This window comes from Aedes aegypti, chromosome 1 (assembly GCF_002204515.2).
Source record: "Aedes aegypti strain LVP_AGWG chromosome 1, AaegL5.0 Primary Assembly, whole genome shotgun sequence".
Lineage (NCBI taxonomy): Eukaryota > Metazoa > Arthropoda > Insecta > Diptera > Culicidae > Aedes > Aedes aegypti.
In genome coordinates this window covers 68851599-69085359 of record NC_035107.1, presented here as the reverse complement: position 1 = coordinate 69085359, position 233761 = coordinate 68851599, and the positions used below count along the sequence as shown (strand labels likewise).

The 233761-nt window shown below is 37.6% G+C and overlaps 5 protein-coding genes across 11 annotated transcripts; 3 read left to right on the top strand and 2 right to left on the bottom strand.

The window, feature by feature from the left end:
• Positions 1-568: 568 nt before the first annotated feature.
• LOC110674773 lies at positions 569-43276 on the top strand. 2 transcript variants are annotated; one of them, XM_021839072.1, is made up of 7 exons: positions 569-871; positions 931-1094; positions 20015-20539; positions 20595-20806; positions 20866-22314; positions 33830-33897; positions 42817-43276. In XM_021839072.1, exons 1-6 carry the CDS (start codon positions 763-765, stop codon positions 33894-33896), a joined length of 2526 nt encoding a protein of 841 aa, XP_021694764.1. In that variant the 5' UTR covers positions 569-762; the 3' UTR covers position 33897; positions 42817-43276. The 2 variants fall into 2 exon arrangements, with proteins under 2 accessions (XP_021694764.1, XP_021694757.1); XM_021839065.1 differs by lacking the exon at positions 42817-43276 and having other exon boundaries at positions 33830-34012.
• LOC110674761 (hormone receptor 4-like) lies at positions 33922-210983 on the bottom strand. Of its 5 annotated transcripts, none has more exons than XM_021839038.1 (9): positions 210707-210983; positions 209855-209936; positions 157025-157774; positions 115872-116066; positions 115709-115797; positions 95623-96090; positions 48070-48774; positions 35188-35854; positions 33922-34681 (listed from the first exon to the last, which is right to left on the bottom strand). In XM_021839038.1, exons 3-9 carry the CDS (start codon positions 157511-157513, stop codon positions 34049-34051), a joined length of 3246 nt encoding a protein of 1081 aa, XP_021694730.1. In that variant the 5' UTR covers positions 157514-157774; positions 209855-209936; positions 210707-210983; the 3' UTR covers positions 33922-34048. The 5 variants fall into 5 exon arrangements, with proteins under 5 accessions (XP_021694730.1, XP_021694726.1, XP_021694737.1 ...); XM_021839034.1 differs by having other exon boundaries at positions 210763-210983; XM_021839045.1 differs by having other exon boundaries at positions 210665-210735.
• Positions 65447-66537, top strand: LOC110674783. 2 transcript variants are annotated; one of them, XM_021839116.1, is made up of 4 exons: positions 65447-65655; positions 65716-65865; positions 65926-65945; positions 66003-66537. In XM_021839116.1, the coding sequence occupies exons 1-4, from the start codon at positions 65639-65641 to the stop codon at positions 66482-66484; spliced, it is 669 nt and encodes a 222-aa protein (XP_021694808.1). In that variant the 5' UTR covers positions 65447-65638; the 3' UTR covers positions 66485-66537. The 2 variants fall into 2 exon arrangements, with proteins under 2 accessions (XP_021694808.1, XP_021694800.1); XM_021839108.1 differs by having other exon boundaries at positions 65926-66537.
• On the bottom strand, positions 116475-117622 carry LOC5574145 (clotting factor B). The gene is made up of 4 exons (XM_001661165.2): positions 117465-117622; positions 117238-117401; positions 116907-117172; positions 116475-116842 (listed from the first exon to the last, which is right to left on the bottom strand). Exons 1-4 carry the CDS (start codon positions 117564-117566, stop codon positions 116544-116546), a joined length of 831 nt encoding a protein of 276 aa, XP_001661215.2. The 5' UTR covers positions 117567-117622; the 3' UTR covers positions 116475-116543.
• LOC5574144 (coagulation factor X) lies at positions 142087-143177 on the top strand. The gene is made up of 4 exons (XM_001661166.2): positions 142087-142227; positions 142292-142455; positions 142514-142779; positions 142845-143177. Exons 1-4 carry the CDS (start codon positions 142171-142173, stop codon positions 143138-143140), a joined length of 783 nt encoding a protein of 260 aa, XP_001661216.2. The 5' UTR covers positions 142087-142170; the 3' UTR covers positions 143141-143177.
• Positions 210984-233761: the final 22778 nt, after the last annotated feature.

The window sequence follows — 233761 nt, the reverse complement described above, 5'->3', positions numbered from 1 at the left end:
GTGAAGAACTTCAGAAGCTGCTGCTGCTTTAATCTCTGTGTAAGATTGATTTCAAGGTAAATATGCTTTGAATATCGAAGAATCCCTGCATTACTTCATATTTTACAGGTGATTTATAACCACTATCAATTATGGCACGCGAAGGCTACGACAAGACAGATCAAACTCACAAAATTGAGGAAACAGGATTCAAAATGCTCAGATTGACAATAAAAATATCACAATCTTTTAAATTTGTTTACATTTTCCAATTGGGAATTAGTTTTCTTCCAAAGCCTATTAGAAATAAGATTAGTCTTTATTACAGTTAAATTTAATGCAAAACCATCTAGGTCCTATTGAAACGCTTCGTAAAGGCTACCGGAAAATTCACGTAGCTCTTACGTTTAGCGACGGTGGAATGGACGAACTTCCAAAGTTCATGCGTTCATTCTGGGCTACCTATGGTTTGCGTAGGAGCTACGTGAAAAGTGCGATGGAAAAAAATCACGTATGTTTTCACGTAACAATGACGTTTGGATTATTTTGAGTGTGCTCTTTGTGCACTGCAAATGAATGTCATCTCGTCTCCTCCTGATTCGGAGGAACGAACGCCACTAATCGAATTCTATTCTTACCTCCCCATCCCTCATCACATCGCAGCAAAAGTACGAACGCCTCGCTACCGGTTCGGTCCCCATCGAGTCCTACCTCCACGAGCATCTGGCCGAGCACCTGAACTCGGAGATTGTGCTGCAAACCATAACGGACCTGGCCAGTGCCATGGACTGGATCCGGTCAACCTTTCTCTACGTGCGGGCCCTGGCAGCACCCGCTCGCTACGGATTGCCGCCCAATTTGGACAAGGCGCAGATCGAGAAAAAATTGGAAGGTTTGTCGGGGAGCACTTCAAAGGCGACGATGTTCACGCTTACATTTGTGTCGTTTCAGAACTTTGCCTCAACGAGCTCAACGCTCTGGAAAAGTATTCCCTAATTGTGAAAAACGCCAAAGATCAAGGTGATGACAGTGGAATGATGGTTAGTGCCACGCTCTACGGAAGGTTGATGGCGCAGTACTGTTTGAACTTTCGAACCGTGAAACTATTGCGGAAGGTAAGTGGAGATGATCGTGATTTGATTTAGAACACATACAGCTAGAGATAGAGGTACACACTTAATTTAGAATGCCAATTCACGGCTAATTTTAACCGAGATTCGCACAGCCGAGTAGTCGACAAACAAATTTCCCGGGATCTCAGAAAATAAAATCCGTGTATCAGTAAATTCGTGATTCGTTGTCAAACAACAGGACAATTTGATAGCTGAGTCTCAGTTAAAATTGGAAAAATTCGCACAGCCGAGCTCGTGAACAAAACCTTAGTGTATAAGTCATCAAGTTGGAAATTTTAATTATTGTGATACAGTAAACCATGGCAAAACTAAAGAAAAAATCCCCTAAACAGAACAAAAAAAAAAATGAAACAAGCCTTCTTTGTTCATATGGATGATTTATTGCCAATTGACACGGTGGAGAATATTTAACTTTGTTAACCCATTAACGCCCGAATTATTTCACATTTTTAGTAATCACCTGATTCTTTCTGGAGTATCGCATTATGATAAGAGAATACTTAAAACGTCATTTAAATGGAAATCTACGGTCACATTTTGTCACAGTACACAGTGGGTCATATGTACGCAAAATATTGAAAAAAATTAAAATACTTGATTATTTTTGCAAATGTTTGAAGGTGGTATGGTGCATTACAAAGTGACAAGATATTATGACAAACATAATGTAAATGGTAAAAACATGATACCATAAGTTTAAATAACAAAACGATGCTTATTTGAAAACTACACCACAGAATGATGCTGAATGTGACACGCATACGAAACACAAACATACGATCACATACACGTACATGCACAACACATACTTGTTTGCATATACCAACATGCATACATTCATACACACATAGCCGCAGTAGTCGCATTCTCCTCCTTTATTTTACGCCAGGCTCGTTTGTATCAAATGGTTACGGGGTACACACTTATACAAATTTCCACAAATATGATATTTTTTTGTCGTAATGAAAATCACTAAGGATTTAGCAGGATTCCCAACAATTACTTATTGTTTCTACGGAAATCTTGAAGGCTTCGCACATAATTCCAACAGGATTCTCGAAGAATATCACAAAATCTCCATTGGAATTTTTCCAGGATAATCATGAAAAACACACTGAATTCTCATAATGTTGACAATTCCCGCAGTATTTCTACACAATACCCAAATAATTCTTACAATTGACTATTACCAATAAGACCAATCCAAATTCCTAAAGTATTTCTACGTGATTCTCTCAGGAATACTAACTGTTTACCATATAACTTTAAGATGAGATTTCAACAGGGCCATCACAAGAATTTTAGCATTCTCGGTAGATTCTCAATGTATTTTAAAACTTTTTGCTCACTATTTTCGCAATTTTTCTACAAAATTTGCACAGACTTGCAACATAACTCCAACAGGATTCCCTCAGTATACCCTTGGGTTACCATTAACTATTCCCACTGGAATGCCAGAATCCTCACTGGAATACAAGCATCTACAATAGAATCGCAAAATCCGCACTAGAAATCCATGATCTATGCTGGAATCCAAGGATCCACACTGGAATTCAAGAATCCACACTGGAAACTCAAACTCTTCACTGGTATCCATCAATGAAACCCTAGGATCCACATCTGAATTCCATACTGGAATGTCCCAGGATCCGCAGTGAATTTCAAAGATCTACACTGGAAATGCATAATCTTCACTGGTGTTCAAATATCTACACTGAAATCCTAAAATCCACACTGAAATCCCAGCATTCACATTAGAAACCAAGGACCCATGTTCCAATCCTGCGGTTCACACTGAAATCGTAAGATTTAGACTGGAGTATCAAGATACTGAAACCCCAAGGTCCCTACTGAAATCTCAGGTCTCACATTAGATTTACACGACCCATGTTACAATCCCAGGATTTAAACTGGAATTCCAGGATTCAATTCCAGGAATTGCAATATCCACAATGGAATACCATGATTCGGAACAACAGTCCCAAGATATACACAAAAGTACAACAAACCTAGTGGAATTCTAATATCCACATTAGAAACCAGGGATCCACAATGCAGCAACACAGTCTATACTAGAATCCAATCCAATGAAACACTTGGAATCAGACTAGAACACCAGGATGCACATTGTAATTCCAGGATCCTCACTGGATTCCAAGAATCAACACTAAATTCCTAAAATCCACACTGGGTTTCAAAAAAACCACACTGGATTCCCAGAATCCACACTGGATTCCCAGAATTCACATTGGATTCCCAGAATCTATACTGGATTTCCAGAATCCACACTGGATTCCCAGAATCCACACTGGATTCCCAGAATCCACACTGGATTCCCAGAATCCACACTGGATTCCCAGAATCCACACTGGATTCCCAGAATCCACACTGGATTCCCAGAATCCACACTGGATTCCCAGAATCCACACTGGATTCCCAGAATCCACACTGGATTCCCAGAATCCACACTGGATTCCCAGAATCCACACTGGATTCCCAGTATCTAAACTTCAATCCCAGCGTCCACACTGAAACCCTACGATCCACACTATAACTCCAGGATTCACACTGGAATCCCAGGATTCTGCACTGGAAACCCTGGATCCACATTGGCATCCCAGGATATATTCTGAAATCTCAGAATTTACTCTAGAATCCCGGAATCCACACTGACTTCCGGCACAGGAACCATTCTATAATTTTCCAGGAATCTCTGATTTGCAAACCACGCTTCTGGTAGTATAAGACGAGCGTGGTGATGCCGACAAGAGCTGGTGACAAAACAGAAATGTTTCATGCTAATAGCGCAACCTAGTGGAAGAAATATGAATTAATAAACCTGTCATTAGACTGCCAATAATGTCATTCACAACTTTGCCAAAGATACCAACCATCCATTTTGTCTAAAAAATTAACTGTATTCAGAAATGTAACTGATCTCAAAATAGATCACTGGGCGTTCGAGGCATCTGATCTCAAAATAGATCACTGGGCGTTAATGGGTTAAGAGAAAAGCTATCAATCCATAATATTCTGATTTTTCCTGAGTAAATTTCTGATAAAGTTCTAGTTGTAAGTTCCACAGGAACTTTCAGAGGTACACTCAACTCTCCCTTACTCGATATTTCGTATCTCGATATTGAGTTAGAGTTGGTTTTCATAGGTAACTCGATCGTCTCTTGGATCGCAGTTGCACTGGTTTTGTGTTTTGTAACTCGATAACTCGAATTTTCAGGGGTCTACGTTTGACTACAAGCTAATCAGTACCACCCCAACAATAAGGGTATCAATCTAAAGATTTTGTTGGTGGTCAATTAGAACTTTACCACATATGTTAAACGAGTTATCTGAGAAATCATGGTTCGCCTTAAACAGATGTCGATAAACATCTAAGTTCTCTGGAGTTGCCATTCTGAAAAAAAGTTCTTCATGAAACTATGAGGGGCCTGGAGTTTGTTCAGGGATATTATAAAAAAGAGGTATGATAAAGAATTTATTCTAGGGATATTCAAAATATTCCTCCATCAAGAAAATTCTACTCAAATCAGAATACGGAGATTTAGATACGCTTTCGAACCTTATAATTTTGCTCTCAAACGAGTTATTAGGGAATCTGACTTTCAAAATTACTATAGTTTTCTAAATTTTAGCTGCCGATTATCCTTAAAAAAAATCATCTACTTATTCTTTCATTTACTTTTTTAGGAATTATTTCGGCGATTCCTTTAAGGATGCATAACTCCTTCAGAAAACGCACAAGAACTTTTTCATGAATTACGTTAGATATATCTGCAGGATTTTAATAAGAAATTTCTCAATCGTTTTTTTCAGAAACTTTCTAAGATATTATCCCATAAATTTTCAAATGAGTACTGATAAAACATCCCTAAGTTTTTGCTCCATAAATTTCAAATGATTTCATTGTATTTCTTGTTGTTTTTTTTAAATACTCTTAAGATTCCTCCCAAATAACCATCACAAATATTTGTATGGCCTTTCAGATTTTTTTTTCTCCAGGTTCCACGCAAATGCTCTCCAGAGAATGCATTTTTTACGACGATTCTTCAAGAAATATTCTATTAGCTTAGCTTAAACTGACTACACATATCAGTGATTGCTATTCCGTGATTGGCCGAAATCAGTGAAGATGCACAAAGAATCATCTAGAAGTTCGGCTGGGATTGACCATAATCTTCTTCATTTTGCATAATTCAGTGCCTCTATTTATAAAGGGTCAATAACGGCGCCGATCACGTCCTTGCAGGCAGGTGGGATTGAGGAAAGGAATGGTAGTGTATAACCTTTGCTATCGTTAGTAACCTTTGAGACTGATATTTGTAACCTTTAAGATCGTGTTTGCTTCTGCATCTCCACAAAGGATACTGGGAGCAGGGTTGTTTACGTTAATCAACGATAAACGCCGCTAACGTTGATTTTGCACTGGATCAACGTCAACGTCGTTGCATTGATTTTCATGGTTGTTATTGTGCTCTGCAAGATAAATCCACGTAATGCGATTATCTGAAAATGTCGATATACCGTCGCAGTGATAATGAAAAGCAAGAAATGTTTCAGATTTAGCAAATTTGAAACATTTGTGTCCTTGAAGCACGAAAAAATCCAAGCCTACTTGAATTTTGACGTTGCGTTTGAATTGCGCGCATATCTTCTGCGCGTTACCGCCGCCGCTGGATGTGGATTTAATATAAGCGCCGCAATAGCGTCAACGTTAACTAGTTTGCGTTGAATCAACGTCAACGATCAGCGCTAACCAAAGCGTTGATCTTATATTTCGTACAGGTTTCTAGAGAATGTTTCGAAACTATAGACTATTAGGCTTTTACAGGCAAGAGAAAAAACACGTCGGTTCAGTTTAACAGCTTGTTTAATAATGATCAATAGTGTATCTAGGGTATCTAAGGACCCTGAATGGTAGCATAGTCAACACCTCCTTTGATTAGCTTCAACAGCCCCTCTTGTTGACTTGCTTGAGTGATTACAGCAAACCTATCTTCCTCCGGAATCCTTCAAAAAACGTAGTAGGGTGATGTGCTAGTATCCATCGTATTAAGCATTGATCAGTGAGAACTGCAATTTTCCCAGTATTGCAGTTAATGATGCTGATACAAACCGATGCCAAACAATTCTTTCTCAAAACGACTTTAGCATTGTACAATAACATGTTGATAAATCTTGATCTCTTTTTGGAAATAATGCAAAGAAAATGCATCTTACCGTATTCTCAATCCGTCGTATCGTTTTCAACTCCGTCGCAATCAGTTTCCAGATTCGTCTCACAACTTACGGCTCACTGTGTGTATTGAGTGGTCAAAACACAACATATCAACGCTATAATAAAATGTTTTATTAGAATATATAGATCTACGGGCATCTCCCTCCATTCCTTCAGCATGATGGAATATACTAATTTCCTTTAAAATTAATTGTGCGTCATCAAAATTCAGCACGAACATATGAACACAATTCCTTTTGACCGTACAATTATGGCATTTGCTCACAGTACAGCGAAAACAATACAATCAAAGAAATCGTATTTTTACGTCGAGCGTCGCGCACACATTGATGCACACAAGCTTGTTTTCTCAGTACGACGGATTGAACTTTGTTTACATTCTTAATTATACGCGGCGGTTGAGGAAATTTCGTAAAATTTGGTGATTTATTGGAGTTTTACGGCGTGTGATTGGAATGAAATCCTTCAGTGAAGAAGTACGAAGGTTTTCCATAGTGAAAATAAGTGCCCGGCGAAGTAAGTCACCCACGGGCAGGGATGGGAAATGTACTGTAGCCAACATTTACCACCTCGACATTCACATTTTTCTACACGACCATCAAAATCCAAAGCAATCTATGACCGTTCAAAACAAAAAAATGTCAAGGCTCTTCAAAACTGTAATCTTCTTCTTCCTAACGTTTTTTCAAACCCGAATGCGAAATGACTCGAGCACAGTGGTGACACGATTTTCCCGGTTTTCGGGGTTTTGCATTTTTGCTCGATAAAGGCAACATGAAATTGAACTTGTTTATATGTATCGCGATGGAATGTTTGTGCTCTAGCTATTAGCGATAATAGATTGCAATTAGTTGAAAACACAAGCGAAATATTAGCGATTGAATTATTTAACATTTTTTTCAATCATACACCTCGATATAGCTGCCCGAAAACGATCACAGTGGAGAGACAAAAACAGTCAAGCAGTGTGTGAACCGTTGGCAGCGCAACGCCTGATGGTATTGATGCTGCTGCTGCTTTGTGTTTTGGTTGACTGGCAGAATCGATGAACTGTTGTAAATAGTGGTCACAGTTCCCGAGCCTGCCCACGGGGGCGGGAAGAAACTTGTGTTGGAAAGTGGTGTGGCTCAGTCGATCGCTAAGCATTTCTCCCAAATCGTGTTCGTCCATGCGATTTCGGTAAAAAAAGTGCAAAGTGGATGATTGAACTGAAGTTATTTACCAAAATACAGTAGTTTTATTGCACTTTTGGTGTATACGTGTACAAACCATAACAGCTTTCACAAAATTACACTTGGATAATGAATCTATGTTGCAGGTAAGTTTGAATATCCACCGTAGAGGAACATTTAAAGTTTTATACGACGAATAGTAGCGCTTACGACGAAGAAGAACAAAACCCTAGTCAATGGTTTCGTCAAAATATCTGCCTCTTGATCACGAGTTGGAACATAATTAATATTAATTTTTTGTTGTTCTACAGCATCTCGAATAAAATGATATTTAACGTCTATGTGCTTCACACGTTTGTCTCTTCCGTTTTTGCCATGGCTATCGCACCTTGGTTGTCCTCAAACACATGTATTGGGAATATATTCTTTGAAGGCAGCATATCGTGTAATAGTCCTCCTAACCATATAGCTTCACTACAACAAGAACTCATTGCTACATACTCTGCTTCCGTAGATGACATGGCAACAGATTGTTGCTTCTTCGATGACCAAATAACCGTGTTGCCATGAACTTTCATAAGATATCCGGACACGCATTTTCTATCAGTTTCATCACTTGCATAATCTGCATCAGCAAACGCTTGAACAATAGGCTGATTTGATTGCTTCTGATATATCAACTTCATATTCCTTGTGCACTGTAGATATCTTAGGACACGTTTTGCTTGTTGCCAGTGTTGCTCACCAGCGGCATCTTGAAATCGAGCCAAATATCCAACAATGTAACACAAATCAGGTCTTGTTCCCATCATTATATACATTAAACCGCCAATAAGCTCTCGATAAGGATTCTTACAGTCACCATTGTGTTTCTCCAAATTTAGGTTAACTTCCGCTGGAGTCTTGACAGGATTACAGCGTTCCATTCCAAAATTGAGTAAAAGCTTTTAAATTTGTCCTGTTTGAGAAAGTGCCATCGACCCTTTTTCTATAATGCGTTCTACTTTGATTCCGAGAAAATGATGTACTTCGCCCATATCAGCCATCTCGAATTCATTTTTTAGTTTTTCTTGAATACCTCTAACAGTTTCTTCATTTTTTCCAGCAAGTAGTAGATCATCAACATATATTACCAAGTATACGGCATTTTCAGTTCCTTCTTTAACATATAGACAGTAATCATGGCGGGAACGACGGAAACCAAGTCCAATCAAAAATTCATTAAAACGCTTGTTCCAGCACCTTGGAGATTGTTTCAGGCCATACAAAGAACGTTTTAGTAGACACACTTCTCCTCTTGTAGCTGTAACTCCCTCTGGTACTGCCATATACACTTTTTCTTGCAATTTTCCATTTACAAATGCTGTCCTGACATCCATTTGAAAAATTTTCATGTCCTCTTCATTTGCTACCGCAAGTAACGTCCTTATTGTTGCCAATTTAGCTACTGGAGTAAATGTCTCCTCGTAATCCACGTGCTTGCGCTGCAGAAAACCTTATGCTATTAGCCTCGCTTTATACCTTACCGGATTCCCATCAGCATCTGATTTGACAGTGAAAACCCATTTACAAGGCACCAATCGAACAGCTTCTTTAGGACATTTGACAAAATCCCAAGTTTGATTTTTTATAAGGGACCTCAACTCTTCATCTACTGCCTTTTTCCAATCGTTCTGGTTTGGGTGACCTTCTATATCAGTGTATATTGATGGGATCTATGAATCATTTACAGCAACAGAGAATGCTCGATAGGAAGAAACAAAATCATGCAACCAACCTGGTCTCCTGCACTCCCGGCCACTGGACCTCGGAACATTCTCCTCTTGAGAGTTCCCATTTGATTGTGGCGGGAATGCAACTTGTTCTTCCTCGGTTGCTGAAGTGTAATCTTCATCTGCACACTCTTCATCAATTTGATTAGTTTGTTGAATAGAATTCAATATGCTGGTTTCAATATCCACTTCAGCACCAAGTTCAGCACTACTTGAGATTGCTTTGGGTTGCATAACTGGTATTTCAGCAGAAAACTGTGTCTTTGGAGCGCCAGAAGAAACTAGCATTGTTCTCATCTTCTCTACGATTGTTCGATTGAATCTTTCGGCTACTCCGTTTTGCTGGGGTGTATATCCCACTGTAGATTCTATTTGGATGCCTTTGCTTTCAAAGAAAAGTAGTTGTTCCCTCGAAAAATATTCTCGACCCAAATCACACCTCAAATATTCGATTTTCTTTCCAAATTTGGCTGTAACCATAGATTCGTACACTTTGAAATATTGGAAAACTTGATCTTTGTTGCTCATTAAAAATACAACAGCATAATGTGAGAAATCATCAATGAAAGACACGAAGTAATTTTTTCCGTCATATGTTGTGGGCGTTATTTTTCCGCATACATCAGTATGAATTCTTTCTAGCACTCGACTTGTCACGGGTCTCGATCCATTGAACGGCAGCCGAACTAACTTGCTTTCAGCACAAGGTTCACAGAAAATCTTCTCACATTTCTCACAGTTTTTCCAAACCAACAACCATCTCTGATTTCATTAGCTTTTCTAGGTTCTTCAATCCAAAGTGTCCATATCTTTGGTGCCATAGAACGGTTTGTGTTTCAGTCTCGTTTTTTCGTAACCAGAGCAGCATCTTTCCACATTCGAAAGTAGTACAAATTTCCACGAACTTCAGCATTTCCAACTATACGATCGCCTTGCATTATTACCGCTTTTTCTGCTTGAAAATCAACGGTGATTCCATTTTTCACCAACTTCCTCAATGATAACAGGTTAAACTTGAGATTCGGGACAAAAACGACTTCTCCAACTCTAAATGTAATAGCTTCTCCTTCGAACTGCGTAATCCCTGTCTTCTGAGCCGTAGACGCCATTTTCTATCTTCTAATTCAACTTTCTTTTTATTCTTCTTCAAAAGTGAAATCCTGGGCCCATAACCTATAGACTATTGGGCTTTTACAGGCAAGATAAAAAACACGTCGGTTCAGTTTAACAGCTTGTTTAATAATGATCAATAGTGTATCTAGGGTATCTAAGGACCCTGAATGGTAGCATAGTCAACACCTCCTTTGATTAGCTTCAACAGAAACATCAATAAACAAAACGTTTCTATGCTGATATCCCGTATCCATGGATGTGCAGAGCAATTATTTGGTTCCCAAAAGTCAGCCTAAGTAGCCCGTCATTCATTTTGGCAACAATGATGACTTTTCAGCTTGCATTTTATAGTGATTAAACTCAGTCTTGATAGTTTATATTGACCTGAAAAAGTACCACTGTACGCGCTAACATGCATAAAGTATGCTGATACTTTTTCAGCTGTGTCAGTGCAAAACCAACTGATTTTCTTTGATTCGAAAACGTCAGATGAATCAGCAACAATCATCAACGATGCGTACAAATTTCAATGACGGCCTACTTCGCCTTAAACGTCACAAACTTTGCTTGGAAGAACTTTCATTAATTCCAAGCAGTATATTGTATCCTCTCATCGTTCCAGCGCCCACAGCAAGGGGCCAAAATCGGTGCCAGATAGCGGCTTCCTTTGCCTCCATGAAGCACACGGCATACTTTTTTCTACCCAGCAAACAATCAAATATTTCTGAGTGACCGCCCTCAGGATGACCCCGATCTCTCATTTTCAAATACAAGTTGCCATACTGCCCTAACTTATCATGACAGACAAGTTTTCATTTAAATCGAAACTGGTAATGGCCGTGGAACAGATTTTCTTACTTCCAAGACTGTGGAGCTTTAATCTAAACATCATTTGCTCACTGAAGCCCACTAAGAGGAAGTCAGTTAACATTCCATAAAAACTGTAATAAGATCACTCATATTTTTCTTCCAAGGACATGTCATGTTTCCGAGCCTTAGTTAAAACCGTTGCAAACTGTCCACACATTTCGTAATTAGGGTAAGTGTTTCCTTAGTTGTGGATGTTCCACAGTTGCGATAGTGCCGTTTTCACTTATTTTATTGCATCAGCCACAGAACCGATACTGTTAATCGACGTATTGGCTTGTTGATACACGGTATAGTTGGAAAGAGCATTTAAATTGCTTTAAAACTGATGAAATATCACTAAAATTGCTAAAACTTTTCTTATTTGTACCAATAGTTGCGGTAAAGTGTTCCTATAGTGGAAGATCCCATAAGAAAACAACGGATACCGCAACTATAGAAACACAAATTAAAAATATAATGCAAGTAAAGGAACAGTGTACCAATGGTGGATGTATTATTTTTCACTGACATGCCGGGGATTACTGCGATGAAATCATTTTTCTCATTAAGTAAATGGTTGTTACTTTCCGTTACAACATTAACATGCACATTAATAGCGCTTCTTGAATTGAGGCGGTTAAAAGAAGTTCGATCGTGCTTAGTACCTCCACTATTGGTACATCTACCCTATCTTGTTCTTATGTTGGTAAAAAATTGTTCAGTCGTTTTTATTACGTAAACTGAGTCATTTTCTACATTTTTACTTATTTTTAAATACATCACAAGACTAAAGTTTTTATTTTTGTAGATATCAAAATCTTCGTTAACGTTAAAAATAACGAAGTCGTTGACGTTAAATCAACGCTGTAAGTTAACGTTATCGTTAAATCGATTTTCGAACGAATCAACGCAAGCTTCGTTAACCGTTACTGGTTAACGTTAACGAATTAACGAAACGGCGTTAATCTTTGATTAACGTTAACAACCCTGACTGGAAGGGATATTTGTTAATGGAGTCACAGGATTCACTTTGATAAGTGATTGGACTATGATAAACAATTATTTGTGAGATATAAACATGCTTATGAATATAATACTTTCAATTGATATGAAAAATGTCCAAATAAAAGAAAATAATTTCGACCCTCAACTGACGAAGCATTTAAAGTTTGTTGAACAAGTGCTAAACGCAACACTCCTACAGCTGTCAGGACGTAAGCATGTGCTACAATATTTAACTCATATAAAAAAACTCGTTTGACCGGACCACAACACTCTTATGGCGAACCATTCAAAGTTTGTTGACTAAAGTGAACGTTTTGTAAGTCTACACTGTAGTATCGAACCATTCAAAGTTTTTTTTATTTATAAAAATAAAGGTAAAAGGAAAGGGGTGTCATGAAAAAAAAATACATAAATAATTTATGAATAAGAGTTTATGCCGAAACTCACAGTGACGAACCATTCATAGTTTGTTGAAAAACCATATGTACGTCCCACCGTTGTAACGATTAAATGTGCGGTCGTACATATTTTACAGATTTGAGAAATAAAAATCATGAAACAAGCTCACCAATTGATCCCTCATCCTTCATTGAGCAGCCAAGAACCACTTATAGCTTTTTTTTAAAGCATACATACTAACGCGATTTTTTTTTTTCGCACTCGCACCACGCAGACCGAAAAATATTGGTCTTGATTCCGTCGCTCACCTCACAGGACCATGCCATGGAAACGAATGACCACGCATTACTCGATTCTTCTAGAAATATTCCATTAACAACAAACTGGGATAGGCTTCCAAAATTAAAAAGATATGCTGTTCACTCAATACTCACTGCATCAGAATCAAGGCTTCGAAAATCTCATGGCTGGTTGACAAGACGGATCCGACTCATTTGTAATTCCGTGAGATGTTTCTATAGCTTAGCTTAGCTTAGCTTAGACTGACTACACATATCAATGGTTGCTATTCCGTGATTGACCGAAGTCAGTGAAAATGCACAAAGAATCAACTAGAAGTTTGGCTGGGATTGGCCATAATCTTCTTCAATGTGCATAATTCAGTGCCTCTATTTATACAGGGTCAATAACGGCGCCGGCCACGTCTTGCAGTCAGTTGGGATTGGGGGAAGGAATGTTAGTGTGTAAATTTTGCTATTTGGAGACCGTGTTTGCCTCTGCATCTCCACAAAGGTTACTGGGAGGGATGTTTGTTAATGGGAAGGATCGTTGGGTCACAGGATTCACTTTGATGAGCGATTAGACCATGATAAATAATGATTTGTGAGATATATACATGCTTATTTGTAAATATAATATTTTCATTTGATATGAACAATTTCTATGTAGTGGAAAATTATGCCGACACTTGAGGTGACGAACCATTCAAAGTTTGTTGAACAAATACCTAAATGTAACATTCCTACAGCTGTCAGGACGAAAGCATGTGTTATTATATTTTACTTATTTGAAAAGAAACAAAAAACTTGATTGGTTGGAACATCATAGAACACTCTTATTCTTATGCCGACACTTACAGTGAAGAACCATCCAAAGTTTGTTGAATAAAGTGAATTTTTCGCAAGTCTACACTTGTAGTGTCGAACCATTCAAAGTTTTTTTTTTAATTACAAAAATAAAGGTAAAAAGGGGTGTTCTGAAAATAAAAAAAAATAAATAATTCATGAATCAGAGTTTGTGTCGACACTCACAGTGACGAACAATTCATAGTTTGTTGAAAATTCATATTTACGTCCCACAATTGTAACGATTAAATGTGCAGTAATACATATTTTATAGATTATAAATAGTAGCATGAAACGAGCACGAGCTCTCCAATTGATCCTTTATCCTTCACTGTGCAGCCATAATCCACTCTCAGCCTCACTCGTTTGCTCGGCTATATAAAAGCACTCAGAAAAAAAAGGCGCGCGACCCGAAAAGGAAAAAAAAACTTGGCTTTCTTGACGCACTGCCCAGCAGCAAGCGTCAAGGTCAAAGGATCAAAAAGAACTAACCGATCACGCCACTTTTTCACTTACTAGACCGACGCACGACATGTTTGATCCTGCCTCCGTCGCTCGCCCCCGTAGGAGCAAGCGTCAAGGTCGATAGATCAAACAGAACTAACCGATCGCGACACTTTTCACTTCCCAACTAACATTCACTCATTTAACAAACACCATTATGGCAGTTTTATCCAGCATCATGTTTTATAACATTTTAATAATTTCCATGGCCAACCTTTGTGAAAGCATTGTTCACACAAATTTGGAGAAACTTTAAAGCATGTCGTTGAATACCAACTTTATTTTTCAGGTTTAAAAACGTTTTACGAGCATTTAGTTCAGCTTTTATGCGGCTGGTCTAAAAATAATTAAAGACTAATAAAAACAAAAAAAAATATTTTTCTAGGCACTTTATAAATGAAGTGTGCACTATTATGATAGTAAATCAATCCTATTTAAAAATCGCCTGTGTACTGGATTCGAACTCAAGACCTTACAATCGTCAGCGGTATGCCTTGCCATATGCGCCATCCTAGAATTGATGATTATACCGTCCAGTGCAAAATATAAACTTCTCATAGCTGAATATTGACCATGTTCGAGCTTCTATTCGACAACGTCTAATCAACACATGGTACGCTAATCTACAACTGAACAAGCATATTATTCAGCTGCTGTTTAGTGCTGATCCAAGCTGAGTTCAGTCGGCTATTTTTAGCGCACAGTGAGAAAATTTATGTCGATGTTGGTCAAAATAATGTTTATTTACACAAAATAAAAACAGTCTGAAATGATTAATCTAATTTCATAATAAGTTTTAGTTTGTTCAAAACTGATTAATTAACTTAAATAATTTTATAAATTATAGTTTGATTATTTTTTTATTTGTATTTTTCATAAACCTATTACATATGCATTGAAGTAAAAGTTCTCTGTATGAATATATTTGAAGGGTTAGTCCTCAGAACCCACCTGAATAGAAAATATTCGAATATCTTGATGCGATTTTTATTTTCGGAAATGGCCAAGTAAATCATTTTTCTTAGAGCGCAGTATTTATTCAGTTGTGAAGAAATGTTCTTTCAAATGTAGCTGGCTATAGAAATTTATTTAATCAATTCCGTCAACGAAATTTCAATTTTTCTTGTACGGACAAACATCCCGAGCAGGTGAAAAAAGCTTAGCAATAGAAAATATAATATGGATAGCTAAAAGTGATATTAACTTGATAGATATATGATATAAAATATCTGGAAATGATATCTAAAATAAACTACTAGAACAAAATTGGCATGTCATATTTAGATTCTGCAAGATTTTACCAATAGCTGCGAGCTATTCATTAGATCTGCGTACATCAAATTTTTCATAGGTTTAGAAGTTCCAGGAACAAAATTTTGATATTGTCTTCAGATATTTTATCTCTTTTGTCAATCAAGTCAATATCACGCTTTGTTTGTCAGTACTTAGCTTATATGTTTATTTTTGTTTTTCACAATAATTCTGCATTTCTGGAGACTTTTAAGAAAGCATAATTTATGAGCTTTGAAATGCATTCGAAACTCAACACGAATTTCGGATATTTTGTCCATTTTATGAAATTTAGCTATAGTGTGATCGCTTTTACAAGGCTTATTTATTGCTGAACAATGTGTTTATTAATCGCCATTTTGGCCTCTATTGGATCAACTGTTCTTATAATATACTAAAGCTGAATTAGGATTTTATAAGATACTTATTCAGCTCTTATTCATGCTTATGTTAAACATGTGGGAGTAGCTGAAGTGCGACGCAAGTAAAACGTTAGTTCGTCTTCTGAATATCCTTTTATACATATACATTTGTTTAGAGGAATATTGGCTTTTTAATTGGGGGAAACATGTCTTGTTCAGCTCATTTGTAGAACAATCTTGACTAGTCGAATGAGAATCTTTGGAATCGTTTGATAAGTGGCGATTCAACTTTTGTTCATTCTAATGCATAACGTTGAACATTGATCTAAGTTTGTGTTAAAAAATCACCTTCTCAGCTCTTTATAGAGCAAATTTTTTATTCAGCTGTCATTACCATTATTGAACAATAATTAAACATGCATGCTTGTTTGTGGCTCTGAATTGTTAGTTGGGTTACTCTAAACGAACTCTCTGTACACTCGCCTGAAGCGCGAAGCTGCAAAAGTTGGACTCTGTACTTCCGTGAGATGTTTCTATAATATAAAAACACTGATAAATAAAATAATCAATTTGATAAAATTAAACGATGTTGCTGCGCATGAAACACAGTTGCTGGTTTGAGAAGTTGTCAAAATACGTTGCATTGTTATTCAATGCACGGAATACTCAAGTAGACTTGTTTGATGTTTCAGAGATGCTGTATTTAGAAAGAATAAACACATCTTAGTGAAAAAAGAGAACACCCGGCACCATAATATGACAAAAAAGTGGATTTGCAATTTCATTTACTATCGTTCTTGCTTAACCCAATCTCACCCCCATTTTTGATGTACTAGACATCGTACCAAAAAAAAAAAATGAAATTTTTGTGGAAAAATCAAATAGATTCCGGAAGATACGTGTGAAGTGCAATGAAAAGACTTTCAACCTTCTACTAATATAACGATAGAGGTTAAAGTACATACGTGATACTTTGCACAGGAGAAATTTTATGTTGTAAATTTTATCTAGTTTCAACATACAAGCTTTTTGATATAGTAAACAAAAACTATTATTTCTAAAAACGTATATTGTGATTAATTACGTGGAATAACATGTTCCCTAACATATGAATTATTAATTTTAGTAATGTCAGCGTTATTAGCTGAAATATTTCATAAATCATATTTTTCCGTTTTGACCCAATCTCACCCCCTAGACCCATTGTCACCCCCATCGACGGTAATAGAATGAGTTTTCACCTTGTTAGCACTTATTCTTATTTTTGTTCTTTTTTTTCCTGACGTTACGTCCCTACTGGAACAGAGTCAGCCCCTCGGCTTAACTAGCTTTGAAAACAAATTATCAAATATGATTTTTTAATGCTTATTCGCTACCTGAATGATTCTTCTGCATATCTTCGAGTTGAAAAATAGCATTATTTCTTTCATTTATTTGGTCTACAACCATTGATAGAAATGAAAAATCAGTTGAACAGCTGAGATAAGATAAGAAAGATAGAATATGATTGATTTTTTTTCAACGCAGGCCTCCTAATTCAACATGATGAGCACTGAGATGGTAAAAAATCATTCAACTGTTAAAAACCAAAATGACGTCGAAATCCAAGATGGCCGCCAGATTTTCCAACCTCAAAATAATACGCCTGAGTTTCGGCATACGTTCACATTCGAACAAAACCTGCTTCTCATCTTTCAATTTCACTACTTTTCACATGCATGTTGGGCGGTACTAGAAACGATACTTTGTGGCTCAGAAAATCAGGGATGTTTTTTTGCCTAGAAGTTTAAGATTTCCATTCCAAATTAATGCACTTTTGTCAATGTTTTACGTTAAAACTACAAATATTACCAAAAGATTTACTACACGCTTAAAAAAATACGGATTATGGTGAAATTTCACCGTAATCTCAACAGTTGAAAGCTCGGTGAAACATCACCGAACAATCTGTAAAATCGTTGAAAAAAATCATAAAGAAAAACAAGAAAATGGTTCGAACCTAGAATCGAACTCCCGACCTACCGATCAGGAAGCAGGCTTGCTACCGCTAAGCCAGCTTTCACTGCTTGTAAGTGGTGTGCAAAAACTGAAACAAAAGGAAGCTCATGCCTGCCAAAGCGGCTGTCGCACGATTTCACAGAAGTTCGGTGAAAATAATGCTTTTACCGAACTATTCGTTAGCATTTCACAGGGTTACAGTAAAATGGATTGTTTCACGTATATTTTCCGGTAAAATAGTAGATTTCACCGATTTTCTCCGGTAAAATAGCTTATTTCACGGATTTTGTCGGTTAAATAGTGAATTTCACAGGAAAATCTGTATTTTTGCTGTTAACATTTCAATTTCGGTGATTTATTTCACAGGATACTGCGATTTATTTTAAGTGTGTAATGTCCCGACGCGCAATCTATAAACTTCATTCAATGAACAGCAATGCATATGGTAAAAAATGTTTGTTTAATACAATCAATGCTTTTGGACGGTTTTCATTTATTGAATTTATTTATTCATTATTAATGAATTCAAAGATATGTCGAAGAATTATTCTGATGTCAGAAATCGCATTATAAAAGAAAATTCCTGTTTAATAACCTGGATTTATAACTAGTAAGGCTGAGTATCAGGCTTGGTTCCAGTAGGGACGTAACGTCAGGAAAATGAAGAATAATAATAAGAAGAGTATACTTAACCTTTTTTATTGGTAGCCTCTTAATTCGACATGCTGAGTGCTATCAAGGTGAAAAATTCATTCTTCTACTTAAAATCAAGATGGCGTAAAAATCCAAGATGGCCGCCAGATTTTTTCACTCAAAATAATATTTTTATTCTTTATTCGACTCGAATACAACACCAAAGGTTGAAAACTTGTTTCTTTGTTGTACAAAAAAAGATTTTTGTTTTGATTGCACTCGCCATATACGTCAAAATCGTATAACATGATCAAGAAGATCGTTAATTTGATAGGGTAAATACCATTGCTCACCTAGTTTCTGTAGCCCATCTTATGCAATTTTTCCTCAGCTTTCTGATGGTGATCTCAGAATTCAAAACGAGCGCACCGGTAATGGTTAAAAAACGATTTTTCTAAGAAAACTCAAAATGGCGGCCAAATTCAAAATGGCCGCCAAAATTTTTTAAAGTTCAAATGAAAGCTATATCCTTTCTCAATATGATGCCACTTACTTTGCTATGTGTTCCAAGCGAAATATGAGACATAACACGTAAAGAAATACCCACGATTTATCAAAAAATGGGCTTTTTCCCAACTGTTCAGCTAGCTGGCGTACGAGGGGTCCACCAATTTGAGAAAAACGAAAGGACCATCCTTAAGTTTTATTGAAAACTAGTGATCAGTGACATACTACAATTATTAACTAAGAGCTTTCTTTGCCGGAGTTGCTATTTTCGCATTCGTATATCGTATGGAAGGCACGATGATACTCCATGTCCATGGAAATCAAGGAAATTTCCATTACGAAAAGGTCCTGGACCGACCGGTAATCGAACCCAGGCATCTTCAGCATATCTTTGATTTGTAGCCGCGGACGTTACCACTAAGTTGAGGAAGACAAACTCACTGCTAGGGCCCATTCACAAATTTCATAACGCTGAAGGGGGTGGGTGGATGTCTTCATGATGTTACAGCTCATTCAATATTTGTAGAGTATCCATACAAAATGCGTTACGAAGGGGTGGGTGGGTGTCAAATATGGTCATTTTCGGCGTTATGAAATTTGTGAATAAACCCCTATGCGAAATACAACTAATCTACATTGAAAAATTCTAGGAAATTTATTACAGTCAAACCTCCATGAGTCGATATTGAAGGTACCATCGCCCCATGGAAATATCGACTCATGAAACAGATATTGTTTGGAGAGCTGTTTGAGGGGACCGTTATAGTAACCATGATTTGTTGAATGTAGTATGGCTTCATGAGTCGATATCGAGTAATGGAACATCGACTTATGGAGGGTTGACTGTATCTTAGAAATGTATTGCTCAAACATGTGCTTACTAAGGTGAGCAAAATTAAACTGAATTCACCTTTTCGTAGATCAAGGGCACCGAACCGCTGCTGGAGATATTCACCCTCCTGACCTATTGCGACGAATTCGCGGTCTTCAAGTGCCGCAACAGCGACAAGCGAACCCTCAACGAGTTGAACCGATCTTCGACTCGCAGCACCATCCGATTCCCGTTGCGAGGTCGTATCCAGAGTACCACGGCGATGGCATCCTGCCTGATGCAAGCCGTATTCGGCAACTTACCTATTGAGGATGGCTCCCTCCAGCAGGAAGCTACCAAGATGATCAATATTGGTCGGCGGCTGATCAAGTGTATGACGGAGTTCATCTATGTGGGTCAGGGAACTATAGGTCAGGATGGAGGAGGGGTCTATCAGGCGCTGTTGAGCACGGTAGTGTTGAGTCAGTGTTTGGAAACTAAGCTGTGGGAAAATTCTCCTTATATTACGAAACAGCTGAAGGGAATCGGAGCGATTTACGCCGGGCAGTTGGCTGCTCGTGGGAAAATTTCGTTCCAAGAGCTGTTGGATACTAATCCCAGAGAGCTGGAAGTTGTGAGTATTTCACAAATTCTTTAAAGAAATGTATCTAACTCTTGGATGTTTATAGATCTTGAAGAAAAATCCACCGTTTGGCAGTGACCTGATTGCCTTTGTCCGTACGCTGCCAGTTTTCTCCATCGATCTAGTTTTGAAGAAAGACTACTTTCTAGAGGTAACCGTTAACCAGAAGAACGACTGCTACAATAAGAAATTAGCCGTCAAAATTTCTATTCTGGTTGGTGACTCAAATAACAACGTTTTGTTTTTCAAAGAAAATCTGTGAGTCTAGTGAAATACTTTATTCATGATCTTTAAACTAGTACAAAGGTCTGTTTCAGAGATGCGAATCCCGGTGGCAGCTGTTGGTATCAGGAGTCGTTCAAGCTTTCGGATGCTACTGTTGCGACTGCCACGGGGCATGTGATTTGTTCCAACTGGACTGGACTGGATTGCTCCAAGTCGATTGTTATAAACAAAGAAGCTGCGAATGCTTCATCACAGAAACAGAGATCACGGAAAGCGAATAATACTAATGCGTCGAAGAAGATCACAGAGTTCTACCGGAAAGATGATCCAACATTGAAGAATACGACTAGGCAAGTTGCTTCCATCTCTGTAGGTGATCGAAGAATAGAACAGCTGGATGAAGAAGTTGAAATTTTACCGATTGAAGATACTCAGAACCTTAGTTTCCTGGACACATTTCGTTTTACTCAGAAGCCGAAGTTGAGTATCGATAAGCAGAACGAAGACAGTTTACAATTTGTCACAGCGTCCACTTTGAAAAATATCCCACAGAATTCTAACAATTCAGACGTCACCATGATCAATCTATCTGAACGTATTGATAGACCTACTTTACTCGAGGATCTCACATGTGGAACTCTAGAGAGTTTGAACAAGTCGCACTCTAGACATCAGCTTAGGGCGCATAGTTCGAATGACTCCGGCTATGAATCATATGTTCCATCTAACTCAGTTAACTCAACAAATACCATTTCTGATTCAGCTTTCCCCGATTACAATCATTTGACATCGAACAATGCAAAGGCATCTCATGGAAATAGCTTTGGCTTCTTTGGAGCCTCTATCGTAGAAATTAGGCACAAACCTCAGATTCCTGCTATTCCGGGATTCAATCTAAACACGATTAATCCATCTGATGGTATCGCCCCAGAGAAATCCTTATCAACGTTCCAAGCAGTCGCAACCCTGGATAAATCTCCTTTGGAAACCGCTTCCAAACGTCTGAAGCTGAACAACTCAAACTCCTCTCAGCTTCTGCAAGCTCCTTCTGTTCTCACGCAAAGCTCAGATGAAACCGAATCGGATACGTCTCCAACCAACCCGAAAAAACTCAACTTCTTCAGCCAACCGGCTCGTTGCAGTGTGCTGAATCCACCCGGTTCAACCCTACCCAAATTGGCGCCCTGCATCCCAATTGGACCTCCCCGTTACAACCCGTCCAACCGTATGCAGTACTTCATGGAAATGCATCGCCGAGATCCGTTCATTCTGTTTGGACGACCGGCGGATATCCCGGCGCAGCAGGAACGACAGAAGAGTTCGTTGCGGAGGGTTTGTCTTTTTGGGGTGTTTTCGGAGATGCCGAGGTATCGAGGCGAGACTTCCGGTTCCGGAGGAGTAGCAGCGACATCGGGGAATGTTGCAAATGAGCGGCAGGTGTTCCGGTCGATGTATAGTGTCGATGGGGACAACAATGGCGGTAGATTCTACCGGAAGAACTACCATCACGCAAGACAAGGACGACGGGAGCTGGATTTAGGGTAAGTAGATGGATATTGAAATTTTTGGGAGAAATTTGGTGTGATCCTTCTTGAAGATAACTTGCAGCCTGGAATAAGACGATAAAGGTTAGATTATCAATGTACTTTTAATTGGATTAATTTATCATCAGAAAGGCACCTTATTGATACTTTCATACAGTGTATTCTGTGCATCTTCACATTTGACGTTTATAGTCGCAATTTACCGGTGTCAAACGGATCGCTTGCTAGACTGACAAGTCGAAAAATAATTTCTCTTATGAAAAACTTACAGTAGAGCAGGAGACGTTTCGTGATATTTCCGATCGAATTCTTAACCTATTAAGCCAAACAGGACATCATTTTGTCCTCCTGTCCATAATTTGTTACATAAGGCTTCAGCGCAGTGCTGTGGTCATTGATGACTTGAGTCTACCCTGCTTATCATGTTTGGCATGCTAAGTATACAAGTGATTAATATTGCTAAGTTTCAGTATTCGGCCGAGGAAAAAAAACATGTAAAAGTTAACCATGGATTTGTCCAAATAGTTCGTTAACACGTAACAGTCCTGGAATAAATTCTAATAGAAACCTTCACACTGAAATGATTGCTACGTTGTATCTTGATGGCTACAGCGTGGCGTCACGCTATTGCCGGGCGTATAGTAGAACTTCATCTTCGTCGGTTTTGGGCGATACTTCTCCAGTTGCCCCAACCGTTTAGGGTCGCCATGCCCTCTTCGACAGCGCCAGGCCCTACAGCCAGCGTATTCGTGGTTTTCCACGAAGTCGCTGACCTCTACCTGGTTCCCTGCTGAATATTATTTTCGCAATCCTTTTTTCTGATATTCGCACTGAGTGACCAGCTCACTGAAGTCTGCTGTATTTCACACGCTTAATAATACTCGCATCTTTATACACTTGATAGAACTCGATATTCAAGCTCGTCCGCAGCTTGACCGTCATCATCAATGTTCATCCTGTTTCTCGCTACATTTCTATTTTCACCGTTCAACAATTGCTGAAAGTGCTTCTTCCACCTGGCAGACACTGCCGTTCAATCGGTCAGCATATTACCTCCTCGATCATTGCACATGGGTACTGGTACTGTAATGTGCCGCGCGCCATAGACCGTTGCATAAAATCTTTGCATATCATTCCGGTTCACACTATATTGAGCTTCAGCTACCACACTTTTTTCGGGCTGCATTTTCTTTCTGCGGTGGATTCACTTTTCATCGGCTCTCACTGCCCTGTACCGCTTTCTGTTCTGGCAACGTTCTTCATGTCTGTCACTCTCTGGCACTCTTCATCGAACCAGTCGTTTCGCCTTCGTCGTTGACCAGTGCCAATCACTTCTCGCGCCATTTTTGTCACAGCATCGTGGTTGTCATAGCTGAAATGATTCAGGCTTTGTAAATATTGAAGATGATTTTAGGAGGACCTCTCGGAGGCATTGCTCGACCAAGTTGAGTCTCATCAATTTTCTTTGGAGATATCTACGGAAAAAAATAAGTCATTGATTACAGAATCCCAGGAGATTATCCAATACAAATTCTGAAGAATGACGAATTCAACAGGGAAGAAATTTGTTGGAGCAAATTCACTTATAAATTCCTTGACATGCCCAAAGTTGAGGAATTTCATAAGAATTTTCTGGGAATTTCATGGCAAAATCTTTAAAAAAAATCCTAAAGGTACTATAAAAATGAATGCTGGATACATTAAAAATGAACTTAAGTTTAATTTTTGCAGTAAGGAAGTTAATTTTGAATTCTTGTCCATCAGCTTCATATCAGGGTAAGATTAGGGAGGGGAGTATTTAAATAGGTACTATTTCAGGAATTCTTGCTGTGTCTTACCGAAACCTCGCCAGTGGTTTTCTTAGCAATTTCGTGAGCAAATTTATCAGAAGTTCGTCTAAGCAAGCCTTCATTCATGCATCTTTTGAGAATTTTTCAAATAATATCGCTAGGCATATCTGATATTTATTTGTTGAAGAACCGGGGATGCCTTCATTCCTTTTTTCCTGGAATTCCTTCAGGAAGCTCTCCAGTTATTACTCGAGGAGTTACATAGTGATCGAGAACCAGATGAAACGCGTTATGAAGTGGAAATCGATTGGCGAGGGAATACTAAGGATACGGGTCAAATTCGTCAAATGCAGCCTAATCAACATCTATGCACTGACGAACGACAAAAACTTCAAACACAATGTGAATGGCAGCACAGCACAACGCTAAAACGGCAAGTCCATCTTGATCTACATTCTACTTGTCAAGTCCATGTTGAATCTGATTTAATCGATATTGATCAAAACATTGCCATTTTATTCTAATCGATGTTGCCGTTTTGCCGTAATGTCGTTTCATTGTGTTTGACCTTTAACTCGATGACATGGAGGACGATCTATGAAGGCCTTGATAAGGCTTATTGCTCATTGCACAGTGAAGTCATCCGAAATACGCTCTCTTTCGTTCCTTAAGAAAATCTGAAAACAACGGTGCCAGTACAGCGGGGATTCGCTGGTTGGAACACGACTGCCTTCCATCTAGCAAATCAGACCCGTTAGTTCAGTGGTCACCAAACTGCGGCCCGCGGGCCGCATGTGGCCCTCGAGAAGGTTTTGTGCGGTCCGCGAATGGATTTTGAATGTTAATGTGATGCGGCCCGCATGTTATAATTTTTATTCATGCTGGTGTTTAATCCTTTGCTCTTGCAACTTTGTTCTTGGAAAGTCAGTCATTGAAATCATGTAAAATGTTTCTGCGTTCATGCATCTTCATGGCATAAGGAGTAATATGAAATTGACTTTGACTCATTCAAAGGTTCAAAGTTTCTGAAAAACCTGATTTTTCTTTTAGAATCTTGAAGGCACGGCTATGGGCCTGCAAAAAGTCTTTAAGTCTCTAAAAATCTCTCTTCTGAACATATTTAAGTTTACAAAATTGAACCAGGATCTTGGTCTTGCAGAGGTGTCCGCAGAATGCTGATTTTTTTTTAAATTTTGACTTCAAAAATGTTTCCTTTTTCTGTAAAACTTTGAAAATTATGTTATTCAAAATTTTCTACTATGGGTTGCTTTCTGAATTGTTGAGGAGCCCGAAAGTAAAGAAATGTATAGTATTGGAAATACATCTGCAACTTTTTCGATCTTCCATACAAAATAAGCTACTTTTGTGGAATAAATCTCAATTATTTATAGCCCGATTTGAATAAAATTCACACAGCATGTCGGACGTTACTTAAGTGTCAACATATATTTCTAAGTATTTAAAAATTGAATACAAAAAAAATGAAAAATTATATGGATTCGATTGAAGTGAATTTCGCGAAAAACATTCAAACGATTCATCTCAAAATATAAAAGACCTACACAAGTATCTTCAGCATAATTGTTAAACTCATCTAAATGTACAACATTGCTGAAGATACTATCAATCTATTTGGTTAATTTTTTGGTTTGTGTAAATTTTGACATTCATTATTGCTTTTAATTCGTAAAAGAAAATAAAAGTTACAAATATATGTTGAAATTCAAGATGTATTAAAATTTGATATGAATCGATCCATAAAAAAAATAGATAAAAACTTCTAAAGTAGACCATTTTGTATTATTAATCGAAAAAGTTGCAATTGCATTGTCCAATACGGTAAGAGACATATTGATCGTATTTGAGTTGAGTATATTAATAAAGCTCTGTTTCAAGCTTTAAAAAAGTTTTTTAATGTTAATTTTTTTCATCATGAATTCTTTTGTATCAGCTAACATAGTTTATTGAAAACATGGTATTTTTTTCTGTCACTTATATCTTTGCTTCCAAACTCCTTTGCTTTGTTCATAAAGTTCCCAGAAATGTATTATCCGTTCTCATAGAAATAGTGATTTAAAGTGAGCTGTTAAAATTAATCATTATAAATCTTGCGGCCCGCGACTTATTTTGAAAGAGTTAAGATGGCCCGTGTAATCGGTTAGGCTGAGGACCACTGCGTTAGTTGAAACGACTGACAGCTGGTGAAAATGTTCCACACTAACGCATCTGGAGAGCAAATCGTCACGAAACGCACGTATTCACACGCATTTCTGGACAAACATTTCAAAAGAGCACATCGACATTGATAAACATTGGCTTTGCAAGACGCTGTTGAGCCTAATTCAACTCGATCACTTACACCAATACCACTATCAGGAAGAGCTAACACCAATCTTTCTGATACTGGTGTTAGTTTGCGTGTGCGGGCTAAAAAGGGCTCAACAGCAACGTTTCCAAAAAAAAAGGCTCAAGACCTCTTGGGCCCTTTTCAAATGTTTGTCTAGATTTGTTCTATATATGGAGACTTCAGTGCGACGGTACTCAGACGTCAAAGTCAGTTTGATATTTTCTGTTGACATTTGAGTGCTTTTTAGTTGGAATATTTTCCGACCAGCGAACATCCAACCATCGAGTCATTCCATGTAGCGGACCCCCAACTAGCGACTCCCCACTGTACTTGTAAAGTTGACAGGTACTGGCACCATTGTTTTCAAGTTTTGTGGAAAAGCGAAAGAGAAAGAATTTTGCCGTGAAATGCCTAATAAAGCTCTACAAGCAAAGTGTCACGACTACCAGCACACGATCAATCTTACAGAGGTCGATTTCTTCAGAATCAAAATGAAACCGTATAGATTGGTTTTTACTTGGAATATTTTCCATCCAGCGAACATCCAACCATCGAGTCATTCCATGTAGCGGATCCCCAACGAGCGAATCCCCACTGTAAAAACCATAAAAAAATGTTTTTTGGACTTAAACAAACGGAAAACAATAAAAATTGAGTATATATAATATATAATATCTAATATATCCACTGAAAATATTAAAATAAGATTGCACGCCGCCAACATGTTATGGAGTGATAGTTGACAGGTTAACAATATTTCGCTCTATTATGCAATAATGGCTGGAAAATCTCAGAAATCTCTTACCTATCGTAATGTTCTCAATGGCCTCAATGGTTTACGCATGGGTTTAAAACGTTAATTCACATATTCAGTAAAATATACCAATTATTTTCGCTTACCCCATTTACCCACTTGCCCCGCGGTACCTTACTGTAATTTCATGTGAAATTGATCATTTGGTACGGATTTTCAGGTCTATTTTCTATACTGTTGTCAATGCCAAATAAATGAGAAAAGAAAGAAAGGAATAAATGTGTCAACGAACCTTCTTGGCTTATGTGCCAAATAGTTTTAGCAAATGTGATTTAATCTCAAAAATTAATATAATCGTGGGATCCCGTTTCGTGGTGAAATTAATCTTTTGTCTGTGCGATTACTGGTAGTTTTGAAAATAGCTCTATAACCTAATTTTAGCTCATGAATATGCATGCTAAACTCTTACGAATACAATGTTTATGGAAATAATGGGTTATTAAATTTAAAAAAAAAAATACCGAAAAAAAACCTATCGATATTGGTGCTCTTTTAGTAAGAATTGTGGCACGGTGATCAATTTCACCCGAATGTACGGCACAGTAGATACTAGCATTCCGTAGGATGTTCAACAAAAAATCATCAAAGAATAAACTTTATCAATCTCTAGCATTTATCGGATTGATTTAAAAAAAAAAAGAAAGTCTGGATGCCGTCCATAAAGTTTTTTTTTCAAAAGAATTTCAGAACAAATATTTTAAAAAGTCTGAAGGGTGTCCACGATGAAATTGTCACACTATGAAATTGCTTTTTAACCGTTGGGTAGAATTTAATGAAAATTTGGGTGGATTTAGTTCATAGTGCATTATTTACATCCTGCAAGTTTTAAAGTCCTGTGATCAAAGTTCGCGGAAATGGAGTCGAAAGAACAGCTCGTGCGTGATAAAATTTTGCGCATTCATCACGAGAACAAGGATCTCTCGCATCGTTCCATCGCTAAAACGTTGGGAATCGCGAATTCCATGGTGTCGCGAGTGATTAAGTGGTTCGAGGAACGATTGACCACCTATCGGAAGCCCAGAAGTGAAGGAAAAAGTATTCCGTACAACACCAAAAATCAAAACCGCGTAGTAGGGGCCTTCAACCGAAACCCGAACGCCTCCGTTCGGGATGTGGCTAAGAACCTGCACGTAAGCAAAAGTTTCGTCCAAAAGCTAAAACTATGAATGGGCTTCGAACGTTCAAGGTACAAAATGCCCCTAATCGCGACGAGAAGCAGAACAAGTCCGCCAAAACCCGTGCCAGGAAGTTGTACCTCAATATGCTGACGAAAGTTGAATGCTGCATCATGGACGACGAAACATATGTGAAAGCCGACTTCAAACAGATCCCCGGCAACCTGTTTTTCATGGCCAAGGATAAGTTCAGCGTTCCGGAGCATGACCGCACTCAGAAGATGTCCAAATTTGCGAAGAAATTCCTAGTTTGGCAAGCCATCTGCACGTGCGGGAAGCGGAGTGCACCTTTCGTGACCCAGGACACGATGAACGGACAGGTGTACATGAAAGAGTGCCTCCAGAAGCGACTGCTTCCTCTCCTGAAGGCCCACAACGTCCCAACAATCTTCTGGCTGGATTTGCCCTCATGCCACTACTCCAAGGACGTGCTGAAGGGGTATGCGGACAATAGGTCAATTTCGTACCGAAAATGTTCAACCCTCCCAACACTCCGAAGCTCCGCCCCATCGAGAAGTACTGGGCGATTATGAAGCAGCACCTTCTTAAACGACCTAAGGTAGTGAAGACAGTCGAGGAACTGAAGAAAGTATGGGTTTACACGCAAAAAAACGGTTGATTCACGAGTTGTGCCGAATCTTATGGCCGGGATTAAGCCCAAGGTGCGGGCATTTGCATATGGACTGTAAATAAAATACAAGTAAAATGGTAAAATGAAGTTTAATAGTTATTTTTCAATCCCTGAAAATTTGATGGCAATCGAATGAAAATTCGAATTTTGCGAATCAATTTTGTGTGTGGTAGTTTCATCGTGGACACCCTTTATGGAAGATATTTTCTATAACGTTTTAATCCTCTAATACCCAGCCCCGCTTTTAGACAGCGTACCGTTTGCATTTTTGTGTATTGTTTGTAACTCGAAAATCGAAATGATTTGATTTTTGACGAACACCTTTGTGGTAATAATAGCAACATAGAATAAACTTAAATGATAGTGACATGGAGCGAACTTGGAAAACTTGTCGATATAGGTAAGGAAGTGGTTATTTTCAAGGAAGAGGATATCGATATGAGCGATTTTGAAAGGAGCGTTTGGAATGAAGTTTGCTTGAAGGAGATATTTGAAAGGATTGCGGTTGTACTTGTTCTCGTGACAAGTTTGACAATTTGTAATGAAATCTTTCAGCTTTTGAGAAAGTTTAGGGAAGTAAAACTTCCTCAAAATCTGTAATTTGTTTTCTTCAGCTCCACGATGTGCTCTGTAATGTTCTTGTCGGATGACATTCCATTGTTCGTCCTCCTGTTGAAGAATTGTCTGACTGAAACGAATTTTAACGATCTTTTGGAGCCAAAATGTTTTTTATATATCTCTTGAATTTTTCCCATCAAATGTTCGGTCGTTAATAATCCGTTAACCTTAGACAAATCAAAATGATTTTTGAGAATCTGTAAAATTGAATGTTCATTAAAGTTGGTTGTTGAAATTTCTACTCTAGTATGATTTGGAAATGGGTTGGTTACCGTCACTTTGTCTGGACCTTCCTTTAGAATAACTTGGTGTTTGAAAGCATTGATAGGTGCTTCCGTGGATTCAATGTAAAAGTCGTCGCTATTTTCGGCAGAATGCTGGATTGCTGTCATGGAACAGATAATTCTGCTAAAAGCGTCGGCGACTACATTTGTCTTTCCTGGTTTGTATATTTTCTCGTAGTCGTGTTCTTCAAGATAGGCCTTTTATCGTTTCAGTTTAGCATTCGTATTTTTTGGAGATAGTGCGAAAGTGAGGGGTTGATGGTCCGTCAATATTTTAAACTTTGCCCCATACAGGTAGGGAGCCTGACCCAATTCTTGGCACTTTTTATTCACTTCGGCAATGGGGATTTTTGAAAGCTATATAGCCCATATTTGGCCACAATATGCGTCGTACTAAAGCGCTTCTTATTGCAAAGTTTCAGATAATTCTGCCCCCTGCCAAAGTGAATCATTAAAGTGCCCAAGTAGCTCTGCACCCTAGTTTCTAAAAGTCTGAAGTGACCAGTGGATAGCCAGCATTTCTTTTTCGGGCACTGAACATCTTTCCTCTGACTTAGATAGAGTTGTGGACGCAAAGTGTTTAGGTCGGTCCTTTCCTAACTCACCTTGAGATAAGACAGCACCGATTGCAAAATCGGAGGCATCTGTCGTCAAGATGAAAGGTTTGTTGAAATCAGGATAAATCAATATGTCGGAGGATGATAGTAAGCTTTTCATCTTTTGGAAGCATTGTTTTTCTTTAACACTCAACGAAATCTTTTTGTTAGACATAGGACTTCTCTCCCCTCTTAGAAGGATTGTCAGAGGTTTTGCATTTTTTGCAAAATCTTTGACAAATCTACAATAGTAGCCCATCATTCCCAAAAATCCTCGAAATTCTTTCAGATATTAAGGTTTTTTTTAAGGTACTCCGTGCTCGTGGCCACTACTGTGCTTGAATCAGGTTTATCTGTATCTTCCTTACCGATACAGTTCTATTTTTAGCTAATCTATATTTACATCTGCATTCACTCTCTTCTGCTCTTTTGCTATCACACCGAACAGGTAGGAGAGAGTGAAACTAGATGTAAATATAGATAAGTTGAAAATAGATCTGTATCGATAAAAAAGCTACAGATCAACTGAGTCCGACACAGTAGTGGCCACAAGCACGGAGTGCCTATATAAAAAAAAATTAAAAGTATTTGTTGAATTTCGTCACATTTTTGCGAAGTGAGTTTTGTAAATTGATTGAATTTTAGCTGTTCAAATTGGTTTCTCAGAAAAGAGAGTATAATAAAAAGAGAGTTAAATCTTCCTAACCTTGACATCGTTTTTATGTACTTTCCTCCCATCATCCATAGTTACTGTACTTTTGTTAACCTGTCTGATTTTATTCTTTTTGAATCGAGGTTTGTGTTCAATTCTTTGTCTTGCGTTTTCGTATATTTCTTGGGTAGATTCAAGTTCTGTTAGTTTTTTTTTATTTATTATGGTATTTCAGGTCTTTTTTCTGTTTTTCTGTAAAATTTTTAAATACTTTTTCGATAATTTCTGGGGTTCTGGGAGAAGGAAGTATAATTTCTAAAGGAGTGTGTTTTGTACTACTATGGATGGTGGAGTTGTATTTATTTAGGGATAAAAGTATTAAATCATGAACGTGTTTTCCTGGATTTTCCTGTTTTGTCATTCTATAAATTTCCAAAATTGTGGAATGGAAACGCTCTACAACACCATTCATTTCGCTACGACCGGTTGCGGTAATGTAGGATTCGATATGATGGGTGTTGTAAAAGTTTACCAGTTATCCTGTCATGAACGATTTTTCGCCGTCCATAACTAATGTTTCTGGCGGATTATATTTCAATAGGATCTCCTTTACGGCGGGAACAATATCGACAGCGGCTCTTGAATCAATATGTTTAATCTGAGCGAACTTGGAAAACTTGTCGATATAGGTAAGGAAGTGGTTATTTTCAAGGAAGAGGATATCGATATGAGCGATTTTGAAAGGAGCGTTTGGAATGAAGTTTGCTTGAAGGAGATATTTGAAAGGATTGCGGTTGTACTTGTTCTCGTGACAAGTTTGACAATTTGTAATGAAATCTTTCAGCTTTTGAGAAAGTTTAGGGAAGTAAAACTTCCTCAAAATCTGTAATTTGTTTTGTGAGAGAGATTGTGGTAATAATAGCAACATAGAATAAACTTAAATGATAGTGACATGGAGCGAACTAAATATGATAGTAGTAGTCGATTCTTAATGGTCTTCAACAAATATGAGCATCCCTAATCATTCCTTGGCTTGAGAGTGAAATAGTAGAATCTGATCACCAATACATTGAAGGTAGATCAGAAAGACGAGAAAACAATTAATATAAAATCAGCCGATAGTTCGTGCAGCGGGCAGTTGATCGACGACAGTTGTACGAAGCAGTAGCAGTTGAAAAAAAAAACAGCAGCAGGGACAAACGCTTATTTAAACCACAGCCGGACTGCAGTGAGGTTTTTTGGAGTCTCCTCACTGCTGCCGGCTTGGTTTACAATATTAGCTGTTTTAGGATGTCCGACGGATGAGTAAGCGAGTGACTTCTCCCTCTGTCCGTCGGCATCGGTTACGACAACCTTGAAATATAAAACGCATATAAGGAAAGTTTTTGTGACATTTAAAGCATTTTTGTAGTTAAGAAAAAACTTTTTTTTTATAACCCGTATGCTTGATTTTCATTTGAAGTGTCATCTAAAAATTTACACATTTCATAATTTCCCACAACCTACCTATCACAGAAGTAGAGCTTGGTGATATTAAATTTACTCTAAAAATGTTTTTTCGTTAGTTTTATGAAAAATGAAACATAACAGAGAAATATTTAAAAAATCATACTTTCTTAAATAATGTAAAACTTCAAATAAATTTATAAATTCGCAAATGAAAATAAACCATCGCTCAACACGTGTGTTCAAATCAATTTTAGAAAACAAAAAATGATTTTTAGATCGAAAATAAAAAAAAGATTATTAGAGGGTTAAAAACCATTGAAATTGTTGTGAATTTTTTGGAGATATTTTATGAAGAATTACTTTAAAAAAATGACATGCTGCGTCGGAAAGTATATCTTGATTCTTGATTTAAATACATAAATTAAATTGTTTGGGCAGGCGGTCTCACCCCGTCTTTCCCTATCAATTTTTAGAGGAGTTCCTGAAATTCCTGGAGTAATTTTGGGAACAATTTCTTACTAGATTCATTTCTTAGGTATACGGTTTTCAGTCCTGCACGGTATTGCTCTATGATTTTCCTCATAAATTCATCTAGGTATTCCAGCAGAAGTGCCGCTTTTTCGTTCTCAGTTAAATAAATATGACTTAAAAGGTTCCATATTCCACAATTCAAATATGAACTGAAAGGAGATTCACGTCTGTTTGGGCAGGTCGTGGCTCACCTAGGTCGGGAAACATGCATAAATCGGCGATACGTGGTCAGCGAATGGTGGTGGTTCACTTTAGTTCATCGGGAGCACAGCACATCAGCACTTGTACTTATAGTAACGTGATACATTCTTCACTAAGGAACACCTTCATTATGTCCATTAAAAACGACACTTTATTGGATCACTATAGCGGAATTACGTGCTTTATTGACCGACGTATGCCTTCACCGGTGGCTAGCGAAAAACTAAAGACTGAGTGGACATCGGGGTGCTGACCACCCGATCTACTATCGTGTGCTGAGAGAGAGTTTGAGAAACTCTCCACTCGATAAGAGGTATCGGACCCTAATCTATAAAGCTCATTTAGGTGAAACCGAACAACGTCAAAGCAGGACTATCAACAGCTTTGAATACAATTGTTCACTAATTCCTTTTTCCAATTTCAGAATCAACGAATTCCTATCTTCAACTTCAGATCAGCAAGACGCCCAAAAGGAGAACTTCTTCAAGTAAGGTAAATTCATTAAATACCCGCAAACTTGTTCCTACCATAATCAACACGAGACATTTGGTTTTATTACTAGCGTTTAAAACATTGTGACTTACAATTTTAACATCGATAATAATAATAAAAACACTTAAAAAACAGAGATTGTCTGTCAGGTTTACAACTCGATCCCGCCGTTCTTCCCATCGTGGAAGCTACCTTCGCCACCGCTGCTACTGTTCGATCGCTTCGACAGCTGCCGCTTCAGCTCCTTGTGCAGCTTTTCGTTGTTGGTCTTGTCCGACTTGCAGATGACCCCCACTCCGTTCAGGTGGTGCTGATGGTGCTTCTTGCGCGGTATGAAATCATCGAACGACAGCGACTTCCGGGATTTCTTGTTTCGGCCGAAGGTACTGCTGAACATGTGCTGTCGGCTCTCCGAGGCCACCTTTGTGACGCGGAGCTGCTGCTGAGATTGCTTCTCGTCCGCTTGGGATCCGACTTTTGTCAGGGGGGCTTCCACCGATTGGCCACGATCGTATAGACCTCGCATTTTGTTCTTGATCGATCGTCGGTGGTGGCCGAACTTTTTGCTGAACTCGCTAAACGTGGACGCTTTGGCGGTGAGGTCGTCATCGAGGGCCGATCTTTGGTTTGGTTTCTCCGGTAAGCTGGATTGTTTGAACAGGTGATTGAGGTTCATTTTCTTCAGGTTGTGCCACAGGTTGTTCATTTGGGATGAGCTTGACGTCGGTTGACTCGAGGGAAGAGAGGTAGATGATGACGTCAGGGGACCTTCCGGAATGTTGATCTGGAAAAGATGGTAACTCAAGTTAGGGGCTGCTAATTCGTAACTATGCTTGGCTAAAAATGCTATAATTTGATGACTTTATAATATTTAAGATACAGTTTACTTTAAAATCAAAAATAATAATTGTGCTAACATCCACATGATGTATATTGCGGGTTAAGGTGAAGATGAATCGAAGCCAAACTTCAAATTTTCAAGAGCACGGATCTGGAGAACCAAACATCCGTTTGAGCTGAAAACTTAATCGATTGGTCACCACCAGCTAGTGACCAATCGATTAAGTTTTCAGTTTAATCGAATGTTTGGTTCTCCAGATCCGTGCTCTTGAAAATTTGAAGTTTGGCTTCGATGCACCTTCACCTTAAGCTTGCGAAAAAAATTTTATACAATTCACAGAACCTCTGAAAATTTAAAATAAATTGTATTGCGCGTTTGAAATCTCCTCTCCCCCATGATCCCTTACGTAACTAATAGACGGCCCAGACAGTTACGCAATTTTTACTCACCGGTTCATAGATATTTTCACCATCGTTGGAGTCCTCCGGGTCGTCCCCAAAGTTGATGAAGCTCTCCGCGATCAGTTCGTTAAGCTCTTCGTAATCGTTACTTCCACCGAAGCCACTTCCCCCAATCGGCAGTAAATTGGTACTCCGAGATTTCTCCTTAAGCCGACCCGTCTCCTGATCTCGGACCATATCTACCTTGATACTGTGTTCGTCCTCCGTCCCATCTTCAACTGATCCCAACGAATCGTGCTCCCTGAGCTGGTTCAGGCGTCGAGCTTTCTTCACTTTCAAATCTACCACCGCGTAGATGGGTTCTACCATTGGGGAAGATCCCCCCTGCGTGGCACCATTTCCGATTCCTTGGTCAATCTTCTTGGAAGAAGCGGTTCGTTGATCAACAGGTTGCGGCGTAGACAACGTTCTTAACAGATCGACCTTACTGCTGAACCCGTGTGATTTCTGCTGACTAGACTCAGGGGAAGACGCCGATGATGGCTGAAGGTTACTGCTGTGGCTGTTGCTTCGGCTGCGACTCCGGGGCACAATGGACTCCGAGCCGGTCGTTGAGATACCATTTATCCGCTGGTACAGAGTATCCGTAGAGCCGACGCTTTTGATGCCGGTGCCGGTAAGGTTGTAGCCATTCGCCGTTAGCTCGATTGTGATGCTGTGAAGAGATGAGAACAGACGGAAAGGGAAGTATTACTCTAATTATATCTAATTGTAAGATGAAAATCAGCGAGGTATGTTGAATGTTGAAAATATTCTCTACTAATGGATTGGATGCAGCAACGGATGTGCGGTTAACAGTGATTTTAGAATGTTGATATAATTTAGAAATTCTTAAAATTATACTCTATTTTTTATGAATTGTGAGAAATTTGTTCCGATCGTTATCCAGAAATTATTCAAGGATAACTTCAGTAATTTCCTATGTCAATTCAGCCAAGAACTTCTACAGAGTGTGAATCGGGAGTTCTGTTAAAAATGATCCAAATATCATCAATAAATTCTTGCAGGAATGCCTTGAAAAATAAAGAGCATCATCGGCAATGACCGGCAGAACCACGCTCGTGATGTGTGCAACAAGCGAGCTTTGTTTAAATTGCGACTTCTTCGCCACTATATGCAGATTCCATTTACGTAACCCGAACAGTGCATCACAAAAAAATGTGTCTCGATTATATCATAATTTATTAAATACTAGTGGTCCCGGCAAACTTCGTCTTGCCATCAAGTAGGCTGGTAAAAAACGCTATGAATCGTCCATACAAAATGACAGTTCCGTTCACGCCCGTTTTTCCGACTTTCCCGGTGAATATCCTGGAATTTTTATACACACAAACACGTCGGAACACTTGACGAACAAAACGGAAATATAATTATTCAAATCCGTTGACCCGTTCGGAAGTCATTTCGTGACATACAAACACCATTCCATTTTTTTTATATAGATAGATAACAAATTTAGTTATGGAGAATCTGTAAGCGATTGCTTATACATGGTCAGTTCTATTTATGTTATGAACAGAACAAATTTAGTTTTAATTCAGCTATCAAAAATAACACAAAAAAGTTACATTTTTGTTTAAATTAAAACAAATTGTGTTTAAATTTTGCGTATATTACATCATGTTTTGTTAAAATTTAATTTAACGTGGAGGAAAGGTTGCTATGCATTTTGTTGTTTTAACTACCAACCAGCCAAAGCTATAGCATACACGGAGCCAAAAATTACGTATGAATTCCATAAGAGAACGCTTGCGAATTGATTTCTTGACTGGTTTTCCCTCTTTCGTTAGATTCTTATGAAACACAAAACGTCCGATATTCACAAGAGATTCTTGTCGTTATCATTAGAGATCTTATGAATATTTTTATATTCCTGAATTCAAAGAGCGATTCTCTAAATACATAATGGTCCTAAAGAATTCCATAATTGATATCTATGATCCTTCATAAGAGTATCTTTTGATATTATACCCATTTATATTATGAACGCAATGATCGATGGAAGTTCACAAGATTTTCTTATGAGTCTCATTAGATGCTTCTTATGTCTTTATTCCATAAGAATTTTGTATGATGTTTTTTTGATAGGAAGTCGACTGTTTTTCACAAGTGTTACTAATCATTGTCATACGCGCGCTTATCAATCTCAATCGTGAATATTATGTTATTAGCATCGCTCCTCGTAATTCATAAGATTTTCGTATGAAATTGTTAAGAAAATCGCACTCCATTAGATTGTCTTATGAAAGCCAAAGATCAATGCGTTTGATAACCAAAAAGAGTTCCTTATGAAATTATATCTCATTACAATGAGTGTTATTTCATAAGTCTGTTGTGGAATGTTATAAGACTCTCGAATGGAAAACAAAATACTTCTTATGTCGTTATTCCAGCGGCGCGGGAAGTGGGTCGGACAGGTAGAACATGTACTACGCACGAAAACACCTGGGTAGGACAGTCAAGGGATTGTCCGACCCACGATTCAACAAAACAAATAGGGGAACATGGTCCAAGACGCACTGATGGGGTAAAATGGCTCACCTCATTAAATCATCCCTACAGCGTTTACATTTGTATTCTTTGCCAAACGATGTTGAAATATGTTTACCCCGCTACAACCCTTGAACATAAACTCATAAATTTTTCCTTAAATTCCCGGTGAAATTCGACATTTTTCACTTTTTTGCCTAAATATTAAGGTTTTTCGATGATTTTATTATCGAACAAGCGTTTCCATACCACAGAGCAAATTCATGGAGTAACATGGTTGCTAACTACTAGTTCTCCATACTAAATGGCATTCTACCCCACCCATTCGGTCGTTTTGAACCACCCCCATTTTTCAACCAACTTTTCTAAACGATTTAAGACATTCATGAATTATTTATGTTTCACATTTTTTTTTATTTTCAGAACACCCCTTTTTACCTTTATTTTTGTAATTAAAAAAAAAAAAACTTTGAATGGTTCGACACTACAAGTGTAGACTTGCGAAAAGTTCACTTTATTCAACAAACTTTGGATGGTTCGCCACTGTAAGTGTCGGCATAAGAATAAGAGTGTTCTATGATGTTCCAACCAATCAAGTTTTTTTGTTTCTTTTCAAATAAGTAAAATATAATAACACATGCTTCCGTCCTGACAGCTGTAGGAATGTTACATTTAGGTATTTGTTCAACAAACTTTGAATGGTTCGTCACCTCAAGTGTCGGCATAATTTTCCACTACATAGAAATTGTTCATATCAAATGAAAATATTATATTTACAAAAAAGCATGTATATATCTCACAAATCATTATTTGTCATGGTCTAATCGCTTATCAAAGTGAATCCTGTGACCCAACGATCCTTCTCATTAACAAACATCCCTCCCAGTAACCTTTGTGGAGATGCAGAGGCAAACACGGTCTCCAAATAGCAAAGGTTACACACTAACATTCCTTCCCCCAATCCCACCTGACTGCAAGGACGTGGCCGGCGCCGTTATTGACCCTGTATAAATAGAGGCACTGCATTATGCACATTGAAGAAGATTATGGCCAATCCCAGCCGAACTTCTAGTTGATTCTTTGTGCATTTTCACTGACTTCGGTCAATCACGGAATAGCAACCATTGATATGTGTAGTCAGTCTAAGCTAAGCTAAGCTAAGCAACTTTTCTAAACGATTTAAGACCGTTGAAAAACTCAAATTTGGGAAATGTTTTCAATGTGGTAGCTAGCAAATATTATAAAGTTACTGTTAGGAATAGTGTTAAAATGTCGATCTCATTAAAAGAAAACGACACAAATCCTTAAAGTGGCATTTTGGACCATTTTGCCCTACACTAGATCAGCAGAACACTATCAACATCGTACTTATTCTGATGGAGAATGAAAGACATGATATGTTAGGATGTTTATCATTGCATTCTCATGCCTAGTAAAGTATGACATGGTTTGTACATGATTCCCAAAAGTTCTGGCTTATGAAAAGAACGATTGAGAATATCTGTAATGAAAATCAAATAGACCAATCCTCTATGGCATTTCTGAATGGGGTCTTAAATATATCTACGGCCAATCCTGTATATGTTCTGGGACAAATTGCCGTGAACATTCCTGGAAGCAATTCTTGAGAAGTTCCTGGAATATCCATAGATAATTATCATTTCTTACTGGTTTTTGTGGCATCATTCATAAAAATATTTAGAACAGATTAAAACGATTTTTCGAAAGATTGTTATTTTTGAATTATTCATGAATTTCCAGCGAAACATTTGTTGGAATTTCTGCGCGATGAAGCATTTTTCAAGCATCTTCAGTTTCTCCTGAAAACTTTTGCGATTAGTCCGGTCACTTCGGTGCAAATAAAAAAAACAAATTCACAGTTTTTTGCTGTTGAAATTCTTCTAGATATTCTCCCAGAAATCCTTTCAGCGATTTTTCAAAGATTGCTTAGAAGAATTTTTCCAGAATTTGCTTCAGGAAATCAATGAAGACTCCAAAGTTAAAGCTACTACCTCCAGTATTTTCCTCAGGTATTTTGAGTTTGATGATGGGTTTTTAACTATCCTAGAATGTCCATCATATATTTACCACTAATCTTTAAACAGAACTTGTTAGTCTTCAAGAATTTCTTGCAAGAATTGGATGTGGATTCCTTCAAAATTTCATTCACGTTTCTTTCATAAAATCTAAATTTTCTTGAGGAGTTCTTCGAACAAATTAATATTTTCTCTAGGAATTTTTTCAGTATTTCATCCAAGTATTACTCCTACTTAAAAATACCCCATGCAATCTGCTAGAGTTCATTTAAGTCTTCACAACAGTTTATACTACAGCAATTTTTACAATAATTCCTTCGATTATTCCACAAATTTCTATAGTGTTTCTGTCCAATGCTATTCCAGATTTTTTTTTGATCCTGCGGAATACTATCCCGAGATTCGATTGATTTTTTTTCTTAGGCCGGAACAAATTTGAAATTTTACTTTTGTCTCCCCCCCCCCCTTCAAAATTTTCAAAAAGTCAGAAGGGGAAAATAAATAAAATATCTTATTTTCAGTGTAGGTTTCCATTATTCTTCGTGTTTTTAGCTAGCTTTGTAATTCGTCTTTACTGTATTATATGAGATAACAGGTGTTATTGGATTACAAGTCCTCAATTTGTTTATTTTACTGTAACAGTGTGGCCTATGAAAATAGTTTTTTTTATGATTTTCGTGAATTCTTCTTCTTGGCATTACGTCCCTACTGGGGCAGAGCCTGCTTCTCAGCTCAGTGTCCTTATGAACACTTTCACAGTTATTAACTTATTTGCCAAAGTTACCATTTTCTCATTCGTATATTATGTGGCAGGTACGATGACACTTAATGCCCAGGAAAGTCAAAATTAAAAAAATTGAAAATTCAATCTCCTATAACTTTTTTTACAAACCTTAACATAAAAATAGAGTTCGGTGAAATTGTCAGCTTTCTAGGTGGCCCAAAGACGATGTTGGTTTATATGGAAATTACTATGGAGAAATGTTGAAAAATGTTCCAAGCACGTTAGTACTGGAATGTAAGTAAAAATTTATCATCCCATAGTAAAAACTCATTGTTCAAACCATAATAAAGAAGTTAGTCGAAGAGAGCAATTCAATCCGACCGATAGAAGAAAAGATATTCATGAGTTTGTTAGCTATTATTTAGCTTCACAGCCCAGCAAACATCTACAAAAATCCCAAACAAAAATTGCTCAAAACGGATTTGTTTCCTCAGCAACTTCCTTCATTAAGGCGCAAGAAAAAATGGCACAAAAGTAAAAACAAGAAAATAAAAACACACAGCTCTTTGATTTGCCAAATAAAAAGGCTGTGTGTTTTTATTTTCATCAATTTGTTGTTTTAAGAGGAGAAAACTGCTTTTTCAATTCTGACATTTGTGCGCCTTAAGACATGAAGAATAAGTTTTCCCTATGGGATGATATGTTTGTACTTACAGTGCTAACGTAATTGGAACATTTTTCAGAATTTCTGCATATTAATTTTCATATAAACCTACATCGTCTTTGGGCCACCTTCAAATCACCACCTAGAAAGCTGAAAATTTCACAGAATGCTATTTTATGGTGAAGATTATAAGGAAGATATGAGAGATTGGATTTTAAAACATTTTTAAAATTGGAATCGCCCTAATGTTACATACATGTTGAACCATATTGATACAATCTAAATATGATGTTTAGTTGCAAAAAAGTGCAAAATTTTCGTAGTCTTCTTGAAATTGTTAATAGCTAGAGTGCAATTTGAAAGCCGTTTTATGAAAAATGTTATACGATCGATGTTACGAACAATAAAAAAATGTCGTGTTTATTATTCAAACATTTTGATTAGATGGATATTTGTAGCAAAACATTGTTTTTCACCATATGAGAATAAAAAATGATGAATTTCCCTGAATTTCCATTTTATTATTTTTTGTCCCCCCCTCGACACATTTTGATGGAAGGTGACAAAAGAAGATTTTAAGATTTGTTCCGGCCTTATTATCTCAGCAAATTTTCTAGAAAACCTTCTAACACATGAGTTATTTTAGAGATCCTCGTTCTTTTATATCCTGTAAATAAAGAATAAAATAATATGTTAATCAGTTCACAGTTCGGGAAGTCTCACTTCAGTGCCAACTGCAGCCAGTACTTATGGCTCAGAAATACCGTAGGTACGAACAGATAAAAGGTCAACGTCAAAAGGTAGAATAATTAATATCACTTGAGATGAGGAGTTTATTTTAGAAATATCTCGTCGATTTATTTTTCAGAAAAAATTTCTTGGCATTTCCCCGGAGACATTTCTGGAAGAATTCTTGAAACAAAAAAAAAGAATGTTTTGACCGGGAATCTTGGAGGATGTCCCAGGGAAAACGATTGATAAATCACTGGTTAAAATCTTGGAGGAGTTATAACTTTTTAGAAAAAATTGGATGAGTTATAACTTTCTAGAAAAAAATGATACAGGCTGGCATGAAAACAAGGGGTGAGATGCAAAGGGATGCCGGTGACAAAAACCTTGTTTTGTAACAATCTTCTTTGAAGTTTTTTCAGCATTTTTTTTATTCTATACTAATTGTATGGGAGTCAAAAAAAAAAAACAAACGGGTCTTCCAAGAATCATGTTATTTTTTAGTTGGACAGAAAAGTCACCTGAAAATATCGTTAGAACGCTTGGAAACAAAAGAATTTTCTAAACTCAACTGAAAACGACCAAAATGTCACTTACACTGCGTTGTGTTTGAGCCTCTCAAATATAGTAACTTTCAATTTCCAACCCAGGGTTAAAATTTTCTTCTTTTCACTGCGTATAAAATGTTTGCTAAAGTTTGTCCTACCCATGGTTTTGAACGTGGACGCGCCTCTGCGTTATTCCATAAGAAAATCATACGTTTCGTTTCTTCAGTGTACTTTGTTGGAAAAAACGTGCTATCTGAGTAATAAACTCTGTAACAATGCTGATGTAATCCACTGGTCGGGAAAGACTGCTTATTTTCTAACGTTATGCTTATTTTTTATTTGGTGATAACTTTTGAGAATCAATAGTTTTTAAAACAACAAAATCTCCCTCTTCATAACTGGTTGTTTTTGTTCTCTTTCTATCAGTTATTTTCTGAAGGCCATTAGTGCTGTAAAAGGAAAACGTGTGACATTGTGCCTTCGGTCCTGTAACCAAAGAAGAGTTTCGGCCATTGGGATTTGGATGACGAGAAGATTGCGGATGTTGCAGGCAATTTGGTGAGTTTGTTCCATTTTACCATGGCAAAAGTTCCGCGGGCGGTTTTTTTTTCGCGTTTTTGATTACGGAATGCATTTGCATGGTCGGAATCCATTTTTATTCAGTTCACGCGTTTTGGCAAGATGCAAAAAAAATCGACTTTGGGTATAGTGTCATTCGACTGTATTGCTTGCTGGTATCGTGATCAATCGTGTTCGTGTTCGAGGGCGGAAGACGTAATCAATGATGGATCAGTCGCTTGTCGCAAAGTTGGCCATGCGTGCATTTTTTTTAATTTTTTTTTTATTGCTCGGTTTATGCGTTGTAGACAGCCGCTTGTTTATTGTGATTTAGACAGGATTGTACAATCTTTTTTTTTGCATATATCCGATGACCCTGGAGGGGGGAAAATATTGTTTATACTTCAAATAAAGAATTGTTATTCTCTTTTGATTGTCGGCATTCGAAAGATTAAATTTAAAACCATTAAACATCAAATGCTCTGTGTCTATCGCCAGCTTTTCAGGCGAATCCTGACCAAATACCTTTCCTCACCCCAACTCCGTAGCACTTAAGTGATTTAATTATGAGGGTGTCGCTGAGTCGGTGGCCTCTCATTAAGTAAGTGCTATATCAACGTTTCCTCCCCCTACCCCATGTTACGGTAAAGATGGGCGTGGCCGGGAATAGCAATATTCATGGTTTTGGCACTCTTGTTCAAGATTGGATCAAGGAATGCTCCCCATCCTTGTTCTTGAAAGCAGTCTGAATGAGATTATCAAAAAGAAACATGAATGTTACTAGTATCCAATCTACGAAGTATACCGTAATTACGCTAACGCTTTCTATAAGCTATTTTCTTGTTATAAATTTGCATTTTCAAACTGTTTTGTTGAGTTTTTGCCGTTTTACTAAAATATTTTCGTTTCCACTCGATGGTTGTCATTTCCAAAGACATGTTTCTAAGTTAAAATTATCATTATCTAATCCATTTTGTAATTGACCAAATAATAAAATACTAAGGTAATTTCAAACTGATTATTAAACATGTTATTGAGCATGATCATAGATGACCATCATCTAATGACATAGATGAAGATTGTGTTGTGTTTTGATGTTACGGTCGTTAGATAAAGAAAATAATGTTTGCGATATTCATTAATTTTGGAGACCGAGTGCATCTCTGCATCTCCATGATTCTCACAGGCATCTTTCAGTAGGAAAGGTTCATAAGTTACATCATATAATTTTAATAGATAACCCTTCGTCAGTATCTAGAGAAAACATCGACACTTGTAGTATCGAACATTTGAAAGTATTTTTTTAATTACAAAAACAAATGTAAAGGTTTTTTAAAGTGTTTTTTTTTAATTTGTTATGTAAAATATGATTAAGAATATATCGACACTTGGAGCTCCACACTCATTCGTTTCGTTGCCCGATTGAAAGCAACGAACAAGAAAGGTGAAATGAAAAAGTAAGAATTTCGTTTCAATTTATGTCATCAAATTTTAACATTTTTTTTTTTTGCAATAGTAATGTATGCACTTTGTTGGGTAATGAAATCAGACAGATAAACTACATGGGCCATCACATCGTTCATTTACATTTATCGGCTCCTAATAACAGAGACTACCGGTTGAAAGACAAGCTCGCTGCGGTGAGGCTCTGATTCATGGCGATGCACAAGCAGCACGAAAGAAAGTAGAGAATACGCTTGCGGTTTGGAAAGGAGGGAAGGTTTGTCGGTTTGGAACGAAGCAGTAGAGTTTTAACTGAAAGGCAAGCTTGAGTCAGTCAGCTGGGGACTGAAAATGCTTCCAATGAAATGAAATTACAAGACCCTGCTTAAATGTATGACTTATTTGAAATAGAAGCATGAAAAGAGCTCACCAATTGATTCTCCTTTGTCGATAGGGCAATCACCTTCAGTTTCGTCACCAGCATTGCGTAGAAAAACGCGAGAACCAAAACAAAAAACGCTCAGGCTGTGAAAACAGAGACACTGCTTGATTGGGATTCTGAATCACACTCTGATTTATTAAACGTGCTATTGAAAATAAACTCTATTATTGGCAATAGCTTGACCCAACTACAATGAATTTCATTACTTAGTTTGGGCAACATTGGAGTCAATGTTTTATTCATTCTTTCAACCTGACCATTTCCTTGTGGAGTACGAATTGCTGTTTTAATATGCTCAATACAACTGAAATTTAGTTTTAATTTGTTTACAGGCATATCGGTCTATTTTGCTCGAAGTAAGAGGGAGCATGGAGAAGAAAGCAATGAATACTAGAAGGATAGGTACCGTAAGGGAACGGCGAGAGAAACTGGATTAAATGTTGAAGAGAGCATACCACATAGACAGTTTCATAAAAATCAAAATTTCTGGGATTCAACCAGTCACCCCCTAGTCCTAGTTGAAATACTAAAACAAACTACCAGACAAATTTTCATCCAATTTGGAGAAGATTAGGAGGTGCCTCAAGTCGAATTTGTGTTTTTCGGCCATTTGTTTATATTCAAAAAATTCTAACGAAAATTTGGAAAAACGAAAATCAAAATAAATACCACTAGTTGAACATATTATTAATACTTTACAACTTTTGAGAACACTGTATGCCGATTAGAGATGGTTTTCACCTCATAAAATTGATTTCTGTTCATTAAAGTACCTGTAAAACATACATTTCTCTACAGTTTTTGTTCTACAAGATTCTTAACCTCATGCCTAATCATAAAAGTTCAACCGTAGTACCATTCCTTTGTCATTTCTGAACAATATTGTAATACATCATTTTTGTATCCGAATTACAGATAAATTGTAAAAAATCGTCGGAAATACGACATTCCTCATTCCCCTGCATTTAGAGCTGCTGCTATATGGCGCAATGGGGCTCTGCACTGTTTTGATTTTGCCCGGGATTTTGACATTTACTGGCCTTGTTGTTTACAAATTCTGTGAAGGGGTAAAAAGGAGAGAAAGAGTTTTGTGCAGAGCCCCATGGGGCTTGTTGTTTACTTATTTCTTGGCAGAGTGAAAGAGAGAGATTGATTTTTGTGCAGAGCCCCATTGCTGACATGTTACAAAATTGAACATAGTAGCTTTGCTTTTTCAATGATGGATGATGATTGAAGAAAACATCTACCAAATGTCATCAACGCAGTCGTGTTTCAAACAACATTCGCATTTGATGCCAAGCAATTACATATATGATATAGCTCCGAGGTCAAGCTTCTCGACTACCGATCTTGAAGATCGTTGATATGTTGCATTCTTTGGTGGATTAGATGACAAAAAGTTTGATGAATCATACTTTAAAATTCATGTAAACATCAATGAAACCAGTGTGTTATACAACTTTGGCAACATGTAGCTAAAAATGTTGACGTGCTGGAACATTTCTAAGAAGGGCATCAGATTCAGCAACCCTAATTTTTGCTATGCTGTGTAATCACTGTTTCAGGTAAACCTTTGGGGAAACTGAATAGGCTTTATGGCAATGAGGATAAGACATTGAAGGCAATTCGAAGGAAAAAAAACACGAGAATTCATGCAAATTTGACAATAAATGCTAGTTCTACATACTTTTTGCGCAAAGCTCTTATTTTTTTTCTATAACCGTACTTTTAAGTGAGTCCATCATACTTGTGAAACATTTTAAGCGTCTTTTCGTCTTGTTCACATTGTATTTCATCAATATTTCTCATCTGTGAACAGTTTTGCAATCATATTCTCAAAAACAAGTTATTTCAGTAATAACGCAATATCACCCCATCTATAGGGTGAGACTGGAGCATTTTTTATTCACTTGTTGTGCCTTGGTGAATAAATATTATTCTTTAATTTTTTGGACAGTTGTTAATTTACCATCAAAGAACATGCACACCAAATTTGAAGTTTATTGGAGTTAAATTGCGATAATTTTTCAATAAACAATTCGTGCATATCCTTTTTTGACCCAGTCTTACCCCCAACGACGGTACATAGATATTTAATGGAAAAAAATAGATGAAGAGTTACGTAAATCTACATAATGTTAACTGCAAAAACAGATTGAAAAAATGTTTGTTTGATTCAGCTTGTTCCTTACGCATGGTTAGTGGCAGATTTTTCAGAGATTTTTTTTGCATTTAATCTCGGAATGGGTATCACTTCTGGTACTTCACTTGGTACCCAAGTTTGACAGACCACAGTATACTTTCCACAAAACTCTAGATTTTGATTCATTAACTTATGTGCCATACATTTTGAGCATCTGCTTCGAACATGGAGGTCTTTATTTCGTCTTTTGTTCTTTTGTTGAACGTGAACATAAACGATAATGATCGTAAATGATACTGATGATTTACTCAAGGATTTGCTAGATTAAATTGCGGTATTTTAATGCCCAACTGTAAACTATTTGATGTTGATTTTGATTGCCATCAGAATCAACCTTCTATAGTAGCTGTTCTTAAATTTGAGTCATTTTTTTTTTGTTAATTCACTAGTTCCATTTTCGTCTATTATGCATCTGCTTAGATTTGATTAATATTCCGTGCACTAGAAGCTAAATAATAGATCGTTGATTTTTTATGGTAGTCGTTAAGTTAAGGACGATGTGTTTCTATTGTTTGTTGATTGGATATCTAAATGTCCATTTGATCATCAAACTAACTGATTCTCCAAGGTTACCATAAACCTTCCACAGAACAAACTTCCTCCGTTTGAAATCACTCTAGAACCGAATCTACTTTGTTCGTTATAAACTGCCTTACATCTCCGTTTCAGTTCTCACATTCCAGAATCGCTCATCGCTATAAATGAGCCGTCGCATTTTTTTAGATTCCATATCAACAACCTCTTCCACTGCATTCAGCTTCAATCGGCATTTCTCGATTAGTTACGATTGCGGTGCTTTGTCTGGAGCGGTTGTGGCATTGCAAACACACCGATTACAACACTATTCACATTTTGAGTCTCACAGATTACCTCAAACTGAAAATCCATAAAATATTGCACCACACTCACTAAAACCGTTTACCACGCGTTCCGCGCGCCAATCAAAAATTAAATCTCCATTTTTCCCGCCAACTCAATAAAATAATTTCCCGCTCGATTTACGATTTGTACCCTGCAACGAAACGCAACCTACCTTTCGGCGCTCCATTTGGCCAAATTGTTGTGGTTGATGTCTTTGAGCGGTTTCGGTTCCATCATCGCCGCCGCCATCGAATGGGCCAGCAGCAAATCCGGCGGCGGTGGTTTCCTCCGCAAATCTGTGGCACTGCCTCCGGGCGTTCCCCGCAAATTATTGCGGATTACGTCGTTGTTGTTGTTCCCGCGGCTGATTGTGGTCTTGTTGTTGGGGGACCGCAGATCACCGGTACTGGCCGCTAAACTGTTGCTGCTATCACTACTTGCACTTTTACCGTCCACTCCGTGATTATTCAAACGTTTTCCCGATACAACTGACGAGGACGACGACGTGAGCTTCTTCCCGCCTCCGAACATACTGTTGATCCGACACACCTCAACGGACTGATGCATTCTGGCCAGATTGGTGTGCAGTCGGAAGTTGCTGTTGAACAGCTCGTCGTCCCGCGCCTTTCCCGCTTCCTTGGTTAATCGCTCCTTCGTGGTTTCACCAGAGTTAACCGTTGTCGTTGATCTGCTTTTCACTGAGTTGTTTTCCATAGATTCTGCTGAGGTCGGGGAGTGAGGAGGGTCGGGAGCGGTCGTCGCTTTGATCCCCGACGATGAAGGGTCCCCTCGGCCTCTCGTGCTACCGTTGCCACGTGCTGATGATGGGTTTGATGCTAAGGCTGCGGCGGCTGCGACTGGCTTTTCATCGTTTTCCCTGTGTACGAAAGAGGAGAAAGTGAGAGAGGAAAATGAACCGCGAGATAAATATAGAATTTTTCCAGATTATGGGTTTTCACTAGCGATTAAACAAAGCGTGGTATGGTATCTGGGTGTCTGGCGAGGGAAGGGCATTCTGTGGCGTTTACTTATTTAGGAAGTAAAAGCAGTGGTGCCGTTCGCTCATATTGCTGTAGGGAGCCTGTTTTTAACATTCCATGAGAAAATTGTTTGTGGTGGAAAAACTAGTAGAGTAAGGTGGGGCAAAAGTTCGACCTTAGTGGTATAATCTAAGTTTCCAGGAAAACAAGAGCAGTTGAAACAAAATAAATACCGTACAGTGAACCTTCAACATATTGGCTATAATTTTGCTGAACATCTTTGTGTCAAAATATTTACCCATTTTTGGTTATAACTGTTTCAAAATTGATTGTCTTAAACGAACTTTTGCCCCACCGGTGGGGCAAGAGTTCGAATCTAGTGTGGGGCAAAAGTTCGTTGACTAAAACACTGAATATTGATACTTTTATGACAGGCATACTTTATACCAGCCGTAAACTTATGTTTGCCGGAAAATACACACTAAATTTTCATCAAAAAATTGCCCAAGATAGGATTAAGTTTAATATACCCAAAAATAGCAGTTTTTCGCAAAACTAAGTGAAAATGTAAAATTTTGGTAACATTTTTCGCACGATCAGGCAAATTTCGCTAAATTTGAAGTTAATATGTGGATTTTGGGTAATTTGATTTTTTTTCCGTGATTTTATACATGGGTCGAACTTTTGCCCCACTATGGGCCAAAAATTGCTTCCAAGCATTTATGCAAAAACTAATACACCTCAAAGCATCCTTATGATAGGCATAGAAACGCCTTTACATAAAATATTGAAAAAGATTTAATCTTTATTTGGTTCCGTGAAACGAAAGTGTGACCAAAAATTACAATATTCACGTCAAAAAACAACAAATAGCCATAACTTTTCCAAATCTTAACCGATTTTTATGATATTTGGAGTGAAAGTCTTCTACTTGAATAGCATTCGAACCACAATGACATTTATTAGTTTAGTTTTGAATTGAGTTTCAAATCTTAAAAAGAAACTTTTACCCCACTCGAACTTCTGCCCCACTTTACTCTATTTCATTTCTTTGCCTAATGATAACGTCCGATGCTACAAAGCAGAAGGTATATCACGGCGTGTATATGGAAAAGGTTTATCACAAAAAAATAGGCATCGTTAAATCATTCACCATTCGAAAATATTGGTTTTTAGCTTTCATTTGAGGTGTTCCCCAAAAAAATCCACCGAGGGATCCCAAACATTTTTTTTTTATTTAAAATTTTTGTTCTTTAGAGTACATAATTTTCAAATGTAATCATTGCAAAAGACAGCTTCATTTGATAAAAGTTTTATTTCCATATAAAAGTTCATAAAACAAATATATATACATACCTATTGAGTTTCATTTTGTAAAAAACAAAACTGTCCTATGTGATTTTGAGGATTTATTGAGCTATAGGACACTTATTCGATTAGATATGTTGTAAGTTAGACTGTTCACTTATTTATACTGTGGAAGTATATCTAACCAAGCACTGTTTCTTTTCATGGTTAGAATACATTAAATTTATTCTTCTTCTGTCTGGCATTACACCTCTGCTGGGACATAGCCTGCTTCCCAGCTTAGAGTTCGTAAAGTACTTAGTTATTGATTAAGAATTTTCTTTGCCAATCAACCGTTAAAGATTAAAAGTAGAATGGATCAACATTACAACGGCCTACGAAAGTAAATGGAATATGCTTAAACGCCCTGTTACCACAGCCTTAGCAAAAAGCATAAAAAATCCTCATTAAGAATATTATCCAGGCACCCGGAGTAAGTGACACAACACAGACTTTTTTAATATATAGTATTGAAGTTATTTTGATGTTTTTAGCTTTTAGCTTTAATAAAAATATAGTGGACGATTTTTCCTGTTAAATCAAATTATAAAAATAATTCCATCTTGAAAGTAGTTTTCTGACAAGCAGAACAACAATAATACAATTTTTACAATTACTTCAGTAATTAAAATACGTAAGTAGCTTACAAACAAGAAAGTTTTACCATTTTATACTCCTTTAGATTGATATCATATTCATATAATATATGTTTTCAACATGAAATATGGTTAATTATGTGTTTATTGGCAACGGTAAGTATTATGAGGAAAAATAAAAAGTTAAATTTCATGTGCCCACTTGCCCCGTAGAGTTGAGTAACTGCAATTCACAGTAGATTTTTATGACTTTATTCTAAGGATTTCAATATCTCGAAAAGATACCTTCCCATTCGTGCGGACATCAGCGAATACAGGGTGCAACTTTTGCAATTTTTTGGCTATTTCATGAAAGCAACATCATTCAAGTGGCTGCATTTATTGGTCGTAGCAAAATGAGCTCCATACAGCATGCATTTTACATTACCTTTTGGAGCTTTTTTGGAGGTTTTGCGATGATAGCGACTCAAGAGTCTGCCTTGAGCTCTGCCTCTGTTTTTACAGTAGCTCCATAAACTGAAGTCAGGAGGAGTCAAATTAGGATCTCCAAATTCAAATCATGTGTCTTTTTTTTATGTCAGATGTCCATGGAATTTCCGTTGCAGAGACATAATGAACAAACTTCCAAAGATATCGAATTTATCGACTGTTTCGTACTGTTTGAAAAAAAAAAAAAATACTCAATGATTCTTTTGGTCTAGTCCAAACTGTTAGCATAGAATAGAATTTTCTGTTCCTCAAATGTGGCATTTTTGCTTATTTATGAAGCCAGATTGTGCCTGTTGACCACGATATTTTCAAGGATATAACAGTTGAGTTAACACAACTGCAATACTATTTTCAATTCAAATAGTCACTATTTTGGCATGTTGTTTTTTATATCATATTAATTGTGGAAAATATAACAATATTAACCCAGCAGCAAGTGATATTGATTTGTAAAAATAGTTCAAAAGAGCTCTATTTCGTATCAATCGTTTGGCAGCGTCCATTTATTAAGTAACGCTAAAATCGGAAAATTTTGACCACCTCACCCCATCCCCCTCCGAAACGTTTTTTGTATGGAAAAATTAAACGCTATTCCCCCCTCCCCCTAGAGCGTTACGTAGTTTGTGGAATTTTCAGGATGGTTGATTAGATTTCATCGGTCGAGTATATTTTTCTTACACACAACCCAAGTAACCACAAGCATTAATGTATAACCGTATTTTAACTTTAATTCAACGAGTGCAATGCATCATTGCTTTTATTCTGCAATATGCGTGCAATAATGCTTTAATTCCATTTTATGAATGCACTTCACCCTCAATTGAACTATCACGAAATTTGTAGAGTGCAGAGAAACGGATCATCTCAACGTATTTGGTGCACTTGTTCCTTGAACCACAAGGAATAAGTGCACTAAAAACATTATCATGATTCGACGTATCCGACGAGTGAAATCGACAATATTTGCCACCGGCAGCGAAAGGGTGCTGCTTGAAGTTGTACAATTTTCCCGGCCAAGACATGCAGCATTCATGGTCCGGAGGATAGGCGCGGCGAGTCATCGAAAACATCTCACTTAATTTGGGTTCGAATCCCACTAATCACAAAAAAATAGACAGACAAATAAGCAACGCTGACCTGACATCCAACGAACAAAAGAGTACAATAATATTTTTGTGTTTCTATTTTGGGTCTTAAATTAATGGTTTCCTTTGAGCATTAAATACACTTTGGCTAAAGCTTTTATACGGTTCAGACCGTAACTATACTTTAGCAATTGCCAACATAGAGCTAGGAATTGTAGCCGTATTTACATTTTAATAGCGCCCTTTTCCACTTTAATACTGCATTAATGAGACATGTAATGCAGTATGACTTTATATGCCATATTTTATAGTAGCATATAAAGTGATATTGATGCAACTATATACAGCTGTACGGTTACTTGGGTAGTAGCTATGATTTGACCATAAAAATATCAGGATAAAAAAAGAAATTCGAAATAATGCATTTTCTAGTAAGTTCGTCACGAAATTTGTTTACCGTGAGCGGAAATAGGAACTCTTAGATGCAGTAACAAATGCAATTAAATATTTTTTGATGAAAGTATTTTAGATTATTTTTAATTTGCCGCTGATTACCTATACTTGGAGCTACATTGTTACATAAAAATAGTATTGATCGATTCAATAGTTATTTTATGATAAACATTTGAACACATTACTCCCCTTAAATGAGCGGAATCTGGTGCACTGATGGTAATAATAAATCTCCGAGCTGTTTAGTGGAATACCTATAAGGCAGCGTCCATGAAAGACATAGAAGTTTTTGGCTCATTTTCAACAATAGCCCCGTCCCTCATCGTTACCTATTTTTTCTTATCTAATACATGGGTCATCACAAATTCCAAGTCTCCCCCTCCCCAAACCCTCCCCCCCCCCCCCAAAATGCTACGTTATTTATGAATGTTCCCAAAGTAACTAAATGAATACCGAATTCAGTTCTAAACCATTTAATTCCAATAGAGTTTGAAACTTGCGACGATCGACGCGCCATATTTCATATAACGGAGGGTATTAGAACTAACTTGGAGGTGATGATCTCGTAATTTGGAGGTTAAAATCACTTCCAAACACTAGCGATTTTGCAGTGGGATGTTGACGTTTGATCACGAATAGAATAGAGTATGAGAAAAGTAATAAGTGCAAAAGTGACGTGCTGCCGGAAAGTAAATAAATTTATAAAAAATTGTAATAACGATCTAATGTGGGCTTCGTAGCCGTGCGGTTAGTGTTACCGAGACATTTAGCCGCATCGTGCTACGGAGTGTGGGTTCGATTCCCGTCTCAGGCTGAAAAACTTTTCCAAAGAAATGTTTTCCGACTGTGCCACTGGGCGTTGCATGCTAGTCCGTTGTCTAGTGTGGTGCTTCCTTCAAAGGGCAAATAGCCCACTGGAAGCATTAACGTGTGATGTCTTTTTTTTTAATTAGTTACATTCAATATTATATTTGAGGTAAATCTATTTCGTTCGTGTATATCTATTAAATAATTGAATTTCTAATACAGTCAACTCTCCCTTACTCAATATTGAAGGGACAATCGAGTTAGGGAGGTATCGAGTTACAGAACACAAAACCAATGGAACTGCGATCCAAGGGACCATCGAGTTAGCCATGAAAATCAACTTTTACTATGGTTCTCTAACTCGATATCGAGATACAGAATATCGAGTAAGGGAGAGTTAACTGTACTTCAGATTAGTGAACTAGTTGATGCCTTTATTCGTCATCAAACGTCAACATCCCACCGCAAAATCGCTAGTGTTTGGAGGGGATTTTAACCTCTAGATTGCCAAATAACCTCCAAATCATCACCTCCAAGTTAGTTCTAATACCCTCCGTTATATGAAACATGTTGGCGCGTCGATCGTCGCAAGTTTATCGTTAAACAGTCAATAACCTTTAATCAATTGAACTCGTTTCTGTGGACTGTCGGATAGATTTTGATTTACAACTACAATATAATCAATTTGAATTTAGTATAGAGATTATTATTCTAATAAGAACATGTAATAAAATGTCATCTTTGAATAGTAGGGTGCGGCTTATTTTTCAAAAGTTCTCAAAACCAAAAATTCGTATGCTCTACTAAATTCTAATCACATTAAAAGAGAAACCTCAAAATCTGAGCCAAAAATATTAAAATTTAGAGGTGGCGCAAGCGTTTTGAAGGTAAATTTTCAGGTTATGAAAAATGACCTTCAGTGAACTAAACATAACTTTGTTATTTTTCAACCGATTTTGAAACTTTTAGCATTGATACCTTCAAAATTAAATTTATGAAAACTCTATGGAACATCAAATTTGTCTAAAATCACAAATAGTTTTAGTTACAAGTAATTTATTCAAAATTTTTCCTCATTTTTCTAAAAAATTCAACTTTGTTTGACCATAACTTCATGATTACTCAACCGATTCCAAATCTTTTTACATTATTTTGAAGCTAATTTAATTGGTTTCAAACCTTTCATACATCACATTTCACTAAAAAAATGTCTTGACCAAGTTATTCAGCAAAAACTGAACAAAAACATGATTTTTTAACGAAAAATGCCACTTTTTTCAATTTTTTGCCAGTTAAATATTATCTTCAAAGCTGAAAGTGTTTTTCTCATTTGTTTAACCTTTGTGAATGACTTTACAACATTTTTTAAATAATTCTGCAACAAAAATATTTTTGCGTATGTAAAAATATATATGCACCATTCAACGCGTATTTAAAGCAAGATGCTTTTTAAATTTAAGTTTGATTGAAAAAAATCAATTTCCGGCGAAAAAACTTAAATAATCAATAAAAATTTGATTTTTTCATTGAAAAATCATGTTTTTGGGTAGTTTTTGTTGAATAACTAAGTCAAAACCATTTTTTAGAAAAATGTGTTGTATAAACAATTTAAAAACAAATAAATTTGCTTCAAAAACATAAAAAAAGATTCGGAATCGATTTAGTAATTATGAAGTTACGATCAAACAAAAATGATTTTTTTAGTAAAATGAGGAAAAATTTGAATAAAAGTATTTTTAACTAAGACTAGTTTTAATTTTATACAAATTCGATGTTCTACAAAGTTTTTAAAAATTTAATTTTAAAGGTATTAATGCTAAAAGTTTCAAAATCGGTTGAAAAATTACAAAATTATACTTGTTTTAATTATGAATCGTGGTTTACGGCCAACCAGCCGAGTGGAAGTTTAACAACTACCGAAAAGCTAAACATTACATATAATTTGCAATTGGATTAGATGGACAAATTGATGTGAAGATTTGCGAAAAAGTTACACGTCTTCTCAGTGAGAATCGAACTCACGACTCCCCGATCTCTAGTTGGGGCGCGTTAACCACTACGCCATGAGAGGACTCATGAACGCAGAAGTTAACCTGAATTCGATTTCAGCTCAATAATCACGTGGTCCTCTTTCGCAAAGTGCACCTCTTTCGGAAGAATTAGATGCCCATCCAAACACAACGCTTTCTATATATATCCAATGCCTAGCCCGAGAGCGCATTGTTTTTTAGATATAGGAATAGCACACTACACTAGCCAGCAACTGCGCTGGCTGAGGTTTCTATTGTGTGGGCTTCCAATGGGTCGCGACGTTCTCAAACGACCGGTTACGGAACATGAGTCCGTTGCTCGATAAATACTTGTTTTAATTATGAATCGTGGTTTACGGCCAACCAGCCGAGTGGAAGTTTAACAACTACCGAAAAGCTAAACATTACATATAATTTGCAATTGGATTAGATGGACAAATTGATGTGAAGATTTGCGAAAAAGTTACACGTCTTCTCAGTGAGAATCGAACTCACGACTCCCCGATCTCTAGTTGGGGCGCGTTAACCACTACGCCATGAGAGGACTCATGAACGCAGAAGTTAACCTGAATTCGATTTCAGCTCAATAATCACGTGGTCCTCTTTCGCAAAGTGCACCTCTTTCGGAAGAATTAGATGCCCATCCAAACACAACGCTTTCTATATATATCCAATGCCTAGCCCGAGAGCGCATTGTTTTTTAGATATAGGAATAGCACACTACACTAGCCAGCAACTGCGCTGGCTGAGGTTTCTATTGTGTGGGCTTCCAATGGGTCGCGACGTTCTCAAACGACCGGTTACGGAACATGAGTCCGTTGCTCGATAAATACTTGTTTTAATTATGAATCGTGGTTTACGGCCAACCAGCCGAGTGGAAGTTTAACAACTACCGAAAAGCTAAACATTACATATAATTTGCAATTGGATTAGATGGACAAATTGATGTGAAGATTTGCGAAAAAGTTACACGTCTTCTCAGTGAGAATCGAACTCACGACTCCCCGATCTCTAGTTGGGGCGCGTTAACCACTACGCCATGAGAGGACTCATGAACGCAGAAGTTAACCTGAATTCGATTTCAGCTCAATAATCACGTGGTCCTCTTTCGCAAAGTGCACCTCTTTCGGAAGAATTAGATGCCCATCCAAACACAACGCTTTCTATATATATCCAATGCCTAGCCCGAGAGCGCATTGTTTTTTAGATATAGGAATAGCACACTACACTAGCCAGCAACTGCGCTGGCTGAGGTTTCTATTGTGTGGGCTTCCAATGGGTCCCATTGGAAGCCCACACAATAGAAACCTCAGCCAGCGCAGTTGCTGGCTAGTGTAGTGTGCTATTCCTATATCTAAAAAACAATGCGCTCTCGGGCTAGGCATTGGATATATATAGAAAGCGTTGTGTTTGGATGGGCATCTAATTCTTCCGAAAGAGGTGCACTTTGCGAAAGAGGACCACGTGATTATTGAGCTGAAATCGAATTCAGGTTAACTTCTGCGTTCATGAGTCCTCTCATGGCGTAGTGGTTAACGCGCCCCAACTAGAGATCGGGGAGTCGTGAGTTCGATTCTCACTGAGAAGACGTGTAACTTTTTCGCAAATCTTCACATCAATTTGTCCATCTAATCCAATTGCAAATTATATGTAATGTTTAGCTTTTCGGTAGTTGTTAAACTTCCACTCGGCTGGTTGGCCGTAAACCACGATTCATAATTAAAACAAGTATTTATCGAGCAACGGACTCATGTTCCGTAACCGGTCGTTTGAGAACGTCGCGACCCATTGGAAGCCCACACAATAGAAACCTCAGCCAGCGCAGTTGCTGGCTAGTGTAGTGTGCTATTCCTATATCTAAAAAACAATGCGCTCTCGGGCTAGGCATTGGATATATATAGAAAGCGTTGTGTTTGGATGGGCATCTAATTCTTCCGAAAGAGGTGCACTTTGCGAAAGAGGACCACGTGATTATTGAGCTGAAATCGAATTCAGGTTAACTTCTGCGTTCATGAGTCCTCTCATGGCGTAGTGGTTAACGCGCCCCAACTAGAGATCGGGGAGTCGTGAGTTCGATTCTCACTGAGAAGACGTGTAACTTTTTCGCAAATCTTCACATCAATTTGTCCATCTAATCCAATTGCAAATTATATGTAATGTTTAGCTTTTCGGTAGTTACAAAATTATGTTTATTTTACTGAAGGTCATTTTTCATAACTTGAAAATTCACCTTCAAGACGCTTGCGCCACCTCTAAATGTTAATATTTTTGGCTCATATTTTGAGGTTTCTCTTTTAATGTGATTAGAATTCAGTAGAGCATACGAATTTTTGGTTTTGAGAACTTTTGAAAAATAGGCCGCACCCTATTGAATAGCTACAGAATCTTCGCAGAACCGATAATTGTGTACCTGATAAGTTAATGAACAAAACAAACTTGCTAGCTGTCACTTGGCATTTCAAAATGGCGGAATGGAAATTCTGACATATTGGATTACCTTCCTTTTAAATACCTTGATCCACTCTGCCCTATGGACTTATCCACGGTCTTCTTTTATTGTTGATTTTCTTTTTCCTTTCCGCTGTAAATGCGGGCCGTGTTTACATAAAATGACATCCGGACCAACATCCAGTGAATGAATGCCCAGTGAACCACGTATCGTATAAGAATGTGCATCCAAAATCACATATTCATGCGTCCAAAATCAGAATCACACAAGATGCCATATTAAGCGTTATCAATGTCAACAAAAGTTGTATATAAATCTCTAATACGTTTCATAAACGACAATCTGTGCTGACAACAAGACATGTCGTAAATACTGCAACATAGAATCGCGTTAAGTTGTATTAACTGACAGATCATATATCAATCCAGAAAGCATCATATGAAATCGCAATAACTTGCGAAATTTGAATTTGCGAAGCAAAAATTGCCACCCAAACTTGGTATCTGCAGACGATGGGCTTCATAGAACAACAAAGCAAGTGTCCAGGGTTCTGAATTTTCGTATCAATGATGCGAAATCTACGATTTTTCGCACGTAAGGAGAATGCTTTTTTCGCTTCCTCGCGTGAACATCTTTTATCGCTCACACTAATTTTCCCTGGAGCTACGATGGAGGATAACCGAAAATCACTCCACTCTGTGGATAATTTGATTTTCACTCCATCATATTTTCGCTCACCAACTGCTCCCGAGAATTATCACTATGTGGATAAACAAAAACTAGTGCCGGCGACGGGATTGGAACCTAGAACGTTGCTAAAAACAACCGCGATGCGTGCACGCTAACCATGCTACCACACCAACTTGACGAAAGAAGTGGTTAATTTGGTGCATAAAAGCAACTGCTGCTCGTGGCAATGGATACAGGAAAAATTCTCCATGGATCGGAGAAAGAGAAACCAAACTTCTCACAGCTGCGGAAATGTGCAATTATCTATTTTCGCTTTGTTTTGTGGACGGATAAAATCGCAAGGCAGCTGATCGCTGAAAATTGTTGTGAGGGATAAATCCATTATCGTGAGAGTGAGTGAGAATACGGAAGCCTGCAAGTGTCCCTGAACATGAAACATGCATTAATATTGGCAAATAATCACTTATACTTGTAGCCCTCAGTGGTATAGTGATAAGGCGTCGGATTCCTAGTCCAGAGGTCCCAAGTTCGAGTCTAGTTTGAAACTTTTTTTTTAATTTTCATCCAAATTTTGTGGCATCGTATTTCGGATCGCAGAAAATCTGAAAAAGTCGTGCCAAGTACGTATATAGCCTCCACTTTGATATGTATATAGCCTTTTCGTGCATTCTATACGATTGAATTGATTCATGTAGAATGATGTATAACAAAAGTTATACCAACCAAAATGTTGACTGGGTGTTCACCGGATGAACATTGAGTGGATGAATGTGCAGCGATATTGTTCATTTTTTGTAAACACGGCCCGCAGTAAAGATTTTCTTCCCGCTGGAAGTTGCGGCGTGACGTCATCGTAGATTAGTTCATGAACTAATCTACGATGACGTCACGCTGCAACTTCCAGCCGGAAGAAAACCATTACTGCGGGCCGTGTTTACGAAAAATGAACGATTTCGCTGCGCATTCATCCACTCAATGTTCATCCGGTGAACATTTCTTCACTGGATGTTGGTCCCGATGTCATTTTATGTAAACACGGCCCGCATTTAGAGCGAAAAAAAAAATCGAACATTAAAAAAAATCGACAATAAAAGAAGACCGTGGATAAGTCTATATATATATATATATATATATATATATATATATATATATATATATATATATATATATATATATATATATATATATATATATATATATATATATATATATATATATATATATATATATATATATATATCTCGATTCCTTTTTTCAAACCGAAGTAAGTAACATTCATGCGGTTTTGAGAAAATTAATTAAGAAGAATCCCAACCTTTCTTCTAAAACTGTTTTAAAATGAATCCCCTTTTTAACATTTTTTTTGCCGTGTACATCGCTTAAATTTTGCATGCAATCAGCTCGCGTTAAAACTCAAAGTAGTTCCTATCACTCCCTACAAACATAGTATGACAAAATGATAAGCCGTTTCAATCAGTTACTTACGACGATTTGGTACCAGTGTAAAATCGACTCAAGTAGTGTTTTGTTTTGATTCGTGGTTAAGTCACTTTGTCTCCCATACAACGGACCCAAGTAACACAACATGTCCCATATAAATCACAATGACTTCAATATGACTAATGAGAATGTTCTGTTTCATAGCGAAAAAACTGGAATTCATACTTATATATGACTGGAAAAGCGCAGAAGGTGGAGCTTGTGCAACATATTTTTGTTGTCAAAATTATGTATCATATGGGTTTAAGTATACATAAGTATGTATTATACTTTGTCCAGCAAACCATTAACGCAACAAAATACTGAGAACATTTGGTAGTGGAAATGCATTGGATGGTCGACAATGAAAAATGTAAAAGTGCAAACATTGACAAGCCTTCATTTTTGATTGCATAACTGTTATTGATTGATAACTGTTATTTAACACTAAAAAATGATATTTAATCGTCAATCAAAGTAGACGTGTTTTTTATTCGCTGATACCCGCGCGCGACTCGATTTTGTTTTAATTATTCTATTTTTTGCGTACGTCATGAACTGCGAAATTTGTGCTTTGGACGCTTCTGCCGACTCGGTACTGTGGACATGTGCGGGGTGTCCACGTAAATTCCACGCCGCGTGTATCGGTGTTACTGTGCAGCGGAGTTCATTGAGGAGGAAAGATAGAAAATTGATTGACTTCACCTCATATGTTTTGCCTTGCTGTGAGTCTTGCCAAGAACTCGTACAAGCAAAATTGGACATAAAAAAGCTGAATGAAGAGCATAAACTTCTTACAGAGCAGCTCCATGCTAATACAGAAGTGTTGCATCGCTTCAATTTAAATAATGAAAAACCAAGCATCATCAACGAAGCTTTTGAAGGACTTGAGATTCTGATGTCTTCAATAAAAAATGAGCTGGCTATTATTAACAAGTCAAGTAGCTTGGCTGGAAGCGTTGCAACTATAAAAAATCACATAACGACGGTTCTTGACATAGTTGCCCAGAAAAACAATGATTATTTGACAAATACGTTAAAATCATTTAAGTCCGATGTATCCACTGAGCTGCGGAACATAAATGACGATCTATGTCAAATACTGCAATTGGACATGGCCGCCACAACGTTTGCAAGTATGAACCCAAATTTATTTGTGGATATTGTCGACGAGCTGAAAGCATGGTCAGCAAACATATTGTCTACAAAAAGCATTGAACCGTTGACACATGAGGCGTATCCTAGTTTAGAAGTTGAAATGGAAAAGTCCGAAGATACTTCAGGATGGCGTTTATTAGGTGACAAAAAAATATGGAAGGCTGATTGGACTTCATATGATGCGCGAAAAATGCATCGCGAGCGGCAGCAAAAACTGGCTGAAAAGGCCAAGCAAAAACGTAAAAGGCGAAACAGATTGCCACAAAACACACAACAACCCGCAAGGAGTAAATATATGAATAAAAATCACCCGCGTCCAACAACCGTTAATGAAAGAAATTACAATGAGCCGAGCTACAACAGATGTTCCATCATCCATCAGAGAAATACCAGTAGGAACTGTTACAACCGTAGCAATACTGATGCCGCAGGAGATATTGACTTCAGAACAGATACTCCTCTTCTAGACAGAGAATTACTAGCAGCAGCGAAGGAAAGATTTTCGAGATCACCTCCCACTTCGTATCGTCCAACCATAGCATTCCAGAGAGGAGAAGTGCTGAACCCGTACCCTAGCGACAGACAACCGAATACGCCACACCGAACGAATGCCGCACCAGCTCGTTTGAATGGAAGGTGCTCCTGCCAGTGTTTTTGCCAGAATTGACGCACTTCACAGAGGAAGGTAATATTAGTATCTTAACACGCAATGAATGTATTGCTAATAATTTAGGCTATGACGAAGGCTCAAATGACTGCGGTAACCATTCGAGTTGTGATAGGAATTGTATAAATTTAAATGATGAACACTTAAATGAATCTGATAATGCAAGGCATGATGTAGACCTTCCAAAAGCTTCCGAGGCTCTTGTTTATTGTCAGAATTTCAATCGTATGAGAGGATCTTCAAAAATCAAGCAAATCCATAAAAACATATTAGCGTCATCTTTTTCGATCATATTAGGCACAGAAACAATTTGGGACGAATCTATAAAAAGCGAAGAAGTTTTCGGATGTGATTATAACGTTTTTAGAGACGATCGTGATTTTCTTATGTCACAAAGAAAATCAGGAGGAGGGGTCCTCATTGCAGTCTCTTCAAAATTTAATTCTGAAATTATTTGTTCTTCGAAATTTAAAGAGTTTGATCATGTTTGGGTGAAAGTAAATATAGAAAACGAAAAACATGTATTTGCATCAGTGTACTTTCCACCTGATCATGCCAACAAACATGCTTACGACTCCTTTTTCAAAAATGCTGAAGATATCATATCTGGCCTTCCCCCTGAGGTGAAAGTACACATATATGGTGACTTCAACCAATGCAATGCTGACTTCATCCCTGATTTTGAAAATGAGGGCATCATGCTTCCAGTGGTCGGGGAAAATGAAACGTTACAATTAATTTTCGACAAAATTGCAATTTTGGGCTTGAACCAAATTAATCATGTAAAAAATCGGCAAAATTGTTACCTTGACTTTCTATTGACAAACATCCAAGAAGATTTCTACGTTAATGAAAGTATTGCACCCTTGTGGAAAAATGAAGCATTTCATACAGCACTGGAATACTCATTATTTATTCACAATAGCTACAGACCCACAGTGTGCGAATATGAGGATATTTATGAATACGATAATGCAAATTATGAAAACATAAAAAATATAATAAACTTAATTGACTGGCAATCACTGATCAGAGAAGAAAATAATGTCGAAAAAGCTGTTGATATATTTTACAGTTTACTAATGGAAATTATTCGTGAAGAGGTACCTCTCAAAAGGAAAAAACTTTTTGGTAATTCAAAAAATCCCATCTGGTTCAATAGAAATATCAGGAATTTAAAAATCGAAAGCAAAAAGCTCACAAAATTTATAAAAAACATGGAAGTGATGATAATATGCAGAAATACCTGGACTTATGTGAACAGTTGCACATTGCTATAAATTCTGCACTTGAAGAGTATAATAGAAAAATTGAGAGCGATATAAAATCATGCCCAAGAAGTTTCTTTAATTATACTAAAACAAAATTAAAATCAAACAATCTACCATCAAAAATGCAACTTGACGATAAAGACGCTAACAACCCGGAAGAAATTTGCCACCTCTTTTCAACGTTTTTCCAAGAAATCTATACGACATTTTCAGAAGAGAATCGGGACCTAAATTATTTTTCATTCTTCCCTGCTCCCTCAAATGACATTAGTGTGCACCAGATAAGTGTACAAGACATCTTATCAGGCTTGAAAGGATTGGATGCCACAAAAAGTGCAGGACCTGATGAAATTCCTCCAGTATTTATGAAGAAGCTTGCTGTTGAATTAACATCTCCTTTGTTTTGGCTGTTCAATATGTCACTAAAATCCGGCAAATTTCCTAAAATCTGGAAGAAATCATTCTTAGTACCTAATAGGTACTACCTATTTACAAATCAGGGAAGAAAACTGATATTCGTAATTATCGTGGAATTGCTATAATTTCCTGTATTCCAAAGCTCTTTGAATCCATTGTTAATAGAAAATTGTTTGGGCAATTAAGGAACAGAATTACAAATGCACAACATGGATTTTTTAATGGCCATTCCACTTCTACAAATTTACTAGAATTCACCAATTATACTTTGAATGCTATGGACAATGGTAACTATGTAGAGGCTCTGTATACTGATTTCAGCAAAGCATTTGACCGCATTGACATCTCCATGTTACTCTTCAAGTTAGAAAAAATAGGATTTGATAAACCATCTTTAAACTGGATACAATCATATTTAACAAATCGGCAACAAATAGTGAGATATAATGGTAAAAAATCGAATCCTAGCCATGTTACATCAGGAGTTCCTCAAGGCTCACATCTAGAACCTCTTCTTTTCATATTATATGTAAATGATATTTCCTACATTCTTAAGCATATAAATATTCTTATCTATGCCGATGATATGAAGTTATTCATGGAAATCAAGTATGCTAACGACATTGACATCTATCTGAGTGAAATATCTATTTTTGATGAATGGTGTAGTAAAAGCCTACTTCAGTTAAATGTTAAAAAATGTAATTTAATTACTTTTAGCAGAAAGCGAAACACAGAAGAAACAACTGTAGTTTTAGGAAATCGAATCGTTGAAAAATGCGATAGGGTCAGAGATTTAGGCGTAATTTTAGACTCAAAACTCACTTTTATCGATCATTACAACACCATTATACATAAAGCAACAAATATGCTCGGTTTTATCAAACGCTTTGGTTCTAACTTTAATGATCCATACACTATTAAAACTTTGTACGTCGCTTACGTGAGGTCTATATTAGAGTATTGTAGTATTGTATGGTCTCCTTTTATGAAGACGCATGAAGAACGTCTTGAATCAGTTCAAATGCAATTTCTGTTATATGCTCTTCGTAAATTGGGCTGGACATCCTTCCCTCTTCCATCTTATGAATCAAGATGCATGCTCATTGATATTCAGACATTGAAAAAGCGCCGCGAATTCGCTATGGTTTCATTCGTGAACGATATTGTTTCGCATCGTATTGATTCTCGTAACCTATTAAACAGTTTAAATTTATATACTCCTTCCCGGCAATTGAGGAATCGTAACTTGTTTTTTATTTATCACCGTCGTACTAATTATGCAAAATTTTCTCCTCTAAACCGAATGATGAATTTATATAATTAACATTGCGAAACAATAGACTTAACAATGTCGCGTAGTAACCTAAGAATATACTTTAACTCTGTAAGATATAGCAGTATATAGATTTAAGTGTTAACATGTAGTCTACTTTGATTGACGATAATAAATAAATAAATAAATAATATGCGAATCAAAAAGTATGGTGAAATATGCTCGAGCGGCGAAAGTAGCGGTTAGGTTGCGAATGTGGAGAATCTTACTTTCGTCGTTTTGTAAATCCGGAAATTAAACGTTCTAAAAGTGAAAAATCGGGTTAGTTTAGAGTGGAACGTGTAGAATTTCGTCTGCGAAACACGTAGGATTGAGAAAGTAAGTTTGTTAACTTTTCTGACTTGAGTCTGTTTGAATAAGTCTTCGAGATATATATTTACACATCCCAGTAACCTGCGATACTTACAAGATTCAAAATCAATCAGATTGTAAAGTGTTGAAGTGTCATTTACACGTTAGCAGTGGAAAACTGTAAAAATCTTACAATATGGTCGTTCAGAAAAGGTAAAAGAAATTACTTGTTTTGAAAACACACAATATATTTTAAATCATCTCCATTCTAAGATCAACTACAGTTACATCCAGCGCAACATTTGTACATTCGGCAACGCCATCTAAACTTCCTCGACCGAATTCACGGCCACCATCTCGAGTACTCAAACCAATGGACATTCCAAATACGAATATCAGTGGCTCAAAGGAAAATTTGCAACCGTAGGGGTTTTTATTCTGACTCACATTGTCCATTATCATAAAAATGCTATTGAATTACAGGAATAATCGCATGCAACCAGGTGATAAGGATTTCACGATGCCGAAGCTCAAACTTAACAAAAAGACATCCCTTACAGAAATGGAAACTTCGAAGGAATCACCAAACAACGAAGTCCTCGGAGATGGAACCCTCAATGAAAGCGCATTGCACACTTCTGCCGGAAACTACACAGTTTCCAATTACATCCAGCCTGAAGAACACCCACCAATCAGTTCGTCGTCCGGTGAGCCCGGCCGATTGCGGAGAGTCGTTTCCCGGTGCAGCTTTGTCAACATCTGCGATGGGGAACTCCGGGCGGACGACTTAAAACCGGCGTCCGTAGAAAGCTACTCGTTTTGGGTGACTTTGCTGGGATGCCTTCTTATGTTACTGAGCTCGGTGACGCTGGCGGTTACATTGCTGCTGAACTATGAGCACTTGATGGCCATCTGGTATGGTTGGCCCCATGATGATCTTTTCCAGTCAGCTGGGATGAATGAGGGATACTTTAGGAGGATTGCGAATGTGCTGTTGAAGATTTGGATGGGGTTGAATCGTATGATCTTGATTGACGAATGAAAAATTTGTAGAGCTTTAAATAAATACGTGCTTCTGGTGGGAAGATTGAAAAACTAATGACTATTTTTTGGAAATAACAAACTTGCAAGGTGGCTAAGATCAATCACATAGCTAATCAAAGTCCCTGATTTGCGATACAGTCAAACCCCCGAAAAAAAAAAATAAAATGAAAGATTAGTTTCCTAACGTGTTCCCGTCTACTTCGAAGACTTTCTTAAATTTTTCTTTGCGCGGACACGTCGGTATCCTATACGAATGCATCTGTGAAATTCTGCTACCCTGAACAGTGTTCCCAGTTATCTACAAAGTTTTCCAGAACTTCGAACGGCTTTCATTAGTAATTATCTGCACAGAAAGAAAAATCCTTGTAAATTTCATCGTAAAATCATGCACATGAAGGGAATGCCAGATGTGTCGCAAATTTACACGTCGCATAATGTAAAACTACAACTACTTCATGTAAGTTTCCGCTATACATCGTGTAATCTAGCATGGACTCTAACCGATTACGCGACAATTCGCATAAATTTACATGATCTTGATGTAATTTTACACGATGTGTCCTGTAAAATTGCGACAAATCTGGCATTCCCTTTATGTGCATGATTTGAAGTTGAAATTTACATGGATTTTTCTTTCTGTGTGGGTATTATCTATTGAAATTGTGGGAGTAATTTGTTCAATGTGTATTTGTTTACGCTGTGTAATGCAGCCCACAGACGTTCAGATGGTTTGACCAACATTGACTCCGCCCTCCAGGTTGGTGTTATGATTGACCGTGTGTGATGCTGCTTGACGAACCAACTTGACAGTTTGTGAAACCGATGTGACGATTGGCAAATCGGTCGGTCAAAATCAAACGAGTTTCTGAAGAAATCTTAAAAAGCATTTCTGTGAAAATGTGTTGTAAAGCTTATAGAATAATCCATATTGGAATTTCCGAAGGTACCAGAGGACTTTTAGAACGAATTCGAGAAAAAAATTCTGCAGGAATATGTCAATAAATTTGACGGGGAATTCTTTAAAAAAAGATCCGTAGTCATATTGCGTTTCTTTTGAAAATTTTCCGTTCTGCGGTAGCCGCCAAGTTCTACCGCAGACTTGAGAATCATTGTATCATTGAACGAAACCATCTAATCAAAGTATGCTAGTAGAGTCCACAGCTTTGAAAAACAAACGAAAACAACAATCATCAGCATGGTTTCCAACACGGCATAAAAAATTAATTAATTTAGTACACCGTGGTTTCCAAGGTATCATAGCAGCCGATCGATGATGCTTTGTGAAAATCAGTAATGTGACAGCTGCGGTAGCTTTCTGTTCAACCGCAGAACGGAAAGTTATCTCTGAAATTGCAATACATGAAGAAGCTCTGTAGTCAATTTATAAAGAATTTACTTGTTTAAGCTAAGTATGCTGTTTCGCTCAAGAAAAGTTAAGCAATTCCTTGACTGAATGGGTCAAGAAATTTCCTACAGAGAGCCCCATTTGAAGTGACATTTTTTCTCAACTGCATACTGCGATCAGAAAAATGAGATTTTCTTGACCACTTCTTGGAAGAAATTTTCTACGCATCGAGATAGGCGATTCCTTTTCTTGCCAGTAGCAAACCAGCCTTTAATCTCTTTTGTTAATCTCTGGATAAATTTATGAAGTAATTTCTGAAGGATTGTCTGGTGAAGTACTGGAATTTTATGTACGGACTTTCAGATATATCTCTGAAGGAATCTCTGATAATAACTACTTTATGAATTTTAGCTTAATTTCCGCAGAAAATTCTGGATGAATCAGTAAAGATATTTCTTGAGGATTCTGGAATATTTCCTGAAGGAATCCCTGGATTACGTATTAGTGGAATTTCTGAATGAATCACTAAGAAAATTCTGGTAAAACTCCTGAAACAATTGAGAAAAGAATCGCTGGAATAATTTCTGGAATTATCTGGAATTTCCTAAGAATTTTCATGCATCTCTGGAGAATTTTCTGAGGAAATCACAGGAAAATTTGCTGAAGGAATCTTTAAAAGATTTTATTTAGGAATTTCTTAGGGAAGTTTTCCAGGAGAGTTTCAACACCTCCTAGATTTTATACAGTGATTCATCCATCGATTCTCCCTGAGAAATCCTCCTAGATTCAATCAATAACTTCTTCAGAAATTTTTAGGGATTTCCATCAAAATTGTCTTTCAGGATTTATGTAAGATTTCAGCTATAGATTCTCTCTAATAATACCTTCAGCAATTGCTCCAGAGATTTCTTCTCGGATTTCTACAGAAATTTCTCCAGCAATTCTTTGAGATTTCCTCTGGCAAGTTTTGCTATTTTATATGAAAATCCTAGAGTACCTAGAGTAACATCTGATAAACTTTCAGAAGATTTCCTAGATAATTTGTAAAAAAACGAAAAATCAATCGAACATCGGGATAGCATTTCGCAGGATTTTCTAAAGAAATTTCTCGAAAAATATTGGACAGAATATCTAAAGAAGTTTAAGGGGTCTTCCTAAGCCGAATGGTTAGAGTCCGCGGATACAAAGCAAAGCCATGCTGGAGGTGTCTGAGTTCGATTCCCGGTCAATCCAGGATCTTTTTGTAATGGACATTTCGTTGACTTCCCTGGGCATAGAGTATAATCGTAATTGCCACACAATATATGAATGCAAAAATTGCAACGTTGGCAAAGAAAGCTTTCAGTTAATAACTGTGGAAGTGCTCATAAGAACACTAAGCTGAGAAGCAGGCTCTGTTCCAGTGAGGATGTTAATGCCAAGAAGAAGAAGAAAGTCTAAAGAAGTTTGTGTAGGAATGATCGTAGGAATTATTGGAAAAATTGGTGGTGAAACTCAAATAATTTTTTGAGGATTACATGAGGATTTTTTGGAGAAACTTCTTATGGAATGTTTGATAAAACTGCAGGAGTAATACTTGGATGAAAAACTAGACAAATTTTTAGTAAAAAAATTGATTCGTTCAAAGAACCCCTAAAAGAATTTTGCATTTATAAGAGGAAACGTGGATGAATTCTTGAAACAATCTATACGAACCCTTAAGCTAATTTTTATCCCAAGAACACTTTAGAAGATCTTTTGAGTTCTCAAGGATTTTCAGGAACAAATTATGGAGAAATTCTTCTAAGAGTCCTGAAAGAATTTCTTGGAGAATTGATAGAGAATTCTCTAGAAGAATTTCTGGAGAGATCGCTGTAGAAGATTTCAGGGTCTTCATTCAATCATTCTAAATAAATTCACTATAATCGATTTTTGGAGCCTGCTCAATTTTGCACCAGGATTCGATGCAAGCGGATTAAGGAAGAAAGAGACTTTAAATACAATTTTGGTGAATTGAAATTTTAGAGACCATTAAAAAAAGAGAATTTTTAAAGACTTGTATTGAAATAGAAACCATATATTCTATAGAAATTTCTCTGAAAATCGTCAATAATCTTCTGATAATTCTTTAAGGATGTTCCAGAAACCTCTCAAGAATTACTTTCAGGAATGCTCACGGCAATTTGTTCCAAAACATATACAGGATTGTCCATAGATATTTTAGGAAACCATTCAGTGATTAATTCAAAAATGCCGTAGAGGATTGCTCTATTTGTTTTACTAATGATTAAAGAAGTTTCTTGTACCAATTATTACAGTTAGAATCCCTGGATTTTCACTATAGATATTCTCGAGCCAGAACTTTTGGGGATCATGCACAAACCATGTCACGTTCTCCTAGGCATGAGAATACCATGAAACACCTTATCGTGTCTACCATCCTCCATAAGAATCAGTACGTGAATAACGAGAATCGTGGGTAGGACCCAGGTGTTTTTGTGCGTAATACATGTCCTACCTGTCCTACCCACTTCCCGCGCCACTGCCTGGTGTCATAAAAAATACAGGAAAACCTTTAGTAAGTTGTTTGGGAATTTTTAAAATAATTTGTAGAGGAAGCTCCTATGTTTATTTCTGGTGTATTATTTTGAGGAAAATTTTGCAAGATCCCTGAGGGAATATCTGCTGGAATTTATGGAGGAATTTCTAAGGGGTATTCGTAGAGATTGCTCCGGAAGAATTTCTGAAAGTATTCTTGGAAGTATTCGTGGTGGAATCCCTTGTGAAATTCGTGGCATAATTCTTAGAAGAATTTCTAAAAAAATATATATCTCATGTAGCAACCTCTGGTGGGATTTCTGGATTAATCGCTGAAGGAATTTCTGGAGGATTTTCCGATGAACTTATTGTGGAATTTTTCGAAGATTTTCTAAAGAAAAAATGTCTTGAGTAATTTGTTTGGATTTTTTGTAGAAATTTCTAAAGGAATTTATAATGTAAATATCTGGAGAAAGTTCTGGGAGAATCTCTAAAGGGCTATATTGAGGAATCCCTGGAATTCTATGTGGGCTTCCTGAAGAAAAAAATGCTGTAAACTTCTGAGACAATTGCTGGTAGAAATTTGTGTTGGATTTTGTGGAGAAATCCCTGGTGAAATTATTGAAAGAATTATTAGAGGAATTGCTAAAAGAATCCCGGGCTGAATTTCTGTATAGCGAATCGTGGAGGATTTCATTTAGGAAGTCCTGGATAAATCCCTAGAGGAAATACTGGGGAAATTTTTAGAGGATATTCTGAAGTAATTTTTTTAGGCATTCTTTGTAAAATCGCAAATTTCAATAATACCTTCCACTGTTGCCTTCGGGAATAGCTTCAGTAAATTTTTGACAGCCAAATGGGGTAAAGCATTACTTGGTTAAATTCTTGGTTCATTCGGTACTTTGGGGTTTTTATCGACCGAATTATCTGTATTACAGCACCCTTCTCTTCCCTGTTCTAGCTTGTTCAAGAACAACTATTTGATCGAAATCCGAATTTTTTTCTTTTTCTGCTGCATTGTATCCACGCAACAATCGAAAATATCCTCCATTCCATTGGAGGTACTAAGCATGATTGAACTTCATTTAACCGCCTAAATTCAAGAAGCGCAATTGATGTACATATTTATGTTGTAACGGAAACTAACGCCCATTGACTTAATAAGAACAATGATTTCATCGCAGTAATCCACGGCATGTCAGTGAAAAATAATACCTCCACTATTGGTACACTGTTCCTTTAGTTGCGGTATATTTTTAATTTGTGTTCCTATAGTTGCGGAATCCGTTGTTTTCTTATGGGATCCTCCACTATAGGAATACTTTACCGCAACTATTGGTACAAGCAATAGTTTTAGCAATTTTAGTGATATTTCACCAGTTTTAAAGCAATTTGAACGCTCTTTTCAACGATTCCGTGTATCAACAAGCCAATACTTCAATTGGCAGTATCTCTTCTGTGGCTAATGTAATAAAATCAGTGAAAACGGCACTACCGCAACTATAGGAACACCCACAACTAAGGGAACACTTATTCTATATGGTGAATAATGTTGGTGCAACCAAATCTGACAGTTCGTCAAGCGGTCGTACGAACATAACTCGGTTTGACTAACTTGAGGGCGGAGTCCATGCTGGTCAAACCGTCTGAGCGTCTGTGGGCAGCATAAGTTTCACTAGCAGATGTGCAATCGTTGTGAAGATGGAGTCGGGTGAATAGCAGCGGTGCAAAGAAATTTTGCGCACGTACCTCAAAAATCCGGATCTATCGTGCCATCAGCAGATAGCTGGGAATGGTATATTCTATGGTGTCTCGTGTTTTAAAATCGGTACCACGAACGTTTGACCATTGATCGGAAAGAAAAAAGTGACAAAAATGGATCACAAACGGGTAGTTCAAGCTTTCAAGAGGAATCCCAACAGGTCAGTTCGAGATGTGGCAAAAAAACTGAATCTATTCAAAATTTTCGTACAAGATGCGAAAAAACGTGAAGGACTACATACGTACAAAGTTCAAAAGGCACCTAATCGTGATGAACGGCAGAATACGGTAGGTAAAACACGTGCACGGAAGCTCTACATCCAGATATTGACGAAACCACATTGCCTCGTTATAGATGATGATACGTATGTAAAAACAGGATTTCGGCAGCTTCCGGGGCTGTAGTTTTTCTCTGTTCATCATAAATTCGATGTCCTTGAGGACGTTAGAAAACAGAAGATGAAAATGGCTTCCTCACATATACAAACACATTTCTGGAAGTCCACATTAATTCTCAAAATATTTCACTTACCTACACTAAGTTCACTCCCAAATTGCTAACGAGCAGTAGCGTAGCTAGGGGGGTGCGGTGGGTGCGGTCCGCACCGGGCCCCTAGCTTCTAGGGGCCCCAAAATCGCAGTACGGATATCTCATAGCATTAAAAGTTCGACATAGCTTGTGAGAAACTGACAATTTGTAAGATCCCAAAAAGAAAATGAGCATGACAAGCATAAGTTTCGAAGAAGACTTGGATCTGCGATGTTCAGGGGCCTTGATTATCCCTTATTTTTAATATTTTAGAGATAGATTTAGAGTGGGCTGAGGGCCCCGGGAGGACCGTGACTGTGGGCCCCACAGGCACGGGCCTCCCGGGGCCCTCAGCCCACTCTAAATCCATCCCACATTTTGGGGGCTTCTGCAAAATTGAGGCGAACATTCCAGTTCGTTTGGATCCCGCCGGGGACTACGACAAGGTGATGGACTTTCGTGCCTGTTTTTTAATATTGCGCTAGAATGTGTTATGCGGAGAGCTGGGCTCAACAGCCGGGGTACGATTTTTACGAGATCCGGACAATTTGTATGCTTCGCGGATGATATGGACATTGTCGGCCGAACATTTGAAAAGGTGGCAGACCTGTACACCCGCCTGAAACGCGAGGCAGCGAAAGTTGGACTGGTGGTGAATGCATCCAAGCCAAAGTACATGCTAGCTGGTGGGGCCCAGCGCGACAGGGCTCGCCTAGGTAGCAGTGTTACGATAGACGGGGATACGTTCGAGGTGGTCGACGAGTTTGTCTACCTTGGATCCTTGCTGACGGCTGACAATAACGTTAGCCGTGAAATACGGAGGCGCATCATCAGTGGAAGTCGGGCCTACTATGGCCTCCACAAGAAGCTGAGGTCAAAAAAGATTCACACCCGCACCAAATGTACCATGTACTAAACGCTCATAAGGCCGGTAGTTCTCTACGGGCATGAAACGTGGACGATGCTCGAGGAGGACTTGCAAGCACTTGGAGTCTTCGAAAGTCGGGTGCTTAGGACGATCTTTGGCGGTGTGCAGGAAATCGGTGTGTGGCGGCGAAGGATGAACCACGAGCTCGCCCAACTCTACGGTGAACCCAGTATCCAGAAGGTGGCCAAAGCTGGAAGGATACGATAGGCAGGGCATGTTGCAAGAATGCCGGACAGCAACCCTGCGAAGATGGTGTTCGTTTCGTTGGTTGGTACAAGAAGGCTCAGAAGGCTTTTTTGACCTCAGAAGCTGAGGTCAAAAAAGATTCACACCCGCACCAAATGTACCATGTACTAAACGCTCATAAGGCCGGTAGTTCTCTACGGGCATGAAACGTGGACGATGCTCGAGGAGGACTTGCAAGCACTTGGAGTCTTCGAAAGTCGGGTGCTTAGGACGATCTTTGGCGGTGTGCAGGAAATCGGTGTGTGGCGGCGAAGGATGAACCACGAGCTCGCCCAACTCTACGGTGAACCCAGTATCCAGAAGGTGGCCAAAGCTGGAAGGATACGATAGGCAGGGCATGTTGCAAGAATGCCGGACAGCAACCCTGCGAAGATGGTGTTCGTTTCGTTGGTTGGTACAAGAAGGCGTTGAGCGCAGCGAGCTAAGTGGGCGGATCAAGTGCGTATCGATTTGGCGAGCGTGGGGCAGAACCGAGGATGGAGAGATGCGGCCACGAACCGAGTTTTGTGGCGTGAAATTGTTGATTCAGTGTTATCTGTTTAGGTGTTAACTATTGCAATTTTAGGGAAAACTTTCCGTTTTACGGTTCAACGAAAAGCTACCGCAGCTGTCACATCACTGATTTGCACTGGTAAATCATCAGTAGGTTTCAAAGATCCTTGGATACCGTCTTGATGATGGTTGTTTGTAGCTATTTTTCATAGCGTTTTCTCTTTCAAGCATACTAGGATTGAATTTTTGCTTCAATGATGGAATGATTTCGAAGCCTGCGGTAGAACTTTGACAGCTGCGGTAGAACTCTGCGGCTACCGCAAACTGGAAAATTTTCTTAACAACCGTAATAAATTAATGAAATGAATTTTAGGGGCCTCCACAAATATTTGTATTGTAAGTTATTTCCCTTGTTGTTGTTCAATGGGTAGCACGCATGAGAAATCCGAGTCTTCTAATAGCTAAACGGGACCTTTATGTACAGTTGTGTTCAGAATAATAGTAGTGAAAGCCGATTTTCATACAAAATTCTCATCTTTGGCATGCTGTAACTTTGTTACCCTATGAGCAATCGGCTTGAAATTTTGGTAGGGAACTACAAATATGCCCAATTTCATTATTACAAAATTTGAAATTTGGCTAAAAAGTTAAGCACCAGGTGAAATCGCTCAAAATATAGCCGGTAGTGTGAAAATATTATTTTTAATAATGAAATTGACCATATTTGTAGTTCTTTGCCAAACTTTCATGCCGATTGCTCATATACTAACAAAGTTACAGCATTTGGCATGCTGAGCATTTTGTATGAAAATCGGCCTTCACTACTATTATTCTGAACACAACTGTAGATACTTGAGTAGGCTTTGGATTCATAATTATTTATATTTATATAATACTTCATGAATTCTGATTTTCAATCAAATCTACCCAAGTTTGTAGGCCTCCAGAAATCTGGAGCATTGGTCAAATTTTAACCTGTATATATTTTCTTACGATTGTAACCATTCTCATTGTCACTCATATTGGAAATTTGACAGATACCTTGTCAATGGTATATACATGAGTTAAATGCTAAAGGTGTACATTTTCTTAAAATTTCAAAGTTTAAGATATTCTCAAAAGCATGAATTTTGTAGAATGAGTAAGTCAGCGTCTTTAAGTCGACTATTTAGGCAGATACAAATATCAATTTTCTTTTACGTCCGAGACCACTAAGGAGAGGCGCGAAAAAATATTAAGGGCACAAACTTGAGTACCAAAAAAAAAATACAAAAAGTCAATTTTACAAATTTTAATTTAATTTTTTTGTTTTAAACATTGACTGTAAATAGAATTTTTTTCAGATTTCATTGTTTAAATCATCCGATAATACCTACCAAAAATCATCCAAATCTATTCTCGAGTGGCCTTGAATAATTCATCAGGACATTTCTTTAAAAAAATATATAAAATTATGACATGGATTTATTTTTTATTTTTTATTCAACGTATCCAGAGATTCCTTTATAATTACGTTGAAAAACGAGAAAATATTTCCAATTATTCATTTTGGAATTCTTGCAGGAATTTTTGCAGAAATTTTTGGAATAAACATAAGCAACATATCCAGGGAACTTTTTCTAGTCCTTTCATGTAGAAACTGTACAGAATATTCTAAGCAATGTCAGTAGGATTTTTGAAATATTTTTTGAAATAAATACACTATAATATTGCTAGTAATAATCTATCTGGCGTTCCTATATGGTTGTAAATTCGTTAAGGGATGTTCAACGAAATTGCCAGAGAAAATCCGAAAATGAATACCCGGATTTTCTCAAGGATCGTTCAAGAACTCCTACAGAAATCATTCTAGGAATTTATCAAGGTTTTAACCACAAATTCCACTGAGGAGGCCTCTGAAAACCACTGGAGGGATTTCTTGGCGTACCGTTGGCCAATAAATCCAGTGGTTTTCCTAAGTATTCCTTTACCACTAGCTTCAGGGTTTCTTTGTTTTATTTATTTTAAACACTTTCTGAAATTTATTTAAGGATTTTTTTTCTGGTATATATCTGAGAAGTTTGAAAATTGGAAATCCTTTCAGATACGTCTCTCATTTTTCCAGGGAGCTCTTCATGGATTCATCCATTACAACAATGAGTTCTTGAAGTGATAAAAGCAGTATTGTTATTATTATTATCTTTATTAGGGAGATGTTCAGCCCACGGCTGGTTCACCTCCATAAAAGCAGTAATATTCCCAGAAACTTCTAAGCAATTTTACCAGTTTATTCAAGATTTTCTTATATATTCTTACAAGACTTCTGTTATAAGGAATTTCCCAAAAATAAAAAAAGAATACATAAACTTCAGGAATTTTGACAGAGTTCCAGGAAAATATTTTTACTTCAGAAGAATTCCTGCATGTTTTTAAAGTATATTTCAAAATTCCAACAGGACGCCTCTATTAGTTTCGCAGGGATTCTCATAAAATAATATCAATAATAGTACCAAACATTTCATCTTGATTGCCTCCTAGATCTGCATAAAAAACAAAAACAAAATTAATTATTTGCGCAATACTAAAATGGAGTGGTTTCATCAGCTATTTTCCTATGAATGGAGATGTTTTTCCACGAGCCTTCAAAGCGTTCGACTAGGTATAACCGTAAGCATCATAACATCATACAGAAAGTTATTCAAGAATTTCTTCAAAGATCCTTCAAAACAGAAATTTGTAGGAACTTCTGCAGCAATTGCTTCATAGATATTTTTTGATTCTACAAGACATAAAATCAAAAACTACTTCCTGACGGAAATCCTGGCTTAGTCCTCGAATGGGTTAATTTTTACTAGCAGAATATATGTTGACCTTTAAATCACTTTTTTTAATATTAAAGTATTATTAATATTTGGTCAAAAAAAATGTAGGTATGTGTAAGCTAATAAGACATATTTAGCAAACCTTAATTTAAGGGGCCCCCAAATCTACCTCCGCACCGGGCCCCCAAAACTCTAGCTACGCCACTGCTAACGAGACATCAGAACACTATTACCTTACAATTTCCGTAGTTTTAAACAACCCGGGAGCATCATGACAGCTGCAGTACAACGTCAGTGTACCGAAAAATTTTGGTCCGTGGTACTGTCAAACTCAATGTAATTATGGAGTGTGCCCGAAAAAGGGTGTAAATTATAATTATGCTTAATGAAAATAAATCAAGGTTCACAGTTTTTGTTTGGCATTTGTAATATCATTATAAAAAGTGTCTTTTGTTTTTGAAATTATTTTAGAACACTTGGTCATTCAAAACGTGCTCGATATTTATGATTAGTAGGGGATGGGCACATTAAGCAAATGCATATTTTAAAACCATATAATGGCCATATTTTTCAGTTACCCTCGGCGTTCTTCCAAGTTTGTGATGAGAAAAAATATATCAAATGTCAGAAAAACGAGATAGGAAACAAAGCTAGAAAAAAGGTATCGGGTCAAAATGAACACTTTCTTGAAATTTAGTGAAAACTTTATTATTATTGGCTGTTAAACCTATGAAAAGGTGAAAGGGAGCTCCACCTATCACACTAGCAAAAACAAATTTTCTAGGTGAGTTACTTTGCTAAAAAAATAGATTCTTCCACCGCCTTATAACCCAATTGAAGCTGAGAAAAAAGTTTAAATTTCAGAGGATAATTGAAGAAAACCATAAACTTTTATACCGTTAATCAGTTCATTCAGATTTCATACTGTGAATAAAAATTTAATGTAATATTAATATTCTCAGAGAATAAAGGGGTATTCATTTCACCTCGCGTGTTCATTATGCCCCTAAACCCTCTAATTTATGAAAAATTTACTATAGTAATCAGCATGAAATGAGCCTTGATATCACATTCAGATTTTTACAAGCGGTCATATCACCGAAAATTAGCTCATTGTCTTGTAGGGATCTCTCGATCTGACGTTTGACTTCGTTTAATAGTGAACGGACCCAAGCCAAACATCAAACTGTTGGATCCCTATTAGAAAATGAGCTTACATTTGGCGGTCATTATCGCTCGTAAACCGTTCATCCAATATAATTATTTGATAGAAATTTAGACATCTGGTGGTGAGTGTGAGGGGCCCAGATAGCCGTAGCGGTAAACGCGCAGCTGTTCAGCAAGACCAAGCTAAGGGTCGTGGGTTCGAATCCCACCAGTCGAGGAGTTTTCCGGGTTGGAAATTTTCACGACATCCCAGGACATAGAGTATCTTCGTACTCAGAACACTAAGCTGAGAAGCAGGCTTCGTCCCAGTTGTGACGTAACGCCAGAAAGAAGAAGAAGAAAAAAAGTATTCAAATGCTTCGAGCACAAAAATAAAAAGCGCCACATAGGAAACTTGCACGTCTTTCAATTTTCGACTTGTAGTAGCGAAACAAACGATCCATAATTTGTAAGAAAAAAGTTCTATTTTCGATGCACCAAGTTTCACTAACAATTTATGGGATTATATTGAGTGATTCTTTTTGTGCCTCCGGAGCGGCAATCTTCCGGATTTATGGTTAGTTGTTAAATTTTATATCTGTCGGCAAGAATAGCAAGAATGACAAGAATGAAAATAAATCATTATGTATGTATGTTAACATTCTATTGCTAATAGAAAATGTTAACATACAAAACACAAAGCGTGTTAATTTTGAGAAGGAGAATAAAAATGTGTACGTAAACACACTATTTTAATGACGTTTCTCGTTATCCTATATAACGCTTCACTACGGACGTTTACTTTGCTACAATTGTCTACACTTATCCGCCTGCGAACGAAGAACACTATTCGCCGAATTTTACCACTTTCGCTCAACGTAGAACCTCCAACACAGTTTACTTTCACTACTTGTTTATTAAAGAACAATTACTGGTGGATTTCTGATGAAAACAACTTAAAATTTCACCAAACCGTGCTTGGGCACTTGATCACAGCATTTCGCTCTTTTTATTTTTCTAATTTTACGCCGGCTGCTCGCTTGCAGGGCTGTCAGATACGTTGATGGTTACGTACGACATCAAGGAATCTTATTTAGTCGAAGGGGGAAAGACTCAAATTGAAGTAGCGATTACTGGCAACAACGTCTTATCAATTATAATTTCACTATTACCAACAAATAGGAGATTTTTATTCTGTACCATTACTTTTATACAGTCATTAGTGGATTCAAAGGAGTTTCACCTTAAGCAGGCACTTTGGAAGCTTCCTAAGGAAGTGAAATCGGAGGAAGATATGAAAAAAATGGACAGCCACGCAAAAAAAAAGTTGGTCCAAGTGTTGCACAGGACCTTATGAGTAGTGTGAAAAGAAAAGTTCGTGCATTTGGATATGAAATGGAAATTGAATAAAACAAACATGGGGAAATATTCATAACATGTTCCATTTTACTTGCTAGCATTTTGAAGAAGATTGATTGAACGTGCGAATTTAGTCAAATATTGTGTTTGATTCCGTAGTTTACTTGTTATCTATTCTATCATTCCTAAGCATTTCAATTCGCTGTTTCGTTGGTTCTTCAAGTTATTGAGATTTATTTAAGTCGATAAGAACAGTATTGCTTTTAACAATTGAAATATGAATCATATGTATATGGCAGCTCCAGTACACCTCCACAACTTTTATGAATAATTGGACGTAAAAATACCAATAGTCCATTTTACGAAACGACAACACTGATGATATTGCTGTTACTTTCACACGTTACGGCACGGCCTACTGTCAAAATTTCATTCATAAAATGATCGATCAGCTGTTCAAAAACGTCTCGTAAAATGGACTATTGTAAAAATATAACTGATACTGTGGCGACAGAGTTGCCAGCTTAACGGCCCTCACGTGTCCCCACCAAGTTTCGACGCCTTTGACTTGGACGGAACGGAGGTCATTAGCAGTAACGCTGCACCGGAGCCAGATCCATTTTAAGTGACTACATTTATACCAGAATAGGCACTGCCACTGCATCACAGAAGAAACTCTAGAAGCCACTCCTGTTACAACATAGTCCAACATAACATCTGAAGGCGATGATGACGCTAGAACCAGACACCGTCACCGATAATTCCCCCACTTCTTCTTCTGGGAAAGTGCATACGATAATCTCGGTTTACGGAGGGGACACGGGAGCTAGAACTGAAGTCCATAACGGAGTGTCTTGTTTACTCTAGCGGAACACGCTTTGGTTGATCAACCGGACGCGTGCATATTTACCTACATTCTCATCAAATAGCTCAAAGATTTATGAGCTACGATGCGAGATGCAAGTATGATCGATATTTAGGTCCAGAAAATGTTACTTCCTACGCTCATTCCGAAGAAGAGGTCGCAGACGTACGACGTCCCGTTTTACATTCGGTTGCTTCTATCTCAACTTTTGATAAGGAACCCTGTTTTGTCCACTTTTTTTTCAAAAGCCATACCTACACATGAATGGTACTTAAACCGAACAAAAAACCAGAGTTGTTTATCCAATCTCTGGTACATGCCCTACTTCATTTTTCCAGATGGTTCAGTCAACTACCGACCGTTTGTATCGTACATGAGGCACAATGAAGCCACATGATTGCTTGGTCGGATGGTGATGACGACTTTTCCCGTATGTATAGTGTCTCTCCCTTCTGTGTGGCTTTTCTGATGTTCATAAATGTAGGGGGAGTGCCTCTGAGTGCTGATCAGTGGTGCATTTTAACGCTTTTGTCACGTTTTCATATCCGATGCGGTCGCACCTGTATCAGTTCGGTGTACGTACCGTTTTCGAGCACTTTAATTCGTCTCACGTTTCATTCTTTCGTTCATCGGAAAGGGAGAGTTTTTCGAAAAAAAAAAGCTAAAATTATCAACTCGAACCAAAGTTTAAAGAGCACTGAATCGCTGTTAATTTTGGGGGCACGATTTTTTCAAGCGCACAGTTCAATGTTGGATGTTCAATTAATTGATCCGGAGCTGAGGCATTCTGGCGGCGAAAATGTCACTGTGGAATAGCAGAGAACAGCGCGCACTAAATGTCTTGATATAGGCTCGTCGTCACGTTGCAGTCACGATTTAATTTGATTGAATTTAAACAACTTGCATGCCCGCGCTAGCAAAGGTTACCGATTCAATTATTGTCAAGGGTAGCAATGGGAAATCGGAACAGCTAGGCTACCGGAATTTCAAGTTAGGGTTAGTGATAAAATTACCGTAAAATGGCATGAAGTTGATCAATTGTGAGAGATTCTGTTTTATAGTATCGCGTGGGACGCATGTATTGTAATATTTTTGAAATGAAATGGATGTTTATCGAATTATGTAAACAAAATGTTGATAAAATGTTATCATAATAACAGTTTTTAGAGATCAAAAAGTGATGTTTCGATTCCGGAATGAAGTTGATCAATTACTGCGATAGATTTCCAAAAATAAGAAAATATTGCCATAAAACGAGGTACCTTTAATAGTTTTAAAGAAGAAACTCTGAGTATTTCTGCATTTTGATTACCGTAATCCGGGGTAACATTGATCAGTTTTTAGGATATTTCTTGAATATTTCATTCAAAAATGTTAATGTTGTGAGTTTTATATTTTTAAAACAAGTACTGCCACCCATAGCTCGTGACTATATACAGTAGTTTGTTTTTTTGAAAGATTTAAGCATGTTTGAATAAATGTTTTAAGTGATTTTTTGATTCATGTGATATGGGGTAACATTGATCACCCATGTAAACAATGTTCGGTTATATTGAAAATGTCGTTACTTACATAAATCATGGCCCATTAAGCCGAATATGATGTCGAAACGCTTACATCTCATTTACTTTTTGAGTTATTTTAAAATTAAAAACACCTCGAACAGCGGAATACGCCTAAAGAGTGATTCCAAGCAACAGCACCAAAATTTGGTAAATTTTTTAATTCATTTTTTTCTATTGAGCTGAAACTTTGCACAGTTTTCCAGTTCCATCTAAATCGTCATTTTCCGATATCAAATCATCAAGTTGAGTCACGACTAACTTTTCAAAAGGGTGTATGTGAAAATGGTTCAAAAATATTCAAAAAGCTGCACAGCAAAAACGGTTCGTTCGATTGTTAGACAACTAAAGAAACAAAGTTAGACAACTACCAACGTAATTTTTTGAGGGAAAACGGTTCATTATATTAGCTATCTACCATAAAAATTTGGTGATGGTAAGCCAATAAACAAAAAAGTTATGACATTTCAAACATGTCACAATTTTCACATTTAGTAGAAAAAAAAAATTTTTTTTCGGTGTAAATTATTACGGGAACCGCAGTTTGTTGCTGATTTTATTGTTAAGGGCCTTGCGTGAATTAAACAAGTCGTTTTCATGTATTCATTAGTATTATGTAAATTATATGTATAAATATTATGTATATGTATAAATATTATATGTATATGTATATATGTATAAATTAAAATTAATTAACAGATTACACGAAAATATTTTTTTTTACCAGGATATTTTTTTTAGAGTATGATCGATGAGTTTCTAAATGTTATATATAAACTTTAAAAGTTTTGGATTTGGGTATGCGTTATGAGATCATGAAAACATTTTATTAATACTTATTTATTTATTTATTGTTATTCAATTTTTTTACAATATCGAACACTTTTGCATCATTATCAGTACAGTTCGAGTATAGTTTTGCTTTAATTTTATTTTCTGACAATGGAATGAAACAGTGAAATTTTTGGGTTCCTTGGATCGTTTTCGCGTTATTATATTGCTCGCTGAGCTCTGATGCCGTTAATTCGTACTCTTCAGTAGTAGTAAAACAAAATGATAATTTTGTTAAATCTTCTTCTTTTCTGCGATTCGCCCAATCAAATAGTTCTTTTGCAGTTTTAATTGGATGCTCACGTTCTTTGGCTAAACTTGCTCTTGTGGCCATGCGCTTTATGGTTCCTCCAATAGCATCACAAGGACCTTTGCCATGTGACGTAGCAAAGAAATGCCATTCTGCATCAATTCCGTACTTTGATTTAAATTGACATAGGCTCGAAAAATTCTTACGGTTTTTGTACTGCGATGCTGCTCCATCAGACATGAAATATATCTTTCTGATTTCTTTATCCTTATCAACGCGTAAAAAGTTAATCATTTTGGCAATGAACAAATTTACAGATACTGAGTCGTGTCTTAAATCTTCGGAAATTACAATAAAACTAAAATGTTCAATTTGCGTACTTCCATTGAAATAAATAACGAATGGATGAATTGTAGCTTGTTGTACGTTCCCGTGATGGGACTGCACTTCATCTTGCAATACAAAGCTATAGTTTTCAGAAATGACTAAAAATTCACCATCTTGTAATATATTTTTCGTATGTATGTTTTAATAAAGTCGTGAGGAATTAAACTTTCTAATTTCAAGCAAAAAAATGACACAAACTCATCTACAGGTTTTACAATAGTTTCTAGGTCACACCTATCCGTGGTCACCCATTGCTCAAATGATAACTGATCAATATAATTTTCTTCAAACTCAGCGAATAAAGTATTTTCCAATGATGAAGAATCTGGACAATCCGAACAAGATCGTAGATAGCAATTTGATGTTGTATTTTCACACAAAAGACTACCAGTTAACATTTTAATATCCTTTGATAAATTGATTCTTTTCAAACTATGTAAGATTAGGTTAATATTTTCGTGTGTTGTGCACACACAAACATTATGTGTTCCTGAATTGGATAGAAGCTTGCATTGCCTTGGACGAAGGCTTGCAAATGAGGAAAAACCTACCTTAATATTTTCGTTAATTTCCTTGAAGCGTGTATACGCTTCTTTCAAAGTAGTCATCATTAATCGTTTTTGGATTGCTTGACGCTTTCCATCTTTTTTTACAGATACATAATCTTTTTGGCCAGGCATAGCTCTACTTACTTCATCGTCTTCAAAATATTGAATTATTTTTTCTTTTGTCTCATCTGTTAATGAAGTACTCGACCTAGCATTTTTGGTTGCAAGACAGTTATTTTTGAATTGTTTTGCCTCTTTTGCTGTATTTCTATTGGTTTTGAACTCATCAATGGCGTCTTGAATAGACCACGAGCTAATTTAATCGGAGTCACTTTTATTCCAGCTATCCCTTCGTTGAAGCGTTCGATGTTGACCTTCTGGATGCACTCATCTTCTGATTGATTTGTTGAAACAGATGTCGCTGATGGTACCGTGGCAAGACTATCTGCACTTGGTACTTCTGGTAACTCCTCAGTTGTTGTCGGTGCATCTAGTGATTATCCAGTTGTTGTTGTTTTCGAACTTCCTGCAACCTGATCCACCGATGATGTACAGATTGCCCGTTTGTCAACGTTTAAACGACAGGACGTACAAATGCGTAAATTTGTATTCAATGTAGACATTGGAGCATAACCAGCCGCTTTCAGTTTATCTATGGTGCTTTCGGTGAGATTTCGTAGCTCTTTCGAACACTTTTTTTTCTGCAAACGGCCTGCAACAGTTGAGAAAGCGACTACTCATGTTGCTCGTTAGATTTTAATAAACAAAATCACTTTTAAGTTTTTACTGACTAGTTTGGTGTCGTTTGCTTGACTGAAGAAAAATTTTACTATTAAATCTTTTATAACCATAGTGGTAGTATATTTTTAGCTTTTTCGTGAGTATGTTCATGGTATGTACCTATCATGTTTTTGATGTTGTTGAAGTTACTCGCTTTCTCCCAAATATGATTAACAAAGTCTATTCTCTACCAAGGCGGGTCTATACCCAGGTGTAATCAGATTTTAGCTTTGTGGAGAAAACCAGCGCCGAGAAAACCGACCTGCTTTACGTATACTAGATCACCTGGGTATAGACCCGCCTTGTTCTCTACGAGGTAAACTTTTTGCAGGTAAACTAGTCGTATACCTGTATAGAAAACTTTTTTTGTAGCTTTTGTCTTCAATATTAGATTTCTTCTAGGTTTCTTTTATCAAAAGGTTTCAACACTATTGAGAGAATTTTTCTTCAGTTACGTACAATAAAAAATATGACACTATCAAGACTTTAGATCACAACACTGGATCGCGTCTAACTTTCTAATAGATGCTATAATAGTTATGAATAATTAAATAAAATATCATGAAAACAACTTGTTAACCTCATGTGGTACCCTTAACAAAAAATTCAGCAACAAACTGCGGTCCTAAAAAAATTAACAATGAAAAAAAATTTTTTTTTTCACTAAGTGTCAAATTTGTGGAATATTTGAAATGTCATAACTTTTTTGTTTATTGGCTTACCATCACCAAATTTTTATGGTAGATAGCTAATATAATGGACCGTTTTCCCTCAAAAAATTACGTTGGTATTCCGATAGGGTTTTGAGATATTTGAGTTTTTGTGACAAAAATAATGTTTTTTTAATGCAAAAAAAAATTTTTTTTTTACTGTGTGCATTTTTTTTTTGGAATCTTTATTTAGTTGTCTAACTTTGTTTCTTTAGTTGTCTAACAATCGAACGAACCGTTTTTGCTGTGCAGCTTTTTGAATATTTTTGAACCATTTTCACATACACCCTTTTGAAAAGTTAGTCGTGACTCAACTTGAAGATTTGATATCGGAAAATGACGATTTAGATGGAACTGAAAAACTGTGCAAAGTTTCAGATATTTTTGAAATGGTCGATCAGAATCGATTTGCATGCCTCCGTGGAATCCCTCTATAGTCTTTTTCACCGATAGAACCGAATCCACGCAGTCCAATTTTGACACTAGAGCTGGCCAGAATACCTGGGGAGCATACTGAAGCGTGCCCGCTCAAATGTCACAATTCTTGGTCCGAGTGAGTTCAGCAAGGAAGGCTCTTTACTGCTACCTCAACGCTTCACTGGTCCTAAAAAGTAAACAACCATACAAAACTACGACCAATCAATGGTGAAGGCGTAATCAATTTTCTCGAAAACATTCATTATGGGAATTAAGTAGAATTTTCTGATTAAATTGGCAACAACGCACTGCAGTAGCGCGTAGTAAATAACTGTTCGTAAACAATATCTTTCAAGCGCATTTATTACCTGTAATTTTGCGAAGTATAATTTTTACTTTTCCACGTTTAAGTCATAAAACTGGACTTAGGTTGGCGGCTATTCAATTTTACTCTCATTTGACAGCCGCCCTTCACCCTTGGAGTTCAGTTCATGGATGGATAAGTCAATTTGTCGGTTTTTTCGTTCTTCACTCCCTTCAAAAGATCAAAAGATCTAAATGGTGTCAAGGTTCATCTAAAAATGTAAGGAGCATTGCATCCGAAATAAGCGATTGTTGCTCGAATCGATAGTAAGTATCCATTGTTTTGATCTAGGCAGACCAATTTCTTATTGGTTGTTTCCTTGATGATGATTCCAGCTAATATGTTTTTTTGCGAAAATATCTCCTTTAGTTGATCATCGTTTTCGAAGATACCAAATTTTTCATCACTGGACTTCAATCATGATTTAATCAGTGGACTGATATATAAGCGAATAAAATGTGTACCCAGTAGTGCCATTTAGGTGATTTCCGAAGTAATAAGTTTCCAGGCAAATAGGTCTCATTCAGTTCTCCAACTTTGTCAAAAACACTAACTTCGTATCCAATCTCTAGATTGAGATAGAAGCAAATAATATGTTTGTCTACTACACACTCAATCACGATTTACTTGTTCGGTAATTTTTTATACTGGGTACGAATTGTAAATCATAAAAAATACCGAACTTTCAGCTTTTTTATTGAAAACTTCTGAGGTTCAGTAATAATTTTTACTTTTTACTGAACTACGGTAGCTGTCAGACCCAATTTTGCAACATTACCGAACAGGCCGAAAAGTCAGTAAAAACAATTACCGACTATTCAGTAGTTGATGTTTTTTACTGACTTGTCGTTAAAATCAAATCAAAACAAACTGATGTGCATGCGGGAAAGTGTCAAATGAGAATCTCCTGCTGTAAAATCGTCCGGCGCCGGGAGACACGGCTATGGCAACCAAACTTTTCCTGCACCTATTTTGCGATTTCTCGTGGTAAGTAGTCGAAATTTAGTGAGAAACTCAACCCTTTTAAGCAATCAATACGGCTCAGGACGTTTTAACTGCTTACGTTGGTAAATTCGGTTGGTTTCCATACAAGAGGTAAATTCATCTGCATCATTGACTTTGCCTCTTCTAAGCATACCAACCAAATTATGATTTTGTCACAAATTTTTCGATTACTTCCACTGAGACATGAGCATACCGTAGATGTTCATTCGTACGAAAAATGCATGTCGATGTTCATGTTCATGTCGATTGGGTTTTAATTTATATTGATTTCTGAAAAAACAGTATCCGGAAAAGCAAAGCATGAAGCATGGAAAACTGAAAAGCCAGTAAAAACGCTCAACAATTTTACTGACTAAGTCAGTAATTTCCATCAATCAAAACATATTTTGGTTTACTGGTTTTTTTCGGTAATCGTAAAAAATACCGAAAAAACCGTAGTTCCAAAACCCAGTAAAATTTTACTGGGGTCGGTAATCTGAATTGGCTGTGTAGCGCCACCTTGGGAGAATTTTCCAAACTACTATGTTTCTGGGCGAATAGATCCCATTTAGTTGAACACTTTTGTCGAAGATACCAATTTCAAGAGTTCGATTTTTTTTTTTCAGTTTCATCGCTGGACTGCTATAAAAAAAAATTGACCACTAGCGCCACCTTGTGAGTGTTTTCCGAACTAATATGGGTTCAGGCGAATAGGATTCATTTAGTTGTTCAACATTGTCCATGACACTAACTTTGTATCTAATCACTTGACTGAGATATTAGCAAATAAAATCTTTGCCCACTAGCGCCATCTTGTGAGTGTTATAAGATTTTATGTGAATAAGTATCATTTAGTTGTTCAACATTGTCGAAGACAACAATTTTGTATCTCATTACAGAACTTAGATGCAAGCAAATACAATATTTGCCCACTAGCGTAATCTAGTGAATGTTTTTCGAACTAATAAGCTTTCGGGCGAATAGATCTCATTCAGTTGAACACATTTGTCGAAGACACCAATGTTGTATCTCATCACTGAACTGAGATATAAACAATCAAAATGTTCGATCGCTGGCGTCATCTTTTGAGTGTAATACGAACTAAAAAGGTTTTAGGCGAAAATGTCTTATTTAGTTGATCAACTTTGTCGAAGACATCAATTTTGTATCTAATAACTGGACTTAGATACAAGCAGATAAAATCTCTGCTTACAAGCGCCATCTAGTGAGTGTTTTTCCAACTAATAAGTTTTCGGGTGACTAGATCTCATTCAGTTAAACACATTTGTCGAAGACACCAACGTTGTATATCATCACTGAACTGAGATATAAACAATCAAAATGTTCGACTATTAGCGCCATCTTTTGAGTGTTTTCCGAACAAATAAGGTTTTAGGCGAATAGTTCTCATTTAGTTGATCAACTTTATCGAAGACACCAATTTTGTATCTCATAACTGAACTAAGATATAAGCAAATAACGTTTTGGCTCACTAGCGCCATCTTGGGAGTGTTTTCCGAATTTATAAGGTTCTATGCGAATAGATATTATTTAGTTGTTCAACTTTGTCGAAGACACCATTTTTGTATCTCATAACTGGGCTAAGATATAAGCAAATAAAGTTTTGGCTCACTAGCGCCATCTTGGGAGTGTTTTCCGAATTTATAAGGTTCTATGCGAATAGCTATTATTTAGTTGTTCAACTTTGTCGAAGACAGCAATTTTGTATCTCATCGCTGGACTGATATATAAACAAAGCAAATATTTGTACGCTGGAAAGTTATTTCATATGTTGCTTATAAATGCGACATTTGTTGGCGTCTGTTAATTATGAATTAAAATAGTTACCAAGTGGAAGTCAGCAGTCCTGTGATCAACTTTGCAGAAGACAGTTTTCTCCTAAACCTCTTTATTTTCAAGATATTTGCACTACCAGTACTGTCCTATTTATAGGACGCTGGGCGTTCGGGGTTTCTGTCGTATTTTTAGGACGCTGGGCGGATATGGGTTAAATAATAAATATAAAATAAAATTGGTAAAACACAATGCAGAAATAATGAGATTTTCTTTGAAAAAACTATTAAAGCTATCCCATTTTACTGTACTAACTTTTTGAATCACATGAGAGATTCAAGGAGCAGAGTATTATTAAATAATTTTGGTCCATCGACTGCGTTGTTTGCCCCTACGGAGAAGAGCGATACAATAAATATCAATCGTGTCCGGTTTGCGCGGTGCCAAAAAAATTGGCGTGGTCGGTTGCTCCAGCGGGAGCAAACGAAATGGCCTGAAGCACACTCGTTTGACATGCAATGCGTTAATGAGTAGTATCGGGAATCCAGCTAGGCGTGATTAAATTATGGGTCGCATCACCATTATTTCCACCTAATCCAATGAGCCTATGCATGCTATAGAACGTTTAACTTTTATTGTGCGCCCTGTTTTCAAGCTGCCCGTGAGAGAGAGCGAGACAGCACCAAAACACGGCACACAGTAAAAGTCATGAGAACAAAAGATTTTCTGGCACGTACAGAGGCTCATTCTTTTGTTTTAATGACTTTTACTGTGCGCCGTGTTTGCAATGTTGACAAAATTTTCTTTGCTTGCTGTGGGAACTGTCACAACATTGCTTTTATTTGCTGTGAGAAAGAAAAGATAAACATAATTGCTGTCCAGTATTCACTTCCTTCCTGGCTATTCGGCCTCAATGGAAGTTGATCCTCAATATCAGCTTCTATATTCGAATAGCCTAGATAGCCGTGTAGTGTCGGTAGCCGATTGCAACAAGGCTAGAAATAACACTACGGATTGCCTGTTCCGGTGGTATAAGTCCATCATACAGGTGGCCCCTAATTCATGGTGTCATGCGGCTAAAAGCATACCGTGCCTAGGAATGAATGGTTAGGGGGGTCAAAAGAAACCTAACCGTGAACGGTGCCTGTGGAGTACCAGGGCACCCTCCACAGTATTATGCCCTTACTGTGCTACCCGGAGCAATGGCGCAGTTGACCTTGTACTTCTCCGAAATAATCGGCTACTCATATTTAGCCTCAAATCAGAGGCTTGATACGAGTGGGAGCATGTTAATGTAATATGAATCGAATCAAAATTATCCAGGTGAACCTTCATCATGCAAAGGGCGCATCAGCAGTGCTCAGCAGAAGGTTCACCAAGGAAAATATCAATGTGGGACTAATTCAAGAGCCCTGGGTAAATAATGGAAGGGTACTTGGTTGCCCTTCGAGCAGTTGTAGAGTTTTGTACGACGAAACTCAGTCCAAACCACGGACGGCTATTCTTGTAAATAGGGACACAAAATTTGTCCCAATTACAGAATTTATCCGTAGAGACATTGTTGCGATCAAAGTAGAGGTGCCAACTATCCGTGGGAAAACGGAGGTATGTATTGCTTCTGCTTACTTTCCTGGAGATGTTGAAGATGTGCCTCCATGCTCTGTCGTTCATTTTGTCAACTACTGTAAGAAAATTAATGCCCAATTTATAATAGGGTGCGATGCAAATGCCCATCATACAATTTGGAGCAGCACCGATATTAATAAAAGAGGAGAAGATCTTTTAAACTACATGTCGTCTAACAACATAGACATATGTAATAGAGGTGATTCTCCTACTTTTGTAAACTCTATCCGACAAGAGGTTCTTGATCTCACGATCTGTAGCGACTTGTTATCGGAGAAGATTGTGAACTGGCATGTTTCTGATGAAGAATCATTGTCAGATCATAAACAAATCCGGTTCGATTTTGAAGCTGGATCAGAAATAACAGAAAGCTATAGAAACCCGAAGAAAACCAATTGGGATCTCTATCGTTTTCATTTAACGAATAAGAATTCGTATTACGGTGAACAGTTCACGACTGTTTCACAACTGGAAAATGCCTCTGATGGGATCATTGACCAAATGGTCTCATCTTATCATGCTAGCTGTCCTATTCAACAAAGGTCATCTAACAGGGATGTGCCTTGGTGGAATGACAAGCTGGCAGGATTGAGGAAGAAATCCAGGCGGTTGTTCAATAGAGCAAAGATCACTTTAGATTGGGTTGAATACAAAAAAGCCCTAACAGAATACAACAGAGAACTAAGGCACGCCAAACGTAAGGACTGGAGACGGGTATGTGAAACCATCAACAACGCTCCTGCAGCTGCAAGGCTGCACAAAGTCCTTTCAAAAGACCATTCAAATGGTCTAGGTTGCCTTAAAAAAGAAGACGGCAGTTATACTGTTGACTCTTCTGAAACACTGGAAGTAATGATGAGAACTCATTTCCCTGAATCGATCCCATATTCGGATGAAGAACAGGTCTCAGATGAGGCAAGACATGTATGGTCGATAAATGCCTATCAGAAAGCTTGTGAAATCTTCACGCCTTCGAGGGTCGAATGGGCATTGAGTTCTTTTCAGCCTTTCAAATCTGCCGGGAAAGATGATATTTTCCCAGCCTTACTGCAACAAGGAAAAGAGACGCTTTGTCCGCTCTTAACCGAAATATTCAAAGCAAGTGTTGCGCTTTCATATATTCCAAAAGCGTGGCAAAAGGTCCGAGTTGTCTTCATTCCAAAAGCTGGAAGAAAGGTTAAAACAACTCCCAAGGCCTTTAGACCTATAAGCCTTTCCTCTGTTCTTTTAAAGACAATGGAAAAAATAATTGATGACTTCATCAAGTCAACAAGTTTAATAGAAATGCCTCTTTGTAAATACCAATTTGCGTATCAATCAGGTAAATCTACCATTACGGCGCTGCAGTCGCTGGTAAATAAAATCGAGAAATCTCTTGAAGCCAAAGAAATAGCAGTGGCTGCTTTTCTCGATATTGAAGGAGCATTCGATAATGCATCCTATAGCTCTATGAGTTCAGCCATGGAAGCAAGGGGCTTGGATAAAAGTGTTATCGAATGGGTTATGACCATGCTCAAGGGTCGCACAATTTCTGCTGATCTAGGAGGTGCGCAAATATCTATAAGATCTACGAAGGGATGTCCTCAAGGAGGAGTGTTATCGCCCTTACTGTGGTCTCTTGTAGTAGACGAACTCCTTAGAAATTTAATAGATCAAGGTTTTGAGGTAATTGGATATGCCGACGATGTGGCCATCTTGGTTCGTGGAAAGTTTGATAACACGATTTCCGATCGGTTGCAAACTGCGTTAAACATTACTCTCAAATGGTGTAGGAAAGAGGGGTTAAACGTAAACCCTTCAAAAACTACTATCGTGCCTTTTACCAGAAGGAAAAAGGTAAAGCTTATACAGCCTTCTTTAAATGGAGTTCAAATTCAATTTTCGGAAGAAGTTAAACATCTTGGTGTTACTTTGGATAAGAAATTGAACTGGAACTCTCATCTGAGCAAGGTCATAAGTAAGGGTACTAATGCCCTATGGGTCTGCAATAAAGCCCTAGGAAAAACTTGGGGACTGCGACCTAATATGGTAAACTGGATTTATTCAGCAATAGTCCGACCAAAAATTAGTTATGCTTCACTGGTATGGTGGCCCAAGACAAATGAGGTAACCGCTCAGAAGAAGCTGGCTAAGTTGCAGAGACTTGCTTGTATATCAATGACAGGGGCAATGAAAAGTACACCATCGGTTGCCTTGGATGCCCTTCTTAAGGTGAAGATGAACCGAAGCCAAAGTTGAAATTTTCAAGAGCACGGATCTGGAGAACCAAACATCCGTTTGAGCTAAAAACCTAATCAATTGGTCGCCACCAGCGAGTGACCAATCGATTAAGTTTTCAGCTTGAACGGATGTTTGATTCTCCAGATCCGTGCTCTTGAAAATTTGAAGCTTGGCTTCGATTTATCTTCACCTTAATATACTGCCTTTGCATCAATTCATTAAACTGCAAGCTGCAAAAAATGCCTTGCAGTTTATTCGTTATAATAAAATACTAGATGGTGATTTGATTGGTCACATGAAAATCATCAAGGAATTCAATTTGAATTCAGATAACAAAACAATAGAAGATTGGATGACAACGAAGACCAACTATAATGTTCCCTTTAAAGTGGTTAAACCAAGCCGCTATACTTGGGATTCTGGTGGGCCAAGTTTACGTGCAGGTTCTATTGTGTTTTATACCGACGGGTCAAAGATGGGCGACAATACCGGAGCTGGAGTTTTCGGCCCTGGTATCAGCAAGGTAATCGCTATGGGGCGCAGTCCCACTGTGTTCCAAGCTGAAATACAAGCCATCATTGACTGTACAAATGTTTGTCTCAAAAGAAACTATAGGTTTGCAAAGATCTGTATTTTCTCAGACAGTCAAGCAGCTTTGAATGCTCTAAAAGCATTCACATGTAGATCAAAGTTAGTGTGGGAATGCATTCTTTCTTTGAAGCAATTGGCCAGTAGGAACGAAGTTACATTGTACTGGGTGCCCGGCCATTGTGGAATTGAGGGGAATGAAATCGCCGACAATCTAGCAAGACAGGGTGCAGCTTCGAGCTTTGTCGGCCCTGAACCGTTCTGTGGTATTCCTGAGTGCACTCTCAGGATGAAACTGAAAAATTGGGAAATGTCCATGGTAGAATCCAATTGGAACGCCACGGATACATCCAAGCAAGCGAAAAGATTCATAAAACCCAGTCTAGCTAAAGCCCGGGCTATACTGAATCTTAATAAAGGAAATCTTAGGGTAATAACTGGCCTGATGACCGGTCACTGCCCAAGTAGGTATCATCTTAAAAATATAGGAAAAATACAATCCTCTGAGTGTCGTTTTTGTCAAGCTGAAGACGAAACTGCTGAGCATTTACTCTGCAACTGCGGAGCATTGCTTAATCAAAGAACGTTAACATTTGGAAAAGGGTTATTAGAGCCCTTGGAAATTTGGCAAGGTAGTCCTAATAGGGTAATAGACTTTATAAAACGAGTTGTGCCCAGTTGGGACAGTGTGACACATCAACCAATGTCTATCACATCTCAATTGTGAAAGGATATTTGATGAGCACCAAATAAAATATGGGTCATACCACAATATTCCTAAATAATGGAAGCAGTGGTTAAAAGGCTCTACAGATGAGGGAAAAAAAAAAAAATTCACTTCCTTGTTAGATTGACGTTGACCGAAAGCTCAAATGACATCGATCAAACAACGATACGCTTCATTCTAAGGAAATCGACTTATGTGCATCGGTGATCGTGGTAATTTGCTTGTAGACCTCAATATCCTATATCCGTTCCATGACAACTGAGGAGATGCAGAAGATTCTTCTGTCTTTAGGATAGAAATATTAGTAGTAGAACGCTAATGGCGCTTTTCTCACAAAACTGAATTAGTTTATTATCACCTTTAACTGTATCTTTTCATTGTTTGTTCGATGCCATGTTGTAGTGGATGATTTTAAAATTTATTTGACACTTTGAGGACCGGTACTCAAGCTGTCAGCGCGTGGCAAACTAGATGTTGGTAACACGAACAGTAGCGACATTAGCATTCTTAGGTTAATGCTTCTACTGTCTTTAGTAACAATGGTTGTCTAACTAATAATCCTTCCCTTTCCCGATGACCGTATTGGACGTGTGCCGTTATTGACTTTCACACTTAGAACACTCGATTTGTGCACATTGAGAATTGTAAGCAAACCCCAAGTCCCATTCATTAAATCTCTGTGCAACTTAGATTATTCTTGTCAATCACGAAGTGCAACTACGAAGTGGTCATCCATGCTCATGCTTAAATGAGAGATTCAACGAGAATCATAAAAAAATATAAATATTCTAAGGATTAACAATAATGGGCAAGTTTTACGCAAAACAAATGCAATATTTATATTTTAATTATGACTCCACGACATTCATAAAAACTTTGAAAGTCTCAAAAACGGAATTCATAGTCATTATTTGTATATGTAGGTAACGAGATGTTGATTCAGTCATGAACTCAATTATGACGACAGACATGTTCAACACCTCAAAAAATGTCAAACATTGTGCATTCGTTCAAAGTGTTAACAAGTTTACAACCAAAACAAACACATTGCCGCAAACTCAGAACAAAGCATTGGAACAGGGAGTTTGCAGTGACATCAACAATGTTTGGCCATAACCTGCCCGGGGAAATCAACTGAGCAATTATGTCATGCAGTAGCGTAATCTTAGACATGACTCAATGCAATACCAAATTGCATGTTCCGCCACTAAGTCGCGCAATGCAATGTCATGGGTCAATTTTGCATACCAACCACACGCTTTTTGTTTTTATAGCATTCAAGTTCCTCTGCCCTTCCCGAAACCCATTCCATAACTCAATTTCTCTGCATTCAAATAAAATTAGCATATTTCTACTTACCCATCATCTTCGTCCTCGTTGATGGTCAGAATTTTGTACATCTTCTGCCCGCCGCCACTTCCAGTACCACCGCCACCCCCCCTCTCCAGCAGCCTGGCCGTTCCTCCGGCGATGGGCAGCTGCACCAATTTGCCCATTTTCACATTGCTGTTGCTGACGATGGCACTGGTGACCGCCTTTACCCCAATTGCATTCGAGCTACCGAATCCGTAGAACAAGTTCGGCGCCGAAAGCGAGGTCTGCTTAGCCGGGGACTGTTTAGCACGCTGCTGTAGAAGCTGGCCGGTGTGCTGCAGCCGCCTGATCGAGGTAATGGCCATCTTGGACGGGTCATCGGTGGCATAGGCCGCCGAGGTGGACGTGGAGGAGGTTGAGGAGGAGGACGACGACAGGGAGGACAGCGAGCGACGGGTCAGATGGTGCTGCAGGTTGCCGCCGCTTCTGGGGCCGTGCAAGGCGTGATGATGGCTGCAATTGAGCAATTGAGACGAACTCATAATTAGTATTGGATAGTTTTCTTTTAGCGCCGCCACTCGTGCGGATACAGATGGTTGGAAGCTTGGAGGTTGGATGGTTGACTGGTTTAGCAAGGTGCCACTGCACAGTGTTTCAAATCATCGATTTCACGATCGTAATAGGATATCGTCAGAACTTCTTCTTCTTCTTCTTGGCATTACGTCCCACCTAGGACAGAGCCTGCTTCTCAGCTTAGTGTTCATATGAGCACTTACACAGTTATTAACTGAGACTGAGAGCTTTCTTTGTCAAGGTTGTCATTTTCGCATTCGTATATCGTGCGCAGGTACGATGATACTCTATGCCCAGGGAAGTCAAGGAAATTTCCATTACGAAAAGATCTTGGACCGACCGGGAATCGAGCCCAGACAGCTTCAGCATGACTTTGCTTGGTAGCCGCGGACTCTAACCACTCGGCTAAGGAAGGCTCCATAGAATAGTTCTATCTTCAGACCTATGCTTCTAAATATTTGGTGTCTTTGAACATGTTCCTTGATATAAACAATCTTCTTTCGGTAGCTTGATTTCAATTAAAGTTTGTAAATATTCTGTCGGAAAAAAAAATCTTTGTTGTTCTCCATACAAAATTCAAGAAAAGCCTTTTCGCTGCTAATATTGTTCCATACAAAGTGAATGGGAAAATTTTGCGCCAAGAGAATATTTTTTAAACTTTCAATTACGAAAATCCTAGCTCTTATGCTGAAAGTTTTCGTAAAAATATCCCAGGTACATGAAAGTTCGATGAAGAATCTAGATTGTGGCACTGTGTAACAGTGAGATACTGGAAAAATTTCTTAAAAAGACAGTGTTAGAGATTTTGTGTTTTCGGCATTGTTGTAGAAAATGTAATTACAAACAACTTAACCCAATTTCTAAATTTCTAAATTGTTTTACTGAGATATGAAGCGTTTTGTCTTCAATAGTTTTTTGTTATGCTTTTAATATTTTTTTCCGATTTTCGTTGTTTGAAATGATAAAATACACGATTTTGCTGCATGTAATTTTCGTAATTTCGTTACTTTTTAGCCTATTTTTCATCAATGGGATAGACAACATAAGGGTCTACTTTCCCTGACAAAAGAAACAGTGGTGAAAAATGCTACTGTTGATGATGCTGAAAAGTAGCACTTTTCAGTACCGTAAAACGGGGTAACTTTGATAGTTTTTTCGAAGAAAACTTGAATATTTATGCATGCTGTTTCAAAGCATTATAATTTATATTTTTAAACAAGTACTGGCATCCTAACTATCGATTGCAGTTGACAGATTGCCAAAAGATTTATTCTGAATGGGTACAGCCCTGTCGTCGTAAAATTTGAGCTTCTTAGTTATCCCCTTCTGAGGAGGGCGTTGCTATAGCCCAAAGGGCGGTTGTACTCCCAGGTGTTAATGAGGAAAGCTCACAAGAAAATTGTATCAAATTAATATATATTCCAAACTCATGAGAACTAATATGCATTTGAACGTGTTTAGTTTGTGTTCAATGCTCATTCCAATTAAAATGTGAAACGGAGAAATACCTATAAATTTAAAAAAATATATGGATTATGTCGAGTCCTCTAGAAACATCGGAATATCTTCAAAATCAGGGACAGATGATCGAAATTCACACAGATTCTCAAAATGGAGTGTATTTGCTTCAACTCAATTTTTATTACATTTCAACATGATAAATATCATTATACTAAATAACTCATACTTTTGCTTAATATCAAGATGGCCTCATAATACAATATGGCCATCAGATTTTTTACCCAAAATTCAATCCCATTTTACAGTTTACTCGAGGAAAGAACTAGCGACTAATATACCATTGCTCACCTAGTTTTTGCAGCTGTTCTAACTCAGTTTTTTCTTAGGGAAGTTTCAAATATAACGTCCATCATTTTTCGATATTTCACATTTTTGTAGACCACCCCTCCCTCAAATGATGGATGTCATTTTTGGGTGACCCCTTAGTTAGCTTTTTGATGGTGACCACAAAATCAAAAACGAATGGTGAACATTTTTTTTCCGATAAAATTCAAGATGACCAAAATTATTGCATATGAAAGCTACAAACTTTCTCAGTTTGATTTGTGTTTTAGGATATATGAAACGAAAGATACGTGAAGAAATACCCGGAATGTGTCAAAAAAAAACAGCTTCTCTTCAAACTGCTAGCATAAAAAGGATCAACTAATATGCCTGCTTCCCCATGACGAGTTTTCCGAACAAACAATTTTACCAGAGATGTCATTAAATGAAATAAATACGCCTTAAAATGCGGCTTATGTGGAATTGCCGAACAGATTTGCCTGCAGATCTTATGGGAAAGGCTGCCGAAGAAATTGAGAATGCCGACAATAGTCACAATGACATGTAATAATTGAAGTATTGTAATCCGTTTCTAAAAAGTTTTCAACAAGCCTGCTTGTGTGATCCAAGACAGGATTGAGCAGCGCATAAATGTAACAAACATTTAGTTTGTCTGCGTATGTCCGAGAAAATGAATCGCGGCATCGCACAGTGCGCCGAATGTATGGATGCTTATACGCCTTTATACAAAAAACGCATTTTTTTAATTTTTCAGTTTTTAATATAAAATTTGAATAAAATCTTGGAAACTATAATTAAAATATATTATTTTAAGCATAAACTTGCTCTGGTGTAATGTTTGGTTGAGCCGTGATCACATAACGTTGCAAGATTTTAAGATTTTTTATCAGAAACAACACATTTTCATACTTATGCTGGTTAAGAATTATACCTAAAATAGTCAAAAATGTCGAAGAGTTGCAGGGAGTTGCAGACTTTCAGACCTCTTAGAGGCCACTCTAAGAAACATGTATGTGCGTGATTTAGGCTGGAACTCGGTGGAACTTTTCTTGAATCGATAATCAAAGTTATTAGTTGGTATTGCATAAGTTTAATTTCATAGCCAATTCATCCTGACGATTTCTCATATTATCAGTTCAAATTCTTGTTTTTATCACATACCCTCCCCTTGGTTATGCGACCTTGCCGCGATGGGAGGGCATAATCCATTAGCCCATATGATGGAAACCAAAGGCGTAACCTGTAGTGGTGGTATCACATTTTGGCATTTTTTGCTTAAAGCCGCGTCATAATTCATATGGCATAGACGCAATAATATCTCGGATGTGATCCAACGGACATTCTGCGTCATTGATAGAATTGATGCCCATTTCAAATAATTAATCTATTCGAAGTGGACATTAATACTATTGGTGACGTTCAGTTTGCCTTTTGCTAACCAGAATGATCCGTAGCCACTCTTACTATTAGCTAGCTAGATACATCGTTATCATATACGACGTAGGGAATACTTAGGAACTCTTAGGAAAATGACTAGTAGATTCACTGAGTAGAAATAAGTGGCGACAATCTTATTTTAATATGGTTTTTACATTGCCATAATAAGAAATACCTCTTTTGTAACAGCGGTATAAATAATCTAATTCCAGCTTCATTTTCGCAAAATTTACAAGTAGAAAGTAGGCGTTGTGAAGCATTGCATTTGCCACCGAAAAGTGAATCTTGTAGGAGACTGTAGTAAAAGCCTAAGGTAACTTTACTCTTCAATATTCACTATAAAAATGACTATGGAAAGTAAGACGCTGAGATCGATCATTAGGGTACACTTGCTAGTTTCGAAAAATTGTTGAACAGACAAGGAAAGCGACTTTTTTCTTTAAGGATATATGAACGTAATGACCAATAAATACTTTTAACAACAAAAAATGAAATTAACTAGAACTACTACTAAACAGCCTAATTTTGTTAAGACTTGACGACACTTGACATTTAAGACTCTAATCTTACGTTAAAGACAATAGTAATCAGAATAGCACTTGAATGACAAATTATTCAAAACCATTTCGACTAGACAGTATTAGTAATGCACTACTATTTCAAACAAATTCTACACTACTATTTCAAACAAATTCTAATGGAGCTGCTGATTTTCATAATGCTTCCTTATCTCAGAAGCAAGGGAATATGGGTACTTTTCAAAAACTACCACGTCACAATACTAATAAAAAACAGTGTTCATGTGGGCGCCATTGCCTAGTCCATCTGAGTATTGGTCCTGGTAGAGGGGAAACTTGGCAAAAGCCAGACCGAGGGTTCAGCCTTGACAAGTTAAGCTGTCAGGCAGCTCCAACTGAATACCATACAAAAAAAAAAAAAAAAATCTTGTTTTTATCACATAAAATATATTTTACCAACCTTCAGTCATTTTCTCTTTTCGATTTTGATTGAATAGATTGGTTTCAACAATCTCTTTACTATTTGGAAGGAATTCTGAAAACATGCGACAAAATTTAGTTTTTCTGCAACTCCGAAAATTGTCACTTTCGATGCATGTTGTAGTAGTTTTAGTGCTTTATAAAGCTTATAAATACTTGTATCAATAGCGTATGCTATCTATAAGCACATGTGGATACTTATTAACGTCGGATAAAATAACTTGAAATTTATTTTTTGTCTATGGAGCAACGCACTGTGCATCGGCTAAAACTGCTGAAAATACGTAAATTCCATTATATTATTTTATATAAAAAAAGAATCGAAAGATTGAGTTAACGAACAGATGCTCAAGGTTTCTTAAAGCAGGACACCTAGAAAGTTTGAACCTTATTTTTAGATTAAACAAGAGGTTCGAACTTCAGCCAATTTTATCGCTTAATTCTAAAATAAAATGTCACCCTTGAAGTGATATCAAAGTGCAAAAAAATTGACAATTGCCCTGGATTTCAAAATATAGCGCTAATGTTTATTATAGTTGTGGTAACGACTCGAAGGTTCGGTCGATGATCGATAAAACGCACGGTGTGGTAACCAACCAATAATGCTTGTGCAAGGTGGAAGTGAGACTGCCCAAGTGATGCACAACGCATTCCGAACGATATCAGTCGGATAGGCACGAAGCGGTGTAGTCGGAACTGATATTGATATCGGCCCTACCACAATAGTATTTAGTTTGGCGTTGGATCTATTAGTGGATTTTAGAATTGTTAATTATTCATTACAGCAGGTTTTCAAACTCATTTCAGCAAATACCGTTTTTGATGCGTACTTGATAATGAATTTTCGTCACTATCATATGAAAACTATTGGCCCAAAATGAACAAGAATACAAACTGATTGTCTTTAGAACATATGAATTGATTTTTTTTCTGCTTCAAAATTAAAGAGTTACCTAAGTTCGATCGATATTGTTCCATGCTGAAGTTATGTCGCAATTTCAACATATTTTTTTTCACGCGAAAAAGTGAGTTATATACCAAAGGAATATCAGAATTTCAGAATTTAGTGGTGACAAAGGGTCGTACAGCTCGGAAATTTCAATTGATTTTCTACAGTGCGTTAATTTGCTCCAGATCACTCCAGTACATACAGCCTGACAATTTCGATTCTATGTGATTAAGGTCAGATTTCTGCAGGGCGTTGATAAAGCTTTGAATTTTGAATTATTGTTCTACAGAGAATCAAGAAGAGCTATCTGAGACAATATCAAATTACTCCAGTGCGTTAATACAGCTCGGGTTAATTTCGATTGATGTCATAGAGGGCGTTAAGATGCATCTGAACTAAAATTTACTCCAAGGCATTTATACAGCATGACAATTTTGATTAATACCATACAGGGCGTTGACATGCATATGATCTACGCGGAATTAGGTCAATATACTTCAGAGCGTTGTGATGCAGCCGATCTACATATAATAAATTCAAATTACTCCAGAACGTTGATACTGCTTGGAATTTTCAGCTCATGTTTTACAGGCCTGACCTAAATGAGACATGGTCAAACTCCATGACATTAATGAAGCTTAACAATTTTGATTGATGCCATAAAGGGTGTTAATATGCTGCTGATCCATATAGGATAATGTCACATTGGTACAGCTTGAAATTTTCAAATGATACAGGGTGTTAAGATGCAAAAGATCTACATAAGACGATGTCAGATTACTCTAATGCGTTTTAGAAGCATGTATTTTACAATTGATATTCTTCAGGGCGGTCCGATGCACCTAATCTTCTTGAAATAAGGTCAAATTACTCCAAGGCGTCGATACAGCTTGGAATTTTTGATTGATTTAGGGCGTCAAGGCGCACTTTATCTACATATTATAAGGTCCAATTTGTCGTAGGTACCGCTTAGAATTTGCAATTGATCTTAATCAGGGCGTTAAGATGCCGCTGATCCACAAGGTCGAAAAATTTCAGTGTGTTGAAGCAGCATGGAAATTTTGATTGATTTTCCATAGGGGTTATAAGATCCTCCAGATCTTGCAAAGATATAGTTGAAATAAAGTCAAATTACTCCAGTGCATGTATATAGCTTACCAATTTTGATTGATGTAGGACCAATTTTAATTTGATACAGGACGTTCAAATACACCTGATCTATTTGGAATACTGTCAAATTTCTCCTGGGTGTTGATACATTCTATAATTTACAATTGACGTTCTATAGAGCGTTGAGATGCACCTTATCGACAAAGGATAAGGACAAATTACTCCAGGGCGTTGATACAGCAAATAATTTATTCAATGATATTCTATTTGAGGCAAAATCAAATTACTCCAGAGCGTTGATACAGCTTTACAATCTCGATTGATGTTATACAGGGCTATGAGGTGCGTATGATCTACATAGGATGAAGTCAAATAATTGTAGGGGTTTGATACAGCAAGAAAAATTCTATTGATTTGCTATAAAGCGTAAAGATGCTTCAGATCTCGCCAAGATCTTTGTGGACTCTTACTCTAGGGCGTTGATACAGCGTGGAATTATCAAAATAAAGTCCTAAAGGACGGTCACATGCACCTGATCTACATGTAAAAAGGTCAAATTAATCCAGGGCGTTGATCCAGCTTAGAGTTTACAATTAATGTCCTACAGGGCGTTACGTTGTATCTGATGATTCTATGTATATAGCTCAAATTACTACAAGGAGTATCAACGCCCAGGAGCACGTAGGTTACTTTTGATTTTGTACAGAGCGTTCAGATGCTCTAGATCCCGCAAAGATCTGTGTGGAATAAAGCCAAATTTTTCCTGGGCGTTGATAAAGCTAGGAATTTTCAATTGATGTCCTACAGAGCGTAGAGATGAGCCTCATCTACATAGGGCAAAGTCAAAACACAGCACGGAAATTTTGATGGTAAGGCGTAAAGATGCTCCAGATCTTATAAAGAAATGTGTGGAATGTAGTCAAATTAGTCTAGGGCGTCGGAACAATTTAAAAATTTCGATTGATGTCGTAAAGAGCGTCAAGATGTGCCTTATATACATAATAAGGTCAAATAACTACAGGGCGTTGATACAGAAAAGAAATTTTGACTGATTTTCTACAGGGCATGAAGATGCTCCCGATCTCGCAGAGATCTGTGTGGAATAACGGCAAACTATTTTAGGACGTTGATGCAGCTTGATCGATTGATGTCATACAGGGCGTTGAGTTGCACCTGATCTACATAGAGCAAAGTCAAAATACTCCAGGGCGTTCATACTAGGAATTAAAGTCTTCAGACCGTTAAGATGCACCTGATCTACAAAAAATAAAGTCAAACTACTCCAGGGCGTTAATATAGCTTGTAGTTATTAAATGATATCCTACAGGGCGTTAAATTCAATCGATCCAATTGAGACAAGGTCAAATTATTCCAAGGCGTTGATACAGCTTGACAATTTCGATTGATGTTAGACAGGGCGTTTAGTTGCACCTGATCTACATGCAAAAAGGTAAATCAATTCGGGTCGATGATACAGCTTGAATTTTCAACTGATGTCCCAAAGGGTGTTAAGAAAAAAAATCTGAGAAAAGCTTCTTAGTCGTCGACTAAGCGCGACTAAGCAGGACGACAGGGCTGAATGGGTATATAATTTTTCATATAATCGAAAGTCGGTTTTCTGCTTTGGGGTAACTTTGATAATGGAGTACCAATCGAACAAAATTGAATGCATTACGGAACATTTATAGGGCGTTGCATACCTCTAGGCGTTTAACGCTATATGGAAATTTCTTACTTAGATTACAAAAATGGCCCCAGTTTGTAAAAATGGTTTACATTAAGAGATTTGAGACCGAATTCATGTTCTACTACAACTTGGCTGTCAAGAATAAGTGACGAACTCATAATGACTTCATCAAATAGTGGTCGTAGAACCAGATTGTTTCATAGCGTTTCAAAAATGCTAAAATCTCACAAATTTTTAATATTTGCATATAAATCATCAAATGAACTTGATTCCGACGAAAATAGCTTTGACATTCAGTGGCATACTAATACTCTTTACTTTTGTATTCGTTTTGCTTAACTGATTAACAGAAACTTTGTTATTTCGTTAAGTATGTTGTGGGTCTCGCACTATCAAAGTTACCCGCATTATCAAAGTTACCCCGTTTTACGGTACTGTTTTGGGAATCGCCAACTAAATAATGTGACTGAATTGGATCTTTGTGATGAGGCGATAGAGTAGAATAGAGTTTACTTCCAAAAAGTCCGGAGCTTCATCCGACTGTTTATGTAAACAATTAGCACATAAATAGTAGAGATCGTCGGTTTTCACATTTTCCAAACCCAACCCGACCCGTACCGGACTTATTTTATTTTTTTTTAACCCCGGACCCGACTCGAATCCGATACAATAATTGAAAAGCAAACCCAAGCCCGACCCGAACTCGAAAAACTTTCGTTCTTCAAACCCGATCCCGACCGGAAACCCGGAATTTTTTTGTAAGATGAATCCGAATAAAATACAAGTTCAAAAAGATGATAATTTCATCGTTTCTGATGCATAGGGAAACTATCATGTAACATGTTCACAATCCTCATCAAACCCGACTGAACCCGACTTTTTTCAAACCCAAGCCCGAACACGACCCGTACCCGATAATTCAGTAGCCTCCAAACCCGACCCGAACCCGAAAAATTTAGAATTCGGGTTCAGGTTTGAAGAACGAAAAAAATTTTCGGTTTCGTGTCGGGCTTGGGTTTGTTTAAAAAAAAATTAAATAAGTCCGGTACGGGTCGGGTTTGGAAAATGTGAAAACCGACGATCTCTACTATTTATGTGCTAAATTGTTTACATAAACAGTCGGGTGAAGCTCCGGACTTGTTGGAAGTAAACTTTATTCTACTCTATCGGGTTCGGGTTCGGGTTTTGGGTTTGAAAACCCGAGACCCGACCATCTCTAATAAATAGGAACATAGTCAACTTTATCTTATGGCGTTTTCGTTTATTGCTGGGGCGAACCTAGTTTCGCCCTGGATCCGCTCTAACAGCTGTCAAAATGTTTTTTTATTCGGTCGGGTCGAACCCGGATCCGCCCCAGGTTCGACCCAAACTCAACGAGGTTCGCTCTGCCGATGTTCTGCGATCTAACCTGAGCCGGGTTCAACTGTCAAAAATTGTTTGTTTACATTTTTACAATTTTCAAAATAACCGATTAAAGCAAAATTTTAATAACAGGAGATGTTTACGAGAGCATTCGGCAATATTTATTGCATTAATATTGAGACTTTATTTTGTGATTTTGCACTCAGAGAAGCGAAATTTCATGAAACTGTGTGGCTGACAGTTCGAATGAAAGTATGACACATTCGATTTGACTCGAACCTGGATCCGTTTTTGTTCGTTTATTGCAGGTCGGGTCAGCTCTGACCCCAGGTTTAAAACCGAAATCGCCATTAGTCTGTCCTCGAATAGTGATATGGAAGTGTGAAAATTTGTGACAGTCGTGAACTACGTATAGTTTTTGACAAATTTTATGTTCTACAAACTTTTTATACAAATAGTTTTGAAAAGATGTCCAATCTGCATAATGGTTCAAAATTCGTTGAAAAAAAAACAAAGTTATTTAGATTTCAATTTACTCCAATCAATTGAATGAACGCAACTGCATTTCAAATGTATAAATAATATAAATGAAATAAAACCAATAAAGGGTAGTCTATAAACCTCGTAGTCATTAGGGTGCCAATGGAATGTGTGGGAAAAATTTTGCCATCAAATTTCAAAAAAAGGTAGGGCTCAAAAGTTTTGTCTCCTCGAAAAAAGTCCCCATGCAAAATTTGAGCTCAATCGGACTTCATTAAGTGGACCCCCAAAGCGGTCAAAGTTTGGCTTTTTTGACCCATGAAAAATATCCAAAGGGGGGGGTACATGAAATTTCCGAAATCGATTTTTTTTTTGATGCCAGATGTCTTAGAAATGCATGAAACGTCGAGATCTGGTGTTATTTGGAAAATTTTTTTTTTGAAAAAATCCACCTTTTGGGACTTAGTAAATTTTTGAGTTGGGGGAGAGAATTGAATTTGAAATGAACGATTTGAATTCAATTGCTGAGAAATTCAAGGCAATAGTATTGAAACATATCCTATATGATTGTTGGCCACTGAAAGCATATGATATGTGATATTTCATTAGGGTGGTTCATTTACTTTCCATTAGGGTGGTCCTTTTTGTTAAAAAATAAAAAAAAAATAAAAAATAGAATTTTAATTTAATATTGAAGACAATAGTATTGGAACATCTCTCACATTATCGTCAGCCATTTTCTACATTTAATATGTGGTATTTTATTAGGGTGGTTCACTTATTTTCCATTACGGTGGGCCTTTCTGTCGAAAAATCATAATTTGAATGGGATATTAAAAACAATAGTATTTTATCACCTCTTTCATCATCGTAGGCCATTTCCTTCATAAGATTCGTGATATTTCATTGGGAAGGCTCACTTATATTCAATTACGGTGATTCTTTAAAAAAAAAATTGAGTATTTGAATGGAATAGTAAATACAAGAGTAATTAAACATCTCCTATGTCATCGTAGGCCACTGTTAATGTATAATATGTGATATTTCATTGGGGCTATTGTCCTCAGTTTTGCATAAGGGTGATCATCTAATTTGTAAAATATTCTCAATAGATCTAACAAATCAACTTTGTTTGTATAGTTTTGAATCATGATTCTTCATTGGCATGCAACTCTTCGTTAAGCTATTTTCATTAAGGGTTTCTTTTGAATAGTTAAAATAAAACGTTCCAATCATCAGTGAATTCAGTGAAGCACAACTCTAACTGCCATAATCAAAATACAGATAAAAAAGGAATGAAATAATTTTTGACGTATACAAATTATGACAATAGCTTGATGGGCGACGATGAAGGGCAACAAAAGTGTTTAGTTTATATTTTCAAAAGAGATTCTCAGCCTTGGGCTCCTTCATTCCCGAAACAAAAGTACGTTGCCTTCTGCTTGCTATAGTACACGCGATTCGGTTGTGACAACGTAGGTAATTCAAGTTTTGACAATCAGTTCTCGATTATGCTTCAAAGATGTAACAAAGTTCCTTCAAGAAATTTCGTCGGAATTTCATATGGATTTTTTCGTTGGAGTTTTCAACGGAATTTTCTTTGGAGTTTCCTTTTGAATTTTAATCGGAATTTCCTTCGAAATTCCTTTTAAAAATTTTTATTTGACTTTTCTACGAAATTTCCTTTTTTTTCTACGGAATTTTTATCAAAATCGGAAATTTATCCTGAATTTGCTTCGGAATATCCTGTGGAATTTTCTTCGGTATCTTAAGAAGTGCCCTTTTGAATTTTCTGTGGTATTTCCTTCGAAATTTCCTATGAAGTGTCCTCCGGAATTTCATTCTGAACTTTTCATTGGAATTTTCTTCGAAATTTACTTCGGAGTTTCTTTTTGAGTTTCCTTCGAAATTTGCTTTGGAGTTTCCTTCCGAATTTCTTCTAGAGTTTGTTTCGGAATTTCCTGTGTTATTATCTTTGGAGCTTCCTTCAGAATTGTATTCGAAATATTATTTGGAATTTCTTTCGAAGCATTGGAATTTACTTTGGAAATTCCTTCGAAATTTTCTTTGGAGCTTTCTTCGGAATTTCATTTGGGATTTCTTTTGGACCTTTGAAATTTACTGCGGAATATTCTTAGAAATTTCCTTTACAATTTTCTTTGGAATTTCCACAGAGTTTTCTTGAGAATTTCCTTACAAATTTGCTTTGGATATTCCATAGAAAATTCCTTAGAAATTTTCTACGAAATTTTCTTTTTACTTCCTTTTTTCATTGCAATTTGCTTCGGGATTTGCTTTGGAATTTCCTTAGAAATTCCCTTTTGAATATGCTTTGGATATTTTTCAGAATTGTCGTCGGAATGTCCTTTGGAATGTGCTTCAGAATTTCTTTTGCAATTTTATTCATTTTTTTTAATATTTTTTGGGATTTCCCTTGTATTTTCGAAAGATTCCATCGAAGTTTCCTTTGAAATTTATTTTGGAGCTGTGATCTTTTCTTCGAAATTTCCTTAGAAATTCCTTTTTGAATTTCATTCGGAATTTGCTTTGAATTTTTTTATGGAATTTCCTATGGAGTTTTCGGAAATTCCTTTGGAATTTTCCACGGATTTTTCTTCGGAATTCCCTTGGGTTTTTTTCGGAATTTCCTTTGGAATTTTCTACGCAATTTTCGTCAGAATTTCTTCTGAAATTTGCTTCGGAAATTTCGTTGGATTTTTTTTAGTTTCCTTCGGAATTAACTTTGGAATTTCCGTCGAAATTCCCTTAGGAGTATCCTTCAAAATTCCTTTGCAGTTTTCTTTGGGGCTACTTATCAAATTTTCTTCAGAATTTTCTTAGGAATTCCTTTATTACTTCCTTCAAAACTCTCTTTGAAATTTCTTTCGGAATTTCGTTTGAAGTTTACTTCCAAATTTGTTATAGAGTTTCCTCGAAATTTCCTTTGGAATAACCTTTGGAATTTCCTATGGAGATTTCGAAATTTTATTTAGAAGTATTGATTGGAATTTTTTCCTTTGGACTGTTTTCCGTTGAATTTTCGCGGAATTTACTTTGGAATTTCCTTCGTATTGTTTTTTCGGAATTTTCTTAGGAGTATCCTTTAAAATTTATTTGTATTCTTCGGAACTTCATATCTCATTTACTTCAGAATTTCCTTTGGAATTTCTTCATGAATTTCTTTCAGTAAGTTGCTTCAGGAAGTTATTTTGGATTTCTTTGGAATTACTTTCGGAATTTCCTTCTTCAGTTCTTCAAAAATTTCTTCGGCGTTTCCTTTGGAATTTCTTCTGGAATTGCCTTCGGAATTTCCTTTGGAATTCGCTTCGGAAGTTCCTTTGAAATTTCTTATGGAATTTCCTTTGCAATTTCTTTTAGAGCTGGCTTCGGAATTTCATTTGGAATTTTCTGCGCAATTTTCGTCCGAATTTTCTTTGGAATTTGCTTCGGAACATCCTTCAAAAATCCATTCGGATTTATTTTTCTGGAATTTCCTTTTGAATTTGCTTCGGAATTTCTTTCGGGATTTGCTTTGGAATTTCATTTGGAGCTACCTTCGGGATTTGATTTGGAATTTTCTACGTTATTTTCGTCGAAATTTACTTTGCAATTTGCTTCGGAATTTCTTCTAGAGTTTTCTTCGGAATTCCTTTTGGAGTTTCATACTAAATTTGATTCGGAATTTGATTTGGAATTTCTTTTGAAGCTTTGAAATTATTTCGGAATTTTCTTCGGAAGTACCTCTATAATTTTCGTTTCCTCTGGAATTTTCTTCGGTATTTCCTTCGGAATTTTCTCTGGAATTTCATTCGGAAATTACTTTGGAATTTCCTTCCGTATTTCCCCTAGAATATTCTTCGAAATTATCTCTGGAATTTCTTTCGGGATTTTCTCTGGAATTTCCTTCAGAATTTTCTCTAGAATTTCTTTCAGAATTTCCTCTGAAATTTCCTTCGGAATTTCCTCTAGAATTTCCTGCGAAATTTCCTCTGGAATTTCCTGAGAAATTTCGTCTGGAATTTCCTTCGGAACTTTCTCTAGAATTTCTTTCGGAATTTCCACTGGAATTTCCTTCGTAATTCCCTCTGGAATTTCCGTTGGAATTTCCTTTGGAATTTCCTTCAGTATTTCCTCTAGAATTTCCTTCAGAATTTTCTGTAGAATTTTCTTTGGAATTCGCAAAACTAAATTGGAAAGGTCACGAGGCTCAATGCTTGATCTCTGAGATGAGTGCATCTGAAATCACGAAGTAGCAAGCGGATTTTGTATGAGACGAGGACTCCAAACTGGTTCAGCTTAGTGAAGTGTTGCATTCCGAATGAAAATCACGCAAAACTTTTCAAAAGACCTTTCTAACAATGAGAGGCTTTCTAGAAAACTCTTTTGTTGTTAACTAAGTTACCTTTACATTTTTCGTCGAACATTACGCAAATATTATGTAGTAGTCCACACCATAATCTTTCGGTCTGTAGATATTAAGGTTGAAATTTTTACAATGATACCATAATTAAGGAAAGTGGACGAATCTTTTTCGAGAAATCATGGTTTCAAACTATACGAAAAATGATGCACCCTAATGGAAAATAAGAGAAACTCCCTAATGAAATATGTTAACAGTATCCTACGATGATGTCGCATATCAAATGGAACTTGAGGCGCAAGAATTCAGAGGAATTTAAAGCCTCTCTAAACAAAAATATCACGAATCTAATGAAGGAAATGGCCTACGATGATGAAAGAGGTGATAAAATACTATTGTTTTTAATATCCCATTCAAATTATGATTTTTCGACAGAAAAGCCCACCCGAATGGAAAATAAGTGAACCACCCTAATAAAATACCACATATTAAATGTAGAAAATGGCTGACGATAATGTGAGAGATGTTCCAATACTATTGTCTTCAATATTAAATTAAAATTCTATTTTTTATTTTTTTTTATTTTTTAACAAAAAGGACCACTCTAATGCAAAGTAAATGAACCACCCTAATGAAATATCACATATCATATGCTTTCAGTGGCCAACAATCATATAGGATATGTTTCAATACTATTGCCTTGAATTTCTCAGCAATTGAATTCAAATCGTTCATTTCAAATTCAATTCTCTCCCCCAACTCAAAAATTTACTAAGTCCCAAAAGGTCGATTTTTTCAAAAAAAAATTTTTCCAAATAACACCAGATCTCGACGTTTCATGCATTTCTAAGACATCTGGCATCAAAAAAAAAATTTCGATTTCGGAAATTTCATGTACCCCCCCCTTTGGAGATTTTTCATGGGTCAAAAAAGCCAAACTTTGACCGCTTTGGGGGTCCACTTAATGAAGTCCGCTTGAGCTCAAATTTTGCATGGGGACTTTTTTCGAGGAGACAAAACTTTCGAGCCCTACCTTTTTTAGAAAATTCGAAAAATCGATTTTCATTGGCACCCTAGTAGTCATATATGAAGGGAGGGAGGGGTCTGGCCAAAGACGATGATCGATACAAATTTTGGGATTTTCGTAATAATTCAAGACCATGGTTTAAGGGTCTGAAAATCCAAAGACGCATGACACACATTCCTCCCGAAATCATGAATCTTTTTGTTTGTTTCAAGTGCCGCGTTTTTCCCGTGTATATTTAAATTTTTACAAGTAAAACATACGTTTTGAACTAAGATTTTTGAATTTTCTTCCCCCAAATTATTTGTAAATGATTGTTATCCGTTCAAACTTGAGGGGTTATTTTGTAAATCGAGCGGATTCATGTGACTCGTCTGTAGTCACTGTCGATGCATATTTCAGATGTCATCCGTCGATTCCCATAGGACGCTTTTAACGCGCAGCTCAAACGTGAATACGACCGCTGCCCAGGCCACGACGTCAAGATCATCATAGGTGATTGGAACGCTCAGATTGGCCAGAAGGAGGAATTCAGACCGACTATTGGAAAATTCAACGCCCACCGGCTGACGAACGAGAATGACCTACGGCTGATAGATTTTGCCGCCTCCAAGAACATGGCCATTCGTAGCACCTACTCGTAGCACAGCCACCCGGAGCTGTACACCTGGTGATCACCGCAGCAGACGGAATCACAAATCGACCACGTTTTGATCGATAGACCGCACACTGGTGAAACTGCGCCCAAAACTATCCGTCATCAGCAATGTACGGTATCGACGCCTGCCTCGGTATAACCTAGCCGACTGGTCCAACCGAACGTAGCCGCCACATACACGCAGCATCTCGAGGTAGCGTTGCCAGAAGAGGGCGAGCTTGACGAAGCCCCTCTTGAGGACTACTGGAGTAACATAAAAGCAGCCATCAACAAACAACGCAGCCGAGACCATCGTCGGGTACGTGGAAAGGAGGACACGCAGGCAGGTTTTGGAGAAGAAGGATGCAGCGCAGGCTGCAATGCTGCAGCAAGGAAAGACATTGAATTTGTTGTTAGACTCCACAAAACGTACATCCGCCTGAGATATCATTGCGGAAAAGCGTTGAGAGCGAATCTCAGCAACTAAGGGTCCATTACCAGCATTACCAAACCCTAAAAGGTAACGAAAGCAGCACACCGGCCTATTACGGGATAAAAAGCGCCGCCTGGAAGAAGCGGAATGAAGATATGGAGCAGCTGCATCGTTCACAAGAAACGCGAAAGCTCTACGACAAAGTTAACGCATCCCGAATAGGCTTCGTGCCGCGAGCCGAAATGTCGTAGTGCTTGATGAACACCTGAATGGCACGGAGAACACAGGCGCAGAGGGTCACGACAGCGGACGAAGTGACTACGTCAGCACGGCGGATGAAGGAAACCAACCTGGCTGATTGTCAGAATCTGGGAAACGGAACAGCTGCCGGAGGAGTGGAAGCAAGGGGTCATATGCCCCATCTACAAGAAGGACGACAAACTAGAATGTGAAAACTATCGTGCGATCACTATCCACGAGTTGGAGCATAGTTTTTCCGGCTTTTCTTTACGAATTTTCTCAACGGTGGAAAATTTTGTGGAAAACTGTTCCCAGTTAATATTTTTTTATTCCTGAGAAAATTTGCTTTCATTTTCATAAAAAAAAAACTTTGTCTCTATGATGTTCGTTCTTGAGTTATGATTTTTCAAAGTAAGTAGTGTCAGGGGAAAATAAAGAATTTCCAACTGAGTTTTCCGGGAAAATACACTTTGTCCAGCTAGCTTAAGACCACCTGATTTTTTTCAGATCCAATAGGAAAACAGTTTATATTTATGACCCACCTTATGACACTTTGCTTGTATTTGTGTAAGCAGTCGAATGTACGAGTAGTGGTGGATGATGATGAAGGATCAGTGTTTATTCGTCCTTCGCATACTTTTGCGGTGTCCATTTAAGTTAAGATCACAAGTGTTTTACGTGTGTTTTGAAATTTTTAAGAAGAAAAAGTTCATTATGTCGAAGGGAAAAGCACTGACGGATAAGGAGAAAGGCAAAATAGAAGCATTTCACCAGGATAAAGTTGGAATCAGAGAAATTGCTCGTCGGATTGGCCGGTCACATCAAGTGGTCCTAACTTATCTGAAAAATCCTTCCGGATATGGCAAAAATCGGAAGAAACCTCGCAAATCGAAGCTTTCCGGACGAGAGAAACGTGGGCCCAGATAGCCGAAGCGGTAAACGCGCAGCCATTCAGCAAGACCAAGCTGAGGGTCCTGGGTTCGAATCCCATCGGTCGAGGATCTTTTCGGGTTGGAAATTTTCTCGACTTCCCAGGGCATAGAGTATCTTCGTACCTGCCACACGATATACGCATGCAAAAATGGTCATTGGCACAGTAAGCTCTCAGTTAATAACTGTGGAAGTGCTCATAAGAACACTAAGCTGAGAAGCAGGTTCGTCCCAGTGGGGACGTAATGCCAGAAAGAAGAAGAAGAAGAAACGTGAAATCATTAGAACCGCTTCGAACTCCCAAAAATCGCTGAAGCAGATTAAGCAGGAGCTGAATTTGAACGTTTGCCGGGAGACTATTCGTCAAGTTTTGGTCCAAAGTCCGTACATAAAAAGGGCCAAAAAGGCAAAAGCTCCAAACCTTACTCCATCCCACATCGAGAGACGCTTGAACTTTGCAAAAGCCAACATGAATCGACAGTGGACCATGGTAAGTTGTGAAAAGGGCGTATTATTTTAAAGCAATTTTCAGCGTGATTAAGGAATGTTTATTAAAAAGTATGTTTTCTTTTTTGTTTACTTCCAGATGATCTTCAGTGATGAAAAGAAGTTCAATCTGGATGGTCCCGACGGATTTAATTGATACTGGAGAGATTTGCGGAAAGAAGAACAATATTTCACCACAAGAAATATTGGTGGCGGTTCGTGCATGGTTTGGGCAGGATTCTGTGCATCTGGAAAGCTGGACCTTGCGTTCACGTCGTTCAAAATGAACAGCAAGGACTACATCCAGGTGCTAGAAACGCGTCTTCTACCATTCCTGCGCAGATTTCGACGCAAAAAGTTCACTTTTCAGCAGGACAATGCTGCTATCCACACAAGCAAGGAAACCAAACAGTGGATAAAGGACCACAAAATCGATCTGCTGGACTGGCCAGCGCGCTCCCCAGACCTAAATCCTGTGGAAAACCTCTGGGGAATCCTTGTACGCAGGATTTATGCTGAAGGTAAGCAGTACGCCACTGTTGATGAGCTCAAATCAGCTATTTTGGAGGCATGGGGAAATATTGAGAAGACTGTACTGGAAAACTTGGTTAACAGTATGCCGAACCGAATATTCCAGGTTATTAACAGGAATGATAAGGTGACCGATTATTGACACATTAATTTCACTGTTTACATAGCTTTTACTGTGTAAAAGCGAACAATATATGAAATGGTCCTAAATAAAATGGACAGCAGAAATCAATAAAGTTGCTCTAAAAAATTAGATTTATTCATTAGTCGTAAGTTAATCATTACAAAATACTGTACAACTGAAGTACTCAATAAAACATTCACAACTACTTTGAAGTTCAACAAAATTTGTTTCATTTGTTCTAAAATGTAGGTGGTCTTCAGCTAAATGGACACAGTGTAGGCGACCCTGATTTTTTTTATTCGTATATTGATGAGCCCTGCCTGTGGAAAAAGTTTCATGAAAATCTGAGACCTTTCGGCCCGTACGGAAATAAAAAAAAATCCCCATTGCATAAATGAAGTTTACATGACGTGTAATCTTCATTATTTTTAACAGTGTAGTTAGATGAAATTGAGGTGGTTAGATTCAGTTAAAATTTCTGCAGACGAGAACAGGGAAATAAGTTTTTCCTGCAAATTTTTTTGATTCGGACCATTGTGAGTAATTGGTAAGCAACGATCGATTCGGTTAATGCGATCGAGCATTAAGTGTAGGCCTTTTACGCCAAATCTACAAGAAGGTCTTTGCATTAAAGCGAAAATTCGATCATTGAGACTAATCGAATCGAGTCATAATTACAAGACAGTAGACAAACGGGATTAGCTGGTGCAATGAGGCGGTTCTTTTTAGTTACTAGATGGGCAATTATATAATTGCATCAACTTTATGACCTTGGGGATCACAAGTGATGTATTGAATAACATATTTGGATTGGATTTGGGATTAGATTTTAGATTGTATTTTGGACTTGATTTGGTACTGTATTTGTTTGTTAAATCCCAGATTAAACTGGATTTTGAATTGGATTTGTAATTGGGTTTGAGGTTAGATTTGGGATTAGATTTTAATTTGAATTGAATCTCACCTGAACTTCTTCTCGCCACTGCCTTCGCCCTTGAGGCTGTCTAGCAGTGCCGTAATCCACTCGGAACAGCTCTTATGATCGTCACAGCGCTGGAAGCAAACCGTGAAAAAATGCCTCATGTAAAAGTGTAATTAAGTTTTGAACTCCCATCGCAAATACTCACAAACGTGTACAGCACCTTGGAGTTGGTTTCGATCGTGAAGCGGGGTCCGGTGGTCGGAATAATGACCGTCCCCGGCACCAGGTTGATGATGTCCTTGAAGGGGGCGAGCTTCTTCTCGTAGTCGTCTTTCGATGAGTAGGAGAGCAGCAGTTGGTTCTGCAGGATGAAGTACATCTTCCGCCAGCCGCCCATTTTCTGCGGAGTCGTCAACGAAGCGTCGCGTTCCGTCAATGTCAGCGCAAGGTGGGGCCATAGCCAGAAACAAAGAGAGAGAAAATGATGGTGGCATGAAAATTACTGTCGATAGGTCTCTGAAGATCATCTTTGTGTGGAAAATATGGTCATGGCGGAGTGGAGACCGGAATCACACCTGTTTCATCTTTTGGCAGATGATGACAAAGAGGTGGAATTCTGTGGTGCGTTACTCCAACTTCGTTACGGATCTTGAAGGCTAATAGATTATGATCTTTTTTTTTTTTTGAGTAAGTATTCATTCTCGAGTTTATTGGAAGCATTTTCATTTCCAACATGTAATCAAATTAGTTTGCGTACTGTTCAAGAAATTTCTTTCTAATGTTAAAAATTACAATCATACACACATCATTTGATCATTTGAGTTGATATCAACTGATATTTATTCAATGTAATACAAATAACACTCCCAGAACATCACTAAATCTGCGTCACATTGTGGATCCATTCCCGGTAGTAATCTATCCGAACATAACCGGTGGGATTTCTGTTGTCGCATCGCTCTCTGATCAGCGAAGCAATTCCGGTAAGCGTTAGCCGACCACGCACATATGTGGCAAAACCGGCGCCAACGTCTCGTATGCACAAATTGGACTGCCGAGGACCGTTGTCCTCGGCGCAGAAGTGCTGTGGCACCTCAACCTGGTAGAATCTTTGACAACGTTCATCGGCAGTTACTCGCTGGAAGGTGTGCATCAGGAAGTCTGATCGGTCCATGGCTGTTAAGGTCCATCAAGTGACATTATTAGATATTCCCCAGAGGGATACGAATGTTCAACTTACAAGCGGTTGAAGTGAACCCAAACCCTAGAATGACGCCTTCTTCATTTTCCAGAGGAAGGAGTTCCGTCTGCTGAGAGTTCAAATCCGGAAGCGCAATCGGAAATACGTTGGAGGTGAACTCCAGAGATCCAGGTAGCGTGATAATACCGATGTCATTGGCCGAAATAATGGGATCAAATTCGGGATGTGCTGTAGCTTCGCGTGAGGTAATCGTGCTGAGCTGATCGAAGACGTTGCTTCCCACTCCAACGTCCCATTGAGTGAATCTAAGAGATATGATAAGGTTTACTCACTGATAAACATCTAACACATGTACGCCAAATGAACTTACTCGACAATGTTCTGGGCAGCCGTTATAATGTGACAATCGGAAATGATCGTTCCACCACCGAAGAAACCTCCGAGCTGGTCATTTTTGTAGAGAATGTACGCATTGTGGGGCACATGAGCAGCTAGATTTCCATTGGCGACACGTGGAGAGTGAACTTGTTCCGCCTAGATGAAAACCGGAATAATTTAAACTGACTGTTTTAACGATCTGAATCGTGGCCTATTTACCTGAACACCGAGAGAGCCTATCACAATTATTAGTGGCACAAATAGCATCATTGTCAAATGTCGTATTTCACTGCGAGGAAAAAGAGCTTCTAGCGATGTCATAACTAAGGAGTTCCCTTCTTATAAACATCTTATTGCATTGAATTTGGCAAATTATCATGATTTGATAATGATTATAGAGCTATTTATTGTCAATATTTCATTCGACGAGTGCGGGCCTCCGTGGGCTCGCAGAAACTGATAACGCTTGCGGATGTCGAAAATCAGTACGTTATGAAATGAGATTGAAAGGGGAATTTCAACGGTGATCTGGTTTCTATAAGTCGATGAAGCAACTAAAAGATTATGCTTGAAGTTTCGATTAGACGAATAACGAAGAATAAGATGATCGAGACTTAAACAAAAAGACATTACACTTGGAACAAATGGCGATCGAAATCATAGTCGCGAGAACATGTATGCCCAACACTAAAATCTCTGTGGTTGGCCGCATTGACCACTAAAAAGTTGGTCGATCGATAATGATGAGAGTGTGACGTTGGTTTGCCTGTGGTCGAGCCTTATTCTTATTGCGAATCTTGTAGACAGTTTGAGCCAGACCAGATTAAGCTTAAGAAGATGTACGAATTCAGCGGAAAAAATACATCTAATTCTAAGCAAACATCTGGTTGGTTTCACTAGTATCTATAGCAGTTGAAGCAGTTTCACAGTAGCAACCACGGCCCAAGCAATCAATGGACCGATGCACGAGTTCACTATTTGACGTTTGAGCGGTGCCGTGTTATTTATGTGACCATGGAAACGAGTGAATTCGGCACCGCTCAAACTTCAGAATCGTGAACACGTGCATTGGTACATACACTACCCGTCATAAATACGGACTCACTCAAATAAGTATTGCACCACTCAGCTGAATAATGAATCACCCCCGAAAAGTTTAGCATCACCTCAAAACAGGTTATTTCACATTGCTATATCTCGAGATCCTTACGACTTGCAGAGAAGCGATCTTCAGCAAAGTTGTTCAGGGGATCAAGGACATCCGGAAAGCGAACAGTTTAGTTCGCGATTTTGCCGCTAGGTGGCGCTAGTGAGCATGTAAAATTGAGCATTTTGAACTAGTTCTAGCTTGTGATCCATAAGAGATAGAAAGTTCGGGTCTTCGGCAAAGTTGCTCAGGGGTTCAAGGACATCCGGAAAGCGATCAGTTTAGTTCGCGATTTTGCTGTTAGGTGGCGCTAGTGAGCATGTAAAATTGAGCATTTTGAACTAGTTCTAGCTTGTGACCCACATGAGATAGAAAGATCGAGTCTTCGGCAAAGTTGTTCAGAAAGTCAAGGACATTCGGAACACAGATAGTTTGGTTCGAGATTTTGCCGCTAGGTGGCACTAGTGAGCATGTAAAACTGAGCATTTTGATCTAGTTCTAGCTTGCGATCCACAAGAGATAGAAAGATCGAGTCTTCGGTAAGTAAAGAACAGAAATAAAGTAAAGGACATCCAAATATCAAATTTTTTGGTTCCTAATTTTGCCACTAGGTTGCACTAGTACGCATATTTAATTTAATATATAAAACAATTTCTATTTTTCGAGCCAGATGAGATAGGAAGTTTGAATCTTCGGCAAAGTTGTTCGGAAAGTCAAGGGCATCCAGGAAACAGTTTACTCTGGAGGGATGACTGTACCTTAACATTATGAATTTGATAAGATAGAATTTCCAGAATGCTGTTCAGAAATCCTTTTACATTTGGAAGTAGAAGTGATTACGGATGGAATCATATTAAATTAAAGTGATTCAGGTCTGATCAAATGTATATTCAAGTGTATCATATCTGATTCATATGCTAGTGATTCTGGTATGACTTACTCCATGTGCGAGGACTCAGCAACTTTGCCGAAGACCTGAACTTTCTATCTCTTATGGATCACAAGCTAGAACTAGTTTGAAATACTCACTAGCGCCATCTAGCGGCAAAATCGCGAACTAAACTGATCGCTCTCCGGATGTCCTTGAACCCCTGAGCAACTTTGGTGAAGACCCGAACTTTCTATTTTTTCGGATCACAAGCTAGAACTAGTTCAAAATGCTCAATTTTAAATGCTCATTAGCGCCACCTTGCGGCAAAATCGCGAACTAAACTGATCGCTCTCCGGATGTACTTGAACCCCTGAGCAACTTTGCCGAAGACCCGAACTTTCTATCTCTTTCGGATCACAAGCTAGAACTAGTTCAAAATGCTCAATTTTGTTGAGAATAACATTTCACTCGGTAATTAGTCGATCATAACTGAAGAGTGAAATGTATACAATAACAATTTGCCATTCATTAATCATCTGACTGACTACTACTGACATCATAAACGACGTCTGCTAGCTTTAACTTGGATTCAACACAGTGTAGTATATAAGCTTGTATGCAATGTTGCATGGAGAGCTTTAAGGGGAACTTAAAGCTTTGTAGCGTGTATGCGACCCCCTTTATTGATTATATTAATGTGAGCTATCTTGCATATGAACTACGCAGAAGCTAGTACTGAACTTATATAAGCATCGATAAAATATTATGTTCACTATTAAAGACCTGACGAGTTGTGACTAAATAAAATTATCCTTAAGCCATCCACCAAGAGAAGTTTTGATTCATTCCGAGAAAACATCTCAACAAATTTTAAATGCTCACTAGCGCCACCTTGCGGCAAAATCGCGAACTAAACTGATCGCTTTCCGGATGTCCTTGAACCCCTGAGCAACTTTGCCGAAGAATCGAACTTTCTATCTCTTTCGGATCACAAGCTAAAACTAGTTTGAAATGCTCAATTTTACATGCTCACTAGCGCCACCTAGCGGCAAAATCGCGAACCAAACTATCTGTGTTCCGAATGTCCTTGACTTTCTGAACAACTTTGCCGAAGAATCGAACTTTCTATCTCTTTCGGATCACAAGCTAAAACTAGTTTGAAATGCTCAATTTTGCATGCTCACTAGCGCCACCTAGTGGCAAAATCGCGAACTAAACTGTTCGCTTTCCGGATGTCCTTGATCCCCTGAACAACTTTGCTGAAGATCGCTTCTTTGCAAGTCGTAAGGATCGCGAGATATAGCAATGTGAAATTACCTGTTTTGAAGTGATGCTAAACTTTTCAGGGTGATTCAATATTCAGCTGTGTGTTGCAATACTTATTTGAGTGAGTCCGTATTTATGACGGGTAGTGTACATGTTCTCGCGACTATGATTTCGATCGCCATTTGTTCCAAGTGTAATGTCTTTTTGTTTAAGTCTCGATCATCATATTCTTCGTTATTCGTCTAATCGAAACTTCAAGCATAATCTTTTAGTTGCTTCATCGACTTATAGAAACCAGATCACCGTAGAAATTCCCCTTTCAATCTCATTTCATAACGTACTGATTTTCGACATCCGCAAGCGTTATCAGTTTCTGCGAGCCCACGGAGGCCCGCACTCGTCGAATGAAATATTGACAATAAATAGCTCTATTATCATTATCAAATCATGATAATTTGCCAAATTCAATGCAATAAGATGTTTATAAGAAGGGAACTCCTTAGTTATGACATCACTAGAAGCTCTTTTTCCTCGCAGTGAAATACGACATTTGACAATGATGCTATTTGTGCCACTAATAAATGTGATAGGCCGTTATCGTGCCGCATTATCGTGCTTACTGGTTACTTGGGAAGATATATATATATATATATATATATATATATATATATATATATATATATATATATATATATATATATATATATATATATATATATATATATATATATATATATATATATATATATATATATATATATATATATACAGTGATACCTCCATGAGTCGATGTTCCAAATAGAAATATTAGATTTAGAACGCTAGGGGCGCTGTTACCTCCATACATTGACTGTGATGGAGATGAATCAACCACAGTAACCTTGATTTTCCCCAGACACAATCCACTGGTACTCAAAGTGTCAACCTGATTGTTTTGTTTCTATCACGTGTTTTTTCATACGAGATGACCAATTCAAGTTAAACCAGATCAAATTTACAAAACTGGTTATTCATTCGAGGCCAGAACCTACACCGAAGATCCGGCTGGAGAATTCCTTCCTGAAACTGGTCTCTTGAAATGCATCTTCACCCCGGTGCCTGCCAAAAACCAGCAGAACGAAGTGTTCATTCATTACGATCCGATGATTGCCAAGTCGGACGTTTGGAGGGTGAACCGTCCGAGTGCCCTATAGCTTCTAATTATACAGCTGCATAACTATCAATTCGTTGGACTTCAAATGAACATCAACTTCCTGATTGACCTGGCCAGACATGATCACTTTCAAGCGGCGGATGTCCACACCGGTTTCATGGATCTGCACATGGAAACCTTGTTAAGCCGTTAAGCCGGGGAATTCGGTAAAGGCCGGTACTTCGCTCGCCGTGCTGATTATTGTCATGCAGATGGAACACGTTCTGAAGGCAGCCAGTGATGGAATTGTGAAAGCCGTCCCCAATCCCGAGAGTTCCAACGTACAGAAGGGAGCCGTTCTGATTGCGTTTGAATCAAACTAGATGATAGGTGCCTTAAATATTGCGGACCAGCAGTGCATTTACAATCAAACGGTGACAAATCGTGAATTTATTAGAAATATTATGTGATTTTCTATTTGTAGAGTAAAAGGGTAGGACAGGGCTCAACGTGAATCGAACGCTAAGCATTATGAAATTTTCTGATTGACAATAAAAGTTTCACCCAATTGTTGTGCGAGAACGCAACGTGCGTGCGATAGTACTGTGGCAAAGTTTGTTTGTTGATTTACAAAGTAGGTTACTATGGTTTTATTGGAGAAAATTTGACACTTTGAGTACCACCTCAAAATCTCGCATACTAGATGTTGGTCACAAGATTTGCAGCGACAATAGCGGTCTAATTTCTTATACGTCTATTATGTTCCATTACTCGATATCGACTCATGGAACCATACTAAAAACAAAATTTCATGGTTACTATGATGGTCCCTAGAAGCAGCTTGAGGTTTGATGAGAGAATGGATCAAAAATTGATTTTCTTGACCTAGCAGGCATTTTCAGCCTTTCTTACATATTTTTTTCGATATTAGTCTTTTTTTCAGTTTTTCATATTCTCCTTTTAATTATTTTTGTACACTTGAAGAAACACTTTAAGAAATTCATAAATGAGATCTTTCAGATATCTTTGAAAAAGTTTATGTTGAGCAGTCCATGAACATTCTAGCAGCCATAATTGGAACTTCAAAAAAAATTGTTGTGATAAACTCGTGGTAAAATTCTTAAAACAAATCCTTTTGCAATTTCTTCAATTTAAGAATAAATTTCCTTATTAATGAAAAAAAAGTAAATACGAGAATTCATAAAAAAAACACAAGAAACTTCATTAAAATCAAGAATTATTTTTGAGGGATTTTCCATAAAAAAGTTTCTGAACGAATACGTGGTGAGATTATCGGCAGTATTCTAGGAGAATTCTCTGGAGGATCTGCAGAACTTGATCAGTTTTTGGACGAATCCCTGAATATATTTTTGTAATGAAAAAAAATCATATACAAATCTCTAGAATTATTTGAAGAACTCGCTGAAAAAAAAAATCGTCGAGAACTTCCTTAAGAAATTCCTGATGGAAACAGTGAAAAAATTTGTTCGACATAGAAATCATGAAAACACTTAAGTAGTGCATAGAATGGTTCTTTCATAAATATTTGGAGAAAGTTCTGTAGAAATTTATAATCAAATTGCTGGAGATATTCCGAGAGGATTTTTTTAAAGTATTTGGAAGAATACCTGTAAGATTTCTTACAGGTAATACATTCTAGAACACTCTCACTTTATATCCTGGAGAAAATTTTAATTAAAGATACAGTATAGAATTCACAGATATATTTAAAAAAAACTATTGTAGAAATTAGAAATCCTTGAATAAAAAAATCATTAAGTTCAGAATTCCTTGAAAACAGTTCTTGAACATTCTAAGAAATTCCTAGAGCAATGTTTGAAACAATTTTTGGTGAAATTCAATGAGAATTTTCTGATGAAATTCCCTAGTTATCCTTAAGCCGGGAAACCGTTAAGTCAATACTGATCCAATGTTCCTAGAAACTCATAGAGAAATCTCCAAAATACCTTTGAAACAAAAATCTGCTGGAATCCCTGGAATCGTTTCTGAAAAAAAATCTCAGAAGTTTTTAAACATTATAGGATGTCCCAGAAAGTATGGGCACGACTTTGATAACGAGAATCAAAATATTTTTTCAAACAAATCAATATTTTTATATTTTTGTATAAAAAACCTTGAGGCAGTTTAAATGCTGACTGTGAAAATTTTGTTTGAATAAATAAACTTTTACATTGAAATGTTTAATTTTAGAAAATCAATTCTTATCTAGCCAAACCCTACTTTTGTGTTTTATTGGAACTTAACTAGTAATTGAGATTTTCAAAAAATCCTTCGATGTGGTGAGTTCAAGTATATTGTATCTTAGACATTCCACAAGAATTTTTGTTTAACATTTGGCTTTGCTAAAAAGACATTTGTCAAAATGGTAAAAAATAAAAATCGCTAGTTTTTCTCTCCACACATGATAACTTCACGAAGTCATAGTTTTTCAAGTATTTTCAATATAATAGGATGGATAGGCAACAACAATTTTAGGTTTTCACATGTTTTATTGGATATACTTGGATTTGATTTTGACCCTTTCAAAAATCGACCACAGCTGAAATCGGATTTTTAGTTCCCATTTACATTTCATATACTTAAGTTTATAATTTCGAATTATATTAGTGAAAGTCTGATCCTTTATCGTATCGACAATGATTAATATATTTTTTCAGATTTTATTGTACGTTTTTTATGAGCCAGCACAAATTTCGTACAACAAAGTCGCTAAGAAATAACGCGATTTGTGCAAAACTGATAAGAAGAGCTTCCAGAAATGTAACACCATCAACAAACAGGTAGCGAAAAAATCGCTCAAAATTCAAAATCTACTCTTGATAAGTAAAATAATAAAATATGTGAATATCAGATTTTGATCTGCATTAGTCTCGAAATGGCAGTATGGTGAAGTCGTGCCCATACTTTCTGGGACTCCCTATAATACCAGAAGGATTAACTAGTGGAATTTCCGGGAGATACCTGTCGAAATTAATTAAACAACATGTGTTGAGATTTATACATGGATGTCAGGAGGGTTTAATAAAAATTGGAAAATAAATGGCAGCCTTAAAAAGTTACGTAATATCGAGGTAAAAGTTACGTTGCATCGAGTTACGTTATAAAGAGGTTACGTTATATCGAGGTATGACTGTATATGTATATATATATATATATATATATATATATATATATATATATATATATATATATATATATATATATATATATATATATATATATATATATATATATATATATATATATATATATATATATATATATATATATATATATATATATATATATATATATATATCCACACATGATTACTTCACAAAGCTCTGTGTGTACTGTAATTTCGACAAATGAAAACTTTTGATCCATATTATGTTTGAACCATATCTAAACTGAACTGAAACCTTTTTAATTTCGTGGATATATATATATATATATATATATATATATATATATATATATATATATATATATATATATATATATATATATATATATATATATATATATATATATATCCACACATGATTACTTCACAAAGCTCTGTGTGTACTGTAATTTCGACAAATGAAAACTTTTGATCCATATTATGTTTGAACCATATCTAAACTGAACTGAAACCTTTTTAATTTCGATTCATAAATTGGTCAATCACAATGGTTTTTATGCCAGTAGCCAAATCAGGATTACCTGGCCAAATTAGGTGTATAAAAATTTAAAAAAGAAGATTTTTTTCTTTCACGTTTTGGATTAATTCGGACAATGAATGCAGTTCTAACATGTGAATGTGTTCTACTTAACGATTCTACCCCATCACCCCGAATGCCATTTCCCCGAATGCCATCACCCCGGATTCCATTACCCCGAATGTACCATTACCCTGAATTCCATCACCCCGAATGCTATTTCCCCGAATTTATAATTATCTTGACATGATGATATTGACGACATTTCTCCATGATATTGAAATTCGGGGTAATGTTATTCGGGGTGATGGGTCGTTCGGGGTTTTGGAATTCGGGGTAATGGCGTTCGGGTTAATGGCATTCGGGGTAATCGGATTCGGGGTAATGGGGTAGAATCTTCTAAGGTACTCTTGCCATATCAAATTCTGAACTTATTTATCAAAACAAGTTATCTGTCCAAAAATGAGCCAATTTGGTAAAGTTTTAGAGGTGTATCAAATCGATTTTGTGTTTTTTTGGACTTTTTCCCCGAAATGCGTTCCTGAAACCCAGAAAAATCATTGAAAATGATCCGAAAATACCGCTAGCCTTTTGCCAACACAATAGTCTATCACTTTGCCGAAGACACTAGGGTGTTTTGACCGCTTCTTCATTATGCTTTTAACGTAATTAGTCAAAATCGAGATAAGCAATATATTTTTCCAGTTTGCCATATAAATTTCGATAAAAATCTTATTATATTTTGTATCCAATTCAACTATCTATTTCATCTGAGTGTTACAAACATATCGTTGAGAATTTTCATTTCATTTTCATGTGAGAATTGAATTTCACTTCGAAATAATTGAAAGTGTATCACTCTATACCCTAAAATCTCATAGAGTTGCCAACACAAATACACTCTATGAAAACCACAGTTACCCATGATTTAGACGTCATGTCTTTGAACCCTACTGTCCATCATCATCGGCTCAAAATAGAGTTGATGGTAAGGTTTGCGTCTAAGGATCAGAAGATCCACGGTTCAAGTGCAAGGAATAATCTTTTTTCCATAATCAACAGTAATCGTAGCTTATCATCACAATATTCGGTTAACAACACCCGCCCCCCATCGTAAAGATTTTTGTGTGAATATTTTACAAGTTTTGTATGAGCCGTAATATCATGGAGTCAATCACGCCCCATTTTCAGCGTCTAGAATTTGTGAATAAGCCCGTGCAATTCGATCATTGATGCGATGCTTGATAGATTAGAAGTATTAGCTTTATTTAGGTTATCAGTACGATGTTGGTTTACTCTTCAAAGACTGGAAGACTCATTAGAGTTCTAGTTCTCAAGGCTGTTGCTCTGCTGATTTAACTTGAGTCATCATTTGTAGTTGCCTTTATATATTAAAAGGCAGTTCTTCCTGTAACGTGCTTTTTTATAATGGTGCTATATTAAGGAACAAAAGATTTCATCCCGTGTGAGTGAAATTTGAGCATGAAAATGTTCCAAATTAGGTCAAATAGTTACAAATCTTAGCTTGATTGGTGTGAAAAAAAAAAGAAAAAAGATTATCTCTTGTACTTGAACCTTGAATCTTCTGATCCTCAGGCCCAAACATTACCATCGACTCTATATTAAGCCGATGGCGATAGACTGTAGGGTTCAAAGTAGAGGGGAAACGGGAAATAAAATTGTCAATCCCGGGAAATTCTTAAAACGTATAAACTGCTTATTTGATGAATTTTTTTCGTATAACTTATATTTTGTGTACATTATTTTTCAGCCCATTGCATTTGTACGATTGTTTTTCTCTTTTTTTGTGAGTAATTTATTTACAGTATTGAACAAAACATTTGCTTTTTCGATTTTCCATACAAAATGGTCAATTTCAGAGTATTGGATCTAAGTCATTTATGGACCGATTTGAATGAAATTTTTACTGTGCTCCAGAAATAACTTGAATTTTAACATACATTTTTGAGTGATTTTTCCAACCACGGGTTTTAAAGCAATAATGGTTTATCTGAAGTGATTTTTTTGACGATTTTTTATAATTGACATAACTAAGCAAATTGAAGAAATACCTTAATCTTCAGCAAAGTTGTAGATTGTCTAGACGAACAATTTTTCCGAAAACAGTTTTTTGTAGGGCCATTGGATATTAACAGTTTCGAATTTTTCGAGGAAAATTACTCTTTAGCAAAATCGTTATTACTTTTAAACTCGTGATTGGAAAAATCATTGAAATATATATTCAGTTTCGAGTTACATCTGTGATCGAAAAGCAGAAGCCGATTCGTATCTAACTTTCGAAGCCTTTTTACGACGTTTTGAGAATACGAGAAATCGATCTATAGTGTTCGGTCGTTATAAAAACATATTTGCGTGTTTTGAACAGTGGAGTATAATTAAAATTGCAGCTAATTGGTGCATTTTGAACGGATTTAGAGTTGCCGAATATAACCAACACCATTGAAAACAGTTTTGTTTGACAAACAAAACCTACAGTCGATAAAGCTACCCCGCCTAAAGCTGCCAAACCCTACTTTTGTGTTTTATTGGAACTTAACTAGTAATTGAGATTTTCAAAAAATCCTTCGATGTGGTGAGTTCAAGTATATTGTATCTTAGACATTCCACAAGAATTTTTGTTTAACATTTGGCTTTGCTAAAAAGACATTTGTCAAAATGGTAAAAAATAAAAATCGCTAGTTTTTCTCTCCACACATGATAACTTCACGAAGTCATAGTTTTTCAAGTATTTTCAATATAATAGGATGGATAGGCAACAATAATATATATATATATATAATATATATATATATATATATATATATATATATATATATATATATATATATATATATATATATATATATATATATATATATATATATATATATATATATATATATATATATATATATATATATATATATATATATCCACACATGATTACTTCACAAAGCTCTGTGTGTACTGTAATTTCGACAAATGAAAACTTTTGATCCATATTATGTTTGAACCATATCTAAACTGAACTGAAACCTTTTTAATTTCGATTCATAAATTGGTCAATCACAATGGTTTTTATGCCAGTAGCCAAATCAGGATTACCTGGCCAAATTAGGTGTATAAAAATTTAAAAAAGAAGATTTTTTTCTTTCACGTTTTGGATTAATTCGGACAATGAATGCAGTTCTAACATGTGAATGTGTTCTACTTAACGATTCTACCCCATCACCCCGAATGCCATTTCCCCGAATGCCATCACCCCGGATTCCATTACCCCGAATGTACCATTACCCTGAATTCCATCACCCCGAATGCTATTTCCCCGAATTTATAATTATCTTGACATGATGATATTGACGACATTTCTCCATGATATTGAAATTCGGGGTAATGTTATTCGGGGTGATGGGTCGTTCGGGGTTTTGGAATTCGGGGTAATGGCGTTCGGGTTAATGGCATTCGGGGTAATCGGATTCGGGGTAATGGGGTAGAATCTTCTAAGGTACTCTTGCCATATCAAATTCTGAACTTATTTATCAAAACAAGTTATCTGTCCAAAAATGAGCCAATTTGGTAAAGTTTTAGAGGTGTATCAAATCGATTTTGTGTTTTTTTGGACTTTTTCCCCGAAATGCGTTCCTGAAACCCAGAAAAATCATTGAAAATGATCCGAAAATACCGCTAGCCTTTTGCCAACACAATAGTCTATCACTTTGCCGAAGACACTAGGGTGTTTTGACCGCTTCTTCATTATGCTTTTAACGTAATTAGTCAAAATCGAGATAAGCAATATATTTTTCCAGTTTGCCATATAAATTTCGATAAAAATCTTATTATATTTTGTATCCAATTCAACTATCTATTTCATCTGAGTGTTACAAACATATCGTTGAGAATTTTCATTTCATTTTCATGTGAGAATTGAATTTCACTTCGAAATAATTGAAAGTGTATCACTCTATACCCTAAAATCTCATAGAGTTGCCAACACAAATACACTCTATGAAAACCACAGTTACCCATGATTTAGACGTCATGTCTTTGAACCCTACTGTCCATCATCATCGGCTCAAAATAGAGTTGATGGTAAGGTTTGCGTCTAAGGATCAGAAGATCCACGGTTCAAGTGCAAGGAATAATCTTTTTTCCATAATCAACAGTAATCGTAGCTTATCATCACAATATTCGGTTAACAACACCCGCCCCCCATCGTAAAGATTTTTGTGTGAATATTTTACAAGTTTTGTATGAGCCGTAATATCATGGAGTCAATCACGCCCCATTTTCAGCGTCTAGAATTTGTGAATAAGCCCGTGCAATTCGATCATTGATGCGATGCTTGATAGATTAGAAGTATTAGCTTTATTTAGGTTATCAGTACGATGTTGGTTTACTCTTCAAAGACTGGAAGACTCATTAGAGTTCTAGTTCTCAAGGCTGTTGCTCTGCTGATTTAATTTGAGTCATCATTTGTAGTTGCCTTTATATATTGAAAGGCAGTTCTTCCTGTAACGTGCTTTTTTATAATGGTGCTATATTAAGGAACAAAAGATGTCATCCCGTGTGAGTGAAATTTGAGCATGAAAATGTTCCAAATTAGGTCAAATAGTTACAAATCTTAGCTTGATTGGTGTAAAAAAAAGAAAAAAGATTATCCCTTGTACTTGAACCTTGAATCTTCTGATCCTCAGGCCCAAACATTACCATCGACTCTATATTAAGCCGATGGCGATAGACTGTAGGGTTCAAAGTAGAGGGGAAACGGGAAATAAAATTGTCAATCCCGGGAAATTCTTAAAACGTATAAACTGCTTATTTGATGAATTTTTTTCGTATAACTTATATTTTGTGTACATTATTTTTCAGCCCATTGCATTTGTACGATTGTTTTTCTCTTTTTTTGTGAGTAATTTATTTACAGTATTGAACAAAACATTTGCTTTTTCGATTTTCCATACAAAATGGTCAATTTCAGAGTATTGGATCTAAGTCATTTATGGACCGATTTGAATGAAATTTTTACTGTGCTCCAGAAATAACTTGAATTTTAACATACATTTTTGAGTGATTTTTCCAACCACGGGTTTTAAAGCAATAATGGTTTATCTGAAGTGATTTTTTTGACGATTTTTTATAATTGACATAACTAAGCAAATTGAAGAAATACCTTAATCTTCAGCAAAGTTGTAGATTGTCTAGACGAACAATTTTTCCGAAAACAGTTTTTTGTAGGGCCATTGGATATTAACAGTTTCGAATTTTTCGAGGAAAATTACTCTTTAGCAAAATCGTTATTACTTTTAAACTCGTGATTGGAAAAATCATTGAAATATATATTCAGTTTCGAGTTACATCTGTGATCGAAAAGCAGAAGCCGATTCGTATCTAACTTTCGAAGCCTTTTTACGACGTTTTGAGAATACGAGAAATCGATCTATAGTGTTCGGTCGTTATAAAAACATATTTGCGTGTTTTGAACAGTGGAGTATAATTAAAATTGCAGCTAATTGGTGCATTTTGAACGGATTTAGAGTTGCCGAATATAACCAACACCATTGAAAACAGTTTTGTTTGACAAACAAAACCTACAGTCGATAAAGCTACCCCGGTACAAAGCCGACTAGCAATAGCAAGCTTGTGTACTATTTTGCACACAAGATTTGCTACGGGAGTTGCTCACTGCTAGGCGCAATCGAAAGCTCTACCATCTCAGCACACTACCCGCTTGTAGTGGAGCAATAACTGTTTCGAGCAGCGGTAGAGGACAAATTTTGCTAGCTGGACCTTTGGACGTTTAGCTAGCAAAGGTCTAGGAAAAACGTCCCTTTCACGGTTGGACCTTCAAACGCTTGATCGTGTTTAGTATAGGAAAAAGCGTAGTCGCCATCCACTTCGGTGGAGTCGCAAAACTTGTTGCCTGGACCTTAACCCTTGGGCAATTAAGTAACAGCAGGTAAAAGGGTAGTCGTTACTTGCCTAGGCAAGAGCGTGAAGTATTTTTTCGACCGGCACATCAACACTCACAGACATCTGACGCACGCAACGTGATTCAGGCTGATGGCCAATATGGCCACAGCAAAAAATCATCCCCCGGACCCCCCTCCTGAAGGTATACCTGGCCCTAGCTACGTTAACCACAATGATCGAACAGCTCCTGAATGGATGGATCGATTGGGAATGCACGGGCAAAGAATAATTCTATCGCTACGCCCGGCCGGAAACACACCCCTACCAAACCTATGAATAATAGGAAAATCTATCGAGAATGTTAGTGGACGCAGCAAACTAGAATCTGCAGAGACCGAAGATAAAGGGACCAAGTACATCCTCAAAACAAGAAATGCAGAACAAGCTAAAAAACTGATGCAAATGACAGAATTGATCGACGGAACAAAAGTGGAGATCATTTTGCACCCTTTTTTGAACTCGTGTCGATGTGTAGTAAGCTGTCGTGAAGTCATAGATATGACTTAAAGCGAATTGCTGAACGAACTTACTCCACAAGGGATAAGTGGAGTCAGACGAATTTCACGCATGGACGGAAATCAAAAAATCAATACTCCAACTTTGATTTTGACTGTTTGCGGAACTGTTGCACCGAAGCGCATTTTCTTTGGACCTTTGAGTGCTCCAACAAGGGTTTTCTATCCGCGTCCTATGATATGCTTTAATTGTTGTGAGTTTGGTCACACTAGAGTTAAGTGCCAAAAAGTGCCTGCATGCACCAACTGCTCTGGAAACGCACACGTAGAAGGACAGCAATGCAACCAAGTACCTTACTGCAAGAACTGTCAAGGAGATCACGCGCCAGTTAGCCGAAAGTGTCCGTGGTACGCGAAGGAAGAGAAAATCATTAAAATTAAGGTCGAAGCTGGGGTATCTTTCGGCGAAGCTCGTAAAGAGTACGAGAAACTGCACGGGAAGGAAACATATGCTGCTATTAGTGGCGCACTAGCCCACTGGAAGCATTAACGTGTAGTGTCTTTTTTTTTTTCTTTTTTTTAACCCGTATAGGCCTGAGTGAAGGAAAAATTACTAAAACTCTCACCGCTCAGCGAATACTTAACGGATTTCTATTATTTTTTGTCAGTATACTCGTACACATATCTAGTTTCTGAAAGTGGTCAGAGAATCTCGAGAATGTTCCTGTGACCGGAGTTATTGCGGTAGATCACTGGGTCAGGTCGTGTGACAAGGGTTTTGTGTTTCTGTGCCCCTGGAGGTAGGCAAATTTCAAGTCACAGATAATTTTCAGAATCGGCTATAATGTGGCTACTATATCAAGGAGTTTTAAGAAAAACGCATCAGCGTAAACCTTATGATAATCGATTAAATTGAATAATTATGTCAACTGCATTTGATTGATCCAACAAATGACCATTTTCGGGTCCCAGGGATGCTTCAAATTTATGATAAAGTGCACAATTTGTATCTTAACATCTGTGTCAAGCTTATGGGAACGCATTTTATTGAACTATTATGTTAGATCTATACTTTTAGAGATTTGAAACGGTTTAATACTTAACAAATCTAGAGCCGGTTCTTCAGAACATTAGGCCCGAGTGGCCGCATCTAGTACACTCTAAACGGTTCAAAACTATTCATTTTTAATGTTGAATATCAGATCTTAATGATTTTTGCCAAATAAAAATAAAGCCATTGGATATAAATAAAGATAACTTGCCATGTCCCAAAAAAACGCCTTTTTCTACCCGACTTGACCCAGTGACCCATCGCAATAACTCCGGCTACAGGAGTATTCCCGAGTTCCTGCGGCCATTTCTAGAAACTAGATATGTGGGCCAGTATACTGACAAAAAAAATTATTTCAATCCGTTAAGTATTCGCTGAATGGTGGAGGTTTTATTATTTTTGCTTTCACTCAGGCCTATACGGGTTAATCTGGATATTTCGGAAACAGAAGGACTAGCTTCTGAATCCGAACCCCAGAACACGGAACCGGAAGCAATGGAAGATGAAGATATCTACGAGCTTCGTGGTAGCAAAGAGCAAAACGGAAGAAAACGAGGAAAAAACGTTGAATCGGAAAGTGATAATAGTAAATCCAGCGATAGTAAATTCGAGGAAAAGCAAGGCAATTAATCGAAATCGAACAACACCAAACGAGGAAGACCAACGAAAATAAAACATGCATCTCCAATCACATCAATACAGACCCTTGCAGAAACAATGATTATGAACACGGAAACCTAATGGAATCAAGATCGAATTTGGAAACAGCAGTAGGAAATATTGAAGGAGAAATTGAAACACAACCAGGTCCCAAACACCAACATAATTCCTGTGAACCCTCAATAATCTCTTGGAATATTCAAGGACTAAAAACAGGACGTCCTGAAATTAAAGTGATCAACAACGAAAGGCAACCTTTAGCATATTGCCTCCAAGAAACAATGTACTCAACAGAAGATCAAGCTCGAATCAGGGGATTTGTAACATTCCATCGAAAGCGTACTGGAGGTAGAAGAGCATCAGGAAGCGTATTGATTGCGGTCAAGGTTGGCTTAGATTGTCAAGAGATTGATGTGGAGAGCGAAATTGAAGCAGTAGCGGTTAAAGTGGGGCACCCGTTAAATACGTCCATCCTTAACGTGTATATTCCGCCGGGAAAACCTATTGAAGAATCGGAAATCGTTAACTTGATTAATCAAGTCCAAGCTCCATTATTAGTGGTTGGAGATGTCAACGCAAACCACCCTCTGTGGGGTTCACCTTCAAGTAATGCCCGAGGACGAGTGTTAGAAGCAGCTTTCAACGAATGTAATTTAGCCATCTTGAATAACGGAGAAGCAACTCATATTCACCATGCAAATGGGAACATGAACGACATAGCATGCAGTACGAGCGATCTTGCTGGATCGCTAACATTCGAAGTAATTGCTGACTCGCACGGTAGCGACCATTTGCCACTTATTATTACTTTCCCAGCAACAGAACGGCCTATCAAGAGTAGGAAAAGATGGAAAATAGATGAAGCAGACTGGCAAACTTATCAAAATATGGTACATTTTAAAAACCTTCCTAATGTTGACAATCAAATCGGAGAAATCGCCAGAGCTATTTTGGATGCAGCAGAAAGTTCCATACCAAAAACGAAAGGAATCAAATCTGGAAAAACTCCGGTTCCGTGGTGGAACCGTGAAGTAGCAGATGCCATTAAGAACCGCAGAAAAGCTCTGCGAAACTTAAAATCAAAAGGAAAAAAACATTAAAACAAGGACGAACTGTTGAAAAAGTTCCAAGAAGCGCGTAAAACTGCAAAAGAGACGGTATCAAGAGCTCAACATAATTCGTGGCAAAATTTCGTCAATGGATTTTCAGTACACACACCAACAAAAGAAATGTGGTAAAATTTCCAACGTGTTCAAGGAAAACGAACAAACTCCAGAATATTCTCCATAAAAGCTGATGGAAATACGGTCACTGAAGACGGGGAAATAGCAGATGCCTTGGCACAGGCCATCCAAACTGTATCCAGCAATAACAGCTACCCAAAAGACTTCCAAACCTACAAAACGACAGTGGAGAATCAACCGTTGCAGTATCCTGAGAACAATGACGCTGAGTACAACAAACCATTTTCAGAGTACGAGTTAGAGCAAGCTCTCGAAGGACTAAGAGGGTCAACACCAGGAGAAGATCAGATACACTACAAAATGATTTCCATGCTTCCTTACGACTGTAAAACTACCCTTCTGAAGGCATACAATCAGCTTTGGGGGGAATCTAAGTACCCCGATAGCTAGCGTCAATCAACCGTTGTTCCAATATACAAGGGGAAAGGTGATAGATCGAACGCGAACAACTATAGACCAATATTCCTTAACAGTTGCTTGGGGAAAGTAATGGAAAGGTTAATAAACAACCGGCTCATCTACATCCTAGAATCTAGGGAACTGCTAAGTAAGTATCAGTATGCATTTAGAAAAGGCAAAACGACAGTTGACCACTTGACTGAAATGGAAATGATTATTAGAGAAGCTTTCGTCAAAAAGAGTATGCTTATGCGGTATTCTTAGATGTAACGAAGGCATATAATACAACTTGGCGTAGACTAGTGTTGAACAGGTTGAGTGAATGGAAGATCGGGGGAAAACTCCTCAAATTCTTGGAGACTATGCTTCACAGAAAAAAAAATAAAGTCTTAGCTAATGGTCACTTGTCATCAGAAAGACCTATGCAGACGGGCCTCTGCCAAGGATCAGTGCTCAGCGTAACATTATTCTTGATAGCAATTGACACTATTACAAGTATTATGCCTAGCGGAATTAGAATTTTGTTGTATGTAGACGACATAGTAATACTAGCAACCGGAATCAATTCTAAAGCAGTACAGGATCAGCTACAGCATGCACTCGACCTCATCCAGGAATGGCAGGGGAAAACTGGATTCAATATATCCCCCGGAAAAGGCGTTTTGGTTGTTTTCAGAAAACATCGAAAAAGGAAGCCAAAGACCAAAATTACCTTAAGTCTTAACAACCAAATCATCCCACAGAAGAAGTATCACAAATGCCTTGGTGTAATATTCGATGAAACCTTGCAATTCGATGAACACGTGGAAGAAGTCCAAGCAGCATGTAAGCAACGGATTCAAATTCTTCGAGCAGTCGCTGGTAGATCGACAGCAGGTAGATGGTGGAGCAGACAGGACTACACTCGTCAAACTCTATCGAGCAACGACCGTAGAAAAAATATTATACGCAGCACCGATCGTCTCAGCATGCAATAGCAATACACTTAAAAAACTAGAAACGGTACATAATGCTGGTTTAAGGACAATTTATGGAGCTTTCAGAACTAGCCCTATCTTAAGTCTACATGTTGAAACAGGAATCCCCAGTATCAATACTCTGTTGAAACAACGCACAGCTATACATGCAGTCAAAAATACAAACGTATGCTCGACCGAAACGATTAATTCATCAGTAGGATCATCATGTTGTACAACTAGCAGCGAGGAAAGTTCAGGTGAGATGTGGGGAACAAATACAGTAGAATTTCCCGAAACAGCGCAGTTGAGAGGGCAGCGAGTAATTGATGAAATGCAGCTTGTGTAACACGCCAGCCTGCGCGTTTCGGGATTTAAGTAAGGTGGCTTATGCGCCACTCCTTTCGGAGACCACCTACAAGTTTAGGGCTTGCCCGGCCGTAGAGACCCGCAGGGAATGGGTCTAATTACTCCCCTTCGATCGGGATAGCGATAGCTACGAGTCGGCTGACGTCCAACTTTGGGACGAACAATTAAAGGGAAGGAAAGGATTTGGGGTTTCGTGAAACATACGAACGAAACGACAACGCAAAACTAACTCGCTAGGTTCTCATCACTGGCCGACCTGACAAATCATCGATTTAACCAGAGGAAAAATAGAGAGCATCAATGGTTGTTTCGGGAAACCCCCCCAGTAAAGTAAAATAAATTAAATACAAAAAACTACGACCGAATTAACATGCAAAATCTTTACGCAAACATTTATTGACGACTCTTCACTATTCGACACTAAACAACATAAATTTTACTATAAATTTCGCCTACATTTATTCTTCCCACATTACTCTACAACATATAAACAGCATAACATAAATTCATTTTATTCTCCCTCTCTTCGCTTCTTCATTACACTAGCCTAGGCCTACTCTCTGCTTTCCCTTCTATCTTTCTATCGTCGTCACTTGGATTGAGTGTTCATGTGCAGATGTTCATTCGAATGGTGTGCGTGTGTGCGTGCTCGTAGTGACCACCAGCGCAAGCGCGGGAGCTAAGGGTAGCCACGTGAAATAATCGAATAGCCACGCTACTGACTCATAGGCTACGGTAGCGGGTTAAAACAGAGCCATGCGCATGGACTTATCTCTAATCATGCATGATTTTCGTCTACTCACGGTTTGATCAACTCTCGGAGGGTCTTACGAGTACCGCAGACGGCCGTTCATTCGACAGTGAACGCACCGCTGGGCGAAACTAGCGTCAATGGGTGCTGGTGGTGACGCTCTCCGACTCTCTTTCTCCGGTTGTGGGCTAATGCGACGGGAACGGCCGACGCGACGCCGGCGGTGAACTCCTCTTCACGTTTGGCGCAATTCAGGTGTCAAAATTCTTTAACCGAATGAATTTATCACACCGGTGGACAAGTCAATTGACCGAACCAAAGCCAAACGCCAAACGTGTTGGATCCCTACCAGAAAGTAAGCTAACTTTTGGCGGCCATTACCGCACGGCCACGAGGCCCACAATATTTTATTTTATTTTATGTTACGGCCAGCGCTTTCTTTTGAAGGCATAAAAGCGATCCACAAATCAGTTAGGCTGTATTGTAAGTAATTTCTTATGGATTACTTTCCCGCAAAACAAAGCACTAACACGTCATTTAATCTGTTCACCGAACGAATTGGTACGCTCTTAAGTTCACTTGGTGATTTTATTAAATTTATTTCCATTGGCAGACGAAAATATCAGACTCGCCCTTATTTCATTTCATTCCATTCGTTGTTTTGCACCCGTCAACAACGAAACAAAATTCCGATCTGCCATAGTGAAAAATTGTGCCGGCAGCGGTGGATGGCCCCATTGTTTACGTTGAAAGTAGGTACGTGAAAATTGCGTTATCTGTCACTTCGCGGGGGGGTTGGGTGCGAATGACGGATGCAATCCCTCTTCCGGTTTCCGTATCCCCGGGAAAACCTCGTAGCTGACGGTGGGGTCAGAAGCGATCTTGACGGGTAGTGTGATGTGTTCGGTTCCGCAGGAAGCCACAAACCTAATTAAGAGCACGTGGTGTCGTTCAACGACACGATTAACACACAACATAATTCGCACATAAATTAAGCACACGGTTACCTGATCTCAAAGACACTCGCACGTAATTTCTGCTAACTAAATGCACTCAATCTCAACGGATCAATTCTAGCTACTCGACTGATCTACACGGGAAAGACTTATTAAATGTAACATAAAGACACCACATGTTAATTATCTACCTTCAAAGACACATCACGACGCGAAACTTAACTGTGATCACTCCTGCCTCTTCCACTAGCCAGAACGAAGTGATCGATCAAGGTCGGGTTATCCTCAGATATGTCGCGAGATGCATATCCTCTTCGCTATCAAATCTGAAATATTTCCCGAAAGAAATACCCGAGATTGATTCGTTCCCATGTTCGCGAAACATTCACCGCAAGGCTTTCGTCAAAACGGCTCGTCTCTATCTCCGACCTAAAGAGAGGCGAACCATTCGGGAAAGTTCAATATCCCTTGAATGCATTTCTTAGGGGTCAATGCTCAGAAGCACACGCGCAAATTTGGCTAGAGCGCTATCGCTGTTGCTTTTTGGGCGGCACATAACATGTGCGAATTGGCTTCAGACGGAACTCATTTACCATGTGGTTTGGAGGATGCTACTCGTGAACTCCGAAAAATGTTCATGCAGGGAGTGAATTGCTTAACCTTAGACTGGTTCAATATATTTAATGTTTAAAGGGACAAATGTTTTGAAGCATACGAAAAACATTGAACTAAACATAAATTAACTCTATGGTCGTTACACTTGATCTACCTCCAGTGAGTAGGTACACTACACCTAGGATTCCACCATGGGAAAGAATAAAAATACCACTTGACAACGGTATACTGAATGCTGCTCGAGAAGGTATACCACAAGTAGCGATGAGAAACCTGTTCACTAGTATCAAGTCAACAAAATACCGTATTTATAATGGCATCTACACAGATGGCTCAAAACGTGAAAACCGCTGCGGATATAGCGTGGTATGTGATGAACACATCATAAGAAGGCGAATTTATGGGAACAGCAGCATATATGCAGCCGAATGTGCAGCTCTAAAAGAAGCGTTCCAATGGATAGTCAACAACGAACGCGTTGGAGCATACTTAATATGTACTGATTCGCTCAGCGCAGTTTCAACTTTAGAAAAACACAAGATTAAAAATAAGTGGCATGATGAAATGATCCAACTTTATCGTAGTATCAGGGAAACAGGAAACGACATTAAAATTATGTGGATTACCAGCCACATTGGAATAATAGGCAACGAGAAAGCAGATTGCGAAGCAAAACGTGCACTGGGTGACCCTTACGAAACTGTAACATCGATTGACTACAAAGAAATCAAAACCGTCATTAAAAACCAGATCATTCTTCAGTGGCAGGCCCTCTGGTCTGCGACGAGGGACAATAAGTTACGCGAAGTGAAACCCTCTGTTAAACCCTACTCATCAGCATTCATCGGGAATCGAAAGGATGATGTAGTTCTGGCTCGCATTCGTATCGGACACACCAAGATTACTCATCAATACTTAATGAATAAGGAGCCTCCACCTAACTGTCAGTTCTGTAATGCAGTGAGACATTTAGTCACAGCTTGCCCAGTATTATACGAAGAAAGGCAAAAAATAAACACATCCACCAGCCTCCAAAATGTTTTGGAAGATAATTTAGACAAAGCGAAAAATGTTATTCAATATCTTAAAATCTTAAAAACATCGACATGTATAAACAAATTTGAAATCCCTAACGATATGTCCAAGATGTTTGTAATTTTATACTACAGTGGATCTGAATGACAATAGTTAAAAGATCCACTTTAATCAATAAATAAATAAATAAAAAAATATATGTATATATATATATATATATATATATATATATATATATATATATATATATATATATATATATATATATATATATATATATATATATATATATATATATATATCTATATAAATAAAAATGGAATGGTATTTGTATGTCACGAAATGGCTTACGAACGGGTCATCGGATTTGGATAATTCTTTCTCCATTTTGTTCGTCAAGGGTTCCGACGTGTTTAAGTGTATAAAAGTTCCAGGATATTCACCGGGAAAGCCGCAAAAACGAGAGTGAACGGAACTGTCATTTTGTATGGGACGATTCGTAGCGGTTTTCAACAGCCTACTTGATGGCAAGACGAAGTTTGCCGGGGGGACCACTAGTATATATATATATATATATATATATATATATATATATATATATATATATATATATATATATATATATATATATATATATATATATATATATATATATATATATATATATATATATATATATATATATATATATATATATATATATATATATATATATATATATATATATATATATATATATATATATATATATGTGTGAAAATTTGATATAAATCGGTCCTTGAATAACTGAGATCTAGCTTACCAAAATTGACCATTTTGTATGGAAAATCGGAAAAGTTGCAAATGTTTTGTCCAATGCTCTATGTTTCTCCTAAAGAATGTTGGCTTTGTTTTTTAGCTAGGCTTCATAACCAAAATATTTGCAAATATTTAATACATCTTTTCAACACTAGAATACAAAACAAACAAATAGAAACTTTGAAAGCTTTATAGCCCTACTCAAATCATGAAATATTATTATTTATCTTTATTAACGAGATTTTTAGCCCTGGGCTAGTTCATCTCGGGAATCATGAAATAGATTCCTCAAAAGTTTCTTTATATTGTATTGCAAACTTGTACTTGTACTGGCTGTGAAATAAGCCATGCAAAAATCACCTACAAAATGTCAGTGAAATGCATCCCGATTTGTTCCCTTTTTTCGGTTGATTTTACCCAAAATTTTAATTCACAAACTCGTCGCATCTCTAGTGAGGACATTGTTTGATATGATATGAAAAGTAAATTGTGCGATGTTTTTATTTGAAAATAAATGGTCAATTCTGTATTTAAAGAGAGCTTCTCGGGAACTACAGAAATCCCGGGAAATACGGGAATCCCGGGAAACAGAAAATCATTTCCCGGGAAACGGGGATCCCGGGAAATCTCATTTCCCGGGAAATGTTCCCGGGATTGGAAACTCTAGTTCAAGGACTTGACTTCTAAATCATGGGTAACTGTGGTTTTCATAGAGTCTTTTTGTGTTGGCAACCCTATGAGATTTTAGGGTATAGAGTGATACACTTTCAATTATTTCGCAGTGAAAATCAATTCTCTCATGAAAATGATGTATGAACAATACGTTCGTAACACTTAGATCAAATAGATAGTTTAATTGGATACAAAATATAATAAGATTTTTATAGGAATTTATAAGGCAAATTGGAAAAATATATTGCTTTTTTCGAAACTTTTTGACTAATTACGTTAAAAGCATAATGAAGAAGCGGTCAAAACACCCTAGTGTCTTCGGCAAAGTGATAGACTATTGTGTTGGCAAAAGGCTAGTGGTATTTTTGAATCATTTTCAATGATTTTTTTGGGTTTCAAGAACGCATTTCGGGGAAAAAGTCCAAAAAAACACAAAATTGATTTGATACACCTCTTAAGCTTTACCAAATTGGCTCATTTTTGGACAGATAACTTGTTTTGATAAATAAGTTCAGAATTTGATGTGGCACAGAGAGTCGGATAACTTTTTCCAAAGAGTGAACAGGTCTAATATTCACATATATCGCCTCCACTTTTGTACGTATAAGGCCTTTTCACGACATCTTATACGTGCTACTTTGCAAATATAAGCATCGCATAAAGTAAAAGGTGATTACATTATACGTACATTCTGGTTGTCTGGGGTGATAACGTGATGTCTAATCGTGTTTCCTGCGATCATTTTATACCCCAAAAAGTCCCCATGGATTGATAACAGAGACATTTTCACAGAAATTTCTCTCAGAATGGCTGTTATCTAGCTATAAAAGTTAGTGATTATGCAGTACAAGGAGCAGTGTAGTCAACCTTTCGTATGACAATGAAACATTTGAACCTGTTAATAACCATCATATGCTGCTTCGGTGCTCAGGTACATTAACCAAGATGACATCCACATAGATAATAAGGTTTAACGTAATCTGGTACGATTTTAGGCGCAATCAGATCCAATCCCACGTATCATCAATGGACACGCTTCTCCAAATGTGGGATATAACGCATACATCCTTTACTTGACAGCGGAATACACAGGATCCTTCGGAGGTGGCACAATCATTTCCAAACACCACATCTTGACTTCTGCCAAGAACATTGTTGGGTATATCAGGTTCAACTCAGGTCTACCGATGAGCAACTAATTAGAACATATTCAACAGATTCGTCCAATGGGAAGTTGGAGTCGGCAGCAGCATCTTCGACGAGCTAACACTCATCAAGTCAACAAATGCTACTTCCCATCCTTTATTTGACTACTTCACTTCCGTCAACGACATCGGTATCATCATCTTGCCTCAGCCTCTAGTGTTCACCTTCAATGTCTACCCGGTGGCACTTCCGGATTTGGACGCTCAACAGACGAATCTTCTTCCTTTTGAAAATGAAGAAGGCACAATCGTGGGCTTTGGATACACTACTGGCATCTGTAAGTATGAGATTAGTATACCCTTAAGAAATATAAAAATCAATTTCCCTCCCAAATCTGCGCAGCAACGGGCCACTCGGACATGCTGATGCGCTCCTTCCATCGAGTGACTTCGGACTCAGTTTGCGAACTGCTTTACCAGAACATGCTTCCACAGCACTTCTGTGCCGAAGATAACGTGAGGAACTCCAACATATGCGTTGGGGATGTTGGGGTAGGTTTTGTCACTTACGTTCGCGGACGCCCGACCGTTACCGGAATTGCTTCCTATATCAGGGAGGTTTGTGGGAACACAAGTCCAACGGGTTATACCCGTGTCCAGTACTACCGCGAGTGGATCACGAGTGTGACACAGTTGTGATCAAGTGTAAATAAAATTGCATTGCATTTAAATATTAGTTTTTTGATCTCTTTGAGAATAAACAGATTTCTTAATCAACAAAACAAATTGAAACGTTATCGTTGGGGTCATATTCCCCAACATAATGTCCCAAACATTCCGTAATTTCCCATATTTCGACAGAATTCGAGGAGTAATGAGGAGCTGAAACAATGTTGGCTGTGCAGTCTTTAGGGAATTGAAAACGCATTTGTTAATTCTTCCGACGTTTTGGTCTGTTTGGGTCATTTTTCAAGGGTTCTATCACTGCGGTTTCCTAGTCAAGATGGCTTCCAGTCTTGACTAAAAAAACGTAGAGACTGAACTCTTGAAAAAGGTCTCAAATAGACCGAAACTTCGGTAAAAATGAAAAACTTACGTTTTCAATTCCCTAAAGACTGCTTAGCCAACATTGTTTCAATAACGTAAGGGGCGATCCATTAATTACGTAAGACAATTTTCGGGGTTTTTCAACCCCCCCTCCCCCCATGGTAAGATTTTTTGTATGAAAATTAAAAATAAATTGTATGGCACGTAAGATATCTCAAACCCCCCCTCCCCCCATAAACCCTTACATAATTAATGGACAGCCCCTAACCTCAGCCGATGCTCATCCAAGTAATAAGGAACGTACTTCGTGTACCTAAAATTAAATTATTGAGGGAATTTTTGACAGAACTTTTGAAAGTGTTTCGCTATGTTTTCGAAAATTGCAGCAAAAAAATTCTCAGAGATTTTCCCACAAAATCTTTTAAAAAAATCTGCATGGATTTTTTTTTTTTTTTGAATCTGTAAAATAGTTTTCCAAAGTTTTTTTTTTTTTAATAATAAGTTATCGGCACTTTGGAGACATAGTGACCCAAAATTCAAATCGCGATAACTTCGAAAAAAATTGAACGGATCCGGACGGAAAGGTCCAAGAATAGACAAATTCCACCCAGAATGAGTCGAAAATAATAAAAATCGTGCTCGATAGTCTTCGATTTGGAATAAATTTTGCACATGTTTTTGGTATGGTCCCTCCCCTTGGTTATGCGACCTTGCCGCGATGGGAGGGCATAATCCATTAGCCCATATGATGGAAACCAAAGGCGTAACCTGTAGTGGTGGTATCACATTTTGGCACTTTTTGCTTAAAGCCGCGTCATAATTCATATGGCATAGACGCAATAATATCTCGGATGTGATCCAACGGACATTCTGTGTCATTGATAGAATTGATCCCCATTTCAAATAATTAATCTATTCGAAGTGGACATTAATACTATTGGTGACGTTCAGTTTGCCTTTTGCTAACCAGAATGATCCGTAGCCACTCTTACTATTAGCTAGCTAGATACAGCGTTATCATATACGACGTAGTCCCTACGTAGGAACTCTTAGGAAAATGACTAGTAGATTCACTGAGTAGAAATAAGTGGCGACAATCTTATTTTAATATGGTTTTTACATTGCCATAATAAGAAATACCTCTTTTGTAACAGCGGTATAAATAATCTAATTCCAGCTTCATTTTCGCAAAATTTACAAGTAGAAAGTAGGCGTTGTGAAGCATTGCATTTGCCACCGAAAAGTGAATCATGAAGGAGACTTAATAGAAGCCTAAGGTAACTTTACTCTTCAATATTCACTATAAAATGACTATGGAAAGTAAGACGCTGAGATCGATCATTAGGGTACACTTGCTAGTTTCGAAAAATTGTTGAACAGACAAGGAAAGCGACTTTTTTCTTTAAGGATATAATAAACACTTTTAACAACAAAAATAAAATTAACTAGAACTACTACTAAACAGCCTAATTTTGTTAAAACTTGACGACAATTGACATTTAAGACTCTAATCTTACGTAAAAGACAGGAGTAATCAGAATAGCACTTGAATGACAAATTATTCAAAACCATTTCGACTAGACAGTATTAGCAATGACACTACTACACAACTATTTCAAACAAATTCTGATGGAGCTGCTGATTTTCACAATACTTCTTTTTCTCAGAAGCAAGGGAATATGGGTACTTTTCAAAAACTACCACGTCACAATACTAATAAAAAAAACAGTGTTCATGTGGGCGCCATTGCCTAGTCCGTCTGAGTATTGGTCCTGCTAGAGGGGAAACTTGGCAAAAGCCAGACCGAGGGTTCAGCCTTGACAAGTTAAGCTGTCAGGCAGCTCCCACTGAATACCATACAAAAAAAAAAAAAAATTTTGCACATGTTTTTGGTATGGTAGAATAAGTGTTTTCCATAAAAAAAATGATTATTTTGACTCAAGTGTAACTTTTGAAAATGGCCTATAAATTTTGGCATGCAACTTATTTGAAAAAAATTAACTCTGAAACTGTTGATTTTAGAGAAAAATGTTCTATGAAGAAGTTGTAGTGAACCGTTTGGACTATAAGAAAAAAATATACACTGAAAAAATATTTGATTTATTTTCATAAAAAAATCAAAAATAAAACTTAAATTTTAAATTCTACAAAAACCCCATTTTAATATTTTTTTAAATTTTCACCATAGAATCTTGATAGTAAACAGATGTTTGGGACCAAGTTTCATGATGGAGAAATTTTTAATAAAAAAGTTTTTCTAAGAACAACTTTTGGTCGCTTTTCAAAATTTTGATTTTTTGTCAAAATAAATACGTTCTGATGATACAGTAAGCATTTTGAAATGATTCTAAGCCATAATGATTATATGAATAATTTCTCTAGAAGTAGCTATTTTCAAATTATATCGAGTTTAATGCAAAAAATATTGTTTAAATATTAAAATAGGCCATTTCCATTAGTTATTCGTGATTCTCCATCAAGGAAAATAAGTATGGTCTTTACCAGGGAGGGAGGCACCGATACTACACACGAAATATAGAACAACGTTTGTTTGAACTGCAAGATAAATCCAGCTTGCCAACAACAATCAAGGCAGGCTAGGGGAAAACCGCTAGTTTTCTTTTGTTGTGTACTTTCGATCTTTCCTGACAAACATGGAAAGAGGGCAACAGTTTTCTATGCAATAAATATTAATTTTCATTGGAAAAAGTAAAACGATGCGTTTTTCAATGCTTTATATTCAATCAGTTGAAAGGTGCTCACGTGACATTACTTGCATTATGTGCATGAATTGATTTTCATTCGATTTTCGTCACTTTTGATGAAATGCAAAAGTGTGTTTTAATCAGTTACGCGCTTTTTCAATGTTAGTCCAATGTTTGAGATCTGGGCTCACAGTGACAGTTCGTGACAGCGGAATCTCGGCTCACTATGACGTACAGAAATTTTGTATTGGTTTCTCCCTCCCAGGTCTTTACTCTCGAAAACGTATTATTATTAATGGAGAAACGCGAATAACTTATGAAAATGGCCTATTTTATAATTTAAACAATATTTTTTGGATTAAACTCGATATAATTCGAAAATGGCTACTTCTAGAGAAATTATTCATACAGTCATTATGGCTTAGAATCATTTCAAAATGCTTACTGTATCATCAGAACGCATTTATTTTGACAAAAAATCGACATTTTGAAAATCGACCAAAAGTTGTTCTTAGAAAATCTTTTTTATTAAAAATTTCTCCATCATGAATCTTTGTCCTAAACATCTGTTTACTATCAAGATTCTATGGTAAAAATTTAAAAAATAATAAAAATGGGGTTTTTGTGTAATTTAAAATTCAAGTTTTATTTTTGATTTTTATGTGAAAATAAATAAAATATTTTTTCAGTGTATATTTTTTCTTATAGTCCAAACGGTTCACTACAACTTCTTCATAAAACATTATTCTCTAAAATCAACAGTTTCGGAGATAGAATTTTTCAAATAAATTGCGTGCAAAAATTTGTAGGCCATTTTCAAAATATACACAGTCAAAATGATCAATTCTCTAGAATTGAATTGAATTTTTCTATGGAAAACACTTATTCTACCATACCAAAAACATGTGCAAAATTTAATCCAAATCGAAGATGGTCGAGTTCTCTGACTGACCGATTTGACATGGAATCCTTCAATAGCAAAAACCAGCAACTTTGGACGATCATATCTCAGAAACATTAACATTATACTTTCTTCGGCGAAAATTTGAAACAGAAGGAGGGTCACTATATTACATATTGGAAAGTTGGGAATTTCCCCGCATGATGGCGATTGCTCTGAAAATGCTACTTGTAACTACAGTCGACTCTCCACATCTCGATATCGAAGGGACCATCGAGATAGAGAGAGATCGAAACAAAGATCGCATTTTTAATGAATACTAGATTGAAAACCGTTACCAAAAAATAATAAACAAACAAACGTCACTTCGTGTTCCCGAACTGTTTTGAATCCAGGAAATCAGGTCTTTGATCATCGGCATATCGACATACGGAGAGAAAATGAGGAATGAAAATCAACCAGGAGCACATCGAGATAGGGAGATATAGAGGATATCCAGATACGGAGAGTGAAAATGTATGCAGGATGAAGGGATCGAAGAAATCATCGACGTAGGGAGAGATATCGAGATATAGAACATCGAGATGTGGTGAGTCGACTGTAGAAGGAGCACATTTTTTAGTTATGACCTTTAATATCTCAAGATACCGTAATTTCGGGTGAAATTGATCACATTTCAAGGTTTTTCTTGTCTGATTTCTATAATGTTGACAATGCCAAACAACTGAATGCAGGAAAACAAGAATGAAGGTGAGCCTCATTGACTCAAGTACCGAGATTTTTTTAACAAATGTAATTTTAGTGCTAAGAAATATGTCTAAAATAAAAAATCGGGAGATCTCATTTCGGGGTGAAATTGATCACTTATCAATGCCATTATTGTTAGTTTTCAAAACAACTTTACATAATAAATTTGAGATCCCTGAATCCGAATATGCTTGCCCAATTCTTAACAATACAATATTTATAGAAATAATGAATGTTTAAATATCAAGAATAACGCAGCAACCGCCTAAATGTATGCAATTTCCAAAGGAATTTCTTGACATATTACAGAAATTTAATTATTTCATCCAAATCAACGAATTGGTACGAGTTTTGATTATGAAATCTAGTTTGGGGATATATGTTTAGTATCCTCACAAACTTTCAGGATTATACCATGTCCAAATCCTTGTCTAGAACTAGAAGTTTATTGATGTTTGTCAACACTGCACCGTACAAGATTTTGAAATTTTACATTATTTTCATATAAATAAACATTTTAGAACGCAAAAAACTTCACAACACACAATTTGGACATACTTACGACAAACAACGTTCATTCACTGCAGGTTACATTGATATTTGTGCTCCATTAGGAAGAAATAAAATCGAGTGACACAGTGATCAATTTCACCCTACTGATCAATTTCACCCGAATTTACGGTACTGAAGATTTGGAAAAATGATAATTTCAGCAAAGTTGCTCATCAAATCAAGGACTTTTCACTGCATGTCTGCTCAACTCAACAAACTTCCTCTAGGAGGCGATAGTGAGCTTCACATATTTCGAACTTATATATCTCAAGTATGAGTTGTGTTAGAAGACTATCGTTTTTGGCAAAATTGTTCATTTGTTCAAAATCTACATATTGATTGTTTAGTTGATTTCAAATTTTGCCAGTAGGAGACGCTAGTTAAAATTAAATTTCAAAACTCATATATCTTCGAATGCAGATCAAATATCAGGCTGGTATTTCAGTAAAGTTGTTGGTTAAGCCAAGAGCAATGCTTAACAAATCTGATTAGTTCGGAATAATGCCACTAGGAGGCGCTGATGAGCATCAAACGTTTCAAATCCATTTTCATTTGTCACTATCCAATTAAACTGAATTCATAACTGGTTTCTCCAGAATCTGGCATTACAAAAATGTCGTAAGGCAAACGAATACCACTAGAAACCTGTGGTACAATTACAATTATTCGAAATGGATAATTAAAATAATCAAAACGGTCAAATACAGTTAACTCTCTCTTACTCGATATTCCGTATCTCGATATCGAGTTAGAGAACCATAGTAAAAGTTGGTTTTCATGGCTAACTCGATGGTCCCTTGGATCGCAGTTTCATTGGTTTTGTGTTCTGTAACTCGATACCTCCCTAACTCGATGGTCCCTTCAATATCGAGTAAGGGAGAGTTGACTGTAGTAAAATGCACTAGAGCCAAATATTTGAAAAATTACTATGAAATCAGTTAAATTTATCCTTATTTTATTATTTTCACAATTTTGTTGATCATTCTTTCGTGGTAAATTTAACAAAACAAAGTCTTTAAAAAGCTTATACAAATTTCAACAATTCAAAGCTCAATCAACTATCTTCATTGTCTACAATAGCATGTTATTCTCAATTTGAGGGTACTTATAATGTTTAAATCTTCAACATTGAAGTTAATTTTCCAACCATGTTTATAAACACACTGGCCTCCATTTCATTCTTGATCTGGTTGTGCAAATGTTGAAACCCTGGCAAAGTTTTGAAGTTTTCTGTTTTAAATAATGTTTAAAAACATTAACATTTGTTTAACTGAGTAGCGCTAGCTGGCAAGTATAGAAATTTATTGTTGGTAGGAGAACATAACGAACGAATAAATCATCAAGTTAAGGCTAAGTAGCCCGTCATTCGTTTTGGCAACGATGATTACTTTTCAGCTTGCATTTCAAAGTGATGACAGGCAGTTTTGAGAGTATATATTGACTTGAAAAAGTATCACTGTACGCGCTAATATGCATCTAGTATGATGATACTTTTTTAGCTCTGTCAGTGCAAAACTGGCCACAGTTTCTGAAAATAATCTATTTTACCTAGCAGATGGTTAAAGACTCGGTGTTGGTCAGTCCCGAGACTGCACTTGAAGCCAGGATAACAATCATGAGTATCAACTCAACAAGAACTGTTAAGCTTTGGTAATTCAAGGACTCACGTGAATTCTGATTACTAAACAAATTTCTTAGCTTGATTCGAGTTTGCTGCTAGCATAAAGCCCCTTTTTTCTAGTATTTTTCAGGGACTAAACGAAACAAGGATGTGACTAGAGTTCTGTTGCATGGTCAAATATCAGTAGTACCGATTTGATTCCTCAGAAATTCAATCGATTATGTTTGCTAAGGGGCGCGCCTTCGCTGAGATGTAAATTTCTATGAAGAGTGTAAATAGCGGGACCTTTTCATCATAGTCGATTTTTATCAATATCTGAGGAATCACAACAAGAACTGTACAGAAATCGATGCTTCATCACCTATCAATGGAAATGGAGTAATGCAACATGCACTATACACTAAGGATACAGGAAATGCCACAATAGATCTAAATACTGGTCGCAGTGGCGCATCCGAACAGAGAAACAAAAGCCGACGTAACAGAAAGATAACCAAGATCACCTGGTACCACTTACAATTTTTGCTGATGAAAAAGATGTCTATAATTAAAGGTAAGTCAGTATCCGTTTGCATATATGCGTTATATGTTTAGGTTAAGTTGGGTTAAGTAAATTGAAAACGTTATTTTTTCTCTTATAAGCAGGTGAAATCAACTCACCTGTAAAAAATCTGAACTGCTACGGCAAATGAAATGTAATATGTTGTTAACAAAATGTTAATAAAATCTTAAATTTGTTTTATCTAATTAGGATGATAGTGTTGTCTAATAACACAGAACACCTAGATATAAGAAATGAATGTAATATTTGAAATGATACTAATAAAGAAATTAAAAAAATCCTTGGATGAGACATCCCCCTGACCTCTCCTCCTTTTCTAGGTAATGGAAAAGCATGGACAAGAAGGGTTCAAAATAGGCCTCTAACGGATATCTCAACATCTAAATGAGCTAGAAGGTTGTGGTAGCTGTCATTATTTTTCCTTCACTTTGTTATTATTAAGTGTACATATTTGATCAATACAAACGTGTTTAATTTTCTCTCTAAACAAGAGTAGTTCTTTTATTCACTTCCGGTTCCTCCGTATCGTACCGAAACCCATTTAATGAAGCACCATTGCTTGCTTTTTAAAAAGAGAAAACAAATTGACCCTACATTGATAAATATTGTATAGTAATACAAACCATGCAAATAAATAGTAATAATAACCGAAGATAAACCAGAGTGCACAACGTTTTAGTTCATGTTAGTATGAACTAATAACAAAACACATACATGTAGTACCTTGAGCTAGTCAACAAGAGTGCAAAAATATTTCCTCAATTTACCACCCGAGCTGCTTTGCGACAAGTGATAATCGGGATTAATAAAGTGCAATGCAAAAATATTTATAGAAGCCACTTTCTAATAAACAGGCAGAAACAACCTATAAAATATCAGGTAAGTCTACAATGAAACATTTTTGAACAGTAAATTTCATCCCCGGGTTGTGATTATTCGTTGAATTCGTTTTTTTTTAATTTCTTTATTAGTATCATTTCAAACATTACATTCATTTCTTATATCTAGGTGTTCTGTGTTATTAGACAACACTATCATCCTAATATGGTAAAACATATTTAAGATTTTATGAACATTTTGTTAACAACATATCACATTTCATTTGCCGTAGCAGTTCAGATTTTTTTTACAGGTGAGTTGATTTCACCTGCTTATAAGAGAAAAAAACGCTTTGAATATACTTAACCTAAACATATAACGCATTAATCGTGACAATAGAAGATTGTAACGATTTTTGCCTGAAATTATTAATTATTTTATTTGACATTTGTTCCAATGTTTCAACATTGGATATTCTATGTAACTCATTGGTATTATACCAGGAAGGAAGCTTCAGAATCATTTTCAAAATTTTATTTTGAATTCTCTGCAGAGCTTTCTTCCTGGTATTACAACAGCTAGTCCATATTGGTACAGCATACAACATGGCTGGCCTGAAAATTTGTTTGAATATCAAAAGCTTGTTCTTAAGACAAAGTTTTGATTTTCTATTAATAAGGGGATAGAGACATTTTACATATTTGTTACATTTGGCTTGAATGCCCTCAATGTGATTTTTGAAAGTTAAATTCTTATCTAGCATGAGCCCTAGATACTTAACTTCATCTGACCAATTTATTGGAACCCCTCTCATTGTGACAACATGTCTACTCGAAGGTTTCAAATAAAGAGCTTTTGGTTTATGTGGGAATACTATTAGTTGTCAGGAAAATATGCTAATTGAAAACATTTGTTGAATATATCAACAAAAAATGATAAGCTACTTTCTGGAAGTTTCTTGATGAGGATGAAGAAAACTCCATCATCGCCAGGAGCTTTCATATATTTGAATTTTTTAATAATAGTTCTCACTTCTTCCAAATCAGTCTCACAGGCATTTTCGAAAACGTTCTCTTGATTGAGAATATTTTCGAACTCCTGAGTAACTTGATTTTCAATTGGACTAGTAAGTCCTAAATTAAAATTGTGCGCACTTTCAAACTGCATAGCAAGTTTTTGAGCTTTTTCGCAATTAGTTAGTAATAATTTGTTTTCCTTTTTCAATGCCGGTATTGGCTTCTGAGGTTTTTTCAAGATTTTAGATAATTTCCAAAAGGGCTTAGAGCCAGGGTTCAATTGAGAAAATTTTTATTTTCAAATTTTTTGTTTCTTAATTGAGCAAAACGTTTCTTGATTTCTTTCTGCAAATCCTGCCATATAATTTTCATAGCAGGATCGCGAGTGCGTTGAAATTGCCTTCTCCTTACGTTTTTAAGACGGATCAAGAGTTTAAGATCATCGTCTATAGTCTCGGATTCAAATTTTACTTCACATTTTGGAATTGCAATGCTCCTGGCTTCAACAATGGAATTTGTTAAAGTTTCAAGAGCATTGCCAATATCAAGTTTTGTTTGTAAAGAAATGTTAACATCAAGATTAGAGTCAATATACGTTTCATAAATATTCCAGTCGGCTCGTAAATAATTGAAAGTGGAGCTGATAGGATTGAGAATCGTTTCATGGGATGTTTGAAATGTAACAGGGACATGATCAGAATCAAAATCAGCATGAGTAACTAATTGGCTACAAAGATGACTAGAGTCGGTTAAGACCAAGTCAATCGTAGATGGATTTCTAGAAGAGGAAAAACATGTGGGGCTATCAAGGTATCTAATTGAGAAATATACTGAAGAGCACTCATCAAATAAAATTCTGCCGTTGGAATTACTTTGAGAATTATTCCATGACCGATGTTTGGCATTAAAGTCACCAATGACAAAAAATTTTGACTTATTGCGAGTCAATTTTCGCAAGTCAGTTTAGAGCAAATTAACTTGCTGTCCAGAGCATTGAAAAGGCAAATAGGCAGCTATGAAAGTATATTTACCAAACTGTGTTTCAACAGAAACACCTAAAGTTTCAAAAACTTTAGTTTCAAATTACGAAAACAGTTGATGTTTTATACGCCTATGAATGATGATTGCAACTCCCCCACATGCCCCATCAAGTCGATCGTTACGATAAACAAAAAAGTTAGGATCTCTTTTAAGTTTAGATCCAGGTTTTAAATACGTTTTGGTAATAACTGCTATATGCACGTTATTAACCGTAATAAAATTAAACAGCTCGTCCTCTTTACCATTCAGGGAACGAGCAATCCAATTTAAAATATTTAAATTATTATTTGGATCCATTAGAAAAACGTAATCCAATAACAATTTGATTTGTAAATTTTACACCTATTTGGACTGCTTCAGTCATAGTGGTGGCTTTGAACATTGCATCAATCATTAGATTCAATTGTTCAGTTAGAAAATTAAAATCTGAAGCAGACATATCACTTGAATTGGGCACATTTGATGATTTCCCATTAGAATTTTCGGTAGATGAAGAAGCGGAGTTACCTGTGGCGGTAGGGTTTTTTCCATTTGATTTGAAACAAGTAGAATGGGTTCTCATAGTACGAACAGGGGAGGAGTTCAAATTTCCTGCTACGATATCGGCAAAGGATTTTCCGTGGGTAGATTGAATTGAAATTGAAAGATTCGAACGGCTACCCGCCGGTTAAAATTAGTTTGTGAATGAGCATGATTATGTTCTTCCTGATGGGTATGATTCATGATCAAGCGATCGTTAACTGAAAAATGAGTATTGTTCGATATTCTACCAGGGAAATTCCAGAAACGACCGTTATCGTATTGGATATTATCTTTCATCTGCCTGGCACGAGCCTCAATGACTCTTTTGCGTGAAGGGCAATTCCAAAAATTTGATTTATGATTAGCCCCGCAATTAGAGCATATGAACTTGGTGGTATCTTCTTTCACTGGACAGACGTCTTTGGCGTGAGAAGAACCTCCGCAAATCATGCATTTAGCATCCATGCGACAATTTTTTGTACCATGACCCCACTTTTGGCACCGACGGCACTGAGTGGGGTTCTGGTAATTTCCTCCAGGTTTCTGGAAATGTTCCCATGTCACACGGACATCAAAGTCTAGCTTATTCTAAAGCTTTAATATTATTTAGTTCTTTTTTGTTAAAGTGAACTAAAAAATATTCTTGAGAAAGCCCTTTCCGAACAATACCAGATTGGGTTCTCTTTTTCATAATGATTACTTGGACTGGGGAAAATCCAAGTGAATCATTTATTCCATTTTTAATCTCTTCAGGTGATTTATAGTCACTTGAGAGGCCTTTCAAGACAACTTTGAACAAACGTTCAGTTTTGTCGTCATAAGTAAAAAAAATGTGTTTCTTCTCTTCAAGATGTTTGAGCAGAAGTTCGCGATCTTTAAGAGTTTCCGGCAAAACGCGACAGTCTCCTTTCTTTGCGATTTGGTAAGAAACTTTGATTCCCCTAATGGAATTCAAGATCTCCTGCCTAAATCCCCTAAATTCGGAACAACTGACCACGATAGGCGGCACTCTTTGCTTCCTCACTTGAATCAAAGAGCCTGGGCTAGAGGCTGCTTCGATTTGGTGTTCGGAAAATTTGTCTAGAGCATCGAACTGATTGCTCATTTCGATACAATTATTCATTATTTCCAAGAGCAGAGAGAATTCGTGTACACACAGCACGAAGGTACGATGCACACTGATTATGAATCTATTAATCCTTAATCGTTGGATGATATATTAAGGTCATATAGTGATTTGAATCAAATTGGTATTTCATAATCTTTAGAAGAAACAATTGAGAGTGCGGGTAAGATCGACACCATTTTGGGGTAAAACCGACACATGCACTTTGGTTATCATTGGGGAAGGGGTGGTAAAATGAACGCCTTAAGGATATTATCTTGTTTCTGATAGAAAAACGAAAAATTTGTATTGTTCTATCGCACAACATCAAAAATTGGGATGTTATCTATAGCAGCGACACGAATCCAGACCGAAATAGTTAAATTCGCACATATTTTTATCGCTAGCAAAAAATGTCAAGCAAAATACGTTAACAAAACAAATAATATTGAAAATTTGCATTGCATTCCCAAAAATATATCCATTAATGATTGTAACCCATTCAAAAAGAAATCTAAAGGTATCAGATTTGACATCATATCAAATCAATATTTACCTCACTGAAAAACTTCAAGACTCCCGAGCTGAAAGTTACGTCAATTATAATTTTCAAGCGTGATTTTCTAAAATCGTAGTTTTCGTTGATATTTTCACTTCAATTAACCTCCGACAACCAGAACATTCCGATTTATGCTCTAAATCGTCCGTGCACGATCAAAAATCAATCAAATTTGTTTTTCTCCGTAAAAGACACGGTGTTCATTTTACCAACACTTCCCCTAATCATCATTATAGCATGGAGTAATAACAATAATGCTTCAGACATGACTTTCGATTTGTATGACCCTCTCTCTCTAAACATATTACGTAAATTATTGAGGAGAAGAAAAACGATCCACTAAATATATGCGAAAATTTCAAATGTTCCATCCTAAGTTTATGAATACACATGCATATGATTCATTTGTGTTCATGGAATGTTTACGAAAATAAAGTTGTGGTGTATGATTCGTTGTGTTTATTTTAACAAAACAGAAGAGTGTTAATATTTCCAGATAATAAAAACTGAAGAATCTCAAAAGTTGTTAATAAACAATACGATTAATTTATGTGAGAAAAGAAATCAAATTCTATAAGCTTTTCAATTTTGAATGAGAAAAAGATATGTAAGCTTGATCGAATAATTTCAAATGTAGTAACATAGAAATGAATATTTTAATACTTATCGATAACTTGTGGCAAGACATATAGTATCATATTTTGCATGCTAACAAGTTCTCCATCCGTGAACTTCAGTGTAAATCGAAAAACAAGACATACGTGAATTACTCAGAATGTCTTTCGACAAGAAAGATTGCCTGAAGTTAGATTATGAAGCAAAGTAAGATGTCGATTTCACCTCAAATGAAAGTGTCGATCTTACCCTGAGTGGACATATTTTTTCCATCAGCATTTTCAGCTGTCGAAAAACCAAAAACTACATTCTCCATCAAGTTGCATATACGAAATAATAGTAAATGATGATGTAGAGGCAGAACAAATAATGAAATTTTAAAAATTTCACATGCGAAATAGTTAAAGAATAACAGCAAAACATTGCAACTGTTGTTTCTTCTATGTTATTCAACATGATTTTGTTATTTTGGCAGAATGAATTTTACCCAAAAGCTTCAACTTCATTGATTATATTCAGTGAAGCTTAGTCAAATCTATCTTGTAAAACTGCTGTGAATTCAGTTAACAGGAATAGGTTTAAAAGCCACCATCAACGTCTGTTTTAACAACATTCGAGCCGATGCTATACCCTGAGAACTAGATCCCCATTACTGCCAAGTTGCGCTGAAACTGACATCCGCCCCATTTTGAAGCTAACAAGCTCCGAAAACCGATCCCACATAAAACAAGCCGTAAACTAAATAAGGTGAAGTAAAAGGTGCATACTTACATTTCTTTTCTTCTTGAGATAACCGCTCATCTTGACTTGCGCAGCTGATGACGTCGTTGTCGTTGAACTTCCGCCGATCTGTTGTCCCACCACTGTAGAAGTCGTGCTTATGATGCCATGCTGCTGAACGGGTGGCGGTTTTGCCAATTGAGGGGAACCACCAGGCGGAACCTCCACTGTCATCATTCCGGTTGTAATGCTGTTATTACTATTGTTGCTGCCACCGCCGCCGCCACTAATGCTACTCTTCAGGCTTCCCTGGTGCTTACTGGTGGGTGAATTCAATGTCATGACCGATGACGATAATGATGACGATTTCAAACCCACAATGCCACCACTAGCACCATCGGCGGAGTTTTTCACGGTTTCTTCTTTTTCTGCTTCTTGCTTCACTTCTTCTTCTTGGATGTCGTTTTCCACTTCCACGGTTTGCTCTTGAACCGAAACCGAAACAACCGCGTGCAATTTGGTGGTGATGAATTTCTTCATCGCATTTTTACGCGGCGGAGAAGGCGAAACTAGATTGGCCTTTGCACCAGCGGGTTTGCACTCATTCACTCACTCACTGCATGCACTAAAGATACTGGGTTCGGATGATCACTGAAAGCTGACTTCGCTCTGTTTCTTCTTGTGGTTTCACGATGCATTGCTTATAGCTTCAGGTTCAGTTTACACTAAATGGGCTTCGGTATTTTTTCTGAGCCGATTCTGGCAGAGAATAGCATTCATTCCGATGGTGGGTTGCCGGTGCTGAAATGGTATAAGATTTCTCATTAGTTATAGTTTGTAATAAAAAGTTTTTTTTTTTCTTTCCCACAAGTGATTGATTCGGTACAAATTTTCGATTTGGCGTTTTGAAATATGGGGCGGCCACTTTGTTGCCTCACGAAATGAGCTTTTTTAGTATAGAATGGTCGGTTGAGCTGGGTTTAAGGTATCGTGAAAAGTTGTATAGAAATATAATTGAACGAAGGCCGCGTGTAAGGTTTCTTCGTTACGTTATGTTTGAATGAAACCTTGCCTGACTGATTTATAGAAGCTGGCTATTGTTCCAAATTTCAGATCAAAACCTTCAATCTAAGACAATAGAGATCTATGGATGTATAATAACGACCATTCAATTTGGGTGATTTTAGGTATACCTCAACTTTGTTCTCTAAATTGCCAAATTGTTAATTTGTGATTAACTCAATATATACCAAAGAGTGTATCAAAATGATAATTTTTTATCCAACAATTTTTATACATATTCTTGTTCATACCTGCCATGAACTTCACAATCCTTCTGGAATATAGTCTCCAGATCTACAAACCTAATCAGTTATCCCTTGGAAGTCTACGAAGAGGATCAGCGATATGGATTACATATGCACCAAATGTACCATGTACAAAACGCTCATAAGGCCGGTAGTCCTCTACGGGCATGAAACGTGGACGATGCTCGAGGAGGACCTGCAAGCACTTGGAGTCTTCGAACGTCGGGTGCTTAGGACGATTTTCGGCGGTGTGCAGGAAAACAGTGTGTGGCGGCGAAGGATGAACCACGAGCTCGCCCAACTCTACGGCGAACCCAGTATTCAGAAGGTGGCCAAAGCTGGAAGGATACGATGGGCAGGGCATGTTGCAAGAATGCCGGACAGCAACCCTGCAAAGATGGTGTTTGCTTCGAAACCGGTTGGTACAAGAAGGCGTGGAGCGCAGCGAGCTAGGTGGGCGGATCAAGTGCGAATCGATTTGGCGAGCGTGGGGCAGAACCGAGGATGGAGAGATGCGGCCACGAACCGAGTATTGTGGCGTGAAATTGTTGATTCAGTGTTATCTGTGTAGATGTTAACTAAATAAATGAAATGGATTAAGTTGGATAAAAAATAAAAAAAAAACTCGCGACCATTGTGGGCCATACAAGAATTAGCTGGAATATAGATCTTCAAATCCACGAGCATGATATGTTTGCTATTGAAGTATACTGAAGGTGCATATACCAACTAAGAAAGATTTAAACAAATGAACTCCGTAATGCATTGAATGCAACACAGCTATTAGGTCATTCAAACACTTCCGGAGACTATGGAGACCTATGAGGAAAACTCTGTTAACAACTCTGCGTCGACCTTTGCGGAAATCTCTGTGGAGACCTCTAGGTGGAGCTTTGTAAAGATTGTGCTACTTTCCCCAGAATGTTGTTTCCCCGAATGTCGGTTTCCCGAATGCCCTTTTTACCGAATGACTCTTTTCCCCGAAAGCCATTTCCCCGAATGCCATTTCCCCGAATGACCAGTTTCCCCGAAAAGTGCTGCAGTTTAAATAGGTGATGTAATTGCCTCCAGTGGCTGGATGGTGCACTAGAAGGAACGATAAGCAATTAAAAGAAGGAGGTATTTTGTCATTCTCGGCTATACACATGTTGGCAAAAATGCTAAGGACGGTGAAACTCGAAAGAACCGCCAATCAAATAAAAAAGGGTGCGTATTAGATGACCAGTTCGTCACCACCCTGAAATGTATAAATCTACGACAATTATGAGTGACAAAAACGTTTCGGGAAAGAAGGATATTCGAAGAACAGGCATTCGGGGAACTGGCGTTCGGAGAAACGACATTCGGGTAACCAACATTCGAAAAAAAGTAGCACATTCCTTTGTAGAGACCTCTGTGGAGACCAAAGTAGATACTTTTATGAAGATTTCTGCGGAAACATTTCTGAAACTCTCTGTGAAGAGCTCTGTGTTGAACTCTGTGTAGATCTTTGACACCTTTGTGAAATTCTTCTGTGGGTCCTCTGTGAAGGTCTTTTCCATAGTCTAAATGATATAGTAAAAACAGCTATAAGTAACAGATTTCTCTTGTAAATTCTAAAATTATCTTCAGCAGAGCTACGATTTGTATGGCTAGTTACAAAACTTATATAACTTTCCATACGATTTTTCACACTGCTGAATATGTCCTAAGGCCCAAAGAGTCCTTGGATGATTTGTATAATTTATTGAAATAGTCCATAGTTCAATGATTAAAAGTCAATACAATTCCTAAAAATTAACCGTAATCTTTAAAAGACCTAGAAAACCCATAGAATACTGCAATATTCCGTTCGTTTGTTCGAAAAGTTATGGGTTTACGCTAGAGTGTCCATCCCGGGACATCCCGGGACAGAAAATCCCGGGATTTAACAAATTTCGGAATTTCCCTTTTCCCGGGATTTTATTTCTGATATCCCGGGATTCTCGAAATGTACGTAGATTTTGATGAAAACCACTAAATTTCAATGACATTTTACCTCACTATAAACCTTCTTTGATAAAGTAGAAAAACATAATGAAAAAGAGAATACACGAGTAATTATTTTCATGAAAAGATCCATCTACTAAGTAAGAAACACATATATTTAATTGTCTAGTTGCAAGGTTTTAATGCTTTTATTTTCAACATTAGCCATTTTTATAAGCCTATGCTGAGATAACAAATTTGAAAATACACCTAAACTGTCGGTACCATCTGCAAAAAGTAGGCATTGAGAAAATTGACTGAGAAGGTTTCAATCTCGTTTTCCATACAAATATTCAAAAAATTCCAGGAGATTGGAACATGTTTAGATTAAAATGAAACTTTCATAATTTACTTTTCACTCCGTAACCTTTCCAAGAAAAATATAAAGATGACCAAATAACGATTCATTTTTGTGTAGCACGATGCGAAAATCTGAAGTGGGACTGACATGCGTTTACTATTCATTATGGGACAATTCGATTTGGTGTTCGGTCCTAATTTTACTGAACAAAAATTTCTTGTTAGTGCAGCTGAAAGATCCTTAGAAGATATAATGAAAACTGCTATCAATCCAATTTCGACCAACATGCAGATACCACTGACTTGCGATTCAAGGCAGTAAACTTCAGTAAATAATTTTCAGCAATTAACTTTTAGCATGATCTACAAAACCTTCAATGATCTTTGGTCGTTTCTTTTGCTTTATCATACTTCCATTTTTAAGTGTTATAGAGAATTTGAAAAAATCCATAGCAAACCCGTAATTAGTCAAGCTAAGTTTCGATTTTTGTTAGGTTTCTTCATCAGAATATCTTGAATGTGATTTGCTATAATTAACATACTATTTTGAAAAGTTACATTATCTGTTAATTTCATTAAAAAAAAACATTGTATTGTAAATTTGAACTTTCATTTCAACTGAAGTGCTTGTGTTAATAAAAAAAAATGATAAATCCCGGGATCCCGGGATTTCCCGGGACAAGCATAGGTTTTTGTCCCGAATCCCGGGACGAGCAAAATGGCCGGGAAATGGACACTCTAGTTTACGCCCTAATAATAAAAAATCAACAGATTATCGATTACTTCAGTAGATCGAAGGTCTTTTGAGGAACAATGAAGTGCATTGATAATCTTTAATACCAATTGTATTCAAATTTTAGCAATTTGAATTTGTCATTTAGTAATACAAAGTTCAAGTAAAGAATAGACCATGTGCCTAAAGTCCAAGAAATTCTTGGAAGATCTTAGCTAGCACATATTTCTGCTTCAACAAAAGTAATTGTTTAAATCAAGTATTTACTTGACACCCTGCTTTGCTATAGAGAGCATACAGTTTTTTAAAGTATTTCATATGATAATATATTTCGAGTGGACAATCTTTTAACTTATTTCGGGTGTTTTGGCTTGCAGTCTCTTAAAATTGCGTTGATTAATTATTTATCATCGCCAACGTTCCGGTTCGGCTATTGGACCATCTTCAGGGCTCGATACGGAAATCAACAAGTCAAAAATGTATTGTAAATATAAAAAATGTTAAATTGAAAAGGGTCCCACCGTCTGGTACACCTTTGGGTCATCCATTTTGGTAGGTATGGGAAAACTCTAGCTGGTGCTAAACACACGACCTGTTGGTTGTTTTCTCTTTTGATAGTCAATGAACGTTTCGAAAGGTTCTCATTCGACCTGCTGGAAATGTTTTAATAATGTGCTGAACAAGACATTCTTCCTTCTATTAAAATGTTAAAATTTTACTGAACAAATGAATCTGTGTAATAGTAGTTTACAGTTTACAGACAGACAAGTTGCAGAATTATGATTTTTACAGCACGAGTCGTATATTTATCCAAAGAGGCTTAATAAAAATTGAGTTTTACAACGGGCTGCGTACAACGTTTTTGGCAATTTCGTAGAAGACCACTTTACCGCATAACATATGTGGAACTTAGAAGTGAAAGCGAGTTCAAAACTTGTACCCACTTCCAGCTGCCGGCAAGTGGTATATCTAGTACCGTCAAACGGGGTAACTTGCAACAGGGGTGAAACTTGCAACACAACGACATGTAACTCAATTGACGTTTTCTAAAGCATTAAGTTAAATTGTTCTAATTTGTTACACCGTCAATGACTTTAGGTATAAAAAGAGAGGTTTTGGTGAGGATTTTGGTATTATTTCTACTTTGGTTGGTTTGCTGGAGGAGAAAATCATATCACACGTTTGATCGTATAAAAACAAGGCGGAAAATCGTTCCTAGTACCATACAAACGGGTTATAAATATTATTCTAGGTATTTGCTTTTCGCTACAGTATTTAATAGTGTACAAAAGCACTATAAAAAAGTTTTGTTAATTTCACGTTTATACACTGAAAATAATTGAAAACGTTTTTGACTACCCTTGTGGGGTAACTTGCAACAGCAATTTTAATCTCAATGGCAAGATGTTTTCTGCCGCTTGTCATCAAAAACACATGAAAAAGCAAGATTGACCATTTATTTGTAGAATTACATTAAAATTGTAAAACCTCAACCAACTTATTACACGTTTGGTAGAAAAAAGTAACATTAATCGCATTATTATTGGAATTTATTATTTTTTATTCGTGAAAACTATGATTAATTTTAAAAACATGTTTCAAATGTAACTTGCAGATCTGTCATTATGAACTTTTTGCATGAAATATGAATATAGCTATTTTCAATGACCATTTCAAGACATGCGATCAATATATGATACGTTGCTTTGGTTAAAACATGAATGAAAAATATCTTATGTGAAGCAAAACCTCAAAACCATTGCAGTTGAATAAAAAAGTAGCACTAAAACTTTTAAATTTGCTAAAAATTTCCACTTGTGGAACAAATAAAATACAAAATCAATCGATTTTTTAATCGTATATGGTCAATACTCATAGTTCAATTAAAAATAATGATTTTTTTCAAAAATGATGGTACCTAGTTTCTGTTTATTGTCATGTTTTTACTGCAGTTAATTATTTATTGATTTAAAAAACGGTATTGATAACATTATTGATAGTAAACTTCAGTCTGTATTGTGTGTTGCATGTTACCCCACATCAGGGGTAGCATGAAAAAATCATATTTTCAACCTCTCCTGATCCCAGGAAAACAAATTTTAATAAAATAAATACCACATGGCATTCTTTACGTAGCGATTAGGATACCAGATTGTATTAGGTTCATCTAAGTCCTTAAAATTTTCGTCCAAAAAGATTTGAAGTTGAAAAGTGTTGCAAGTTACCCCGTTTGACGGTATAAAAGACACCGAACTGTCATTGCCAACAAAAATCATATGATTCGAGAAGATGACCAGTTGCTGCAAAGATTGCATAGCGGACTTTGGGGCAAGTGTGCCATAGGATTCTACCCCATTACCCCAAATGCCATTTCCCCGATTGCCATCACCCCGAATTCCATTACCCCGATTGCCATCACCCCGAATTCCATTACCCCGAATGTACCATTACCCCGAATTCCATCACCCCGAATGCAATTTCCCCGAATTTACAATTATCATGACATGATGATATTGATGACATTTCCCCGCGATATTGGAATTCGGGGTAATGTCATTCGGGGTGATGGGACGTTCGGGGTTTTGGAATTCGGGGTAATGGCGTTCAGGTTAATGGCATTCGGGGTAATGGGATTCGGGGTAATGGGGTAGAATCTGCCATAGGGGCAAGTATGCCACCCCTGCTTTTTATGAAAACTTCTTCTTCTTATTGGCATTAACGTCCTCACTGGGACAAAGCCTGCTTCTCAGCTTAGTGTTCTTAAGAGCACTTCCACAGTTAATAACTGAGAGCTTCCTTTGCCAAAGTTGCCATTTATGCATTCGTGCTGTAAAATCATCATTCTGCAACTTGTTCCGTAAACTACTATTACGGAACATGTTGCTGTATGATGATTTTTACAGCACGAGGCGTAAATTTATCCTACGAGGCTTGCCGAGTAGGATAATTACGACGAGTGCTGTAAAAATCGAGTTCTGCAACGAGTTACGTACAACATTTTTTGCAATTTCGTAGAAGACTACATACAAAGATATCGACCGTGATAATTTTATTGTGAATTTGTTTATCGGCATATCGGTCCATTTTGCTCGAAGTAAGAGAAAGCATGGAGAAGAAAGCAATGAATACTAGATGGATAGGTGCCGTAAGGGAACGGCGAGAGAGAAATTGGATTAGATGTTGAAGAGGGCATACCATATTAAACAGTATTACTTGAAACGTCACTTCCTTGTGGCTAACGTCCCCTATGGGAACGGCTTGGGTGTGTTTTGAGAATGACACTACCAAGACAGCCAAAAGGAAGGAGGTTTCAAGCGCCCTAATACTGTTTGGCGATCAAGCAGGTTCTATCGATCGATGGCTTATATTATTGGGGAATCATTACACAATCATGGATAGTTTGTCCATATCATGTGTATTTCTCCCCGATAAGCCACACACATAATCATTTATTTATGAACTGCGTTTTTTTTTTTTTTGTTTTTAGCCGTTTGTTATTTCTCGCGAAACATTACTAAAGGACCTATGTACAAATGAGAGATTCTCTCCTCTCTCGTTCTCTTTCGATTATAACAGTGGAATAGTAAAGCTTTTGGGAAGTTTTTCACTACAGATCGAAATGCAATTTCCTTGACTAGCGTTTCATACAAAAAACGCAACAGAAGAGGTTAATGTGACTCAGTTATTGATGAAAGAGAAAGTAAACAAAGAGAGCCTCTCATTTGTACATAGGTCCTTTAGTAATGTTTCGCGAGATTTGCGCTTGAAACCTCCTTCCTTTTGGCTGTCTTGGTAGTGTCATTCTCAAAACACACCCAAGCCGTTCCCATAGGGGACGTTAGCCACAAGGAAGTGACGTTTCAAGTAATACTGTTTAATATGGTATGCCCTCTTCAACATCTAATCCAATTTCTCTCTCGCCGTTCCCTTACGGTACCTATCCATCTAGTATTCATTGCTTTCTTCTCCATGCTTTCTCTTACTTCGAGCAAAATGGACCGATATGCCGATAAACAAATTCACAGTAGAAGACTACTTGAGGGTATCAGAAATTATATCGGAATGCGTTCAACATTATTTTACAATTTCTGGAAAACTGTTGTGTTATGATTCATTACGCAACTCAAAACAGTTGCGTAATGAGAAAGCGTTGCGTAATGAATCATTACAGCACTGGTTTCAGTTGCGTAATGACTAATCCCGCACTGCATACTCCAATGCAGGAAACTAGGCCGTTTCATGACAGATTGGCGTGATGAAAAACAGCCTATTACGATGAGAAATTGCAAAAACTACTATTTATTGTTCCGTTGCTTATTAGCCTACTTTTCATCAAATAAATTAGCAACACAACGAACTACTTTTCCAAACAAAAGAAACAGAACTGAACAGTGTTACTTTTCAGTACGGACGAATTCCTTGTCAAATCGGTCAGTCACAGAACTCGACCATCTTTGATTTGCAGTAAATTTTGCACATTATTTTGGTATGATACAATAAGTGTTTTCCATAGAAAAATCGATCATTTTGACTCGAGAATAACTTTTAAAAATCGCCTACAAATTTTTGCATGCAACTTATTTGTAATGATTCAAAGCCATATTGATAATATGAATAATTTCTCTAGAAGTAGCCATATTCGAGTTATATCGAGTTTAATACAAAAAAATGTTATTTAAATATTAAAATAGGCCATTTTCATTAGTTATTCGCGATTCTCCGTAAATAATAATACGTTTTCGACAGTAAAGACCATATTTCTTTCCACTTATTTATTTTCCCAATAGGGTTTCGTTCTACTTCGTCGTAAGCGCTATTATTCGTCGTATCAAACCTAAAATGTTCCACTACGGTGGATATTCCAACTTACCTGCAACATAGATTCATTTTCCAAGTGTAATTTTTTGAAAGCTGTTATGGTTCGTACACTTGTACACCGAAAAAGCAAAAGAACTAATGTATTTTGATAAATAACTTCAGTTCAATTATCCACTTTGCACTTTTTCACCGAAATCACATGGACAAACACGATTTGAGAGAAATGCTTAGCGATCGACACCAGTCACATCATTTTATGATTTAAGTTTCTTCCCGCCCCTCTGTGTGACTTACTTCGCCGGGCACTTAGTTTCACTATGGAAAACCTAGGTAATTGGATTTCATTCCAATTACATGCCGTAAAAGTTCTGTAATTCACGAAATTTTTTGAAATTTTCTCAACGACCGCTTAAAATTGAAAATGTTAACAAAGATCTATCCGTCGCACTGAGAAAAAAAAAGCTTCTGTGTGATGCTCGGCGTAGAAAACGGTTCCTTTGATTGTGTTGTTTTGCTGCACTGTGAGCAGGTATCATGATTGTTCGGTCAAAAGGATTTGTTTTTATATGTTTGAGCTGAATTTTTATGGCGAACAATGACTTTTAAAGCAACTTAATATTACGATTGTTAAGAAAATTTTCCAGTTTGCGGTAGCCGCAGAGTTCTACCGCAGCTGTCAAAGTTCTACCGCAGGCTTCGAAATCATTCCATCATTGAAGCAAAAATTCAATCATAGTATGATTGAAAGAGAAAACGCTACGAAAAATAGCAACAAAAACCAATCATCTAGACGGTATCCAAGGTATCATTGAAGCCTACTGATGATTTACCAGTGCAAATCAGTGATGTGACAGCTGCGGTACACTCTGGAAAAAATCTAACTATACTATATAGGGAGACTTACGGCTTCGGCACCATTAGACTATTATCGGCAACCATATTGCGAACGCCAAATACACAGTATTTCTCCATCAAAACACATCGCTGGAAACATTCAGATGATTCTGTGTTCTGCCCGCTTCCCGCTGGCGAGATTTCGGAGACTAAACAAACGATATGTCCGGAGATGTCATCAATTCAAATGAGAACGCCTCAAAATGCGACTGTTTTGGAGGTGCCGAAGAGATTCACCAGCAGTTGTTATGGGAAAGTTGCCGAAGAGAGTGAGGCTGCCGACAATAGTCACACTGACAAGGGATGTTCGCAGCGTTGTAAAAACGTTTCCAAAAGCATCTTGACAAGTCTGTCGATGTGAATCGATAGAGGATTGAGCAACGCATAAATGTAAATAGACAAACACGAAATTTGTCTGCTGATGTCCGAGAAAATTACAAAAGAAGCACGGCATCGGCTTAAGCTGCCGAGAATACGTAAGTTCCCCTAGTTTAAAAGCCACTCAAAATCGCTATTTGCCTGGTTGGGTCTAGACCATGTATAGGTACGTACTATACAGGCATGTTTATCACGAACATAAGTTTGCGCTAGTTTAAATCCACCGTATCGATATTTTTATAGCATGCTACCGGATGCCCAGACTGTCACGAAAAACAAAACCAGGAGAAAAACCGTTCAAAATAAAACTCCCCCTTTTTATTAAAGTCCAATCTTAAACGATTAATGAAAATAAAATAAAAAACTTAAAACTACGACAAGAACCATGCATTGCTTTTGACTGCACTTCAAATAATCTACAGCAAGACATCCGAATCCGAAATGATGGCATCTTTTCACGTCTATGCCTTTTGACCAACTTCCTGCGTAGTAGTAGGTCCTGTCGCTGCTTCCGTGGACTTTAACGCGCCTCCGTACTCTACTAGATTGCAAAAATGATCATTTTCTTGCAGGAGCTAACACCCGGTGCATTAGCACATTTCTGAAATCGATTAAAGAAGGAAAAATAAAATAGTGAGATGAAGAAAATTTGCACTTCTACCACATTTTTACCATCCTGGCAATTCGGCAATCAACTGATTCATGTTTCCTGATAGGAAGAAGTCCAATTTGTTTACTTAACCACGATTAACTAGGAAATATTTTTGCAATGACCACCAACCAAACCGTATTCACCGACATTTTTGTTTTTGTAAACATTTGCGGTCGTTAAAATACACTGATAAAAATAGTGTTGCCTAAATCGAACATAGTTTAGATTGTTATACCAAATACGTATACCATTTAAACTGAGACTATTGTATTCTTCAAGAATGGTAAAAATGTATGAGATTTAAACCGTTCATGATTTCTATTATTTCAGAGTGTAGCTTTTCGTTGAACCGTAAAACGGAAAGTTTTCCCAAAAATTGCAATATATTTCATCATGTTGAAGGGATGCAGGGAAATACCCGTATTCTAGTAAAACATTTTATTATGGCGTTGACCAGAGTCTATGAATGGAGAGTTGCGCGAAGAGACTTCTTTGAATGGTTGTTCTTCTTCGTCTTCGAAAATAGCCCCTATCTGTTTTGCTGGTCTGCTCGATAGGTAGACGGTTTGACAGTTCGATAGGTAGATTTGGTTTCACTCTTCGCGCAACTCTCCATTCATAAACTCTGGCGTTGACCACTCTCTTTATCACAGTGCGCCGTAAGTTGTGAGACGAATCTGAAAACTGATTGCGACAGAAATGAAAACGACACAACGAATTGAGAATACGGCAAGATGCATTTTCATTGCATTATTTCCAAAAAGACGATCACGATTTATCAAAATCTTATTGTACAATGCGAAAGCCGTTTTGGGAAAGAATTGTTTGGCATCGGTTTGTATCAGCATCTTTCACTGCAATACTGGGAAAATTGCAGGTTCTCACTGATCAAAGCTTAATACGATGGATACTGGCTCATCACCCTATCTCGCATTCAATTCTATTTTTTGTTTTGATCTCTTGCATTTTTTGACAAATTTATCGACGGCCATATAACTTCCGTCTGAGTCCATTTCATCAGTTTCCGTCACATAGTCAGTGTCCTCCAACGATTTCAAATAGTTTACCCATTATTACGTCTTCGTTGAAAACTGAAATCAGCCGTCGCCGCTAGAGATGCCGTCACAGCCGTCCTTCTCGTCGAAGCCAGCGGAGTTGTTCAACGGGTCGCCATCGGACAAATTCCTGCACTCATCCTCGGAACTATCAGAAGTATCATAACTTTTGAAATAATCAAAAGCAGACATTTTAGCGACTTTGAATACGGACACTAAACTGTCAAAACAACAATGATTCACATGTGAAGACCGATGCATCATAGTAAACACTGATACTGTTATGCGTTTATTCTTGTACATTCAAGAGCAAATGAACGCATATCAGTCACGCGTACATTTTCCTGTATGTTAACTAAATATTTGGTTGGTTGGTTTGACTTTATTAACGAGATGTTTAGCCCTGGGCTAGTTCATCTCGGGACCAACGGCTTTACTTCCCTTCCGAAGGAAGTCGTCACTATAACTTTTTACGTCATAAGTGACTATGTCGGGGATGGGATTCGATCCCAGGTCCTCGGCGTGAGAGGCAAGTATTTTAACCACTACACCAGGTCCGTCCCCAACTAAATATTTGAGAAAATTAATAAACAAAATAATACTGTAAATCAATAATCATTGCACCATTTCAGTGCAAATTTGGGTGCGTAAACATCGCATTTAATTGGAGTAAAGAAAACATAAAAGTGTTCACGACTTCTATCGCGTTTTTGGGAAGGTGGTATGCATTTACGGGCAGTGTAGTGACAAATGAATTTCAGGGCGTTATCTTAAATTATACAAGAAATTTTGAACATTCTATTCTTAACGAAGCAAATTACTCTTTTTTAAGACGTATTGTTATATAAGAAAGGTGGACCAGCACCTAGGAAGATGTCGAGCGTGTGTTAGAATAAGGGCGTGAGTCGCATGATTGATTTCTCTTCATCGACCCTCTCTTCTGTAAATTAAAGTGACAAATTGCAAGTTTGTCAGCATTTTTCCACTTCAAACCGCTAGGTAGCGATGCTTTTTTGCGTCCTGAGGTGAAAAAATACTGGCAAAGTTGCATCTTGTCACTATTATTCACAGTAGAGAGGATAGATGAAGATAAATCGATCATGCGACTTACACCTTAATAGCATAATTGTGACTACATATGACTCCACAAACGTCACCAAAGGCATGAACGCCATATCAGTGAGCCACAACTGCTCGATCATTGAATAATGATGGATAATTGCAACAAATGCAGACGATACTTCTGTCTGTATCCAAAACATCAAATTATGCGGAACCAAACTTGACGTCATTCTCGTCCGGATTCCCAAGCAGAAATTACATGTCCAGATGTACTATTACATAATGATCTATCGATTGGCCTTCACGATGCCAAAGAAACAACGTGTGATCACGTGAACCGCAAACACGTCTTCCGAACTTCTGTAGCAAAGATATTGATCAATCTTTGACAGCACCGACATCGTCCATTGTTTATCTTATTTTATTATCCAAACATGATGACAACCACCACCGCCCCGAAGGCGTTCCTCAATACTGCCGAACACACGTTGCCGTGGACGGCAAAGATCATAAAAACGCGAAAACTTTCGCCTCTTGTGCCATCGAGTGTCAAGTTTGGCGGATTTTCGCAAACACAAAGTGGTTGGGCAACATTTAGCATGCAACGTGTGAAGGAGCCTTGTCCACAACCTCGCGAGTTGTGAAGACCCATTATTACCAACCTTAACGATTCAATTGTGTGTGTCTTTAGGGTTCGTCCTCGTCATTACCTACATAGAGTGAATGTGACACAAACGCAAAGGTCCATCATGATTACTAGAGTGTCCCTGAAAAAATAGATGTTTGAAACGTCAAGGTACTCAACCCTAGAACGAAAAGTACCGTAAACCGGTGACAAATTGATCAGTATTTTTGAGCTTTAAGCTATATGAAGATTAGGTCAAGTTTTGAAATACAAAATCGTACTGATCTCTCATTCTAGGGTTGAGAGCCATTACTTTTCGAACATTAACTTTTCCTGGGACACTCTAACGATCACACTTGATCGACGCACGCGATCGTCAAATGTCCCAATCAACTTCGATCGCTACAACAGGTGCTAAGGGGGCTACCCGCCCAGCTTATTACCATGTTTGCATGTTTCGTGGAAGTCATTGCGCTTAGCCATAACCATAGCTAAATTTACATAATAATGACCGAAATCAAAATTTTAATTGGCTAGTCGAATTTGTGGCTGTTGCTGGCTGCGACTATAATCGGTTTACGATTTCCAATGTTGCTGCTCTCACTGCACCAAACGTCGGTTTCGTGAACGGAGAGATAATATGGGAACAAAATTCGACTGAGAGTAAATTAGTTCGAAGTCATAAATCGGTTGTCGTCAATGGGGAAGTAGGAAATGCAGCACTGACCAGAGCAAACCCGTTTGACATGATTTACATTAATTGCCATGAAATAAATTGTTTTTGCGCCAGAAATTATTTAATCATGAATTTTCAACTGCAACAGCGAGGAAATTGGCTAAATTTGCGGAAATTTCAATTGAAAAGGTTAGAAATTTGGAAATCGTTCAATACCACAAGTCAACTGACTGAACGAGTGTAGTTAATAGTTTCATTTCATAAGGTTACTTATTCATGGTTTGAAACGAATGGTAATTTTAGAAGTGACATCATAATTGAATCGTTAAATAGAAGAGAAAGGCATTCTATTCCATCAAGTTGTACTGATGACTAAGTCACATATAGAAATCGACTCAGTCCGACAAGTTGAAGAGATGTATTGGCCCGGCAACGCGAATCTACTCAAATCTGAGTTGTTTGAACGCAAAGTCGTAGTTGCGCCCAATAACCCAAATTTGGCTAAATTTCCAAGGTATTCATTAGGTACTTTGCCTTTGAAGCCATTAGACAAATTTACTTAAATTTGGTTTGATTCAACGCAAAACTGAGTTCATTCAACCCAAGCTTAATAACAATGCATTTACCCAAATTTGGTTTATTTGGACCCAATGGAGGGTAGTTGCAGCTCTCTCTATTTTTGACAACAGTGATGGGGAATAAAGAGAATACCGAGAGATTTTGGGTTGATAGAATAATCCATATAAGGCAATCTGACGTTTAATCACCTTTCTCTTTCCTGCATACGCACGCATATGGATTGTTTTCATACGAAAACCGTTTCCGTAGGAAAACAACAAACAAAAAATCATGTTGCTGGAAAGAGAAGGGTTCGCACCCTTAAGGATTGGGTCCTAAAATTTTTAATGAAATCTTGTTTTTATTCAATAACACGAAAGAGCATCTTACTGCAACTACTTTAGCAATTTTTCCCGCTCAAATAACGGCTATATCATGTTTAAATCTTAATTTAAAAATTGTGTTCATAAATGAACCTTGACACTTAAGATCATGTTTGACGTTCGCTTAGTCGACAAAAACACCACAGGGGTTTTAGTTTTACCACTGGGGTTGTTCCTATCTGACATTTCGGAAGGGACACGGAAAACAAAATACACCCAAAATTTGAGTTTAAGCCAAGGGGTGTGACAAAATCTAAAAAAATGTTTTTTGGGCTCAAACCAACGGAAAACATTAGAAAATTGAGTAAACATGTGGTATTGGCCTAAACTTAAGCATTTGGCACTAAAATTGGGACAGGGCTTTAGGACCCTATTCGAGCCTTATACTTAATTTTGGGTAAACTCAAAAAATAGGTAAACTGTTTTTTCCGTGTGGGCCAGACATCGCTGAATTATTCGTTGTCATTTACGAAGCACGATCAAAGCAAGCGAAGAAAAACATCTAATCTGTATGGACCGATGCACGAGTTCACTAATTTGACGTTTGAGCGGTGCCGAATTCACTCGTTGCCATAGTCACGTAAATAACACGGCATCGCTCAAACGTCAAAGAATGAACGCGTACATTGGTCCATTGGTTTATGATCGGCAATGTTTCGCAAGTTGTGCTTGATGCCTCAACTTGTCCCCCAGGTTTGGAGATGGTTTAGATGGGTTTTATTATGCACTGTTATAATCTCGATCTTAGTAGAGCTGTAGCAGTAAACGACAAACAGGTTCTCATGATGTGCCGCGAATCATGGTTGTTATGCAGCCTACAGACGCTCAGACGGTATGACATAGCGTCGATCTTTAATTGTTTTCTTCAGCAAATTCACCAGTGATTCTTTAAATATTCCTCAAGCAATTTTGCCAGAACTATCTTCAGAGAATGCATCAGCAGTTTTACCTGTGATTCCATCAAAAGTTCAACAATAAATTCCTCCAGAGGTTTCCTAAGTACCAAAAATTCCTACAGAAATTCCGTCAAGTATTTCTCAGGAATCAGGAGTTATACTAGAGAATTTAACACGAGTTCATCCTGGCATTCCATCAGGAGTACTTCTAAAAATTTAATCATGAATTCCACGAAGGATTCTTTCAGGGCTTTTATCAGGAGTCCCTGTAAGGATTTCATCAGAAGTTTCTTTAGGGATTCCCTCCTAAATTCCTCTAAGGATTCAAGCAAGAGTTCTTCTGGGTATTTCATAAGATGTATTTCTAGGGATTCCATCACGAGTTCCTTCAGGGATCGCACCTGGAACTCATCTAGGGATTCCATCAGAAGTTCCTCCAAGAATTCAATCAAGAATATCTTTAGAAATTCCTTCAAGGATTCCATTAGTAGTTCCTCCATGGATTCTATCAGGAGCAGGGCTGTTAAGTATCATGACCGGCTTGCGACACTGACGAAACGAGTCTTCTCCTCGCTATCGCAAGTCGAAAGTATATTTCATGTGCTCACTTCGTCAAGTCGCATTGACAGAGCTCTCACGAGAGCAATTTTAATGTTGATTTGCTATTAAAATTTGTATCTCATTTTAAAGAATCTCGGGAGATAAATGTGTTTGAAACGTTAAGTGGACATCCTTCCTTGATACCAGCGATATAAACAACAATTATACCAGATAATTACCTAAAAATAGTCAAGTTTGCGATTTCGTCACAGGCCATAGTGACGGAAAAATGAAAGAGAATTTAGAGGAAATCTCTGTCATTGTCTCACCCTCCGATGACAGTGAGGTAAGCAACTATGTAAAAGTCGCGTGAGACCCTGTATTTACATTGACGCTTTCCAGCCCTGATCAGGAGCTCTTTTGAGGCCTTCATAAGAGTTCTTTTGGGGATTTCATCAGGAGTTCCTCCAGGGATTCCATCAAGAGTGTCTTCTGAGATTTCACCTGGAATTCCTCAAGAGATTCTATCAGGTGTTCCTCTTGAGATTATATCAGTAGTTACTACTGGAATTCTATGAATATTTCCTCTAAGAATATCATAAGGAGTTCATCTATGGATTCCATTAGGAATCCTATCAGAAATTTTTCCAGGGCTTTCTTCAGGAGTTCCTATAGGGATTCCAAAAGGATTATATCAAAAGTTCCTACAATGATGTCATCAGGAGTTTCTTCAAGAATATCTTAAAAATTTCCACAAAGGATTCCATCAGGAATTCCCATAGCGATACAATCAGGAGTACTTTAGGGATTCCATTAGAGTTCTTCTGAGGATTTTATCAGGAGTTTTTCCAGGGACTCCATCAAGAATTATTTCTGTGATGTCACCTGGAATTCCTCAAAAGATTTTGTTAGGAGTCTAGAGATTATATCAGGAGTTACTACAGGAATTATATTAATATTTATTCTGGGAATATCATAAGGAGTTCCTCTAGGGCAGTGCTTCCCAAACTTTTTCAACTTTCGCCCCCTTGAGGCCAACATCTATCTGAAATCGCCCCCCTGATATGTGCTTTAATTTTTATTAAGTGCTGTACGACAAAAAATGTCTTCGACTCGCATATCCACAGAATCATAATAGAATAACTATTATGTATATTTAAAAATATTTTCGTTAATATCGATATCTCAAAATTATTAGGAATGATTTACTAGATTGCAATTTATAATAGCAATTTTAACAATATATTGCGTGCATTATAGGCTACTGATTCAGATTTCGATTCAAATTCGGCCCAGTTCAAACTATTTGAATGTAATATATACATAGGCACCAACTTGTGACATAGTTGGGGCATGATTTGTTAATGGTGATTTCATACTGATTTATCTTTTATTTCTAAAATTACTGCAATAATTTTCAGAAACTGTGAATAATAAATATTTGACGTTTCTGGGAACGATTTTTTTTAATTCAATCCAAAACCACTGGACAAATATATGAAAATCCAAATTGTTTCTCAACTCATATTTCATTGCAATTTATGAAAAAGGTATTTTTTAACACCAAGAAAAAATGTCTCTAAAATGACTTGTAAGAAAAGATAAGAATGAGTGCAACCGAAACTTCAAAATGGGTACTTTTTTTCTATCTGTAAAACATCTGGATGCCAACGGAAAAATATTAGATTCCTAACCTCGAAGTTCCCACATAAAAAATCCCTATATAAAATATTGGGCATTTGCATAAAGTTCTTGAAATTCTCAGATACATGTTTTGTACATTTAAAAATGTTGTGTTTTGAATGTTATCTGTGACTAATCATCCGACCTTGTGAAAATCTCAAATACCGACCATTCTTGAAACTCACATGATATTAAAAAACCTGAATACATAATATGTGTTTGACAATTGTCAAGTGTAGTCTATCATAATTTTAAAATGACCCTGATTGGAAATATTTCGATCCCAGGTAAAATATTCCTGGAATTTGTTAAGTTTGGAATTGATTAACCTTCAGATGTGTGTCCTAAATAGATTATGAGTAATTATTTTCAAATGCTCCCGTGTTAGCCTTTTCGCCCCCTTTCTGGATTTTTCGCCCCCCAAATTCTGTTTTACAAATTTTCGCCCCCTTGAGCCTGAAAATCGCCCCCAGGGGGGCGAATTCGCCCACTTTGGGAATCACTGCTCTAGGGTTTCCATCAGGAATCTTACCAAAAATTCCTCCAGGGATTCCATCAGGAGTTCATCTAGGAATTTCCTCAGGAGTTCCTCCAATGATTCCATCAGGAATTCCTTCAAGAACATCTTAAGGAATTCATCCAAGGATTCCATCAGGAGTCCCTCCAATGATTCCATTGGGAATTCCTTTAGGGATGCTATCAGGAGTACCTTTAGGGCTTTCAATAGAGTTCTTCTGTTGATTTCAGGGATTACATCAAGAGTTCCTTCAGAGATTTCACCTGGCATTCCTCCAGAGATTCTATCACGAGTTCCTCTAGACATTATATCGGGAGTTCCCCGAGGAATTCATCTTCTAGGGATACCATAAGGAGTTCCTCAAGTCATTCTATCAGGAATCTGTCCAGAAATCCCTGGACTTCCTATAGGAAAAGAATTTTTGAAGGGATTACATTAGAAGTTCCTCCAATGATTTCATCTGGAGTTCCTACAAGAATATCTTTAGGAATTCCTACAAGGAATCCATTAGGAGTTCATCCGGATTCCATCAAGAGCTTATTCAGGAATTCCTTCATTATTTCATCAGATATTTCAACAGGAGTTCCTCTAGAGATTATATCAGAATTTTCTTCAGAGATTTTACCTGGAACTCCTTCAGGGATTACAGAAGTTCTTCTAGGGATAACATCAGGAGTCCTTCTGGGGATTACATCAGAAGTTCTTTTAATGGATTTCATAAAGAATTCCTTCAGTGATTTAATTGGCATTTTCTTTCGATATTCCACCTAGAATTCCTTCAGGGATACTATCAAAAGTTTCTGTAGGAATTTCATCAGGAGTTCCCTGAGTCTTCCAACAGAAGTTCTTGTTGGGATTTCATCAGGCGTTCCCAAGGGATTCCATCAGGACTTCTCTTCAGATATTTCACCTGGAATTCCTACAAGCGTTCTTTCAGAAGTTTCTCTAGGGATTCCATCAAGAATTCCTTCGGAGATTGCACCTGGAAATCCACTAGATATTATATCAGGGATTCCTCAAGAAATTTTATCAGAATATCTCTATATGGAGTGCCGCCAGGCATATTATTAGGAATCCTTCCAGGGATTTCAACAGGAGTCCCTATAAGAATCTCGTCAAGAGTTCCTTCATAGATTATATAAGAAATTTCTCTGGGGATTTCATCAGGAGTTCTTCAATAGATTTCATTGGGAGTTTCTGCAGGGATTCCATAAGAAATTCTTTCATGGATTCCATTAGAAAAACTTCTAAGATTTCATTAGAAAATCCTCCTGGGATTCCATCAGAAGTTCTTTCAGGGATTCTACCAGGAATTCTTCTCAAAATTCCTTCAGGAATCCCTCTAGGATTATTCTGGGTTCCATCATTTATATATTTATTATGGATTCTTCTAGGAATTAATTAAGGGTTTTCCCGTTTTTTTTTTTCAGGGGTTTCTTTAGGGAGTTCTTCAAGAGCTTCATCCAGGAAATCTTCAATGTATTCCTCCCAGAATTCCTAAAGGGATTTCTTTTGGAATTAATCAAGGGATGCCTTCAGAAATTCGTCAAGGAATTATGCCTTGTCGAATTCCTTCCCAAATATGTCCAAGGATTCTCGAGGGTTATCAGGAGTTCCTCTAGGGATTTTATCAGAAATTGCTTATAAGGATTTTATCACCGGAATGACTCAAGAGATTTTTTCAGGAATTTCTCACAGGATTTTATCAGGGGATTTCATTCATCCCGGAATTCGTTAAGTATTCAATCCCGAAAAACTTCTCTCGTTTTTTCAAGGAATTCCTCGCGAAATAACGCCAAGGATTCTTGGGGGTTTCCAGGAATTCCTCCAGCGATTTTACCAGAAATTTCTTATAAAAATTTCACCAGGCATCATCAGTATTTTTTCACGAGAGATGTTTTTTTAGGGAATTTTACAAGGAGTTCTTCTAGGATTAACACTGGGAACATCACCAGAATTTCGCTAGTATTTCCACCAGAAAAATCTACCAGGGTTTCGCCAGAAGTTCTACCATAAAATACTTCAAAAGTTTTACTAGAATTTCCCTTCAAGCTTATCAGAAATTAAGAACAGAAAGATAAAACAAATAATTTCTCTGAATGCCTTCAGGTTGAATTCCTGAAGAAACATCTAGAAGAATTACTTTGGAAATTTTTGAAAAATACTTGCAGGAATCACCAAAGAAATCACTTCAGAACTTCCCAGAGAGAACTTCCTGGAGAAGTTCCTAAATATATTTCTGAATGAATTTTCAAAGCAATCCCTGAAGGAGCTCTGGAAAGATTCTCTAATGTAATCCCTTTAGGAATTCTCGGAGAAATTTATGGTAGATTTATGAAGTAGTTCCTGCAGGAATCCCAGGACGAATGCCTCGTAAGGCCCCTTCAGAGATACAAGGAAGAATTTAAGGAGGAAACACTGGTGGAATATATAAAAGAATTTATTGAAGATTCTCTAGAAAATACCGGAGGAAAACCTAGGAGAACCTCTCGAAAAATTGCAAGCAAAATTTTCAAATGAATTGCTGCTAGTTTTGATGAATTTTTCTGCAGTATTTCTCGTGGAATCCCTGAAGGCTTTCTGGTGGAATCCTTGGAGAAATTCTTTTCGGAATCTCTGGAGGAATTCCTTGATAAATCCTTGGATAAATTCTGAGTAGTATCATCGTAAGAGTTCCTGGAGTAAATCTTTGCATGTACCTCTATTGAAATTTTTGAAGAATTTTCTAGATAAAATCAGTGAAGGATTTTTTGGAGGAATTTGTGGAGGAATTACTAGGGAAGATTTGTGATAGAAGTATTTCCTGGTGGAAATTTTCGGTGGAGTTTTCGATGGAATTCCTGTATTTATTCCTTGGAAAGGATTTCTTTATCAATCTCTTCAATAATTTCTAGATGAATTCCTGGTGGAATTGCAGGAAAAAAAACCTGATATAATTTGTTTTGAAATTGCTGAAGTTCCGCTGGAGGATTTCTTAAATAAATCTTTTGAGAATTTTTTGGTGGAATTCTTGAAGGAAGCATTGTATGAATCACTGAAGAAATCCCTCGGAAAGTTTTTGTAAAAATCCCTGGAGAAATCCGTAGAAAATTTACTAGAAAGAATCGCTGAAGATCCTGGTGGAATTTCTTAAACAACTCCTCGTGGAATTTAAAGAGGTATCCTAGGAGGAATCCCAGTAAAAAGTCAATGTTGAATCCTTGAGGGAATTTCTGGAGATGAATTTCTAGACGAATCCCTTGAAAAGTATCTGAAGGAATATGTAATATGAGTCCTGAGCAACGAGTGATGGAATCCTTGGAACTAACTTCTACAGGAAATCCTGAAGGCATCTTAGAAAAAAATTGTTATAGCAATCTCTGGAGGAATTCTTGGAGGCAACCTTCGAGTAAGCCCTGAAGAAATCCTGAAAAAATCACTTGAGTGTTTTGTGGATTGATTTTTTAAGGAATCAGTGGAGGAAATAATTTGTGGATAAACCTTTGAAATAATCTCTGCAAGAATGGCACCTGAAAGTATGCCTGGAATTTCTGGTTGAATCTGTGGATAAATTTCTAGAAGAATTATTGATAAAATTTCTAGTAGAATCCCAGGAAAAATTTTTGGTGGAATCCTTTGTATAATCCATAGTTTTCTGGAAAAACTTCAAAGTAGAATAACTTGAGGAATCTACCAATAGATCCTGGAAAGAATATTTGAAAAAAATCCCATAGCCATTCTAATATCGATGACTGCTTAGAATATTCTGCGTCAGAGACCCCTCCTAATTTAGAAGTTTTGCCGGAATACTTCGTGTGAATTATAACTGGAATTCCTCATCGATATCCATTTCTTACGGTACAAATTTTGAAGGTTCTGCTCTTCCTTACTATGATTATTGCCAAAAGCCGTAGAAATATTCTCGAAAAAATAACAATCACAAGTTCACTACACTTGCCGAGATCATTCAAAACATGCGAAGAAATATCGTGTTGCTGCAACAAACTTTGACAATCGGTCAAACGGTTGCATCAACATAAATCGGTTTGACTAACTTGGGGGCGTAGTCAATGTTGGTCAAACCGTTTGAGCGTCTATGGTCTGCATTGCAGAGAGCGATTTGTAAGAGATTCTCTCAATTTTCTCAGGATTCAATCCCAATGAGAATATATACCATACATTCTCATTGATTCAATCCCTGCATGCGACACAGCTAATTTCGTCTCAGCACAATAATTGCTCCTAAGAGAGACACATACGACTAGATACTTCGATAGCACCACCTACCATCATAACCAGTTCTCAACCTTGCATTTTATGCGTTTCCAAAAACCCTGCCAACAAATTCACACATAACATTAAACAACACCCCAAATCTTCACGTATGATCGGCTCAGCACCCAAGCATGGGAAAAAGTAACATCCATAATGACCGCAAAGTGCCGGTTCACCTTCCGCCGCCGCTGACGTCCCTTGAGATTGGGCAACGGATGAAGGCCTACCCAGAATGGTGCCACACACAGCATAGTAGAAACCACTTCCAGTTGTAGCAAATGCAGAACCAAACACCAAAACAAAAGCCACACGTGATCCGTGATCGGTCAAAAAACGGTGAGAATATCCGCCGAACAGGTTTCTATAGGGTAAAAGTACCGGTTTTAGCCAGACTAAGAGAAAATGTTTTAAAAAAAAAATATGGGAAGCCCTATATGTACTGCAAATACGTTAACCCGTATAGGCCTGAGTGAAAGCAAAAATACTAAAACTCTCACCGCTCAGAGAATTCAACGGATTCAAATATTTTTTTGTCAATTTACTGGCCCACATATCTAGTTTCTAGAAGTGGCCAGAGTAACTCGGAAATATTACTGTGGTCGGAGTTATTCCGGTGGGTCACTGGGTCAAGTCGGGTAAAAAAGGGCTATTTTTTGGGACATGCCAAGATACCATTATTTATTTGCAATGACAATCATTTTAATTTGCATAAATCATCAAGATATGATATTCAACATTATAAATGAAGAGTTTTGCACCGTTTAAAATATACCGGATGTGCCCATTCTGACGTAATGCCCGGGAGAACCGGCAATAGATTTATTGGATACTGAACCGTTTCAATGCTATAAAAGCTGAAATCAAACATAATTGTGCTCTAAAATGCGTTCCCATAAGCTTGGTACAGATGTTCAGATACAAATTGGCCTCTTTATCGTAAGTTTGAGGCGTCCCGGGACCCGAAAATGGTCATTTGTAGGATTAATCAAATGCAAAACTCATAGTTATCAAATTTAATCGTTTCTCAAAAGGTTTGCACTGATACAATTTTCTTAAAATTCCGTCATGTAGTGGCCAAATTATGACCGATTCCGGAAATTATCTGTGACTTGAAATTTGCCATCCTCCAGGGGCACAAACGCACAGTACTCTTCTCACCCGACCTGACCCAGTGATCCACCGGAATAACTCCGACCACAGGAATATTTCCGCGTTCCTCTGTCCACTTTTAGAAACTAGATATGTGTGCCAGTATACTGACAAAAAATCATTTGAATCCATTAAGAATTCGCTGAGCGTCGAGCGTTTTAGAATTTTCGCTTACACTCAGGCCTATACGGGTTAAATAAAAGATTTAAATCCACATTTACGTATGAAACATATCGGAATTGAACGGAAACCATTGTTGCGTTTCGGTCACCAGAACCAGTTTCAGTCGTAGATTAAACTTTGGTTTCTAAGTTGGGCAATCACATTGATTTCTTATGAGTGTGGTAAATTAGGAGAATGTATCCTGGTCAGATTATGTGTATGGGAGTTACAAATTAATTATTTCGTTTTATGTATGAATCAATTCGGACAGCCAAACGAATGTAGTTGTATAATGTGAAGCTCGTCTACTAAATACAAAATATTTCATGCTGTATTGCTTTTAGAAACGGTGTGTAATCTATTATGGCCAGTCGTAGGCGATACGGCCAAAACCGGTGCCTCTACCCTACATATATGTTAAGTTTGGTGGCGCTGGACTCTCAGGTGGTGGCGTTCTAGTGGGTGAGTCATGTTTAAAGGGCTTGCCTTCGTGCCTACCATGATCACGATGATGGATGATGAACCGGAGTAGGCTGTGTGGGAAAAAATCGAAAATCAAAACAAACATCCACCGCCTGCTTCACACCTCTTGTGGAGATAGGGCAGTACTTCCCAAACTGTGCGACGCGGCGCCCTGGTGCGCCGCAGAACTTTGCCAGGTGCGCCGCGTGTAAATTATGAACTGACATGAAAATTATCTCATAAAGATCGAAGGAAACTTTAATTCACTGGTCGCTTTCGATTATCAACACTCTAAAGCAAACGCATTAAATGTTTGTTCAATGCCCTAATGGGAAGTATGCACTTCAACAGAAAAGTAATCGCCTATCTCAATGCGTGGGAATTTTCTTGCAAGAAATGCTCAAGAAAAGCATTTTTCTTTGATCGCAGTACGCAGTTGAAAAGAAATGTCAATTCAAATGGGGCTCACTGTAGAAAATTTCTTGACCATTTCTTTCCGCAGAAATTTTTACTTTTCTTGAGCTGAGCAGCATACCTAGCTTAAGCCTACATTTACAATTCTCGCATAATTTGTGATCTCACCCTAGATGCCATTGGTAATTGAATGTGTAGCTTGTTATTACCGAGTAAACGAAATGATTTACACGTTATTCAACAATGCTACGATGAAGAAAAGATGTCTCCTAGTGGTGATAGTTTTCATCCTGGTCCATTAATTTGCTTAGAAACAAGGAGCCACACAATCGGTTACCAATGGCTTTTAGGGCGAGATCACATGTTATGCGAGAATTGTATTTTTCAATTAGGTTTTGTGAGCGGTATGAGAAAGTATCTCTCTACTAACTCGTCAACTACAGGAGTGTTTTTAGAGAGCGGTCGGGTGGCGTTTGTTGTTTCCTCACGTTTAAAAGCGTTCACGATAAAAATAGTTCTCTTCACACCTAATTATGTTTTTGTGAACTAACTTTAATTCTTCAAAGCTTAACAACTCAATTTCTAAAAGATTTGCCTATATTTTCTGATACTTTAGCAGTGTACTTATGTTTGAAGCAAGTCCTGATAGCTGGATTTGTGATTATTAGCGCATGCAATGTTTGAATAATGTTTAGAGTGTGCATGCCGCATAGGATGCAAGAGAAAGTGAGAGCATAATTACAAACGATTTCATGTTGATGTTGACAACTCACGAGTCAAACTAAATTTAAATCGCTTTACTTGCTTTTGTTTTCTGGTGTTTTGAGTGAACATTAACAAAAAATAAACTTGTAAGTAGCACAGCAATCGATTATATTTTACATAAAATATGTGATATCTTTCAGCTCAACCATGAAGCGATTCCTGATTCCAAAACATTCCAGAGATGTTGATCAGGATGAAGATACCAAGAAGCAAGACGAAAAAAGAAAAGCTAAGATGCGAAAGTATGACGACAGCTATCTTGAATTTGGATTTACGCATAGGGAAGTAAATGGTGTCGGTTGAATCTATGCTTCCGAGTAAATTAAAGCGACTTTTGGAAACTCAGCATTCAAATTTGGACAACAAAGACAGAGATTACTTCCATCAGAAAATGTGTGAGAACAAACTTCAGCAAGCTTCATTTTCGAGACAAACTCACGTGAATAGTAACGCATTGTTGGCATCTTACAAAGTGGCGTATCGAATTGCGCAGTGTAAGAAACCTCACACAATTGCAGAAGAATTAATCTTACCTGCCGCGATGGATCTTGTGTCAATTATGATCGGAGAACTAGCAAGTCAGCAACTACTGAAGGTACCGGTTTCAAACAACACGATTCGTCGCAGAATCGATGATATGGCCGAAGATATCAACTATCAGCTTGTTGATCTACTGAAAGTTAAAAAATATGCTCTGCAACTGGATGAAGCTACGGACAATACCAAGGACATCTGATCTGTTACGTGCGATTTATCCACGAAGCCAACTTCTGGGAAGACCTGATGTTCTGCAACCCGATTACCGGAGGGACCTCTGGGCAGGAATTATTTGACATCGTTGATTCTTACATGGATGAGCACGGAATTCCGTGGAAAAATTGTGTTGGAATTTTGCACGGATGGAGCTCGTGCCATGACTGGTCGTTTTCAAGGATTACAAGCACGGATTCGCAACAAAGTTCCTAATGCTCTGTGGACTCATTGCATTATTCATCGAGAAGCATTGGCAGCAGAAAGTCTCAGCAAAGACATGAGCGATGTTGTTGAAACAGTTGTTAAAGTGGTAAACTATGTGAAGACTCGTCCAATGAAAGGTAGATTTTTTACTAAATTATGTGACGACATGGGAGCCGATCATTCTAGTTTGCTTTTCTATAGCAGCGCTCGTTGGCTCTCATTTGGAAATTCATTGTGGGAGAGTATTTGAGCTCAAAAATGAAATTTATGCATTCTTGGTTGACGAGAAGCACCCATATGCTTCAAAGTTCAACGATCAAGAATTTATGTCTAAAATAGGTTTTCTCACTGATTTGTTTGAAAAGCTAAATATTTTGAACCAGTCGTTGCATGGAAGAGAGTCCCATATTTTGTAGCTTTCTGACAAGATTGCTGCGTTCAAGAAAAAACTTGAACTGTGGAAAAACTTTACGACAAAGGATGATTACACATGTTTCTCGCAGCTCAATATTTTCTTGAAAGATAATCAAATAGCATTGCCAAAAATCCTCAAGAGCGTTTTTCAAGACTGTTTGACCAAACTATCTTTGGCTTTGGACAGGTATTTTCCGGAAAACGAGACACGTCACATGAACTGGGTGAGAAATCCATTCATCGACAAGGTTCCAGAATTCTTCACTGTCCAAGAAGCAGAACAGTTTGTGGATTTGTCTACTGATTCTAATGCAAAATTCAGATTTCAATCCTTGCCACTTGTTGAATTTTGGAGCAAGACGACCAAAGAATACCCACTAATAAGTACACTAGCTCTGCGCGTTCTTGTTCCTTTCGCAACATCATATCTCTGTGAAACAGGATTTTCAACGGTGGCGGCTATAAAAACAAAGTATCGTTCAAAACTCGATATCGAGAAGGAAATTCGTGTCGCAATTTCGAAGATAACGCCGAATCAAGATAAGTTATGTAAAGAGAAGCAAGTTTACCCTTCGCATAACCTCTTTGAATTTCGATAATATTTCAAGATTTCATTTGGTGTGGTTCATTTGGTTGTTGTATTGTTGTAACAAAATGAAATGTACTGTAAAATTAATAATATATATAATTTTTCATGAGATAATTCATTATATCTATTATTTATACTGGTGCGCCGCGCCACGTCCAGAAAATTGCAAAGGGCGCCACATTATCACAAAGTTTGGGAACCGCTGAGATAGGGGCTTCGAGCACTCAGAGTCAGCCTTATGGCTGGTAGCGAGTCTTTATTTAGTAACTTGGCCACTAAGTTAGTCACTTAAAAGTCTTATTTTGGAAGGTATTTCTACTAAAGTTACTTTTTTTTTTGATAACATATGTCACTATTTTCAACTATTTTGGGTCACAATTTCGAGAGAAACTATGAATCCACCATTTTCTTAAGTTAGGCCACGTTTTAAGTTACAATGTAGGTAAGCCTTCATTTGCAAATATCCTGTACATCTTAAAAAAAGGCTAGATAACGGATCAATTTTTCGTCTCAAACGTCAACATACCGCTATTTTCTTACCTTGAGGTCACGTGAAAGCAAATCAATGTTTACCGAATCAACCAGGTACTATCCCAGAATCATTTACTCAAATCTCCGCTTGTTTCAACTATAACGTGGTAAGTCAGAATCTATCACAAAAGGTCGAAAGACAAAAGGCCGAAAAGACAAAAGGTTAAACAACAAAAAAGAAGGCCAAAAATATATTTTCAAAGAAGGAAAAAAATCCCACTAAGCAAATCATTCTCGACCTTCTGTCCTTTCGACCTTTTGTCCATAAACCTTTAGTCAAATTAAACTATTGTTTGTTTGCTTCCATTTCAACACAAAAAAATGGAAACCGGAATGAGTTTATCAATTTTTTTTTCTCCGTCACGCAATCAGGAATGGTTGAAAGCTACAATTCTAGATCATTTAATCTATCTTTATTAACGAGATTTTTGATCCTAGATTATTTCATCTCGAGAACAACTTCCTTTCCGAAGAAAGTCGTCACCAAATTTAACGTCATAAGTGACCATCTTAAAGTTGGAACATATCAAGTTCAATTATTACATTTTTTTAATTCAAACTTCGTATTTCAAGTTTTTTAAATTTTAATATTGATTATAAGCATTTTATACAGAATTTAAATTAAATCGTTAGAACTGTTTATCATAATAATTTAGCTTGAAAAGTCTGTTTTGAACTCCGTAATGTGAATGCCCGTTTTGCACTACTTGATAGAAAAAAAAATTCCATCGAGCTTTAACAAAAGTTGTTGGTCAAATTAATCTAACAAAATCTGACTGAATTGTAGGCAGGAATCCTGAGTGTTAATTTTCCACGCTTAGGCCGTTTTCACCGGTGTTCCATTTTTTTGGTAAAAATTGTATAATAGTTCCAAAAAAAAGACCACCAAAAATAGAACAAATTTCATCCACTTCCACCGCAGTTTGATCAAAATTACATTTCAAATAAATTTGATATTATTTTAACATCAGCTCTCCTACCTGATGGTGAAGCAAATCAAAAATATGTTTGCGGCGATCTGTCATAGCGATTACCGCGATTACTGTTCGTTATAAACCAAGAATAGATTTTCTCTATGTCTGCGACTTCGAGAAGTGTTGCATTTTTTTCGTATTCTGATGTACATTCATAATCTAAACTTTCAAAGTTGGACATCTTGCATATTCTAAATGAAAATTCATTGGGCGATAGGAATGGTTTGTTGTTCTACTACAGTCAACCCTCCATGAGTCGATATTGAAGGAACCATGGATTCATGGAAATATCGAGTCATGGAACAGCAATGCTATGGAATGCCGTTTGAGGGGACCATCATAGTAACCATGAAATTTTATTTTGAATATGGTCCCATGAGTCGATATCGAGTAATGGAACATCGACTCATGGAGGTTTATCCACAATGTCTGGGAAGAGTAAATATAAACCATAATAACACGGCGTTAGTAAACGGCGACACTGCAAACAAAAAATAGATAAGAAACCAGAATGTCAACACGGCGCAAAGGTAATAGGCGACACTCACTGAAAATAATATCGATTACAGGCTCATAACATTGGGCGATACTGGCATTCTCGAGTACGTTTTAGGCGAAACCTTGCGATATGTTTTTTAGTACGAAATAGCTAGGGATTGTAGGTGATGTGTATGGTATTCATGAGGATTTTAAAGCTACGTTTTTGAATGTGTATTAAAGTGAAAAGGTTTAAGCACAGACAAACAGACGTCACACTCTCACCAATGTCCATCGACCACCTTTTTAACGACCGATTCAAATATATGGTAGGTGGCCAATCCACCACCCGCAGCGCTCGCATCGTTTTTGTTCGCGTTTGACGTTTACACACTACCGCCATCTGTTGGTCCATCGGCCAAACACACCGATTTTAGCATTGGGCGTACATGTCTTTGTGACTATGATTTTGATCGCGATTTGTTCTAAGTGTTACGTCTGTTTGTCTGTGGTTTAAGTTTGAGTATATTTTCTCCAATTGGGATTAAAAATTGCACATGAGAATTTCATTGGTTATTTTCTCATTGTTATTGATTTGTCAGATAGGCCCTTATCGCGAATCCCTCTCGATATCAGAGTGAAAACGCATTTCTCCAAGGTTTTGTCAGGAAATCTATCAAGATACATTATGCAGGCAATAGTTCAGAGATATTTTTAGATAACTTGTTCAGGTAATGCAGTAACTCCTTCAATGGTTGCTTCAAGTATTGCACCAAGAAATAGGTCAAATATTTTTTTAAAATTCTTTCAATGACACCTCCAGAGACTCCTCCAAGAATTCTTCCACAAATTCCTCGATACATTGTTACGAGAATTCTCAAAGGAACTCCTCCAGGATTCCACTAAGTATTCCTTCTGCTTTTTCTCCGAAGAATGCCTAATTTTTTATTCAAAAACTCCTTCAAGTATTTATTCACGGTCATTTCTTTAGGAATTTGTGTAGGAAAATTCAACCACGCAATAGATTAGAGATTTTTCCGAAAACACTTCCAAGGATTTCAATAGTTCCCTCAAAGATTTCACCTAGACAGTTTCCAAAATTTGTCTCTACGGATTCTTCCAGGGACCTCCCCGAGAATTCCACCTGAAATTCCTTCAGAGTTCCTCCAGGGATCCTTCAGGAGTTGCTTCTACAAAGAACTCTACTAGGGATTCCTCATGAGAGTCCGAATGAGATTTTTAAGGATTCTTTTGTCCATCGATTCCCTCAGAAATTTCTCCAGAAATTTCTTCAGGAATTTCTCATGGATTTCCACATTTCCAGGGAATTCTTCAAAGATATTTTTGATAACTTCTTCAGGCACTACAGTGTTTCCTTGAATAATTAAGACATTTTCCACAAATTCCTCCAAGGATACATTCAGAAACTTCTCCAGATATTTCTCCACAGATTCGAATGTTTTTCTCAGATTTCACAGATTTTTCCAGGCTTCTACCAAGGATTCGTCCAGGAATTCCTCTAGAAAATCCTTCACGGCATCCCAAAGAATTTCTCTAGGGAAATCCCGCCGCCATATAATTCAGAGATTCTTTCGAAAACTCGTCCACGGATTTCAGTTATTCTCTCAGAAGTTGTACATTGACATATTTCAAGAACTTTTCAAAAATTTCTCCAGAGACTCCTTCCCGAATTTTTTCGCAGATTTCTCCAGAGATTCTTCCAAGAAATCCTAAAGGGGCTCCTCCAGGGAGCCCTGCAATTTCTCGATGGATTTTTCTATAGAATTCCTACAGGAATTCGTCTGGTAACTGATTTAGCGATATTTCAAGCTCTTGGCAAATTCCATAGCTTGATAACTCAGGGATTTCAGTAATTCATTCATAGATTTCACCTCGACATAATTCAGATATTTTATTGAAATTTTTTCCAGGAATTCTTTCGAGATTTCCTCTAGAATTTCACCTTGGATTCCTCCAGAGATTCTTCCTATATTTACTCCTTCAATTATATCTACGAGACATTTCTCCTGGACTTTTTTCAGCGATTCCCTTAAAATTTCTCAAAAATCTACTTCAAAGATATCTCGAGGAATTTTACTAAGATAATTTTGCCAGGAAATAAGATATATTTTCGAAAACTTCTCCGGATTTTTCAGTAATTCCCTCAAGGCTTTCTTCAAATAATTCACCAAGAAATAATTTAAATATAATCCACTCTGAATTTGTCCAGAGAATATCTCAAGAAATTCTACCAAAAAATCTTCCGAAAATTTCCATGGAGATTTTTCTAGAGATTCGCCAACGCTTTTTCCAGGTATTAAGCTCTACAGTATTCCTCAAGAAAATCCTTCTGTAATTTCTCTATTTTGCAATTGCTCTACTAAAGAATTTCTCAGAGGATTTCTCTAGGAATTTGTCCTCCAAGAGCTATTTTAGATATTTCTAATCGAATTTCTCTAGTAAAACTTCTTCAGGGATTACACTTCATTCTCTAGGGATTTCCTTAAAAGTTTTCTCCAAGAAATATTTCAGATAATTCTTAAAAATTAAGGGGCCCAGATAGCCGTAGCGGTAAACGCGCAGCTATTCAGCAAGACCAAGCTGAGTGTCGTGGGTTCGAATCCCGCTGGTCGAGGATCTTTTCGTAAAGGAAATTTTCTCAATTCCCAGGGCATAGAGTATCTTCGTACCTGCCACACGATATACACATGCAAAAATGGTCAATCGGCAAAGAAAGCTCTCAGTTAATAACTGTGGTGCTCATAAGAACACTAATCTGAGAAGCAGGCTTTGTCCCAGTTGGGACGTAACGCCAAAAAGAAGAAGAATTCTTAGAAACTATTCTTAAGAAACCTCCAGTAATTCTTCCAACGATTCCTCCATAGATTTCTTTCAGAAACCCGTAGAGAAATAATTCAGGCATTCCAGTAATTCACTCGAAAATTTCACCTGGACAGATATCTGAATTCAATTTCTAGAAATTTCTTCAAGGATTCGTCCAGAGATTTCTCCAAGAGTTCTCCATGGCATTCCTTCAGAGTTCCTCAAGGGATTCCTCCATGAATTCTTTCTGATTTTTTTTTCTAGGGATCCTCCACGTTCCTCCAGGTCTCAACGGATTTGCTTAGGAATATTTCAACAGGAAACGATCCGATGACTTTTTTTTTTGAAAACTCGTCCAGTACGCAGTAAATCCAGGAATTCTTCCGAGAAATCTCAAAGAGACTTCCCAGGGTTCCAGAATTTTTTTTTTCAGGGATTCCTCCACATAATTCATTTAACTCCTTCAATAATTTATCAAAAAAATGCTCTAGGGAAACTTCACCGCTAAAAAATGAGGAATTTCAGTAATTCTTTCATAGATTTCACCTTGACATTTTCCGGAAATTTCTTCAAGGATTTTCTCCAGAGACTCTTCCAGGGGTTCATCAGAGACTTTTTTGGATTTTTTCCAAGGAATTTCTTCATAAGCTACATAATGTATTTCTCATGAAATTTTTCTAAGATCATACCGTCAAGGAATAAGAGATATGTTCGAGAAGTTCTACATGGATTCCAATATTTTTTTCAAGATTCCACCAAGAATGAAATTCAGACATTTTCCAGAAATTCCTCCAGAAATACGGTGATTTCTCCGAGAATTACCCCTGGAATTTATCCCAGAGTTTCCCCAGTAATCCCGCAAGGGATTTCTTCAGTAAACACTCTACAACGTTTCCTGCAGTAATTCTGCCAAGGGTTGGTCTAGTAACTTTACCGGTGACTGCTTCAAGAATTCCAACAGTGATATTTTTGTAATTGTTCCCTAGTTTCTACAGAGGATCCACCAGGGATTCCAACAGCAATTTTTCCATTGATTCTTTTGAGAATTCCACCAGGCATTGCTCCAGGAATAGCAACAGGGAATCCTCCAGGAATGCAGCAAGTGATTCCTTCGGAAATTTCACCAAAAATGCTTCCAAGGGTTTCTACAATTTTTTTATGTTTAGATTTTTCTAGTAATTTACCTCCTCCAGGTACCGCTCCTGGATAGAAGAGGTCTTCTTCAGAAATTTATCTTTGGAATTTCAGGATTTTTCAAGAATTTCTTCAGTTATACTTCCAAGGATATCTTCAGAACGTCTATCTTCCCTGAATTCCCTTCAAACATTAATTCTTCAAGAGATTTCTCCAGGCAATATTCGATGGATTCTGTCAGGATTTACTCCAAACATTCCTCCATAAATTCCTCTTAAAATTGATGATTTTTTCTGAAAATGTTCGATGTGTTCTTCCAAGAACTTCTCAAATTTTTCCTCTTGATATTCGTCCTGTGATTTTTCCAGAAATCCGTTCAGTTTCCTCCACACAATCCATCAGGTTTTCTTTGAAAGGTTTTTATCTTTTTACCATAGCACAGTTTTTATTATTAGTCTTAAATTACCGTTTTGAACTACTTTAAAAATATCCACTTCCTCTGGGAAATTCTTCCAGGATTTCCTATGTCGTTTTTTGTGTTATTCTTTAAGCCATTACCACAGAAATTCCTTCGAAAACCCTCCCAAATAGTATTTATCTTGGTCCTTTGATTTGCTAAGACATAAAGAGATACTTGCTTGGCTACCAATGGCTTTCAGGGCGAGATAATGAATTTTTCGAGGAATGTACTGTGGCAGCAAAGTTAACGCTTTTCTACAAAACCGCAGAAAACAACGCAGCATACGTTTCCGCCCACAACATCGATTCAACACCAGAATTACATCTACAACATAAACGATGCCAGAGCGCATTTTAATTTGCTTTTGTAGGGTTTACAAAATTTAGAACGGGCCGGTTGCCGTTCCAAATGTTTTGCAGAATGAAACAAACCCGTATGACAGTTTTATTTATTTGGGCAGAACTGTTCGAAAATCAAATTTAGAACGCCCCGGTGGAGATGCAAAATTTTGGTTTGGTCTATTTAACTGTCAATGAGTATTTAGAATAGACCACGACCGCTGAAACCGACCTAACCTTAAAAAGTAGTTATGCTCTTTTTTTACTTGTGGGAAATATGTTAGTCTAAATCTAACAGCAGTAGGTCACCTCTGATAATTTTAAGTGTAATTGAACTGAAATTGAACTGCTTACGTATTAACTTTCAAGTCACTTTTTTTTAAAACCGTATGCCACTTTTTGGTAACTCTTTTCTCAAACCTGGTCACCGAGATAGCACGCTTTTTCTAACAAAATATGTTATGATTTTGGCTAATTAGTAGTTAAAATAACCAAAATTACAACACAATTGAACAAAATTAGATGTCCTAAGGGAGTCTTATTCAAATTATATTGCACAATTCTAAAAGTAAGTATTATGGGTCACCATTCCAAATTTAGCACATTATGTGACAAACATTAGCTGTCAAATGATGCAATATTACCAACAAACAACAAACAGAGGCAGTCGCTTCGAGATGGTCTTCGCATTGACCAACTGTCATCAAACAAAACGACTACGCCATGATTGAAGTTTCGCACATAAACAGCATTATGAAGTCATTGCCGCACATCGAAAAGACCAATGCGCCCATCAATGTGCAACAAATCGCAATAATTTGGTTTGTAGCTATCCATCATCATTACGTCGACCGTCGGTTGCCGCCGCGCCGTTTGGCCATTAAGAAACTACAAGAGCCGGGAACTTTGCTTCCCTGTTTCCGTAATAGAGTGCGAATGCGGCGTACAAGAGCCCGTGGAATTAAGCGTGGAAATTGATTTTCATTGTGCACAAACCGATGGAAAATTGTCCATTAAAGCTGCGCACTTGACCTAGAAAAGAAGCGTGCCTGTTTGGAAATGTTCAGCCCTTACCGATGAGTCGAATTGAAGCTACTATTCGGTTTTGACGTAGGACTACAAAATTGACCACAAAGTTTAAAACATACACTAAATGATTATTTTTTTAAATAAAATAAAATGAACTTTATAGTTGAAACCTAGCGGAGTAAAATAATCATCACAATTGAGCATTATCTACATTTTAGATAATTTAACGGATATTCGTGTATACTAAAATTTCCTTGACTTCCCTGGGCATATACGAGTATCATCGTACTTGCCACACGATATACGAATGCGAAAATGGCAACTTCGGCAAGGAAAGCTCGTAGTTAACAATGTTGGAAGTGCTCATAAGAACACTAAGCTGAGAAGCCGGTTCTGTCCCAGTGAGGACGTTAATACCAAGAAGATGAAGAAGATGAAGAAGATGATGGTGGTTGAAAGATTGATCAACAGTTAATTTTCATTTATTATTGATTGTTGATTTTTCGTGTGATTTAAAAATAATTTTCAATATAAAGGTAACTTTGGTAATGGATACAAAAAACATGATAATCCACAACAATAAAGTGACACTTGTTCGACTCATTCTTAGAGATAGTTTGTGCAGAACGTAAATTATCAAAATTTACAGAAAAATTCAAATGGATAACCAATTCGTTGGTGGATGATTCAACAAAAATCATTATAAATATAAATGGGGCGCTAAAATGTTTGATTTTTTTTTTTTTGAACTGCACGATAGAACGTATGCTAACTACATTGTCAAATTTTCCAGCTCAAATAACGGCGAGATCATATTTAAACTTTTATTTAAAAAATGGGTCCAATTATGAACCTTGACACTTTTGATCATATTTGACGTTCATTTAATCGACAAAAACGCCACAGGGGTTCGACTTTTTAACATTGGGGTTGTTTCTATCTGACATTTCAGAAGGGACACGGAAACCAAAACACACACAAAACATGAGTTTAAACCAAAGAGTTTGACAAAATTTCAAAATCCGGAAAAAACTTGTTTTTTTTTATTTAAACCAACGTGAAATATTTAAAAATTGAGTAAACATGAGTTCCTAGTCTAAACTTAAGCGTTTAGTACTAAAACTGGAACATTACTTTAGGACCCTATTTTACCTAAAACATTAAATATTCTATTTTGTTATGGCTATATCGGTCATGCGAGTCTGTAGAAGATTTTTTTCAAATGATAGAAATGAATAGGTGGATAGGCGTCGCAAGGGAGTGACAAGATTTAAATTATATTAGGTGGTGAAAATTGAGCAAGCCATTTTAAAGTCAGTTTGCATCGAAGCGTCCTGTATTTTGCCTAGCTTCTCTACTGGAAAAGGGTGGCTCAAAGCTTTGAGCTTTGCTACCAACACAGGCAAAATTCAGGAGGCTTCAATGTGCTCATATATTGTGCTCTGCAAGATAAATCCACGAAATGCGATTATCTGGAAATGTCCATATACCGTCGCAGTGATAATAAATATCACCAAATGTTTCAGATTTAGCAAAAGTGAAACATTTGCGTCCATGTAGAACGAAAAAATCCAAGCCTACTTGAATTCTGACGTTGCGTTTTTGCTATTCATTTCTATCATTTGAAAAAATCTTCTACAGACTTCCTTTAGCTTTGAGTCGCATGACCGATATAGCCATAACAAAATAGAATATAAAACAATCACGGTCGATACCTTCTCCTATGTATGCAAAACATGAAATGTTAGGTCTTCAATATTTGGGGGATAATATTGAACATTAACTTCCCGATCAGTGGATTACATCAGAATTATTATAGAGTTTGTTACTTAGATTGAAGGAGGAGGAGTAGGAGAAGAATTTCGTACAGGAACTTCTGAAGGTTTCCCTGTAGGAACATCCTAATTAATTCCAAATGAACCTTAATAAAGTTGTGGTGAATTTTTTGAATGTCTTTAAGAGTGTATCTAAGGAAATCGCCAAAGGATTTCCTGGAGGAATCTTCATGAGAGCTTCTAAAAGAATCCTTGGATGAGTGTGTGGATAAATTATTGAAGACATTCTCAATGAAATTTCTGTAGCATACTCCGGAGAAATTCTTTAGGAAAAGCTTTTGCCTAGTTCTGAAGGAATCATTCTTTTTAAAGACACCGACACGTTAAAACTTCCAGTCGACGATTTGTCCTTTGAAGGAAGCATCACACTAGACAACGGACTAGCATGCAACGCCCAGTGGCACAGACGAAATATATTTCTGACGAAAGTTTTCCGGACTGAAGAGGGAATCATGCGGCTAAATGCTTGGTAATACTAAGAACAAGGCCACGAAGCCCACGTGGCTTTACATATTACATATTTCTAGAGAAACTATTTGAGAATTACCAATTAAAACTTTTTTATAGATTTTCCGGAAATATCACTGGAGGAATTCCATGAGGAACTTTTTTAAAACCCATGAAGGAATCCATAAATAATATTATTAATTAATTTTTAGAGAATTTTCAAGAGGTATTACTGAAATGTTGAGGGATTCATGCTTGTCTTCCTATAGAAATCCCAGAAGAAGTCCGTGGAAAAATGCTACATGAGTTTTTGGAGGTCTTATGGGAATACTTCCTAAGATTTCCAAGAAAAACTTCTGTAACATTTAATGCAGAAATTATTGAAGAAGTTTCTGGAATATCTGTATGACATATGGATAAGGTGCTGGATCAGTTAATCAATTCCATTTGAAATTACTTATTTTAAATGATATTCTTAAAGAAATTGTAATAAAGTTTTTGAATGGAATTCCGAAAAAAAAATTTAAAGGACCTTTTTGAATTCCTTGGTAAGATTTTCTGTTGAATCATCTGAAGAAAACATTCGAGGATTCTCTAGAGAAATCCCTAGAAGACTTCCTGGAGAAACTATTCATTAAACTTCTAGAGTAACTTTTGGAGGGTTTATTGAAGAAACTTCAGGAAGAATAACTGAAGGATTTTTTGATAGAAACTTTAAGAAAATTTTTGGTTAAATTCTGAGAATAACATCTGGTAGTGTTCTTGTAGTGATTTTTTGAGCTACTTCAAAAGTAAATATTCTGGAAATATGAATGGAAAAATCATTGGAGGATGTCATGGGGAATTTCTGGAGGACTTTTTTTAAAATTTCTGGAGGAATATTTCGGAAAATTCCTGAAATGAATTCTTCACGAATTCTAAAAGAAACTTCTCTAAGAAATTTCTGTGAAAGACTTTTGGTGAAAACTATTAGAAAATGATGAGTATATATTGGTTTAATCCCAGGGGCAATGCAAGACGGTTTGTTTTTTTTTTATTTATTTTAGTTAATACCACCATTTTAAGTAATAATACTGCACAGACTAAATCTTGAGTTCTAACATTAATACACAATGTACATAAACTAACAACGATTATCACATATTCTCTTATAAGCAGGTAAAATCAACTCACCTGTAAAAAATCTGAACTGCTACGGCAAATGAAATATAATATGTTGTTAACAAAATGTTTATAAAATCTTAAATTTGTTTTACTAAATTAGGATGATAGTGTTGTCTAATAACACAGAACACCTAGATATAAGAAATGGATGTAATGTTTGAAATGATACTAATAAAGAAATTAAAAAAAAAAAAAAACATTAACATGAAATAAACAATCTAATTCATCGTCTTCACTAACATCATACCAAGCACAAATTTACAAATACAAAACCAATACAATCATTCATTTGGCCCGTATGTACACGCTCAACGTGAACTGTCAAAAATACACCGTGAACTACCATTATGTTTACATGAACGTTCTCGGAACTAGGCAACGCGTTCAGGCAAACATGTAATTCACGGTGTATTTTTGCTTGTTTACGAGTTCATGACTGCTGTTCACGAATGGGAGAACGGATATTTTTCTGTGTAGGTGATGAAATTGAAAGAATTTGCAGCTGCCCTGTTGCCAATGGATTATCAACTGGTGAGTACGTTTCATGCTTCTATTTCAAATGAGTGAAATATGTTTACACCAGGCATTGCAGAATTGGTTCACAATAGGGTCCTAAAGCCCTGTCTCCATTTTAGTACCAAACGCTTAAGGCCGCACGGGACGTCATCATAATCACCCTATCCAGTTCAAGAAGCAAATCCCAAGAACCACTCCATATATTGATGCGAAAATGTATCACTATGATTCTATATATGTAGTGCACAACCCGATAAATTTTCAGCTTCATCGGTTCACTAAAACTCGAGATTTGCTTCCACAAAATTTTGATGATTATTTTTAGAGTGAGACGAAAGATAGGGAAAATAACACGGTCTCCCGTGTCCCCTTAAGTTTAGGCCAGAAACAAATGTCTACTAAATTTTAAAATGATTTTTGTTGGTTTAAGTCCAAAAAACATTTTTTTTGGGATTTTGACATCCCTTGGTTTAAACTAAAATTTTGGATATATTTTGTTTTCCATGTCTCTTCCGAAATGTCAGATAGGTACAACCCCAATGTTAAAACTAAAACCCCTGTGGCATTTTTGTCGACAAAGTGAACGTGAAACATGATCAAAAGTGTCGAGGTTCATAATTGAAAACATTTTTAAAATTAAAGTTTAAATATGTTAAAGCCCCCAGATGCAGCCAGTCTCGGGCTGCAAATCTCGTTAATAAAGATAATAATAATATGTTATAGCCATTATTTGAGCTGGAAAAATTGCTAAAGTAGTTGAAAGAACATGCTTTTTCGTATTATTAAATAAAAAAAATGATTCATTGAACATTTTAGGACCCAATTGATTTCGAAGCATGATCAAAGCAAGCGGAGAAAAACATCTCATCTGTATCGATCCATGATCGGCAATGTTTCCCAAGTTGTAACAAGCTTGATAAATAATAACAGCGAAGAAAGGCCCCGAAGAGAAAGCGATGATAAATCTTTTACCATTGGCAATAGGTGTTTTACTTTAATGGCTTAATAAGCAATCTCCGAACATCCTAGAAATAGTGCTTGTTTAGATGGGTTTTATCATGCACTGTTATCCCCCTGATATAATCAGAGCTGTAGCAGTAGACGATAAACAGACTCCCATGATGTGTTGCGGATCATGATCGTTACAGAGAGTGATATCTAAGAGAAGTTATACTCTCAATTTTCTCAAAAATAAACCGTTGGCCTTCAGTTATGTTGGAACGAATGAAAATCGTCACACGTGAAAGCTTTTGAGTGGTCAGATGCCCATCATGTCGGATTCGAAATCGTATTTTGGCATACATTGAATTTTCATTGGTGTGAACTATCATTCTATTGAAAATAACCTTGGTATTACAATGCCTGAAAATGGAATTTGTTAAAGTTTCGAGATTATTTGGGTTTGAAAAAGCTATGAGTTATTAGAATCGGTTGAAAAATGGCAGAGGAATTGACAAAAATGATTGGCGTGCAGCACATGTGAACCCAAACATTTGCACGATGACTTGTCGTAACTTTTAGTAAAAGATTAGTATACGAAATTCAGAAAATATTTTTGGAAAAATACTCACAAAGTATGAACGTATGAATAACTCATTGCCTTTCGGATGCGCCATAGGGAGTTTCAATTGGACGTGTAATCACAGAGATATAGACAAAACATTGTTGTATGGGTGAACCCAAACTTTTGTACGGGAGTGTTAAATAATTTATATGTATTTTAGATAGGATTCAAAACATGCTTCATTAGAACTTTAAAATGTAACAAAGCATAAAGCCTCTAATGAAAAACTTTTTTTTTGCAGGTCATTTTGAAGCAGATGAACTTGTTGTCTAGTGCATTGAAAAGGTAAATAGGCTGCTATGAGAATAGCTTCAAAAACTTTAGTGGCAATTACTTTGCTATCAACAGAATTAAAAAAGTTGATGTTTTTATACGCCTGATAATGCTCCACATAATAAGCTTAATAATTTGCAACACCGCTTTTGTCACCGCACATTGAGGGTTAAATAGTGATTGAAGAGTAAAACACAGACCAGTGGTTTCTTGTAGCACTGGGGAGATTATTTACGACTCTTCAATAGACATTACCTATTGAGGCAAAAATAACCATATGATCACGCTACGATGAATCATTCTCAACACGCTTCCAAGTGACTCACCGTGAGAATAAAATTATTCATATTATACAACACAATATTCCAGCTCCGGCCGCATGGTCAAATGACATTTAAATATCAAATACACACATGTAGAAGGTTCCCAACCGTTATATCTGCTAAGTATGATCGAAAGCCTGTCAAGAATCCAACCGTAAGTACACCTCACTCAGCACCACAACTCTTAACGTCTAAACGAACCCAAACAGCACACTTAACTAACCCAATTACCGAACGATGATCAAGATAAAAGCGCCAAACAAAGAATAGCGACTGCAGCAGCATGTGTGTTTCTGGTGTTTGCCGTCTGCTGAAACCCTCTTAATTCACAAACCGACAACATCATCATCATCATGCAAAAATCTCCATTGTTGTAAACATTTCAATTTTAACATCCGTCCGCCCGTCGTGCGATTCAAGTACCAGCATGCGCCAGCACCCCCCTGGACGTATAACTATACGGATCACGTTTTAGGCTCTCTATGGGCCATATATTCCCGCCTCTCGAGCGAAATTTAATCAGACGCACCGAAAACGACTAATGCACAATGTTTTAAATCGTTGATTTCACGATCCAAACAGAGTACCTTCAAAACTATGTATTGTTCTTTGGTTTAGGTGACGATCCAGCTCCAAGTTGAAAAATGTCTTGCATTCAACGTTTAACGACATTGTCCCAACCGTACAAAGAAGGCAGTCAGTATGGCACCCGTCAATTCTCTCAGCTTCCTTCCCTCCAAACGCTTCCCCTCATCCATACTCTCCCACATCCACAGAGAGCGTTCAAGAAAAATGAAAAATGTACCAACTAACCTGCTTAGAATGAGTATTTTTGCTACTCATATCAATACTGCATATTTATTTTGTATACGGTCACATTCTGAATCATTACTATCAATAATTCCTTTGTTTTGTGCAGAACTAAATTCACTTTACGAATGCTACTTATTCTCTCACAACACTTGTATTTTCTCACAACAAAATATATTTCCGTTCGTAATTGCCCTTTCATATATCGCAGCACTATGAAATCTTGATGGAATACTCTATGTATTCCACATTTTCGAGTGGAGTAGTTTCTTTAACGCAGAAAACTAATATTTCTCACTTTTGTGCTCGAACAAACTACGCGTAAAAAGTTCTCACGGAACCGAATTTATTACCCCGATCTGTTTGTTTTGCAATTGTCAGTTAGATGTTTCTAGGGCTGTTGCTATGTATTTCAACAACATCCTGAGATTCTGAATTAAAATATGTCAACATAACACTACTACATATACTGCTGATATACTTGATTCATCTCACGAACACTACGAAATATGATAATGTGGACGCAGTGAACTTTCACCTTAAAATAGGCCAATGAATTTCTGAAGAAATTGAATTCTAATTGGAGAGACGTAAGATGTACAAACTTTTTAACAATGGAAATATTGTTTATTTAATATACCACGCTGTAATCAAAGATGAGTTTCGGTCACAACCGTCGAACGCGCGATCATTCTTTTTTCTTTCACGGGATACAATATTGTTCATCCTGTAAATAAAGAATTGTTTCTCTCTTTTGATGGCCGGCATTCAAAAGATTAAATTTAAAACAACTAAATATCAAATGCTCTGTGTCTATCGCCAGCTTTTCAGGCGAATCCTGACTAAATACCTTTTCCAACCCCCAACTCCGTAGCACTTATGAGGGTGTCGCTGAGTCGGAGGCCTCTCATAAACTAAGCGGTAAAGATGGGCGTGGCCGGGAATATAAATATTCATGGTTTTGGTATTCTTGATTAAGATTGGATCAAGGAATACTCCCCATCCTTGTTCTTGAAAGCAGTCTGAATGAGATTATCCAAATGAAACATGAATGTTACTAATATCCAATCTACGAAATATACCGTAACTACTCTAACGCTAACGCTATAACTTATGTTTCGAAAAGTTCCCAATTAAAACATATTTATATTTTGTTTTTCTAATCGTCATATGCTACAACCTTGGGGGATTAGAACTTTTGCTTTCCCCAATAATTTTTCAGAGGGACAAAGTGTCATTGCACCCATTTACATGGAATTGTCAACAATAGACATACAGTTGAATAAAAGGAAAATTACTCGTAATGTAAATGTCAATACTGCATGTAAAACTTCAAACAAGGTAAATTTACAAGACATTACATAGGTGTTTCGTGTGAAATTCTGTCCAGTTGGGCCGACAATATGTTTACGTCAAATGAATTTAGATTTGAAAGGACGAAAAATAGCATTTTTGACCTTTAAATCTGCGTGTAGGAAGACGCTTGTATATGTCAGGTCCATTAAACTAAAATTGACACGATTTTTATCCTAACAAGAAGTTCTTTATTACACCAAAAAACATCGATCGCGTGTGACATTTTTTCATGCTAAAAAAACACAGAAGGGCGAACACGAAATTATTGCGACACATTCAACAGGGCATAACTATTCTACCATTGGGTATTGTCCGTTTCATTGGCGAAAAGATTCTCGTGCACATTTTTAGAGTGAGGAAATAAATACTCACACGTCAGTTTACATGGCAGTTTAGTAGAAGCACGCACCTTCCATTCAATGCACAATCAAACCAGGTCCGTCATACTCGGGCTCAGATTGTGTACCACTTCTACACTGAAAACATCTCTTCGTATTTTATCCAAAATCCATTTCGTAAAACAAGATTTCGTACATATAACACTATTTTCATTCATTGTACGAATTATTTGTACTTGACATAATTTCGCGATTCAGTGACTTTACGAAATAATCGTAAGATGTACGATATACAATTCGTAGATGTGCGTTATCGTGTTGTTCATATTACGAATTAGTTCAGTCGTCTCTCCACATCACGATATCGAAGGGACCATCGAGATAGGGAGAGATCGAGACAAAGAACAAATTTTTGATGAATACTAGATTGAAAAACACTCCATTGCCAAGAAAGTAATACACAAACAGACGTCATTTTGCGCTCCTAATTTGTTTTGAATCCCAAAACTTTGGTCTAGTAACCTTCGATATTGGTCATATCGACATACGGAGAGCAAATTGAGAACAAACAATCAACAGAAATACATCGAGATATGGAGATATCGAGATAAAGAGGATATCGAGATATGGAGAGTAAAAATGTATGCAGACTGAAGGGACTCATGAAATCATCGACATAGGTAGAGATATCGAGATGTAGAACATCGAGATGTGGAGAGTCGACTGTATTACGAAACTGATCGTTTAAGGGGGCAGGATCCGTCATTGATTTCGGAATTTTCAAAAGCAGTTTTTTCGTTCAAAATCAAGAATGTTTACAGGACAATGTGTTCACTGTATTCTATTCTTCAACCGCAATACAGTGAACACATTTTCATTGAATAATTTTCAGTTTTGAACAGAAAAACTGCTTTTGAAGTTTCGATGATGACGATGATCACGATGATGGAGCGTTGATCGTTAATCTACGAAATCATTCGTTGTTTTCTGCAACGAAAGGTTTCGTAGACACATTTCGTAAAATACAACATGACACGACCGCAGCCGAGGGAGGTAAGAAGAAGCGCATATAGGGTGATCAAAGTATTTTGGACAGACCGTTACGCGTATATAATTTGGCCATTTACGGCAAAATCAAATGGAAGTGGCCAAATTATATACGCGTAACGCTCTGTCCAAAATACATGAAAAACCCTAAATGTTCGTTCTGAATACGAAACAAACGAATTTCGATTACGAAATGTTTAATACATTATAACAATCATTGTTTGTTTTGATTTCGAACTTGAATCATATTACGAAGCTGGTTGCATACATTTTACGAAACTGTTTCGTTGCAGAAAACAACGAATAATGTCGTAGTTCAAACGAACGATTTCGTAATATAAAACAATATATATTTTCAGTGTAGTACTGCATTTGTTCCCTCGGTAGTACAGAAGGTACCCAAGTTTGACAGATCGCAGTACACTTTTAACGGCATTCTAGATTACCTTACGAGCCATAAAATTTTGGGCAACTGCAAGGGACATCGAGGTCTTTAATTTGTCTTTGATCAAACGGTGTGCGTTACATGTTGTTTTTGTTAGCTACGACGCCATCCAATGTATGGCAATCATGGTTGGAGAATATTTTGGTGTGACAAAATTTTTAAGGTGTGAGTCTATTGGAGGGCAATGAATTCCTCAATGAAAATCAACAAAATTTTGCACACAATTTCATTGATGTGTATTGTTTACATGCTGTCAAACTCGAAGTCGTGTTTTTGGATTCAACGAAAATGGAGGTGAACCAACGCGAGAGCCGAGAGAACAAATTTTTCCAAACACCTGGAATTTCCTGACCTGTCGCACCGGCAGTTGGGAAAAATGTTGATCATTCACCATTCAACCGTCTCCTGTGTTGAAGCGGTTCCAGGATCGTTTGACGTTGGACCATGGCAAAGGAGCTGGAAGAAAACCGGGACCGGAGAACAAAAAGACGGAGGGAAAGGTGAAACAGATGATTAAAGCAAATTTCAACGTCTCAAGCCGTGATTTGGCTAAAAAGATCGGCATGTCGCGGCATGTCGCTAGCGATGAGTGGCAATAATCGACGGCTAAAACTCGAGCACAGAAGCTCTACGAGATGCTGACAAAATATAGCTGCTGTGTGATGGACGACGAAACGTATATAAAAGCCGATTTTAAGCAAATTCCGGGGTTGGAGTTTTTCACCGGCAAGAGCAAGTTCGATGTGGACGACAAATTTAATAAGAAGAAAATGTCGAAGTTCGCCTCCAAATATCTCATTTGGCAGGCCATCTGCTCTTGCGGACTGCGAAGTGAGCCTTTCGTGACAAAGGACACAGTAAATGGCGAGAATCTGAGTGCCTTGAGAAGCGCCTTTTGCCGTTCTTGCAGCAGCACGACCGAGCTTCGCTATTTTGGCCAGATTCTAAAAGTGTCCTGGAGTAGTATGAGGCCAATTCTGTCCGTTTTGTTGCAAAGGACATGAATCCGCCAAACTGTCCGGAGCTGCGCCTGGTGGAGCAGTACTGGGCAATACTGAAGCGGGAACTTCGGAAGAGCAAGAAGACAGTCAAAGACGAGAAGGACATGTTAAGAAAAAAAAAAAAAAAATACTGAGAAATTGGTACCGGATGACACTGTAAAGACTTTGATGGAGGGCATCAAGCGAAAATGCCTTCAATTTTACACTCAAGGCTCCATCGATTACCTTTTCTTTTTATTTTTGAAGTAATTATATGTATAAAACCATTCTAAAATTTTGGTTTGATTCTAAACATTATAAAAAAATTGGCATGACATTTTCGGTGTCGCAATAATTTCGTGTTCGCTCTTTAGTGATGAAAGAGAAAGTAAACAAATAGAGGCTTTCTATATTAGATACATTCTTTTGAAAAGCTACGTGAGAAGTTTACAATCATCAGACTACCAGGAAGAGGAGGGCCAGCTCTATGAGATAGCGACGAAACTTTCCGGGAATTTGTCGGGGTGTCTTCTTCCAAATATCCGAAGATACGAAGATCCGAAAAACCGAAGATCCGAAAAACCGAAGATCTAAAGATCCGAAGACCCTAAGATGTCTTCTTCCGAATATCCGAAAATCCAAAAATCTGAAAATCCAAAGATCTGAAAATCCGAAGTTTCGAAGATCCGAAGATTCGAAGATCCGTAGATCCGAAGATCCGAAGATTCGACGATCCGACGATCCGAAGATCCGAAGATTCCTAGATCCGAAGATCTTCCGATTTTCGGATCTTCACATTTTCGTATCTTCGGATCTTCGAATCTTCAGATCTTCGGGGTCTTGGAATATTGGGATCTTGGTATATTTATATTTTGGGATCTTTGGATCTTGGAATCTTGGAATCTTGTGATCTTGGGATTTCCAGTTCTTGGGATGTTGGGATCTTGGGATTTGGAATTTTGAGATCTTGGAATCTTGGGATCTTCGGATCTTGGAATCTTGGGAAGTTAAGATCTTGGGATTTTGGAATCTTGGGATCTGGGGATCTTGGGAACTTGGGAATTTGGGGTCTTGGGATCTTGGGATATTGGAATCATGAGATTTTGGGATCTTGGAATATTGTGGTCTTGGGGTCTTGAGATCTTGGGATCTCGGGATCTTGAGATGTTGGGATCTTGTGATTTGGAATTTTGAGATCTTCGGATCTTGGGATCTTGGGATTTTGGTATCTTGGGACCTTGGGATTTCCAGAACTTGAGATGTTTGTATCTTGGGATTTGGAATATTAATATGTTCGGAACTTGGGAACTTGGGATCTTGAGATCTTGGGATCTTGGTAACTTGGGAACTTGGGAACTTGGGATCTTTGGATCTTTGGATCTTGGGATCTTGGGATTTTCAGATCTAGGCATTTGGAATTTTGAGATCTTGGGATCTTGGGAACTTAGGATCTTGGGATCTTCGGATCTTGGGATCTTCGGATCTTCAGATCTTCGGATCTTCGGATTTTCGGATCTTGGGATCTTGGGATGTTGGAATTTTGGGATTTCGGGATCTTGGGATCTTAAAATCATGAGATCTTGGGATCTTCGGATATTGGGATCATGGGATGTTGGGATTTTGAGATCTTGGGATGTTGGGATCTTGGAATATAGGGGTCCTGGAGTCTTGGGATCTTGGGATATTTGGATATTGGGATCTTGGAATCTTGGAATCTTGGGTCTTGGCATTTGGAATTTTGAGATCTTGGGAACTTGGGATCTTGGGATCTTCGGATCTTGGGATCTTCGGATCTTGGGATCTTGGGATGTTGGAATCTTGGGATCTCGGAATCTTGGGATCTTGGAATCATGAGATCTTGGGATCTTAAGATATTGGGATCTTGGGATTTTGAGATCTTGGGATGTTGGGATCTTGGAATATAGGGGTCTTGGGGTCTTGGGATCTTGGGGTATTGGGATATTGGGATCTTGGAATCTTGGAATCTTGGGATCTTGGGATCTTGGGATCTCGGGATCTTGGGATTTTGATATTCGTGGATTTTGGGATATTGGGAGCGTAGAATATCATAAACATCGCGCCTTTCAAACCGAAACAGAAGGGAATAAAACGATCACCGAAGTCGAAGATGATAAACAAATTTGAAATCTGATTACTTCCATAATGTCACTAATCTGTTTGTTTGTTTTCCTATAGAGGTTGATACGCATTCCACCGGCTTTGATAACAATTTTTAAGACACTACACGTTAATGCTTTCAGTGGGCCATTTGCCTTTTGAAGGAAGCACCACCAGGCTTGAGAACTGTGATCACAATTTGCCACAGTTCATCGATTCTGCCAGTCAACCAAAACACAAAGCAGAAGCAGCATCAATACCATCAGGTGTTGCGCTGCTAACGGTTCACACACTGCTTGACTGTTTTTGTCTCTCCACTATGACCGTTTTCGGGCAGCCATCTCGAGGTGAATGATTGGAAAAAATGTAAAATATGTAATCGCTAGTATTTCGCTTGTGTTTTCAACTAATTAATATCTATTAGCGTTAACAGCAAGAGCACAATCATTCCGTTGCGATACATATAAACAAGTTCAATTTCATGCTGCCTTTATAGAACAAAAATGCAAAACCCCGAAAACCGGAAAAATCGTGCCACCACTGTGCTTGAGTCATTTCGCATTCGGGTTTGAAAAAACGTTGCGAAGAAGAAGATTACAGTTTTGAAGAGCCGTGACATTTTATTGTTTTGAACGGCCATGGTTTGCTTCGGATTTTGATGGTCGTGTAGAAAAATGTGAATGTCGAGGTGGTAAATGTTAGCTACAGTACATTTCTCATCCCTGAGCACCACACTAGACAACGGACTAGCATGCAACGCCCAATGGCACAGTCGGAAAACATTCCTCTCGAAAAATTTTTCGGCATGAGGCGGGAATCGAACCCAAATTCCTTATCACGATGTGGCTAAATGCCTCAATGACACTAACCGCACGACTACGAAGCCCACAATTTAAATTAGATAATTAGCTTCAGGGTGGGTGCAGGATTTGTTCAACCATAACAACTGCCTCATTTCGCGTAAAAATAAGATGTTGAAGATGAAAGTGGACTTAAAATTCATCATAATTCGTTGATGACTTTTAAACGATAAGAGATTGAGGCTTTCCGATTTTTTTCATTCTGTTGAAGACAAACCGACTATTAAAACTCTACTGTTGATTTGGTTGGATCATGAGAGGCAAGAAATCCATGAAATGTCATATCATCTCTGCTCGAAGATTAATTTTTGCGAACAAGTTCGGCTGGATCAGCAGCGATAGGACGTTTTATACTAACGGGTCATAAACAAATTATTCCGCTGGGTTTGGAGTATATTCGTTCAATAATGAGGCCGGTAAAGCACTCCTTGGTTTGGATCACGTCGCATTGCACTATTCCAGGCAGTGAGAAAGCGGACGCGCTCTCGAAGGTGGGTGCTTTGGAATTTTTCGTAATAGCACGTCTGCAGATCAGTTTGCTTAAAAAATTGAATTAAGGCGAATTCTCTCGCAGGTATCATAAGTCGTGATTTATCTTTGTGCATATTTCAGTGCCCGATGAAAACCAGAAAAGGAAGATTTTGGACTGGACTACATGTTCAAATGTTTTCAAATCGAACAGACGTCCTTTATTCCCTTTTGTTACAATTATATCTTATATCTCGATTAAATGCTCTTTAGTTTCTCTTTTCCACTTCATTGGTATTTTTCTTTAGTTTCGCATGTCTGCTCGTATCTCCCCTCTTTATCGTTGGTTGTCCACCTTGTACCCTCGAAACCCGTTTGTTTTTAACTTTACAGACTACTAACACTTCCACTCTACGTTAACCAGCAGCAACGAAGCAATAATAGTATTCTACTGATGAATATCAACGAATAGACCCAGTAATCTCACACCCTTCAAAAATAATTGTGTTCTCTAGCCTTCGCCAACCCGCAAGCCTTACGGTTTCCCAAAGCTAACTTGTTGCATATGAAGCAAATATGATTTTGTAAACAATTCTATTTGGCTTCGTAATGTAAAAGGGCGCTTGAGCCTGTTAAACGAATGATTAAGGTGAAGATGAATCGAAGCCAAACTTCAAATTTTCAAGAGCACAAATCTAAAGAACCGAACACCCGTTTGAGCTGAAAACTTAATCGATTGGTCACCACCAGCAACTGACCAATCGGTTAAGTTTTCAGCTTAAACGGATGCTCGGTTCTCTAGATTTGTGCTCTTGAAAAATTGAAGTTTGGCTTCGATTCATCTTCACCTTAAGCAAACGATAAAACGCTTCATTTTTCAGAAAAATGAATATAAAGAAATTTTGTAACTTCGGCAAGGTTGTTTGTAACAACAATATCAAACTTTGCCTTTTTGTAAAATTTTTTTTTTTTATTATTATTTTAAGGAGGACCTGATGTTATAAAACATATCTCTCACGCCAACGTCCCGAGATCGTATTGAAATAGTCACTCATGATCAGGGGTTGAATCCTGAAACAATTAACGGTATCTCTTACTTATCGCTCTCTGTAACAATCATGATCCGCAACACATCATAAGAGTATGTTTATCGTCTACTGCAACAGCTCTGGTTGTATCGGGGGGATAAAAGTGCACAATAAAACCCATCTAAACAAGCACCAAACCTGGGGGGCACTACATCCGGTTCTGTTTTTGCCCGGGGAATACGTACCATGTAAAAAGTTTGCAGTTCAAAATTTCTAAAACCGTCTCTCTCTCTCTCTCTCTCTCTCTCTCTCTCTCTCTCTCTCTCTCTCTCTCTCTCTCTCTCTCTCTCTCTCTCTCTCTCTCTCTCTCTCTCTCTCTCTCTCTCTCTCTCTCTCTCTCTCTCTCTCTCTCTCTCTCTCTCTCTCTCTCTCTCTCTCTCTCTCTCTCTCTCTCTCTCTCTCTCTCTCTCTCTCTCTCTCTCTCTCTCTCTCTCTCTCTCTCTCTCTCTCTCTCTCTCTCTCTCTCTCTCTCTCTCTCTCTCTCTCTCTCTCTCTCTCTCTCTCTCTCTCTCTCTCTCTCTCTCTCTCTCTCCCCTTGGAGCACTCTTTTGCAGCTGCTATTTATCATCTTAGGGTGCTATTTATGATCTTAGGGTTCATTCACAAATTTCGAAACGCCAAAGAGGGTGGGTGGGTATCCTCTTGATGTCACGGCTCTTACAAAGTTTGTAGAATATTCATAGAAAAAGCGTTACGAGGGGGTGGGTGAGTGTCAAAAATGGCCATTTTTGGCGTTATGAAATATGTGAACAAACCCTTAAAATTAAAGTGTCGGCTTCCTTCGGAAGGGTTCGTTGGTCTCGAAATGAATTAGCCCAGGGCTTAAAATCTCGTTAATAAAGATTAAGAAAAATTCAGACACCAAAAATCTATTAACAATAGTTTTGAAATTATTCTATTTCGATTGTGAAATCCACGATTCAAAACACTGTGCACCAACAGCATAAACCAACCAGCATCGATCCGCAAATGATGATGATGATGATGAATAATGCTGGTGATCGCACGGCGCGCCGAAAGATGCGCACCGGACTATTGCCGGATTACGTAATGATCGGATGGAAAAACGGTTTCAATTACAGCGCGTCTGCCAGTTTTCACACGGCATCCCAGCCCCGGATCGAATCGGCTTGGATCATCACTGATCAGAGACCTAAATCTGCTGCCAAATCGAAAATTTGTTTGTTTTCACGGTTACACCGAATTTCACCACCATTTCGTGCGGCAACTCACTTTTCTATGAAGCTTTTAGATTTTCCCGCGCCGGCGGTCGGTTGTAAAAGTTGCCTTCGTTTTCAAATTTCACCTTCGACAGCTATCAAGCACATACGTATACAGTCAGTAGCAAAAGTTGGTAATCAAAAGCTGTTTTCCCATACAAAATACCAAAGCTTGATAAAAATTTAAAAATATCAAGAATGGGGTTTCTGTGTAACTTGAAATCTAATTTTTATTTTTGAATTTTTCATGATAATAATAAAATATTTTTTTGTAGCCAAATTATAGGGCATTTTAAGAAGTTATTCTTGATTAATTTATCTAATGATAACTTTTATTCTACCATACGGGCAGCAAATCTCGTTAATAAAGGTAATAAAAATAATAAAAATTCTACCATATGGAAAACTTGTGTAAAATTTAATTCAAAATGAAAATTATCGGGCACGATTTCAGATATTTTCTCAGTGATACTCAGTTGATTGTATCTCATTTTATTATATTTGATGTAAAGGTATCTAGATGTGCAATAATTGCGACACCATTGAAATAAATTTGATACATTTTTTGTTATTCAATCATCTTATCAGCCTATGTTATAACATATTCTGTTATAAAAAGATTTGAGATAAATTGTTTATTGAATTGTGGATGAAATATGTATTTTGTCTTTGAACAACCTTCTGAAATTTTAGAATGTAATTCACTACAGGAAAAACTTCAAGTTATTTGCCAATTCAGTCAATTCAGAGTACCAGAAGCTAAGATACAGAGCTTCAATCTAGGGTATTTTCTATAGGAAAACAGCTTTTGGCTATCACTGACTGTATGTGTCACACACTAGGTAACATTGATGTTTTCTCTCACAGGGGAAAATTGTCACGTTCTTCTCTTCGGTAACATAAATACAAACACATCGTTACCTAAGCGCGCCTATCAGAACACAAAGCAACCGTGGCGCTTTTAAAACACTGGAAACAATCCAAGTAACGCACGACTGATTTTGCGCGTTCGAAAGCGAAGCAGAAAGCCGCGCGCGCGATCGCAACCGACCGATATTTGCGTTCTATACTTTTTTTGCGCCGGTCGCCAAATATACAAAACTACAAACACCCGCCGCCAGAACGAACGATCTTACCGCCTCGAACATGTGTACGAAACTGAAGCAAGGTGTACCCAAACAAAAACACCAAACCCTAAACCAATTTCAGATCGGCAGCCGCGTGTCTCTACCAGTGCACAGAGGAGTGACCAGAATAAATTCGTGGCCATAATTTCAAATTTGAGAAATTGAGATTTTTGATCTCGCTGAACATATTCAATACAGGTATGTTCCGTTTTTATCAACACGATCGGCAATTTTCAGTTGACAAAAACGGAATAATTTTCTTAGATATTTTTTTTTGCAAATATGAATAGAAAATGGCAGTTTTAATAGGAAAGTACACGTTTTCATCAGATTCATGCTTACTATTGATGTTTGAGTGCTGTGATAAACCTTTAGATCGTTCATTCGTATAGGTTCGTAATGGGATTTGATTGCAGTCTTCAATCAATAAATATGATTTTGCGATAAATCCTTAACGATTATAGTTCTACTTTTGGTCAGAATGTTGATAGATGTATTATGAAATATTCCTAAACGATAATCACATAAATGTACTATGCACTTTGAGATGGGTAAAATCTGCAAAAATCGCGGACGCGAAGGTGTATCAAGCTGATCATTTTTTTTTTTTGTAAAGAAAAATTCAACAATTTCTTCGTTTTCTCCTTTCTTCTCATCCTTCTTCTTCTTCGTTATAGCATTACATCCCAACTGGGAAAGAGCCTGTTTATAAACACATAAACAAATCAAATCAAATAAATTCACAAAGAATAAGTCCCCCGAAGACACCTACCCGATTTAATGCAATTGCGCACTTTTATTAGTGTTTCCGCACTTGTGAAAACTTCTGCGGTAGTCCAGTGGTGAAATAAATGTGCAAAAGTCACACGAAGATACCCTACGTCCTGTAAAGTCAAGAAAACTTCCAACTCGAAAAAATTCTCGCCTGGCCGGGATTCAAAACCCCCACTTAACGACAAATATCTGAACTGATAAAATTGTAGAACTTAAAACCTAACAAAGGTTCTTTCTGTCAATTCAGTAAGACTAATGTTGAATGGGTTCATCGAAAACATAAAAGTTTGCAAACTCCTCAACAAGCATCCCTAAATTTGAGCGTATTGGTTGGAAAATATTTTGTTAATAGTTCAAATAAATTAGCTGCATTAATTCTCTATGACCTATGGCACAGAGATATCCAGTTTTCAAAAAGCTGACAAAACCCCATTTTCTAAACTTAGTTTTGAGGTGAAAAACAAGGTCAAACATTTATCAGACACATACGAAAATTGAATAAGTAAAAATAACTACAAGTTCGGACGTTAAAAAGCTGCTCATGTCCAAAAACCTTAATTTTTACTTCAAATAAGTTGTATATTAATTTCCTTCAAAATCTGTGTCAATTTGGATTTCAGATTATTTTTTTTTCTGATTGATGACTCATTCTTTTATAGATTCAGCTTTTATGGATGCAAATTTATATTAAAGTATCGTTAACCTTATTTATTGAACACTTCGTGCTGAAGATGCTTCATATAATTAAAGGATAATTTCTTTATATTGTAAAAATCGCTCCCCGTCACTCCCCGCGCAGATATCTTGCTCAAACGCGCTTTTAAGTCTAAGGAATCAATTGAAGAAGATTTTGCTCGCGTAAGTTTGTCTAAACGTTAGTTTTTTTTTAAAGTTGAGAGCAAAAAATGCATGAAAAACAGCATTTTTGTTAGAATTTTGCTTTATGAGAACCAAACAATTTTGATTGCCCAAAAGGAACTTTCAATCCTAAGTCATTTTTCAAAACACATTTAATGACTAAAAATAGTAAAATATCGAAAAAGCACAATTTCTGCCATGATTCTTAAAATCTGACACTGTTTGGCAGTTTGTATAAGACTCTTCATAAACCTGTAATCTGTCCAACTTTGGTAATAAATTTAGTGGTAGTACAGGTACACAGTTTGAGTTTTATTACAACGTCTTTGGTCTAAAGGTAACTGCTTCTACTTCCAGGACAGAATACCTTGAGTTCATTCCATAATTCATTCCTTGTAACAAATAAATAAATATTGTCTGAACGAATATGTCTATCACATTTACATCAAAAATTCTATGAATTTTATAAGAAAAATAAGGATATCTGCAGCTCTATACGTACTTAATTCAGCTACTTATACTGTCGCTAGGACGTGGACAAGTCAGCTGTTTAAGGATGTGTCAATCTTGTCTATTAGCCCTAAATAAGCTTAAAAACTGATTAGATAGCGGTCGGAAACGAGTTGACACCCATTGAATGGTATAGGGCTTGACATTTACAATACATGTATTCACCACCATGTATGTCCAAAATTCAACCCTGAGACATTTGAAAAACTTTTGGCATCCTCAAAAGTTTTTAATTTATATTCTAAGCGTACAGAAAAATAAAATTTTTCATTTTTTGTGTTGATAAAAACGGAATAATTTGTTGACGAAATCGGAACGTGACAAAAACGGAGCGTGACAAAATCGGAACGTGATAAAAACGGAACATACCTGTATTGTGGTTACGTCGAGGAAATATAAAAAATGAAAAAATACACAGCTAGATAAGATTACGGCCGTTGATCAATTTTACTGGGTTTAAGGACAACGGAGTTCTCGTTTTTTATATTGCTTAGTAAATTAAGAAAAATCAACGAGGTTTATCCCGGTTTATGGGAAGTATGCACTTCGACAGAAAAGTAATGGCCTATCTTGATGCGTGGGAAATTTCTTGCAAGAAATGCTCAAAAAAAGCATTTTTCTTTGATCGCAGTACGCAGTGGAAAAGAAATGTCAATTCAAATGGAGCTCACTGTAGAAAATTTCTTGAGCATTTCTTGCGCATTAATTTTTACTTTTTTTAGCGGAACAGCATACCTAGCTTTAGTCAGTAAACATTGCAGTGAATTTTTTATGTCTTCTTTTGTTTTATTTAAATCCGTTTTTCACCTCCTGCAGCATTCGAAAAGTACTAAGCATTCTAAATCCCACAATAAGGTGTTTTATTGCATTTTTATTTGAAAAAATAGATCTTTCAACCTTGAAATATCGAAATGGTTTTCAGTTACATCCAATAACATAATATTACATGTGTGTAGTAAAAATAAATTCATTCCGAATGAATGGAGATGACTCATATCAAGTTCTTAATTACTTACCTTAAATAGCCTGTCATTCTAATAAAAAGGGAAGTCTCAGGTAGGGGAACTTACGTATTGTCGGCAGCCTAAGCAGCTGAACTTTCAAGAGGGCACTTTTACGCATCAATAGAGCACAACAATTAGCAGGAGACACCTGAACTACACTTGAGCACTCTTCATTTATTAATTATTATACACAAAACACTATTTTATTCTCCTAATCCTCTATTTTGCCTCACCAAAGTCACAAGGCACTTGTTCTTTTATCGGCAATGCAATTACTATTGTCGGCAATAAAAAATGTTCACTTCGGCAATCTAAAACTGCGCAAAAACTAGTTTATGTATTGGTAACATTTCGTATTTGTTGACAAATCCTGAAATTAAACGTCACTCATTATGCTCGACTCGTTGAAAGGGCCAATGCAGAAAAACACAGACTACACTGAGAACAGAATTGCAGTTATGAATAAAATAGCAGAGAGTCAAATTGAACACACAACGCCACTAAATTTATGCAGACTAAGGCGCCGTCCACAAATTACATAACGCTCTAGGGGGAGGGGGGGACTAGGCTCAAACGTTGCGGCTCAAACACAAAATTTATTTTTTTCATGCAAAGACCGTTGTGGAGGGGAGAATGGTTGAAAATTGTACATTTTAACGTTATGTCTTAAATGGACGCTGCCTAATTCCTTTTTCATTTATTTCATCTAATATTTTTTGTATTCAATCTCACTATGGCAGCATTTTGATTGTGAAAAAAATGTCATGGTTATAACCTTGCAGCAAGTGTGAATCCAACCTAGAAGTTGCAGCGTGACGTCATGGGTAATTGATTCATAATATTGTGCTCTGCAAGAAAAATCCACGGAACACGATTATCGGATCACTTGAATTTCAGAGTTGCGTTTGAATGAGTTACATGCATGCCCCTTTTCGCTACTCACACTACTGTTTGTTAGGGTGCGGTTTAGTTTTCAAAAACTCTCAAAACCAAAAATTATTGTACTTTTATGAATTCAAATCATATTAGAAGAGAAACCTCAAAGTTTGAGCCAACAATATTAAGATTTAGAGTCTAGAAGGTAAATTTTCAAGTTATAAAAAATGACCTTCAGTGAAGTCACCATAACTTCGGTAATTTATAAACAATTTTGAAACTTTCAACACCATTATCTTAAAAATTAAATTTATGAAAATTTTGTATAATATAAAATTTGTGTAAAATCAAAACTAGTTTCAATAAAAAGTAGTTTACTCCAAATGTTTCCTCATTTTACTAAAAAAATATCTTTGTTTGACCATAACTTCATGAATACTCAACCGATTCCAAATCTTTTTGCATGGTTTGGAAGCTTACTTAATTGTTTTCAAATTTTTCATACGCCACATTTCACTAAAAAAATGTTTTGACCAAGTTATTCAACAAAAACTGCACAAAAACATTATTTTTTAACGAAAACCGCCAGTTTTTTTTTAATTTTTGTCAGTTAAACAATATTTTCAAAGCTGAAACTGGTTTTCATTTGTTAAACCTTTGAAAAGGACTTGTCAACAATTTTAAAATAATTTTGAAACAATAATATTTTTGCTATTCAACTATTCAACTCGGCATTAAAACAAAATGCTTTATAAACACAAGTTTTATAGGAAAAATGAATGGAATCTGAGTTATAGGAAATCCAGGGTTTATGGAATTTCATCACTTTGGGGGTGTCGTTGAATGTCTCGTATGCCAAAAGAGATAGCACAGTACTGTCTTCGGCGAAGTTTCAGTGCTAAGTACGATCTACCTTTAGGAGTTGAGGATCAACCTTTTAGTTGAGAACTTGGCCGGTAGGGGCGCTTTTTCTGATTTGCACTATATAAACCATGAGGGATAAGAATGCATTATTTTGTAACATATGATATCTCTAGATCAGGGTTGGTAACCATCGGTTTCGTCACTGACCGATGACGAAAAATTGAAAAAAAAAATATTCAGTGCGTAAAAGATCGTCATTTTCTTTGTCTTCAATGACAAATCGTCACCGAGCGCACAATTGCAGACAAAGAGAGTCTGAGCTACAAACTACTACTCAACAAGGTGTCTTGTGTTAGCAATTGGGCAAGTATATTTTCAAGAAGTTGTGTTAGCACTGTCGGTAGGCGCGTGCTACCGTTAATTTAAAGGTTTTTTGTTCAACTCCGGAAGCGCGCAGATTTTTTTTTACGAGTTCCTTTTTTGGTCGGCCTTTCAATTGGTATCGATTAGTTGTCTGCCTTTCCATTCAAGCTGAACATCTTCAACGAAAACACATACAGATAGAAACGGCAAAGATTTTTCGTCGCGACGAGGTGCTTGGTTGCTGGTAGTTGGGCGTCTAAGTTTGCACTGAGCTGAGGTAGTGACGAAAACTTTTTATTTTTCGTCACCGTCACTGATAGTCTGTCGAATCCGGCGACTAATAACAACCCTGCTCTAGATCCTGATGTTTTGAAAGGTTGGTATCTTCGGAAGAGTGGTTCAGTAGCTCAAGGGCTGACATGCGGTGGTCATTCTGATACGGAATTACGCCACCAGGCGGCACTAGTGGGCATGGAATTTTTGTTTTGCGCATAGCTCAGCAGCCTGACCACTTAGAAAGATGGCGTCTTCGGCAAAGTTGCTCAGTATCACAAGGGCTAACATTATTTGAGCCGAAAGTTTCGAAATTGTGCAACTAGGCGGCGCTAGTGAGCAACGAATTTTTGTTTTGCGGATAGCTCAGTAGCCTGACCAAAGTTGTTCAGTATGACAAGGGCTATCGATTTTCCTCGCATTGTCACGTTTAAGTAAAAGTGCCTAGAGAAAAATACATACATTATATTTAACAATCGGTGCAATGAAATTGCATCTTGCCGTATTCTCAATTCGTCGTATCGATTTCATTTTTGTCGCAATCAGTTTTCAGATTCGTCTCAAAACTTACGGCTCACTGTGATATACTGCCCATAAAAGCATAACTGTCCCATATTGAATTTCGAGTCAACATCTTTTTTCATCGCGACATTAATGTTTTAATATCTACTTTACTATGTATATAAAAATGTCACATTTTGTTTGAAAATATTGTGGAAAAATATGAAGTTGGTGCAGTCACATATTGATAAATAAAGGCATAACAGTCTCTATATGAACTTCTACCCCAAATACCAACCGCAAAACATGAATGGTGTTCAAGTTTATATTTTTCTCTAATCAATATGAGCAAAATGAGCTATCTGTGCGGTAATTCCACATGAACATGGCATGTGAAAATAAACCAGGAGTTATGAACATTTGTATGAGAAGACTAACTTCAAACTTTAAGCGTTCTTTTCTCAATGCCTACTTTTTCCATATGGGACAGTTATGCCCTTATGGGCAGTATAGTGAGTGGTCAAAATACATAACAGCATTCTATTATAAAATGTTTTACCAGAATATGTAGATCTATGGGCACCTCCCTCCATTCCTTCAGCATGATGAAATATATTATTTTTCTTTAAAATCATTGTTCGCCATCAAAATTCAGCTCAAACAATACAATTCCTTTTGACCGAACATTTGCTCACAGTGCAGCGAAAACAACACAGTCAAAGGAATCGTTTTTTGTTGTTATTGATTGAACTTTGTTTACATTGTCAATTATACGCGGTCGTGGAGGAAATATCATAAAATTTCGTGAATTATAGAAGTTTTACGGCGAGTGATTGGAATGAAATTCTTCAGTGAGGAAGTACGAAGGTTTTTCATAGTGAAAATAATTGCCCGTCTCACAGGGTTGGGGGATGGGCGGTAAGAAACTTGTATCATAAAGTGGTTTGACTAGTGTCGCTAAGCATTTCTTTCAAATCGTGTTTGTCCATGCGATTTCGGTGAAAAAGTGCAAAGTGGATAATTGAACTGAAGTTATTTATCGAAATGCAGTAGTTTTATTGCAATTTTGGTGTACAAGTATACGAACCATACCAGCTTTCACAAAATTACACTTGGAAAATGAATCCATGTTGCAGGTGTGTTGGAATATCCGCCGTAGTGGAACATTTAAGGTTTGATACGACGAATAATAGCGCTTACGACGAAGTAGAACGAAACCCTATTAGGGCATGAGGAGTTCATTAAGTGCAAAAAAAAAGTTTTAGCCATTATTCACCCAAATTACTCCTGTGCGCAGCACGCGAAAGAGAGTTTCGCTGTTCAGCTGATGGCGCGGAGGCCACTTCGGTTGGCTGCGTTTTGGGGCTTGCCCCCCGTGTCCACCTCATCGTAGCAACAACACCTGTTCCGATCACACAACACAGGTGCTCCCTCATGGCATGCTGCTGCTGCTGCTGCGTGTGACACGATGTTGAGTGGCGTCGCGACGCAGCACACATGGAGATCAACTGCTGCGATGCGCATTTTCCGGACTTTTGTCAGGGGAGATTGAATTTGAATGGATGGAATGGGAGAGTTTTGTGTGCGGTACCTATGACATGGAAGACTTGTGCGGGCGCACAAGAGAGGAAATGGAGGTCGGCGAAATATACGGAAAGTGATGAACGTGAAGATGACGATTGTCTGCGGCGACGATCAACAGCAGCGCTGTTTGCAGATTCATTTGGCGTAGGATGTGCTGCAGTACTGCTACTGTACCTACCTACTTTGAATACCGATGTTTATTTGGAGAAATTGTCGTGACTCGTGACTGTAGAATTTAAGTATGCGACACATATGCGACGAAATTAATATCTCCAGCTGGAAGACACATCTTTTTGCGTTTCTGACAAGCTGATTATAAATTGTTGAATGTCGACTGCATTTGCATATGATTCATTGTGACATTCAGTAATCTTTTACAGTCGTAGCGTGAAATGAATGTATATGGAAAATTATTTTAAAACAGTCATAGTGTAGGGAGACATTCCTCACAGTCGAAAAATTGAGAAATCGTGATCCAATCAAAATGATGTATTAGACGAATTATTCCAGAAGGCAATATTTGGATCGACCTTTTTAAAATATGCATGATTTATCTAAAAAAATACAAATATTTGAAACCGTTGAAACCGACCTATCACCCTATATTTTAATATTTGACCAGAACAATCCAAGTTGCACAAAGATTTAATTAATGGGTATAATGGGATTAGTTTACCAATCTCAATGTGCACAAATCAAGAGCTCAAAATTTAAAAGTCTATAACAGCGCCGGCCACTTCCTTACGATCATTGAGCGAAGGGAAGGAACGTTTGATATACAACCATTATTACTAGAGATCGAGTATACCTCTGCATCTGCACAATTTTCGTGGAAACGATATTTGGTTGTTGGGATAAGGATCTGTTAGTCACCTATGCTTGGTGATGGATCGCATTATGTAGTCACGCCTAACCGGATTCGCAATACAGTAAACTCTCCCTTACTCGATATTCCGTATCTCGATATCGAGTTAGAGAATCACAGTAAAAGTTGGCTTTCATGCCTACTTCGATGGTCCCTTGGATCGCAGTTGCACTGGTGTTGTGCTATGTAATTCGCTTTAGTATCAATTATGGCAATAGTGAGAACAAAAAGAGATTTATGTTACTGTTCCATAAGAATATAGTGACTAATCTTCAGAGGAATGAAAAAGTATTTGTTTCTGATGATAATTAGGCCTTGATATACGTAAAAACCGAATCGAACAAATTCGGGTTTTAATTCATTTGTAGGTATTCCATTAAACAGCTCGATGATTTGTTATCTGGATAAGGACATTCGTGCAATACTCTTCAAAAAAAACGAACATTTCGAAACATTGCATCACGTAGATGTCTCCTTCTCAGCAGGTTGCTGAAGGACACCCGTTTCACCCAGTAAAACGGCTTCAACCGATGAAGGGATGCTGCCTTCTGAGAACAAATGAACAAATTTAGTTGATGACCAATTAAATTTATTGTTTCAATAAGTATAGCCTTATTTCAAAGAAAATCGTGACAGATAATGCCAAAATTTAGCATTGTTTCAGCCAAGCGCACCGTTTCTATACTAGTAGGATTAATGATGGAATCACGGTCTGTTGATTCCCTCTTCGGTAGGCACGTGGTAGTTGTACAAAATAACGCAACAGTAATAACATTAAACAAAAAGTAGCTGCACACATAAAAACTGTACCCCCTCATAGCATTGTAGCGGTTGAGGATGGTTCTGATGAAATGGTTACTAACTAACCTTTGTACAAAATGGAAAAAAAAACTGATGAGCCTCCCCAGTGAAGAGCTACACATTCAAATACCATCAAGTTAGACGCTCTTGGATGGTCGGTTGGCTCCACATATGTCACAATGCGACGAAGAACGAACGTGCGTACCGCGGCATGACGGCGAATGGTTTGTTGCTATCAACCATTTATAGTAGAAAAACACTAAACGGTTTAAATAGTTTTCGAATATAATGACCTGCTGAACTGAGGTTTGAGGTTCAGCAGCTGAGCTGAGCTGAGCCTACCTCAACAATCAATTTCGAGAGTGCTACGTACTGATTTTGAGCAGAGCCGATTGAGCTATGCTATAGCTGCCGAAGTTGCATCACAGTAGGCAAGGCACGCGTATTAACTACTAATGACGTTAGGAACCGCAGCGATTTAACTCTCCGATCACCGCCTTCTACGCGTAGGGCCCGCGGTTGGTTCGTTTACTGAAAAATCGGAGTAAATTGCATATTTGAGCGGAATGGCAAATTGGAAAACGAGCGGCGTGCACCGACGCATTACATTTGGCAATTTTGTTGCTTGCTGCTGCAGGTTGGACGCGTTTTGTTTGGGCAATCGTTGTAACAAGGTTGAACAATGTGTACCTTCATCTGGCTGCTGGGTACCTTACAACCATTGACGTAGTTAGCGTAGGGGACCCTAGCATGTTCTGGAGTCACGGATGTAATTATCCATCGAAATAATCATGGTTTTTGTAGTTTTCTTGGATTTACAGTCATTGCACTTATTCATGATTTCCTTGAATCTATGGTTATTTTTTGTGTCTAATCGCTTTGCTTCCACGTTTTTCTTCAGAAATTCTTATATGTGTTTCTGGGATTTCCTTAAGAATTCTTCAGAAGTTCGATCAGTGGTTCATTCAAAATATCCATGCAGATTTCCCCAAAAATTTACGAGCTTCGCGAATTTTCCAGGCGAAAAGCACTAATTTTCGACCTACAAGAAATCTGGGCCAATTTTCAGATTTTCATTCGTAGTAGGCTAAAATCGTATGAATAGGTCAAAAATTAGTGCGCTTCCTCTTTTCACCCAGGAATAACTCTATTGATTCCTGCTGATATTTATTTGGAGTTTATTATACAGAATCTCACAGGATTCGGTTCTTGTTCTGAAAAACTTCCAAGAGATTTCTCGGGTTTATTTTTTAGAAATATCTTTAAATGTTTCTACAGACTATACTAAAACTGTGTTCTAGATATTACTCCATTCTTTCTGACATTACGTCTCAACTGAGACAGAGCCTGCTCCTCGGCAGTTCTTATGAGCACTTCCACAGTTATCAACTGAGGGGTTTCTTTGCCAATTGACACTTATATTGCCTTTGTAAGTTAACACTGTCCGGATTATTTCCGGAATGAAAAGAGCTTGACTTTACTGCTATAATTAAATGTTAATTTATTGGAAGTCAAATAACTAATGAAGACTGAGGTGTCAGTCGGTGCCCTTATATAGTCATACAAGGGTTGCTGTGATTAAAAATATACAATTTTGAGATTGGTTGTTTCCATGGTGTTGTGATAACAACTGGGACCCAACATTTCCCCCCTTAAGGTTTCATCATCCAATATGGCTTGAACCGGGCTGGAAGTTGAATCATGCGCCGTACTCTCTCCAGAATTGGTGTAGTCGGTTGGGCTGCTACATCCGTTGCAACTGGAGCTGCATTCGGAGTTTCGTCCTCGATTGGTTCGCGTCGTTGCTTCCGGCTTCATCATCTGAGAAATCTTCCGTCAAGTAGGATATATCTGGACTGGCCGTCAGTGGTTCTTCGAACTGCTGCGGCACTGGAAGTTCGTCCTGAATGTCGGTTGGCGAAGTCTCTACTGGAGTTGGGAGTCCGAAACCATCGAAGAATATCGGTAGTGGAGAAGGCTGATTTGCTGAACTGGTTTCCTGAACACGTGTCTTTAGCTGGTTGACATGCGACAGTATCAAGCGATGTCTCTCCTTAAGGAACACATTGTAGTTTACAGATCCAATCTTCTCGATGACGGTTGCTGGTTCCCACTGCCAGAAGTTTGCTTGATAAACCTTGGTGAACACGGTATCTCCGTGCAGGAAACCTCTCTTGACTGGGCCGTGCTTCCGGTTGAAAGCGTCGTTTTGCTTCGTCCTGTCTCTGGATATGATTTCTCCTTCGCTTCTGCTTGGCTTGAGTAATGATGAAACGGTGCGTAGCGGTCTGCCGAACATCATCTCGGCCGGTGATTTGTCGTCCAGGGTACTGGTTGGAGTGGAGCGGTAAACCTGCAGGAATGTGACCAAAGCTTCTTCTAGTGTATCTCCCCCTGAACGGATTTTCCGAAGGCTTCTCTTCAGGGTATCCACGAATCTTTCGGCCAGGCCATTTGATTGTGGATGATACGGAGCGATGCGAATGTGGCGGATACCTTGACTGGTACAGAAACTCTGGAATTCGTGGCTTGAGAACTGGGTGCCGTTGTCCGAAACGATTACCTCTGGAACGCCGAATGTTGCGAAGGTTTGATTCAGCAGTTTGATCGTGGCTTTCGTTGTCGTCGATTTGGTTACGTGCACCTCGGGCCACTTGGAATAAGGATCCGCTATTACCAGGAAGTAGACCCCATCTACTGGACCGGCATAGTCAATATGGATCCTCGACCAGGGTTTGGAAGGAACGGGCCAGGATTCCAGTGTCGTCTTGGTAGAAGTCTTGCCTGCAGTCGAACACGGGTTGCAGCGCTTGACGAAATCTTCAATTTCGCTATCGATGCCGGGCCAGTACACAAAGCTTCGTGCAATCGCCTTCATCCGGACCATTCCCGGATGTCCTCGATGAAACTGTTGCAGAATCCTTCGTCGGAACTCGTCGGGGACGACGACTCTGTCGCCGAACATGATGCAACCGTCGACAACGCTGAGCGATTCTCGGCGTTGGAAGTAGGATTGAACTGCAGCGGGAAGATTCTTGGAGCAGCTGGGCCAACCGTCACGGATGTATTTTGCGACGGTTTGGAATGTGGCGTTCGTTGATGTTGCCTTCCGCAGCACTGCGAAAGAAACAGGTACCTTCTCGGCGGCGTCGGAAAGGATGCTTACCAGATCTTCCTCGAGGCTGAGTGTTGCAATGACGTATTCTTCCTCGGGTTGCTTGGTTCGGTCGATCAGCCGGGACAACAGGTCTGCACATCCGAACTCGCTTGTAGACACATGTTGAATCTCGAAGTCGTAGTTCAGCATAGTGAGTGCCCACCGTTGAAGTCGATTCGCAGTGTGTGGCGGAATGCCCTTCTTGGAACCGAAGATGGATAGGAGTGGTTTGTGGTCGATCAGCAGTGTGAAATGTCGTCCCAACAAATATTTGTGGAATTTCGTCACCGCATACACCAACGCGAGAGCCTCCTTCTCAGGTTGTCCATAGTTACGCTCCGCGGGTGCGAGCGTTCTCGAAGCGTGTTGCACCGCCTTCATTCTGCCATCAGGGAATTGATGAAAGTTGACTGCCCCGATGCCAGTGCTTGATGCGTCCGCTGCCACGACGATTGGAAGCTTGGGATCGTAATGCATCAGGAGCAGATTTGATTGAAGCGTCGCCTTGAACTGGTCGAAAGATTTCTGGCATTCCGGAGTTCATCGCCATTTCACGTCCTTCTTCAGCAGCTGGTCCATCGAATGACGCAGTTCATGAATATTGCGCACGAACCTGCGGTAGAAGTTAATCGCATTAATCGGTACGATCAAAGTTCGGAGACATTGGTTGGCGGTGGGAGTGCAACGATAGCCTTCACTTTTTCGGGATCTGGACGGATGCCTTGTTGGTCCACGATATGCCCCAAATAACCGAGTTGTGTTTGGTAGAAGTGGCACTTCTCGGCTTTGACGTGGAAGCCATACTCCTTTAGTCGCTGGAAGAGTAGGTTGAGTGAAGCTGCGTGTGACTTCATGTCCTTTCCGAACACGATGACATCGTCGATGAAAGAGCGGACGCCAGGTATGCCCGCAATCATTCCATCCACCACACGTTGGAATGCACCAGTTGCTGATTTCACTCCGGGGGCCAGGCGATTGAAACGAAACAACCCACGATGCGTGTTGATGGTGAGCAGCTTTTTGGACTCTTCATCCACCTCGAGCTGCAGATACGCATCGGAGAGGTCTATTACGCTGAAGACGTTGCTGCCGTTGAGTTGGGCGAAGATTTCCTCCGGTGTTGGAAGCGGATAGTGGTTGGGTTCCAACGCTTCGTTGAGTCCCGTCGAGTAGTCCGCACAGATGCGAACTCGGCCGTTTGGTTTACGCACTGCAACAATGGGAGCACCCCATTCGGAGAAGTCGACAGGTTCGATGATGTCCAACGTTTGCAACCGTGTGAGTTCGGCATCGACCATCGGAATCGTGTTGAAGGGAACTGGTCGCTTGGGACAGAAAACAGGTTTGGCATTTGGTTTTAGAAAAAGCTTTACCTTCATTTTCTTGCAGTGTCCCAGTGAATCGTTGAAAACATCCGCGTGCTTCGTTCGGAATTCACGGATCTGTTGGTCGACCGACTTCGCCATTACTTGCTTGCAGACGGAGTCGAGGGGAACCGACCACAGCTCGAAAAGCTCAATCCAGTCGATGCCTAACAGATTGAGGTTGGCAGCCGTCGTAACGAAACATCTTCCCCGAGCGGGTTTGCCGTTGATGCTGACGTCGCACTGGAACTCACCCATCAGATGAAGCGGTTCACCCGACGCGTTGATTGCTTGGATCGTTGGTTTTTTCTTCGGAGGGTTGCCCAAACAGTTCCATGTTTGCTTTGAGATCACGGTGATGTCACTTGCCGTGTCCAGTTGCAGCTTGGTAGCAACGCCGTTGATGAAGGTTGGCACGTACTTACGCTTGCTGGAACTTTCAGCGATGTGGTTCACGATGTACCCTCCTCTGGCTTTGGCTTTTCGGGGTTTGCTTGATTTGTTTGCTGGGTTTGGCTTGGCATGTGTTTTCTCCTCCCCGGATGAAACTGATTTCGGTATGGAAAAACAGCCACAATACCCTTCCTTGTGGCCAATCCGGTTGCACTGCTTGCACTGGTGGTTGGAAAATGGGCAATCGCGCACAAAGTGCATCTATCCACATTGCCAACAAGGACTACGAGGTGATTTACCTTCCATTTTTGAAGACTGCTGATGAGAGTTTCCTTTTTTCTCCTGAACCGCGTGGACCGATGGTTTCGAATATGATTGGCGCTCGATCATCGACGTGTCCGCCTTGAGATTGACGAGCCGCTGATAGTCGTCGATCAGGGTTTGGAGAGTGACGGGAGCTTCTGCTGTTTCGCCTTCGATTCGGGAAAGTAGCCTGGCTCGGATGTCTGCGTTAGAATGACCTTTGAGGCCACACACAAACACCAAGCATTTGAATTGGTCGATCTTTATGTTCTTGAAATCGAAATCCTCGCATGCACGGTTCACCTTCCCTCCGTACGTGATGATGTCGTCCGCTTCAGACTTGACTAGCTGGAGACACTGGTACCGCTTATTGAAGATGGAGGTCTGCACGCCGAAAATTTTCGTGAGGGTCTCGACGGTGCTGGCTAAATCGACGTCTTTGGGAAGCTTCGGAAGGATGTAGTTGACGTACCGACTGTGTGACGGCGTGTCCAACTTTCTCAGCAGCAGGCGCACCTTGGCAGCATCGTCCAGATTTCTGGCATCCGTCTCGAACAGGTCCATGTATCGGCTGTACCACTTGTCAAAAGTGACTCCGTTTTCCGCGTCGAACGAAAATTCACTGATGTTGGTTGCCAAGGCCTCGAGTGTTTGCTCCGGATTGCTAGGGGTTGGTGTTGGTTGCGCTAGCTTCTGCAGGAGCTCTGGAGTACTGCTTGCTGTGGTTGTTCCATCCGTTCCATTGCTTCCCTGGGGTTCTTGAATACTCGTCGCCAAATTGTTATGTCAGGATTATTTCCGAAATGAAAAGAGCTTTACTTTACTGCTATAATTAAATGTTAATTTATAGGAAGTCAAATAACTAATGAAGACTAAGGTGTCAGTCGGTGCCGTTATATAGTCATACAAGGGTTGCTGTGATTAAAAATATACAATTTTGAGATTGGTTGTTTCCATGGTGTTGTGATAACAACTGGGACCCAACAGTAAGTATAGTGTGGCAAGTACAAATATATTCTATGCCAAGGGAAATTTGAAAAATTTACAATCCAAAAAGATCCTCGACCGGTTCACGCAGCGAACTGGACTATCGAATTTCATACATTTTGCCTTATGAAAGGTGGAACGATTATTGCAATACGAACGCTTTATGTATCGTTTTAGCATCACTCCACATCAAGGCGTCGATAGGCGCGTGGTGTACGCTCGGGCCTGTCGATTGTAAGGTTCTCAGTTCGATTCCAGGTCGCCGCGGAAACTTTTTTTGTTTTCAAATACTGGTTTCATAAGGCAAATTTATGAATTTCAATCCGATTTCTTGTGGCAAATTTTCATAAGGGGTCCCTATGTTTATCGATAGTCCATTTGCCTGAGTATGGGAATCGAACCCACGACCCTCAGCTTAGTCTTCTGAATAACTGCGCGTTTACCGTTTTGGCTATCCGGGTCCCCAATCCATTATATGCCTACAAAATCATATTGAGTAAGTTATCTTCAAATTATCCTCCATTGCTTATTACAGGTGCATTTGAAAATAAAATGTTTTTTTTTTTTAATTTTCTTTCAAACTTTCCTACTGACATTTTCTATAGTTTTCCCAAAAATTTCTTTCTGGAAGTGATTTTTTGGGGAATAACTTACATAATTGAAGATACTTTCAACAATTAAGCATTTCAAGAAAGTCACAGTTCGTTCATTAGATCTTCTGCGCATCTGTAAGGAAAATTAGCTTTCTTCAAATTCAGAAATTTATCCAGTAGGCGAATTTCAGCCAACGTTTATTTTTTCGAAAAGAAAGGATTTCCAGAGCATCATCAGTATAAATTGTAAACAGAATTCATTACGAATTTACTTGAAGAAATATTGGAAAATCGTTCGAATGTGAATTTAGCATCCACAGGCGTTATTTTCATTTTTTCTGTGAGTGAATATAATTTCTGATTACTGTAGTATATTCTGAAATAACTTCGCTATCTAGGACGGTTTTTGCCATATTTTTTGTATTAACCTAAATAATGTACTAAAGCAAACACTTATAAAGGTTTTGTTCACTAAAAGTAAGAAAAAGCGATTGGGCCAGCAGGCGAATTATACGCAACAACCGTAACAACCCCCCAACCCACGATTGAGAAAATTGGGGAGGGGAGGAAAACCAGATAAGAGGGTCAAGCCAAATTCAGTGCTCTTCCATTTCCTCGTACTCCTTCTTCTCCAGGCGGCGCGTTGTTGAAATGATTTTTGCATCATCAAAATCTAGACAAACCAAAGTCACGTTTCACGTTGTCACGTTTACCTCGGTTCCGCGTTATGGAATTTTTCGGAAATCAGCTTGTGCTTTGAAACAATTCTTTCCAAAACAAAGCTTTGCGTTGCAAAATTTGATGAAATAAAAATCAGTAGTTAAAAAGTTAGTGCAAAAAAAATGTGAATTGGCAAAAGTGGAATAAATGTGCACCTGGCGTGTGATCGATCGTGAGCGTTTTCTGGCATGAGCGAAAGGGGATGAAAGCGCAGTAGATGGAAGCGTACATGGCGCTGATAGTTCCACCGTGGCCTTCGATCAACTGAGTGAGATTGTTCTGATTTTTATTATAATTATTTTAAGTTTTACTTACATATCAAAACAAATATGAGAAAGTGGTCCAAAATGCCACTCTGAGGATTAGTGGCGTTTTTGCGTGTGTTTATTTTCAATTTACATACATAAATTGCTGTTTTCCGGGATGGGGATCAGAGTAACTTTTATGTTCGTTTCAGAGAGCGAGTAAGGGCGCTTAAGCCCAGGCTTTAGAGCCAGGACATACGGGAGAAATACCTGTGTCCCATCCTAGAAAAAGGACAAACAACAATGCAGTGCGCATTAACTTTCTTAGCAACGCCATTTCCAACGATTTTGCATATCTCCTTAAATAAAACGGTTGGTACGGTTGTCCCCGTTTCTTCCCACACAATATTTCAAAATTTCTGTCTATCATGTTATTCATTCGTGAATAATCTGATCGCCGGAAATTTTTGAATTACCTTCAAACCCCAAGTCTGCACAGTGGGTCTGGCCATTTTGATATTTGTATCAAATCATTGATATGCTGCAAATGTTAATGCTGACAAGAAAATACTGGAAGAAATTTCAGTATTTCCAGGGTGCGTTTCAATATTGGCTGTGCAAGCACTTAGAATATCTATATAAATAAAAATGGAATGGTGTTTGTATGTCACGAAATGGCTTACGAACGGGTCAGCGGATTTGGATGATTCTTTCTCCATTTTGTTCGTCAAGGGTTCCGACGTGTTTGTGTGTATAAAAATCCCAGTATATTCACCGGGAAAATTGAAAAAACGAGCGCGAACGAAACTGTCATTTTATATGGGACGATCTAAAGCGTTTTTCAACAGCCTACTTGATGGCAAGACGAAGTTTGCCGGGCCCACTAGTAATATAATAGAATAGAATAGAATCAAAATCTAGACAAACCAAACTAGTGAAACTCTGAAGTGATAGCTTTCAAGCTCTACATATTCTACCGTAATTTATATTCACTCTACGTTTGCAGTTGACATCCGTTGACACCCATAGTACTTTGAAATATATGGGGTAAAGTTTTTCATGGACTACATGCTCTACAAAAATTACTTGTTGCTCCACGCATATTCCGAGACTCCACAATAAAAACCTTAACTCCAGGGCAATTCGAATGGCGGTAGAGCTTATAGATATTGAAGACCTCAAATTTGTATTTTTAATAACCCTTACTGGAAACCTGCATGATATTGAAAAATATATGCTTCGAAAAACTTTCCAGTTCCAAGCTAAGCAAGCTCAACACTATAGATTTTTATAGTATTCGTGCAATAAAAATGTGGTTGAATACATGGAATTTTGGGAAATAACTAGAACATGTTTTGACGACCTTTTCAATACCCTAAAATGTCTATCTAACTCAGTCTATTTGCATCATTTCAAGGTACTATGAGTATTAACCACCATCCTTTCGGAACTGCTACAGCAGACCTGCCCCTTTCGTGAGAAAAAAACGCCAGCGTTTTATAAGTGTTTGGGGGTCGACTGTTCAGGATTTGAGGTACATACTTACAAGGTGCGAAACACCGCCCCCCCTCCCCCTTCCTACACCAATGTTTACAACAATCGATCGCAGGTCCACGGACAGGTGCTGCTGCATATTTAAGGTGAAACAAAGACATTGCTGACGTGATTCGGTTTCCCTTTTCTTCCCTTTCACTGCCTTCTCAACTTCACGCGAGGTAAATTCCCAACGTGTTTCGATTGCCAATGTAAAAAGTGGCGCAATTCCAAATTACTTCCGCTTCTCTCGGAACACATATCTGAGCACAAAATTCAAGGATTGCCAACGATTGCCCCAAAATGGACCATAAAGTTCAACAAACCTACTAATAGTGGTAGCTGTCTACCGTCGCATAAGTATAAGGTTTTTTTACGCCATGGCATTCATGCATTGCCGGTAGGGCATTGCAGCGCAGGCAAATCGAATTATTCACGCCTGTTGCACATCCGAAATGGCATTTTCTTCTCGAGGAAAAAACACATCGTTTGGCTCAGATGAGCGCTTTGCTTGAAACGTGATAGCTGACGAGCACGTGCACGTTATAATCACACCACCGATGAACTAGCTTGTAAAGTCAGTTTATTATCGGTCGGCTATCATCGCAAAATGCTCACTGTTTGAGGCTTCGAACCCGAATAAAAAATTATAACTTTTTTGAATATGTGAACTTCAAACACCATACAACCTATGGAGTCAAGTAAAATCATCCAGAAAATCGGGCGAAAACAACAGACGTTTCTTCTTTGGCATTAGTGATGCACCGTGCTTCACCGGTTATATCTTTGCATTATAATGACACGCTATTTCGCTTTTTTTGGCATTATATAACTACCCCATATGGTTTTATGAGCAAAAAACTATGCTTGTAATGCTTGTATGACTTCAAAACGGAGTTCACACATGTCAATTGGTAGCGACCTGATCAAATTCTTTCCAGTGATCAATTTGTCCCCGGATTACGGTACTTGAAAACAATACAATAAGCATTGAAATAATTGTGTAATAATTGTATGGAAACAAATCAGTGCAATGTACAGAGTCATAACTTTCGTTTTGTAATTGCACTTTTTTGTCGAAATGTGTAAATAAATAAAATAATGTAAAAACAAATGCAAGATAACTTTTGTAGACATACAAAGGTACTTCATATAAAGTACCTTTGTATGTCTACAAGAGTTATCTCGCAATTTTATGTATACATCAGACAAATCCCCGGCCTCGAGTTTTTTGTCGGTACTTCCCGCATGGAGGTTCCGGAAGAGAAAGATGGACAATGTTACCCCGCACGACAGTAACATATAAACAATGAACATTTGATTCTTGTGAATTCAATTTTCATCTCGGAAGAAATCATTCCTTGGAACGAAATCCTTCAACAAAGTATTGAGAACTTTTATTATACCCTACTTTTATGTACAAAACTAGCTTTACATCGACATTCCACGGTATTTCCGTGCGTTTTCTTATGTTGCTTTGCAATCAATGTATTCCTTTCAATCGGCTGTGCGAAGTAGACACGTTAATATCGTAATGTTTGTCAACCTTTTTCAGATTTCAGATTCAGAAGTTTCATAATTTCAAATAGCTTTTAACGTTTTGGGTAAAGTCTTTCTTGAATTATCATGACAGTTTGTTTCTCTATGATAATTTCGACTCTTGTTTACTTATAGCTACTTGAAAATGCAAACACAAATTCAACCTCTAATAAGAAACTTTTCACTGGCCCCATGTGGTAATAAAATGAATGGTGTTTCAATATATTTTTATTTTAGTAGGAAGGAAGAGTTGATACGTCAAATTAATTCTAAAACTTTTTTTATTTCAGTTTGAAACTGTCAAAGAGGTTGGTACAGAAAATTATTTTCCGCAACTTTTTTCCATCGAAAATAACAAAATAAGATCGCACTCCGCCAACTTGATACGGAGTAGTAGTTGACGTTTTAACAATCTTTCGCTCTATTTTGCAATAATGGTTGAAAAATCTCAGGAATCTCTTACCTATCGTAATGTTCTGAATGGTGGTATTGTTACAATAAAACCTATTGCATTTTTTCATATTTTTTTATCAGGGATGATATACTGAAATGTACCCTTCCATCATCATCATCATCGCCCGCCCATCCATCCATCGACTGTGATGCCAATAATCGTTGGTATTATTGGCAATTGCCGCTGCCGTTGCACCGACCAGTATTGCCACTTAACGCTTACATTATTATACGGTTAGGTGATGTTTGAGGAGGTTTGTCATAATGTATGGATTATCAATTTACGATAGGTAGATGATCTAATTGATAAACGCTGACAGGAGAGCTGCATTTATAGTGAGACATATGAAATGCATGTTAAGCTTATAATTTAATCCGATTGGGCAGTGAATTATTACATCAGAAGCATGAAAAGAATTCCTTTCTATATATAGTTCCATTTGCTATCCATTAGACTGATACAAGTTTTTGCTCCACTGTGCTTCAAATGTGTCAATTATGGTTAAAAATATCCTTTCAAAGTTTTAAATTAATTAGAGTAAATTTGGCTGCGTACAATACTCGCTTTTAACGCCAAATGTATCCCTCAATACTACTACTTTGGTTAAATTTCCCACTCAATTAATGTATCTACAGTGAACTCTCCGTAACTCGATATTGAAGGGACCATCGAATTAGGGAGGTATCGAGTTACAGAACACCAAACCAATGCAACTGCGACCATAGGGACCATCGAGGTAGCCTTGAACACTAACTTTTACTATGCATAGTTCTCTAACTCGATATCGAGATACAAAATATCGAGGAAGAAAGAGTTGATTTAAAATTTAATTTTAAAAAATAGAGCGAAACTTAATGCTTGACATTTTTGATTATGTTTGACATTCACTTCGCGGGATTTTCGTTTTGTCAAAAAATGTTTCTATCTGACATTTCAAAAGGTATGAGACTAAAAATAAGAAAGAAGTAAAACACGCATCTCAAACATGTTGTCTTTCGGCGCCACTGCGTCCAAATACCAGCTTGTTGCGAAATAATGATAAACGCATCCCAATATGACTTCTGATACCCTCGGCTGGTATTTTACGGAATTGCAATAAATGTCTCATTGGGGTGGTTCAATATATAAACATGTTTGAAAATCAAATCTCCCATATGCTCCTTACCATCTTTACCATAAAAATAGTGTTCTGTGAAATTTTCAGCTTTCTAGGTGTTGATTTAAAGATGGCCCAAAGACAATGTAGGTTTATATGGAATTTACTATGGAGAAACTTTGAGAAATGTTCTAAACACGCAAGTACTTTAATGTAAGTACAAACTTATTATCCCTTAGTAAAAACTCATTCTTCAAACCATAATAAAGAAATTGACTGAAGAGAGAAATTCAATCCGACGGATAGCAGAAAAGATATTCATGAGTTTGTTTGCTATTAGTTATCTTAATATGGGATTATAGCCCTGCAAACATGTACAAAAATCCCAAACAAAATTAGCTCAAAAGGGATTTGTTTCTTCAGCAACGTCCTTCATTAAGGTTTGAAGAATTAATTTTCAATATGGGATGATAAGTTTCTATTTACATTACAGTACTAGCGTTTATGTAACATTTCTCAAAATTTCTCAATAGTAATTTCCATATAAACCTACATTGTCTTTGGGCATTCTTTAAATCTCCACCTAGAAAGCTGAAAATTTCTCAGAACCCTATTTTTATGGTAAAGATGGTAAGGAGCGCCCTAATGTCTCATCCATGACTCTAAATACAACTATTCTCCAAAAACAATCGTTCTATGGATTTTCTAAACACTGGAAAACCTCAATTATGCTTCAACGACGGCGTTTTCCGTAGTCAATACCGATTGTACAACTCGTCGCACCTTCCCTCATGACCAGCATAACCATGCACCTGCACAAACAGCTATCACTTCGTTTTGCAGTGCCAAAATGTATAATGAAACGTAATAAGTGCTAGGACAGACACTCCATACATTTCAGAAGGCAGAAGTAAAAATTTCCATACTAATTCGATGCAAGGTGAGAAATGGGCTACAGTTACAGTGAACCAGAAGCGACGGCGACGGCGTGGAAGCCAAATTCACCGAAGCGCATCGAACGAATTATTCATCCCGTGTCATTGCAATTCGTAAGTGGGCGCATTCAGATAGGCGCCCTGATATGGCGCAGTATTTTTTTCCGGATAAATAAATTTCGTGCTTTTCCTCATATGTGG

Excerpts from the sequence above, each read along its gene's own strand:
- LOC110674773 (XM_021839072.1), top strand. The coding sequence starts at position 763 with ATGGACTGGATCCGGTCAACCTTTCTCTACGTGCGGGCCCTGGCAGCA. Across the intron at positions 20,540-20,594 it reads ATCCCAGAGAGCTGGAAGTT|ATCTTGAAGAAAAATCCACC; the intron begins GTGAGTATTTCA and ends GGATGTTTATAG. Across the intron at positions 20,807-20,865 it reads TTGTTTTTCAAAGAAAATCT|AGATGCGAATCCCGGTGGCA; the intron begins GTGAGTCTAGTG and ends GGTCTGTTTCAG.
- LOC110674783 (XM_021839108.1), top strand. Across the intron at positions 65,866-65,925 it reads TCAAAGGAAAATTTGCAACC|GAATAATCGCATGCAACCAG; the intron begins GTAGGGGTTTTT and ends ATTGAATTACAG.
- LOC5574145 (XM_001661165.2), bottom strand. The coding sequence starts at position 117,566 with ATGACATCGCTAGAAGCTCTTTTTCCTCGCAGTGAAATACGACATTTG. Across the intron at positions 117,402-117,464 it reads TAGGCTCTCTCGGTGTTCAG|GCGGAACAAGTTCACTCTCC; the intron begins GTAAATAGGCCA and ends GTTTTCATCTAG. Across the intron at positions 116,843-116,906 it reads TGGGTTCACTTCAACCGCTT|CCATGGACCGATCAGACTTC; the intron begins GTAAGTTGAACA and ends GGACCTTAACAG.
- LOC5574144 (XM_001661166.2), top strand. The coding sequence starts at position 142,171 with ATGACAATGAAACATTTGAACCTGTTAATAACCATCATATGCTGCTTC. Across the intron at positions 142,228-142,291 it reads TATGCTGCTTCGGTGCTCAG|GCGCAATCAGATCCAATCCC; the intron begins GTACATTAACCA and ends GTACGATTTTAG. Across the intron at positions 142,456-142,513 it reads TCTGCCAAGAACATTGTTGG|ATTCGTCCAATGGGAAGTTG; the intron begins GTATATCAGGTT and ends CATATTCAACAG.
- LOC110674761 (XM_021839038.1), bottom strand. The coding sequence starts at position 157,513 with ATGAAGAAATTCATCACCACCAAATTGCACGCGGTTGTTTCGGTTTCG. Across the intron at positions 116,067-157,024 it reads ATCTCAAGAAGAAAAGAAAT|AAAATGGGCGGCTGGCGGAA; the intron begins GTAAGTATGCAC and ends ACGACTCCGCAG. Across the intron at positions 96,091-115,708 it reads AGTGGCGAGAAGAAGTTCAG|CCATCATCACGCCTTGCACG; the intron begins GTGAGATTCAAT and ends GCTCAATTGCAG.